Here is a 286,091-nt window from a genome sequence, read left to right on the forward strand (position 1 = left end):
CAGTCTTGTCTCTGCCATCCATATTTCTTTTTGCATAGATTTTCCTCGCATTTTCTCACCGGCTTAGCTATCATGTTTTTCTGTTTTTGTATCTGTCTCTTCTGCCTGATACAACCTTAAGCAAGCCGAAGTGTGCTGAGGTTGGTATGTTGTCCCGGCAACGTGAATAGAAAAAAAAAAGTCTTATTTTGTCCTCAGAATTACTGGTCCCTACAGTTTGGCTTCCTTTTGAGGCGGTGCTAGGGCTGGTTCCTCATGCAGGCCGCTGCTACCGAGGCTCCTGCTCACTTCAGAGCAGTGCAAGTGCGTGCTCGGGTGTGGATACGTGTGTCTAGGGTTGTAAGTGAGTCAGGCTCTCCAAACCGAAAGCTGAGCAGAGTTGGGTTTCTGGGACCCTAGAGTGAGGGTAAAGCAGATGGGGAATTTTTAGGGATCCATTCGCCAATCTGGGCGTAGACCCCACACTTGCTGGCCCCTTGCTCTGTGTTTCCAGGGCCGCAGCATCACTTCCGTGTCTTCGGAAGAGGTTGGTTCGGCACCTAGCCCACGGCGGGGAGCCGCCCTTCCGCCGGGCGCTGCGGGAGTCGGGAAAGCGGGGAAGCTCAGTAACCAGGCACCGACCTACTGCTGACCGGGCAAAGGGACCGCAGCTGGGCCTGGGTACTGCACGAAAGGGCTTTGTGAATTGTGAGCGGAACACTGGCACCGCAGGAACGGCAGCCTGGCGGCTAGCAGCGCGCGCCCCCTCGGGAAAGCACATTTGTTTTGCGCTGTTTTAGCGCGCAGAGCGCAACACGGCGGCACCCGAGTAATTCGGGGCCTGATAAACCCACCATTCTTGATGCTTGGCCTAACCTACCTCCCCGCCTGGGTGTTGCCAGCAACGAAGTAGTGGTGGGTGTACGCTACCTTAACCCCACAAAGCCAAAATAAACATGAAAATCTCATCAAAGCACCCTACAAACAAAAACGAACGCCAAAACACAAAAATAAAGCAAGAACCTCTATCCAAAAGCGCAGCTCACACAAACAAAACCAAAATCGAAGAAAACAAGACAAACACAAATACTGCAATGCAACACGCACAAACAACATCCGTTATAACACAAAATCAGAACATAGCAAAACACCGCCCAGAAGGAAAAACATTCCAAAGAACACAAAAAAGATCGTCCACAAGGACAAGCTACAAAAACTACATAAAATCAAAACACGCAAGACTGGGAACAAAACCCGCCCCAAAGACCCGAGACTCAAGAGCTAAACCCGCTAAAATCAAATCCACGAAAAAACCCACAGGGCAAATACCGAAAACAAAAGACTTTCTCATAGATCGTGGAAAGAAAACTCACAGAAAACAAACAAAAACAAAACAAAGCCCCTAAGTAGGGAACAGCAACTCCCGCCCCCAGCCAGGGCGAAGTGTCAGTTCCGGAGGGCTTTTGATCTCCGGGCTCGCGCAGGCCGCGGCTCCGCGGCGCTGCCTCCCGGCGCGGGCGAGGCGAGAGGGCGGGAAGCGGGAGCTGGGGCCGGGCCGCGGAGGGAGAGTCCAGCGCTCGGAGATCGCCCAAAGTCAAACCGCGCAGTAGAGACCGGGACCCGCAGACTGCAGGGAGGAGGTGACGCAGGGGGACTGCGCAGACCACTTGGTGGGGGGTCGCACGGGAATCCACAGCCAGTTTCCGATTGTGGCGAAATCTGCTTGTGGATACGCGGTGTCCGGCTCCCGCTGCCCCACCCCACCCCACCTTGAACTCTAGGCTCTTCCCCCAAGGTTGCGGCCCAACCTCCTGACCACCCCCTCCAAAAAACAAACACTCTCTGAGGATAATTCACTCTCCCAAACTGTCATTGTCCGGCAGGCCAGGAGTCCTTCTGCGCAGCGCTCCCCCCGCCCTGGAGAACCTTTCCCCTGTGACCACCCCGCAGCGGGGCCCCACAGTCCTGCAGTGGCCAGGCGAAGCAGCTGGGCTCAGGACTCGGGAGGCAGAAGGGGAGGAGATCCTTGAGCTCCGGCCGAAGAGAGCGGGCCGGACACCTCTGCCCAGTCTCTCTGGATCTGATTCCCCTCTGGAATCAAGTCCCTTGGCTTGGAGATGCAGCAGTGTCTCCAATCCTGAGAGCTGGGGATTCTGCTTATGGGGGTGGGAGGTGCGTGGGGTGTCCAGTACTTCCACCACTTTCCCGGACCTACTGCCCGGGAGGTGGTTCTGCCCTGCCTGTGCTCTCCAAAACAGAAGCCAGGACTTCATCTTACAATTTAACCATCTGTTATGGGCCAGAAGGAGACTACAAGTGGTTTAGGAAGGAGTCCTGGGACCTGGAAGCTGAGTGGGACCTAGGGCTTTAGGCGTGTAGCGCTGTCCTAGAGTCAGAGGGTCAGCAATAATATTGGCACTGCAAGTTTGAGGTGAGGTGGGGTGGCTGAGCACCCTGGGGGCGGGCGCCGCCCTAGGGGTGAATCTGAGGCTGCTGGAGCACCGACTCTGCCTGGCATCACTGCTAGTCTCTGTGCCCCTTTCGAAAACACCTGCTTGGCAGAGTGGCTATTTCTTTAAAAACAAAAACCTGGCCTGCGCCCACAGACCCAGCGGGGTTTGCACATGGAGGGGTCACCACCAACCCTGCGCCCAGCGCAGGGGTCAGAAACCCCAGGATTCGGCAGCGGGTGCGGCCGGCCGAGAGGCCGGGTCTCAAGGCTGGGTTTAAGGCAGTCCCTTCCCCAGGCGCGCGGACCGGCGCCCGGCGCCTTCTTCCCTCCCCCCACCCCCTATAAAAGTCCGGGGCTGCGCGGCGGCAGCACTGCTGCTTCCCCGCTTCGCACACCGCTGCGGCCCGGCCCGGTCCGCCCCGTCTGGCATGCAGAGCAGGCCGGGCCGCGGCCGGACACACGTTCCCGGCCCTGGGCCCGAAGTGCAGGCGGCGCGCTGGGGGCGCGGCGTGTCTGGGGACATCTTGTGATGTTGGCGAGAACAGGACATGATCTCACATGGCGAGAAGCTCTTTAGTTCCTTAATCATTTCACGGTGCCTTCGGACGCTTTTTTTCCACCTAAAACGTTTAGTTTCAGCTCAGTGATCAGCTACCCCAGCTCGGCGGGGGAGCGGAAGGGTTGAATTATTCCAACCTGTGAGCGGTCCCTGGCCAAAAAAATAAAAAAGGCACCAAAAAAAAAAAAAAAAAAAAAAGTGGGAACTTTGCCCCCTATCCATTCCATCAAGTTCTGAAATTTCAAAATGGATTTAGAGAAAAATTACCCGACTCCTCGGACCGGCAGGACAGGTAGGACTGCGATACGGGCTCCAGACATGCTTACACCGGGGCACAACCAGGTGCTGGTCCCCTCCCGGGGTGACCCTTGGAGGAGGAGGGAGTGTACCACATTTTCTCAGGGATTGACTTTGTCTGTCTGTACCTTCTCTTGCGGATCTCTTCATATGCTTCTGTAGGAGTACAAGTATCATCAACTTTACCTGTTTTTTCCCCTCAGTTTTTGAATATTTTTGTTGGTGTCTATCTGGTGGTGTCCAAGTTTGTGTCTGTGTTTACATAAGCTCACCGTGTACGAGAGTGACAATAAGTTTGTCCCCATAGATGCATGTCTGAGTTTGTCTATGAGTTTTTGTGCCTGTTGTTTCTCAATACCCTCGAAGGTATTTGTGTATAAGTTGGAGTTTTATGTTCTTTTAAGTATCCAAAATGTGTGTCTATGGATGTTATGTGTATGACTTGGGTAAGTATCTGAGTACACATGCGCTGCTTTAGTTAAGGGTTTGTGTTACCCAGTCATATCCGAGTGATTTGGGAAGTAAGAAAGGATGATGTCTCTGACCCCACCATATTTGGTGTCAACTGTTAGATGCCAAAGCACAAAAGTGTCTGGCTATAGGCACAGATGTGGATCTGGGGCCTACTGGGGTGTCTACTGTTCTCAGCATGTGCAGTCAGGCCCAAGTCCTGTTTGTGGAAACCACTAGTGGAAAATGACCCTGCTTCACCCTTTGGGCACTGTTGATGTTGGCAATTGTACAGAAGGGTCTCTTGTGGCAGGCGTGTTTTTGGCAGGTGAGATTGGCCTGTAGGTGACTGGGACATTTCTAAGGCTCTCTGGTCAGTCTGCTTTTACCTAGACTAGCCTTGGACACTGGGGTATGTGTGTGTAAGTGTTTTTACCCTGTGGGTGCTGCTACAATGGAGAGTATGAGTGGGTGAATGTTCTGTACCTGGTCTGGGCATTAGCCCAGGAAATGGGGAGCAATGTGTGTTTATGTCTGAGAGGAAGTGACCAGGGCAGTAGCCTCTGACCACCTGAGGCATAAGCTGGTCTTTGGGCCTCTTTCACTCCTTAGGCCATTGTGCCAACCTCTTCACAAAACACACTCAGCCCTGGCAACCCTTCCTCCTCTTCGTCTCCTCGCATCTCCTGGTCACTGTGAGTGCCCACCTTTACTTTAGCCCCCAATAAAGATCAAAGAACAGAGAGGGATAAACTTAAGAGTTCCAACTCAGGATAACTTCCTATGTACAGGTGCGTTTTCAAAATGTTGAGAACAGAAATCTAAGACAGGGTGTTCCAACAAGAGTGTTCCTGGAATGAGGGCACAGAAAAATGAACCTGAGAATCTCTTTGTCTTCAATTCCCAAATAGCTTTCCTTTCCCCAGGTGATGGGCCCTTCAGTAGATGGGATACCACCAATCCCTGTGCCTGGGGCTAAGATTTATGTACCTGTTGCAAGCAAGCTGGAGGTGTCAGAGTCAAGGAGCCCATTGGCTGTGGCATCTGTGGCCCGCCGGCTGCCTCTCCCAACAAGCTGTCTACCAAGAATGTAATTCGTAGCGGTCGATGGGCTTTGATTAGTTCAATCGCCTGAATAATCGTTTAATCAATAAAGCATTTCATTCCCCCAGGACCTGAACTGGTTGGGGATTGGGGGGCACTTAGCAGGACTAGAGTTTAAAGTCCTGAGAGCCACGCCCCTTCCTCCCAGAAGGGCTGGGGTAAGGGCCACTTTCTCTGGGAAAGGGTGACAGCTCCTGTGATTCTGCACTTCTCCCTGTCAGCACAGATCTGGAGCCCCGCTGGGGAAGAGGGAGAAAGCTGCTGAGCTATCCCGGCTGGTGCTAACGGGGTGTGTGTGTCCATTTGCCCTGAGGCCTTTCCCCCTCCCCCAACATCTAGACCTTCCATAGGCCACCAGATCTTTTTCTTCCCTAAAAAGCATTTTTCATTCCTTCCCCGAATCTCAGTATCCTCTGATGTATGATGGTAAGAGAGTAAGTATGCGTGGCTCTAAACCCCAAATTAGGCAAGGTCAGCAGTCAGCACTTAAATATTCCCCTCCCCACTCTTCTTTGTAATATGAGAAAAAAAAAAAAAAAAAAGGAAGCATTTGAGAGAAGGCAGAGACTAGGGAGATCATAAAGCAGGGGTTATTGTGGAAATGGTATGGAAGGAAATTTCTCTGCCCTTCGACTTCTAATTCCTGCTGGGGAAGAAAATAGCTCCCTGCCACTCACGCCTGTTGGAGAAAAACTACTACTGGGCAAACTGAGATGTGGATAGGTTGGACACTTTCTTGCTGGGCTGTAGTATTCAGTCTCAGAGCTCCATAATGAGCCCAGAATGGAATACCACTATTCCCACAAATAGAACTTCATCTCACAGAGCCTTGGGAAGTGGAATCTCAGAGGTTCTCTGCATTAGTAGCACAAGAAGCTAAAGCCTTAGGGAAAAGGACTGCCTGGTGTCCCTGGTGTGCAGGAGTGGGAGGCAGGTGGGGGCAGATTGGTAACAATAACAAACTCCAACACAGGCAGGGTACACTTTTAAAAAAAAATGGGTTAAATTCTTCTTCTCTGTCCTCCTTCAATGACTCCTGTAAACAGAGCTGAGCTGAGTAAGGCAAACTCCTCAGCAAGGTGAAGGAACCACAGAGGAGTGTCTGTGCCCTGACTTGGTGTGGAATTGCAGGTCAGTTACTTACCCTCTTTGAGGCTTTTTAGAGGGAAAGTTAAAGATAACCCATCAGCTTAGGACAGTAATGCACAGGTAATCTCTGATTTTTCCCAAACTTAATAACCTGTCTGAGCCCTGTAGGGTCTCCTGCCCCAACCACAAGCAGAGAAACTGGCTGATCTTGTGTTGCAGTTGATCTCAGGCTTGGAGCAGAGCATGACAGCAATCCCAGTATTTTAATGCTCCTGTAACTCTGAGCTGGAGGGTGAGATGGGAAAGCCGGGAGGGGTGTGTGTGTGGGGTGTGTGTGTGTGGGAGGGGGGTGTACCAAGTAAAGTGAGATCTCTGGCTACTGAAAGAAATGGACACTCTCAGAAAGGTGCTCTCAAACATTGTTGTCAATAGGAGTTCTTCCAATAGCAAACTTTCCAAGACAGTTTGATTCTTGAGTTTCTTTTTAGATAGTTTTCTTTCAAAGTTTCAGCCCCCAGGGCCTAGCATAGAGCTGGGCCCAAAGCCCTGTTACTGGGAGAAAGAAGCGGGTGACTTACACAAGTTGAGTGCACCAGCGATGGCGATACCCGTTCCTTGCTAGGATTTTTATCCAATTTCAGAATGCGGCTTCTTGGTGTACTACGCAGGAAAATCCAATTTTGCAAAAAAATAGCTGTGTTATCTCTGGCTAGTCGTGTACCTTCTCTGGGCTGCTGTTTGGTGACCTGTAAGGCTTTGTAGGTGACCTCCATGTGTGCTCTGGTCGCACCTTTGGAGGTTAAAAGTTCCTGGAGGGCATCCAGCTTAGGGGGCCAGAGGTTCCAGCTGGGAACTTCATCTGCCCCAACAGCAGTCAGGTCGGGAGGGAGTGAGCAGCTTATTCCACACTGGTGAGGCTGTGAATTACAGTTCTTTCCAGAGACAAACACCCACTGGGAAAAGGGGGACAAATGCTGCTCCTGTTGGTATAAGGGATAACATCTACAGTTCTATCTGTCCCCAAAATGCCTCAGGGATTGTCTATGTGGCACTGGGAAAAAAAAGGGGGGGGGGTTTCTTAGGCATTTCCCAGCTAGGTTCTGGCAGCCAATATCAAGCAGCCATCCGGAGTGGTCTAGAAAGGCACTTAGAAAGATTTCCAGCCCACAGCCTTTCTTCTGCCTTGGACTTGCTTTGTGTGTGACCTTAGACAAGTCATATAATTCCCTCCTGGCCTCAGATTCCACATCGGTAAAGAAAGCACAAGCTCAGAATCCTTGCAGCTCTAAAATGCCAGATCTGAGTGTGTAGTAGGCTGAAGCTCAAAAAGTCAGACCAGAGGTGGAGATGTCACTTGCTTCCTTTTGCAGGACATTTCCATACTCCTTCCTCTCCAGTGAGAATGCAGGGCTATGACCTCAAGTCTGGCCTGCGGCTCTGAATTCTAGTGATTTCTGATCCATGGGGCACCACCAGATGAACCAACCCAGGAACCCATGTCTATCCCAGTCCTTCTCCTGTTTGATTTTCTTGCTCCAAGGCAGGGTTGGGAGTGGAGGCAAAGATCCAGACTGGAGGGGCTTCCCACACAGGAGAGAGAATACTTTCATCCCACCCCCCAATACATTGAAGACTCCTGGGTCCCTAGGGACCCCCATTGGGCCGTTTTCTGCAGCTGTGCCCTGGCAGAGATTATGTCAGTGACTAGTGTGTCAGCACCGGAAACTTGTCTACCGGTTAGGGGCAGCTGGTCCAGGACAGCTACAGAATGTGGGCCCCAAGGCAGACCTACTATAGAGGTACGGGGTGGGGGAGGAGGGGCAGAGGAGGGAAAAATTAGAGAATGAAGCCAGAAGGTGATCTGGGAGTCTTCCCAGGATTACCCTGTGCCCTGTTCTCCCTGTAAATACGTATCTCTAGCAGGCATCTCAGAAGCCTTGTTTTGGTGGATTTATGTTTAATATTAGAGAAGTTTCACATAAATCCAAAATGGCAAATTTTGATGAGTTTGTTTTGTTTTTGTACCAGGAATTGAACTCATGATCTCATGCTTGCCAGGCAGGTGCTGTGCAGCTGAGCTATATCCATGGCCCCAAAGACTGAGTTGATGAGTTTTTTTGTTTTGCTCTGTTTTGTTTTTTGAAAATGATGTATCTTAGGGCAATTGACATGAGCTGCTGGGAAAAAAAGTGTTGCTAAGGCTGAGCCCTTGCATACCATAGGGCTCATAGAACTATGGCCTTTTAGATGAAGAATGGGTGACACGTGGTTCCTTTTCAAGGTTCATTTACTTTGTAGTTCAGAGACCCATGAGAAATAGACTTCATGGTTAAAGACTTCTTGGTTAGGAGAGTATTGCTAGACTACCTTCTCTGGGAAGAAGAAGGTCAGATTTTCCTAACTGCTGGAAGCTGCAGCATTCTAGCACTCATGACACCACTTTATGGACCCTTTGCCTTAGATTTAGACTACCTGTTTCTAAGATCCTCATTAGCATTGGAGACCGGACTTCTTTGATTTCCAAGAGGCCTTGTGGTGGAAGCAGAACTGCTCCTGCCAGCAGACAGACATGTTCAGCTGCAGCCCCCAAAACTCCTGCTAGCTCAGTGGATGGAAAGAGGGCTTACTGCTGTTTGTGCAACCTGGTCCAAAGCCATAGAGTAGCTTCTTTCCCCAGGAAGCTTCGGTTACTAATTTTAAAGGAACAGGAGTATAGCCTATTCCTTAGTCTTTGCCTTTGGTTAATGCAGAACTGATAGTCTTGAAGATAAAGTGAGGGAGGTGAGAGGACCAAGAGGAAGTGGCTGTGGCTTAGTAGATACTTCATAAAATTAAGAAATGTTTCTGCCAGAAGGAGCCTTCATCACAAACTAGTTAACACAGCCCATTTTACAGATGGATGGGGAAAATTAGGTCAGAACTGTTGGGTATCTGCATATGCCAATTCCGTCACTTACACAGAAAGCGGGATTTCTGTTGCTTTCCAGGTCTTCCTCTAACGTCCACGGATGGTTTTGTTTTGTTTTTCCTTTCAGAGTCTATTTCCTTACTCTAACCTTCACGCTCACCCTCACCTTGGCTGTCCCCAACCTTTCAGGGTGTCCCAGTGCTGCTATTGCCCAGGCGCCTGAGGGAGAGGTAGGGCCGGCGTGAGACCAGCAAGGAGACTCTCCCGGCGCTGCGTGCGCCCTCTGCCCCCTCCCCCTAACCCCATCCAGATCCTCAGGGCCTTGGCCCCGCGCGTTTGTCAATGAACGTGGCGCCGCCGCCTGGGCCCCGCCCTCCATTCTCTCTCATTGCCCAGGTATCCTCTAATCAGGCGGAGCCCGCCGGTTGTTTAGCCAATGGGGCGGTGTTTCGGGCCAGGACCTGAAGCCGCCATTCTGATTGGCTCGCTTGAGGATGATTGGCATGTGAGCCCCCGCCCCGCCCCCGCCCGGAGGGAGGCTGAGCCCCGGGCGGCGCTGTCCACACGCAGCGGGTCCTGAAAGCGGCTCCGGGGCGGCGCGGTGGCGCACTGTGCGCGCCGAGCAGGCGGAGGGGCCAGCGCCGGCAGCAGACGAGCTACCGCGGACAGGCAGAGCCGGCAAGGGCTTCCTCCCGGCACCGACAGTCCCGGCGGCCTGGGTGGCGGGGACCCTCCGGCTGTCCCCTCGGTCCCCGGGGGCAGGCGCGGCGCTGTCCGGAAGAGGCGGCTGGAAGCGGCCGGAGCGGCCCCGAGGGCGGGCAGCGTGCTCGGAGAGTTGGCCGGGAAACAGCCGGCCAGGCGAGGAGGACGTCGCTGGTGTCCCCACTCCTGGCCCCGGCCATGGGGGCGCAGCGGGGGCCGCCGGAACTTTGAGGGCGTCGGGTCCAGGCTTGCAGGCTCGCAGGCGCCCGGGGAGTCCGGGGTCTCGGCGCCACCAGCGGCGGAGCCTCTCGGAAACCGCCGGGGCCCCTGTGCGGCTGCAGAAGTTCTGTGCAACTTCGTCCCAGACGTCTGAGGACCGGCTGCGGAGAGGCTGCGCGGCAAGCCGGAGCCCCAGGGACTCGGAGAAGCGGGGAGAGAAAGGGCCCGGAGGACAAGGAGAGCCCGGGAGGGATCCAGGGCAGCGAGGCCGCGGAACTGGTCTGGCACCTCGCGGCCCTCGCCGCTCCTCGGTGCAGCTAAGGACCGCGCTTTGCGGTGGCCTCCTCCAGACTGTTCCTGCGAGGGATCGGGGGCTCCTGGCCGTCCCGGAGGTGCCCCTCCGCTATGTCCCCGAAGCCGCGGGCTCCTTGGCCGCAGCTATCCGCGGCTGGGCCGGGAGCCGCCGCTTGAGCCAGCCGGGGAGCGAAGCCGGCAGAGTTGCGCCGGCTCCTAGACTGTGCCAGCGTCGTTTCCCGCCTCTGCGCAGTTCTCCACCGTCTTTGGCAAGGAGACTTTGAGAGTGACCTCAGATTCCAGCGGTGCTTTTTGAGCTCAGCTCGCCGGGTGCCCGGCCTGGTGGCGTGGCTCCCTAGCCGCCCTGGGCAGCCCCTTGGCGCCGGGAGGCGGCGGCGTGGGCCGGCCTGCAGTCTGGAGCGCCCCGATGGAAATACACTGTAAGCACGACCCGTTTGCATCCATGCATAGTAAGTAGGCGGCGAGATCGCTTCTCTCACTCTGCGGCTGGGACCGGGTTGGGGGTGCCGGACCGCGGGGCAGGTACTAAGCCGGAAGAACCCCGGACCTCTGTGGCTGCACAGCCAACTTTGCTAAGTGCCAGGGCTCCTACGCAGGGGCCGTGGAACAATGAGCTTGGCGGTGGTTGCTAGAACACCTGGTCCGGGAATCCCGCCTCCAGCAATGCTAGCATAGGCAGTCAGCTGCAGCTTTCCCGGGCTCCAGCAGCGACAACTCGGAGCATCTGCAGCGCCCTGCCTCAGAACTTCTAGAGGGTTTAGGGCTGGCCTGGTGGAAAGCAAGAAGTTATAGTGAGAGGTCAGTGTGGCTCTCAGACAGCGCCCCACACTCGGATCCTGATGGCGACTTTTTTTAGCGTGGGGCTGATCAAGACTAGTGCTTGCAGGGAAAGTGGGTCCCTAACCAGTTCCTGAGTGTGTGAAGGAAGACGAGGAGAGCTGAAACAGGACAAGCAGTCTGAGGCTCCAAAGGCAATCTGGAGTTGAGGAAGGGGTTTGGAAAAATCAACGAAGTCTAGGTCCCTGAGCTAATCTTCGGTTTAGGAGACCACCCGTTCATACGGAGACCCTTAAGGAACCCACTGGGTCCTTCTCACAGGACACCTGCTTCTTGATGGCTCCTGCCCGAGAAAGGAGAGGGAAAAGGAGAGGCAGAGTGGGGAGGGAGGAAAGGTGGAGGGAGGGAGGGAGAGGGAGAGAGGGAGAGAGAGAAAGTAAGAAAGAAGCCAATTATAGTCACCACACAGGCGTCCCTGCCTTCTGAAAACCGCTGAGTGTGTAGGAGGAGAGGAAGGGTCATTTCAAGCGAGGGCAAGGGCCCTCTGGTTGCCTAACTGGAGGGATCCTGCCATTTCACCCATTAGCACAGCCTCCTGAGCCTCCTCTCACAGTGAGTTAACGCTGGATTAGATTCGGAGATTTCAAGGAAATTCCAAGCAGAACGAATCACGTTTCCCTTCTGTTGGCTAGAGAGCCGGCTGGAGAAAGCGCCAGGCTTTGGCAGCCTTCAGTCGGATGCCAGGCATGGATCTCTGCGGGCTAGAGGTCGGGGAGTCACTCCCTGGTTAGGAGCCCTTCCCAAGCTCTGCTCTCCTCACACAGTCAGGAGTCTGGCTTCCCTAGCCAAAGGTCCCCTATTTAACAAAGGCAGCAGAGACCCGGTTGGAAAGAATGCGAGCTTCCGGAGCAGACTGTCTGTGTCTTACACGGAGGGCCGAAGGGCCTGGCAAGCAGGGGAAGGCTTGTTTAGGCAGCAGGTTAGCTACAGGCAAGTCAGTTTCTCTTTGTGTCAGAGGGAGTCGGAGGGAGGAGGTAACCCTCCAAAGTGATGGGGTGGTTTGGGTCGGAAAGCCGCTTGCTCTGGTCCCAGCCCAAACGAATCTTCATGGTGTGGGGCCAGTGTGCAAATGGTTTCTAGTTCACAGTGACCCCAGCGACCTCCGAAGTCTTTTCCTGCTCAGACTTCAGCCTGGCTCTGGAGAAGCTCTAGTCTTACAGAGTAAACCAGAGAACAAATGAATTTGGGGTAATACTCTGAGAGATGCAAGCCCCTGGCTCAGTCAGGAAGTGACTAGGGGACAAGATGGGAAGGACTGGCCTTGACGGCAGAAATTCACAGGCCCTTGTTGCTTCCTTCTGCCCAGCACTGAGTTGCGCAGAGATGGTGCCTCAACCCTTGGGAAGATAGCACTTGATGGCCTCCTGCCTGTGCATCTGCAGGGACCTGGCAGCTTCTACCAGGTGTTGGTTAACAAACTGGTTAATGACTGTGCCTCCTTGCCCTGGCCTTCAATCTGTCCCAGCTTTCCATTTTCAGTTTCTCTGGCAGCACAGTGGAGGTTGGTCCCCAGCCAGCCTAGTTTTCAAAGTTGGTGCGAGTTCTTGGTTTCTTTAGAAGAAGCTTTGGTTCTGGCACCCAAAACTGTTTGCTTGCACTATGTAGGCCTGCTTTGGTGCCCAGCTTGTGGGCAATAAAAGTGGGGTGGGGCAAATAGCTCCTAGGACATGACTGGGATAAAAGTCATCTCCTCATCTTCGTGCCCCTGTCAGTCCCCCATCACCAGCAGGATCAGTTCTATGAGGATGGGCAGGCACTGCCAGTAAATAAGCTGGTAAGTTTAGAGTTACCCCTCCCCCATACATGTTCATCATTCACATCACACAACAGCGTCCTCCAAGATGTTTCCTTCTCCCAAGCATCTGTACCAGTTCTGAAGGACTTCTGTAACCAGTATCCTACCTGAGTGTCACCCAGACCTTCAGTTACACTCATTTTATAGAATATGTGTGATACTGAGATCAGAGCAACTAAAGATTGACAGAAGTTCCCATGGGTAAAGCTGGAGCTGCTTCTTGGTCTCCCTGGCATAAACATTGGGCTATTGGAGGATTTGTGGAAGTGGAGAGAAAAGGACTCAGACTCCAGAGAGGGCAGTGGACTGTGAGGGTGAGTACCCTTGTGCAAGGCTCTCACTCTGTGAAATCCAACCATGTCTGTGTCCACAACCCCACTTTTCATATGTTCAGCACCTATGTACCCATTGGAGAGTCTACTGGGGACATTTCATTCCTGCCCTTTCCCTGTGCTTCTATTTGCATGTCTGTGTGTGTCTCATTCTCCTGCTCTGGTGAGTCTAAGAGGAATTTTACTGACCCTGTGGGTCCTGTAGTTCAATCCACAGCTGAGTCAGCAGAGACCCTCCCCTCGAGAGGTTATGGACAGCTGCTGTCTTTGGCTTATGGCAGGGACTTGATGTGTAGCATGTCTTATCAGGGCCTGAGTAGCATCTGTGGAGGGCAGCCCTTTCCGGACCACAGCCACGAAAGCCCCAGGAGCATCTTCAGCTCAATCTTCTTCCTCCAGCTCCCTCCAGACCCTGTTCTGACTGCCCTGTGGAAGCTGGTTTGTGTTTCCCTTATATCTGTTTCCTGGTTTTTTGTTGTTTGTTTGTTGTTGTTGTTTTACCTGATTTATGTGTTCATCTCTGTGCCATTTTCTCACGAAACTGTATTTTTTTTTTCCTGGAAAAATAGCAGTTTTTCAGTAAATGGCTCCTCACATAGCTAGAGTCCACAGGAAGTAAAAGCTGGGATTTGAGTCCTCCAATAACATACAGAGCTAGAGTTGGAGGTCCCAGGATCACAAAGGTCCTGCTCTACAGAAGTCTCAGTCTTACAGATACCTGCTTCCTAGCCTTTCTCTTCTTTTATTGGTTTATTCTAGCATTTTCATTCCTCTTTCTCTCCTCTGCCTGTCTAATTTGCTTCTTTCTAAGATTTCTCTCTTTGCTTCTGTCGTGTGTAGGTCTCACTGTCTGAAACCTTCCCACAGATTTCTCTTTTTCTCTTTTCTTGCCTTGTCCCACCTCCTGTCTCCCAGAGTTTCAGCTTCCTTTCTTTCTAATCCCAGGATCAATGACTTTTCTCACACTACAGCTGTGGATTCCCTCATTGACACTCTTGAAGAACTCTGTTGGATGGGACCTTCTCTTTCCTTCCTTCCTTTTTTTCCTCATCTTTCCTTCCTTTTTTTCTTTTTTACTTTTTAAATATCTGAAATGTTTCAGAACAATCATAACTGATTAAACCTGATTTTAAAAATCAAGGAAAAATTCAGCATAGAACTGGAACTAAGGACTGCAGTTATCTATACAATTTGTGTGTGTGTGTGTGTGTGTGTACACGTGTGTGCTTTAAATAAGCTTCAGCTTGGAGATTTTGGAAAATATTCATGAAAACTTCAGTGGATTGTTTGGTCAGTTTTAAGGATATAGTTACATTATACATGTTTTTGCCTCCTTTATTTTAGATGTTGTTCATGAACATGAGTAGTAGATGAGTACCGGGGGAAATGACTGAGGTGAGGTGACTCTTATAGGTTTTATAGTTCAAGTGCCGTGCCTTCCTTTATGCAGTCCAGTCTCAGCCCAGTCAGGCCCAGTTAAGGCAGAGGTTTCCTCCTCCTTGGCTTCTGAGCTGCCAGTAGCATCACTTTCTGCCTGGACTTGGTTTTGGCTCCAATCCTCGTTAGTGGCTGATTAACAGCTACAAGGTCAATGATGTTGCTACATTGGCTCACTTTGTGTTTACTGGTGTGGCTTTTCAATTTACGTAGGTTCTTGTTGCCCTCTAGATGGACTATGATATAAGAGATAGGAATGCACACATGGACTCTTTACTTAAAATCCATTCCAGAGCCGTTATAAAATCTGGAACTCAAAAGCTTTCTTCAGTTTCTTTATCCACACCCATCTACCTCCAACCAGCTTAAAGCTGCTTGTCAGTTTCAAAGCACTCCAAAAATTCTAGGGAAACGCTTTTATAACAAGTCTCGACGCAGTAGGGTGGAATGCCCTGGGTGTAGAAGATCCTATGACCCATTTCTTTTGTGTGCTCTGAGAGGGTGTAGTGGTGAAGTCTGCATGTCAGCCTCACCTTCTTAAAGGGCTTAATTTTTTTTTTTTTAATTAAGACAGTGGCTAGGTTTTGTCTCGGTAGATACTCTGCAGATACTATTAAATTTTTAAAAAGTCCTTAAATTAGATTGAATTGATTTTACAGTATTTTTTTCCTGAGATGAAGGTTTATTAATATAGTCTTTTTTTTTTACTTTGAAAAACATTTGCTAAAAAGACGACTTAGGTTTTTTTTTTTCTTTAAACTTGACGTGTTTTATGCTATAATTTTTCCCCTGCATATCTTCCTTAGACTTAAGCATCACATAGTAAGTTGTACCTCTGTATAATCTATAGTTAGTGCAGATTGGGGTCTTCCCATATTTCATTGTTTAAAAAATTATGAGGAAATGCTAGTAATTAAAGGAAACATAGTATGGTGAGACTTGTTATCAGCTGCTCAAGTAACTGGCTGCAGTGGACAAAGGTTAGATTAATTTTAAAAAGCAATCTAGTGCCCTCATGTAGGCTGCACAATTGGATTTCAGGTGCACGAGACACCCAGCCTGCTGGCCGTTTGTGAACAGAGGGACTTTGGGTTTCTGCTATGTGACTGGTTCTAACTACCCTTCCCCTTGCCTTTTGTTTCTGATCTGTTTCAGGACATGGAGGAGTGAATCAGCTTGGGGGGGTTTTTGTGAATGGACGGCCACTCCCGGATGTAGTCCGCCAAAGGATAGTGGAACTTGCTCATCAAGGTGTCAGGCCCTGCGACATCTCCAGGCAGCTTCGGGTCAGCCATGGTTGTGTCAGCAAAATTCTTGGCAGGTAAAGGCAGGACTCCAGGCTTCCCTTGATCTTTCAATTAAAGACTTAAAAGATGAATCAGCAACTGTCCAATGTGCCCTGTCATAGTGAGGATCACTGTGGCAGTTTGCCCTATGTGCACAGCATCTGGAGGTTAGAAAGTCTTTCGGAGGCCATCCAGTTCAAAGTAGCCCCGGGAAACCCCTGTCTCAAGTAACGTGTGGAATACAGGGACTGAGGAGGGACTGGTTTCCGCAAGCTTAGTGAATTACTCTAAAGAGCACCCGAGTAAGAGGCACTAGGGTATTTCCCTTACACGTTTTAGGTGAGCTCAGGACCCTGGGCAGGGCTGGATGGTATCACACAACCAGAGTTCAGAGCTCAATGTTTCTTTTTCTTTTTTCTTTTCTATTTTTTCCTTTCCTTTTCTTTCTTTTTTCTTTTTTTTTTTGGTGGGGGTATTGAAACCAGGGCCTTGCATATGGTAAGCACATACTCAACCACTAAGCCAATTCCCCAGCTCTCAATGTTTCATTTTAATATTTTCAAAAAGCATATTCTACTTTCAAAAGTCAGTCATCATTTTCATGTTTTGGGTCATCATCAGCCTTATGAGGTTGAGCTGCAGCATTTTCTTCTGTATGCTTTGTTTTCTTTGTAGTGACAGGCATCCTAAGTGTATATTAAATTAGAAAGGAAAAAAGAAACTGGCAAATGCTAACTCTCAAATCTGACATTTGAAAGTTGCTATTTGACCCAGCGATTTGCTGCAAGCAAAATACTAACAGTGACGATTCTCCCAGAGGGCTGCATAGCCTTTAGTGTTACTGCTTATTTTCTCAATAGCCTCAGCATGACCCAGTGAAGCATGTTTTAAGATGAGGAAACCTAGCGTGCTGGAGTGACTGAGCCAGGCTTATCTGGCCAGTCTCAGTCTGTTTGTGGGTTGGAATGAAGCCTGAAGAATTCCTGGGCCATGTGTATCTCCCCATAGCCCCAGAACACAGCAATAGATTTGGTTTCAGGTGTGTGGTTGTTCTAGGTCTGCCCTGGCAGGCAGGAGCACATTCAGGCTTAGCTGCCTATTTCATTTCCTGGGCCACAAAGCAACCTTTGTTCTGTAGCTTGTGTTACAGTTTGAGAGCAGGTGCCTGAATAAAAAATAGTCTAAGGTATGTCAGTGACGTTGTGACTTTCTGTGCGCTCTTTTCCTTCCATTTGCTGGAATTCAAGAAATGTTCACAGATAGAACAGCACTGTCGAATAACTTTACAGAGTCTTGCTCAAGGCCAAAGGAAGGAGTCTGGGGGCCAAGGGTCTGGCAGCTTCTTTAGGGTCCTTGATCCCTCTGTTTCTTTCATCCTCTTTCTGGCCCATGCAGATCACCTCAACTATGGAGGCTGAGGGTCTGCTCCTGGTTAACACTCAGCTAGCAAATGAACCCTCGCCAGAGTTCAGAGAGTATTGCAGGAAATCAGCTCTTGTTAGTGCTCTTGTTAATGGTGGCTTTAAACAGGAGGGTGAGAGCAAGAGTGGCCGAAGAAAGTAGCGAACAGTGAGGTAAAGAAACAAGAAACAAAGAGGAAAGAAAATGGTTTTAAAACAGAAATAGAGAAGCAAGGGCATGAGAGAAGAAGAGAGAAAAGAAATATTTTAGGCTATCTCAGCATCAGCCTTCAAAAGCAGAGTGAGTCTCAGATACATCTTGCGCAGCTTCTTTGTACGAGGGAGAGAGAGGAAGAAAGAAGGCCTTTCTTTGTTTTTGCTGAGACATCTTTGCTGAGCCGACATTTTGCTCGCTGTTTGAAATCTTCAAGATACAGAGCCTTTCTCCGAGGGGACATCCAAACGCTGAGTCCTCATGTTCTGCTGTCCCATGGAGACTAGGGGGACCCGGACCTTTCCAAGCCCTGGTGGCAGCCTCCCGCGGTCCAGAATAGATTTGTCACTAGGTAGAGTGGCACTCGGAAGTTATGCGCCGCTCTGGTGCCTGGCCGTTTAAGTTGTCAACAATAAATTGGAATTTCATAGCTCATTATTTTCATAACTAAGAACTACACTGGACAAAATGTCACTCTAATTAGAACTGCCTTTTAAGAAACAAGTTCAGTCCTAAAACAGTGTGACTGGGAATTTCTGAATTGGGGCTCTTCCAGCGAGAGATTTTTTTTTTGTTGTTTCTTTTTTTTTTTGTCACGGAAGAATTTGATGGGTCCGATTGTAGATAGCGTACAGTGTGTGGTGGCTGTGGTTTTCAGAGACTGTGTGGCAAGGCAAGCAAAGTCCCTGGGGCAGGCAAGGAGGACCCCTGTGCCCTCCGGAAGATAGGCAGTCTGCCAGGAGCGTGAGCATTCGGTTCAGAGCTCCAGGCTGCAGAGGGGCTGGAGAGGCAGAGCTTGGTATCATGTGAGGCTGCGTTAAATCCACCCTGAGCCTGGCTGTTGTCTTCTCTCATTGGAGTCTGGGTTTTGGAACTGGGTGGTATGCTACACAGTAAAAATAAACATTTTAATGAGGATTTTAATCCTCAACTTGTGTTCTTTATTTTACGCTTTGCGAAAGCTTTTTCATAACCATTTGGGGTTTTGGTCTTCAAAACAGCCCTACAATTCAAGCAGGGCAAACATCTTCCCTTAGGCTATAGGTGGCATAACTGAAGTCTAGAATGGGTGAGTGAATTGCCCAAGATCACACAGCCAGTGAGGTCAGAGCCACTGACCAGCACCCACTCGCCCCCAGCCCAGTGCTCTCTGCACCATTGGTGGCTGCTGTTTGTCTTTTGTCAGTGAGCCACAGGGCTGCACGGCTGTTTTGCTGAGATGAAAGGAGACTTATTAAGTCCGAATCCTCTCTTGACACAGTTGTGAGTTGGGGTTTCAGGAGTGTCGGTGCTGCCTTCCAGAGGTCTGGCCTATGTGTCAGTCAAAAGGGTGCCTGAGATCTTTCATTTCGAGACCACAGCCTGCCATGGCTGGCACTGCTCAGGTGGGATGGGTGTGGAACCCTGCACACTGTTACCCACCGGCCATCTTCGTGCTGCTGTACAAAGGGTACAGTCCCATTTGATGGTCATGTTTTGAATATCTGCCTCTGTCTGTAAGTCCTGCCCTGAGATTGTCCCTGTCCTAGCCGTCATTCCTTGACTATTCATTCAGTGTGTGAATTAAATATGACATGTAAAATATCTGTAAAACAGTAAAGCTCTCTATAGTTGCAAGGAATCAACATTACTGTAATTTAAAATCTTGTTACCAAAGTAGTAGATTGCTCTGGTGGGAAGAACACTGGATTCAAAGACAAGTTTAAAAGCTGGGGGGTTGCCTTTAGCCTCCAGAAGTAAGGTGGAACAGTCTTCTATCTTTATTTCCTCTTCTGTGAAGCTCTGCTGGCCTCAAAGGATTGGTGTAAGGACCAAGATACTCTGAAGGAGAGCGCTGTAAACTGTAAAGGGTTGTACCTAAATAAAAGGTGTCATGTTATAGTAAGCACCGACTTTCTGTTGTAAAATTGGCAGGACAACTGAAGTCTGCAGAGATTACTGTGTGCCTGCATTTAGATCTTTGCTAGATTTCTGCCCCCCCCCCAATCTGAGATATTTTGAAAAACCTAATTTACCAGAAAATTACAGGAAAATGTTTTCAACAGTTTTTCAGAAAGAGGGAGGATAGGTTGAATTTTGTTATGACCACATTTTGTAATGATTTACTCTTCTCAGTGAAGAATAGAATTTTCACTTCCAGTTCACTGCTCCTCAATTTACTTCTTTTCTTCTAGAATATTCACTAACTTGGCTCTAAACAGACTAATTCAAGCTGAGAATTTCAGCATCTATAGAGGTTACCAGTTATTGTTCCTGAGTAACATTTCTACCCATCCCAGAATCCTCTCATACCCTTATTCTTGTTAGGTTAAAACATTTCTATTTATTTCTAAACTGTGTTTCACTTTAAAAAATTTCAACATTAAGATAATCTCTTTTGGAAGAAGAGGTCCAAAAATCCTCTGTAAATATTAAGTCACATTCAGTGACAGCTTACATTTAGAAAAAACATCAAGTCATTTTTCCCCCCTGAAATGATCTTTCATGGCGTTCTTCTCCCTGGTCTCGGTTTTACTGTAAAACCCTGACATCCTATTTGTGTTAACGAGGAGAAGCTGATAGCATGGAAATGTCCTTAGAAACAGCCATTTACCTCAAGGGAGGGCCCTGGAAGAGCTGCCGAGACTCCTGGTTGGTTTTTCTGATTGCTTAGGTTTGGACTTTCAAAATACATTTTTTATTAATTCTGGAATCTAACACTCCTTTTAATTTTACACCGGGGTTATTGTTTTTCTTTATGGAAAAATAAGTTGCATTTTAGAGAACAGTTGCACAGGATCTTGGGGATTCTGCTAAGAGAAAGGATAGCTGACAAATCAAAGGTCTAAATCACTTCCTTGGGGAAATTTTAGTTTGAGAGTTATACCTCAGTGCTAGCTTGCCCACTTGCTCTTGGGTGACCTTGAGGAAGCCCGTTAGCTGCTGTGAATTTCTTTTATGTCACAGAGAAGTAGCTATTTATTTGTTTATTTACTCTTTCATTCATTCAAAACAGTTTATGTGCATTAGAGCTGTTGAGGAACAAAGAGAAAACTGATTTGAAATTCTTCATAAGCTGTAGAATGGTAGATGAATGTGGCAGTTTTTGTCACTGCGTAGCATTCGACTAGTAATGTGCAAAAGAAATATGTGTCATGTATTAAATTTCAAAATTTTTGAGTAGTACATGAAGAAAAGTGAAAAAAATATAATTAATTTTGATTGCATATTTAAACATGAAATATAAAAATTATAATTTCAACATACAAAAATTATTAGTGAGGCATTTACATTTTTGTACCAAGTTTTAGGATTATTATTATTATTATTATTATTTTTTTTTTTTTGGTACAAGGGATTGAACTCATGACCTAGTGCTTGCCAGGCAGATACTTATGCTGCTGAGTTAAATCCCTGGCCCTTTGTACCAAGTTTTTTTTTTGGTACTGGGGATCAAACTCATGGCTTCATACTTGCCAGGCAAGCGCTTTTTGCCACTGATCTAAATCCCCAGCCCCTGTACCAAGTTTTGAAAATTTGACTTGTGATTTACATTTGCAGCTCAACTCAATTCATATTAGTCCTATTTCAAATGTTCATGTATTTTGCTGGTTCCTCCCTGCTAACCTCTTTTCTCCTTGGGTCCTAGGTATTATGAGACAGGAAGCATCAAACCTGGGGTAATCGGAGGATCCAAACCAAAGGTTGCCACGCCCAAAGTGGTGGAAAAGATTGCTGAGTATAAACGCCAAAACCCCACCATGTTTGCCTGGGAGATCAGGGACCGGCTGCTGGCAGAGCGAGTTTGTGACAATGACACAGTGCCCAGCGTCAGTTCCATCAACAGGTGAGGGGCTGGTGCTTATAGAGGCCTGGGGATCAGAGTGGGGTCCTGAATGTTCTGTGTATATCTTCCCTGAAGATCTGGCTTCTCTTTGATCAAAACTCCTCATGAGTTTGTGGAGAAGAGAGATGCTAATGGGGCTGCTGGGCCTCTGTTTTCCTCCCTTTTGCCTCTTCTCCCCAGTGGGCAGAAGTTGTAGGCCCAGAGAGAGAAGACCACACCACTAGCCTGGTTGCCTGAGAACCGTGTAAGTCCAGAGTGAGTTCCATCACTCCCTTCACTGTGCGGCTGTGTGGCGTCCTGGGTAGTCAACTGTCCAGAGTAAGCCCTCACAAATGTTGTTCCTTCAGCTCAAGGCTTGTTGTCCTACCACTGGCTTATGTCAGGGGTTCTGAGGAAGAAAATCCAGCCTTCAATTTGGGCAGAGGTTGAGCCAGTGAATGTGGCAAGCAGGGCTTCACTACACATTGGGCGATTTGACTCTTGTTCTGCCACTAACCGGAAGTAGGACCTTAATGACTTGCTCTGACAGCCCAGGACCCTGGTCGTCCTCTTGTGGGTGTTCTGTCTCCAAGGAGGAGGTTCAGGAGGCTAAGATGCTATGGGATGAGGGCACTCCTTCTCCAAAACTCCCCCAAATCTCATCCATGGAGAGAGAGACAGCAGGATACCAGGCACACAGCCTCTCTGTGGGAGCCACAATGGCTTTCTCTCCTCTCTAGGTAGACTCAAGCTACAGTGAATGGCTCTTTGAGAGCTTTAAAAGTAAAATTTATTTTTAAAATTTAAACATTTATTTAGCATTGCTGGTGATTGAACCCCAGGGCTTTAGGCGTACTAGGCAAGTACTCTACCATGGAACTATACCTTTAGCACAAAAAATAAACTTCTGGAAGAAAATTTTTTATTGTGGACGGTATCGTCTCAATGCCATTTAAACCCATGGAGTCAGGGACGAAGTTGTGAGATGAACGGAAATGACTGTTCACAGACTCCACGAAGAAAAGAGAATCTAGCAGACTGGGAATTAAGCAGCTCCCATTCTTTCATTGCCCTCCCATGATTAGTGCAGAACCTGTCTGGACACAGAGCATCCCTCATTTCTGGCAGAAAGAGGCGATCAGGCTGGAATGCCTCTGAGGTCCTTCTTATCCTGATGTCACCTCTTCTGTGATGACCGAAGTGCACAGAATCAGTGTGTGGTCAGATGTGTTGATGGTTCATAAATGCTGCCCTGCTTTCCTTCTCTTGGCCAGCCTTTACCAGAGCCCTGGGGTCATGCACAGTGCCGAGGAGATAGAGAGGAACTGAGCACACAGCTTCTCAGTCTGTATCCCAGCGAGGCTCCTCATCGCGACTGGGATTCTCACGTGCACTTAGAAATCTGCACAGTCTGGACAAACTTGCCAAGGATGCAAGAGTGATTATATGGTTTTGGATTTGGACTGGGGGGAGTAACATTTGTTCTTTTTCTGGATAATGAAGTGCTACAGTGTGTTTTGTGAATCCACTACTTCTGGCTCATCTAAAGATTTCTATGACAGAAAAAGCAACGTGACTTTTTGGAGCCTCCCAAAGCACGGATGTGGTGACATATAATTAAAGCAATGTTGGAGTAGTTCTGCTCTGCAGAGAACTCACAATCAAAATGCTAGTCAGGTTTTGGGGCCCATGGTTTACCAATGTACAGTATACGTATAATTAGGTGGTTCACAAGATAACTTTAGGTACACGGTGAGAATCACAAACTCTAAAACGTTATGTGGGGCTAGACAGGTACTGTAATAAAGGAAGCTTGCCAGGCATAAGATTAGAGAATGGCAGGGACTGTGGCAAGTGAGTCAACCCAAACTCTGTTAAAGAGCACCTGCTTCTCAGCTTCAATTAAATGCTGCCGTGAATGTGAACCCTGTGTTTGCCAAGAGTTTTTGATGCTGTTGCCTTTCAAGAGAAGCCAGAAACTAGAACCCGTGTATATGTATTTGTGTGTGTGTGTTTGCATATGTGCAATCCCTGTGTTAATTGGTTGGTTTGTTTCTGGGAACTGAACCCAGTCAGTATCTTTGCATTCCACTATGCTTTCAATCCTTTTTAAACAATTTTCATTTTTCAATAATTTAAACCCGACCTATAAAAATTATAATTTGAACATACAACCAATTTCTCATCAGGTCCCTCATTTGTGCAAGCTGGGATAGAACCTGTGTTTCTCCTGCCTTAGCCTCCCAGAGTCCTGGGAGTATAGATGGGTGTCACCACTCTCAGCTAAGTCTCTATTTTTTTTTTTTTATTTTTTTTTGTCTTTTTCTTTTTTATTGGTACCGGGGATTGAACTCACGACCACACACTTGCAAGGAAGGCGCTTGTGCTGCTGAGCTAAATCTCCAGCCCCAAGTCTCTATATTTTTAAGTGGTGGAGAATAATTTCAAGTATAATCCAATTGCAGGGCCTTAATTTATATCCTCTGTAATGCAAAGATTGCATTGACTTGTGATGAATTTCTTTTCATGTATTTTAGAAAAATGTAAGTGGTACACCAAACCAGTAAGTTTATGAACTTTGCCAACTTTTTCTCACTTAGGGTAGGGGGAACCACAATTGCCATATAAAATACATTTACTTAAATGGCAAAGTGAGCTGTTTGAAAGAAGCACGTGGAGCAAAGCGAGCAGTGGTTAGAGGCTGTGAGGAGTGGGACGGGGACATCACCGATCCACTGATGCTTTGTGCCTGGAGCTGGGTCTTTATAGTTGCGCTGTTCTGGCTGACCAGATATCCCAAATCAATTCAAAATGTTTTCCTCTCATGGAGAAGAGCTGGAATTTACACAGTGCAGATCCAGGGAATAAGGTCAACAGCATACGTGATAATGTTTCCCCAAACTTCCTTCCTGTTGCATGGCTCTTAGCAGCAGGGTTCACTGCACTTTTGATCACACCTTGAGAAGACACATTGGAAAGAGGACTCCAGTGCTGCTTAAGAAAGTGGCAAGAATGACAGGAAAGTGTGTTCAAAGAGAGGGAAGTGTTTTTAGGGGGATTAGTGGCAACATGGCTTTTACTGTGGTAATTGTTTTAATTTAAATATTCTCATACAGAAACAGGGGCCCAGATGGGAGAGTAGAAGGGGAGTTATCTCAAGATAGAGGAGCAGAGTCTATGATAAGAGGAGGGGTAGGCTGCTTCCGCCACTGCCCTGTAGGATGGCACCCGTGATTGAGCTGAGCTTCCGGGAGAAGAGAGGCAAGCAAGAGTAAAGCAGTCCTTCCTCCTCCGTTTCAGAGCCTGTCTCCCTTTCTCCCCAATCTGTAGCCCATTCCTGTGCCCTCTCTGGAAGCACTCTGGCTTCTCACTGCCCCCTTCAGCAAGAGCTCACTGAGTGTGGACAAATCGTATTCTGCACACCCGCTCACAGAAAGCCCGAACCATAGTGACATCCATGTTTTCTTCCATAGGAAGGCAAAACTCCTGCCGTGTTCAAATGAATGCAGCTTCAAAGCCTGCCTCACACATGTCATCCTGCAGGAGGGTCCTAACCTCTGCCTCTCACCTAACCCCTGCCTCCCTCAGAGGCAGTTTCCCACTATTTCCTGTGTCAAGCATGTTAGGAGGTTGTGCTGGCTGCCTCCCTAGTTCTCCTGGTCCCCTCCACTGTCCACCCACAGAAGTGTGTGCCTTTCTGCTGTCTTCTGGAACTGACCCAGGGAACCACGACTGACAGAGATTTAAGTACCACTGAGCCACTTCTCCTAGCTTGTGGAAAATTTCTTGGCACACAAACCATCTTGTTTATTTGGCTTCTTAAGAACCAGTATGTGCCGGGATGCTGTACAACCTAAGAGAGGTTCTTAGAGTCCAGCCTGAGTGTCAGTTGGAGGTGGCTGTCCCAGAACTGACCCAAAGGATGGGTGGAATGGTGTCTTTTCTCTACTGTTTCAATTCCATGGTTCTAAAATGGGGCCAAATAGTGGACCAGACAACAAATGCCATCCCTACTTCAGAGGAGCAGTGGAAATGTGGGGCCAGCACTGTTGGGTGTTCTGATTTTTCAAGAGAAGCTGGAAATCAGGTATTTGAGGAAAAGCTCACAACTCATACACGTTAGCAATTAATTCAAGTAACATAGACCATAGAGGGCTGAAGGTGGCCTGGGGGCAACAGTTTGTTAATTCTTTTAATCCTAACTTTGGCAGCAAGTCTTCTGAGACTGCTTGCCTGCTTCTTCCCTCTTCTCCACATCAGTCACAGCCTGGACGCCAGCTGGGCTCCCTTCCAGCACGGCCCAGCTGGGCTCCAGGGTTTTGGGTTCTCAGTGCAGGTGATGGTCCACGCTTCTTTCCCCACTGGAGGCAGTTTCACCAGGGCCACAGGAGTGTGTGTTTCTTCAGCACTTTTCAAGCGTAATTTCTCTTCCAGTACAATTTGTGTGTGTGTGGAGGAGGTGTGGGAGTGGGCAATGGTGATGAGAAGACCTCTAGCTTTTCAGAGGACGGGAGCGTGTAGAAGTGGGATCCATAAATGTCCATTATATGTGAGCCCATTGGAGTTTTGGCCCTCAGATACTAAATGAATTTTGAATCGAAATCTGCTTTATGCTTCAGATAGGAAGTGTTTAGCAGAGGGACCCTCTCTTTTAAGTGTTGTTCAGAGTGCTTAGGCCTGGGAGCTGGGAGTCTGAGGTGGCTCGCTGTATGACCCCAGGGCTTTCTAGAAAGGTTGATGGCTGGGCTTTCTTCTGTGTTGTGCCAGAGAATGCTCATAGAGCATCCAAAATCATGTTTTTGATTTGTGATGTAAGAATGAGCCTGTTTTTTTTCTTTCTTTCTCTCATTTTTTTTAATATTGATCTAATGATCATACCAAGGCTTTGTGCACGTTAGGCAGGCAGTGTACTACTAAGCTACATTCCCAGCCCCAGGAAATACCTTTTCATGCTGACTGCCCATCAGTTCCAAATATCTCTGGGTTAGAAAAGCCCATAGTACAGTTTTACTGGAGCAGATTGGGACAGATCTTGCTGATAGCTTGTTACTTTAATTTTTTCCTAAAAATTACTATCATTCATTAGCCTTGTTTTTCCCGCTACTGTTTCTTCTCAGTGTAAGATGATGCTTTTTGTTTTTCCTTGGTGGCTGCTGCCACTAAGATGGGTAAAGTCTCTCACCCTTCTGGGCAGCTTTGGGGTCCCTTACAATTCTAGGACCCCTCATAAAGCATCATTGCAACCTTAAAATAAGGGATGAGGATGGTCACTTTCTCCTCCCCGTCTCCCAAAGAAGAGACCCTTATGCTTTTTAAAAGAAAATGTGAAAAATAGCAAAATTTTAAGGTTGAAGTTGGCCATAAGTCTTTATGCAGATACCAATGAGAATAATGATATTTAAAAATTATTAAGCATTTATACATAGTAGCTACTTCAAGGTACTTAATTACTTCTTTTTCTTTTTTGTGGGGTAAGGGTTGAGACAGGGTCTTGCTATAAAGCTTAAGCAGGCCTTGAATTCACTATGCAGCCCAGGCTTGCCTTGAACCCATTGTAACTCTTTTTCAGCTCCCTGTGCTGGTATTACAGGCACATGCCATCAACATGGCCTACGTAGTTACTTATTTCAATCCTGATAAAAACCCTATGAGGGGGCCAGAGATTTAGCTCAGTAGCATAAGCACCTGCCTGACAAGCGTGAAGTCATGAGTTTGATCCCTGGTATCACCAATAAAATAAAATAAATAAAATAATAAATAATAAATAAATAAAACCCCTATGGGGGTAGAATGATTTTTTTTTTTTTTGGTAGAATGATTCTTAATCCCATTTTTCAGATGAAGAAACTAAGGTATAGAGAAGTAATTTACCCAAGGTTATGTAGGTGGTAAATTGCAAGGCTGGGATTCAAATTCTAGTAGTTTAGTTTTGGAGTCTGTGCGCCTAATCACATGATGTAACTGTTTATCAGTGACTTTGTTACAACTGATAATGTTTCCTGGTGGTTTATAAGTGTTTTAAAAGAAAAATGAAAAAATGTAATTTTCTTTCTTTTGCTTATGTACAAATTTAGCAGAAGTTTCAGATTTTACGTTGGACTTCAGTGGAAAATAATCACAATATATTTCCCTACATGTTTGAAATGTAGATAAACTGTGTTTGTGTTTGACACATCCGTATGTTCAGGTGTCTGGCTGTATGTCTACATGTGCAAAGAAGGTGACACACATAGTAAGCTTGGTCGTACACCAACTCAGTCGAGGTGGTAAAAAGACTTCCTGGCGGCCACGTCCTTGTTTGGTCCATGCTGTGTTTGCTTAGTTAAAATAAATGGTTTAATATTGGAGAAAACAAACACACACTCCGAATGCGTTTAAGGCTACACTTGAGCTGACTCATCGGAAAAGGGCAAAACATTCTTGCTGCTCTCCAGGGGCCAGGGGTACAGAGGGCCTGGGTTTGGGCTATAGAGAGGGCAGAAAAATCCATCCTAGACCATTAACTACAGACACTCATTGGTCTGGGTGGCCAGTCCAGGAGGGCGGAGCCTGCTGCCTAGTGAGCCTAAGGGGAGGCATCAGCAACTTATTTACTTACTTATTTTTGGTACTGGAGATTGAACTCAGGGTCTCCCCACTGAGCTATCTCCACAGCCACTGTTTTTTAAATTTTTTTTGGTACCAGTGATGGAATTCATGACCTTGTACTTGCCAGGCAGGCACTTAAATTGCTGAGCTAAACCCCAAGGCCCTTTTTCAAATTTTGAGACAAGATCTTACTAAATTGCTAAACTTCTGAGGCTGCAGGAGGCTGAGGCAGGATGATCACTATGAGTTTGAGGCCAGTCTGGGCTGCATAGTGTGTTAATAGGCCAACACTGGTTACAAAATGAGTTCAAGCCCAGCCTGAACTACAAAGTGAGACCCTGTTTTGAAAAACCAAAAGAAGAAAAAATGTGACTTTCCCATGCTGACTCAGACTTGCCATCACCTTGCCTCAGCCTCACAGAGTGCTGGCATTACGGGCGGGCAATACCATACCCAGCTGGCATCTGTTGCTTCTATCTTTCTTCTTCGTTCACACAAACTTGAGACGCAGTGCAACTTTGAAGAGAACTTCCGGATGCTGTGTAATGGTCACTCATCAAAGGTGTGTGAAGCTGGATGTGGTAGCACATACCTGTAATCCAGCACTCTGGAAAGCTGAGGCAGAGGAAGCACAGGTTCGGCCCCTGATTGGACAGTTTAGCAATTCACGGAGACTGTCTCCAAATGAGAAAGGCTGGGGCTTTGCTCAGTAAGAGGAGCAGAGGTTCAGTCCCCAGTACCAGTGGGAGGGATGGTTCGCACGAAAAGAGCAGGATGCAGAACTGAATGTGATTTAACTGTGATTTTGTTAAGAGAAAATGGATGTTTTTAAATATGCACAAGGGTGAAGCAAAACTCTACTAAATGTCCTTTTAAAAGATAATAGTTTGAGACTGGAATAGACCTTTTCCAATGAAGCTGAATATTGTATTACGTTGTACCTTCCTTCCCAATTCCAGGGAAGGAACTTCCTTGTAAACCCCGAAGAGACTTGTGGTACGTGGTTCTGTTCTGTGCACAAAGAGGCACTGGTCCTGTGGTCTTCTGGGGGTCCCAGGCACTGTCCCAGATGGGAGCTTATAACTGACTCCCCAGAGCCCAAGTTTCTGTAGAATGTCCTAGCTACCGGGTGGCAAAGGGAAGGGATTCTGTTATCATATATTGTCTGTGTATATGGGCTTTTCTGTAAGATTTTATTTTTTTTTGTTCTTTTTGAGACAGGATCTCACCATGCAGTTCAGGCTGGCCTTAGCCTCACTTAGCCAAGCCTGTAGTCCAGGATTGGTCTTGAACTTGCAAGCTATTCTCCTGCCTCAGCCTCTCAAATGCTGGGATTACAGGAGTGTGCCACCACACCCAGCTTTTAAGATCTTTTTTCTTTTCAATAGGATTTTAATTTTTTTCCTCTGAAAAGAATTTAATTACTTAAAATAAGCAAAGAAGGGTCTGTTCTAACTCTTCTCTTATTGTGTTGAAATTCATGGTGGAACGAACCATGAGGTCACCATCCAATTCGTGGAAGAACTGGAGCAAACAGGCCAGGCTTCCTAATGTCCCCCAGCTCAGTCCCTGTGCCCCAGTGTGGTGTGGCGTTTCTGGTTGTCTGAGTGTAATTGGCTATAGTCTCTTCTCCTTCCTGATGATAAAGAGCTGTTTTGTTTTTTTGTTTTTCCCAATCATCCACAGGATCATCAGGACAAAAGTGCAGCAGCCCCCCAACCAGCCGGTCCCAGCTTCCAGCCACAACATAGGTAAGACGAACTTTTAAAAAAAATTTCGAAACTCTAATGGGCTCCAAATATTCTAAAGAACTTTTAATCACTCATATGGACAGATAATTCTGCATAAAACACTTCGGCACACGTCCTCATGCGTCTTCTTTGTCATTCTCCAAGGGCTGAACCCGGTAAATGAATTTTATAAATACTGCTAAAAGGTTTTGAATTTTACTGATTATTATGATAAATAGCTTTCACCATGAGACAGAAAATTGAAATCTAAGCCAAAAAAAATCCACTAATGGGGGTCTATAGAATGTCAGATAATTAAAGTAATAAATCAAGAAAGGGATACTTATTCATAACATTTTCTGCATCATTAGTCAGTAAGTAGTTTTGAATGTATTTTTTTCTTCTATCAACCAGACCTTCTGCAATTCTTTGTGCACTTGCAGTCTTGAGTGAAGATGAGGCAAAACTTCCCAAACTTTCTTTTTCTTTTTCTCTCGCTTCGATCTCATGTACTCTGTGAACTGTCAAGGGCTGCCAGTGGGGTTTCTGATGCTCATGGGTGAAGTCTGAGTGACCATGATTTGCTATTAAATGTAAGTCTGCCCAAGAATGAACACTGCACCCCTCTCCCACTACTCAAGAGTATGGACGTTTCCATTGCTTTCTCTTCAAGGATGAGTTGGAAATTTCAGGTTTCTATTTAAGGGATATTGTTTTTCTACTTGGGACAAAGGGAACCCCTCTGGCTAGCTGGGAGGAAAGTTACTCTATTGCAAGCAAATAGGTAGCCTGTTTAGCAAGCCTCTTATAGTTCTGGTGAATCTACATAATCACACTTCAGATTGTGTATACCTTCATCAGCACCACCCTTTCTTTAACTAAAAGCATGAATTTCCTGTGGTGGTGGGGAAGCTGGCAGAGGGCTGTTTATAGCTCCAATGCCATCCTTAACTCACTAGTGGGTTATGAAACCCCTTTACATCAGTCAGAGAGCCTCAGTTTTCTCATTGATGGACAGAGAGCACAAAGCAAGTACTCTGAGATCTCTGATCCTCCAAGCATGTTTCTTTTAGTAAAGGTAAAAGGGAATTCTTTGCTGCCATGAGATGATTTTTCACTAAGCAATGCTTTTGGAAAGTGTTTGCTAACCTGCATTGTGCAGACAAGTGGCAGCACTGGAGACCAGTGCTACAGATGAGGCTGGACGAAATCCCTGTGGTCACCAGCTTCTGAGCCATTGGGGGATGTACTGAGGAGAAGCTTGGAAAAGTCCAAGAAAAAAGTGTCAGTGCTGAGGAGCAGAGAGGGAGCCACCAGCTAAGTAGAGCTGGGGCTAAAGGGCTGAGGAAGACTTCCGGGAGGCTTGGTGTTTGTGGCCGAGATTTCATTTGTGGCTTTAAGGCTCCACAGCAATAAAAATCAGACCAGCATCACACGAAAACCTGTTCTTGGAATAGATTTAAGGGACTCACTGTATTGTAGGTCAGCAAAACAATTTGTTTTGCCACAGATTTTTTTTCCCAATACTGGGGATTTAACCCAGGGTCTTTGCACTGAGCTATCTTCTCAGTACTTTTTATTTTTTTATTTTTTTGTTTATTTAGACAGGATTTCAATAAGTCGCTAAGTTACCGGGGCTGAATTCGAACTTCCTCAGCCCTCCAGAGTGCTGGGGCTGTGTGTGTGTACCATCATGCCTAATTCTCAGATTTTTACTAAAACTATAGAGCCGTGTGGGCAGCCCCTTATAGCTGATGAACTTGCTGAGCAGCGAGGGAAGTGAGGCTTAGGGAGAGGAAATAAGGAGTTTAAGACCCTGTTTCCAGGTAGGGGTGGAGCCAGAAGTGGGAGCCACCTTTTGAGTCCAGGGCAGTCACAAAATAGTTAACCAGATGTCCTTAGCTCCACCGGTGGTGTGGTGGGCCACACTTGCAAGTGGCTGTTGCTGTCTGAGGTACCAAGTGATCCTCTTCCTCTGTTCTTTTCATGTGAACCCAGAAAAGGTGGTGAGATTTGCATAAATCTATTTTTGAGAAGCCTTTTCTGTGAAGGAAAAGAGAAGTTAAAGATTTCTGTCTGTATCTCTTAAGGAAGACCTAACTAAGATCAGACTCAGTTTCAGGAAGAAAGGGCACTGTACTGTCCAGGTCTGTAGAAGGGAGACACTGGACCCAGTCCAAGGAAAGTAGCAAATAGCTTCCCATGTGGTCACCACCATTACTAGTAATTCCCTAGACTCAGAATCCAGGGCAGCCCATCTCCTTCAACCAGTTACAGTCCAGGGAGATATTTCTGAGATTGGTGGGTAGGTTTTGATGAACCAAGAAGAATTCCTATAGCCCTGAAATTGAATCCAGCTTTCCAGCTGGAAAGGACCCTTTGGAGACTGGTTTCCCTCAGACTTTGGATGTGAGTCAATGTGGAACTTGTCTAAAATTCCCCTCCCCTTTCTGGTCCTTAGAGACTTAAGAGGCCTTGAGTAAGCAATGACCTGAGGCTACTAAATTCAGGCACTGTGGTTTATCAACTGAATGACTTTGAATCACTTCACTTTGTAGAGCCTCAGTTTCCTCATTTGATAAATGGGGAAAAATAATAGCCCTCTGAACTGTTCAATCATCACATGAAAAATATTATGGTAACAATAAGAATTATTATTTTTCCTTATGAATTCTTGGAGGGGGCAGAGTAGTTTTAGGAGTTAAGACTTTATCACAAGGTTTCTATCGCCTCTCTCTCTTTTAATTTTTGAGGCAAATTCTCACCAAAGTTGCCCAGACTTACTTCCAATTTGGGATTCTCCTGCCTCACTCTCCCAAGCAGCTGGGATTACAGGTCTCTTACTAGCTGTGTGACCTTGGGCAAGTCATTTGTCTTCTCTGATCCTTGTTCCCTTACCTTTCCAATGGGATAATAACATCATGTAGTTTGTAAGGTTCTTCTCAGAATTAAACGAGATAATGCCTCAATGCCTAGCACAGAATGTTCTTAGAAAATATTAGGCATCTTATTATAATTAATATAAAAAATGAAATCCAAGTAAGCTGGAAAGAGAAGAGACAATAAGGGACGATAAAAAAATAGGCAGCCTGCATTTGGCTGCCTGGGAAGAGTGTAAAGGTTTTTTTGTGCATGAATGAGCTCGTAACCAGGGCTGAACGAATCTCAGGAGCTTTGTAGCACCTCTTTCTCTCTCTGGTCCCCAATTCCCGCTTCCTGGGCTGGCTGGATTTGACCACATGCCCTTTCTGTCCTGTCCCTGAGCTCCTTGCTGTGTGGTCAGTCTTCCTTGCTGCCCATATCCCTGTCCTTTCTCCTCCACACAGAATCTGGGCAAATGGCCGAGGCTTGTGTGGTGATTGTCACGAGTCAAGGGTCTTCAGGCTGGCCACAACGCCACAATGCCACACACCTTTGTGACAGATTGCCCCATGCCCTCCACCTTTCTGCCTCTTGCTGGCCCTGACCGCCCCTCTGTCTTCGTGCAGTGTCCACGGGCTCCGTGACACAGGTGTCGTCAGTGAGCACGGACTCAGCTGGCTCTTCATATTCCATCAGTGGCATCCTGGGTATCACGTCCCCCAGTGCCGATACCAACAAGCGCAAGAGAGATGAAGGTAAGAGACGGCCGTGCGGCCAATCAAGGGTGCATCCGATGGGACAGAATCCATTTGGGGTGCACAGTGAAAGCAGAAGCAAAGCACCCTTAGCACCCTCGTATCTGCAGAGAACCAGGGTTGTCACCCCTCCTCCCCCAGCCTTGTCCTTTCCAAGAGGACCAGGTGGGGCAGTCAGAGGTCTCACCGGGAGTGTGGGCTGCTTGCCAGTCTCCCTTCTTCATCCCTTGGTGGAGGAAGGCGTAGCAGAGCCTGTGGCCTGAGCGTTGTGGCCTTTAAGAAGACCTTGTGTGTACAGAGAGGACCCTGACATCCCAGTGTGTGGATGGTCTGAGCACAGTCCCCTGTGTGGGGTCTGGGGAGGAGAGAAGGGGGCTGGGCAAAGCCCCCACCACCCTGTCCTGCAGTGAGGGGGCACCTTTGGAGGTAGAGGGCTTCTCCTCTGAGGGCGGGGCCTTCTCAGAAGGCCTTCAGTCCTGGTAATGGAAGAGGGTGGAGGAAACCAATAACCATCTCAATTTTGCCTTTGGGCCTCGAAGGAAGAAGTAGAGGGACCTCTCAGGGATTAAAGACGACCATCTTCCAAGCTGGTTTCCTCGAACTTTGGCAGGCTGGATGCTGCCTGGGCCTCTGGAGCCGGCTAGCTCTCGCCACACACAGCCCACCTTAACGCAGGTCTCCTTCCTCTGAACTGGCTGCCAGTGTTGCTGACATTAATCGGTTTGAGAGGAGAAGCGACCTCCTGGGAGTCTGTAAAACCTTAGTCAGAAAAGGAAAAAGAAAAAAAGGGCTGTGGTCTGGGGCCTGAGAGCAGCGTGACAGAAATCTTGATTCAATTATTCTGTTCCTCGGCACAATTCCCTTTCTCAGCCCTGTGTAGGGGATGTGTGTTCTCGGGAGCACATGCCTAAGTACTTAAGATCTGTAACTAGAAAATTGAGTTGGCCCCGCAGTGGATTGGTCTGTGGTCTGCGTGTTCCAGGCAGCACGGGAGCTGGGCTGTGGCCTCTGCTTCAGCTGCGGGGGGTGCAGCGATGATTCACGGCTGGTGAAGCCTCCCTTGCCTCTCTCTCCCGCTCCTGACAATCCTGAGCAGTGTCAGAAGTCTTTAACTCAGTGGTCTGCCGGGCGGGCTGCTGTGGAGCAGTGGCCTGCCACCTCTGCTGGTTTATGGGTCTGATGATAGCATCCTCTTTCCTTTTATCACCTGGCCTCGCAGCAGATGTGCCTGGCTGTGTTTGATCACAGCAGAGGCATGGTTGGTATGAGGTTCACTCAGAATTGAGGGAGAAAGAAAACAAATCTAGTTTTGCTCAGTGTGATGATGCATTCCTTTAATTCCAACCATTTGGGAGGCTGAGGCAGGAGGATTAACAAGTTCCAACCCAGCCAGGGTAGCTTAGCAAAACCCTGTGTCAAAATAAAAATGAAAATGGCTGTGACATAGCTCAGTGATAGAGCCCCTGGCTTCAATCCCCAATTCGAGGGGAAGGGGGAGCAATGTATTTTGGCCGCAGACCGGCCCTGATTTGGGGTAATGCTTATGGAGTTTGTGGAGTGCAGTACTGGCTTAATCTCTGACCAGCACTCACTATTTGGCCTCTCAAGCTGTGTTTATTATTTAGAGACAGAGCCTTCCTGTGTACTCCCAGGTGAGCCTCAAATGCAAGGCCTTAGCTCCTGAGTGCTGGGATTGTGGGATGCACCACTGTGGTCGGCTTTCAAACTGCTTTTATTATGTAGGCACAGCATGGTTGATGTTAGTCTCCACTACTTTCCGCTGGTCCTCTTTCCTGGGAGACTGTGACCATTTAGGGTACTGACCTTTAAAGGGACAGTGACACATTGGGTTGTGTTCAGGTTAGCATAACCTGAATGGAAAGGGATCTAGGTACAGCACCTAGTGAATATCTCGAGGCTCCAGGCATATTTTTGCATAAACAGGAACATAACAAATAGACTAGATTGCTGCCTTGTACAGGTAGCCATGGAGGAGGGAGGACCAAGACCTCATGGACCGGTGTGTGGCAGATGCAGCTCAGTGTAAGAAAGAATGTGTACACGGGAAAGTGGTCTAGGGATAACGGGACACACTGGGAGTGCCGCATCTCTAGGAGTATGTAAGCACACTAAATGGTACTTGGCTGAGCTGCTGTACAAGAGCTAGAATCATCTAGAAGCATCTAGAATCAGATGTGGAACTGGATACATTTTGCAGTCCTTCTGGTTCTGAAACTTTTGGTAGAGTTCTAATCCCCAGGAAGACATGGAGGTAGTCCAGCCTGAGGCCCTTTGGCTAATGGAGAATGAATGCATCGATGGTCTTGGAGCTCACAGGATGGAGAAGCAAGGGGAACCAAGCAGCAACCAGAGCCTCCCCTCACTCCTGCCCACCTCACCGAGAGTGTAGATGGTTGAGCAGAGAGGCAAGCAAAAATGCCCTGGCTCCCATCAGGGAAGGGTGTGGGGAGAACTGTGTCATGTTCCTCCTGTCCTCTCCATCCATCCTTGTATCTTCTTTGGTCCCTACACTGGCTCTGCAGGGACATGAGATATCCAGGATTGCCACTCACATTTTGTTTTAGGGGAGGAAATTGAGACTTTGTGGAGTTCTGTGACACTGGCAAAGCTACGCAAAGAACCAGTAGCTCCCCCTGAACCAGGAATCAGGGAGAGAGAAGGCCCTAGAAGCCTCTGTCCCTTGCATGTCTGGCTATCTATTTCCCCTCACACCCTCCAGGCTCTTTGGAGGTGGAGCCCTGTGGGATGGGGAAGAGTTTCAGCACAAGTGATCAGTGACTGGGCAGGAGGATGCAGGGGGCAGTGAGCTGAGGTCTGGAGGTCGGGTTTGAGGTGAGCATAGGAAATAAGAATCAGCCACCAGGGAGAACTCTGAAACACCTGGCGACACCAGCAACTGGTCCAGCGAACCTGCAGACCGTAGATCTGTGAGGGCGCTGGCTTGCAGGATGGTACGGTTTTTCTCAGGAGCCCTCAGCAGCCTGAGGGATGAGTCATGGGTAACAGAGGAAAAGGGGAAGGCAGCTGAGGGTCTCCCCCATTTCTCACATGAAGTGACGGATGAAATGGCTGAGGCTTTACAAGGCAGACTCGCCTGCTCAGCTCCCTGGTGAGCAGTTATCTCTGGCTTGGTCTTGGATTTTGCCCTGTAGGAATTCTGTGGGACCGTTCTCCCATGCAGACCTTAGCACAGGGGCGGCTGGGACAGGGTCCAACCGCAGATGATGGGTTGGCAGTCAAGACTGCAAATCCATAGGCCCTTTGATGGACAGTGAGGTGACACCAGTGGAAGAAGACAGGTGATGGTGGGCCACTTCGATCCAAAGAACTGAGACAGCACCTCATAGGAGGTGGCTTTGGACACAGAGTAGAGGAAGTGGTAAGATTCCAATCAAAGGCAAGAGAGAGGGCATGTGGGAAGGGCCAGCTTGAAGGGCTCAGGGAGGAATAGAGGTAGTTCCGCATTGACCCCAGCCCTGACTTTTAGTCTGAAAGTAGTGGGGAGATGGCTTTGATGACGTTAGAGACTCGAGAGACATGTGCTGTGGCCAGGCATGGTGTCATAGGCCTGTAATCTCAGGTACTTGGGAAATTGAGGCAGGAGGATAGAAAGTTTGAGGCCAGCCTGGGCAACTTAGTGAGGCCATGTCTGAAGCTACAGAAGGCCAAGGCTCAGTGATACAGTCCTAGGTTAGATTCTGAGTACTGAGAAAAAGAAAAAGAAACGAAACACATGACATGCTGAGTAATTTGGATGTCAGGGTGGGTGTGAAGTGATTAGCTCAGAACTATCCAATGGAACCAAGATGCAAGCCTCATGCAATGTACAATTTTTTAGGAACCATATTAAAAGAAGCAAGAAAAAACAAAGTGGAATTAATTTTAAGAATACATTTTATTTAGTCTAATATACTCCCAAAATATTATGATTCAGCATGTAATCAATATAAAAAATGTAATATGATTTTCCCTTTTCTGATATTAAGTCTTTGAAATATGCATATATTCCACTTATAATGTATATGAACGTATCTGAATGCTAAACATTTGACAGTTGAAGTTAGGTGTAGTCAGTCCTATCAAAACAATGAAGTTGTGGTTAGTGGAAAAATATTTTTCCATGGCTTCTGTTTTTAAATTTAAATTAGTGACAATGGAATGAAATGAAAGTTTTAGTTCCTCAGTTGCACTAAGCTACATTTCAAATGCTCAGAGTCACAACTGCCTACTGGCTACTGAATTAGACAATACCGAATTCATAGTAGGTGATCAATAAATGCTCTTGGTGGACTGGATCCCTCACACACTGTGAGAGGTTTACAGTTCAGTAGGGAGGGTGCATGAGGGGCTTCCAGTTCCAGAAAGTTCCACTGGAGATTCTTGTAGCACAAACAAGCTAGAACACTGTTAGCTCAGCAGATTGACGAGGACCCATTCAGACTAGAAATATCCTAGGTTTCTTTCCAGGTTGCCTCTAAAACTGGACTTGGGGATGTGGCCTCTTTGCCTAAATCTCAGATGCACTGTTTTGTGGCTGAAGCAAGTTGGTCCTTGTGTGAGGGCAGAGCTGGGGCTGTCTGAGGAAATCGGGGAGTAAGGGACAGTTTCTGAGCAACAACAAACCGGGAGGTATTACCTTGAGGTGCAGTGAGCTCCCCTTCACCAGAGGTGGGCACAGAGGCTGAACAAACGCGGGCCAAGAGAGTTCAAGAAGGGATTCCGGTTTGGGCGCTATGACCTGTGAGGTCTCTGGCAGTCTGAGGAGCAGGTGCTTCTGTGAGCTGTGCTGTGTCTGGGGTCCTTCTTACTTGTTTCTCCTCCTGGCACCTGGCCTCAAGTCTGCCACTCATTTGGGCACACCTGGGCAGGGGGGCACCTCATGTGTTTCGTCCCCAGTCCAGCCTGTCATGGGCCCAGCTCCCAGAGATGCTCTGCAGGCTTGTGGGGCTTCTCGGAGAGTGAGGCTGGCTTCAGCCTGGGGGAGAGAGGCTGGTGTGAGGGAGCTTGCATGGAGGAGGCCGTGGCACCGGCCTTGGGAATCCTACCGGGCTGGGGGCTGTGGGCCTGCGCCTGCACCTCCCTCTCCGGAAGGCCCAGAAGAGCTGTTGTGGGCTGGACTTGGCAGAGCAGCCAGGGTTGTGAATAGCAGCCAGAGTGAAAGGGCAACCTCGGACCCTCTGTTGCTTCCTGGGCCTTTGATCTCTGTAAGGCCTCCTTCCGCTTGTCTCTGTCTTAAGGGCCCCCATTCAGGTCCCTTCCCCTCCCTTCTCCTCCCTTCCCTTCTCCTCCCCTCCTCCACCCAGAGCTTGAAAGGCCATGAACACACCGAGGTCAGTGGAGTGAGAATCCCTTTCAATAGCTTAGAAAGCTGGCCAGTCCAGCACCGGTGTGGACTGTGGGCGCCAGAAGCTTCTTTGGAAGCACTAGGAGTACGCTGTCAGTGGAATTTCCGGCATTCTGGGCCCTGGACTGCCCTGTGCCTCAGGAGGGCACAGGAGGAGCAGTTTGGACCCAGAGGACTCTTTTCAGAAGCTGCCAAGTCCAATGTGACCCCATGGAGAGTTCTGGGGCATTTAGCTGGGGCTGCTGCCATGACTCTGTCCACCTCTCTACAGCGCCTGTGTTCTTCGTTGTGTCTCTGCCCATGTCTTTTGTTAGGGTGCAGCTCATTCTGTGTTATCTGGCTCTGCTGGCGTCTTGTTTACTGAACCTTCCTTCCTGTGTCTGCTGCTGTCTCCTGGTCTAGGTGTGATGCTGTCTCTTTCTCTTTCTGTCTCTCGTGCCTACAACCACTCTCCTCTTTTTGCATCTGCTTTTGCTGTCTCTTTTACCGACTCTCTTTTCCTCCTCTGTCTTCTGGCCCCATCTAGTAGGCTTCTGTGAAGGCCCTCAGGAGGCAGAGGAACTGGGGTTCAGGCTCTCGCTGTGATCGTGGGCGGGACCAGGACTTTCTCTCCTGGACATACAGACCCTGTGCTGCTCCTGGGCTCAGGTTTCCCAGACAGATGAGTATGGGGCAAGGCTGGAGACTCCTGCAGGTCTCTGGAAAGGCTTTACCAGGACAGGCTCAGGGGCCGGAGATGAAATGTTTCAAGGATTTCTAGTAGCAAAATCTTTGGCATGTTTCCTGATCTTTCTGAATTTCCATTTTGTCATCTGAAACACAGGTGACATTATAGATTATCATGAGGATATTCAAGTGGCTCCCACAGAGGGTTTAACCCTAAGGCCTACTTATAGTAAGTGCTTAGTAAATGGCCCCTGGGAGCGTGAGGTTTGAGACCAATATGGGCTGGGAACAGCAGGCTCTGGGCCACAGTTGTTTGGCAGCTGAAACTGGCTAGCTGACCCTGTATTGAATTCCTGTTTGTAACAGTCTGTACCAGTCATGACGAACCTTTCAGAGCTTTCAGTGGTAACAAACAGCCCACTGTGGCACGTGTGCCATAAGCTTGCCACCACTGGTCTACACCATGGGCACAACAGGACCAAACGCTGAGAGGTCCTGGAGCCCATGGGCATCTAGGCTGAACAACAGTGCCCCCAGGTGTCAGCTGCTACATTGAGGGCCACTTGCTTTCCTTCAGGCTTGGAATCTTCCAGCCTAGGAATAAAAGCTCAGGCTTCTGTTTCCCAAGGCAAAAGCGCTGGGTGCACATGATAGGGAGGCTCCATGGCGGAGGCCAGGAGGCAGAGTGCTGGGGCCTGGAGGGTCAGGCATCTGAGGCTTTTGTGGGTTACCAATACAGAGTGACGGGGCTTCCAGGATATCCCCTTCCAGGCATTAGTCTGATGGGAAAACTTGGGGAAAAGAAAAAAAAATCCCAGAAAACCTGCAGGATAAAACTGGCTCCTCAGAAAACCGTGGTATCCCCTGCCTTTGGGTTGACTAATCTCACATTTACTCTCTCCCCGTTTCGCTCATTTTCACAGTCCAGCGGCCATCCCCACTGTGGGAAGCCACCTCAAACTACCCATCAGCCTTCCATCCTGGGGGACTGAGTGAGGCACTGGTTTCCCAGGGCTCTTGCCCATGAGTCCTGACTTTCCCAGTGTGGCCGCCTGTGCCTCCTCCTCATTCCGTCTGTCCCTCCTTCTGTCTCTATGTGTTCTCTGAGCTTTGCTGTCTCTACCATTGTGACCCAGGCAAGGGCCTCTGCCCTAAATGCTGTCCTTAAGCCTGGTCTCCTGGCCTGGCATAGTTGTTCAGCACCAGCCCATTCCCTGTCGGGGTGCTCGGAGTTGAGCCATTGCTGCTTTGCCCCTGGCCAAGCCTGTGGCTACGTCAGGGGCCAGTGAGAGCACTGGAGAACAGAAGCCTTGGGCTTTTGGGGTGGGAAGGAGGTTACCACCATTTTGTCTTGGTCTCTGCTGGGGCTTCCCGCTTTATTCCTGTGGAAGGCAGTCCCTAGGCGACCCATTATGAAGGAGGCCCCTTCTCTGAGTTTTCTCATTGTCTAGGCAGGAGTCAAGATGAGGCCCGTGCTAGAAAGGCACCACTGGGAATCAGGTGGCAATGGGCAGGCTGGCTGTCACGATTTACATGCTTTACTTTGGCTTTTTCTGGATCTACGGTGATTGGAGTTTGTCAGCAGTGTTTCAGAATTGGGAGGGTCATGGAGTCTCTGTGGTCTTGGTGGGGAGCAGCCACCTTGTGGGTTCTGGGCCCGCAGCTGTCAGGCTGCGCCCACTGCACCTGCTCACCTTTGTCCTGTTTTGTCTGCTTGAATGCCACTAAGCTTCCGGAACCCTGGCACTGACCTGAAGAAGTGAGGTCGCTTTGTGGTAACTGGAGATTATGGGAAACAGGTCCTTAAAGTGGCCGTGTGTGTGTGTGTGTGTGTGTGTGTGTGTGTGTGTGTGTGTGTGTAGGGGAGTTCAGTGGACTGAGCTGGCAGATGAGGCAGCTACATAGGGCAGAGTTAGGGAGCCATACCCCTCAGCAGCCCAGTACAGCAGGATTGAGGTCATTTGCTTTGTACCCTCCAGGGAGGGCAGCCCAAGAGCAGAGGACACAGGCTTCAGCCAGGAGCTTCCAGGGCTGGTTAATGGCAGAGACACCAGACTGCTGAGCTCTTGGCTTCCAGCTTGGCTGCCTTTGCAGCCATGGGCCCCTCAGCTAAGACTGGGGCAGACAGTTGCCAGGGGCCTCCTGGAGGAAGAGGCCAGGTGGTCAACTGAGGGTCTCCATGGGCCTTTCCCTGATGCTTTGGGGCCTGTCCCATGGGTGGGGGCCAGGTTTCAGTTCCTCCCAGCTCTTGGGTCCCCGAGTTTCACTTTGATTCAGTAAGTGAGAGCCTGTGTGAGAGCCAAGGCCACCGAGCCCCCCGCCCGCTGCCTGTTTACACACCTGCTTTCCCCGGCCCTCCCCTGCCCCAGATTCTTCCCCCACAGGGCTGTGTGCTGTTATTCTGGACTGCTATGGGGGTGTGGAGCCAGAGGTTCTCAAGCTTTCTGTCTTGGGACCCCTTCAAACTCTTAAAAATTACTAAAGAACCCAAGAAATGGTAGTTTGCTTAGGTAAATTAAAGTGGAAAAACTTTGAAATATTTAATGACGCGCTAAAATAGTGGTAATACAGGTAATATAAATAACATTTTTGACATAAGAACTGTATTTCCAAACCAGAAATTTAGCTGGAATGGCACAGATGTACAGTTGTGCAGATCTGCTTAATGTCTGGCTTGCAGACGGCAGCTGGGTTCCCATAGCTACTCCCGCGTTCACTGTGCGGTGCGGCAAAACCACCGTCCTCCAGACGCGACAACTCCATGTGTGCTCGTGAAGTGCTGACAGCGAAGACAGATGACACCATGGTGTTGCTATGAAAATAGTTTGACCTCACAGAGCCCCTAAAGGATCTGGAGATTCCCTAAAGGTCCCCGATCCATACTTTAAGAATTTCTATCACTTCTTGGCCTTTTGGCTAAGATCAAACGAAGCACTTCTGCTCTGGGTTGCTGCACACTCTGAGCTCGCTTTGCATCCCTCATAGCCAGAGAAAGCCGTGAGTGGTTTTGATTAAAAGAACGGCACTATCAGTTCTTCCTGTTTTTAGCAGATAAAGGCAGTGGGAGCCATAGCAGATCTTTGAGCTGAGCAGGGAGCGGCAAGATGCGCTGGCTTTGGAAACGCTTCCCGGGAAGGATTTCTATCTATCCTATCCCAGGCTTGAGCTCCCACAGAAAGGTGAAGCCTCTGAGCTTTTTACATTTACAGCAGAATGTTTAGAGAGCTTGAGGGCTAGTCTTCCTCCAGCTCGCTTTCTCCCATAGCAACACCAGCTACCCAGGCTCCCCCAGAGAGGGGGTTTGCAATCCGAGCTCCTTCTCCAAGTTCAGCTGTGCACCAGCCTACAAATCCCATGCAGGGAATATTTGGTAGGAAAAAACACAGCAATGATATTGGTTGTGAATGAAGTAAGATGAAATAAGGAAGCAGATTTGGCAGTTATGATATCTGGCATTTAAGGAAAGAAGTCTGAAAGGCAGTCAGGAAAAAAAGTGATTTTGTTCTGATTCCACAGGGACTTCCGGGTATGAGCGGAATGTGGGTGGTGGTTGACTTTTGCATGTGTGTGCAGGGCGTGTGTGCATGCGTGAGGTGTATATGTGTGTGTACGTGTGTCTCATTGCATCTTCGAATTTCCAGTTTTCATTGGTATAGATTCTCATGTGCAGTAGTCCTTCCTCAGGTCAGCTTATTCCATGGAAGGAATAAAACAGGGGAGAGGGAGGCAAAAAAAGAATGTCCTGAAGTCAGCTGAGAAGACTTGAGAACAATAATAAAAAGAAGAATGCTAAAGGGGATGGAGTGAGTGAGAAAGGTCGCTGTGGTGAAGCTGAGCTATGAGCAAAGAAAGGGTCAGAGAAAGAGGTGGCTCTTGAGGGCGGAGCAAGGATGATTAAAATCAACCAGGGGTCAGACACTTCCCAGCACCAGCCACCAGGTGGCACCATTGACCCAGGACAGCTTAGTTGCTGGCCAGGGTTAGGTACAAGAGGGGTAACAGGGTAGTGTGTACTGGCCTTTAATGAGTTCAGTATGCTTGGACCTGGGCTGGAGGCAGCATGTCCAGGTGAGTTGACCATTTGCCTGTGTCTCACTTCTCTGCCAGCACTTGTGGAGGGGAAGACTGTGCTATCCTTTTTGGGGTGAATCTGCTCCTTTCTTAACTCCATGCAAATCCGTCTGGAAGTTAACTCACTTGTTGTGTGACCTTGGGAAAGTCACTTCTTTCTGAGCCTTATTTTCCTCAGGTTTTAAAATATGGAAATTTGAGCAGAAGAATTTTAGAGGTCTTTCAGACTCCAATATTTTGTAGTATACCAGTAAGACAGCACTAAAATTACAATTAGATTCTGAAGCTTTCTGTGCTTGCTGTGTGACCTTGGCCAGGTCACTTCCTATCTGTGGGGATTTTAGTAGCATCTCTTTTTCAGAATTTTATATAAAATAACAGATTAAAGAATGCTTTAGAAATCTTTCCTTTGTGTGTGTCACTGGACAGGGAGGGTTATCTATTTATAATTTCTCATAGAAATTTAAATTAGCCAGAGACATCGCTTCTCATCAGTTACGTTTGTGTCTCTGAGCCACAAAGGGTGCTTGCACGGCTGCTATCCCAGCTACTAGGGAGGCTGAGCTAGGAGAATCGCAAGTTCAGGGGTAGCCAGGGGAAGACCTTACCCCACCCCCACAAAAAGAAAAAGAGAAAAGGGTTGGGGATGAAGTTTAGTGGAAGGGAGCCTTTGGTTTGACCCTCAGCACTGAAAACACATACACAAAATTTTGTGGCTCTGCCTGTAGCGCAGAAAAGACCTTTCAGCAGGTGTCCGCTTGAGGTCACAGCACCTCTGTCCCAAACATCTCCTGAGTGTGCTCTTTTCTCTGCAACTTCATTGCTACTGCCAGGCCAAGCACTCTTCTCTTTTTTGGGGTCCTGCTGCCCCCCTCTAGCTGGTTCCCATTTCCAATGTCCGTGAGTTCTCCAAAGAGCCTCCTCTACTCCTGGAGGCCTAGTAGCTCTTTTGAAATACAGTTGTGATTAGTGACTCGCCCAAAGGATTTTGACCTTCACATCTGCTCAGCGTTCCTGGGATGTATCAGGACTTCTAAACAAAGATGCGAGGCCTTCCATGATCAGGCGCCTGCCTCTCTGTGAGCCTCAGCCCCTCCACTCTCCCCGTCTGTGCTCATTCCAGGCAGACCACACTTCTTTCCAGTCCTGCAGCACCGTGAGCTCTGGCCCGCTGCACCCTGTGAGTTTTCTGTGGGTTGTAGGGTTAGACAGCCAGGGAGGCAGTGCTATTTCACCAGGCACTAGTCTTGCAACTTGGGCAAGTTATTCTTTCTCTGAGCCCCAGTTTCCCTATATGTAAAGCTAGACACCAATTGTGCCTAGGACTGAATGCTCACGTGGACTGGGTGTAGTCGTGTGTATGAAGTGCTCAGGAAGTCTGGTGAGCATGCTACCTCCCCAGCATTTTGTTATAGTACTGCCTTGTATTATAGTACTGTTTCCATGGCCTGGAAAGCTGTTGTCTGCCCCTCCCTCCCCACGCACCCCGGTGACATTCCAGAACCTCAGGCTCCAGCTTGAATGTCACTTCCCAAATGGAGGCTTTCTGATATTCACACCTGACATTCAGCCCTACCCCCAGTACGCAGAACTTATTAATAAAAAACGTCACATTTGACACTTTTGTTTTCCCCAGGAAACTGTGAGCATCATGAGGGCAGGAGCCATGTTTGTGACTGTTGTCATTGTCACCTTAGAGCTTGGTGACAGTTGCCCCGTGGTGTGTGTATAAATGAATGTCCTGGGTTTCACAGAAAACACAGGCCCATCGGGGCAGTAGGTGGGGGCTGTGGAATAGAACCTGGAGCCTCACACATCAAACACCCCTCTCCTGCCTGACCCCAAAGCCTCCACGCTCCACCCAAAGCCATCACTACCGGGCCTCAGGGAAAGGACGGCAGTTCTTGATGGGGAGGGAGCTGTCCTGGGACCATACTGCACACTTGAACATGCACATGTCTGCATGCTGGTGCCTGCGGTCCTCTTCCTGCCTGCCTTTCCTGAGCATAAGCTCAGGATGTGCACACATCATGATCCTAAACAGGACAGCAATGTGATGACTTATGAGTAGCACTTACCAAGTGCTGACCCTACATATTTAAATTCTAATCCGTTTGACACTCACAACCTCTGTACCAAGTAGATGCTTTTTTTTTGGAGACAGGATCTATGTTACCCATTCTGGCTTCAAAGTTCTGGGCTCAAGTGATCTTCTGGCCTCAGGCCCCAGATGGGACTCCATGTGCATGCCACCTTGCCTGGTGACCAAGCGAATACTCTTATTATCCTTTTATGGAGATTCAGAGAGGTCAAGGAGATTGCCCGAGTTTACACAGCTCAGCAGTGTCAGTGTTGGGACTGCACTAGGTAGGTGGCTGCCGAGTTGACTTCCCCACCACTCCGGTTTGCGTCTCGCAGGGTTGTCATGCACAGTGGCATCAGGGTGAGGGGGAGCAGCCTCTTGGGAATGCCGTCAGCTCTCCATCACCGGCCTTCCGTCCGGTTTTATTCAGTTATTCCCTGAAAGACTGGACTCAAGAGGACTCGGCTGAGGGCTCATTTTGTTACTCAGGTACCACATTTCTGAGGTTTCCTCAGCACTGCCTGCGTCACCTCCTGGTGAGGTGGTCAGCTCCAGAGGCAGCCGCCGACCACAGTGGGGCTGACGGGTGGTGGGGTGCAAGCCTAGCCCTTCCTTCTGCCGCTTAAATCCTTTCTTTGACAGCAAATGGCTCAACTTCTTTGATATTTGGTTTCCTCATCTGTCAAAAAGAGGTAATAACTCCTGTGTTTTCTGATAATGAAAACATGTTACCTATAATATTTTAATTAACACTAGTCCACAGAAAGTTAAAAAAAATCAGCATTTTTTTCTTGTATCAGAGTCAAGTGTTTTTATCCCAAATCCAGTTCCTTAACTGTTGCCTACCGGATGTGAGGCCCTGGGTTTGATTCCCAGCACTAAATAATACAGTATCTATTTAAAAAACATTATTGAAAGAAGCTTCTAAATCTCCAGCTCTTTTGTCCTTTCTTTCTATCTCTTTTTTTAAACAATCATTTTGTTTATTTTGCTAAGCCCAAAGATTAAACTGTTCAAGCTAGGGTCAGAAGAAAAAAACCAAGTGCCACCCTGAACTCGTACTGGTTGAATCTCAGCTCAAGAGTTCAGCTGTTCATGAGGGCAGCTCTAGGAGTAAGTGAGTCTGGCCAGAAAAGTCTGGCTCCCCATCTGGGTTTGCACTGGCTTGCTATGTAATCTCCGTTGAGTTCCTGTCTTTTCTGAGCCTCAGTTTGGATGCACTGAGCCTGGACAATCATCCCAGCGCCCAGTCCTCTCTCCCTCCTCTTCCCTGTTTCTCCCCCTCTTCCCCCCTCCTCCAATCTCTCTCCATTTCCTCTCTGCCTGAGACACGAGTGCCATCCAGCACTTCTGAATGGTACTTTTGTTCTTGAACATCTCTTTTCTGAAAAGGACTATTGGTTAGGTTTGTATCTTTTAAACGCTGGCACGTCTTATCAGTTAAGAACCCCCATACCTCTCACTCCAAAGACAACCTAAGGAGGCTCACAAAGGTGGCAGAGGGGAAGGTTTATAGAGAACAATGGACTAAACAAACAAAGCATACAGCAAACCCTCCCTGGGGGCATAATGTAGCGTTCCCCTAGCACACGCATGTCCCCGTGGCTCTGAGCATCTCCTAGCTAGGCTTTAGTTAGGACCTGTGCCCCCACGAAGCTCCCTGCAGAAGGGGCGGGGGAAGACAGAGGCTGTGCCTGAGCAGTCCAGTTCAAGGCCTCTTTGAATTGGGTCTTGGAGCACTGGACTTGGAACTTGGAGCTCTTTTGTCCTGGGCATCCACCCTCTTGTTGGGGATGTTGGGAAACCTATTTTGGGCCTGTTTTTTCTACTGGCAAAAAAGAACAGACTGCCTTGCCTGGAAGCCTTGTCAAACTGAGCGAGATGCAATGCATAAGCAAATGCTTTGCAGACTGAAGTTCTGTGCACCAATGAGAGTATTATTGTAGTTTATTTCACATACCTGTTCTCATCTCACAAATTCTTAACTCTCCAGGGGCCAGTTTTCCCATCTGTAAAATGGGGATTATAATTCTCAGCTCATACAGTTTCTGTGAGAACTCTGTGTTAGATTCAGACAGCTGGCAGAGTTCTTGGCTGTGGCAGGTGGCTAGGTCTTGTATGTGTCTTAGCACCTCCTCTGTGAATAGAGGGTGTGATAGTTAAGCCCCAGGCCTCTAAGGGTTGGCTGTCCAGTCCGAGACCCAATTGGCTCCTTGTTCCTCTGGGAGCTCCTGTGCAGTTTCTTTAAACCTGTGCTCGAATCTGCTCTGTAAAAGAGGGGTGGTAACCTGTGTATTTCACAAGGTCGTGAATATTAGATTGTGCCATACATGACCTGGCACTCAGTCAGCACCAGCCAAATACCTGTCATTCTTGTTGGTGTCCAGCAGCGCATTCAAACACAGGGCATGGGCTGGACAGGACATCAGCCGCCTCTTTCCAGCCCCTGTTTGTCAGGAGAGGAAATTCAGGCCTCGAAAAGAGCTTCAGTCAGGGTCACAGAGAGAGTCACATCCCAACACCTTTAAGGACCGTCCAGGAACCCGCTGTGCTACCCTGGAGCCAGCTCCTCTCTGGCTGGCCAGGCGCCCCCATAGGCCTTGCCCCTCACCCTGGGCCGGGCCTCAGTGCTCTGGCTCCAACTCAGGGGACCCTCTTGACCCGAGGTGGAGGGTAAAAGCCTCCCAGGAGGGACCCGGATTTCCCTGCACGAAGTGGAAGGAGAAATCAATTCAATCGCGGCGGAACCCAGGGCAAAAGGGAGGCAGCGCGAGGCGCCCTCGGGAAGGAGCCGGCCTCCGCCAAGCATTTGCAATTTAATTGACATTTGGCGGCAGGAAGCCAATCAGTATAAGTCAATTGACGTTTCGAGATAAAACTAATCGCTGGCCGGCGCTCCCCGCGTCGGCAGGGCCACGGCTGGGCCTCGGGGCGCAGCGTGGCGGCCGTGGCGCCGCGGGCCGGCCCTGCAGGTAACTGCAACGGCGCGTGTCTCGGCCCGCGAGGGGGCGGCCCGCGGCCTGCTGATTGCCGCGCAGCCCACGGCGGCTGGGAGAGGCCGGTAATGAATGACTTTATTTGCTGGGGCCCTGCTGAGAACAATTGAGTTTGTTATGGTAACAACGGATGCCAGGTTTCCGGGGGCCCCAGGAGCTGGGCAGCCGAGCAGATGATGCACATGGAAGCCAGGGGCGCGGGGCGGGGGTGGGCTGGGGGTTGGGCAGGGGACAGAGCAAGAGTCAGACCCTAACCTGCCCGTGGAGAGGAGGGCGGTCAGGCCGCCTGGACCTAGGCACCGGGCGGGTGATGGATATGGTGAAGAATTTGCGCATTGCTTTCCCTCTGTTGGACTGGCCATTTCTTGTGACTGTGATTGACATCCTCTACTGTCTGACCTCGGCCTGTGGCAGTTCTGGACTTGCTGGGTGCCGCCTGGACATCAACTTTTGGTTTGTTGCACCATTTGCAATTAGGCATCCCTTCATTTAGCCGTGGCTTGAGCCAAGGGTGGGATTTCAGCCCCACTGTTATCTGCCCTGAACCTATGGTCTTCCTGCCACCTCTGTCCCATCTGCATCCCCACGCTCTACGGCATGGCACTACCCTCCCTATCTTGAGGAGAAGGCTGTCAGGGATCGATGGCTGCCCTTTGGGATGGCTGCCTCTAAGCCCGGACAGCCTCCTCCATGGGCCTGAGTTCCCCAGGGCAGGCCCTACTTCCCGTTCATCCTGAGTGTGTGAAGCCCAGTGTGGGGACACTGGCAGCGGTGGAAGGAGTGAGTGTGGGAGTGGACTTCCTGCTCTTTTGCGATCCTGTTTTCCCTCTGGTTTCACATGCCAGAGTTTCCCCCTTCTCCCGCTTTCTCCCTCTCCTGCTTCCTCTTTCTCTTCTCCTTCTTTCCCCCTTCTTTCCCCTCTTTTTGCCTTTTCCAGTTGTATTTTCAGGCATGCTATCAGTTGTTCATTCAAAAAACATCAACTGTGTATTAGGTACTCTTGTACAACAGGCCCCTGCTCTGGCCCAACTTCCTAGCCACTGAGAGATGCTGTGTGATAAATACATCAGACCTCATCATGTGCTGAGTATTGGCAGACACTACTGGAGCTGGTGAAGCATAATGAGGACTTGCTGAGAGCTTTTCCCTTTTTCACTGCACTTAGCAATCCCTGGGGTCACACCATGACAGTTACCCCATTTACAGATGTGCAAACTGATGTACTATGTGCTGGAGAAGAAGCATGGTGCTGCGGAAGGAATCTCATGTTCCCATCCGGCAAGGTGGGGCTGATGGTCTCCCAAGGCCGGTTAGGTGTGAAGAGCTATCAGGGAAGATGAAGTCAGGACCCAGGTGTCTGCATCCAGCACGGTGCTCCCTGGTCATGCAGCATGACCAAAAACCACTCTGCTTTTTGAGGCTGAGAAGGAGACTGAAGCAGTCACTACAGCTATAAAAGGGTAGCAGTTTCCCTTTTGCAGATGAGTAAGATAAGCCATGAACTAACCCGGCCACAGGTCACCGAGCCAGGAAGTTGAGGAAGGGGATTCAAATCCAATGGCCTGGTTTTAGCACCTATGTACTGAACCACTCTGTTAGTTGGCAGAGGTAGCATAGAAACCCCTTTGGGCCCCCCATTCACTAACACTGCAACCCCACTCCCACCTGTCTAGCTCACCTGCCTCGCCCTTGGAGCTCCGGAATCCACAGGGCACAGAGCCGCTGATTTCTCGTGGTGTCCTATCTTCCCCTTGCCTTTTCCTCTGCATCCAAGTACAGCCAGAGACCTCTAGCAGGAAGGAGGAGCTGCTGTAGAAATCCAGATCCCTTTTTGGCTTCATCCCAGATGGATTCAAGTGTTTGGGAAATGATTTTCTAAAAGAGGCAAGGGGAATCAGGTTTTATCCGTATATCTTTTTTGGGGGTGCACTGGGAATCAAACTCAGGACCTTGTGCTTGCTAGGCAGGGACTGTGCTGCTGAGCTGTGTTCTCAGCTCAGGTCTTACCTCTTAGGAACAAAGTTTTAGCATTCATGGTTAAGGAAGCACATTTTCTATTGTTTTTGGCACCTGTCTTTCTGTTCCTCTAAAAGAAGTCTGGGAAACTTGCTTACCCTGAGGATAGTACTTTTTCAGCCAAATTAGGAAGATGGTCCCTGATAGGGTATTGTTCTAAATAGCAGAACTAGAGAGGACTTGGAAATCACATATAGCAATTTTAATGTGCCTTTCTTTCTTTTCGTCTTCCTCCCCTCCCTCTCTCCTTCCTTCCTTTTTTCCTTCCTAGTGGATATTGAGTCCCAAGCCTCACCCCTTCTAGGCAAGTACTCTACCACGGAGCTATACCCCATCCTGTGTACTGATTTTAAATGCCATCATCCTGAGGACAGGGGTGCGTGTGTGACTAGTATGCATAAGGCACTGGGTTCAATTCTCAGCACTGCCCCACTCAGAGAAACCCCGAATAAAAAGATTCTATAAAAAAAATCCTGTTAGGGCCAGGGGTTCAGCTCAGTAGCACAAGTACCTGCTTGGCAAGAATGAGGTCATGAATTTGATCCCTGGTACCAAAAGAAAAAAAAGTATAAAAAATCCTGTTAGCCCAACATCCTGTCTTTGAAATATATATATATATATATATATATATATATATATATATATATTATCAGTACCAGGGATCGAACTCACATCTGTGCGCTTGCAAGGCAGGCACTTATGCCACTGAGCTAAATCCCCAGCCCCTGAAACAGATATTTTTAGTACTTACTTTGTTATCCTAAAATGAAACTTGGAGAAAATGCAACCTACCTACCTACACACTAACTTTTAAAACTTTAAAAAAAAATTATATGTGTAAATTATATTATACTATGTTGTATACATAATATACATATATATATATATATATATATATATATATATATATATATAAATTCCAACTGTAGCAAAAAAGGAAGATAAAAACCTAATCAAATGATGTATTCACTATGTAAATGTTCAGGCATAACTACATCAGAAGACATAATAAAATCGTTGCTTGCGCTTATGTATTAAATCACCATGAATTCAGAAGCTAAATATGTGGACAGCTGTGGTTTTTGGCAATAGAAATATTTCTGGTGATGTTGGCATCAACAAACTGATTTTCTGAAATTTTGAACATGTACAGTTAACTTCTAGTCAAAATAAAGGATCATTTTCCTTTGATTTGGATGGTAGTTATCTTCCTGAGAACGTCAGCGTGTATGAAAACACCACATTTTTGTGTGTATAAGTGAAACAGGGTTGTGTTCACGGTTCAAGCATTTATAAAGAGAATTTTCATCCATGGAGTTATGTCATGAGTCGTTCCAAAGATGTGTGGGGTGCAGGGCAATTCTTCACCACTCCGAGCTGTGTGGGCTGGCGGAGTCCCTATTTCCTCCCCGTTAATGCCCTGATACCTTCCCAATAGCGGTAACAACTTATAGATTCCCAAATCTCCTCGAATCTGACCATTCTTGTTGAAAAACACTGGAATAAGTAGGTCTTCTAGGGTGCCTTCCTCTGGGAAGTTCTGTGAGTCTGTTAGACACCAAAATCTGCATTTATTATGCATTAGTATGTGTAAGACTTGCACTGAGGAGACTGGAAGCCTGGTCAGATTTATTGGTCATGAAAGCTGCACGACCTTCTTCCTGGGTGCTGTGCTCACAAGGGGCCTCAGTCAGACGGTAACGTCCTCCCCCCAATCCTGGGTCTCTTCTATCTTTTTCTTCATGCCCCCAGATCCAGATCCTGGTTGTGTGTCACCTGCTTCCTCCAGGAAGGCTCCTTTCCTATGAGACAGCTTCTCTCAGTCGCTGGGCTCCGGTTACCTGCACGGAGCTCTCGGGCACTCTTCCGTGTCAGGGCTGTACTTCCGTCTCCAGCCTAGTCTCCTGGGTTCCTCCATGTCTGAGTCTAGGTTCCCTCCCAGCAATGCTTGGGGTCAATCACCTACAAAAGGTCGACGCACACCTGAGCCAGGGGTTCAGCTTAGCCAGCCTCCTCTCTGGATGTGTCTTGTCCTTTATTATTAAGCACACGGCTCCCTTTTTCCTATCCTCACCCACTGACATGATGCAGGTGGCCTCGCCTCCTTTAGAGCTCGCCAGCTCAGTAACTGAACAGACCTGCAGGCTGGGTGTGATCTATTGGGCTTATTGCACAGATGAGATGGGGAAGTGTAAGGCCGCACACCTGGCAAGTGCAGAGCCAGAGCTCATACCCTGCACTTCAGTGCTTTCCACCTAAACACACCCAAAGCTGAGCCCCTTCTCTGGACAGCCATTCACCTGACCTGGTGCTGGACATTGTGGTCTGGTGGCAGGCAGGCCTGGCAGCAACTTTGTTTTCCCTTAGCAAGTTTTGTCTCTGGTGCCAAGCCTGGCATGGAAGGAGGCACTGCATGCTCCCTGGAAGAGCGAGGTTGCTGTTTCCCAGGAAAGCTCACCAGGAAGCAGCCAGCCACTCCTTTGTACTTATCATTTCTTCTATTTCAGGGAAACTTCTACTTTTATCCATTCCAAGACTTGTTTTAGTGTTAGGGTTACAGCAGTGGGCCAGCCAGACAAAACTGTTTGGCCATGTGCCTGGTATTCTAGAAGGAAGAGAGGAGAAAGAGAGCAAGAGGGGATAGATGGAAGGAGAGAATGATGGGAAAAAGGAAGGAAGAAAGGGAGGAAAGAAGGAAACGAGTGGTATGTAACAGGGCAACGAAACCAGAAGGAGACGGGGAATAGGGCAGGGTCAGGGCAGGTATTTGCTGTTTTCCGGAGTTTGGTCATACAGTTGAGCAGGGGCCCTAGGGAAGGAAGAATGAGCCAAACATGTCTAGGGGAGGAAGTTCTAGAAAGAGGGAACAGCAAATGCAAATACCTGGAGGCAGGGAATGCTTGGCATGATTGAGAAACATGGAGGAGGCCAGTTGGCTGCAGCAAGATGAACCAAGGGGGAGTGGGGAGAAGTGGGATTAGAAAAGTGGGGTTGCAGGGGAAGCCCCCAGATCCAGTGAGGCCTTGTAAGCTATAAGAGACTGGATTTTGTGAGCGTGCTGAGGCAGTAGTAAACAGCAATCCAGAACCTCTAACTGGGAACTTCAGAGGCGCCTTCTGTCCCCATGTCGCCAGAGCCACCAATTCTTACAGATGTCTCTTCTAACTCTCTTGCACCTGCCCCGGGTCTTGGTGGCCTTTTGCACCATGAGTTTTTCCTGGGTGCGGGGTCCCCACTTGCCCCCAGGCTTCTGTCTCATCTCCCTCTGGGGGAGTCTCCGCAGTGTCCGTGTCAGACTCTGACTCCCACTCCATGCCTAGATTGAATTAGGAATATATCAATATGATAGATAAGGGGCCAGCTGCTTGGAACAGAGACTAGGGACTCTAGATGTGAAGGTTGGGGCTGCTGGAAGGTGGGCTGTCATTTTTGGGAGAAAGGAGACCGTACATTGGGTGACCCAAATCCTTCCCCCCACCCTCAGCAAGCTCCTAATCCCCAGCCCAGGGCATGGCGTCAGCAGTGGCTTCCCCCAGAGGTGCCTGCTTTATTAATGGCTTCTTCCCAGCTCCCTGCAGCCAGAGGGAAGTCCCTCAGTGTGTGTGCAGACTCCACCAGCTCTGAGCAGATGCAAAGCTTATTTGCAAACTGTCACTGCCTTGGCCTCCTCCAGAGACCTTTATGCTGGGCTCAGCCTTGTGTCTCCAAGAGCTGCTTCCCCCAGGCAGCCAGCGGGGTGAGTGAGCCACCTTCTCCTGAGTTCCCAAAGCAAAGTCTTGGCTCAGAATTGGGAAAATTAAATTAAATGCCACAAAGGAGCCATAGCAGTGCTTTGGGCCTTGTTGACAGTGGAGAATGAAGTTCTCCCTGTTGATAGGTGCTCTCTGGTTAGCATAGATTAGAGAGGCTTTGAAACAAAGATGGAAAAGTACTGAGCTGGGACCCTGGCTGGAGGATGGGTCCCTGCGAGGCTGCTGAGCACCTAGTGACACTGTTTACTCCCCCGTGGGTGTCAGTTTCCAAGCCGTACAAGAAGCTGCAGACATTTTGGATTCCAGTCTAAGGTTTACAGTTATCTGCATTGAATTTTTTTTCCTGCATTGAATTTTGAATTACATTTTATCTGATTATACCAGGTCAAAATGGTTTGCCTAAAACAGCTTGGCAATCCTGCATTTGCTTAGTAACTCAATAGGGTAAGAGGTACTAAGTTGAGATTCTAGGGCTCTCTGTCTTGCTTGGCCCAATAACTGTACCCTGTGAGCTTCGGCAGGCTCTTTCACCTCTCTGAGCCTATTTTTCTTTTTTCGGTATCTGGAATCGAACTCACGACCTCGTGCCTGCCAGGCAGGTGCTGTGCCACTGAGCTACACCCTCAGCTCTGAGCCTATTTTCTCACTTGTGAAATGGGAAGCGTAATCTCTTTCCCATTTCCTGAGGTTGACATGAGAATCAGATGACCTCTGGGGATGTGGGGACAGAAGACACCTCTGAAATAGAGACTCTGGATTGCTGTCCACTGCTGCCCCAGGGCACTCAATATCCGAAGTCTCTGGTAGCTTCCAGGGCCCCCCTACATCTGGGGGCTTTCCTGCAACCCCAACTTTCTGATTCCAGGGCTTCCCGCTCTCCCTTTGTTCATCCTGCTGCCGCCACGCTGGCCTCCTTATGTTCCTCAGTGTGTCCACATTTAGCAGGAATGTGTCCCTTTGAGAGGCAGAGATTGCTGCTGTGTTGTCGGTTTTGGATGTGCCTTTCCCTGTCCAGGCACACATGCTTACTAATGCAATATAAAAATATGTCCCACCCTGAGTACAGAGCCCAGAGGAGTCAGCATAACTGCATCCTCAGGAAATGACTGTGCTTCGGCGCAGAATGAAGGCCCCCTGTCATTGTGCATCCTGATTCCTTGCCATCATAAAACTCACCCCTTGTGTGCATGGATTCGGTGGAAAAACATACCACAGATAGACACAAAAGCCTCTTGAGTTCTTTTCAGCTGGGACAGGCGATGACACACGTTGGCAGGCAGAGGCTGATCTCTGTGTATCCAAGAGGAGTCGAGCCGGTCCGAGTATATCTAACAGGTCAAGCTCTGAAATGAAGAAGCAATAAGCCAGTGAAATGGTACTATCACCGAAACATGATTGATCAATTGAATTCTATCAGAGACAGTGGACAGTGAGATTAACTCAGGCCTGATAGGTTCAATGAGTTAAAGCATGATGTTCATTTCAGCTTCATTTCACCAGTCTTTGCTTGTGAAATTGGTCAATCAATAGAGGTTGAAGATCATATATATATATATATATATATATATATATATATATATATATATCCCATCTTATGGGGAATATAATCTCAGTGGTTGACTCCTGGCTGGGGCTGCCTGCTGCAGGTAATGGAGACAGAACAGCGACTTCATCAGCCCTGTCGAAATGGCCTGATTTCTTCTCCAAATGAAAAGTATTTTTGGATCTCTGATGATTTATCTTTTTTTTTCCCTCTCTCTCACTTTGATCTATGACAAAACCCATACCCATCTTGGAGAAATATAGTGATTTCTCCTGGAAATATTTGTGCAATGATCAGATAGATACACTTCAAAATATGAACCTTGTTTTAGTTATATCATCCTTGGGGAAAAAATAAAGCTAGTAATTTAAAAACTCCAATGGGGGTAATGCAAAGATATCAGAGTAAATATGATTTTTAAACTCTTCTTTATTATTTATTTATTTTTGTGCAGTGGGGGATGGGAGAGAGACTGCTGTGTGCATGAAAGCTGAAAAAAAGGGATCCATGCATGTGTCCTTCCAGGTATAATTAAAACAAAGCCTTTAGCATCCTTTGATCTCATTTAAAAGCACAATGCCCAGAAACAAATCATCCTTTTGCTCCTAGTAATATTTCATTTGCTCTGGGATGTTTGCATTATGGTGGTTAACATCTCTCCTAATTAGTGTGCACATCTCTCTGTAAGGTGGAGTAATTAGGTACTATAGGACGAGGTAATGGACTAGGACAATATGGATTAGAGAAAACAGACTTGTCCTGTGGCAAAGCACAAGGTCTTTCTTTCTGCCTATCCTTTGAAGTCTCTTAATTTCTTATGCACCAAGAAATCCCCTCCCTTCACACCAACATTATGGGTTTCAATAACGTATTTGTGCTTTTTGGACATCAGAGTGTATATTAGGCTCCAGTGCTGAGCAGCTGGGTAGAAAGGGAAGCCTTGCATATCCTTCTCCTTGCTCCTCCTCTGGCTTCTGAATCATGCTGAATTATAGCCGTTCCCTGAGCACCACGCTTTGTGTACCTCCCGCCTTTGTATGCTGTTCCCTTGTTTGAAATACACTTTCCCTTCCCTGTCCTCCACTTTTATTTTTTACTAACTCCTTTGTACTTACCCTTAAGATTCAGGTTCCAAGGGTCTTTTCTGAACCACTTGTACCCCAATCTGGGTTAAGTGGCTTGGTTTAGTGTAGAGTTAAAAGCAGACTCTGGAATCCCACTGCTTGGGTTCTGTTCACAAGTAGCTCAAAATTCATTTCTTCAGTGTATGACCTGGCGCAAGTCATTTAACCTGAGAACATACCAACAGACTTCACATCATAGGGCTTTTGTAAGAGTCCATTAGGTAGGTACTTATTACAGTGCTTTCCGGAGTAAGCTCTGAGTACAGTTTGGCTACTACCATTTGGTTCTACGGCTGTCTCTGCTTCTCAGGCTCCCAGAGTGTAGCCCAGAACTATAAGACCATGACTACTGATTCCATGCTCCATCCCAGGGCAAAAGCTAAGACTTAAACCTCTAATGCCTAGTGACAAGGGTAGGCTGGGCCCCCAGAATCTGGCGGAGCATGGATGGATCCATGAGGCTTGGAGCTTCATGGGGCCTCACAGCCTATGCTTAGCCCCCCTGGGATCTGCTGTCTGGTCCCTGACAAATCCCTTCTGGCCTCACCTTTGCCATCATGGAGTGTGCAATCGCCAGTCCTCGGGGACTTTCCCCTCACTAGCAGCCTGTGACTCGTTGGGTAACATATGGCACAATCAGATTCACGTGAGTCAAACCTGAACATATTTGGCAATTTTACAATTTCACGTTTCCCTTCTCTGGGAAGAAAGATTGAGTGAAACTAATGGCTGAATAATGGCAGTTCCGGTGGAATTTCCCTTCATACCGCTTTGATTTTTCTCAGTCTGCGGCCCTAGTTTAGGGCGGGATTTATAAAATCACCCAGAACATTGATTTTGGTTCTGGTTCACCATGGATATTTCCAACCCTCCACCCTTCTCCCAGCAGGGGCCTGGCTCATGATGGATGCCCTGGCCACGCTGGCCAACTGGACCTGGTTGTCTTGTCTGGAATCTGATGCCTTTATCTCGCTTCGCACCTTGTTGCTGCTCATCCAGGCCAGGCCCACCTTGCCCCTAAACTCCCTGCCTGTTGCCAGTCCTCTCTGGGTCTGAGTGCCTCAACAAGACCACGAATGCCCCGGAAATCAGTTAGACTGGAAGGATGCGTGCTGCTTCTGTGGTCATGAGTCTGAGCTCGATCTCCAGGGAGTCTAGAGCTCCACCAACTCTGTGTGGTTTATTGTCCTCTCCAGTGCAAAATTTTATGAAGTGCTTCAAATCTTAGAAATAGGTAGAACATAAAGCCTTAGCTGTTCCACTCCTTCCTTCTCCAGGATTGTTGGGATAATAGAGGTCACTCTCAGGCGGTTTTCTCCCGAGGTCTCACACCAGAGTCTACAACCCAGGAGAGTTCCCCTGACGCACACAGCCCCCAAAACCCTCAGGTCTTCCTAGGTTACTTACCCAGTCAACAAACACTGATTAGCATCTCTTCCTTTGAATCATATATGGACCCTCAAAGAAGTCTAGGTACTTTAGACTTCCACTCAATTTTTGCATCAACCCCAGGTACCATTATTGTCCTATTTTACAGATGAGAACGTTAAGGATTAGAAAGGTTAAAGGAGTTGCTGAAATATCATAGACTCGTAAGAGATAGCATGGGGACTTGAACCAGGGCCTTCCTGAGTGTGGAGCACCCAGGCTTTTCCGGCAGGCTGAACTGTTCCATCACTGTGCTAGCTTCTTTCTAACATGTGCTAAAGAGGCATGCAGCTGCTTTGCTCTGTATTTGCTGAGCTGCTTTGAGTGAGTTACTCAGTCTCTCTGTGCCTGTTTCCTCAGCTGTAAAATGGGAAGACAACTCACAGAGTAAATTCCAGGCCGTCATGGTGGCCTGTGAACCTCTGAAGGAAACCCGGAAAAGAGGGAGATTTGTTCAGCCCTTGTATTTGGAGGTGGCTTTTATGGGGTTAGGCATGCAGGGTGTGTCCACATAGGGAGAGAAAGCAGTGGTAGTGTTGGGGAGCAGTGGCATTGAGGGGGGAATGAGGAGGGGGAATCAGGGAGGCCTGAGCTTTGCCCTAGGGGAGCTGGGGAGCATTTTCCTGATGGAAATGACTGCTGCTAACGCTGTGGCAGGTGCTGTGATGAGCACATCACCGAGATTCTTGCTCTATCCTTACAAAAGCCTGTTGTTCTCAGTCCAAGATGAGGAAGCCAAAGGCTTTAGTTTTAGTAACTGGTATGAGGTGTAAAAGGGAGCCAGATGCAGGGATTCACACCTGTGATCCCACCTGCTTGAAAGGAATGGTCTGAAGATCTCAAGTTGCAGGCCAGCCTGGGCCACATAGTGAGAGCCCAGCCTGGGCTGCATAGTGATTAAAAAAAAAAAAAAAAAGGGTAAGGGGTGTAGAATGAGCTGGATCTGCAAACAAGGAAGTGAAGTGCAAATCCCAGCTATGATCTGACTCCATGGTGAGCCAAGCTTACTGATTCTCAGCCTTGTCAGCTGTAGCTGGGGTGAGAACTCAGACTCACACGGATGCTCTAAGGATCAATGAAATCAAAGGATGTGAAAACACCTTGGGTCAGTGCCGAGCAGCCCTCCATCTAGGGTGAGATGGGGGCTTGGAGAACCTGTCCCCGTTACCTGTGTCAGTCTCCTTCATTCTTTACTAGGGGAAAGTGGTTCTCTCTGGTGCATGCTAAGCAAGTGCTCTGCCACTGAGTCACGTCCACAGCCTACTTTCAATATTACATAAGGAATTCTGCTGTCAGAGTGCCAGAACCGTTTCCCTGGCTTCCTGCCTTCTTTATATCCGATGGTCATGATTAGCCCTTTAAATGGAGAAATTCCAGAGCTGTTCCCACCCTCAGTGAACTTCTTAAAAATTGTATCCAAAGCTGGACTCAGTGACTCACATCCTAGTCCTAGCTACTTCAGTCAAGAAGGTTGCAAGTTCAAGGCCAGCATAGACAATTTGGTGAATCTCTGTCTTAAGCTAAAATAAAAAGGGTATAGTATACAACTCCTTGAGTTGAATACCTAGTACTGCATAGAAAACAAAACAAAACAGAAACACTACAAATTGCCTCTGAAGCAGCTTTTTAAAGCTGCTAATTAGCATGGTCCTATTTTGGTTGGTTTCTGATTTACACAGATTGCTTTTAGAATTGACCATTGCAGCCATCTGAGAAGACCAGTGCCAAGTGCCCTGGTCTCACCAAAGCTGAAAGTGACCCAGGTCACATCAGTGCATTATTCCTGTCACCATTGCTCCTGGGGTTCATCACCCCAGCAGGACCTGAATCTCCATCCTTCCAGGGCTGGCAGGTCGGGGAGCACTGTGGGGGCCACAGCAGGGGCAGAGAGCTGCAGACTAGCCTGACCTGGAGAGGGCCTTGGACACATAAACATGGGGTGCCATCTGTGATTATTTATTATGATTTCAAAGAGTTTGAGGGTGAGTATGAGCCAACAAGAGAAAAGCGATTTCTTCTTGTCTCTGACATTTTTGGAGTGCCTCCCCAACAACCCTGTCTTTCCATGAATGTTTATTCCTATACCGAGCACTGACAAAGAGAATGGGATCTTTCTGTCGGCTCACGCAGTTATTTCAGGGTGAAGGATAGGGGTTGGGGTGAGGTCACCTGCACAAAGTCTGCACAGACAACCAAAGTGGGAAAAATAACTGAAGGAGACAAGAATTGAAGATGACCAACTCAACTTCCTTACTTTACTGATGGGGCCTCTGAAGGCCAGAGAGGGAAAAGAACCTCCCCAGCTCACACAGCAAGTAAGGGCAGAGCTGGGGCTAACACCCAGGTCTGCTGGCTCCCCATGCTTTCCTCACTGGGCCCGGCCACTGACCTGCATGCGGAGGAGAAGCTGCGGGGCTGCAGAAGGCTCTGTAGGAGCTCTGCTTTGGCCCAGGCTCTGTAGAGAGAGGGGACTTTAAGTAAAGCTGAAGGCTCACCCAGCAGCTCTGGCTTCTGGTCCCAGGGCTCCTCAGCTTCCAGCTGCAGTTGCACTCAAAGGCCATGATGCCAGAAGGGATTTTGGAGATTCTGATTTGTTTTTATCTTTTTTTTCTCCCAGTGAGCATCTGTAGACATACAGTGCATGATGATTGTTAAAGAAACAAACCAGAACCCTCCAAGAAAAATGCAAAACCCTGAATCTGCTCTGCTCCAAAGAAAATGCGATGGGTTTATGATCTTTTAAGACACACAAGAGACAGCTTTCTCCTGACAGATGGGAATCTGAGGCTATTTTGCTTCCTCCCTCTTTGCGTGACCAGACCTGATTGTGTAAAGCTTTTAGCTTCAAAGCCGGGTTGTGAATAACATTGGTTTAACCTGAAATTTAAAGCCAGCCTTTCTTTGCTCCCCGAGATGGGGCTTCCTGCCCCTTGCTCCCCTGAAGCTAGCTTCAAGAATGTTAATTCTATGAGCCATGGTTGACTAAGCCCAGCACTGGGTCTATTACATATTATTTGATTTGGCATAGAAAAAAAAGATTTAAAGATACCGGGCCTCCTGTATACCTTAGTACTTTTGCCCGTGTCTGTCCATATATTTAAGCATACCATTCACGTGGTGAGTTTAGATTTTTCTCCCTGGAATAAAATGGGCCTGAGTGTTTCTGTAGCCTGACTCCAAGACCACATTGTCCAATTAAGTGAGACAGAATCTTTGCAGCAGAGAAATGCTACAGAAGCTTTCACTGGAGGTCTGGAGGTTCAGACCCGCCCTGGTGCACAGGATGATTTTTAGTATTCAGTCTTGTAGCTGCCTCTGAATAGAACCTATGTGCATAGAATCTATGTGCATGGCTCCTATTCACTGTGCACCTACTGTGTGTTGTTTCATCGCCAGGTCAGCACTGCCCCTGCCCTCTTAGACCCAGATGTCATTTTGTAAGATGCTTGTGACTGATAACCATACCCATATGAGTTTGGGTATTTTTTAGGTAGCTTTTGTTTCCTCTGCCAAACAATCCCATGAGGACAAAGGATGCACAGCTTTTACCTGTTTCTGTGTCCTCAGCATGAGTGGTCACTATGCCCAGTTGACAGAGGAATGAGTGAGTGAGGTCAAATAAAGATTCTGACATGTGCAGACCAGATGCACAGTGGTGAAGTGGTTATCACAGGTATTACTAATGTGTTCACTTATTCCATAAGCTTTGCCAGATGACTGGACAGAGGTGAGGTACCTGCAATCTTTCCCTTGAAGGTGGCGAAAAGCCCAGAGTGTGAAGGTGCAGGGTACTTGCTCCTAAGGTAGGGAGAGAGTGGTCAGAGCCCTGAGAATGGGAGGAGAACCAAGCAGGGCAGGAGAAAGACGTCCGGAGGACGAGGCAGGACACATGCAGGCTGTGTCTGTCCACGCCAGCGAGGACTGGTTTACGTTCCCTAAGGGCACGCTGGACCCTGTGTGGCTGACAGACTGATGCCGGTGCCAAACAACCAAAAATGGAAAACCCGCTCTTTGCCAGTCTCTCATCTCCACCAGCAGACGCAGCTTGGAAAGCATCTCCTGAACTAAGGGAATCAGAAATTCAGACCCTGGATGGAGGCGTGTGGGGCATGATTGTTTCCTCCCCCTTGTCCCAGAGCTCCCCAAAATTCCCTCCTCTCTCCCCCGCCAGCCTCCACAGACTCCCCAGGAGTTGCCTCACTCCTTCCATCCTTTCATGTCTTCTTTTGTTTTATTTTGAGACAAGGTTCTGCAAGGTTGCCTAGAATGGTCTCAGATTGTAATCTTCCTACTTTAGCCTTCCAAGTCACTGGGATTCCAAATGTGTGCCACCATGTCCATCCTATCTTATTTTTAAGATTTTAAAATACATTACCTGCAAGAGAGTAAACATTTAATGAGCATGTGAGTTGATGATTATATGATTAGGAGGGCCTCAAGCCTTCTCAAGGAAATAGTAGACTTAAGCCATCTTTCTGTTCAAAGAGGTGGGGTAAATGTCACCTTCCTCCCCAGTAAGCAAGCAGTTTGGAAGCTGATGCTTCACACTTCTCTGCTGGGCACAGAATCCACGTGCGTGTTTTTGAGGGCTCAGCCCACGGAGGCTGTGTTAATTAGCATTTTGCTGCCACCCGCCACCTATAGGAGAGTTTTGTTGGGATCCAGTCTGTGGTTGTCCGGCAGAGAAGGGCTGTTCACGGTGTGGCGGCCAGAAAGCAGAGTGAGAAGGGAGGAACTGGAAACATGAATCCGCCCTTCCAAGTTAGACCACCGGTGGCCGCTTCCTGACCAGGCCACACCTCCAAATATGCTCAGCTACCCGACTGATAGTAGACTTATCCATAACCCAAACACATGAGACTTTTGGGAGATATTTAGGATCTGAGTCATAACAGAGGTTGTGGCTGACTTCCAGAAAGCCAAGGCAGAACATCGCCAGTCCTCTTCCCAAAGACTAGAAGAAAGCACAGGTCCTAGTAAGGCTGCCTGCGCGCAGTGTGTGTTGTTTTCTTTGGGGGAGAAGGTCTCCAAGACCCTCTGTGCATACACTTGGGTTGACCCTGTGCCTGGTGCCTTTACTTTGTTCTGTGCTCCACTCGGTTACCAGACAGTGATCTTCCCTACAGGGATCCTGAGTTGAGTTTCTCTCTGGCTTCCCCAGTGGAGGGAAGCTCTATCCTTTCAGAGTCCAGTCTGTGAATTGCTGGGGAGAGGGATTCAGCCCATCTCTGAGGGACAAGACTGGTTGGTAGAGGCCTCCCTCAAAGAGTACAGTGAGGGATGTCTTGGGGGACAGCTGAGTGGGAGGAAAAAGAGGGGCACGGTGACAGTAAGAACTAAGGAGCCAGGGAACTAGTTGACAGGAAGGAGTCTTCATGGAGAGTTAGGTTGGCAGGGTGCAGGCTGGGAAGTTTAATTAAGTAGGTAAGAAAAAGTCTCTTAGAAATGGAAGTGCTGGGCAGGGAGAAACTTGTTGGGAGCTCTGGAAACTGAATCCAAAGTTAAGCTTTGTTGGTGTGACTGAGACCAGGACGACTGGGTGTAACAATCATTGAGAAAAAGCAAGCTGAGTTGTCTTCCTGCGTGTGTGTGTGTGCACATGTGACAGATGTGTGTACAAAAATGCATAGGACCTTTTGAGAATACGCTCAGACTGGGCCAGGGGAAGAGCACTGCTGGCTGCACAGACTGGGCTAGAGCTCCACATTCTGGTCCCAGTGGTCCCAATGAGGATGGGCATGTGGAACAAGAGGCCCTGGGGACGATGTCTTGTGGACAGAAGCAGGTTCCTATCTAGAGAAAGGCCAATGTCACAGGCTACCAGGAGAGAGACATGGGTTTTACCCTGAGGACATTGATCAGAGTCCAGCTTCCACCTTGCCCTACCCGTGTCCGAGGGGGAATCTGATTACTCCCTAAGCTGTGGTTTAGCCTAGGGTAATCTTGTGTCCAGCTCACATGGGAATCTGTTTTCTGAGAGATTGAGAGGAACCTCTGATGGTTTTTCCCATAGATGTTGGAAGCTTCTTTAGCTTCCATGGGGGCTCTGGAAGTCCAGTGCTCATATGAACCCCCAACATCCAAATCTGCACTGAAGCTGCCCCTAGACCGGACACTGGCTTATAAGTGAGTCTCAGTGGCTCTCAATACTCCAAGCTCTTTGGTCTGGCCTCACTCCTCACAGAGGTGGGACTGAACGTGATAGCTGACATTCAGGGCAGCAGTGTCTGGCGGGGACAGGGGCTGAATGAGGCCTGTGTGAGGGGACTGGTCAGTAGAGGAGCTGACCCTTGCTGGGCCCTGCCCTGGGCCGGGCTCAGCCCTGTGGAGCTGTGTGGTCCTCGAGAGCCCTGTGGGGTGATGGACCCTGAGGCCATTTTTCTGGCAGGGGAACATTTGTCCTCTGCTTGTTTTCATTTTGAAAGGTCAAGTCCACGAATCACAAAAGATATTGCTCCCATTTGCTTTTAATTGATAATTCATGGCATTGTCTTTGAAACGTTAAGTATCACCACCAGTAGATACAGTGTGAATGTCTAACCATACGAAAGACAGACTGTTTAATGTGTTCTTAGGCTCTGAGCTGGCAACACATTTAAAGAGTTGAAACAAAACAAAGTCAAATAGAAGAGCATGGAATGAAAACTGTCTCTTTCCCTCAGCTCCATCCACTCACTTCCCAGATGGGTGACCATGGTGATGGTTCCTCATTCATATCTGTGTATAATATGTAATAATGTTATATAATAGAAAAATCAGACTTTATATTTATATGTATTCATATAAGTATATTAAATCTTATTTTCCCTTTTTAAACAAAGCATCATATAGTATGCACACGGTGCTGTAGCCTTGCTTATTTTTCATATAACAATGTATCGTGAAGACCTTTCTACACTAATTCACAGAGGGAATCTTCCTCTCGTCGCTGTGCTCTCGAGGCTCCATTGTGCACATAAGCCAGAGCTCACTTAAGGAATCCTCTGTACATAAACCTGGGTTGTTTCCGGTCTTTTGCTCCACGAATCTCAAACATGTATCACTTCCCATGTGTAAGAGTAGCTGCACAGTACGTTTCCAGAAGGGTCCTTGTCCATCAACGGGCAGGCACACTTGAGATTTCGATAGACTGCCTGGCACAGGTGTGTGGCCACTCCCCCTGGGATCCTATGACTGTCTGCTTCTGCACAGCCTTCCCAGCACAGTGTTTTATTGACTTGCAATACGGAGAAGGAGGGTCTTCGGTACAGGAAGGGCAGTAGCACCTGAGGACTGCCTCTGAGTTAGCCTGAGCACTAATCTTCAGTGCTAACACTCACATGATGTCACCGGTGCTCTATTTCATCACCTATAAATGGAAAAACAGTAACATTCTGTATTAGTCAGCTTATTGTTATAGAAATGAAATAAGTGGGTGGTAACTTTATAAAGAAAAGAGGTTTAGTTAGCTCATCATTCTGGGTGTTCAAAGATACGGTACTGGCTTTGACTCAGCTCTGGTGAAGAAGCCATGGTGATGGCACCACAGTGGCAGAAGCATTTGTTCAAGAGGGAGGGATCACAGCACCAGGTGGGGAGCCAGAGAGAAGGGAGGGGCCGATCTTGTGATTCCACCAGGACCTGTCTCTTAAAGGTCCCACCATCTCTCTACTGCCACTCTGGGACCAAACTTCCCACATGTGAGCTCCTGGAGGACAAATTTAAAGCATGTTCAAACCGTTGCCCATACATGGCGGGGCACTGTGGGAATTAGATGAGATGGCCCTGGAAAGCACTGCACCGGGCCTGGCAGGTGGCTGTGGGAGGCTGGCTGAGCAGTCACTAGCGGTGATGCTGGGCAGGCAGCCCCTTCCTGGGACTTCTGCCATTCCTCAGGAAAGAGCTAGATTCGAGGGTCTCCCAGGGCTTCTTCCTGGTGGCAGGCTCTGACCTATTTGTCTCTAGCAGCTTTTCCAAACTTCACCACCTTTCTTCTCTCATGCTCATCGAAGGTATTCAGGAGTCTCCGGTGCCCAACGGCCACTCACTTCCAGGCAGAGATTTCCTCCGGAAGCAGATGCGCGGAGACCTGTTCACGCAGCAGCAGCTGGAGGTGCTGGATCGAGTGTTTGAGAGACAGCACTACTCAGACATCTTCACCACCACGGAACCCATCAAGCCTGAGCAGGTATGGCCCACGACTCACACCTGCCACTGCAGGGCAGGCTCGGTCCCTCTCCTGAAGGTAGAGGGTGTGGTAGGACGCGGTTAGAGCCCACCAGGTTCAGCTCTGAATTGGGCTTTCATTGTTCTTGGCCATCACAGTATCCTCTAAGGTTGAGAGAACTTGCCTGGGGCTCTGGCTTTTTGTCCTGGTACCTGTATCTTTGCCAGCAAGGGAGTGGTGATGTGTTGACTGTTTCCAGGGCTCTTTGGACAGGGTGGGTATAATAATCTTCTGGGCCATGCAAGGGTGTCTCGGGTCGTTATCCCATCAGAGTTAAGGTAAAAAATAAGACCACAATGTGCCCTGAGGTGTCAGCTGCCATAAACAGTGCTGTGAACCCCACTGTTAGCCTTTTTGTCAGGTCAAGCTTTCTGCTTTTAAAAAATGGATGCAGGAGACAGGAGATGAAGAATTGTCTGATTGGACAAGCTAGACCTGGAGGCTGGAGGAGAGGAAAGGAAGCAGGAGGACTGTGCTGGCTGGGGAGCTGACCCACTGTCCCCAAGATGTCACTGCCTGTATCCAAAGATGTAACACCAACAAGACCTCCAGAAGAGGCTCTCAGGGCCTGAATGAGGTCTCCAGAGTACCACCCTCAACTCAGAACAGTGTTTCCCATTGATGTCAGGTCCTCAGCTGGTTACCTGGCAACCGTGGGCAGCTCAGTTGTGGTCTTTGCCAACCGAGAGCTCCCATCTTGGTAGGCAAGTCAGAGCGACCCTGTGAGCAATAACTTTTCCAAAACCTTCCTAGCTGGTACCCTTGGTGAGCACTGAATTTTCTCTAAATGATAATTAGATGGCACTTTGGCCTGGTTCTGGAGGAGGTCTGGAGGGTAATGAGTGGGTCAGGCTTCCGAAGCTAGCATTTGATGGTGGAATGTTGCTCCCTGAGCAGTTCCTATGAAGGCTTTTGCAGACCATTTAGCCTCCTTGTTTTTGGATAGGGAGGCAAAGTGATTTGCATAGGGCCAACTAACAAGTTGTGTATTTACTTAACAAATTTAAATGAATGTCTGTTTTGTATAAGGCACTAAGGATCCATTACCAAACAAGATGGGTTTGGACTTGCCCTCAAGGTGCCTAGAAACTTGTAAAAGAAATACAACAAATAAGAATATCCACAGAGTTATAGGATATCAATGGGCTCGGTCCTGAGATGTCTAAATTTCTCTGAGAGTCAAAAGCAGAGGCTGAACCATCTTGGAAGCTGTAATAGAGCCTAGAAACACTTGTGCTGTACCTGATTGATTGAGCAGAACAAAGAAAAGCAATGCAATGGTGAAGGGAATGTGCCTGGCAAAGCAAGCAGCAAGTGCAAAGGTCCTGTGGTGAGAGGGAAAAGTAGGAACCCGAGAGTGCCAGCTTGGGTGGGATTCAGGGAATGGGGTGAGAGGTGATGTTGGGGGCATGGCCCTGGTCTTGTGAACTGTGGTGAGGATATTGGGCTGTCTCCTGAAAGTTGAGTAAGGCCTCGCATTGGAATGGTGTAGTTGTGTGTGCTGGACAGAGCTACTGCCATACTCTAGAGCCTAGCTTTGGGAGTAGAGTCTATTTCCCTCACCAGCCGCCTGTTTCTGCTGCTCCAGTTCCTTCTGAGTGAAGATGACATCCATATCCCTCTGACACAGGAGCGGGAGAGACGGGGACTCTCTCAGAATGAAGCCAATCTTTCCCCACAGCATGCAGCAGAAAACCTTCCTTCTAGCTGTTGACAAGATCGTATGATATTAGGGCTAGTCAGACAACGAAGGCAAGCTTCCAACTGACTCATGTTTTAGAGGCTGCAGAGGGGAGAGCACTGTCCGAGGTTGCCCAAGTGTTTGGTAGAGGGCAAGAGCCTGGCTCTGCATGCAGCCTGACCGTCCAGCGTGAGGGACCAGCCCTCCCGTTAGGCCACATTTACAGGCAGCACAGACATTTGGTGCTAGGGGCTCCCTCGCTTTTCACATGGTCCGCCCAGAAACCACAATCTGAGCTCCTCTTCAGTTAGCTTTGGGTGCTCCGAGAGATGGGGCAGTAACCACAGGGCTTCATAATCAGATCCAGCCCTGCACCCAGAGTCCAGGTCCGCCAGTCTGCTCATTCTCTCACTCAGTCGGTACTCATGGACCCCATGTGTTTCTTGCACATGGCCATGGGCCTGGAAGAGTGCCCGGTGCTTGGGGGACAGACATGTGAGAGCCACGTATGTGCTCTGCCTGCTGTCTCAGGGCAGTGGGACATGGACTGAGAGGACCCAGGATGAGAGGGATGGTTCTGTGGGTCCGGATGATGCGTGAGTGAGCGGGAGAAGCTGCCTTACTGGGAGCATCACAGGCAGTAGATGGAGAGGCGACAGCCGGTGGGGGACCTGAAGGGCGGGCCTGATGGGCTCCGTAGAGACAGGGATCCTAGGGCTAGGGAACCTACGCTACCGACTGTGAGGACCGCGCGCGTTGCCGGCAGTGTCCTTCAGGATCTGCAGGAGCGTTTCTGGGCCTGTGTCTATGTGGGCCCTGTGGCAGGGCCAGCGAGCAGACTGCACCGGGCATGGTGACTGCCTCAGTGTTTTCTGGTTAAGCCGCTTCACCTCCATAATGTGCTGTCATGAGGAGAGATGGGAGGTGAGGCTGCAGGGCCACCTGCACACACACAGCCACTGGACTATGAATGACACCCTCGTGCGGTCCCTGTCGCTCTGGACACACGAGGTTGCAGACGGGAGGGATGCGAGTGAAGGGTACAGGTCCCTTGTGTCTCCTCTTGCTTGCTTCCTGCCAGGTGAGCCTGAGTGGCATGGTGGTGGCACCAGGAGAGTTCTCTGAGCTGCTGGCCACCTCCTCTGTCTATGAGCAGATCAGCTGTCTAGGTCTGTCTCTGTGACCTGGTAGCCTGGGGAGGGGCTTGCTGTTACCGTCATGGAGTGGCCAGGTGGGGAGGAAAGGCCTGCTGCCCTTGGAGTTGGGGAGCTTGATCTGAGTCCTGCCCCTGCCCTGCTGAATGTTTGCTGGGCCTCAGTTTCCCTGTCTGTGGTAGGGAGGTAATCCCAACCAACAATGGCGGCAGCAGCTTAACAGTGGCAGCAGCGAAGCTCCGGGGCTCTGCGTGAGAGCGGTCTGCTTTCAAAGGCCTTTCATGTACGCTCTCTCACTGCCCTCTATTCAGGTGCCTACCAAGCAGGCTGGGCACGCTTGGTGAGGCCACTTTCTGAACTTTTCCTCCAGACCCTTCCCTTTATTTTAAGGCCCAGGAAGTTTCCTGGATGGTCCAGGCCATGGCGCTGGAATCAGAACTCAGGATCTTTCTATCCCGTGTTACACAAGATGGCTCCATGGGCCTTCATGGCCCCAGCAGCCTGAAGAGAAGCTCTCTGACCATCCTTCTCAGCTAGAGGCTGCTGTCCTTCTGGAACCCTCAGTCTCTCATTGGTTTGGAGAGGTCACAGCCTGCCAAGTCCCTCACCCTTCCTGGGACTGCTGGGAGGAGCGTCCCGGAGAGAGTCAGGCTGGAGTCCTGCCAGTGGTCATGAGTGCAGAGGTCCCCACCACCTCGTGCTGCTTTTTCTGCCAAGTTCTGTCTTGGGCTTGAGCAGGGAAACTTAGTAAACCCTGTGCCCTGGTGGAAGGGGTTAATGGAGCCCCGCTCCTAGGACAATGAAACACTTCCTTTTCGAAATGGCTATTGAAAAAGCAATTCTGTTTTTCCTACATGTGGAGTGAGTAAAAATCACCTTGAAGGAGCAGAAGAGGAAAAAAAAAGCAATGAAGAAGAAATAAGCACCCGTGGTGAGGTGCGTGTGCGTGCGTGCGCTCGGCCCGCAGTGGCATCTGCTTCAGTAAAACTCGTGTTGACACCGTCGTGGGTGCTGCCGTGGAGAGGTCCCTCCTCCGGCCACTGTGGGAAGCCTCTGAGCACAGCCCGCCGTGTTTACTCCCAGCAGACTATTAACCAACACAAGGCTATTAATCTGGCTTTTGAGCCTTCACTAAAGCCCATAAAAGCTCACAGTTGTCAAATGGAGTTCATTTTAATTTCCTTTCAATCACAGTAAATTATTCAGGTGATAAATCAGCTGGAGCAGCCTCCTGGCTGTAATAGAAACCCTAATTCCTGGCTAATTATCCAGCCCATTGCTGCCAAGAGATCAATACGGGCGCAAAATGGAACGGGCCCAGGGCCCTCCCTCCCATCGGGCCAGAGACAGAGAGACAGCTGGGGAAGGGGACGTGCTGCTGACCTCCCGGCAAGTTCAAAGGTCACAGGGGTTAAACTGGGAGAAGCCTGTCCCTTGTCTAGCAGAGAAAGTCACCAGAACTGCCTCCTGCTCTCTGGAGCCACTTTGCCCTCCAAGTAGTGCATTTTTCCAGGTCGCCAGAGGGATTCCACTATGGCCTACTCCTGTGGGCACCCTCTTCCTGGAAAGGGACTGGATTGCACTGCCCAGCATGATTGAAGCTGGCCACTGGGGGTGGCCTCAATACCCACCGTGATTAGAAAAAGGGCTGGGTGCTGTGAGGAGAGAGACGAGACGCTGGACATGTGTCCCTTTTTCCTCGTTTCCCCAGCGGGTCTGTGTCTCACCACATGGAGGTGCAGGAGGAAGAAGGGGTGGGGAGACGGGTGTGCCGGCTGAGAGAGGAGGACCTCCTGGAGGAGGTGCCGTTAGTGCTGTGGCTGGCGGGGTGGCCAGACTCAGGCCTGTGGGAGAGGCAGGCAGTGGACTGGCGAGCATGCTCTGAACAGAAGGAATGGCGTGGCTGGAGGGTGGCATGGCTGGAGGAATGGCGTGGCTGGAGGAAAGACTGGAGGGTGTGAGGATGGCAGGAAAGTGCCAGTGGGTCTAGGTGGTTGGCATGTGGGCTGAGGGACAGGAGGTCAGGGACAACGGGCAGAGAAGCAGGAGACACAAGCCCCAGAGGGCAGAATGGGGAAGTTTGACTGCTGGGGGGCGGGACGCAGAGTGCCCAGAAGGCCCTGGATCCGCGGCCTAGACTGTTTCGCCACCCTCGGAGCAGCCTTTGCTGGCACCTCTTGCTTCGTGTCCCATCCCTGATGCTCCTGTTGGATCTCTTTCTCCCTGCACCCCATTCCACACAGGGCCCCTCATGGTCTTTCCCTCTTGAAACCCAGCTTAGACATTCCTCCCCTTCATGACCCTCACTGGCCCTTGTCCCTTTGGTTGTCCACAGGAGCACTGGCTCTGGCCAGGCCTCATCCCTTACTGCCCCACATGGGCTGGGCCACTTCTATGACCGAGGGCAGCGCTGACCTCAGCCTTCCTCTACCAGGACTGCTGTGTGTGTGTGCCCGTGTACCAGGGCAGGCTGAGTGCCAGGCGTGGCTGTTTGCGTCTTGGTGGCAGGTCCTGCAGTCCCTATTACTTTCTTCAAGTTGTTGACACTCTGAGCTCCCATTCACCGTTCTTCTGCGTGGAACTCTCCTTCAGCCTATTTCTAAATCCCACTCTGGGCAGACCCAGCATGAGTCCTGCCTGGCCCACAAGGCATTGACTCACTGGTCTGCACCTACTTGCCTCTTGTCTGAGCTTAGAAATGTCTTAGATTTGTTGTTGTTGTTGTGTTTGAGACAGGGTTTTGCTCTGAAGTTCAGGCTGGCCTTGAACTTACTTAGTAGCCCAGGCTGGCCTCAGACTTGCAGTGATCTTCCTGCCTCAGCATCCTGAGTGCTCAGATTACCGGTATACACCCCTAGGCCTGGCAGACATGTCTTGACTTGGTAATCACTGCTGTAGTAATTGTCAGAGCTATTGTGTATTTGTTACCTACCACATTCCTGGCTCTAGTCTGCAGAGAACTTTGCTTTCCTGCCTTCTTATCAAAACACAGCAACTCCCATCATTCTATAGTGCAGACAGGACGGGGGAGACCTTGTAAGATAGTGCAGTGGCTTAGCCTAGGACACACAGTAAGTGCAGTGCCGAGGTCAGAGGCCACCTCACTGGCCCCCGGGCCCAGCCTTTGAGTCTGGGCTCATAGTCACTGATAGTCTGTGGATCTCAGGGACTCCCGAGCAGCTTCCCGGGGCTGCACATAAATTAGTAGGTCCCTCACGCCGGTGTGGTCTTCAGAGTAAGGAGCGGAGTCTAATGTGGTGAGAGCCCTGGTCCGCTCTGAGCTGGTGCTGTTCCTCTCACTTGTCCTCCTCTCACAGCTCTGTGCTCAGCGTCAGGTTCTCCTCTGCAGATGAAGCACAGTTTGTTCAGAAGAGGCAACTGGAAGAGAAATGACTGAGCTGAGGCACTGAGGCTGTTTGGGCTGAAGAAGGGAAGCCTTGGGATTGAAGCTGGGCAGGAGACGGGCAAGAGAACTCTGATAGCCCAATCTTTCAATAGTAGAATAGGCCTCCTTGTGAGGTAGTGAGCTTCTGGTAACTGGAGGTGTGCAAGAAGAACCTATCCTTTTTCATATGTACTCTAGTAGAAGTTTAAGGATCCACTGAAGACTTGATCAGCTAAATGCCAAGACCTTTCTGACCAAAAGAATGACTCTAAGACAGGAGCAGTAGGAAGGGTCTGGTAAGAAGAGGGGTGGGGTGGGGAAGAGGAGGCAACAAGAGAAGACCTTGTGCTCTGCTGCGTTGGGGGCACCGAAGGGCAGCTGCCTCTCAGGAGCCTCACTAGGAAGGCGGAGTGCACTGGCCCTGAGCTCTGAGGCTGGAGCTCCAAGCTCTTGGGAAGCCGACCAAGTGACTCCGGCTTCCCCCATGGAGGAGCACGGTCGGGTTTTCTGGTAAACCAAGGCCTGAGCTCTAGAGATGGGGGCTGAGGTCAGCTTGCTCCCTGCACGCAGGGCCCTGCAGCCTCTGACTGGGAGGTCAGCACAAGGTCCGTCTGAGGAGGATGAGGAAGGGGGATTAATCATGACCATGTCCTGCCAACAGGTGCCACAGCTTGGGGGTGGCAGAGCAGGACGGATGGCTGTGGATAAAGAAATCACCAGTTAACCCCCGTGTAATCCTCTGAGGAAGGGAGTCCCTGAGTTGCGATCTTCCTGTGCCTGATGAGGAAACTGAAAAAAGGCGAGAGGGAATAATGTGCTCCCCCCGCCCCACCATGTGGTCAGCAGGACCGTGGAATCTTCTGCTCCCTGCTCTCTGTGACCCCTTGAAGTCAGCTGCCTGCCCTCGTCAGCTGTCGGACACATCCTGGTTGATTGATTGATTTCGGCAAATACTGAGTAACTCTTTAGTGCTGGTACTGTGCTCAGTTCAGGGCAGACCGGCAGCGACAGAGACAGACGAGGTTCCGAGTTTAGCTTACCGCAATGGAGACAGATGTTGACACATCAGTCGTACCAGTAGAAATGGGAGACATTAGTGCTAGAGTGTGGTGGTGCTGCTATGAGAGAGCCGGGGTGTGACACGGGTAGAGTGGACCCCCCTTGTTTAGGGGGGGGCAGGGAGTTTCTCCTGAGAACAGCATTTTCAAGCTCAAGGAGGCGGTGGTGGCGGAGACAGAGTCCCGGGAAGCCCGTGCAGAGGCCTGAAGCTTGAAACACCTTGGGGCAGCGGCCATGGATGGGGCTGTAAGCACAGGAGGCAGAAGCAGTGAGGTGGTGCAGGCTGATATAAAAGCACTTGTGGACTAGGTTGGCCTGGGTTTATGTTATGGAAGAAGCCACAAGATTTTAAGCCAGGGGATCTCAGGGTCCAGTCCGACAGAAACCAGGTTATTCTTGTTGTTGTAAGGAGCCTTGAATGGTTAGGGGACCAGGAGGCCATTGCCAAGGGTCAGGCAGTGTCACTGAACTCTAGGTTACCTGGCTTGTCTGGGCACACCTCCCCTCCAGTCCGTGGCATTGTGGCGCCATGATGTACTCCTCCTCCTCCGCTCTGCTTCCCCATCCTCACCTCTACACCCCTAACTCCATAGCCAGCGACAGGGTTACTGGAGTTGAGCTCAAATTTCATGCTGAGCCTCCTAATGGTCAAAGCAAGATGGGCAACACACTCATTTGTGTGCTACTTTATGTTCACGAGGGGAAATAGGCCAGTTCCTCAAAGGAAGCTACTTTTCCTTTGGAAATAGGACATTTTCACCTGGGGTTTCCTGTGTGGAGCCTGCACGGGTTTCATCCCGCGCCGTACACTTAGAAGTCCTTAGGGGGCTTTGCAGGGCTCTGCCTTATGGGAGGAAAAAAAGGCACATGCCAACTGTGCCAGTCATAGACTCAAGCATGCAAACTTTCCACCAACAGCCTGACTGAAACTAAGAAAACCCCAGACACACACAGCAGCTCTTCCTGATTCTCCCATTGGATTCTTCTTCCTCCTCTTCTTCTTCCTCTTTCTCTTTCTCTTCCTCTCTTCCTCCTCCTCCTCCTCTTCCACCTCCTCCTTGATCTTCTTTTTTGATACAGGGGCTTGCCATGTAACTCAAACTGGCCTTGAATTCAGTTTGAAGCTCAGGCTGGCCTCCAATTCATAGCGATCCTCCTGCCTCAGCCTCCCGAATGCTGGCATTACAGGTGTGTGCTGCCAGCTCCCATTTGATTCTTCGGATAATGTGCTGCTGCCCTGGGGCTTGGAGACCTCCGCCATCCAAAGGAGGTGCCTTGGGAAAATGTTCTCCTTATCCCTGAAGGCTGGGAAGTTTCCATCCAAGGAAACCACCTCAGGCGCTTCTCATCACCCAACCCCTGTCTCATCACCCCATTCCCTGATGAGGATGAGAACTTGTGGTTACCTTGCTTGATGTGGGCTCGGTGTGCGGGGGCTGTGGGGTGTACATGGAGAGGAGCCTTATGTTTTGTAAGTTGAAGAAGCAGGTAGTATGCTGGACACATTTTGTTCAGTGTTCTAGTCTTTGCCATGTCACAGCACACATGGAGGGCGCTGATATTTATATGGTGCACCATTAACAAAGGACACTCCTGCTGAGGCACCTGGCCTGCAGACTCGGAATTTCCCCAAGTCCACCTGATCACCCTGAGGCCGAGGGGCTCTGTATCTCAGCTGTTATCAACAGTTGATAACTGTTCGGGAGGTTCTGGTTTTTGGGTGGTGTTGGAGAGTTGGTGTTGGATGGAGGGTTGTGTCCTCTCCTGCACTCTGTTGGCCTGGAATTGCCAGATGTGGACAAACAGACAAGCAACCGATTTGGGTGTGTGAACATTATGCACATACTCACTTTACACCTTCTCAGCTGGGATCCTCTGAAAATCCAAGTTGGGCAGCATATGTAAGCCTGAAGGGATCCAAGTTTCTGGAACATTGTTTCTGAACCTGATTGCCTGTGGAGCAGTCCTTCCTGGGGTTAGTTATCTGGGCAAAAGAGATGGAACTAAGTGATAGGACACAGCTGGGCCTTCCTGTAGGCTGGCCTGGCCTGGCTTTGTTGATAACAGGAAGCTAAAGTCCTGGAGGAAGGCTTCTGGCTGTTGAGAAACAGAAATCTGCTCCTAGAGAACACGGAATGGTGAATGTCCTGTTTGACCCAGGGGACAAATGATTTCCATGGCAGGGAACCATAAGGGGGTGAAGGTGTGGCTGTACCAGGGAGGAAAGGGCAGGAGTTCTGGTCCAGCTCTCACAGAATGAGAGGAGGAAGAAGCAGCATCCTGACCCTGGGACTTAACTTGAATGTCACCTTTCTCTGGAATGAGATAGTGACATGTATTGTTCTAGGGTTCTTACTGTCTTGATCTCCAGAGGTACCAGGTACCCCTGCACCAGCCATATGCTCCCTTAATCTTTCTGTTATTGCCACCATCTCACAGTGATCCAAGGGTGAAGATTATGTGGGTTCTGGATGCCCAGCTCTCTTGGCTGTGATATTGAGAGAGTTGCCTGAGGATGGGTGCCCATTTGGTCCTAAAGAGCTCCTAAGTAATTCCTAAGCAATTCTGTATGCCTTGTCTTCCTGTGGGTCAGCACAGAGGAGGCTTCCCAAGAAAAATAGTGATGTGCACCTTTTGTGGGCTGGAGAATATTTGTGGGTACATTTAGAAAGGTCATAGTATAAAAACATGGGGCCCCCAGGCTCTAACCATGGTTTTGGGCTCGTCTGTCTGGGCTGCGGTTATGGGGGCAGTTTGGACTGGTCACACGTGAGGTCTCTTCCAGCTCTAACATTGCGTGAGGGATAAAGCCAATTGAAAATACATCTCTCGTTTTTATTTTGACTTGTTTACAGTTTTTCTTCCTGTCTGTTCTACTCTTTTTGATGACAGGCAAATTCTGTGTGTGTGGGGTTTAAAGATTACAAGCGAATTGTCAAAGAGCTGCCTGCACCTTGCTGGGGTGTCCTTTCATTCATTTATTCACTCATTCATCCAAGAAATTTTTACAGATATGCCATGTCAGTGACACTGACCACCTGTGCTGTGCTGTGTGGCATAAAGTATTAGCAACTGATGCAGGCAGAGATGCTCCGTGAGAACTGCCTTTCAGCAGAGGTATTTTCCCCCTGACGAGGCTTGCCAATACTTTCATTTAAAAAAAGACAAAAACCCCAGCTAATTCCAGTCCCATACCTTGTTTGGTTTGAAGATGCACTAGAAGCTTGGCTTATGGAACTTGGCTATTCATGAAAGTTTTTTTTTTTTTTTTTTTTTTGAGACAAGCTCTCCCTCTGTGTAGTTCAGCCTGCCCTTGAACTCACTATGTAGCCCAGACTGGCCTCAAATTCGTGGTGACCCCCCCTGCCTCGGCCTACTAGGTGATGGGATTACAGGCATGTAGTATCACACCCAGCTCACATAAGCCTTAAAAACAAATTGTTAAAGCTTTTATTGGTTTGTAAATTTAAAAAAAACATAGATTTTTGATTCTGTGATAAGGTTTTAGCTATTTCTGCCTCCCATTACAAGCAATATACTTGTTATACAATAATAATAATAAGATATTTTTATATATACCTGCGGTTGAACGAAAGAGAGGAAAATCCTCAGGAGCTGGAAATGAAGAAGGAGGGCAGAACCTGAACTCTGAACACATGAGCTGATGTTCTGATGGCCCAGGATGTAGCCTTAATGTATTCAAAGCAGACCTAACTATGATAGAGATTTTGGAATTATTGGAGAGGGAATTCAAAATAAGTATGATCAATGTTAACGACTATCATGGAAGAATAGATGGTATTGGAGATTCTGCTAAAGAATCAGAAGGAATGCTAAAAATAATAAAAGCCTGGTAACTGAAATAAAGAATGCCTTCAACAGGCTCATCAGAAGACTTGGTAAGGCTGAGAAAGAATGAATGAGCTTGAAGATACGTCAACAGAAATTTCTTAAACTGAAATGGAAAAGAAAAAGAGAATGAAAAAACAAAATCAAGAAAAACTCCCAAGTAAAAACAGCGTATCCAGACCTGTGGAATAATTTTAAGTGGAGGAACACAGATATAATTAGCATACAAAAAAGAGAAAAGCAGATAAACAATAAGAATATTTGATGCAGTAATGGCTAAGTAGTTTCCAATTTAATGACAGAGACTAATCACAGATATGGGAAATTCAGAGAACACCAAGCAGTAAAAGCATGAAAATATCTCTGTGGAAGATAACCAGAGTCAACTGTCAGAAGATCAGACAGAAAATCTTTTTTTTTTAATTTTAAAGACAAAAAAATAAAATAACAATAAAACAGTTTAAAAACAGATTAGTAGGAGGAGAATTACAATAATTAATATGTTGTGTATTGTTGTCTTTGCAGTAGTTATTCAGAGTACAAGATACAGGCAACATAGCCTATCCCGGTAACATCTGAAATAAGCCAGAGGTAAAAATATACCTACTTATTGAGAAGCAAAGTTAAGAATTACAGTGATTCCTTAACACAAACCACACAAATAAGAGAGGGTGTTGAGAGAAAAAAATCATTAACCTGAAATTCTATATCCTGGGAAATTGTTCTTCGTTAGTGTAGGAAAGGGGCCAGAGCATAGCTCAGGGGTAGAGCGCTTGTCTAGCGGTGTGAGGCCCCAGCATCAGAAGACAGAGAGAGGGAGAGAGAGAAAGAAAAACTAAAATCCTTCTCAGTCAAACAAAAACTGAGAGAATTATCGCCAGCAGACCTGGCAGTGAGAGGTACTGAAAGAAGTGCATCAGCAGAAGGCAAATTACACAGGGCAGAAACTCAGAGTTACAGAAGGACGGGGGTCTACACAGAAACAAGGATAAGATAGAACCTTTGAAGTTTCTTGTGCTTAATTGGTCTATTTGAAAGGTGAGTGTATGAGGTCATGATAGTGTAACATTGCACAAGGTGATTATTACACATGGATAAGTGAAATGGATGGCAGCAGTGTTATAAAGGGCAGGAAGTAGGAACTGAGAGCACAATTCAAAGACACCTACACAACTATCGAAGAGGAAAAACGTTCTTCGAAGGTGGACTTCTATTAGTTATGAATGGCACACACCTGTAATCCAAGCACTCTCTAGGCTAAGGCAGGAGGGTCACAAATGTGAGCTCAGTCTGGGCAACTTAGCAACCTAACAAGAGCCTGGCACAAAATCAAAAACGTGGGGGAGAAGGGTTGGGGCTGAGGATGTATCTTGGTGCAAAGGCCTGGGTTCAATTCCTAGTACTAGAAAAAAAAAGATCTAGGGTTTTAGTTGTCTGTGATCTCAGCCACATACTACCAGTGAAAGCAAATTCTGGGCTATTCTTTCTGGCTTGGCCAGCCACACTTTTGGGCTGAGACTCCAGGTGGCTACCTCAAGATAAGGAGGATGTTGGTTAATTGGAGCATGACCAGAGGGGGTGGCCGGCTGGGGGAAGGATCTATGTGAATAGCTAATATTTATGAACTACTTTATGTACCAGTGTGGTTCTGAGCGCTTTCTGTAGCTCCTCCTCCCTGCTCTGTGGGGTAGGTGGTGAAAATTCTTCCATGTTACAGGCGAGAAAACTGAGAGGGTACTTGTCCAAGCCACACAGGTGGAAGCCAGACCTGAAGCCAGAGGTCTGTTCCTTGGTCTGCATTTATCCTGCCCGCCACTTACGTAACTCCACTTCACCACCCATGAGCCTATTTTATGAGGAACTGGAACTCCAGCCTGGAGGAAAGAAAACTCAGTGGACACCCAGAATGCGATCGGATCTCAGAAGCCTCCTGTGACCTCAGAAGCAGGCTTCTTTGTGGCCCAACAGACAGACGTAGGACCTAGGTGGGCATTAGAGAGAGGCAGTTTTCCCTTCTTCTGTTTTGGAGAAAGATAGATTTCTTGATCCTTTCCTGAAGTCTCGGCTGTGAAATAAGATGTAGTGGATTCAGTGAAGGTTGTCATTGCGTCGGGCTTGAGTACCTTTAGAAGATACAAATGGTGCCAGGGCTGGGGCAGGATTGGCAATGCTGCTTTTAGGGTCACCAAGAAGGTGGAGGACGTTAGCTATCTGCTGGTTAAACAGCTGTGAGCTCCGGGCAAGAGTGTCAGTACGGTGAGGAGGCAGGACTTTCTGGAAAGGGCTCAGGCAGCGAGGTCTGAGTTTAGGTGGCTCAGGGCTAAATGACAGGATAGGGTCCTACTGCGGCCAGCCATCTACCTGGGCTCGTGGAACTCATAGGCGGCAAAGAGGTGCAGCTCAGTGAGTTCAGGGGCAGGCGAAGGTGACACTAGGAGGTCAGGTGGGGAGACCTGTCAGGAAGGAAGTAGAAATTTCACTCGCATTATGGGAGGTCTGGCCTGGGCCTGTGGCATGGAGATCTGAGGAGATGCTGCCGCAGAGCGGCATGGTGGAGCTGGCCCTGGGGACGGTGACCCTGCAGCCCCATCTTGGCCAGACAGTCCTGGGAAGAAGAGGGACCTGTGCTTCCCTGTGGAAAGAGCTTCAGAGACCCGCCCCTGGGACAACGCTGGAGGAGTACAGGGTCCTTGTCAAGAGCGTGGGCTTTGGAGGCAGCTGCTTGCAGCTTTGCAACCTGCTCCGTTGGTTTTGAGTATCTCGGGAGATTATGGGATAGCAGTGAGCACAGGCTTTCTGCAGGGCCTGTGATCCTTTTCCTGTCCCTGGGTTTGAGCAGGCCTGTTGCCATCACCTCCCTAACAAGCCTTAGCTTTGCTTTGTGTGTGTGTATGATCTTTATTTAAAGCCTGCCCAGTACTCCTATTGCCTTAGCCTCCATTTTTTTCTATGTGAAATAGAGATAAGAACAGCGCCTGTGTCGGAGGTGGCCAGACTGACAAAATGAGATGAGCATTAAGTGTGCTAAGCAAAGCTGGGTGTGGTGGTGCATGCCTGTAATCCCAGCATGTGGGGAGGCTGAGGCAGGAGGACCGCTGCAAGTTTGAGGCCAGCCTGGGCTGCATTGCAAGACCTTGTCTCACAAAGACAAAATGAATCAATCAGTCAGCCAATCAATAATGCTAAGTAGAGGATCCAGCCCACAAAAGGCACTCAGTAATGCTGCCTTCATTATTATTGTTATTGTTAACATGGTTATTATTGTCATTGTTACCTTGCCATGTCAGAATTTTCCAGGGCAGAAAGACAAGTTTGTGACTAGCATGGGAGGGAGGAGGATGTTTGCCAGGGCGGGAAGGAGGCGAAGAGCTGTCAGGTAGCAGGGAACAGAGGGCCCAGAGACCCTGTTTGCCTGCACTGGCGGAAGCTTTGTGCTATTGAGTGGCTGGGAGCTTTTCCTCCCTGGGCTTTCTCTGATTTTACTGTTTTCCTGACTACAGATTATACAGGCAAACGAGTTCAGGCTTCAAGGGGAAAATCCCATTAAAGCAATCAAAATAACAATTTGTATCCCTTTCAGAACTTCTGCCGGAGGAGCTAAAAAACCCCTTGTAATAAATTATTAATTCTGGTTGTACTATATGATTTTTTCCCCAACACACACACTTTCCTGTTTTCTTTTTTGTGCAGCAAAGGACAGGGATTCTCTAGCCTCAGAGAGAGAGAGAGGAGGTGTCCAAAGCTAACTCTATGTCTGAGGGATGCCCAGAGGAGTTCGGAAATCCCTCCCTGAGGAACAGACGGGTCTGTGCTCTCAGGGACACTTGTGGCTGTCACTCATGTTTAGACTGCACTCTGCCACTCACAGAACAAGGGTCTTGGAGTCATCAAGGGGAACCCTTGGCGGAGGCTGTTTATCATGACTTTTTACATCTTCAGAGGACGTCTGCAGTCTCCTGACCCCAGAGATTGTAGTCTGGGGTCTGCACATGAAGTAGGTGAGCAGGAGGGTGCACCAGAGGTTGCCAGGTAGAGAGTGGGAAAGAGGGTATGGAAGAGCAAAGGCGTGGAGACATGGGTGTGTGGGTGCCACCTAGGGAAGGGGCTATTTAGGGGAGCTAGAGCATGAGGCATGGTAGGATGGGGAAGATGACTCTGGAAGCCTGTCTCTCTCCATGAGTACTAAATACATTGTTCATTATAAATATTTAAATATATATTTTATATATATACCCATGCACATATATCACAATGCAATGAAATATAATTTGCCTAAAATCTGGATAGTGCATAGTGTTAAATACTTTGTACTATTTCATTTATCCCTATAACAGACCCCTTCAGGTAAGTATTTTTCTTACTTTAAGAAAAGTGAAGAAACCGAGGGGATGATGCTTGATTTACAGCAAAGTTAAATTTTTTTTTTGTTTTTGTTTTTTGAGACAAGGTCTTGCAGTGTAGTTCAAGCTGGCCTAGAACTCACTGTGTAGTCCAGGCTGGTCCCAAACTCACAGCAATCCTCCTGCCTCAGCCTTCTGAGTGCTGGTATTATAGGTATGTACTACCACACCTGGTCAAAGTTAAAAAATTTTGTATTGTGTTCTCCTGGCAGGACGTGTATGGTAGGTGTGGATATGCAGTATAGTTTTTATCGTCTTCTAAACTTTAGCGTTAATCACTTTTGAATATTTGAATGTGAAAATTGGTGGCTTCATAAGGTCACATCTGAAGCTGCTGGGCAGGGAAGCAGAGGGCAGTACTTCCCTCTTGGGCACCCTGTTGGGAAAAAGAGAATTAATTCAGCTATGAACAGAATCTGGTTTCAAATTATAGCATTACCATGTCCCTCCTGTTTGGGCTCAGGAGATGGCTGACGTGTCATTAATATACTGAGGTTCCAGAAATTAGTCACTAAGCAGAAAGTAGCACAGAGCTTTGAAATTCTGTAGTGGGCCAATCTGTTGGTAGAAAAGATTTCTAACCAACACTTTTTCCCTTTCATTACCTAGTCAGAAAGCTGCATCTATGCTCTGGGAATATACATGCCCTTAAAAGATAACTCCTTCATTACCCCAGTGAAGTTTAGCTGCAGAAAAAGTCTTCCGAGAAGACCTGATATTGAGCATTAGATCAGATTGGGCAGATTAGGGGGTCGTCATCTCTGGAAGTTGAGCCTTCAGGGTGTGGAGCAGGTCCAGCTTATGTTCCCAGCATGCCAAGCAGGTTCCAGCTTACGTTCCCAGCACGCCAAGCTGAGGTTGGCTGCTTGGATTTCTGGATGGCTCCAGATCCTTGTGTTAGAAGTCTATCAAGCCTTCTGTCAGAGCTTGCTAAGCACACAGGAATGCTCAGAGGTCACTGCTTGTCATCATAGAGTTTCTGAGACTTGGGGAGTTGCGTGTGGTGCCTGTGAGCCTTGAACTGGAGGGAGCCCTTTCCTGGTGGAGCAGCGTGGCTTCCTGATGGCTGTCCTTTCAGGATGTGCTGTATGTGTGCACCCTGGCTTGGAGAATTCAAAGTGGGGCTCGATAGTTTCTGACCCTTTTGCTTTGTACCACTTCCTATGAGCTAAGCACTTTGTGTGTATTAACTCACTCAGTGCCTTCAAAAGCTCTGTGAAGTGGGAACTTTTATTTTCTTAGTTTTACAGAAAAACAAGCCAAGGTAAAAAACCAGTTGAATAGCTGTCCCTAGGCTCTGTAGTGTTGCTGGGATTTGAAGACTGGCTCTGCTGTCTCATTCTAGAAATGGTCCAGACACTGGGACCTGCTGATTCACACTGCTGGGAAGAATAGCTGTAAATTAAGTATTTTGAAATAAAAAATATTATTTGCAACTTGCTTCTTCTGTTTGAATGGATGTATAAGTAGTAATCCCTTTTCACGGTCTGCTTCTTTGGTTTTTAGTGTAGAGGTCATATTAGGAGGATTGGGGTTTAATTTCCTTTGGCTTGTGTGGCAGAGACAGGAATGTCTCACTTGGGACTGTCCCATCTATCTACACTCAAGGCTGTGCCAAGTGGAGAAGAAATGAGGGTCTCATCACTCTGTGTACTGGACAGGACCCAAAACAACCTTGTAAGCAGATTCTCATCCTTGTGTTTGCATAGCTGCCCGCCTCGCCGTGTCACTCCAGCCTGGATCTGTGTCAGGCCGCTCACTCCTGGCTGGGTCTGCTCTGACTTCCCATTGTTATGTTAGCTTGGCTCAGGGGGACATATTTGGAGAAAATTGCTTGGAGAATATATAACCTCTGTGTCTTCACTTATTCTAAAATAATTCTCAGATCTAACCATTCAATCAGATAGCTGGACCACTGGATCGTCTCCTTAGTGCTGCTTTCATTAGTTGCAGTTTGGGGTGATGTCTATGCCTGCCTGAAGGATGCCCTAAGAGATCTTGTATGGAAATCACCCCTGAAGGACAACCAGTAGTGCCTTGGCTTGCTTTCCCAGGGCCCTGGAGAGAGATCTTGCTTGGACTGAGTCAGCTGGAGAATCTGAGTAGTGGACAATTTCCCCCATGCATCCTGTGAAGTCACTCAGTGGGTTTCTTTGCTTCACTTGGTAGCCAGGAGGACCGAATGCATTCCCTCCTGAGGCGTGTCCATAATCCTCTAGCCCTGGTCTTGGCTTTGAGGGTACTGAGAGAATGGTGGGTGAGAGTTTGGGTCTTATGGCTAATGGACACAAATGAGTCTGGGACTTGTTTGTTCTTCTCAAAGTCTTCCCTGTAAGTTTTCTGATTTCATTATGAAAGTTCTCTTGCAACACTGATTACACTGCATCCTTACAAAGTGATCCTTAGTCTTCTTTTGTAAATGTTAAGTAGTTTGCAAAGATACGGCTTTTATCTGTACACATACATGAATGTTGAACCAATCCACGAGTCCCCAGCACTGTCTTCGGTAGTGCTGAAGTGAGGAGGACCAGTTTCATCACACCGTGAAGCTCTGATTCTCCAAAGTAGTATTGGGTGTATAAAACTTCGGGCTCATGTCCTGGGTTCTGGGCATAGTCATTTGAGGTGACAGATGAAAAAGGGTGGGAAATGAATTGAAACCACTATGTGTGGGAGGCCAGGAGCCAGCCAAGCAGGCACGGGAAAGCATCTAGGGACCTCAGACCTCCCTTGGCTGCTGGGTTTCTTCTGGGCTGAATCCACCTTAAGGTTTTGGTTTAGGGCCACTTGGTTTTCCTGGTAGCAGAACAGAGACTCCAGGCAAAATGATCCCTGGCCCATGACAGGGAATGGGCGAAAGAATGTGAAGTGGTCGACTGGGAGCAGATAGGACTGGGATGGAGAGAAATAAATGGAATTGGCAGGGGTAGCACAGAGCCTCACCTAGAGGAGGGTCAGCAGAAGGCGTGGAAGGCCCTGGGCGGGGAAGCTGGCTGGGTACAGAGGAGGAGGGCCAGGAGATGAGTGCTGGTAAGCATTGTAAATTTTGGTACTAGGGTCAGTTGTCCTAAAGGCAGATCACTGGCCATCATGTCCTGCACAGTTAGCCGTGACCTTGCATGGCAACTGGTCCTCCTGTGCTCATCCACTTTGGAAGAAAATCCAGACCTCACTGTGTCCAGCAGCTTCTTGTTAACAGTTCCACCTCTAACATTGGCATTTGTAGCCATGTGATGTAGGTCATAGTTGTACTAGCTTTGTAAGTTCAGCTCTCCGGGCTCAGCTTCTGCATCTAGAAAACCCAAAAGAAGAAAACACTATTTGGATAGAGTTGGAGCAAAGCCTGGAACAAAAGCCGTGGCACAAGCTAAGGACAGATTTTGCAGTGGAGCAGAACCTTGCACATATGTCCACCCTTGACTCTTCCTAATTTCTGTCCCATGCAGTTCCCTGGCTGCAATCATATCTGTGGCCTTAATGGATTCCTATCAAGCTGTTTGTGATTTGAAGGCAGAAAGATGCTATTATCCCTGCTTTGCTCCAAGAGTCACTGAAGGCCTGCAAGATGCAGAATCTTTGGAGATAGCAAGTATTGCTTTTCTTGAGACTCGACTTTTGTTTTGGGGGTGACTGTCTTCCTAACGTGTCCCCTTGAGCAAGTCTTTCTTTCCTCTTGGCACTGTCTGAAAACTGGGTGGAGCAAGATATCCCAGATCTCTTCCAGCTCAGAGGCTGACTGGAGCTAAGGGTCTGATGGAGAGGAATCGGGCCTATCTCTCTATAACTCCACCACCTTTTGAACATAAAGAGTAGCATACTATATACATTGTTCTAGTTTTGCTTTTTCCCATCAACTATTTCTTGGAGATTGTTCCATGTCAAAAAAGTGCTGCTTCATTGTTTTTAAACAAATATAGTAGTATTCCATTATGTGGGATGTCGTAGTTGTGTCGTAGTGTGTGGAAGTCTCCCATTGGTTGCTTCTAATATTCTTTTTCACAAAAGCCTGTTTTGGCACCCTTTTTACATGTGTTTGTATGCACATGGGATGACACCTGCAAGGTAAATTCCCCAAAGTGGAATGGCTGCTAAGCATATGTGCATTATGAATTTTTAAAGTTAAGCCAAGTTGTTCTCTAAAGAGATTTATGCCCCCTCAGAAGAACTGCTTCCAACAACCTGCCACACAGCTAGCAGCCTTTTGAATCCAGTAGACAGGAAGTGATATATTGTGGTTTTCATTTGCTTTTCTTACCATGAGTGAGGTCCAACTTCCTTCCTTTTGTTTTACATATAATTTTATTATTTTGGAATTATTTAAATTTTATAGTACAGTTGTTAAATATAGACCAAAGAGTTTCCATACACCTGTCACATAATTTCCTCTAATGTTTATGTCTTAGTAAATCATAGTACACTTGTCAAAACTTAGAAACCAATGTTTCTACAATACTAAAAACTAAATTCCAGGTTTTAGAGCAAAATTTCTGCATTTTAGTGAAGATAATGTGCATACAGAAAGCTCCTATGTGCCAGAAGCTCTGTGCTCCACAAGATCACAGGTGCTGCACCCTGCATGGTATTGAGCATACCCAGCTGGGTAGTCCAAGCCTGCCCCAGTCATGAAGGCTGGACTTAGCGGAAGAATGATCGCTGTTTCTCTTAGTTCTTTAGCCAGTGAACGTAGCTTTTATGATTAAATCAGTGGGTTAGTTGTTATTCATCAGCACTTTCATTAGGGAACAGCATGTGCCAAGGCATAAATGTATGACACTTTATCAGCTTTAAAGATCTCAGTGACACAGTCTAGGCAAGGGTACCTCTCCTTCTGTGAAATCAGAGTGTGACAGAGCTGAAACTGACATCTCTAGCTTCAGTCCCTTCTTCCTCCCAGAGGCAACATTGTGGTGATGGGTTTAGCGCATATCTTGTCAGAACATTTTCTGGAAAGCATGAATTTCTCAGGGTGTTGCCAGGACCTAGAAGTGGCTGGAAAGGACACCAGCAGATGCGGGATGGCTCCCCTTCGTTCTTTCCATACACTTGGGGGAGTCGTCATCCCTTACATGCAGACAGACCCTGATACTAAAGAGAGTCAGTGTGCAACCCCACTTGTTCCACAGCAGCCCTGGCAGGTAGTGTACCCCAACTGACTATGCTTATCTCGGGTGGAGGAGACTGCTGTCTGAAGGGCTGGAGTGGCTTTCCCCAAAACCCCACAGCTCGTAAGAGCCAGGGCTTTAACTTGCTTCTGCCACTTCCTGGAGAGTAATAATACAGCACAACTTGGTCAGGGTCTGGGCATTTTGCACACAGTCTCTTGACTGCCGCTCAGAACAACTCTGAGTTTTCTCCATTAGTAAGCTTGTTCCACAGAGGAGGAAGTTGAAGCAGGAAGGGGTGAAGGGGGGGGGGGGTTACAGGCAGCTGAGATTCCCACCCAGGTGCCCCTAACCCCGAGCTTGCAGCCTTAGGTGCTGCTGGCCACCAGCCTGCTTCCTTACTCCACAGCTGAGCCAGGATCGCTGCACCTTACCTCAGCAGTTTTGCTCTGTAGCTCACATCAATGGTACCAGCACTTCGGTGCTGGTTCCTCCCTCTGTTCCAGCCCGGTTTCAGGGCTCTTCTTGTCCTCCCCTAGCTTTGGCCCAGGACTGTCTCCTCTTCTCACATTTCTTTAGGTCGAGCCGGTGCCAGGTGTCCAGCTCTGCTCTAGGACTGGGGAGTCAGCAGGGGACAAAGCAGACAGGAGTCACTGCCCTCATGGAGCTTCCGCTCTCCTGTAGCAAAGTGGTTTCCAGGTCCAAATCTGATTCTCCCTCTCGCTGAGGTCTGAGTGTCCTGCCTTCTCCTGCCCTGTTTCTTGGGACCGTGGCACATTACAGAGGCCCTGACATTTCCCCTGGAGGCCTATCTTCCTTTTTCAGCCGCCCCCAGGGGTATCACCATAAGGCAGGTCTCCAGGTTGCTCCTGGGGCTCATGTGTGCATGCGCGTGATTTACAGAGCCTCACCTCACCACATGTCTTTAAAATTACAGTGCCCATTTCTTGCTGAAATAATTTCCACAAAGAGTGTCTCCTATTACTGCAAGAGGCGTGCAGACGTCATGATTTATTATTATTTATGGTCCCAAGGCCTTGTTTATGCAAGACGGGTTAGGTGCGTGCGATAGAAATACCATTATGCAAATGACATTGAATGTCCTTACTGCGCCTAAATAATTTTTGTGTTGGACGATTAAACCTCATCTGTTATTGATATGGGCTGCAGTCGGGCTATTACAGAGTCCCAACAGTACTTACTCCCAGTAATGGGAAAATTGAGAGAGAGACCAGCACAAATTGCCTCAAGTGGGCGGCGGTGGCCTGGCAGGAGTAGAACATCTCCGGGCTGAGCGGAGGGAGCCACGGGCTCCTCAGGATAAATAAGGGAGCCAGCGCAGGACAATAAATTAGGTCCGGGTTTGAGTGGGTGCCTTGGAGGATTTGCGGCCTTCCAGTCCTGTGATTTAGCTATTTGATTTAGGCAGGAGACTAGGCCTCGAGAGGCGGGAGCTGCCAGAGTGGAGGGGCGGGGGAGAGGACGAGGGTGGCCGTGGTGATGCTGGACGCCAATCTGCTGGACCCACACACGGCGGCTCCCGCGCACACTCACCAGCGCGCTCTCTTGCTCTCTCTCTCTCTCTCTTTTTTCTGACACAGCTGTGAAGTCCTATTTTGATCAGTGTTGATAGCTTATGAATTCCAAAATTGACAAAATTTACGGAAAAATGAGGATAATCCATCTTCCTTAGCAGCCTGTCAGGAGCTGGCCATACTTCATAATCTCCAATTACAGATGCTATTTTCCGACATTTACATGCAGATATTAGAACCAAATGAAAATGAGAAACAAAGAGAGAATGGAAATGCAGCTATTTATATGTATAAAAGACAAACAGGTAAATTGGAGACATTTAGATTGGGTTTGGGGTCCCTCTAGGAGGCTGGAAGGAGACAGGCTTGAGCACGTGGGGCTTGAGAACGAAATGGTGAGACATGTGCTTTACCAGGCCTCCGGTGGTCTGGCAGTTTGGGTTAAAAATGAGCCAGTCTTGTCCAGATAACTGAGGATGTTTGCTGGGATACAAAAGGGGTGGCCCCTAGGCCCTAAGGGGTCTCTGGGGATCACCCACAGCTCACGATGAGCCATTAAGTCCACATACATTTCACAAAAAGATGAGTTCAGAATCTTCCATTTTATTTAGATTTTTTTAAAGGTGACGGCAGAAACCGATTGGAGTCGGTTATTTTCCTCCTCAAAGACAGATTTCAAAAGTTGGCACATTCGGGTGACAGATGCATCCCCTCCCCAAGACGAGGGGGACTCAGGAAGGTGTCACTACTGTAGTCAGAAGGGCTCTGGCCAGCTGCACAGAGAGCTGTACCAATAAACTTTTAAAATGGGATATGAATAATAAAATTAATGGGGAGCGAAGGAGTTCTGGTAGGTGGATCATCCCCACTTCCTGCCTTGGCTAATCTGACCGAGAGAGGAGGGCCTGGGAGGAGGCTTTGTAATGAAAATGTTCTTCCTGTAGAACTGAAGGGAGAACAGCCGCGTTGCCCCTGCAGCTGTATGTGGCACCGGCTTCTGGAAAGCCGGGGATATTAATTAGCACTGCTTTGGATTAAACTCTCCCAACCATGTCGGATGGTACGATTTTTCTCTTTGTGAGCTTGACACGGGGTGGCAAGGAGAGCCTGCCTGGATTTTCCCAGCCTCCTGTTACACTGAACTTGTCATTTATTTGGGGATCAAACCTCTTCCCTTTCTGGAAGAGAAAATGAGATATTTTGGGGTTTTTCCAGGGCAGTTGGGCAGGGAGAGGCCGTTTTGTTGGAGCAGCGCAGGCGATGGAGATGGTTGGATGGGGAGATGTGAACGGTCCCAGTGCCTTTGGCTTGATAGCTTTTGTTTATTTGCGGGAAGCCTGTTTCTAACAGCAGCTTTACATTATTTGAGGTTTGATTTGCGGGAAAGAGGTGAAGGAAAAAACTCAAGTGCCCACATTAATGTTGTGTGTGCAGGAGGGAGGAAAAAGGACTTGTAAAAAATCAAACTCACACTGAGCCTGAGAAGTGGGTTGTTTACATGCAGTCTCAGGGCAGCGGCTTGCTGGTTTAAGTAGATTTTAGGTGTTACCACATAAAATAATGATTATGTTTTGTTTCCTGGTCTGAAATTCGAGCTTCATGGGATCAACACGTAACTACAAAACTGCAAACATCTTTGCTTGTGAAAGGCAGAGGCTTTTGGGTAAAGTTAACCTTAACAGAAAGGCATAAAAGCAGAAGCACCATGGGCCTTGTGCTGTTTTTCTCTTGATTATTGTGTTGCCATTAGTTAAAACTTGGACACACGCAGAAGAGCTAAAACCCAGGCCTGGCATCCTTTTTCTTTAGTTCCCATCTTCCTACAAGCCAGAGTGTCTCCTTCACTAACAAAAAGAGGGCTGGAGCCAAGCAGAGTCAGAGTCCTGGTTTTTCCTTATTGGCACTAAGGATGTCAAATGTCACTTTCTGTCTTTTAGTTGTTTGCTGCGTCGTGTTAAGATTAACTCCTAATTTGGGAAACATTCAGTCCAAGCACTGATGCAGGGGCTTTCTGCACGGGCAGAAGGAAGGCTAAAGTTGATGGCGTCCTTGGCTGAGCCAGGCTGGGAAGTTTTTCTAGACAAGGTCCTTCTCCAGCCGGGAGCTGAAGAGTGGACAGGACCGGGGAAGAGGGCGGAAGAAGACACCCAGCGCTGAGGGAGTGGCTGAGGCGGAGGCTCAGAGAACAGGCAGGTTGTCTGAAGATGTCTTAAGACCTGGGAAGATGTGACTGGCCTGAAAGCTCTTGTCCCTACTCTGGGCTCTGGCACTTCATCATGCAGTTTAGGACCAGGATGAAGAACACACACCTGGAGTCAGATAGGACCTGCGTTTAAGTGCCAGCTGTGTGACTTACCTGACATCTCTAAACCTCAGTGTTCTCATCTGTGACACAGTGGGGCTAAATCATAGTGACGTCAGAGAGGTTCGTGTGCCGTTTGTGCTCCTGAATGTTAGGGTTGCACTGCTGGGGGGGAGTGTGTGTGTGGCAGAGTTGGACATGCTGGCCTTCTTTTGGCACCTTGTGCTGCGTTTGCATTATCCGTATGAGGGTGACACCACAAGGCTGTTGTATGGATTAAATGGATTCATGGTTTTCATACTGAGAACGGTCTGCTCAGTGTTACAAGCCGTCTCAGTTGTTACTAAGGTGTGAGGGGGCCTATCTGAGAGCTGGCCGAGTCTTCTGAGTTACAGCTGAGGAGTCTGAGTTCACCATGAAGGCCTGGCCTCCCCAACCTGCTTTTTCTGGAGGTTCCCTCGCACAGTCTCTGTTTGGGCCTGGAGACTTTGGAGATGAATGGGCATTCCCTCCCTGAGCTGCTGGTGCTGACTTTGCAGAGCATGGCCTGTTAGAAAGTTTTTTTTGAACCGGAGCAGGAGGGGCAGAGGTGGCCTTTGGCCTGAGGCAGTGCAGTAGTGGGGTGGGGAATAAGAGCTCTCAGGGCTCCACCCAGCAGCGGCAGGCCAGCCGCAGTGACTACAGGTCATAGAAGTAGCATCCAGGACCATCTGCCCTCGCCCTGCCCCTGCCCTATTGACCTGGCAACACAGGGAAGATCCTTCCCTTCCCTTCCCTTCTCTTCTCCCCTTCTCCCCTCCCCTCCCTTTTCTCGCCCTTCCCTTATATTTCCTTGTCCTATCTCCTCTTCCCTTTTGTTCTTTCTCTCTTCCTTCTCCCTCCCTGCTTCCCCCTCTCCTTCCTTTCCTTCCATTGCTGGACTCAAACCCAGGCACTCTGCCACTACTGAGCCATTCACTCTAACTTTCTCTCTCTGTGTCTCTGTCTCTCTCTGTCTCTTTCTTTTTGTGGCCCCTGGATAACCTTGGTCTGCCCCGCAGTGACAGAAAGTCATCTGAATGAAAATGTGGGCATCCTGGGGTGCACTCCCTCTCCCATACCAGGTAGTTGAGAATGGGATCCTCGTTCTGCACCCTTCATTCAGATTCCTTGGTGACTGAGAGTCCTACATTCCTGTGGGGGCAGTGGGCCTCACTGTCCATTTCCAGCCCTGTAGTAGGAGGAGATAGCCAGAGCCCTCCCTGTGAAGTTTGGCTGTCTGGAGATGGGACTTTGTGTTTAGAACTCTGCTTCTCCTTCATGTAAGAACCTGGAGTGTATTAATAACAAAGAGCCAGCTAGAGCTGGAGCAGGCCAGGGACTATGCGGCTAGGAATCCTCTTCCCTTTTCCACAGACTCAGCCCCACTGAGGTCTTATCATTCAGGATGGCCCAGTTCTCAATTCTGCTCCAAGCCTTATCAAGGTAGCAGGAATGTCCTCATTAGGATAACCTTCCTGCCTTTGCGTGACCTTGCAAGAGCCCACTGTCTAGGGGAAGGAGGAAAGGATTGCGTATGTACACATTTATCATGTACACAGTCACTTTGTATTTCTTAAGAACTTGGAGAGAGCTCAGCATTGACTGTGAGACTAGAGTGAAGCAGCCAGGTGACAGAGCCACCAGAAAAGCATAAACAAGTGTCCTATGCCCCACTCAGGGGTCTAGCAGGTGGAGGAGGCGCCCAGTGGCCCTGCACTTATTCAGTGAGGGAGGCACCAAGGACACTTGGAACTAGAGCCCAGGAGCACACCCGGCCACCATGGAGGCCTCCAGGGGGCAGAGCAAGCACTTTCTCAAGGGGCGCTGAGTGGCCCAACAGCTCCTCAGGAAGCAGTGAGATAAAGATCAGCCTCCCTCACCTCTGAGCCCCTTTGGACCGTGAGATTTGGGGCGCACCAAAACTCTGTAAGAGGTCAAGGGAAGAAAGGGGCCTCTCAATTAGTCATTCCTGAAAAAGCTCTCACCCAGAAACTTCGACCTTCACGTCCCCCCCCAGGGCCTGGCCTACCGCTCTGTACCACCTGGGAACCCTCAGGGTGTCCTGGAGGGGGCAGAGCAGGCCCTACAGAGAACAAAGGAGATGAGTCATTTATTCCTTGCAAATTTCTTCTTGGAAGCCCCCTCGATTCCACTGCAAGCCATTTTGAGCAGATGTGGTCATAGTTCTGGAGAAGCGTATGAATGAAGAGCGGGTCTCATCTGTGCCTCTGGTATTTTCTGATGAAAAAGAGCACCCTGACACCGCTCATTCTTTCAGAGATCACGGGAAGCACCTCTGCTATCACTGGCAGAGCCAGATGATGACCCCTGCTGCAGTTCGCTCATCCCACAAGCGTCTGTGTCACCTCTGGGCAGAGCTGGACACTGGGCCAGGGGCCGCTGCCACTGAGCTGAGGAACACACAAAGGACCTAAACAGTCAAGTGTGCAATGCACGGTGATAAGAGCTTGGTAGAGAGCTGCACACTTGGGGTGCTTTTCAGAACGTAGATGAGACGCCAGCAGAGGAGGCTTCCTGGAAGGAGGAATACTTCAAACATTTTGGGCAGTTTTTCTCCTACTTAGCACTATCAGTGTACCTTGTAGATAACCGAGCCCTTGTGCAAGCACTGTTCATAGTGCTTCCATTCTGCAAACTGTTTTTCAAGTTTGATTCATTTTTACTTGGTTAGTAGAGGCAGGGTGTTAAAACCTGTTTGCATTTTTGCTTTAAGCAATCTAAATTTTTTTATTTTGAAAGAATTTTAGATTCACATATAATTTTAAGATGAACCCTCTGTACCCTTTGCCCAGCTTCTCCCAATAATGTCATCTTGCAAAAGTATACAGTAGTACAAATGAGGCCTTAACCTTGACAGATTCAAGAGACAGAAGAGTTGCATTACCGTGACACCCTGATGACCCCTACTGTTGGTCCTTTTCAGTCAGGATTGTTAAAGTTTTTCTTTTTTTAAACATCTCTAACCTTGGTAGCAACAACAACAACAACAAAAGCCTTCCTTCCAGAGTTTACATTCTGATACCCCTGTGTGCTTCCCATGACCTTTCATGGTGGTTTGTGCAGCCCCAGGTTACCCAGGAGAGTAGGAGCCAGAATGGGAGTTGCCGGGCTTTGTTCCGTGCAGCGTGGACTTGTCTGGCAGACTTGAACTCCTGTCCTTCTCAGCCTGCCTGGGATGGGTGGGCTTCTTGGCCACACTGCTTCCCCTGAGACTGCCAGGACCCTGGGGTCAGGAGCCTGGGGTAGAATAATCCACACCTTCACCAAAGGTGAAGCCTAATCCTGGCAGGCGCCATGCAAGGAGAGTCCGCTTGGCATAGGATGAGGATCCCATCCCACTGCGTTGGGCAAGGCTGCAGAGTCCAGATGACCCTGAAGATTCTGATCCTTCCCCTGCAGAGCAGATGTAGCCACTGAAGCCTGGGAGGAGGGGCAGGCCCAGTATTCACTGAATTCATAGCAAGGCCAGGTCTTCAGGTTCCCTGCCAACTAATCTAACCCAGAGTAATCACGACAGGTGCTGCTTTGCTGGGTGGAGTGTTTGTATACTTACTTTTTTTTTTTTTTTTTTTTTTGGTCTTTTTTGAGACAGGGTCTCGCTATGCAGTTCAGGCTGGCCTTGAGCTCACTTTGTAGCCCAGGCTGGTCTCGAACTCGAAATGATCCTCCCACCTCAGCCTTCCAAATGCTGGGATTACAGGCGTGAGCCACCACGCCCGGCTTGTGTACTTACTTTTAAAATGTGGCCCATGCCTCCTTTTGCTGTGTGGACTCCAGGCTGGCTCCCCAGCTGGAGGAGAAGAGCTGGGTCTGTGCTGAGATGTTTGGTGGAGGACGGTCCTGCCCTAAGGGTCCGAGCTTTACCCTCGGGGATAGCAGCAAAGTCTTCTCCACTTTTAACTCTGCCTCTGTGGCTAGTGACTGGCCCTGAGCAGGCACTGGCACACCTGGGCACGTCTGAGTGCCATTTCTGCGTTTGCTCACACCACAGGGTTCCCAAGGCCATTGCAGAAATGAAAGGACACTGCAAGGCAGTGCAACTGGAAAGTGCAAGGCAGATGAGAGCCTTACCCATCCGGTGTTTGAAGTTTTGGAATCTGCAATCTTGCAGCCAGTGGGGTGAGGTGCGGCCCTGGGGAGCAGAACAGGGGCATAAGGAAGAGGAACCCGAGAATAAACTCCTGGCAATCCCTGGCATCTTGTATTGTTTCATTATTCTACAGATGTTTGTGGGCTCCTGGGGGGTGTAGTCATAAACCCAGTGAGTGCTGGCTGCTCTTCTCACCCTAATTATGAAGACTCTCACAGGAGATGGAATCATCTCTCGAGTCCCTCACTCAGACTCCCAAACTTAACCAACTCCTCTAGTCTTCTTTCGTTGGTACTACTGTTCCCTAACTCTATCTTTTACAACTGTACTGAAGTTTACTTTTTATACTGCAGAATTCACTCATGTCAAGTGTGGAAGTTAATGATTGTTAGTTAGCAAAGTAACGAAGTCGTGTGACCATCACCGCAGCCTGCTGGCTTCCAGTGAGCTCTGCTTCCACGCCCAGCCCCAGCCAGCCCTCACCCTGCTTCCTAGGGATGTAGATTTGCCATTACTGGGCACTCTATAGAAATGGGATGTCTGACTCCTCTCTGGCTCCTTTGATTCAGCAGAACGCTTTTGAAGCCCATTTGTGCTGTGACGTGCATACGAGTATCGCTCCTGTTTTGGTGAACAGGACTCCACTGTATAGATGCACCACATTTTGTTCACTGCACTTTATTCGGAAGCAAACTCCAGATATTGTATTGCTTTGTAAGTAAATATTTTGGAATGAATCATTAAAAGAATAAGACCTCTTCAAAAGCAATGATTTCAATACTCTTATCATACCTAAGAAAGTTGGCAAATTCCTTAACGTCATCAGATGCCCCGTCACTGTTCTTATTTTCACTTGTTTCATACATGTCATGATTTTTTTACCGTCTATCAGAATCAGGGTCCACTTTGCAACTGACTGTCACCCTGCAATTCATTCACTGAAAAGGGAATCCGTACTCCAACATGTGACCACAGACAGTGGCAAAGAGGGTCAGCTGTGGATGGACTTAGAGATTACTGGGAAAGAGCTCCACATGGACAGGGAAGCAGAGGCCAGTGAGGGGAGGGGGCTGCAGTACAGACCCCCCTTCTTCCTCGGTCTCAGCTCCTCAGCCCATTCCTGGGGACTGCTCCCTCCTGCTGAGGCCGCTGAGCTCCTCTGGGAAGGTGTGAGGCTGGACAAGTCTCTGGTCCTCCTGTAGGAGTGGTTGGCCTCGCTGTGGCCTGGCTCCTGAGGGCCACCGGAGGTCTGGCAGTGAGCCTGGAGGAGCCCAGCAGGCGACAGGGAAGCCCCTCAGCCTTGGTGGTCACCCGGGTAGCCAGCTCCGCTGACCTGTCCCCCGCCATGGCCTCCTCCATGCCGCGCCCTTCTCACGTGTCTGTTTCTTCTCTCCTCCATGCTATGGCAGTGGTGCCCCGTGCTGATGACACAGTACTTGGTGCAGCCCCAGGCAGTCCTTTTCCAGGTAATTTCCTAGGGACCCTGCACGTTTCCCTGCAGCACCTGCCTTCCAGTCCTCCGCTAGGATCCTTTTCCCAAAGAGCTCCCCCTCCTGTCTGTGTCCTCCACCACCTCCGGGCAGGCAGGTAGCTAGGGATGCAACTTACTGTCCTCTGTGCTCTTTCTTGCCTAGGGGGCGCTTCTCACCAGACCTGCCTGGTGACACACGGGGAGAGAGAGACAGTAGGGCGCAGGGACTCGTTGCTCACTGTTACCTCCCTCAAGGTAAAGGATATATGTGATACAGATTGAAGAGGAGCTCAGGAAACCATCCCTTCTGTGGACCACAGCCCTTCCACATTGGGAGAAGGATGGACCCGAGTACCCGTTTAGCTGACGCTGAGGCATGCAGCTTTCCATTTCCTGGAGCACGGTGTCTGCAGGGAGGGCTCACAGCCGGGCCGGGGCTCTGGACCTTAAGCACTCACAGTGCAAGCAGATGGTGGAAACTTCGTCTCAGTAGTTACACTGAGGTGAACAGGCCGTTGTGAATCCATCTCTCTCCCTGGGTCAGAGGGAAGGACGGTGCCAGGAGCCCCAGAAGGACGGGAGCAGAGGCTTGAAATGACATCCTGGAAAGAATCCCAAGGGCTTGGAGAAGTAGGAAATGCAGGAGACAGCTGTTGTCCTGACTGGGAGGGCGGGTGGGTGGGGGAAGTGTCCCCGAGGCTGTAGGTCCACGGACCCACTAACACGGCAGCTGTGAGTGTTCTCCACCAGAACTCACTAGTCAGCCCGGGTTTCTCAAGTGACTGACAGATGGAAGTAGATTGCCATTGTTACTGGGAAAAGAACGCCAGCAATGCCTTCTCTTCTCTTTCTCTCTTTTCTTCCCTCTCCTTTCTTTACTTTTTCCTATTTTCTCTTGTCTGTCATTCTGTCTCTCCCAACTATACTTTGATAGAAAACTTAAGATGGTCTGAAAAGTAAACAAGTTAAGTTAAATCTGACAAAAGTTCAGAAATTATGCAGAGAAAAGGGGAAGATCATTGCACCAGAAGCCAGCAATCAGGTGGTTGTGGTGGTTGAGCACTGAATTTGACTGAGTTTCCTGGCAGCCACAGCAAAAGTGAATATGCGGCGGTTTCTGATGCCCATGCTTTTCCATCAGAAGCAAATAATGATTCATCAGGGGAAAACATTTTTCCTGGTACTGAATTAAAATAATTTGAATATTCTAATGTACAGTGTCTCTGGAGGTTTTAAAAAAATACAATTTGTATGATCCTTTTATTTTATTGACTCTGACAAATATTAAATTCTCAATATTCCCTCATAGACAAGTGAGGGCATTTCCCCAAGGGCTTTAACCAATGTTGAGAAGGGATATTGTGTTCTGATTTGATAAAGGGACAGGAGGAGAAGGGGTGGGGGCATTGTTTAAGTATTTACCAGTGAGTTCTTGAGAGCTGTGGCTTCTACCATGCTGCTGGATCATACATTTGCTCTTTCATTCAGTGAACACTTAGGGGGCCACAAGGCTGTATCATGTTCTGTGTGCTCAATGCAATGTGGAAGAAGACAGGCTAGCAATCATGATATGTGGCAAAAAGTATGGTACTGGTGACCTGTGCAAAATGCCGCCAGGTGTTGAATTTAGAGAAGAGAATTGTTATTTCTTTGCTGGTAGGGGGGGCCACTCATGGCTTACTGATGAGGTGACATTTGAGCTGGGTCTTGTGGACAGTGTAGGAGTTCTCTAAGAGACTGAGATGGGCCCTCCCCATAGAAGCAGAGGCAGGACAGTGTCTGGAGTGTCTGAGGAGCAGTCCAGGGAGTCCCTGACACTGAGGAGATTGCCGTTGCCCTTAAAAACCACGAGCAGCTCAACCATAGGGGACACAAGGGGACAAGGCATTAGGGGAACAATTAGATACAATTAAATCATTAAAGTGTCAGCAGTGCCTGGCTCACGCAGGAGCAGAGTAAGCGCTGTGAAATGGCATGGGGAGGAGGCTGGGCCCTGGGCAAGCTCCGCGAGGCGGCGTCGCTGGCAGCACAGGTGATGAGGTGTCCAGGGCTTCTGAGTTCCTCCAAGCCACAGTTCTTAGGGAGGTGCCCTTTACCGTCCAGAAGCCTCTGGCGGTTGAAGAACGGGACTTTGGGGCCTGCACAGCACGCGTCACGCAGGAGAAAGGCTTCGTGTCTTGGAAAGGTGATGGAAACCCGGTGGTTGAAGAGCCTGGGCAAACTCTGTTGCACACTGACTCAAATGCAGTCAAATAGAAATCCATGTGGAAATTACACACGTAAAGAAGCAGGACAGCCCGTGGCCGCCCTTCCTGCCTTTCTCTTCACACCCAGGCTGGCTCTGCCTTCCTGGAGGAACAGGGACTTTCAGTGCAGACCTGGCTGCCCAGCCATGCCAGAGAAGGGGCTGGAGATGGAGAGGGGGCAGGCTAGGAGGAGCAGGTGAGGGCACCAGTGCGGAGTCTTGGCCAGGACCCTGCGGAGCCCTCTGAAGGATCAGTGTTCCGTTGTTCAGCCACTGTACAAGTCCCTCGTAGTCCAACTCCAGCTCGTCTACTTTCCCTTTATATTGCCACCAGCTCCAGGTGGTGCATACATGCCGGTGCTCAGCCCCTCCTGACCCTTTCTTTCGATCTTCTTAGCCTGGGAGCAAGGAGTGCTGGGCTCCAGTTTAGACGCAGCCTGCCCCAGGAAACCTGTCTGACCACCCGCCCATGGAAACTGATGGGTACGAGCTCTCAGCCCTCTTGGGCTGCTGGGGCCATTCGCCTTTTCACCTGGGATTTGGGGGTGAGGGTCCAGGAGGTGTCTGGTCTCATGTACCATCTTGATTAGATAGGGCTCTGGGACACAGAAAGGAGGGGCAGACTCGGGGCTCACTCTCAGGGCTCAGCGACGTGAGAAGATGCCGTGCAGAAAGAAACCCGTGCAGAGGCATTTTGCCTTTTGATCTCTGCACACAGCAGAGGAGCTGCTTCAGGCAAGTTTAACTTCCAAATTCATCTGTAGCAAATTGGGAGACCATTGCCACGGCCAAGTCCCATTCTACAAGGATGAAGTCTAGACAGTGACCTCTTCCCAACAGCTCCTTGCTGCCCGGGATGAAGGCTCTATGTTTCAGTCATTGTTGGTTGTAACTTACAGTGGGAAATACAGTTTCACCTCTGCCTAGTACACATATACCCATTGTTATGGGAGACAAGGTCTTGCCTGGAACGACAAGGTCTTGCCTGGAACTCCCTATGTAGCACAGGTTGGCTTTAAACTCACAGTTCTCCTGCCTCAGCCTCCTGAGTGCTGGGCACCATGCCACCATGCCCAGCTTATTCTATTTATTATAATTTTATTTTTTAAATTGTTAGACTAGAAAATTTATCTCACTAGTTAGTGGGTCAAGACCTATGGCCTGAAAATCATTTGGGTAATCATCAAGATGTTAGAGTCAGATGGATCCAGGTTTGAATCCTGACTCTGGCACCTAAAAACTGTGTGGCTTTGGGCAGTTCACTTTCCTTCTATAATAGATACCTTAGTTTCTTCGTGTGTGAAATGAAGACCACGGACCCTGCTTCAGGGGTGACTGTGAGGGTGAAGTGGGAGAGGTTGGGCGAAGTTCCTAGCACGATGCCTGGCACCTGCCCCTGTTCTTAGTGACGGGAACCCTGTATGACTATCCCAGAACAAAACTGCACATTTTCTCATCTACAGACAGACTTGTGCCCAAGGACTTTTTAGCTAGACGCAGAGCTGAAAATGTTAGACACCCTTGCTTTTTGCATTTAGGTCTCTAATCCACCTGGGATTGATTTTTGTGTCTGGTGTAAAGATCCAATTTCTTTTTTCCCCTGTTTCTGAATGGATAACCAGTTACCCCCGCACTGTTTATTAAAGAGTCCATCCTTTCCTGCTGATTTGTACATCGCATCTCTCATATATCAAGGTTCCATATGTGCACAGATCAGTTTTTGGCCTGAATTCTGTTTCAGCGGTCTATTTATCTGTCCCTGTGCCAATAACACACTGTCTTAATTACCGTGGCTGTGCAGCCAGCACTGATGGAGGTAGGCTTGTCTCACGAGGCTTGTTCTGCTCCCTTAGAAGTCTCTGGGCCGCTGTGGGCCTGGGCTCTTCTCTACTTGTTCCGGAAATCTGCTACTGCTGGAAGATGGTTGATGACCTGGGGACCCTGGACGAGCTGTCCTCAGAGAGCAGCATCTCAGCACCTGGTCCTGCAGCCGTTCCTGTGCTCACTGGGGCCATCAACCCCAGGTGGTGCTGAAGCTGCTCAGGAAGTACTTTCTAGCTGATTTTCAGAGAAAAGCACTGAGAATGTATCTGAGCCCAGGTCCCACTTGTCCAGTGGTTCCTTTGTTTCCTCCAGTGGCTCGGTCCTCCTCATCCTACCCAGGTGCCTAGAGTCCCTTCCAGAAGACTGCTTGCTCTCCTGTCCGTGCCTGGAAGGACATAACCCTGGGCAGACAGGGATGTTCCCCACTGGCAACACCAAGGTCCAGAAAGTCTGCCCATTCCAGAGCTCGGGATGCACAACCAGACTCTTTGGCCTAAGTGTCTGCAAGTGTTTTCTTAGCGGGAAATAGGTCTGGGAGGAAGAGACGGGCACTCATGCTTATGCTTCTGTCTGGGCTTGATGGGCAGAGCCAGGCCGGCCTCTTTGCTGCTTTCTTTGCAGACCATTTTGACAGAGGCTTGAATGTCAAGGAACTGACTCACTGCGAGTTCTGATTTCACGAAATGACCTGAAGAAAGCACGTGACTCTTGTACCCCTCCATGTGGTTGGCATGGGTTTGGTGTGCACCCCAGAATTTTCAGCACACAGATGCTTACATGGTTCCAAATTTCAACACCACTTGCCAAACTGTGACTCAGGTTGGCTCGATACACTGGATTTGGGGAAGGCGTTCTCTGGACTGGGATTCTGCCTGGTTTTCCATGGACAAAATCCTACTCTCTTTGGCTTTAGTTTGCCCATCTGTGACATGAGAGTTTGGACTGGGTGATCTCCCAGACTTCATTTGATGCTTGTTCCTGTGATTCCATCCTGGGGCATGAGAGGATAGAAACCAGAAACTGTTCTGTCCATCTTCCTGCCAAGAAGATTCTTCCTTCTGCCTTGCTTTGGTTACTGATGTCTCCCTCCCTGCCTGGAGGAAGATGGTAGCTCTGGCTGACTAGAGCTGGACCAGGTGCCCCGCAGACCGTAAGCAAGGCAGACTGGACTTCTTGTGAAGCTGGTGTAGACTCCTGCCCCTCTTCACCTGGGGAGCACTGTCAGTTTTACAAACCATCTAGATCTGAATCTACACTTCCAGCAGGAGGGGATTAACGACCCCATGTGGGCTTCAATCCAGGCTTGGAGTAGACCAGTACACGGTGCTTTTGATTGTGGTATTTCGGACTGTTGGTACTGAGATGTTTCTGTCTCCTCTTTCAGACCACTGAGTACTCAGCCATGGCCTCATTGGCTGGAGGGCTGGATGACATGAAGGCCAACCTGACCAGCCCCACCCCTGCCGACATTGGGAGCAGTGTACCAGGTCCACAGTCCTACCCCATTGTGACAGGTGAGGGGACCTGGGGCATCAGGGGTTGAGGGGAGAGAGGGAGACAGAGAATGCATGTGTGGTGGGAGGAAAGGCCTTCTGGTATTTTTGGATGAGACTGGCCATTTTTTGCTTTAATGAGGTTATGAGGTCTTGGAGCAGACGGGCAGGAAACTGCTGGGGTCCCAGTTTGTAGCTGTGATAAGACATGGCTGTACATGATTCCAAGAAAGCCAGAGGAAGGCAAATGTCAAAGGGACTGTGGCTGAAAGGAGTGACAGGGAATCCCCCTGCCAGATGGCTCCTGTAGATGGGGATTTATGCATCTCATGAGTAAAGCAGCCGTGGCCGGTGGCAGCTTCAAGGAGTGGGATCCTTTGCAGCTTATCATTGGCATTTCAAAATTTCAGCAGAGGCTAGGTCAGGAAGGCAGGAGGCGCAGGCTGGGTACGTCCCAAGTAGCTGCCCTCCTGGAGGCCAGGGCCAGCCTCCTGGTCACTGTCAGGGTAAAGCACTTGGCCAGCATGCACCAAGTCCTGGCTGTCACCCCTAGCATTGTACCAAATGATACAACAGCAGCAGATAGCGTAGGCTCTCCACTCACTGCTGGGGTTGGACCTGTCATTTACCAGCTGTGCAACTGTCTTGGGCCACACAATCTCACACAAATGCCTGCTGTTGTTTTCTGAGCTGTATGATGGGCGTAGTATAGCACCGACTGCCCAAGGCGGTTATGAGGATGAACAGGCTCGCTCTAAGGTACTTAGATTCGTGCATAGCACACAGTTAGCATACAATGTATGTGGCTGTTGTCCCTCCTCTGAGAGACCCGTCACGTGGCTTGTCACAGTTGTGCATGTTGCTGCAGCTGCCCTCCACCCGCCACACCCCTGCTCCAGCAGCCCTGGTTACTGTGGAGCACTTGGAACTGTTTGGACCGCCAGCCCCTGGAGAAGGCCACATGGCAGGTGGAGGACTCTTAGGCGGTAGGATGCTGAGGCCCGAAATTGGGCCAAAGCCTGCGGGTGCAGCCTGAGCCAGAAGGATGCTCTCATGGGCAGAACACTGTAGGCAGTGACAGAGACAAGGGGTTCTTAGACACACAGTTAGGTAGCTGGTACATCGGGGAGGCTGAGGATTATCCTGGGCTTAGAGAACTTTAGGGGAAGAAACAGGAAACAGGATAACAGTTCCAAGCCCTTTAAATCGGAACAGCAAGGCAATGAGGCCAGCTCTGTGACCTGAGCTGACTGGTCAGCGCCGAGGCTCAGACTGAAGCAGCTGGCGCCCCACTTGCAGGTCTGGGTACCACACGGAGTAAGAAAGGGCCACAGTGACCTGATCCGTATGCATGTGCGATGAGGTGGAGCCTGCAGAGGGGGAGAATGAAGGGAAGCTGGAGCCAGAGAGCTTCATTCAGTTCTACCGAACTTTTACTGCCGTCACAGAGGTTCCATGAAGTCTTCTCCTCTGATGTCACCTGCAACCATGATACAGAAGCTAGGCTCAGCGAGGCAGTGCCTTATCCAATATAAGGGGAACCGTAGAGTCTTCTAGATCCCGAGACTTCAGTTTTCAAAGAACTATGAACAATTGCGAAGGGGAGAGCAGAAAGAAGTGTGGACCAGGTCATAATAATAGTCACTGTCACTTCATCGAGTGCTTGGGCACCAAATACCAGGCACTCTGTTGAGTGAGCCCATTTTTTACCCTCAGAAGAATCCAGGAGGTGGCACAATCAATATCATGCCCATTTCATACATAAGGAAACTGGGACTTGGGGCAGGCAAGTATTTTTCCTGAGGTCACACCAGTGTTCAGGGGTGCTGTGATTGAACACCAGTGGTTGTGCTGCTGGCCAGTCTGCTGCATAGAGAAGCCAGGGGCCACCCCCAGTGCTGTCACTTCCTTCTGTCTGCCTCTGGGCACAGCTCTGAGTATCAATTTTTTCATCTGTGAAATGATCCTGGTCTCTCGGCATCCTTGTGTTGATCTAGTAAAATCCTCAAGGAGAATGTATGACAGAGAGGGCCATTTGTGACTGGAATTGGGGTGCATGGAAACTCAAGTTTAGACAGCTCACAAGGAGACTTTGCATCCCTTTGTGTATATTGCGATAGTGACTTGGGGAGCATGGAGACTGAAGTCAGCTTCCTGAGCTCCCCCTACGGGAGTGGAATGTGGGTGGCCAGCTCTCAAGGCTCACCCAGGTCACAGATAAGTGTAGTGGGGCCCACACAGGATTTTTGGACATTTTAATCCAACACATTACAGGTGAAAAGCTGGATTTTTGACTCCCCTTGAAAAATCAGAACCACCAGCCTCTGTGAGGCTTATTCTCACATGACCATGCTAGACCGAGGCTCAGTAGTAGCTCCCCCTAAAGGTAGGTCCCCACACTTCCCAGCCAGAGGCTCTGTCATATATCCTGAAGGTCCAGCCTGACAAGGACTGTGAGTTAACATCCTGGGAGCAGGAGCTTGTGCTAAGGACCAGCTGGGTGGGCTCACTCTCCTGCGATCTTCAGGGGGGTTCAGTAGGCCTGGGTACCCAATCTAGGGGTGATTGGGGTTCAGTTAAACCCTCAACCAAAGATCTGTTTGTGTTTTAATTCCCTCTCTTTAAATCACAGGGAGCCACAAGAGATATAAATATCCCAGACTAAAGCAGAATTATGCTTAATTTTGAAATATTAGAGATATAATTATTAGCTTTCTTATAAGTAAACAATAGTTAGCACAATAGAAGGAAGGAGCCCATGAACAACAAAAATCTGTTACTACCAAGGAATAGACTTAACTTTAAAAAGTAAAAGAATAAATGGAGAGAAGTTGTTTATTCTTAGGCTTGATATCATAAAAATGCCAGTTCCCCTAAGTAATCTATTAATTCAAAGCAATTCCAAGCCAACTATCAAGGGATTTTCAAAAATATGTCAAGATGATGCGAATTGTAGGTAAATAAACATTCTAGGACAGCTAGGAAAATTCTGAAATAAATGAGGAGTTCTAGCACATTTTAAAAATGTACTGTGAAACTACAGTTGCTAAAATTGTTATCGAAACTGACACTTCAGCATAGAGAGTACAGAAACAAATCTAAACACTGTATGTGTGGGTGTTTATAAGTGCAGGCTGTTGGGTCCTTACCTATGTCTTTATATCAAAATAAATAGGTTTTGAGGCAACTGATGTACTAATTGTCCTGATTTGATAATTATACATTATATCCACGCATCAAAATATCACAACAAACCCTAAACATGTATAATTATGTGTCAATTAAAAATAAATGCCAGGCAGCTGGGCACGGTGGAGCACTCGGGAGGCTGATGCAGGAGGGTCACTGTGAATTCAAGGCCAGCCTGGACTATATAGCGAGACCTTGTCTCAAAAAACCAAGAATAAAAAATAAATAAATTCCATTGATCAAAACTTCGAATGAAAAAAACCCTGGGGGGGGAATTTTTTTATAGAGAAGGTCTTTTCAAAATATGTCTTGAAAACAACATATGTGTGTGTGTTAGTCTTTTGTATGTGTGTAAAAATACCCCAAAAAAGTATAAAATGTAAAAAAGCAAAACACAGATGACAAGTTAATTTATTTAGTATATAAAGAGCTTTTTAAAATTTTATTTATTTATTTATTTGAGACAGGATCTTGTCATATAGCTCAGGCTGGCCTTGAATTCATTAGGTAGCCCAGGCTGACCTCAAACTTACAGCAGTCCTACCTCAGCCTCCCAAGTGCTGAGATTACAGGTGTGCACCACCACATCTGGCAAGAAAGCTTTTAGAATGAATAAGAAATAAAGCAGTAGAAAAACTCAAGCAAAAAATATAAATAGGCATTTCATTGGGAAAAAATATAGATGCCCCAAACATATATGATAAATCAACAAGTTAAAATAGTCAAGTGATATGTAAGATATAATACCATTAATTTATCAAATATTAAGTTAAATTTCAAAGTTGGAAAGGGTGTGAGAAACAGACATTTTCATATACTGTTAAGGGAGTACAAACTGGTGCAATTTTTTGGAGGAAATTTGGCAATATTTATCAAATAGTTAAATATACATGCCAACACTGTGACTCGGAGCTTTTATATGTATTTTAAAGAATTTATCTCACAAGTATATTCACACAGTACAATATAATGGTAAAAAAAACCCAGAAACCATGCGGCCTCAATAAGTAAGAGCTGAAATATATTGACTCTTTCTTACAATAAAATACTACCGGTATACAAACCCACAAAGATAAGTAAATCTTATGTCTCCTGACATGGATACATGTCTAAGTTATACATCTGAGTAAAAAGAAACAAGCTGTATAGTGATTTAAGTATGATCCCATTTGTATAAAAATATAATACAATGTAGTATAGAAGAAATACAAAATATAACACAAAAATTACATGGTGATTCATGGAACCTTTGAACTAACACTCACACACATCTGTTCTGTATATGGGGTGCAGTGTGTGAAGTGTTAGTGGACCTTTCCTCTACTCCTTCCTCTCCACTGGCTGGAGAGCCCGACCCCAGTGGGATCCTGCTCTAGGGTCAAGGTGGAGCTCTCGCCCAGCCCCGCCCACCTTCCCCTCGGGATCGCAGATATTTACAGTGCCCCTTCACCACCCTGAAATTAAGTTTAGAAAGCATGTAGCCTATCTTCACATCTAATTGCAGATAAAAGCAAATCTATGCCTCATGAGGTAAAGGAGAAGTAAAGACAGAGTTGTTACTAATTAAATAACCATTATTTGATAATACCTGTTCTGAATATCTAAACTGCAACTCCGCGAACTGGCGGAGAACTTGCCCGGTGCAAGGAAGCCCCGTGGCTGCAGGAGCTCTGAACGCAGACTTCTGCAGAGGTGCAGACCAGGGCTTAGCTGGCTCAGATTGCCAGTGTGATTTTCCAAATAGCAGCTTTTGGCCAAGTTCCAAGTAAAACAAAGTATGAGCTTCGTTCGATTTACAGGGTAGCTGCATTCCTAGAAAATTCGGAGTGTATGAGGACCATGGAAACGGCAAGTGCACATTTACATGCAAATGAAGTTCAATTCTAGATACAAGTAATTGTAAACAGATTTTTCACCTACCTGAATGTTTGGCAGGACATGAGAACAGTGTGGGAAGAAGGAGAATTCTTCATTGTGTGGGAGGCAGTAAAGCCCCTCCATCAGGACAGCCCCCACAGAATTTCAGAGCAGGCAATGAAGTACTCACTGGCTCCACTGAGAACTGGTAGAGGAAACCCCCCAAGAGCTTCTGGGGGCTCCATGTGACTCTGAGGGATTCATTTAAGTGCCTTCATGCTAGTGGCTGTGCTGTCATGGTCCTGAACTCTTCGGGGACAGCCAGAGTCTCCCAACCCACTCTGCATTTCTCTTCTCCCCACAAAACTCAGAGCATACAGTCTAGGGGACAGGTGGTTCCTAAGCTCCTCCATCCCAGCCTTCTCCAGGCTGCTCAGACATTTCATTAGAGAATGAGTTGATTTCTCTCCATCGTTTGTATGCCACCTTAAACATTAAGCTAAACCCCTGCTCTGCCAGCCAGGGCCACAGTTCAGAAGCTGCTCACTATTTGCAAACTGGTGACATGGCCAGCCAGTTCCGGCACTGTCAGCAGTTTGGCCGTGTCTTGATCGAGACTAATTATCTGCAGGTGTATCCCTGGGCCACTGGCCGGCTGATGGGGCAGCATTGTGCCTACCTGCCAGAGAGGACAGCAGATGGGGGCGAGGCTCCCAGTTTCTGCCACCTTCCTGAACTGACCAAGGAGCAAGCAGTCCTGTCCTCAGCTGGGCCCACCTGACCTTTGCCTGGGAGAACAAAGGAATGAGGCAGATTGTATCCTTGTTGGCCTCTTCCCCTGGGAACCATATCTTTGTATCAGCAGGTTGGAATGGCAGAAGGTTCCATGTGTCCGCTAAGTTTGGGCGGCACCAGTGTGGTAGGTGACTGTGGTCCTAGGGTCTGAAGCTTCCCCCTGGGCGCTGCCCCCAGGCATACAGACACTCAGCAACATGGAGTGGCTGCCAAGTACCTGAGCCCAACGCTGATTTGCTGCCTTCCTTGGTTCATTGTTTAGCACCTCAGTGCTCCAAACTTGGCAACACAAGAAAGCATACCTTCTTCTGCCTTTTTCATCTATCAGAAGCTGACGGCTGGAGGGAAGGATACTAGAATAGGGGCCAGAGGAGCGAGTTTAAGTGTAGACTTTTCCACCTCACTGATCTAGCTTTGGGCAAGTCGGTCATCTTCTCCAAGCCTCAGTTTTCTCTCTATGAAATGAGGATAATGATTCCTGCCCCTCCTGCCTCCCTGGCCATTCTGAGGATAAAAAACAAATTAGTGGGAAGAGAGGGTTTAAGAGCGGCCAAAGGGACGTCTGTGGGTGTGTGGGCAGCTGTGGGGAAGATTGGAGAGGCTCAGTGCTGGTGCCTCCCAGCCTTCCTTAGAGCAAATGTGCTGACCATACAGGACCAGGAGAGCGGATCCCACAGTCCAGCTCCACTTCACAGCGGCAGACACTGAGGCTCAGAGAAGGGAGGTCCCCTGCTCCAGGTCATGTCAGTGAGTTAAAGCTGCAACCGAGGCTCTCCCAGGGCCCAGACCCCTATGGCCTGATACTGCTACAGGTGGACTTTAAAAAAATTCATGTGAACTCCTGAAAGCATTTCTTTCAGCATATACTTGAGAATGTTACCAAGAAAGCCAGACCACCTGAGCTAGCTGTAGTCTTGCCTGGTGGCTTTGGCCAGCACTGTGTCAGAGGCTTCTGGGGAGAATGACATGAAAGGACCCTGCTGAATCTTTGCACGGTGCTCACCACTGAGAGCTTGTGGAGGTGATAAATACAATTCCAGGCCCTTATACCGTAGTCCTTTGTGCCTGTCCTGGGAGCAAGGAGAAATTTGCCCAGCCACAAATCTCTGTGTGGGGTTTCACTGTTTCAGGGACTCTCAAAGGGCTTCCACCCTGCATAAGTGCACAGAAAGGGGTTCAGTCTTGGAGACCCTGTCAGGACATCTGGCTGGGGAGCAGGGGAAGCAGAGGCCCTAGGTGTGGCTGAGGACCCCTTTCCCCATATTTTAGGCCCCATACCCTTCATCACAAGCTGTGAAATCTGCTGTGTGTTTCGAGATTTTTGAGAAACACTCCAGACCTGTGTATGGTGTTGCTTTCGGCCTGTGCACCCTGAGACTCCAGGCCTTGGGGAGCCTCCCATTTCTCTAAGGGTGGGGAGGCAGCTTCACAGAGCTGCTGGGAGATCCTCTCTCTGGCTGATGACTTTGGAAATTTCCTGAGGAGGTTCTCTAGGCACCCACAACCTGTCTCCTTTATCATGCTCCCCTCTGGCCGGGCTCTGGGCACCAGGCAGCTCTGAAAGGCCATTTGTTCATCTTTCTGTGGGGAGCCCAGTTTTGACCCATTTTTATGAGCCTTTTTGAGGCTCATCAGACACAACTAAACACCTCCTCTCTCTGACTAAAATCACAATGTACCATGAAAGCAAGAATACGAGAAATACTGTATCCAGGCTGCCAAAAGGAGCTACAAAAAATCATAGTAAAAGGTATAATGTATGAGACGGCTGGGCCCAAGCATTCAGCCACGTAGCTTCCTATGAAAGAGGTGAGGTCATCACGGGTGCTGGATAACATCAGTAGTTACTGTGCCCGGGGCTCCCACTCTGTGCCATGCTGAGAATACTGGGCTGACCCTGGTGGACTGACCCTGTCCTAAGTGGGCTTACCTGCTGGGGATACACAGTTTACAGCAAATACAGAATAAACGTGCAATGCCATTTCACAATGGCAGGTGTTCTAAAGAAAATAAAGCTGAGGGAGAGAGTAAGGAGAGGCAGGGGTGAGGCATGGTGGTGAGCTGGTGGTGAGCAGGGAGGGATGAGGAAGAGCCTCTCTAGAGAAGTGGGCTAAGGTATGAACGGTAGGAGGCTTTCAAGGGCTGCAGATACAGCTCCGGTGGCACAAGCACCTGCCTGACAAGTATGAGGTGGTTAAGTTTGGTACAAAAGAAAAAAAGAGAGAGAAACTGTAGAGAAAGGGATTTCTGGCAGAAGATACAGCCACAGAAAATGACCTTTACGTGCGTAGATGCATGCCTGCCCAGAGTGGGGCCATTTCTGTGTTCTCTCTGCTACGAGTGGGATGCAGTTCATAAGTCAGAGCTGGGAACTCACAGAAGTGGGGAAGTCTCATTCCAGTCTGGGTTCAACTCCATATCAGAACTTGGTCACCTCGGGGATGGGAACTTCACAACCTCGAAGGCAAAGCATCTTCACATGGTATTGACAGGAAACCATTCTCACTGAGTGATTTTAAGCGTCACCCAGGAACCTGGGTTCCTGCAGCCCAGGGCAACGTCTATGTTACATACCCTCAAACCCAGGCATTACTCAACTTGTTTCTCAGCCTGGCATGCGCCCCAACCCCAACACCCAGCTCAAAGGTCCTTTCTTAAACATTAAGGAAGTAGACCTATAAGAGCAGAGAAAAATCCAGTTGTTCATCAGGTGGAAATCGCTAAGTAACAGATAGCTTATTCACACAATGGAGCAATCTGCAGCTGTGAACAAGACCATAGAAGCTCCTTGTCCTCATGGAGAAGGATCTTAGGAATACAAGATTCATGACAACAAGGTAGAGATGAACGTGTATAGCGGACGTAACGTGTAAAGTATGCATTCGAACAAGTGACTGGCTATTTGTATTTGTGCAAGTCAGAGAAACTGTAAGATTCTCAGGAATGTAATAACCTTGTTTAGGCAGACAGTGTGGGAAGAACTTTTTATTGAATGTCATTTACATTTTTGGAACCATGTCAATATGTAAACCACTGAGAAGCAAAACGTTCCCTTCCTTAAAAATGAGGAAACTTAACATAAAGATTTAAATGTCTAGCCTCTTTAGAAAACTTGCCCAGCACTCAGGAGGCTGAGACAGGAGGATTGCTGAGAGTTTCAAGCCAGTGTGGGCTACAAAGTGAGTTCAAGGCCAGCCTGAACTTCACAGCGAGACCCTGTCTCGAAATCAATCACTCAATCAATGAAAGAAAGAAAGAAAAAGAATACTTGAAGAATGTGTCCACTTTGGGTCTCCATGTCTGTATGGCCACTCTTGGTGAGTGTGAGAAGTGGCTGCCCCCTTCACATACCCCAGGAAATACCTGGCCAGCTGCTCTCTCTTACCTGATGTGCCAACACCTGTCCATGTGAGTTTGTGACCCTGCACCACTCACTGTCCCCACTCTCCTGTCCTTTCTTACTTGACCCTGCCCATCCAAGAGCCTACATCAAGCCAGGTGAGGCTGCTCATATGCTTGGCAGGTGGCCTTTGTGTCTGTGACTTCAGCCCTGGGCACAGGTTCTCTGGCCTGCCTCGATGGACCCTGCCCAGGATAAAGTCCAAGGCCACAAGCAGAATTCCCAGAAGCTTGGGACAGTGTGGCATTTCACCCCACTGAGAGGCATCACACTCTCTCCAGGGTAAGTGTCACAGGCCTTTTGCAGTGACAGAGGCACTACCACCCAGACAGAGCCACTTATCCGCCCTTTGTGAGGAGATAGGATAGCTAGAATTGGAACTTTCTCTGAGATTCAGGATTGTTTTTATTCCAGAATGATGCAGGGTGAATTAAGATGGTGTCTAAAATGTTTGTTTTTTGGTTTTTCAGTAGACCCACAGTGATAGGTTCTTAGATCCTCAGAAAGTTGGATTCTGGGATCTTAGTTTGGAAGGATACCCAGAGGCTCAGAAATGCCAGAGCTTTGATCAGTTTAAAACCAAGATGAAATTCAAACATCTTCATAATTAAAATGCACATCAAAGAAAACTGTGATTTTCTTTCAGGTTAGCACAGTGTTCCCAAGAACTGATTGTTGAATAGCGAATTAATATTTGTGTAATGTGCAATGTCAATTAAAAAAAATAATTTTAGCACAAAGTACTCTTCTTGTTTCTGACCTTGTATTTTGTAGAATAAAAATAAACAAAGTTGGATGGCCCTTCTGGTAATGTACTCATAGATTTTTACCTTTGTGGGCAGCTTGGAAGCCACCTTTCCAAATAGCCTTCGAGCAGATCTCTGGGCACCCAGCTTCCCAACCCATCCTGCTGTGATCCATCTTCCTAAAATAGCAATTTCATTAGCTTGTTCTCTTGGTCAGAGATTTTTAGTGCCTTGTCACTGTCTGGAGGAGAAAGACGCCGAAGGACAGTACCTGGGCAATTTGCAGAGCCGTTGCCTTTAATTATTGACTTATTCATTCACTCAGTTTCCATGAAAACTGAACCTTCTGTCATGTTACCTCAGCTAGGTCCTGACGGGGGCAGAGTTCCTGCCTTCAGAAAATTCAGTCTGACTGGGGAGGCAAACAGGAATACATGTACAAGGCAAAACAAAGCCAAAAGGAAAACCATTAATACCGTGGAAAAGCCAATCATTTTTGAGGGGATGGAGGGGGGCACCATGACTTCTTTGACTTGGGGTGCAAAGGCTTTGTGCAGGACATTGTGTTGAAGGGAAACCATGTACTCTTGACTTGTCTGCTCTGAAGTTAGGTTTAGTCTCTCGCCAGTTCTTAAAAAGTTACTTTTTAATAACCAAAAAAATAGTGCATGTTCACTATATAATGAACTCCAGTGACACTGAAGTATGTACAGTGACCTGTGACCATGCCCCTTAGTAGCCCTCAGAAGGCATATGGCCACCACGGCCTTTCTGTGACATGCACCAGGCTAAACACAGAGTTTGATTCCTATGCATAGCTTCGTACCCTGCAAACTGTTGTTCAATTTAAAAAGATTTTTGCTTCATGTTTCATGGATACCTTTAGCTGCCAGGTAAGCAGACAATTTCTGTCGTTTCTCACAATGTGGATAAAAAATCATGCACTCTTCTCTAACAATGTGCTGGGCTCAGCCTGTGACCTCAGGACTACAGGGTGAATTCTCAGGGTTTGATCCACAGGATGCTCACAGAGGAGACAGGCCAAGGGAGGGGACAGAAAGCCCTGTCATCCCTGGGAGGCCGCCCAGGGCCCAGGCTGTGTGGAGAGCGGGTGAGGCTGCTGGGAGAACGCAGAGGAAGCCTCAGAGAGGACAGCTTTCATGGGACACAAAGGGTAACTTAGCCGTCACCGTCCGAGCTGTCTGGAAGCTTAATAGGCTGCGCCTGGAGGAAATAAGGATAGGCAATGTTTATTGAGCATTGCTCCTGCTTTGGGCCCTTTTAGTCCTTCGCTCCTTAAAACATATGTATTGTTTTTGTCCAACTAACCGTTTAACGGCTTGAGTTCCCTCAGCTGGTAGTTACGGGATGGTTTTCTCCTAACCTCAGCCCTGTCCTGCTTCTGTTAGGAGTGGGCTCTGCCTCACTGCGGAATCCAAGCACGGCTGTCTCAGTACAGTGAGGCTGCTGTCCAGGTCCGCAGATGCTGACCAAACTGCTTAGTCTGGTACAGCTCTGGACCAGACTCCCTGGCTCTGGATCCCAGCTCTACCATCTGGGAGTGGATGACCTTGCTTCTCAACTCTGCGTGAGCCTCAGTTTCCTCATGTATAAAATGGGGCTCGAAACCTGTTATGGGGGTGAAATGAGTGGGCACTCGAAAAGTGCAGAGTGTCCTCTTGGGCTGTTTAAACGTTGCTTGAAAATCTAGACCTCAGGAAAGGACCCCGAGGTAGTCAGGCTTTGGGGTGCTGGCAGCGAAGGGATGAAGAAAGAGTTGCAGGGTGAGGTGGGTCGGCACCTCCGAGTTCTAGCTGCTCCATTGACCTCCTAGCACAGTTTTTCAGTGACTGCTGTAACAATTTACCACAGTCTCAGTGGCTAAGAAAACACAAATTTATCGTCTTATAGTCCTGTACACTGGAAATCCCCAAATCAAGGAGCCTGAAGGGCTGGTTGCTCTGCAGGCTCTGGTGTAGAGCCCATCTCTTGCTGTTCCTTGCTTCTTGAAGCCTCCCACATCCCTTGGCTTGTGGCCCCCTTTGTCTGTCTTCAAGGCCTGCAGAGCAGAACTTCTCTCCACCTTTGACCCTGCTTCTGTTGTCACAGCTCTCTGTGACCCAGCCCCACAGTTCCCCCTGCTAAAGACCCCTTCATTGGGCCTACCTTAGATAACTGAAGTGACCTGCATATCTCTAAAGCCTTAGTTCAATCACATCTACAAAATGTCATTGGCTGAGTCGGGTAAATGTATTTACAAGTTCTGTGAATTAGCTATCTGTGACGTAGCTATCTTTGGGGGACCATTATTTTGTCTACTGCTCTCCCTAGGGCCCAATATAAAAGTCTCCTGTATCACCTGTTTCCTGAGAGAAGTCACATCTGTGACAGGATGGGGAGCCCCTTGTATTCTGGTCCCCACTATCTCTGCAAGCATTGGCTGGCCCTTACCCTGTCTTTTCCATCTATGTGATAAGTTGAGGTCTCCCTAGTGTGCAGGGAGGGCTATTGCTGCCATGTGGGCCCTTAACCTTCACCTTATGTGACTCTGTTGTTGAACATATGGGGACACTAAGAACCGAGAAGTCAAATTCTCCCCAAGTGGGACAGCCCTGAAGTCCCCATCTCCTGAGCCCTAGTCCTGTGTTCTTTCCCCGGGGCTACAGCTAGCCTTCATCTCTCCTCCTGGCCCCCATTCCCCAGCCTAGCTGCCCCACCACCATCCATCTACCTCCTGTGAACCTGCTGGATGGAATCCTCCATTCAGGCCTGTCTTTTTACCAATTCCCAACTCAGCCTCACCCAGTCCTGCCTCCCAGCCTTTGCTGCTGCTGGGTTCTCACTCTCTCTGTTCTGTCATTGGCACAGAGATAGTGGAATCTGCAGTGAGAGTGTTGGGCTGAACTGGAGTTGAGATCCCAGACCTTCCTTCCAGCTGTAAATTCCTGGGAACTTGGGGAACACCCTTGCCCCCTTTGAGCCTCAGTTTGCATATCAGCCCATTGGAAACGAAGCATCCTAGCTTCTTGCAGGACTGCAGGGTGCACATGTGAGAGGAGGGATATTAAAATGCTGCGTAAGTTATGAGGAGCTGAGCTCTTCCCTGTGACCTCATCTTGACTGTGCCTAAGTGCTCAGGTCCTGTCTACCCAGACAGAATGCAAGTGTGAGCTGGTGCAAGGCTTTGCCAGGAAAAGGCTCTCTTTCTCGATGTATGCTGAGGGACTTAAGGACCGGCAGACCTGCAAATCCCATGACTCCTGAGAGTATCCCCAGATCCTGCCTCCTCCAGGAAGCTCTCCCCAGTTACCCCAGCCAGACTTGACATCACCTCAGCTGGGCCCTGGGTCAGCTCACCAATATGCCTGTTATCCCATTGTGCCTGGATTTATGATTCTTTATGTCCTAACTCTGTGCTTACACTTAAGAGACTCTGAATTGTTTCCATGTCCTCCAGTCTAGCTGGTGTAGAGCTTGGACTACAGTAGGAACTTAGGAAATCCTGGCTGACTGGCCGGATAGATGAGCTATTATGATCCGTTATTATTAATCATTCCATACTCCACCCTTCTAGGTCACTGTCAAGGTTATTGACGTGATTCACACGCATGCATATCTTCAGTGAGCAAAAGGCACATTCGATTTCAAGATATCATCATAATTATTATTTCTCCCCAAATGTATTAGCTTCTTCTGTCTACTGCCTTTTCTTTTTTCCCCCATGTCCACAGCCCAGGATGAAAGCCTCTCTCTAATCTGTCTTGATTAGCTTTTATTTTTATTACCTAAGGGACCACTGCAGTTCTACTCCCACCCTGAGACAGTCTATAAATGTTTGGTGAGGCCACTTCCAGTCTGAATCCTTGGGCGCTTGCTGCCTGTCTGGATGAGCAGGTCCAGATAATCATTTGCCTTTCCAGACTCCTTGGTCCCTTTTGTATGCTTCTCTTGTTCCAGGTCCAGGATGGTGTCACCTGCCCCCCTCAAAGGTTAGTGGGTGAAGAGTTGGACCTGGTCTTAATCCTGAACAGCCCGAGGCAGGCCTCAACTAGTTTCCAATCGGCCAAAAGTTGCTTGCAGAAGTGATAACTAGCACTAGCATCCCACTCCCTCGGTGCCAGGCCTTGTTCCAAGCACTTTATGTTAACTCGAGTGTCTGTGTAACAACCATAGGCAGGAGTAAGTCTTAAGGTCTGCATTTTATTGGTCCAATTACTGAGTACAGAGGAACATAGAAACTTGCTGCAGGTCACACAGCTTGTAAGCGATGCAGCCAGTGTCAGTTGCAGGCAGATTTCAGAGGCCACACATTTGGCTATGAAACCACACTGCTATCATAACCACACCTGGTGTGATGGAGACGGACAGGAAGTCTGGAAGGGTTCTAAACTGGGGAAGACTCTGATCTGGGGAACAGAGCCCAAACAAAGCCAATGGGCGGGTCAAAGCCATATGGGGCAGCTACTTCTCACCTGCCTTGTCTTTGTCTTGGGTGATATCTGGCTGCAGGGCTCTGGCCCACTCACCTTTCAAAATCCAGTGCCCAGAAGTCAGCCTACCATTTTGACAGGCAGAGAGCGGCCTGGCCCAGCTCCTCCAACTGAAACCCTCAGGGAAGGCTCGTGCTTTGGTGGGCAGACAGCAGCAAGCAGAAGACCTTGATTTCTCAGGAAACTTAGGCCATGTCCTGCCTGGGCCAGGCCATCTGGAGATGTCCCCACCACCCCAGTGTTCTTGGCCCTATAGTTCTCCCAGGCTGCTTGCTGTCTGGTGGGGAAACCCAATATAGCAAGCAACTTCCCACCTGGACCAGGCAAGCTTTCTTCTGTTTTATTTCCAGGGGGGAAAGCTAGAGGAAAAGAATTGTTGTTGCTTGTCTAGAGTAGGTTTTCTTCCTCCTTCCCTGGTTTGGGCAGGGAGGGCCAGGTCTGGCACATGAGTCTTGCCTCTGTCCAGTGCCCTTTAGAAATGAGCCCATGAAAGTGAAGCCCCCAGCTCCTCACACCTATGCCCACTAGGCTTGCTGCTCCCTGCCCCTTACTGCCCTTATCTACTTGGAGAAAAAGAGATGCCAAACACGAGTCCAGGTGGTAAGGGGTGAGGAACCTGAGCCGGGCACCCAGGAAGCCTGTGGGAAAGGAAGGATCACGAAGTGGGGTGCTCGAGCTCTGCAAGCTGTCTGCCTTCATTCTGAGACCGCTTGGCCGACAGCCAGCCTCATGAACTGGGGCTTGTCTTTGAGTTTGTCCCCTCCTCTCCAGATCCCCATCTTCCACGTATGATCAAGACAGCTGGATATGGGGGCAGGGCCACAGAGGGCCTAAGGGAGGTGTAGGGGCAGCTGAGGATGCACTTAGGGTTCTGTGCAGTGACTCTACCAGTTGGATGGACCATCTGGTATTGGGCTATCCTAACCAGTAATGTCAGCCCTGGAGAGCTGCTAAACAGTGTTGCCCCGGTAGGACCGTGACCAGTGTGGATATCCCTCTGTTCATACCAGAGGGGCTGTGAAAAGACACATAGGGTGGCATTACCTTGAAATCTCTTTCGTATTAGTGTAGCTGATGGCGTAAGAGGCTCCCCTAGTACTGAACCTAAGGCCCCAGTGTGCCTGATACGCATTTCCTCTTCTCATCCCCAGCCTATTTTGACTGCTCCTACCCTAGGCTCCTATCCAAGGACCAGGCCTCTGGGCTGCCCAGTGTAGCTCCACCCAGGGCTCAGCTTCTCTGCTGTCTCCACGCCTGCGGTGGGGACCGGCTCTCCCCATGGCACCCTCCCACATGAATCCCTTCTTTGACCTTTGTAATTATTCCTGTTCAATCTCCCTTCGTGTTTTTCCCTCCCCCCTCTGGAGGTGCTCAACTCCCGCACTCTCTCCAGTGTATTAAGGATGTGAGTGAAATTGATGACTGGGATGTCTCAGGTCTTTATGATGATGAATGACTTTCACTGCCAAAGCTTTTATTGTCTGTGATTTGGGAAGAAGGGGGAACTGATATATCAAGGCTGCCTGTCACACCATTTAATACAGTTATAAATCCTGACGTCACTAACTGGTGGTCAGGAGCTGGAGAATTCCAGCGGCCTCTGCTGTGCCGAGCCTTTATGGATTTTTCCCCCCTCTCTTTGCCTGCCTGTCACAATTGTATTTTGGGAGGGGGAATGGCTATGTGGTGGCTTTAACTATCCTAGGGACACCGTGGAGAAAAATGAAGCCTTTCCTCAGCCTCCCTGTAAAAGACGGAACAGATAGAACCCCCTGGTTCTAAGGTGAGCAAGGAGATTGCATGGTGGAACAAATCCTAAGTCCGCCTGTGCAACGCGCTCTATAGTTTACCATGTGATTTAACATCTGTTACTTCTCAGATCCTTCTTCTAGCCTTGAGAGGGTGCCAGAGAGAGACTTGATACTCACTTTACCGAAGGGGCTCTGAGGGCTCAGGACAGTGAGCGGCTTGGCCAGGCTTGTGCACGTTGGGAGGATGCAGAGGAAACTCTGTAGGGTGAAGCAACTGAGCCCTGCCATCAAGAGTTGAGGGCGTCTCCCAGTCCTTAACCCCTCAGTTGGTTTAGTGACTGACTCTGGGAAGGCCACTTGAACTTTCTGGCCATCAGTGTCCTCACCTGAAATGAGAAAAACTCTCCTCAAAGAGCTGCTGTGCAGACTAAATGAACTTCTGCACATAGTTTCTTAGCAAGTATCCTGGGCCAGCAAAAATATTCAGCAAACGTTTTGAAAGGGTAGAAGTATAATGAGAAAGGCATAGGAGTCACGTGTCACAGGAGGATGAGGAGCCCCTACACCTTCCTGAGGTTGTGTGACCAGGAAAACTTCCTGTTAGAGGTGACAAGGAAGTGCCGAAGTGGGTAGGAACGAAAAAGGTGAGTGAGGAAATGCAAGCAGTGGTGAGACTGGCAGCTGGGGATGAGGAAGGGCCAGGCCACAGAGGCTACCTATTGAGCCTCCAAGAAGGGAGCAGCATCATTGAAGGAATCTCTCTGAAGTCTTGATGTAAAGAGGATGAGACTAAACAAGAAGACCTGACTCCTTGAAGGGAGCTGTAGAAACCCAGAGAGAAAGGGTGGGAGAGCCTGGCTCCAGGCTGTGAGATGCAGGTGGAGGAAAAGGATTCAGGAGTCCAGTGTGGGGGTAGCTGTGAGATCAGGGTGGCAGCTGGGAGACTGGGGGGATCACGGAGCTACTGGCTGAGACCAAGACCACAAGAGGAGTTGGCTGGATACTGTGTTCTGGGGGCAGCCAGGTGGAAGTGTCCAGGAAGCAGAGTGCATGTGTTGGGGGAATGTTCAGGGCTGGAGATACGGATTCGGAAGTCATGGGCTTAGAAGTGGTGGATGGAGCTGGGTCACTGAGTGAACGTGTAGAGATAAGGAAAGTTTCGAGAAATCAGGAAAGGGATTCTGGAGAACAAGTGTGGGTGGAGAGAAAGAAGTGAGGAGAATTTGGGAAGAGATGATTGGTGGAGGACAAAGCAGACCATTAATGCTCAGCCTCTTGGAGGCTGGTACTATTCAGGTATCAGTTATAAACACTGTAAAAATTCCCTCTGGCTAATTAAGCAGAAAAGGAATTTTCTGAGGATATTAGGACACTCAGGGTCTTCAGGAGAGCCACTGAATCTGGCTTAGAGGCCTTCCAGCTACATATTGCAGGACTGTTGTGGAGATACCACACCATGGCCTGTAGACAGGCTCTACAGCTTATGCATGACTGCCCCTGGACCCTGGCTGCCACCACTAGGACCTTTGCCTCAGTCTGTGGACTCCATGTGATGCTTGCTTTTTTTGTGTCACTAACTTCTGAATTAGAGCCTCACGCTTGTGTATGCTTGGTAGACCCAGAAATGTGCTGTGCCGTAGCTGCAAAGGAGGCTGGGAAATTACATTTCTGACTTCTCCCCTGAGAAACCCAAACCGTTAAAGTAGAAAATTCCCCAAACAAAAGAAAGACATGCTGTGGGGTCACATGGTCAAAACGCTTTAAAACTTAGAGTGGGCAAAGAGATCCAAGATAGTGAGAGCTGGGAGCTGCCCTTTGGCTTTGGCAGTTAGGAGGCCTTGCTCTCCGGTTGTTTATCTCCTGTAGCCTACCCCTTGCCACACTGTTTGAGGCAGCATGGATTTAAAACCCAAGGGAAGCTGCACATAAGCTAGGAAGCACCACAGGAAAGGGCTTGATTGCACTGGACTCTGACACGGGGTTTGTTACAGCTGAGCCTGAAGCCCAAGGAAAGTAAGTCCTCGTTATGAGAGGGGCCTGGGGGAGAAGCTGGTGGGGAAGGATCAGAGGAGGATCTGAGAAGGTTGTAGCAAACGCCTAGTCTAGGATAAGAGTAAGGGAAAAGTAAAAATAAAGAACCCAGTGTCCTCGTCCCATCCCTGGGGGATCATAAGGGTGGACAGAAGGCTTTTCTCTTTGATTAGAGCGTGGGTAGCTCCTGAGCTCTGGCTGGTGACTTTTCTTGAATGAAGTGAGAGTGGGGGTGAAAATAACACTCCCAGGACTGAAACAAAAAAATTTCCCATCCCATGGGCACAAAAGCCCCAGTGTCTACCAGAGACTGAGCCCAGAGGAGGGGCTTGGAAAATGTTTTTAGAGCTAATGAGCGTGTTCCATGCTTGAGCATTTGAGGGCCACCACGGAGAAGCAGGTAAACAGGACACCGTATCTGAGCTGGAAGGGCCAGGCTGTGTCTCCTGCTGGTCAGATGTCACAGGCAGTCTGAGGAGCACTAGATTGGAGAGCTGTGTGCAGGGACACTGAGGCACCAAGAGGGACTGTGGAACTGGGGGGTGGGGGCTGGGCCTGGGAGGTCTGGCACAGAAGGTGTCAGTGGGGGAGTGAGCACCATGCCTGTCAGGGCACAGCGGCACCGTTTGCTAAGGCATAGGGTGAGTCAGGGGAGGACACGCTGTTTAGAGCCAGGGCGGGCGTGGGAGCTGGTGCCTATGCAAAGCCAGGCAGCATGATCAGAAAACAGGCAATGCAGGGTCTGGATGGATTCAGAGGTGCTGGGGAGCAAGGACTTCAGTCAGGGGCCCAGCTTAGGTGGTTGGAGTTGGCAGTGGACACAATTCCGTAAGCTCTGACCCCCATGTACCAGTGGGAGCAGTGGGGCCATGGGTGTCGGGTGCCGAGGCCCAGTCCTTCTGGCCCAGGATGCCCCCGGAGCCTGCTGGGTGTCCTCATTACGCCCCTCACATGGTGAGGAGAGACATGAGTAGCAATCGAGACTCCGGCTGCCTCCTGCTGGTGTGCTGAGCGCCGGGCAAACCACATGAGATCCCATCTCGTGCATAATGTGCATCCGAGGACAAAATTAGATTGAGAAGTAAATGGAGCCGAAAATTTCCAAAGCATTTCCCGTCAAGAAGCCATTTGATTGCATGTTTTAATTCTCGGCGTCCTCCTGCCCAGCGAGGTTCATTTTGGTGGGGAAGGCTGGAGCAGAAGAGGCTGGGGTGGGAGGGGACTGGGGCGTGGTGGTGGAGGGGAGGAGAGAGCCCTTTTGTATGTGGCTTGACTCCATGTGGCTCGCTCTTCCTTGTGATGTGGTTTTGACCTCAAACAACCCTTGGGGAAAGGCCCTATTCTTTCCATTTTGGAGAAAAGGAAACTGAGGGGTAAAAATTAAGTAATCCACCTGAAGTCTTGCAAGCAGTTAGTCTACAGGCTCTGGGATGGAGTACTGGCCTGGTGAGCTTCAACGCTCAAGCGGATGCTACATTGGGTTGTATGTTTCAGTGTTTCCATTTTGCTGTTTCACAAGAAGGATCTGCCTTCTTCCTCCTTCTTCCTCCTCTACTTCCAAAGCTCAGGAACACTGTTAAGCAGATGAAGGAACACTGGTAAGCAGGGCGATATTCCCATTTTGTTGATATGTAAAGTGAGGTTCAATGAAGTGTAGTTATTTGTTGGTAGCACAGAGGGAGAAATTCAGTGGTGAATGCCGTTACTTCTGGTTCCGGTGTGTTTCATCCCGCCTGCTCCTGTCCAGTGGGTTGAAGAAGGCACCAGACATCCTGTTGGCTCCACCCAAGACACTGGCATGCTTAGATCTGCTCAGAAAGTGAGCTTTCTGTTCTGCTTCATCAAGGAGTTGTTGCTCTGGACCACTGGAAGGAAAAGACCGAGAGCCCACTTCTGGGGCATGTTCTGAGGATGTTCTGTGAAGAGAGAGGGAAAGGGCAGGAAAGGAATAGTGAAGGATATTCGGGTGAGGCTGAAGGGCAGCTTAGGACCTAGGCCTGGCTGTGCACAGATCCCTGGACAGGGCACTGCCTCCGGGGGCGGGGCACGACTACAGAGTTAGAAACTGCTCACTTTCCAACAACAATGGAGATTTAGAAAAGCAAATTGCCAGGGAAACTTTTGTTTGGATAGGACCTTCCTGGAAGCTTTATGTACATTAATTGGAAGTAATGTTCCCTGGCTGAGAGAGTGGGGTTCTGGAGGAAGCTCTGGACCCTCTGGACTGAGCTTTGGCAGCCACGGGGCTCTGGTGACTCCTGATTCTGCAGAAATTTTCACTCCTCTGCAGAGGTAGCTCATAAGACATGTAATTTCCCAGCCTCTCTCTCAGTTCTCCCGCTGGGACCCAGTACTCCTACCTTACACCCCAGCCACTGCTACACCTCGCCTCTGCCTCTGCCTCTGCCTCTGCCTCTGCCTCTGCCTCTGCCTCTGCCTCTGCCTCTGCCTCTGCCTCTGCCTCTGCCTCTGCCTCTGCCTCTGCCTCTGCCTCTGCCTCTGCCTGAGGAAGCTCATACTCAGCCCCAAGTGCATCTTCCCTTCAAAGCTTAACCCCTGGAGTGATGGAAGGCAGCCGGTTGGATACTGTGTACATCTACCTGCTCTCACGCCACCCCAGCCCTTCTCTAGCACCTCTTGAAGGAACTGTGCTACTGGGGCCTGAGCCTGGTACTTCCCCCTCCAAGAAGGCTGCGGTCCAACTGCAGGAATTGAATCTCAGGTCTTCTTTTTGCTGCATATTAGGATGGAGACCTTGGGGAGGACCTTTTGATTCTTTGAGCCAAAAACTTTCCCCACTGTGGGTATGGAGAGGATGAGGAACCAGAAAATTGATCCCAGGCCTACCTGACTCCTACACTTGAGCCCTTACAATGTTTCCTATTAAAAAGACCACCAATCCTGTACTGTATGAAGAGCTTTCACTTCTTCAATCCCGTGTGGGGGTCCTGATATCTCGAGAAGGAGGCACGGCTGATTGGATGGCTTTTACAAGAGAAGGTGAGAACCAGAACCAGCAGTGGCTTGAAAGCAAGAGCCTCCTGAGCTGTGCTTGGGCTCTCAGAAGCAGCCAGCAATTCTGTACAATAGTTGTGCCCTGGTACCTGACCCTGCTTCTATGCGAGGGGAGGGGCAGGGAGCACTTTGGCAGCCTGCAGCGCCAGCCCAGTAGTGCAATTTAATGCATGTTTTCTGCAGCACATTAATTTGCTGTGCACCCTGGGAGGTACCTCTGCGGGGTGGGCTTGGTTTTCCCTGGCAAGCAGCACACCTGCCCAACCCTGCTGTCTCATGGGGGCCTCCCCACCGGTTGGTTACTAATATTGGCTTCATTATTTGATTTGGAAAGACAATCGGGGGTGGGAGCCGGTGTTGCACAAAATCAGCTTTGTCTGGCTGGGCTTCCTTGGTTCCTGGCCTGACTCTGTGACATCTGCATTTGGCCAGAGGAGCAGAAGTTAGAATGGGGACACCCTGAGTCCCTTTGCAAAGGATGAGAAGCCTATTAGAGGCTCAGACATTGACCTATTGACATTTTCCTTAGAATGGATGAGCTGTCAGTTCTCACACCTTTGTAGCATTTTCTAATCTCTCCTCAGGTGGGTGGCCTTGGGGGAAAATGTTCAGAGAGAGGGGAGAGGGCTTGCCTCAGGCACGGTAAGGAAGCAGAAGGCCTCCTGATGTCCAGTTCCGGGCTGGCTGTGCATCACAGGGCTTTGGCCTTGGTGCTGCAGCCCTGACCTTACTTCTTAGTCGTACTTGGCGCACCCTGAATTTAAGCCCACAAAGAGTCTTGGTCAGGCAAACCTGGTGGTTAGGAGCACGAGCTAGTGGAATTTCTAATCCTGCCCCGGTTGGGCCATTTTCTGCCTATGCAACCTTGGGTACAGTTTTAAAGCTCTCTCAGCATAGCTGCCTCCTTTGTGGCTTGGGAGTAAAAGCAGGACTAGCCACCATTTGGGAGCATTTTCACGCGCCACACACCTTTGTAAGTGCATCACTGCAGCAAAGTCTTAAGGCCTTTTCGACAGTCCACGGAGGGCCACTGTTGGCACCATTCTATAGATGAGGGAGCTGAGGCTTACCTGGGTTTATAAGCTGGTTGATTATTTTAATCTGTGCAGCCAGCTGCTGGAATTTTTCCTCTTAATCCCTGGGCTCTGCCTCCCAATAACAGTACTAATAATTCCTGGTGACTAAGTGGGACAGGACATCCGGCAACTGGAAGGAACCCAGCAGCGCCACTGCTGCTGTCCATCCTCGTGTGTACTCCAGCGGGGCCACGAGGGCACCGCACTGCTTCCTCCTGCTCTCCTCAGCTTTCGCTGTAGGTCCTGGAGCTGGGAGAAGTGGAACACAAACCAAGGCAGGCAGGAGGAAACGCTGAGAGCACGAGGGAGGGTCCAGGTGAGTGCTGTCCAGGTGTGCTGGCAGCCTCCTCATTCCCCACCAACGAGGAACTGTCCCTCTGCCCTGTTAGACAGGTGAGGAGAAGAAGGCAGACACTTGCCCAAGGTCATGCAACTGGTAAGTGGCGGAGTTTGGGCTGGGGCGGCAGACTCTAGAGCCCTTGTGTTTTAGCTGAGTGTGGGCTTTGCCATGTGAGTAGTGAGAGCCTTGGAAGGCTCCTGACAGCAGCGTGGTATGAACAGCGCTTTCAGAGCTGTGTCTGGCTGTGCTTTTGGACTGGACTAAGGCTGTGGATCCAGGGAATCACAGTTGACAAGCAGCTTACTGAGCATGCCCTCTGAGCCAGGCCCAGTGCTAGGGGCTTCTTGAAATTAATGCAACCCAGCAGACTATGAGGAAGATGAGGCTACATTCATTGTATAAATGTGAACACTGAGGCACAGAGAGGCCAAGCAACTTGTTCAAAAATCACACAGCTAGCAAATGTGGAGCCAGGGTCTAATCGGAGATGGACAGCTCTGTGGCCCGTGTTCCTGTTATGCCACATTGTCTCCTTTTACAAAGATGTAAGTCCCCAGATCTAGGCCACTTCACAAGAACTCTATGCTTCTCTGTACTCATTTAGGGACTCAATTGGTTTTCATTTAGCATGCACTGATTTGTGTGGAATACTTCCCCCAGGAGGTGGACTTGCCCAGCCGTTGGATTTGAGAAGAGTGCTTTGCCTCTATCCAGGATGGGAAGCCTCTATCCAGGATGGGCAAGAATGCCGGGGGAACATGTGGAAATGCTGTCAGCCCCGGGAGGAAGCACTGACTGGGTGACACACAATTTCCAGTCCACACCTGGACTCTGACTCTGAACCATCACATGGCAAAGATGTCTGATGCCCTCCGGCCAGCTGGCAAGTCTGGGCACAGTGACCAGGAGTAGGGACGAGATGGGTCTTGGCCAGCAGTCTCAGCGTCTCCCAGGGACCATTGGACTGAGAAGGATGATTGGGCATTTCTAATTATAATTACATGGCTTTAGCAGACACTGGTTGTCATACCAGCTTCTTGGATAAGAGATGTACATAATCATGCGGGAGGGCCATGTGTCACTTTCTCTGATACACAACACAGCTTCTTCTTTGTGAACAGCTGTTATTGACCCTCCTGATACAGGGGTGAAGTCCCTGGAGATCTGCACTGCCACCACCTGTCCAGACTACTGGACTTCCCTGTGTCTGTTTGTGTTGTTTTTCTATCTCTGTCCTTGTGTCTCATACTTTTTTCTAATGTCAGTTTGTCTGGCTTTTAGAAGTTTTTCCTCCCACTTTGGATGTTGCTTTTTGTTTCTTTAAATAAAGTGGAGGGCTGGGAATCTGAGCTACTGAGCGTATTGAAACCATGTGCAGATGAAGATCAGGCTTGCTGTGCTGGTGCCAGGAGGGACTCTGGGACGCACTTCATGTCTACCTTTGGCTCCTCGTAGCCAGACTGAGATTGTTGCATGTTGCATTTCTGACAGACAGAGCAGGCCTCTGCTCAGGGTTAGGTGCTAGCCTGGCAGACGCCTGGTGGGACCTTGAGCTTTGAATATGCAGCTTGGCCACAGTGCTCCTGGTGTCATGATGCTGTCCTGGAAAACAAAAGGACAGGCCTGGCCAAAGATCAGGGGACAGGGAAGAACCTCACTCCTCCAGCATCATGGATTCATTATCATCTCCCCTTGTAGACTATGAGTGAACCCCTTAGGGCACAGATTCTTCCTGGCTCTTAAGAAGTTAATTTAAAGTCATAATGTTAATTTTGAATAGAAGGTAATGCATGCATGTGGTTAAATATTCAAACTATACAGACAAAATGAAATGAAAAATAAATATCCTTTCCCTAGCCTCAGGACTCTGAGATCCAAGGTCCTCCTCAGAGTGAATAGTGTCTGCATGCACTCTCAGGGACATTTTAGTCATCTATTAGATTTGATCCATATTTTTACTAGTGCACGAGGATCACACTGCACACAATATTCTTCAGCACTTTGCTTTATTTGCTTAGTAAATTATGCTGGAGATCTTTCCACAATCTCCATATTCAAATCTACCTCACTGCTTTTCAAAACAGTGTAATATTCCGCTGTAGGGAAGTATCATAATTTACTTATTCTGTCCATTACAACAGGCAACTGGATTGCATAAGCCATCCCATTGGATATAAATCTTGGTGTCCTTTTCTGGGTATTAGCAAAGATAGAAGCAGAATTACTGGTCACCAGGGAGGTTCGTTTTGTATTTTTGATTCACCTGTTGGAGATATGTTGGAGATATGTGGGGCATGTGGGAGAGGCTGCCGTGCAGGCTCTGAGGTCAGAATTTCTGTAGACACCAGCTCTACTTGCTATGAGCTGGGTACCGTATCTGCACATGGGGCATTGTGAAGGGCTGTATCTCCCACAGTGGCCATGATGCTTAAAAAGATGCTCTTCGAACAGCGAACTGTGTAAATGGCAGTGATTGTTGAGTTATCATTATTACTGTTATCTATTTCTGGGTCCTCTGGAGCACTCAGTATGGTGCCTGGAACTTAGATGTCAGATGATACAAGAATGAGTGAGTGAATGAAAGAATGAGTGAAGACATGAGCTAGCCCCGGCTGCCCTGCTGACCCTCCTGCTGTAACACTGCCTTTCTCCTGCTCCTGGACAGGTGCGGTCAGTCCTGGGAGGAAGGCCTGAAGCCATCCGTGTAGTGGAGCTGCCTTGCAGCCTTGCTGATTGGAACCTGGTTTTTGTTGTGTGTGTGTGTGTGTGTGTGTGTGTGTGTACGTGCGAGTGTATGCACTGAATCAACAGTTCCTAGTTCGAGGAAGATCATGCAACAAATATACATGAAAATATTGACTGAGCCTCAGTATCTGCTCTAAAATGCCAGGCAGATAAAATACAAGCACGTTCTCAATACTGAGCTGGGGCTGAGTGTGATAGCTCCCTGACTCCGAGGAAATAAGATGAGATCCCTTCAAAGGAAGAAAGGAGAAGGTTGATGATGGTATAATAAACAGTACTAAGTTCTCAGATTTGTCTTCCTGACTACAAATCCAGATTAGATCTTTAGCCAGGCCAACTAGAGACAGAATGGGTTCAAAGTAGGAATTCAGCAATTTGGGGAAAATAAATGTTGAGTTCTTGTTTCTAAGTAAGTGACCCCACCCAGGCTAACGGCTGGCCAGCCTAGTGTGAGGGGCCTGCCAGACCTGCAGTGAGGATTGGAGGCAGCTTGTCTGCAAGTAGCCTGTCCACTGTCTGCAGCAGAGGTAGGCAGGCTGTTACAGCTGGCCCTGCTGGGAGTCCAGGGTGGGGCAAACTGGTTACTTCATGAGCCAGGAAAAAAAAAAATAGAAGGCAGAGACCAGGATCCCACAGTCCCCTGTAAGGGCACCACCCCAGGTATAAGGTGTCCCACTGTGGTCCACTTTATCACAGGGACACTTATCCAGACCCTAGCATAATCCTGCATAAATATAAAGTGGACAATCTATAGAATGAGACTTAACTTCATTTGTTAGCGAAGAAACCTATAAAAAGACAAAACTGGTTTCAAGAGCATTTGAGGAACAATTATTTTTTTCAAATCGGGTTGTATTGGGAAAAGTTGATTAAAAATGTTAGAATAAGATTATGAGACTAGAAACAGTATTGCTTAATGTCCTGAAGAAATTGCAGCCCAAGCTTTGGAGGTTATTTTTCAAACCTGGTAGGAATCTACACATGAGCCCATAGCTTCCCAGGGCCTGAGCTCTAGTTAAACAGTAAGGAGCATGCCCAGCACAGGTCTGCACTGAGACCTGCCCCACAGTTTTGTAGGCCACTACTGGTTGTTTCTTGTTTAAATTGTATTTCTTAACTTGCAAAAAGTTTAGTGGGGTTCTATGATGGTGAGAAGGGGTCCCCTGAGAAGGTGACGGACGCATCTCAGAAGCAGAAGTGTTTGAAGTTCTGGGCAAATGTTTGAACCAAGACAGAAGCTGCCTTTGCAGCCTTGCTGAGTCCAGAGCGGACCTTGGGGCAGGACACGGCAGAGAGGCCTGGGAAGAATGACTTAGAGCAGTGCCCTGGAGGAGGGGATAGAGAGTGAGGAGGAGCGTGGGGACTGCAGAGTACAGCGGAGGCTGGAACTGTCACCCAGAGATGAAAAAGATGGCAGAAGGTCTGGGTTGGTCCCTGGGAGCTGGCTCCGTCGTCCATGCCTCTGCTTCCCGGAGCCACCTCCCAAAGTGTAGTACTTTGACTCCCTGCAATGAGCGCTTCCACCCTGCAGGCTGCAGGCTGGTTACCTGCTGGGAGGCACAGGACAGCTCAGGTCCTCAGCCAGGCCTGGCAGCAGTGGAAGCTGATGCTGGCAGTGGGGTGGTCAGAACGGGACTGGAGAGCTCTGAGAATAAATAACAGTGGAAAATGGGTAGTCTGGAGGCTAATTTGGAGAATTAAAATAATTGTCCTTCAATGTATATGTTTTAAAAAACTGGATGAGTTATTAGTTTCACATAGTTGAGATTCTCAGATAACAAAAAGTTAAACAAAACCAGGTCTCACACATGTTTTAAAAACCAGCCAGAGCTGAGAAGGGGCTGTGTCCTAGGCCAGGCACCGGCACCTGCTCACATGGGTCCTGTTCGGTGAGAGGCCTCTGGCAGTGGCGTGCAGGCTACAGCCCCGGCTACTTTAAGATGCTCCTTTCCCAAAGCCATGGAAAGCTGATGCCTCCTTGGCCTCCTTTCCCAAGGGTTCAGTGCAGGTGCTCCCAGGAGTCAAGCACTGCGCACAGGAGTCCCAAGCCCAGGGCAGGTTCTTCCAGATCCCCTGAGTGGCCAGCACCAGCCCCCTCTCCATCAGCACGGAGAGGAAGATGCTGCTGCGCTAGGGACTGGAAACGATCCCTAGAGACAATGTGTGGCCCCTTCTCGAGTGTTCAGGTGGGAAAATCTGGGCCCGAAAGGAGGCAGGGTTTGTTCAAGGTTGAACAGCAAGTCCCTGCTGCCTGGGGTGTGCAGGCTTCCTGTGTGTTGAGTCCCCAGCAGAGCTGATCTCTGGTTTGTGAAGGACTGTCTTTCCCAGCCAGCTCCTCCATGTTCCCACATGATGTGGGCCTTGTGCACAGAGACCTCAGTCCTCTGGACAAAGCCTCCCATCCAAGGCTGTCAAGGCCGGAGCCCTCTCCAGCCATCGAACCATCGCCAACTTCCTGCCCCCACCCCCGCAGCTCATTCACAGTAATTAATGGCTTCTCTAGTGGGTCGATTCCTCCTTCTCTCACTCACACTCACAGTCAGGTAGGCAAGGGGAAATTTGGTTGGTGCCTCTGGTAATCAAAGTGAAGGGCTTTCATACTGTCAGGGTAATGAATTCTGCAAGGGTTTGAAGCGAGGGGCTAAAGGACCTCCGTGTCATGTGTCTGGGAGTGACAACCCCCAGTGGTTAATTACTGCCACACGATGAGAACCGAGCTGGTAGCAAAATGAGATAAGTTCATTATGAGCTAAATTTGGAGTTAATTGGATTCACATCCCCCCCATTAGTACACATACAGCGAGCTTACCTAGAAATGGGCTGCGTGGAAGAGAAGAGGCTGTGTCTAGGCAGGAATTGATAAATCAGGCCCAGTTGTTATTGGCGTTCGTGACAGGGTATTTCTGAGATGTTGGTGAGACGAGGCCCATGATTCCTTCAGGTGATGGGACCACACCACCTGATTACTGTCATCTTGGCAGATGTTTTCTGGGCACCTATTACGTCTTGGGCCAAGACAAGAGAGGGAGGATGGGAGCTCATGTTGGTGTCTAGGGACCTCCAGAGACAGGAGTGGACAAATGCCCCATGTGCTGGGGGAATGTGGCAGACCTGGTGCCAGAGTGCCTGGGTTTGGATGTGGCTCCATTTCTCACTAAATGTGGGAACCTGGGCAGATGTTTAATCTCTCCGCATTTTAGTTTCCACATCTGTAAAATGAGGATAACAATAGAACTTGTTTTAGAGAGATTTTGAGGTTGAGACAGTATCTACAAAGCACAGTAAATAGTATTTAGAACACAGCTCTGTGTTGAGCCATGGTGCACCCAGTAGGTGCTACACAGAATCTTACTATCAGCTGTGTGACATGGGGCACATCGATAGGTTTGCACCTTCATTTCCTCTTCTGTCAAATGGGCATAATACCAATACCCGCCTAATGGTACCACTCATCTGTTGAGCACCCCAAACGCACATATCTCCAGGGATCAATGGGCTGCTTTTGCTCCTTTCTTATGGTTGTTCCTCCAAGGCTTTCCATGAGTCATTAGTAGAACCTGACCTTGGGCATCTCTGAGGGCTCTGACCTGTGATCCTGTGGGCAATGGAAACCTACTGTAGAGGGCTGGGGAGGTCAGTGTTTAGCTCCTGGGCTTCATTTTCCCAGACTTTGGCCTACTGATGTCTCCTCCTTTTGTACAGCTGCCTAGTCCTCCATGGTGCACAGGGTTGGCCAATTTCCTATGTTTTGACATTTAGATAATTCCTGATATTTTGTGGTTATAGATCGTGCAGCTGCAGTGAAAAACCTTGTATATTTATATTTGATATTGTTTGAGGTGTATGCATCTTCAGGTATAAGTCTCTATAAACAGGATTGCTGATTCACGGGGTAAATGCATGTAGTTTTATTAGATATTGCCAAATTTCCCATGTTAATTTGCACTTCTAGTATATAATGAAATTAAATATCTTTCCAAATAATTTAAGGATATCATACATATGAAGAGGGAGGGAGATGGAAGGAGAGAGAGAGAGAGAGAGAGAGAACCAAAAATATATATACACTTTAGGGGAGGAAAAACTTGTATACATATTTTAACATTAAGTTATTGAGATACCATGAGATTAATAAGTTAGCTTTGGCCTCTACAATTGCACTTTAATGCTCAAAGTGGTGGCCATTAGCTCCCAGGCATTGATTAGTGTGGCGAATTGCTGCTTGGTACCTTGGTCACTGAGATTGCTGCACATGCTTCTTCCCTAGGGATCGGCAGAGTAGTGGCTTCTGTGATGTTCGACATCCTCCAGGGTTCCCCAGATGAGGGTCATACCATCTGTTGAAAACACACTATTTTCCTTTTCCTGGAGAGTGTATGCACTTTTGGTGGAGTCTATATGTGGAAAGAGTAAGGGTTTATGTTCAGAATGTACTTTGCCCATTTTTCTGTGACATTATTTTTGGTCTTTTCCCTTCAATTTTTATAAGTTCAAGATACATGGGGATAATAATCCTTTATCTATGATACATGCTGCAAATAATTTCTCCCAGTTTGTTGTTCATCATTTGTCATTTGACTTGCTTCTGTGCTGTTTTTATCAGCCAAACAGTTTTGTTTGTTATGTGTCAACTGCTTTTTTATCAAATTCTTTTTCCCATAAAAATAAATTTATGTAGCTTAAAAACGTATTTAACAGTATACCATGCCAGTATTCTTGATGTCAGATTACCATTCTTTTTCAAGATGATGGTGATAATAGATGACAATTTTTCAAAGAGCAGAATTACTGGAATGTAATTCATGTACCATAAAATCTATCCTTCTCAAGTGTACGTACAATTCAGGGGTTTTCAGTATAATCACAAATTTGTACAACTGCGGCCACACACACTTTGGAATACTTCATAACACAGCTCAAAGGGTCCTACACCCACTAGCAGCCCCCTTTCCTACTGTCCTGTACCCCAACCTCCTGGCAACCACGAAGATTTTTGTCTCTGAAGATTTGCCGTTCTGGGTGCTTTACAGGAACAGATTCCTACATATGTTGCTGTGTGTGATTGGCTCTTTTCACTCAGCATAATCATTTCAAGTGCATCCATGTCATAGTGTGTGCTGATATTTTATGCCTTGATATTGGCAAATATTCTGTTTTCTTTATCTACTAATAAGATGATGGATATTTCAGCTGTCTCCACTTTTAGACTGTTATAAAGAAAGCCGCTGTAACGTTGGAGTATCAGGTGTTGTGTGGACATTTGGTCTCATTTCTCTTGGGATACACATGGGAGTAAAAATGCTGGATCCTGTGATAATCCTACAGTTCCTCTTTTTGGGAAGCTATTGGACTTTTCCAGAGTGGCCGCACCATATTATATTCCTACTGGCAATGTGTTAGAGTCCCAGTATTTCTCATCTTTGCCAAAGACTTTTCCAATCTCTCTTCCTTATCATGACCGTTGTAGTGAGTGTGAAGTGATGTTTCACTGTGGTTTTGACTTGTGTTTCCCTATTGGCTGATGACAGTGAACATCTTTTCACATGCTTGCTGACCATTTCATTTATTCTTCTTTAGACAAATACCTATTCCAATTCTTTGCTCATTTTAAATTGGTTCATTAGCCTTTTTATTATTAAGCTGTAAGACTTCTTTATATATTCTAGGTACAAGTGCTTTATCAGATGCATGATTTGCAAATATTTTCTCCTATTTTGTGGGTCATCGTTGTACTTTTTAAATGGTGTCCTTTGAAGCACAAAAGTTTTTTAATGAAGTTCAGTTCCTTTTTCTTTGTCGTTTGTCATATCTAAGAAACCATTGCCTAATCCAAAATCATGAATATTTATGCCTTATTTTCCTTCTAAGAATTTTATAGTTTTAGTGGTTACATTTGAGTCTTTGATCCATTTTGTTTAATTTTTACAAGAGTGTGCATTGGGGTTTGCAGCATCATAGAAAGTTCTTATATCAGGATTATGCTAAGTTGGTGAAATGGATTAGGAAGATGTTTTTGAACTTCTATATCCTAGGAAAGTTTTTGGACTTCTATATCCTAGGAAAGTTTAATAACAGCAGTATATGTCCCTTAAAAGATTGAAAAGATTTGCCCCAAACAAAAACAAAAAAAAACCTTACCCAAGAAGTTAAATGGTTGACATACTTATTTTTAAAAAGGCATTTTTTCACTTTCTTCCAAGGTTATTAGGCTGTTATTTTTGTTTTTTGAGACAAGGTCTCATCATGTAGTCTAGGCCGACCAAGAACTTGCTTTGTAGTCCAGGCTGGCCTCAAAAGTGTGGAATCCTCCTGTCTCAGCCTCTCGAATGCTGGAATTACAGGCATGCACCACCAGGCCTAGCTCTGTGCTGTTATTTTATTTATTTATTACTTGCTCTTGAGTTAATTTTGATAACATAGTTTTCCAGATAATTGCACCTTTTGTTGAGATTTCCACATTTATTAGTATGGAGTATATTTTCTTCTTTTTTTTAATATTGTCTCATCTATATTTCTGGTTATATCTTCTCATTCTTCATCTTGATATTTGGGCCCCTTCTAAAAATCTTGATCTGTGTTTATCTATTTTATTGGTATTGTCAAATAACAATTCTTGGTTGTGTTTACTCTCTGTCTGCTCTTCTGTTTCCTAATTCCTTATTTTTTGCTTTTTCTTTATCAAGTCCTTCCTCCTCTTCCCTCGATTCATTTTATTGCTTTTTTTATCTGGCTTTCTACGTTGTGCTTTGGTAAGGCTCTAATTTTCTGAACCTTTGCTTGAGGGATCAAGGTTTTAAGGTCTGTGTCACAATAGAGGAAACTGTTGACCAAATACAATCCAAAGGGCAGCCCTTGCTAAAAGAAGAACCGTTGCCAAGGAGCAGGAGAACTGGATGCCAGGCCCGACCTGGCCCCAGCTCTGCTCAGCTCCCGTGGGCAAGTCCCCTGCCCTCCCCGGCCGTCTTCTCCTGGGAGGCCGGGAGGCGTGTGGCCCTTGTGTGGGCAGCTCCCTCAGGGTAATCCTTCCATATTTTACCAGGCAGGACTGTGTCTCCCTCTTTGATGTCTCTACCCCAACTCATTCACCCCTAAAATTCTGCAAGAGGGAGCCAACAAATAATAGTGACAGTGTCCCTGCTGCGAGGCAGTGAAGCTTCTGGACCTGTGGCCAGAGCAGGGACGGTTCTATGTGCAAGGCAGGAGAGTGGAGCGGCAAGGCACATGGCTTTGACGCTGGGTAACTCCTCTTTGAATCTCTGGCAGGCAGTGTGCAGCCGTGGACAAGTCTTATTTTGTTGTAAAGAGAAGATGGTATCAGCACCTCACCTGACAGGGCTGTGGAGCTTTGAGGGAGTTAACACTGAAAATACCCAGGAGAGGGTCTGGTGTCTTATGGTTCCTGAGTCAATGTTCCTAATTCGCGTTGTCATCATCAGCAATGTGAGCCTGGGCTGGGACCGGGGTGGGAGATTCCCTCACATGGGTGAAGGGGCAGCCCTGCCATTGGCTGTCCTACCTGTCTCACAGTCTGGCCGCTGTGACCTCAGATCTTAGTGTTTAGACTATGCTCAGTCTGCTTCCTCAGATGCCATTAGGACCCCCGACTCTCTCTAGCTGCAACTGCTCTGAAGGAGGCTGTGAACATGAGTACTCTACCACCACCATAGTGTCCCCAAAGCCAGAGGAGGGTCTGGCTGATGCTAGGGAACTTGAACAGAGAGGCACCTTCTCTGTCCTCTGTCCCTGTGGGACCTGAGTCAATTGCTCCTGTCTTCTATGCCGGGTCTCAGTTTTTCCATCTGCAAAATGGAAGCAGGGCTTGGGGCCAGCAAGCTCTTCTCTGGCACTTTTTGCCCTGATTCCTGAGCACAGATGAAGGGAACAGTTATGGGCTCCTAAAAGTTCCTACTTCTCTAGCAGGGCTGCTTCTTCCACTCACTGAGCAAAACTTTTAGGTCTATGGCATTCTGGCCTTGGAATACAAAGACTTGATCCTTAGAGAGAAAGAGTTGCCACCAATGACTGTGGGTGTTGGGTTAGCGGAAGATGAGAAGGGAGGCCCAGGAGGGGCCTGCAAGCTTCTTTAATGTGCCTTGTGAGTAGGGTCAGTTCTGCCAGCTTGAGTTTCCTGTCTAATCCTGGCTCTCATGAAGTCAGAACAGCTCCAGTGCATGCTGTTCACGTGGGAGAATGGGGCTCCCAGAGGTAAATCCTGGGGCGTTTGCTCCCCTGTAAAATGCCTCGGGTGGGGACACGAGCCAGAGTGCCTGGTCCAAAGCTGGGGAGGTGGGAGCAGAGGGAGGAAGGTGCCTCCTGCTCCTTCACTATACAAAGAGCAGCTCTGGGACCAGGAAGGAAGGTTTCAGAGAGCGGCCAGGACTGAGGCAGAGGACCTGAGGCAGGGATGCCCCACCCTCTGCTGGTTGTCCAGAGGGCAAGGGAACAGCTTGGTCTTTGAAGGCAGTGCTATCAGAGATGTCTTGGTGGCAGTGGAGCTGGGTGGGTAGAGAGCCCTGGCATTTGCCAGGACCTTTGCCGCTCTACCTTCCTGTTTTCAGAGCAGAGCCCTGGCTTGCTGCTGAGTGAGTGGAGCTGGCAGGGCTGGTGGTGAGTGTGAGCATGGGCTTGTAGAAGCAGTCGGGCAGGGCCATGTCAGCGGTCAGCGTCTGTGTGACAAATGTGCAGCCGTGTCAGGGGAGCTGTGGACAAGCAGCTGGCTGCAGATACTCACCCTGTGATTTGTTGCTTTTATTCCTTAGGACGCGACTTGGCAAGCACGACCCTCCCTGGGTACCCTCCGCACGTCCCCCCTGCCGGACAGGGCAGCTACTCAGCCCCTACGCTGACAGGGATGGTGCCCGGTGAGTCTGCGCTATCAGCGGCATCTCCAAGCGGGCAGTGGGTGGGGTTCTGGGGGGCACATCCTGCCAACAGCCCACGGGCCCCGCGGCTTCTGAGGAGCAGGCTGAATGAATCAGGCGGAGGTCTGCTCAGCCTCTGTCCTGCAGCGGAGTGTGCAGTGAGACCGGACAGCAGTGATGACAGCACTGAGGAGGACATCAGAGCGGGGTCCCGGGCTGTCACTCAAGCAGCCCCTTGCTGGTCACATGGAATCAGAACACAGAGGGATGCAGGGCCAGCTTGTAGGAGAGGTGTCACCAGCCCCCCTTTCCCTTTTTTCCTCCTCCTCCCCTCCCTCCTAACTGCAGCTCGAGCCTGCAGAAGCCCTGAGGGCCTCCCAGCCATCTCATGCCTGTGTTCAAGACAGACAGGGTGGAAGGTGTCACTTGATATGAACTGAGCACCACTGGAAGCCAATTCCCTCCAGGTGGTGAAGTATCAGTTCCAAGACATTTAGAAAGAGGGCTGCTGTGCCGGGTCCGTGGTGGGGACAAGGCAATGCGTCTGGTACTGGCTTTCTGTGAGTTAAGGGCACTAACACAGCAGCACTCAAAGGATTCTGTTTTGAAAGACTGTTTTTTTAAATCAAGGGAGAGCAAGCCTCTGTTAGATGTTGTTCTGCCTCCTTCTCGAGGCAGGGCTGCCTCTTGTTTGGTGTCCCTTGCAGAGACCACACCATGTTTCCCAGTTCCTGGCACTCTCAGGCCTGCTCCTCTCTGACACGCAGTGGGCTCTCTGGGCACACTTTCCCTTGGCCCACCACTTTCTCTTTGGAGCCTCATGGCATCTCTGAGAAGTAGGGGCTACACTATTCCTGAGCCACTCAGGAAGCAGGAAGAAGGGCCACCACTAGGAACCAGGTAGAATTAGGTTGTTCTAGGAGCAACTCCTGACTCTGCTGAGTGTCCCCCTCACAGGATCAGCCTGCAGGCCCAAGGGGACATGCTTATATCCTCCTTCCAGCCCACCCTGGATACCAACCCTAGTCAGGATGAGCCTCTTCCAGCCTTTTCTCCAGGGGCATCCCCCTCAGATAGCCCACGTCCCCTGTGTATGTACCCCACAGGCCAGGGCCTGGCTCTTGTGAGGACGTGGACAGAGCTGAGATGTGAGCAGTAGATATGCATGGCGGACAGTGAAGTTGAGGTGGGCATAGTCCGGGTGGGCTGTCCCTAGGCAGCAAGCACAGCCTGGCACAGAGCACCACGGAGCTCCAGAATTCTAAATTCTGACCCAATCCTCCAAGTTGTATCAAAGATGGATTTAACAAGGTAGGCGGATGGAGCATATTTCATTTAACGGTTTGTTAGCTTGATTTATGACTCTTAGATACGAGGCATATGGGAAATGGCCTGCGCTTGTACTCTCGCCCTGGGCCTTGCCAATGCTGGGGAGGTGGGCCAGCCTCACCTGCAAACCTCTGCCTTTCCTGCAGCTGCGAGGATGCACCCATGGCAGATCCAGGGAAATACTATGCACCAGGCAACCCGAGGTGAGGGCTCACACAGCGTCCTTCCTCAGTCACAGACCACCACCGCCACCACTGCTGCCAGCCCACCTCTCACGCCCAACCTTACTGAGTTAGTGTGCATGTCACTGTATAGCTCGAATGATCCCTCATATTTATGTAGCTTTTCCTGGAATACAAAGTGCTTTCCCTAGAACCTCCGCTTTAACAACTCTATGGACAAGTTCAGGATTGAGCTCAATCCCCACGTCTCAAAAGGTCTAAGACTCAGAGAGGTCGGGGAACTGCTCAAGGCTTCACAGCTCGCAGGCAGGGACCTGACCCCCGGCAGGCATCCATGCTTTGCACGGCGCTGCCTGCGTGCTCTCTGGATCTGTCAGCTCTTGCTTCTCGGTGATGTTGGAAGGGGAGACAGCAGTAGCACCAGGCTCTTTCCCGAGGGCACATTAGTAGGTGAGGCTGAGGCCCCCTCGGCTTCCTGCTGCGGACCTCCAGGAGGCCAGGTTCAGAGAAGCGGCTGAACTTTCTTGAGTTTATTCAAACAGAGCCTGCCCTCCTGCCCTGTGATTTCTCCAACCTTAATTACCAGGCTCCACATACAAATGGCTGTGGGCTGCCCAAACCCCCAGCGGGAACGGATGGCTGCTCCTTGTCCATTAATAGTGGCAGCAGGAATCACGAGACTGAACAAGGGCACAGCCTAACCCAGCCTGCTAGCAACAGCTGGACAGGAGTAACCACAAGGCCCTTGGGACTCTGTCCCCTGGCACAGAGGGAGGCTGCACAGCGTGGAAGGAAGAAAACAAGAATTTTGGCAGGGGATCCTGCTGCCCGAGAGCCCCCAACTTCTTCCTTCTCTCTCCGCCTCCTTTCTTTCTTCCTCTGCACCCCCTCTCTCCTCCCCCCTCGTTCCCTCTTGCTGGTCCCTTGCTTTGTCTCTCCTCCCCCACCCAGGGCCCAGCCAGAGTCGGGGTAGGAATCTGAGCTCAGCAGCACCTTCAGCACCCAAGCCAGTGTTCTCATGTCTTTGAGACTCTCTTCCCGCATGTTTCCAAATTCCTGTTTCTTGGGTGGCCTGTGCACACTGTCTTTGCAGATTACTCCAGCACGGAGAAGGCTCCCTTTCAACAGACAGGGACCCTGGGCCTGGCCCTCAGGCATCACTGTGGCCTGGCTCCACCTCGTCTTTCTGGCTCTCTGTCCCAGCCTTTGCCATCCCTGACCATCCACCGAGGCCTCAGCACACCATGGACTGTTGCTAGTGACCTCCCTCATCCCATCCTTTGGTTGGATCACTTCCCTCCATGACCATTCAAGGCTGAAGCAAATATCATCTGTCCTGCAAAGCTGCCTTCTTCTTCTCCTTCTCCTTTCCTTCTCAAGGAAGGAAAGCTCCTCCTTCTTCTTCTGTTTTGTTTGGTTGGTTTTTGTTGTTGTTCTCTTTTTGAGACAGGATTTCGCTATACAGTTCAGACTGGGCTTGAACTCACTTTGCAACCCAGGCTGACCTCGAACTCACAGTGATTTTCCTGCCTCAGCCTCCCCAGTGCTGGGATAATAGGCACGTGCACTCCCTAAAACCTTGTGAGGTGGCCTCCGCTGGGCTTTCTGCCTCCTCAGCCACTGTCTTTTGCACCCTTCCCTCCCCTCCTCACACATTTGGGATCCTTTTCGTGAATGAGCCTTCACTGGGACCTTTCCTGCCTATTGTACCCTTCACCTGCCTGGCACATTCTAGGTCTCTTTTCTGGGTGTTAGCGAAGTGAAAATGGCAGGGAAAATTATAGTGATCTCTGTGTTAGTTTCCTTGGCAACTATAACAAACTATCACAAACAGTGCTAAAAAAAAACCAGTAGAAACTTGCTTCCCTACAACTATACAGCCCCAAGCCTGAAGTCTGTATCAATAGGACAAAATTGAGGTTTGGCAGGTTTGTGCCCCCCTGGAATCCCTAGGGAGAAGCCCAGGCCTCTCCTCTTGCAGCTCTTTGTGGCTGCTTGGCTGGGACGGCATCATCTGGGCCAGGCCTTTGTGACGTTGCCCTGTCTGAACTTCACACCACTTCTGGGCAGTGTCTTCTGGGTCTCTCTCTCCTCTCCTACAACGATACACAGGAATTTAGGGATCGCTTGGACAATCCACAACAATCTCCTCATTCGAGATCCTAACTGTATCACATCCCAGACAAGCCTCCCGCCATAGACACTTTTCTTTATAGGGCAACACTGGTGGAACCTTTACATATACGGAAAAGAGACCTAGCACGTGCCAGGCACTATGAGGGTGCAATAGGCTGGAAAGGCCCCAGCGAAGGTCTGCGTCACGAAAAGGATCTCAAATGCATTAGGAGGGGAGAAGGGTGCAAAAGAGTGGCTGAGGAGCCAGAAAACCCAGGGGTGAGGACAGGAATACACCACTGCCTGTTTAGGATTTCAACTTTGTACTTGTTCAGGTTTCTGTTCCTTAAACTCTTGGACTTCTGAGTCCAGGATGCATTCACTTGTTTGTGACCGCACCAAAGGTGACATGATGACCCTGTGTCTTACCCCAGAGGGCCCATTGGCACCCTTAGAGGCAGGAGGCTCACAGCCTTGGGGGAATCGAACTTTCTGAGCTGCTTTTCCCACCATTGGCTTTGGGGAATGTTTGACTGTCACTGCTTCCATTTAGAAGTAAAGGCTTCCATTTTTAATGTCTGCTTTGGGGACATGCAAGAAGGGACTATCTCCAGGGCACATTTGGGCAGTGGAGCGCCAGGCCTGAAAAGTAAACATAACATTGTTCTACATTTAAAGTCAGCTCATGGGCTTGAACCCCTGGTTCTGGCTCTAGGGCATTCCTATGTCTGTAAGGTGGCTTTCTGTTCTTCTGTGATATTTGGATTCCATCTCTGCAACTCTGCAAACTCTGCCTTGCTCTTCGTGATCAGCTGTATTAAAGAAAGCAAACCCGGCTATTGTATCAGCTTAGGAATGGAGACAGTTTTCAGATTTTGTTTTCATCAGCTCTCAGCAAATGCCAAAAGTTTTGCACCAAAGATTCCATAGTGTCTTGATCGGTGTAACTACCTGCCTGATTCCTGCCTAAAGGTATTTGTGCAACCTAATGGATATTGACATGGCATTTGAAACTCTTAAAAATTCTGGGCTGGAGGGGAAGGATGGGGGATTACTGCCCTTTGGCTTTAGTGAGTCTACAAAGCTAAGTGGGCATCTTTGAGAGGAACCAGTCAGGATCATGTATCCACTCTGTGAGCTCCTTACTGATCCCTACTTCAGGGTACTAGGCCAGAGTGCCAGGAAGCCCTGACATTGTCATCATCCTCTATCCCCGGGCTGCAGCAGGTGCAGAAGCAGCGTGGTTCGCGGCCTGCCCGGCCCTGTGCACTGAGGGGCCTCTCCAGGCCTCTGGTTCCAGGTGCTCTACCTACCTCCACTAGCAGACATCACTTCCGGCTGCCTTGCAATAGTTATGCATCGGCGTGGCTTTTAACCTCTTAAAGGAATAGGAGATGAGGGTGAGGGAGGAAGTGGCAGCTGGGGCCAGAGAGGAGGGCCCCCCTGCAGGAAGGATGAGTCACCTGTCCTGCCCACCTCAACTCCTCTGGCTTCTGCTTAAAGCCCTCCGCCCTTCTCTGCCCAGCCTGCCTGGCCCTCCTTCTACATTTCCCCTACTCATATTGTCCCCATGACCTAAATGTAGTAGTTTCCTGTTGCTACCATAACAAATTACCACAAAGTGCAGCTTTCTGTAGCTTGTAGATGCTTCCCTGCCTTCCCTGACTTGTGAGCCCATTACTTCATCTTCAAAGCTGGCAACATTGGGCCAAGTCATTCCCATGCTGCCCTCTCTCTCCCCTGCCTTTCTCTCCACTTAGAAAGAGTCATGTGATTGCCTGGGCTCACCTTGATACTCCAGGATAATCATCTAGTTATCAACCTTATTTCTGGTGGCAACCTTAATTTCACTGTGCCTGTAACCCAATGGTTTTGCGGGTTCCAGGGACAAGGGGTTAGACACACGCCGTCTAAACAAGGACCTGTCGAAATGAAGATCCACGTTAGTTGATCTATTGCACTTGGAGGCACTTTTGTTCCTGAGTGAGGTGGATATGTTTACTTTTTTACCCTCTACAATGTAAAGTGAAAAAAAAATCTTACCCAATATCAAAGCTTTAAAAAATCGAGAAGAATAAATAAAAAGGACTTCCACCAATAGAACTTGCTGTTAATATTTAAACATAAATGGTAATGAGACATGAACTGTAACATAATTTGAGAATTTTTGTGCTTATAAAATTGGTTTTACAGATGAATAATAAATGATGTATAAGATGGCTTAAAAAAACCCAAGGACACACATCCCCATTCCTTTTTTGGAGCACCTTGTTCTTGTCATTCATGGTCCTAAGCATTTTGGAGCAAATTTCAGAGTGGCTTCCTTGTCCTTCCCTGGCTTCCCTTGAGGTCTTCGAGGTTCATAAGGATAGTACAGGGATCAGGACTGTGTGGGTTTTGCTCCCTACTGTGTTCTTGCTTCCTAGCAGAGTTCCTAGAACTTGGTGGCACTCAGGAAGCAGCAGCTGGAATAAAATGAGCTGCGGGCTGGGCTGCCAAGGAAGCTCAGCCCAGTCTGCTGAGGCCCAGTGAGCTTGGCGCTGCAACAGTGCAGCCAAGGACGCTGGGTCTGACCGGGGACTGGGAGCAGGACTCTGCGTCATGCTGCGAAGTCGTGGGAGGCTGGGTGGTCATGAGCATGGCTTCTGGAGCCAGGCTGCCTGGCTGTGAATTATCATCCTGCTTCCCAGGAGCATGCTAGTTGCCTGGCTTCTCTGGACCTTGTTTCTTTCTCATCTGCAATGGGGGCGATATAAATGCAAACATTAAGTGGTGTAATAAAAACTCCTGTAATTTTTTTTAATTTTAATTTTCACATCCAGAGCTCTCCTGGAGAACTCATACGCCACGGAGCCCCTGGCTCAATGGAAGAGCCAGTTAGAGGAGGATGTGGTCACAAAGAGAGCGTTACTAAGTGGGAGTGGGAGTGCAGACTTTGACTGTCATAAGTTTGGAGAAAATGGAGAGGTACAGGGGTTGGTGCAGTTTAAAAGGGCATTCTGACAAGGGGCCCTTGAGCTCGGTCTTCAGGCTGCAACTGGAAACAACGGGCGAGGGCACTGGGGCAGGGTGGGCTGAGTCTAGTGCCTGGCACGGGTTCATGCAGGTGGAAGTGCAGCCTGGCAGATCAGGCTGACTAAATGGGGTCAGGAGAGGCAACAGGAGCCCGTGGAGAGGAGGCAGGTGGGTAGGCTTGGAACTTGGTTTTGGACTTGGACAAGTTTAGGATTAGAGTTGGCAACTTTTGGAGGCCTAGAAGACATCTGGGTGAGGGCCTGTGCAGACAGGTGGGGAAGCAGGCCAGGAAGATGGGGTGAGGTGTGGCCCACCAAGACATGTGGGCATGCCCAAGAGGAGCGAGGGGCACTGTGGGAAGGGTGTGGCATGCATAGCCCTTGGGCTTCCTCAAGCCTGCCTCAGCTTGTGAGGTCCGTTGGAAATGATGGTTGTGCAGTTATGCAGATGCTGGGTGAGATGAGATGGGTGTGGAGATTCTGAAGAACAGAAGAGGAGGAGCTCTTTCCTCTATTCGCAGCAAGACCATCCCTGCCTGAACTGTGAGTCTCACCTGCTGTGGGAGCCATGCAAGCTGGGGACCCTACCCCCAGGCAGGGTCCTGGCCTAACTCAGCCGAGGACTCCTGTGTAATCTTTCAGGTCTTTCTCAGCTCTCCTCCAGTGTATGAGCCAGGAGTAAAATATATTCTGCGCAGTGGTTGGCACTAGCCTACGAATCAGAGAAACAGCTTCTCCAGCCCTGTATATAAAATCTCCCCTGCAGCTGGAACAAAGCCCACTGCAGTAAACAGGCTTGGGAGGGGCCAGCAGAAACCTGTGAGAGTTTGGTGGAGGGGACTCGAGTATCAGACAGGAGATGGGACCCTGTGTGTCTCCCTGACCTGAGCGGGGCTCAGGAGGGTCTCTGTTCTTAGCTCTGTTCCCACGCATGCCTGAATTTTTCCCTAAGCCACTGGTGGCTCTCTGGCCTGGGCTCCTTCCAAGCTCTTTCCACACCTTCGCCAGCCTCATTCTGAGTGCCCAGGTGCACACCTGTTGCTTGTTCCTGACTCTTTGCTTCCCTCTAGTGGCTATTAGTCACGCTGCCAGGCCAGAAATGACCCCAGACAAGCCAAGACAGACCGGCAAGTAGTCATTCATCTGTCTGTTCCTTCTTCAGACACTTCCTCAGAGTTACCTGATGCCAGGTGTGGGGTATGTGTGGCATCCTAGACTCGGCTGCTGCCCTCAAGGAGCTCACAGTCTAGCTCAGGAGATTTCAAATGCTATCCTTCTTTACTATATTAAGAGGTGAAACCCAGGCATGTACAAAGTGTCCAGAAAATCAGGGAAGGGGCTGTGGAGTTGGCCAGGGAAATGGGGGCGTGGAGAGACTCAGAAAGGTGTCCCAGAGGAGCCACTTGAGCTGGAACTGGAAGGGTAGGTTTGCTAGTCCAAGAAAGGACCCAGGTGTGAGAAACACCAGGGGAACCAGAGAGCACCGGAGTTCATAGGAGGGCGTTGGGGGAGCTACAGGAGCCTTGAGCACTGGAGAAGGGGAGCAGGCGGGTGAGCTGGGCCTGCTGGGGAAGGACTCTGAGCCCAGCCTTGTCCTGGTGGCCCCTGCCCGACAGCAGCCGTCTGCCCACCCAAGGCCAGGCCCAGCTCGCTCCTGCTCCTCTCCCCTTCTACTCTTTCTCCATTTTTTGTGACTGCCTTCACCTGACCACACTTGAGCTCCAGAGGCCGAGTTTGGTGTCCCAGCTAGGACTCCCCAGAGGACTGTGAACAGGGGTGCAGGGCCCCAGGAAGGGCCCCGGCTAACAGTTTAAGAGCTTTTCAGGACTTTCCAGTTTGACATCTTTTGCCTCTAAAATGCAAAAGGAAAACTTGAAAGCCAGCATTAATAAATGTTATATGAAATGTCTAACACATTGTAACATTAACTTCATTAACTATTAAACTTAAGGCTCATAAAAATTTCATTACATTTGAAAATAATTTCTAGGTTTGATTCTCCCCTTTGTGAAACTTCCCAAGTCTGCCTTGACTGTGGAGAAAACATAGCTGATCATTAGTCCAGTTACTTGTGGCCCAATAATGTCAACATAAGAATTATTTTAAAAATTTTAAAAATAAGCTTTTTGCATTTTAGAGTAGAAATTATTATCGTGGCGCCTTTAATGTGCTGTAAGGTGGGGGACTTCATAGGATAGTCCCTGGGTGGCTAGGAAGGAAGGACTTGGGATCTTGATTTGCTATTGGACCCTACTGACCTAATAAATGAATGGCTGGGCCTCCAGTTGATCAGGTTGCAGTAGCCACCACTCCCTCCCTCCCTCCATTCATCCCTTTCTCCCTGCCCTCCCCTCCCCTTCCATGTCATACTTGCTTTCTCCCTCCCTCCCTCCTTCCCTCCTCCCACCCCTTCCTCTCTTCCAACTTTACTGAGCATCTACATATGCCAGGCATAACCCTAAACTCCTTGGCAGGCCAGTCAGTACGGATCTAGCAGCAGGCAGGTACAGTGACAGGTAAGCCCAGGGACTCTGGGAGCGCACAGGAGGAAGCTCTAGCCTGGAGATGTCAGGCTCAGAGGGCTCCAGGCTCTCTGTACAGAAGGAGTGGGGCAGGTCTGAAGGGGCTTTGACGGACTACTGTGAAGTCTGAAAAAGCACCAGTGTCCAGGAATGGTGTGTGGGCGTGGTGGTTAGGGGCACAGCCAAAGCCTTCGAAACTTCCATGGTACTGGGCTTGGACAGGAGAAAGATCAAGCAAGGAACCATTCTCACTCAGGTTTGCTGTTGAGGGGGAAACGTGCCACCAGCCAAGACAGAGAAGTGAGCGTTTCAGGTGGGTGGGACAGTGCGTGTAAAGGGCCTGAGACAGGCTTTGCCCCTGTAGGCAGGGGACTCTTCCCAGACCCCAGCATCATTATATTGGGCAATCTGTATTTTACTCCCTTTGACCTGCTGGAATCGGCAGCCCACTGTCTTCAAGACCCTGTCAACTTCCAGCCCATAGCTAAACTAAGCTCCACCTCTAACCCTGAATTCCACTTAACAGGTGTCACATCTATTCAGTGCCTGAGGCCCTCAGGGCTTGGGTTATGGCCTCAGAAAAGAAAACACTCTCCAAAGAGGCCAAATCATGAACTCATAAGCTAATTCTACTAACCACTCCAAATGCCCCAAGCTGCATGGTGCTTCACAATCTGCAGAGGGCACACTGTTCTGTCATCCCCAGGTGTCCCTGGGAGTACCTACAAATGTGTCCCTGTTTGAGAGGCAAGCTGCCAAACGCAGAGCAGAGACATGCCTTGCCAGGGCACACACACAGCAGACCCGGGGCCTGGAGCTTGCGTCTCCAGTTCACTGAGCCCTGGTGCCCATGGAGGCTGAGCAAATGGAGACTATTTGACAGACTTGGGCCCAGTGGCTTCCCCAGTGGCCTTCCCGATGGGGGGGTTCCTTCATGGCTGGGAGAACCTTTCCCGCCAGGACACTAGGAGCATACTTGGGATTCTGTTGCCTCCTATCTCCCTCTCCTCTTCACTTGCCTGTGAGGGATCTGTCCTCTGAGGCCCACTCTAAATAACCCCTCTTGCAAGGAACCTCACTCCCCATCCCAGAGCCCCCACCCCACGTGTACCCCGCAGCACCAGCCAGGCCTGCTTGATAAGCACTGAGGTGCCTTCATGCTCTTATCTCTGGCTGCCTCTGAGGCGGAGTCTGCCTGGCTTCCCAGAGGATTCCTGCCCGGTCTCTCACACTCCCGAAGCGGGTGCTCCGTGGGTGTGGGTGGGATCTTTTGAGGAAAGCACCCTGCCCTCCCTCTCTGTCTGACCCAGAGTCCAGGCCTTGGAGTTGGGTGTGTAATTAAACAGGGCCCCAGCGCCACTCTGTGCCGCCCTTCTGCTATCTGCTCTGGCTTCTCTGGCCGGTGCCGAGACAATGGCCCTGGTTACCCTCTGTTTGAGTTATTTATTTTTTCACTTTTCCCTCCTTCCTCTCTCACGGGACTTGCTCTTGCCCTCATCCCTCATGTTTCCCCTTTCACTTGACTGTCATTCTCATTGTCCTCCCGGGGCCAGGAAGGCAGGGTGACAGGCAAGGGGAGCCCAACCGGGCCGGGGAGGCTGGAAATATAGTCATTAATGGGACCCGCGAAGTCCAGATGTCCTCCCTGAATGCGGGTAATTTGTTTTTAATGAAAAACCACGCGGTGACCCTGAACAAATGAATTTTCTTTATAAGGAGTCTATGTGCAGAGGCACAAATAAAGGACTGAAGCAGGGAGACTTAAATCCAGGCTGGGAAGAACAAGAGGAAGAGAGAGGCAAGGAGCAAGAGAGAGCAAGAGAGATAAAAGGAGAGAGAGGAAAGAAGAATTTAAATGAAAACTGGGTCATCATGTTCGTCTCAAGAGCAGTCCCAGGTGGAAAAAGCCTGGGGACTGTCCTGCAGAGCTGGGTGGTGGCCATTTTCAACTCTCGAGCCCCCTAGCCTCCTTCTGGGTTCTCTCAGTGGTGCCCTCATGGTGGCCTGAGATGGCACCAGTGTGAGTCCCATTGTACCAGGTGGAACCTGAAGCTTCCGAAAAGGGGTCCACACAGGTCTCCTGTGGTTGTGGGTAGATGACAAGGGAAAGACTTGGCCAGTTTGAAATTGAACTCATGCTGCGTGAAAGCCTAGAAATTGCTGTCTGTGTGGGACCAGAGAAGAGGTGGCCAGAGCAGACCTGAGAGAATGCAAGCTGTGGTGTCTGCTCTGAGGAATGCTGGCTTGAACCAAACTTCTGTGGCCCCTAGGATTCAGCGCTGGGACTTTGCCACTCGGTAGCCATTCTAGGACCATTTAGGGTGGCAGATTCCTGCAGAGAATGCTTAGGAACAAACCACTGGAAAAACAGATGCCAAGAAATTGGCATCGGCTTCTTGCAAAAGGAGCCATGCACCTTCTATGAGCTTTGTGGAGGTGTGGCACAGCTCATGGGGCCGGGCAGTGCAGGCCCTGCCCTGGCTTCTGGTAGCACACCGTGTAGAAGAAGCATGGCAGACATTTAGCCCGGGCCTGGGCTGGGGATGTCTGGGGTGTGGGGCAGGCTCTGTGCTGACACACCTCTGGGAAGAGGACGGCCCTGGTACATTCTGCGCCACTTTGCCCTCCATCTTGCTGGACAGACTGGAGGTGTGCAGGGGGACAAGGAGAGACCTTGTGTGGGGACACAGGCTGTCAGAGGAGGTGCCAGCTGGCTCTCTCTGCAGGCAGTGGCCTGCTCCACTGGGTCCCTTCCTAGCGAAGCAGGAGACGAGGAAGCGTTTTTTATCCCTGGCCCTCCTTGTGCAGACTCAGCGTTGACAGGAGGGTCCAACAGAAAGAAATGATTGCTTTCTTTCCTTGGATTCAGTTTCCCGCTGGAAAATGTAACCCAATTAGAAAATCAGACAGATAGAAAAATCTGACCACGACCCCAGCTGAGGTCATGAAATCGAGGCTTCCGTGTGGGGCTTTGCCTCCCAAGGTCTCGGTGAGTCCTGGCCGCCTCGGGCTCCGGGAGCAGAGCTTCCTCACTGCTGGTTTCCTCCCTAATTGATGATTTATTCCCCACTGACTTCCAAAATGGATTTGAGGCAGCTTCTTGACCTTTCCATAACATCGGCCTGACCTGAAATCCCCATCATGAAAGAGGAGGGCTGCCGGCGTTCCGGGAGGAGGCCCAGGGCGGCCGCATGCCCACCCCCACCCCCAGTGTCTGCCGGAGGGCGGACTGGCTTTTGCCATGGTGCCACCTCTGTGCCAAGCCCTGCACCTGGACTGGGCTGCGCTTCCCTACGGGGAGTGGGGGTGCCCTTGGAAACAGCGCCTCTCTGGATGCAGTCCAGAGCACAATTCCAAATCACACTCCCAATCAGCAAGAAGATCACCAGGAAAACTGGGACAAATCGCGATTTCCACAATGGACAACTATAAACACCAGAAACGGTGCCAAACTGGCAAATAAATCCCTCCAGTAAAGTCCTGGATTACTTTCACTGCCAGCGAGCTGAGGGGCTGGGGTCCCACTTGATTGTCCTTGTGTGTGAACTGGATTCTGGGCTTCTTTTTCCTCCCTCCTTTCCGCTGTCCTTCTTTCCTTCCTTCCCTCTGTCCTTTCTCCTTTCAGTCCTGTTTTATTCCTTCCTCCTTTTTTGCCCCCTCCCTTCCTCCTCATCCCTCCCTCCTCGTCCCTTTTTCGTGTTCTGCCTTTCTTCTCTCTTTTCACTCCCTCCCTCTTTCATTCATCCACCCGGCGGACAGTCTTCACTTGGCCCTCACTGAGCCCAGTTCACAGTGGTGGCACGGAAATGACTGGGTGGATCTCTCAGCACCCAGGACTGTCTGTGAGAACTGCCCATGTCACCTGCTCAGGATGGAGAGAAACCAGTTAATGTGAGAGTTTGGCTGCAGGATCAAGGCAGAATCCTGGGGGACAAAAAGAGCTGAGGTTTGGGGGTGCAGCACCTGACGGGGATGGATGGCCTGATGGTGGCCAGGTCTGGACCAGCTCGTGCTGGGTCTCCCTGGGATGGCCCCCTGGGAAGCCTGCCCCCTGGAAACCTAGGTCCTCCAAGCCATGCTGGGCTCCTGTGTACAAACAGAGGACTCCGTATTTAGGAGCGGGGAGGAGCAGGGAGCTGCCCTGAATGGCTGCCTGCTTTGGAAATTTCTATGCATTTGTAATAACAAAATTACCATAATTTGCTCGTTAACGCAGCTAGATCAGTCAAGCATTGTTCCATCACAGGCGGGCGGGGAGGCCGCGTGCCTCTCTCCGCACACTCGCCCCAGCCAGCCTGCCAGCCCGTTAGAGCGCTGGAAATTAGCATGCAAATGGTCCTAATTCGGTGGGCGAGCTGTCAGGCAGCGCCTCTCCGGCCTCGTCTCTGTGAAGGCCCTGACAGCCCAGCTCCGGAGCTGGCCCACCCTCCTCGCTCCAGCTAGGAGGGGCTCTGAGGGGCACCTCCAGACTGACAGCTTGGCGGCCTCCCTCCCTCCGTCAGCGCCATCAGGCCTGGCGGCAGGCTCCCCAGGGAGCAGGCAGGGCCTGCCACCTCGCAGACCTGAGGAGGTGGGCAGCGGGTGGGCTGGGGGTGGGGTGGGGCTATCCACACTCAGGTCCCCCAGCCGGGGCTGGCTGGGCAATGGGCAGTGGGTGAGGGTGCTGTGGTGGCCCTGGCTCTGAGCCCAAACTGAGGCACAGGGGCCTCCCTCCTGGTGAGTGGCTTCTTAGTGGCCACGTGGGACTCTAGGACACCTTTTTCCACCTGCACATCTATCAGGGGCAAGTTCAAGTCCTGCCTTTCTCCCCTTTTTTTGTCTCCTCTGGCCTGATGTAGCCTGCCCGTCCTCTGCCTTTTCTTCCTTGGAGCCTCTGATCAGGACTATGCAAGAACTCTGCAGACTTTGTGGAAATGTGGGAGGCCGAGAAGCCAAGAGGTGTGGCAGGACACCCCAGATTGGGACTCTGTCCAGTGGGGCCTTTGTGCTCCTCCAGATTTCCTAGGCTCCAACCAGGAGAGTCTGTTTTATATCACTGGCCTTCAGTCGGCACCCTGTGGTGGAGGCATGTTGGTTTTCCCAAGGCTGCCTGGGGGACAGCGAGAGGGAGAAGGCCCTGCTCTGTAGCGTGTCAGACATTGACTGGGGCCTCCATGGGCCTGTCCCCACACTGACTCCTCCCATCCCTCAGCCTGGTTGCTGTCCCCCGTGGGCTCAGTGCACTGTATTTCATGGCAGGGGAAGGTGAGCTGGGCCTGCCTGCACCAGGACAGAACCTTGTGGTCATGTTGCTGAGCCTGGTTTTATTTGGTTTTAAAATGGGATCCGTGTTGCCCAGGCTGGATTTGAGCTCCTGAAAAAAAATTTCTTTTTTCTTTCTTTCTTTCTTTCTTTCCTTCCTTCCTTCCTTCTTTCTATTTTCCTTCCTTCTTTCCTCTACCACAAGCTACAACTCGAGTCCTCAGAGTTCTTTTGGCAAGAAAAAGTGTGGGTCCCCGAGAGCGCGAGCGCCCCTCTGCCTGACATGTAACCAGCACACTTCCTTACTGCCCAACCTCAGCCCCTCCCCTGTGAAGGCCATGATGGTCCATGCTGGGGGATCTGTGCCTGTCCCAGGGCTTTGCTCACTCTTGGTCCAGATAAATACAGGCTAAAGGAGAACCAGGAGGGTTGGGGACCTGCTCGTCCAGTTCGCAGTCCTCTCGTTTGTGACAGCACAGAAGAGGGGTCGGTAGCACAGGGCTTGTCCTAAAGCTCTCCCCGGCCGGTTCTCAGGGTCCCGCTCCTTTCTTCTCATGAGCAGATGCAGCGCCAGCCAGGGCTCAGGCTGGATCTCTCGCCCTTGGCCCACTCCGCTGGCTTCTGTTGTACAGTAAACAACCTCGTCATCTCTACGTGGCTGCCCTGCCCACTCAGTCTATTTTAAGTGCATCCTATTGGGCCTTTTTAACCGTCAGATAAATGGAGTGTTCAGAGAGAAATTCAGAACCCTAGCGATGCTGGCCGTCTTGGAGGGCGAGGTGGGTTCATGAGCCTAAGTGTGCCTAGGCCCACGTGCTTCTCAACAGAGCCAGGCGCGGGACAGGTGTCCAGTGCGTGCTTCAGGAGCCACCTGAAATAGCTCAAACAGGAAGCACAGGTGTGAGCCAGAAGCCTCCCAGCCCGCCTCCTTCACCGCAAACACTTGCCCTAGGACTTGCTTTCTGCCCCACGTGGCCTCTTTGTTACCTGCTCTTTGGTTTGTCTGTCACGGGGCAGAGACTGATGCCCCAGCCTCTCAAATAGCTGCTGTTGGCTGTTTGGAATGGAGAGACAGAACCCTGCCAACTGCAGCATCCCTGGCACCGTGGAAACGTCTCAGGGCCACCCCTGGGCCACCAGAGGGCTTGGAACTGAAATCCCTGAGAGCCAGGACTGAGGCTATGTCCTTTGCCTAAGTCCTTTGCATCCAGGAAGAATCGCCAAAGCTCCCCCTAGTGGACATGGTGGATGCCTTGCCCCACGTCCCTGTGTGGCAGGGTAGACATGGCCTTGGCCTGTATCGGCCTCGGTTTACCAGCTTCCACAGCCACACTGAGAGTCGTCTCAGCGCCATGGGGACCCCGCATGCTACTTTTGTTGTAGGTCCTGTGCGAGGAAGAGGCACAAGGTCACACAGAGCAAAGACTAGAATCCAAAGTGATCTCTCTGCCACCTAGAGAAGGTTCTTGGCTCTGATCAGCTGACCACCTGCTTGTGTGACCACATGGCCTGGCCTTCCCAGCCTTGCAGCATTAGGTCCCCAATGGCCATATGATCCACTTTGTGGACAGGGGTCTGTATTTCAGCAAACATTTGCAGTGACCCCCCTGAAGGCCTCCCCTGCCATCCTTGCCCGGTTAGTCCATTCTCAGCAGGAGCCAGCCTGAGTCAGGTCACACCCAATTCTCCTCTCCAGTCATGCAGGCCTCTTGGCTATTCCTCTAACACACCACCCATATTCCTGCCCCAGGACCTTTGTACTTGCTTTTCTCTCTACTTGGGGTGCTGTTGCCACAGATACTCACATGACTGACTCTCTGGTCCTTTGACTTCTTATTCAAAAGTTACCTTCTCAGCAAAACCATCTCTACTCCTTTAAAATTTTATAACCTTCTAAAATTTATAACCTCCTCTAAAATTTTATAACCTTCCTAAGTTGTCTAAATCTATTTCCTATTTTTGTTTCTCCTAACGACATCTCATGAGCACACTGTCTTTACTTATTTTACTTTATTGTCTGATGAGACCACTAGAACATAAGCTCAAAGAGGGGGCGCTCGTGTTCGGGATCTGTTTTGTCCAGGGCTGTGGCCTCAGGACCTAGTAGCAGCACTCGGTCAGTACCTGGGGAAGGAATGGGTGGTAAAATATTGTGCCTGGTCAGTGTACCTGGCCTTCAAGGGGACATACAGCAGGTCACTCCAGCACACCTGTGAGGTCCCACCTGGCCTGCATCTGCTCCCTTGGGAAGCTTCTGCTCTCTTCCTTCCGGTCCCCAAAGATAGCTCTGCTCTGCTCTCTTCCCTCACCTCCCTTTCCACCAAAGCAATGTCTCTGCTGGCCTGTGAGCTGGACACAGATGACACACAGGAAAGTGTCAGTGGAATTTTAAAAGGACTGGGTACACTGGGCGTGGTGGTGCACACCTGTATTCCCAGCACTTGGGAGGCTGAGGCAGAAAGATCACCACAAGTTCAAGGCCAGCCTGGACTACAGAGTGAGACCTCTTTTGGAAAGAAAGAAAGAAGGAAAGAAAGAAAGAGAGAAAGAGATTGGATCTGCAGGACTAAGGAGGGAAAAGTGGGAACAGAAAACTGGCATGATGCGTGTCCCACAGGCAGATCAGTTTTAAGAAACAATTCATTTGGCAGCTGAGAACCAGGAAATGGACTTCTTTAACATTATCTGTGCCAAGCATTCCCTGGAACCTTTTTGGCACCAAGGACTGCTTGCATAGAAGACAGTTTTTCCAAAGATGAGGTGGAATGGGATAGTGATTTGGAGATGACCTGGGTGCCTTACATTCATCATGCACTTTATTTCTGTTATTATTACATTGTAATATATAATGGAAAAAGGTAGATCTATGCCTTTTCAGGGTCCTGGGGAAACTGAGGCCTGGACTGGGGGAGGGCCTTGTTCCAGTGAGTTTGTGGTACAGAGGGGACTGCACTGGGGTTCCTGCCTGTGGCCCAGCCTTGGGAGTTGTGAGGACTGTCGCAAGGTTCTAATTCAGCTCCCTCCAAGCACCCGTGCCTTGTCAGCTGTCTGGGTAATGATATCACCTGCCTCCATGGCCATACAGAGTCTTCCTGCCCCAGCCAGCCCCTCCTGGTAGCCAGGCCTGTGGTGGCCAGGCTGCTTCCAGGGTAGCCTTCCAGTGCCCCCACTGAGAGGCTTCTGAGAATACCAGGGCAATCTTTACTGCACTTCAGTGCCCCTCCAACCCCACTGCTTACAAGCCTCAGATCCTCGCAGAAAGTGGATTGGGGTTCAGTGAGTCTAGGTCCGGAGTGCTCACTTCTAACAAGCTTTCAGGCAAGGTCGGTGCTTACCCACTCTGAGGGTCAGTTTCTGGCCCCTGCTTCTCAAACCCACGGCTCACTGGAATCACTTTGGGAATCTGGACAAAAGTGCTACCTGCCCTCGCCCCAGGAGGTCCGGACGAACTAGTATGGAGTACAGATGTATCAGCCAGAGGGATTTGTTGTTTTGTTTACAGCACTGCACCTTGAACCCAGAGCCTCACACATGCTAGGCAACCACTGAGCCACATCCTTAGCCCCAGCACCTGGTGTTTTAAAGCTTCTTAGGTGGTTGAAGCCCTTGGCCCACATCCCTCCACTTTGCCCCTGGCCCAGGGCAGCTCTGCAGGGGGAGCCTAGTAAAGCTTCCAGGGAAGGGAGTTTACTGACTCCGTGAAGAACGGAGAGGTTCTGGGGGCTGCATCCTGCTTCCAGTCAGCTTTGAGAACGGAGCCCTAAGAGTCTAAATGAAGGTACAGGCACCTAAAAGGAGAGAGGCGCAGAGTCACTGAGGCCATCGGGGGAGGGATGGAAGCCCTGGGAGCCCTGCCAGGGCAGAGATGTCACCAGAAGAGCTGAAGCAGCTGGGTGGCTGGACAGCCCAGAGGGGCTTTGATGGCGGAGATAACTCTCCTCTCCCCCACTCCATCCCAGCCTGCTTCAACCTGTTCTCAGCGCTGGTCTCCAGTCCCCCTGGATGTGGGTAATTTATGTGTGTGCGGCCCCCACCTGCAGACTTCGGGCTCTCCGTGGGCAGGAAGCGTATCTGATTCATCTCCATCTTCCCAGTCCCGGGCCCTGCTTGCTGGGGGCAAGAAAGGTGTGCGGAATGGAGCCTGTTCCTCAGGGCGCAGTGGGGCTCAGGCCTAGCACAGCCAAGTTCTCAGCGCACAGCGAAGCCTGCACGATGTGGAAGTAATTGTGGAGGTAAATCTTGTCTGGTCTCCCGGCAAACACTTGGTGAGGCATTCCATAAATATGTCAGCAGCAGCATTAAAATCTGATGGCAGGCGGTGCAGGTCGGGACTAGCACTGTGACTTCCCAGCAAGGTATGACACCTTCACCTCCGTCTCATTAGTCAGCCATGCGATGTTCTGGCCTCAGCACCAGCTGAGCGGATCCAGGGGAGGGGATTTCTTCTGAGGAGGACCCGGCTGCTCCGAGGCATGGGCCAAGGTCGAACCTGCAGGAAAGTAAGTCAGCTTGGACTGGCACCAGGCTGACAGGAGGAGTCCCTGAAGGCTTTGGGAATGCACTGGACTTTAGGGGGCCCCTGAGCTGGTGAACCAAGGGCCATTTTGATTTTGAGAGCTGGTAATAGGAGCTGGGGAGGTGCATCTGCTTTACAGTCAGCTGATGCTCAAGTCTCAGTGCCCCCCCCCCCAAAAAAGCCTGGTGGAAATAGTCTGTTGCTCAAAAAAATACTTTGCAAAGGTGGGGGTTTGGACTTGTCATTTAAGCAAGCACAGGGTCGCTGGGTGAGAGGTGGGGGCAGAGGAGGGTTTCTGAGTGGAAAGACCAGACTCCAGTCTCTTCTCCCTCCCACCTTACTCTCAGCAGTTTGGGGAGAGTAAGGCTCCAGGCCTAGGGGCCATGCCCAAAGCTACACTGTGGCAGAGACATGAAATCTGTGGACCTGACTCCTAATTTGAGGCTTTCCTTGTAATCAAAAAAATCCTAGACATTTGTTGAAATCTGAGAAAAACATCTGGAAATACAGTTCGATTTTTTTAAACAAACCCTAGTGCATCTGTTTTTGCACGGGTCACACAAAGCATGTGCTGTGTGCCAAGAATTGTGTTAAACACCAAATACCCCCTTGCATTTGTGTAACACTTTTTAATTCACAAAGAATTTAAAGTGCAATATTTCTTAGCCCTATGAGTGCCGTAATAGCCACACTGCAGGTGGAAGCATAGGTTTAGAGGGCTAAAGTGGCTTCTCCAAGGCCATTCAGCTCACACCTCTGACCAGGACTGACTGGCTGCAAGCCCAGAGACTTTGCCACCCCCCACTGTGCTTTTTGCACCTGTGCAAAAAACTGGGCCTCACCTCTCTACAGTTAGTTGCCAATCTTGATGTGATTCGAGCAGTTGGGATTGCTGGGTTTACTGGTCACTGTCCTGTATTAGCAGCTGCCTTCTTGCCAGTTAAAAAAGAAAGAGCAGAGTCTCCATGGCCCATTGTAAACCAGGTGTTTTGGTCAGCTCAAAGTTAATTCAACAGAGTACCCAAGCCAGGGTTATCTTGGCTCACGGTTTCTGGAAGTTCCAGTCTAAGATCAGGCACCTCATTCATTTGGGCCTCTGGTGAGGGCTGGAAGAGAGTACAAGACCTGGGCCTCATAATCCCCCCTCAAGGACACACCCCAGTAACCTAAGGATCCCCACTAGGCTGTGCCTCTTCAAGATCCCACCCTCCTGCCTCCTGGCATCCTCCTGTGGTCCAAGCCTTTGGGCCTTTTTAGAAGAGGGGATTTGTCATCCACACTGTAACACCAGGACACACTCCATTCGGCTGAGACTCCCTTCTGCGGGGACAGGAGCAGTGTACTTTTACTCCTCAGGGGAATACATCCCATGCTGGCAGGTGGACAGGAGCAGAGTTTGGTAACTCACCCAAAGGTGAAGTTTGAGTGTTGTTTGAGGCCCTGATTACATCTTCTTCCTACAGGAAGCCTTCCTGGATGCCTTCACTAGAATAAATTTCACCTCCTACTCTGCTTCTAACTTCTCCATGTCCATGACCGTGGGATGAATAAATCCAGCTTGGGATGGCACAAGAGAGCCTCAGAAGTTTATTAGACAGCCATCATGGACATGAGATTGGGTTTTCTTGGGAATGGCTATAGTTTGGATCCGTGATGTCCCCATGTGTTAAAGGGTTGGCCTCAGCCCATGATGCTATTGGAAGGTGAGAGAACCTTTAAAAGGCAGGGCTTCATGGGAGGTCTTTAAGCCATTGGGGGTGTGCCCTTGGTGGCATGCAGGGCACTAGTCCCTTTTGCTTCCTCTCTCACCTCCCAGCCTAATGTGAGCAGCTCGGCACCCTCACGATAGCCCCCCAACAAGGCCAATCAGCTACATACCGCAACCTCCAAAACAGTGAACAAAAGTAACACTGTTCTCTGTAAGTTCATTATCTCTGGTGTTTGTACGGTGACAGAAAAGACTAGCACAGGATTACAATTCAGTGTCAGCCCTGCCAAACAGTGAAGTTAGGGGCTGGTCGATTAGGCCATGGACAAGGGGCTTCTGACCACATTCCGGTTTGCAAAGAAAATCTTCGGGTTTTCAGACTGAGCACTTCTAGTGGCCAAGTGAGCACACAGAAGAGGTACTAAGAAAAATTAGTGACTTTCCCATTTTCCAACCCAACTTCAGTCTGGCCTGAGCTATGACTATCAGTATTTTTAGTGTTTAGTTATATATTTGCTCCTTGCTTTCTACATTGTTAAACTCCTGTGCTCTTGGAGTGAACCAAACTTAGTGCTTTCCCTATGTAGCAGGGAGATCTGTCAAGCTCTGGGAGAGGGATGCGAAGGCCCTCAGGAGGCACCCATCCGGGGTTCTTTGTCCACTGGACATGCCCTGCGGTTCCTGCAGCAAACCTAGCTCTCTTCCCCCTTACAGGTATTCCCCTCCCTTCCTCAGCTCTCCTGCTTGCCAAGGCAAGAGACTGGAGTGCCACTAATTCTCCTGGCGCCCCTTTCATGACCTGGCTCCAGACGGCCATGACTCAGGGAGCATCTGTTGGTCATACTTAGCACTCACTCCATCCACATGTTTTGGGCAGTGCCCTGCAGACCCAGGCTGGGGACTCAGGAAAGTAGGGAATGGACTCAGCAACAATGGTCAATCTAAAACGCTTCCTGGAGGAGGTGGCATGGGAGTTGACTCTTGGTAAGTTGGGAGGTTGGATATGAAGAAGGGGAAGAAAGGTGGCGTTTCAAGTGAAGGAAACAGATGGCGATGGCCCCAAGAAGCGGGCGTGGAGGTGGTAGGTAGCAAGGGGGCCCAGACCATGGCATGTAGCAGGGGGCAGTAGGGGCTGTGGTGGGGAAGATCAGTGGGCAGCAGATCGACCGTAAGGGGCCTCGATGGTTCTTGTGAGGCTCGTCTGTTGCTGGTCCTCACCCGTGTGCCACCTGTGGGTATCCCAGCCCGGGTCATGGCAGTGCTCCAGAGCAGACTTAAGGCAGCTGGGGCTCTCCAGGCTCCACAGATGCACTCATAAATTAGGAGTTATCTTGCACCCTGGCAAGGAGCTAGTTGCATTGCCCATTGTTTGTTAGGTTGAGAGCAGGATGGGATAGAATTTCAGAATAATTCCACAAGAAGAGAGCAGTTAAAATTGGGCCAGAACTTCTCCAAATGTGCTCTACCAGAGATCTCAAATGGAAATATCTACAAGGCTAGTCATAGAAGGGAAGGCAGGCTTAGAGGACAAGAAAACAGATCTAAATTACCTGATCTATGACTGTGACAAACTTGGCAACCCACCAATCTGTGTCAAGGGTCCCCTGTGGCCCTAGGACCCCCATTCCTTTTTCTAATAGGTTGTGAGCTGTGAAGTTGGGTTAGTGTTTTGTGGCCTATGGTGGCACTGCTGTGACCCAACAGTGAGTTTCCTGAAGGATCCTTGCACATTTGGGTTTTTGTAGGTGTAGACAACAGGAAGTGGTGCAATAACAGTTCTCTTTCTGTTAACACAGGACAAAACTGAGGCTCAGAAAGTCACTCAACTGGGCTGGGGATTTAACTCAGCAGCATAAGTGCCTGCCTTGCAAGTACACAGTCATGAGTTCGATCCCCAGTACTAACAAAAAAAAAAAAAAAAAAAAAAGAAAGAAAGAAAAGAAAGTCACTCAACTGCCTTACCTCTGGTCAGAGGTAGTGTCGGGGTACAGGCTTGGTTTCTTCCCAGTGTCCCTGTGGCCCACGCAGCACCGCTGTCTGGCCTGAAAGTCTGTGATTTCCTAGAGAAGCAGAAATGAAACCCGTTCTGTATTCTCTCCCTCACACTCGCCCTCTCTCTTGGTTTTTCTCCTCGCTCTGTTTTTCTGAAGGCCTGCGAGGCTGGCCTGCACTGGTGGGAGAAGAGGTTTTTCCCAGCAGTAGATCGATGTGCAGTGTGCTAGCCTGTCCGGGTTGACAGGGCTGACCTTTATGAGCTCAGGTTTTCGTCTCCCTGTTGGGAATCTGGGAAGGTCTTGCTGTGGAGGGAGGGAGGGAGGGTGAAGAGTCTGGGCCTGCAAAGGGGGTGCACTAGGGACTGGTTGCAGGAAAGGGAAACCTCTTGAAGGTCATTTCCATGCACACCACTTTCACAGATGAGAAAACTGAGGCTTGGGGTCAGGGATTTAGCTCAGTGGGCTCAAGTACTTACCTGGTAAGTGCAAGGTCATGAGTTCAATTCCCGATACCAAAACAAAATAAAACACAAAAAAACTGAGGCTTGGTTAGAAGTGACTTGTTTAAGGTCATTCAGAGAAGACTAGACAGAACCCCAAAATGCAGAGTCTGTGTATGCATAGATATACACCTGTCCGTGTGTGTGTATATTACACATGTTATTATATATCCTGACTATATGGATATTACATGTAATGCTATATGGTGTAATAATGCTCAGGTAGACACTTTTATTTAAATATAAGTGTGCATAAAAGGTTGGCGGTGCCTTTGTGTGGAATCGTAGGTGTGGCCCCTCTAGCCAGGGACAGTTTTGTGCAACAGTGCCCTTGGTAGTCATGCAGTCATGCAGTTCCGCAAAGCCACAGGGAGGAGCTGAGAATCTCACAGCCCTCTTCAGATCTTCGTTCTCTCCCTCCTTCACAAAGACTCCTTCAGACACGGAACTTGGCTGGGAAGTCACTTTGAAAGACTTTCCGTATGTTAATTACAGCCGGCCAAGGTCTGGAGCAGAGGTGGAAGCCCACCATCTGCAGACAGGGGCGGCCCCGTGTGCTCGGCAAATCCCCATCATCTGGCAGGTGTCGTTTTGGGTTAATTAAGAGCTATACTGAGCCGTTTACCTGTCACATCTGAGAATTTTAGGAGACTGACTTTCTTGCCATCTCTGAGCTTTGAGCGAAGGAAAAACTGAAGCACCTCTGATTTGGGGGTTGTTCCTGTGCCTGTAATCTCCTGCTTTAAGGGTGTTTTATCAGACCCCCCTCTAAACTGTTCACTTTCATCAGTATTTTCTACTCACCTGGTTGATTTGTGCAGTCAGCTCTTCCATATTTGAAAACAGTGCATTTGTCGTAGGTTTTTAGCCTCTGCAGTCCTTTCTTAATCTTTGAGAAAAGATTATTCATTCCCCTTCCTCCTGTTTGGTGGCTTGAGAGGGACTTCAGTCTGGCAATCAGGAGCCTCCTTCCGCAGTCGGGGTCTGGGCATCAGTGCTAACTGCAGAGCGCTGTGTCCATGGGAGGATGGGTCAGTTAGCTCTCTACACAGCGGGGTTATCAGCTGGTCCTGAGCTCCCTCTTCATCACCAGAGAGCTCCCCAAGAGTGACACAAGTGTTTATAACTTGGTGAGAATCTGGTTCACACGAGTGTGTGCGTCTGTCAAAGTAATAGTGTGTTGAAGACTTGCACATTTCATTATGTGTAAATTTTACGTCCAAACAAAGATTTGGTTTGTTCACTAAATAAATAATGAGCTTTATTTTAGTTAGTGATATGCATGCTAAAGTGCTTAGGGGAAAGTACACTGATACTTGCAATTTACTGGGGACTGCAAAAATAATAAGATAAACGAAAGGCTAGAGGGATAGAGAGATATCTAACAAGCACAAGTAAGAAAAACTGTGGCAAGCCCGGAAGTCTTCCCTGTAAAATCCTGTTGAATTTGCTGTGTGGGGAAGGGTGTGGCGGGGCGGGAGCTCCCCAGCTGAGTTTGTTTTCCCCACCATTGAAGAGCAGATGGTTCAAATCCTCCGGTACATGGGTTTGTGAAGATTCTCTGACACCACGAAGTCCCTTGACTTTCTCCGCAAGCTCCAGAGGCAGGAGCTCCCTCCTCCATTACAGCTGAGGAGGCTGAGGCTCATGAGGTCCATCTGCTCGCAAAAGGCCACAGAGTCTGTATGAGGCAGGGCTTGGCCTGGGGCCTAGAGCCTCCTCCTGGATGTCACCAAAGGCCATTAAAGTCTTTTCCTCCAGGATGAGCAGTTCTAAGAATGGGCACTGGAGCACTCCCTAAAAGTGACCCTGAGCCCATGTCTAAAAGGCTGCCAGCCCTCTGTTCTCAGTCCTGGTGACAGTAACTGAGGGATGGGGACCAGTGCCCAATGTGCCCTGGAACCCCACATGGGCCACCTGCTGGACCTGCTCCCTGCCTGTGCCCAGGTAGTTGCCTCTTCTGACCGGACCACTCCTTTTCCTTATTTAAATAATGCTGACAAATGTCACCCCCTGCTCCTCGAACTCAAGGTAAGAGTGATCTAAACCTTCATTGGCCACCTGGTGGCAAAGCCTGATGTCCTTTCCAAGCCTGTTTGCCGGTGTAGGCTTACTGTCCCATGCTTACTTCTGGCTCAGGCTTCTTGGACTGTATAATCTACATGGTTCTTTGATCAGATTCTTACATTCCAACCCCAGTGGCCACCAAAACATGGTAGCTCATCGCTGCCTCTGACTTCCATGTGGGAAGAAAACACCAACTCCAGCCTTAGAGTATTGCCTTAGTCTGTTTTCTGCTGACATAACAAAGTGCCACAAGCAAGATGCTGTATACCAAAGAGAAGTTCACTTTGGCTCGCATTTCTGGAGGCTGGCATGTCCAAGGGCATAGCAGGGTGTCGGGCCAGGACATCGCAACATGGCAACAAGTAAAAGGGCACGTGGACATGTGTGGAAGAGAAACAAGCCAGAGGGCCCCTCTAACGACCCAATCGCCTGTTAAAGGCCCCGCCTCCCAATACAACCACAGTGACAGCCACATTTCAGCACGGGTTTCAAAGTGGACAAACCATACTCCTCTGCATAGCTGTCTTTGTGAATGTGTGGGAGACGGGCAGGGACCAGATTAGACTTTCAGACAAATAGTTTCAAGTGGGAACCTGAATGTCCCACAGCTGGTTTTTTGTTTTTTTTTTTTTTTTCCATAGTGGAAATTGAACTCATGACCTGTGTTTGCCAGGAAGGTGCTGTGCCACTGAGCTACGTCCCCAACCCCAGTCCCCCTTCTTTAATGTTCTTCCACAGCTCATCCCTCTAGGGGGCACATGCATCTTCCATTCCCACAATCCAGTTCCTTTCTTTCTTTTTCTTTTTTGTGGAGGAAGGGGTTGGATTGAACTGGGGACCTTTGAACTGAGTTACCCTTTTGTAGTATTTCTTATTTTGATTCAACGTCTTGCTAAGTTGTTGAGTTGACAAGTGCGGACTGTAGTTTGTGTTCTCCTGCCTCAGCCTTCCAGAGTGCTGAGTGACTTGCTTGATCTACCACGCCCCACCTCTTCCATTTTCTTGTGCCTGCCACTTAGCTGCTCTCTATTTTTTTCCCTAAACCCTGATGCTGGCTTCCTTTTGCATAGCCCAGAACTCAAGGAAAGCTGTAAAGTTCTTTTTGGGAACAAGATTCTATTTTAAAGGAGCCTCTTTCTCCTCCCCTTTCTCCTTGGCTCTGTGGTCTCTTTAGCATCGGAAGAAGATAGCTTTGTTCTTTTGGTAACAGCATGTCAATTACCTCCCACCAGTACTTATTAGTCCATTTTCTCTTGCTATCACTGAAGGCCTCAGGCTGTGTAATCTGTAAAGAATAAAGGTTGGTTTAGCTCACAGTTCTGAAGGCTAGGAAGTTCAGGATTTGGCAGCCACATTTGGCGAGGTCCTTCTTATTGGTAGAGACCTTCTCCCATGTTCCAAGGCCACTGTGAAAGGAATCATGTGACCAAGCAGAACATGCTAGCCCAGGCCTCTCGTCCTCTCTTTATAAAGCCTAGTCCCATTGTGTTAGGGTCCCACTTAACTTTCATTCCCTTCCCAAGGTACCGCCTCTAACTCCACCGTGGGATTTAATACCTACTCTCTTAATACTTCATAATGGAGATTAAATTTCAACTTGAGTTTCTCAGAGACAGTCAGACTCTAGCTGTGCTTTATGAGACACTCCTTCCCGCTGAGGAGCTTCTGCCAGGGCAAGTTCAATCAGGTGCCCAAGGCCGTGCGACCAGCGAGTTGAGGGCTGATTACCAAGAAAGCTAGTAGCTCGCCACAGAAATGCTCATGCCTGCCCCGTGTGCAGCCACAAAGCCACCTGCCTGCTTTCTGCTCCCAGAGTAACACGTGGGCCGCCCTGGCCATTCCCACTGCAGACCTGGCCTCGGAAGACTCTGGGTCCAGTCCTATTTTGCCTTGAGACTGATCACTCCTCAGGGCATGACGAAGGAAAAGATTACAGTCTAGGTTTTGCTGTTAAAAGAGTTCTCAGGGGCTTCCATGTGATCGATTCCAGGCAGTGCCCAGGGCTGTCTGAGGAGGTTTCGTGTGCTGTGCACCCCCCAGGTGGGTCTCACTGCCCAGTGAAGGAGAGTTTCCTAGGCAGGAGCTATTAGTGCATAAAGAACTTGAATCTAGTTTAAAGGGTCAGCATTTCGATGCCTCAAGCCTGGGTCAGTTGGGAGAAAAAGGCAAGGAGTCCCTGCTGTCTTTCGTGCTGAGCAAAGTTGTTATAGAAGTGTTTACTGTGTGATCTCCACTTCTGGAAGCCCTGACAAGACCAGAGCCAAGGACTTTCATTCCTGCTCCTGAGGAATATTTTGCACTATAGAGAGTGCAGCCGTGTCATCTTCAGGCCCATTCCCTGTCAATTACCCTGTGGCAGCAGCCACCTGGAAGGGCCCCCACCCAAGGCTCCCCTCCTCCACCCTCTCCCCCAGATGGTGGTGCTCCCTGGCCTACCGCCATGCTCCGGTCCCAACTCCAATGGGAGACATATCCTAAAATCCTACCCCATGAAAGCTCTGTGACCATCTTTTCTGGGACCTCACACAAGGCCTGCTCACACCCTCCCTGTCTGCCCCTTCTCTGTCCTTCAAAGGCTGGCACCTGCTCCTCTCCATCCCAGATGCTGCCCTGGGCCTTCTTTGGGTTTCTCAGACCTTACTTCCAGCATGCTTTCCTGAGGTTCCAGCAAAAAAGACAAGAGCCCCTCAAATGCGAGGTTAGGGGTGACTTCAGGCAGATAAACACAGTAAAGGGCTACAACCCCCAACCCAAGTGTCCCGGAGTTAGATGAGGGGGCCAGAGCACCTGCAAGGGGCCCAGGAAGGGCAGCCCAATGGCTGCTGAGTGGAGTCAGCATCAAAAGACAAGCCTTTACAAATGGGGAAACTGAGTCCCTGCCCACACAGGCAGGAAAGCCTGATCTGGAAGACAGTGACCTGTCAGCCCCTGGCCAGGGCAAGTCCCCTGCCCTCTGCACCCTCTGTTTTCTCACATGTGAAAACCCACCTTGCAGCTTCACAGGGTCATCGAGAGAGTTAACTTGAGATCCTGAATGCAAAGCAGGGTGTGGTGACTGGCCCAGGATCGTTGCTCTCCTGATGTCCCTGAGTGAGCACTCTATCCATCTTTTCAACAATCTAGTAATTGCTCCTACTTTATAGAGAAGGAAGCTGGGCACAGAGAGGCTTAATGACCCACTGAGGGGCACAGAGTTAGGAGAGGCAGGCTCAGGATTTGAATTCATGCATCCTGGCTCCAGACCTCTTGCTCCCAACCTCTGTGTCAAACTGACTGAGGCCCATGGGGTCCAGTAGTAACCTGTGGAGTTGAGCCAGGGCAGGCTGCTGCTTCCCAGTCAGCTTTGTGGCCTGACAAGGCCAGCTGTATAGATGATGTTTGGAGACTGAAGACCTGGCCTCCCCATATCTCACGAGGTAAGGACTCCCTACAATCAAAACAGGTGGCATTTCAGATCACAGCACCATCGTAGAGGCCCCAACAGGTAGCTGGGCTGGCCCCTAGGTTTAACCTCATGCCCTGGAGAAGGTCGAGCTCACCTTGCCCAGAATACATCAGTCCAATAGGGCATCTCAGAGGACAGGGCCTGGACTGAAGGTGCTCACTGCACCACACTTGTTAGGACACCAGGCAGGGCTGAGCTCCTCATGTGTCCATTTCTTCTACTGAGGGGTTGGCTGATATATGAGCAATGGAGACAGAGAAGCTGGCTTAAATACTAACACATAGCAGCTGTCATTTGGTTCCTGGCTATGGGAACTAATAGCAGAAGTAGTGGGACCCATGATCTGAGTTAGAGAGATCTGTTTTGATAGAGTGTCCCTGGTTGACTTAGAAGTTCCCATCATTCAATCAGTCAGTCAGTCAGCAAATAGTTATCCATCCCAAGCCTTGTGTTGGAAGTTAGAATAGAGACATGAACAGAGAAAAATTTCTGCCTCCAAGGAATTTATGGCCTAGTGGAAGAGGCAAATAATTAACAAGGTGAGCATGATTAATAGGACAGGCTGGAGTATGATATGGTCTACGGAGAAAAATAAAGCAGGAAAGAGGGATGGGTGGTCAGGGAGGGCCTCACCTGAATGAAGCCTAGGAGGAGATGAGAACCACAGGAACAGCTGCATCGCAGGGGACCCAGAGGACTGCCAGCTGTCTGCTGGGGACGTGGCATTAAGCTGGGGACAAGGATGAGACACAGGTGCAGAGGACAGACCAGAAACGTCCGGGCCTCGGGACTCCCCTATAGAGCAGGGCAAATCCCTTGCTGGGGTGATCCTGGAGCCTGGGTCTGCTTGAGGAGGGGCATAAAAAGGGGCCCCAAACAAGAAGGTATCTGAGGGCTTTGTGCTCAGTGCTGTAACCCAGTGAGTGAGGGTGGGCAGAAGAGGGTGAGGACGCTGACTTAGGCATCTTCTCTAGAGGAGCTGGAACTGCTTATGGCCCTGCGTAAGGTAAGGACCTCCAGTGGCCAGTGCCAATCTGGGGACGGATAACGTACACATCTAATTCAAGTCAAGTATATCGAGACTGTACTTAGGGGCTGGAGCTCAGGGAGGCTTCCTGCAAGAGGTGGCCTGGGATCTGGGCATAGAAGCCATGCTGCTAAACAGAGATGGCCTTTGCTGTGGTCACTGAATGCCATGGCCCAGCACAGCACTGTCAGGAAGTACCTCTGATGGGGAGCTCCATGGGCCCTAGAGCCCAGAGGAGGAGCAATTGTCTCCCTTCTCCAGGGTACTTGGTCTCCGTGTGTCTCCTATCTTGCCCTGGAGGAGGAGGAGGAGGAGGAGGAGGAGGAGCAGGAAGAGGAGGAGGAGGAGGAGGTGGCGGCGGCACCTTGGCACTGATGGATGTGCCGAAGCTGGGCTGCTGCGGCCCAGCACTGTCACCATGCTCTCCCTCCCTCTGCCAGAACCTGACACCCTGACCACTGAGGCATAAAAAACAGAGAATTGGAAGGCTCAGCCTGTCAGGCTGGGAGTGGCCCCCAGAGAGGACCGGGGAGGCGTGTGCACATGTGTGTGTGTGCATGTGTGTGCGTGTGTGTGTGTGTGTGTGTGTGTGTGGACATTCTCTTTCTGTGGTTGCCTGTGGAGGTGGGGAAAGGCCCGCTGGAATCATCGGCTAGGGGCAGCTGTCCCTTCAGCCCTGCCTCACTCTTCAGGGCCCACCTGGCCCTGTGAGACCCACAGGGGACAGGGCATTGCTCTTGGTCCTGAGTTCTGACTGACCCTTGGCCTCTGTCGGCGCCTTTGGTGGAACATGGAGTCACGCTTCGGCTGCAGGTGGTCTCCTGGGGCTGTGTAACTCCTGCCATCTCCAGCAGGCGCGAGCCCACAGGCTCTGTGTCTAGAAGCTGAGGCAAACAGCTGAGCAGCTGACTCTCTAGGCGTGGCTCCACACACCCTTCTGCCAGGCACCAGGCCACCCACTGAGAAGTTAGAGTCCATGCCTGTGCCCTGCCCCCCCCCCCCCCAGCCATCAGAGAGACAGGCAGACGCTGGCCGCTACAAGAGCAAACCAGCAAGAGTGTGGGAGATAGGATTTGAGGTTCCCCTTTGACCTGGCTGGCAGGAAGGAGGCTTTCCTGGTGCTGCCGTCTGGCCCAGGGAAGAGCCAGAGCCTACTGCTCCTTGAGCCACTGACTAAGGCACTGTCCTCAGGGTCAGCCATGGCCCCACTCCGTGCTGTCCCCATTGTGAAACACCTCACAGTTCATGCCTGAGGATGCCCAGAACCACTAACAATAGCCTCTTCCCTAGTGCCTGCAAGAACCCAGGCCACCCTCTCTTCCTTTCCCCTGTCCTTTGGACTGTCCCTTCGTCTCAGCAGGGCACCAGTGGCAGCTGCATCCTTGAATCAAAGGGCCTGAGTTTTGTCTCATCTCTCTGACTAGACTGAAGCCCCTGGGTTCACGTCGGACTACAGCTGAGGTCATGTTTTGGTAATAGGACTGAACCCACACTAAGATGCTAGCCGTCTGCAGCTTTGGACTTGGGCAGGTGTATCAGGGCCATTGTATGAGACCCTGGACATCAGTCTCCTTGCCTGTGAAGGGAGCTAGTGTCCCCAGGAACACCTGGAACATGGTGGTTTCATTGTGCCCATATGAGAGGCTAGGTTTCACTGCTCTTCTTACAAAAGGTTCTGCAGAAAGACCTGGATCATACCAGTGAGAGCTACTCCCTGGGTAAGGATGTGGCTCTGACCTGGCCTCTATTGGTTATAAAAAGTACTTTCAGCTCGTTAAGGAGGCCAACATCAGCCCCCAGGCAGGCCAGGACACAGGGTTTTTTCTGAACTTGATCTAACATTTGGTTTCTGTTTCTCTCCATCACCTCAGGGAGCGAGTTTTCTGGGAGTCCCTACAGCCACCCTCAGTATTCCTCATACAACGACTCCTGGAGGTTCCCCAACCCAGGGCTGCTCGGTGAGTACTGGCAGAGGCCCAGGTTCCATCTAGGCCTTCTCACAGTCCCTCAACAACTTGAGGTCCAGTCCCTGAGGTGGGGTGTATACAGGGTGGCCTTGGGGCTCTCTGGGCCATAACTACTGCAGCCCCGCTGTACCCTCATTTCTTTCCCAAATATCCTGCTGGATCAGGGGAAATATCCTAGAAGAGTAAAAAGGGAAAACAGGGCATTGAGAGAGAAAAGGAAGATAGAAATTGTCTGCCTGAGTAACATATTCCTTAAGAACCATGAAATATTGTAAGAGTGCTCTAAACAGAAGCAGTAAAGGCACCAACTTGGGTTAATCAACGAGGCTGCCTGGAGAAGTGTCTTGCCAATGACTCTGAGGCTCAGTGTTTGATTAGTGATGTCTGCCATGGATGCCACCAGTGCCAGCTCCACACTGCCCTGTGGCTGAAGGCCTGCCAAGGTATGCCATGCAGGGCTCAGCTGGTGCCCAGCCTCTTCCCAGGCCTTGAATCGACAGATTGTCTATAGCTGGTGCCAGCCTGATCTGTGCTCATCATGAATGTGTCTTTGCTCCCTAAAGACCAAGTAGACTAATTTAGCCCTCAAAAGTCCAAGAAGAGCCTTTTGTTTTGTTGACATAAAATTACATGAAATAAGCTGGTGAGAGCTGGCTGGAACTAAAGGACCTTAAGGCAGCAGCTCTGAGTTACAGATGTCACTTACGATCCGGGGCATGGAGCCACCCAGTGAGCCTGCAGGCAGCAACACTGCTAGCTCCCCAACATCAGCTAAGAATTTTCCACTTGCAGCAGTAAAAGGCCAGATGCGGAAAGGCTTGAGACATGAAGCCTCTTTAAGGGAGAACCTGTTAATTTCCTGGATCTTTTATCACTTTAGGCCTGAGAAACCTGGTCTGCATCAGAAACACAGTAATCTGATGCCTTCCAACTCAAGTTGCCAAGTCACAGGTCTGTGAAGGAGGTCCTCAAGCCTCAGCCTGGACCGTTTCCCAATCCTCGTTTGGTGATTAGGACAGACACGTGGTGTGGACACCACCTCTCTCTTGATACCACCGCTGCACGCACTGGGGGCCATGGTAGCTATGGATGAAGTAAGGAACACTGCTAATTAGTGCTGCTGTCCCTGTGCAGAGGGCTTTTCCTGCCTTCTAGAAGACTGCTATGCTCTTACCACCTGTGGTTTCTCAGAGGACTTCAATCTGTGGGTTGATCTCTCCTCTGACATTTTTTTTGGTTTTGTCAAAATCATTGCAATCTAAGTGCTAATCCAGGATCTTCACCTACCTGAAATTCTCCCTTAAATGGACTCTGAGTTGACTCAGTGGTCAGTCTCAGGCACTGGGGCTGTAATCTCCCTGAACCACCTGTGCCTCCCAGTAAGGGTAAGTGTAAGGAGATGGGTCTTCAGGCCCAAGCCTAGGAGTCCCTCACTGGAAATACCCCTGAGGCAGAGGTATGGCCTCAGTGCTTCAGGGAGACCCGCAGATGATGAGGAAGCTGGGGCATCGTGCTGTGGGCGTGGTTCTTTCTGATGGGGAGGTGACCCCAGGAAGCTACATTGGCCCAGAGCTTCCACACATAACTACCTAGGGGGGCTGAAATCCACCCCATCTGTGGCACGAAGCCCTGCCAGGAGGGGCACCTTTTCCGCCTTTCATAAGGCACCCTATACGTTGGTAGTGAGCTTCACTTCTCTGTTTGGCAGTTTAAGGGGCAGAGAAGTGCAGACAATGCTGCTCGGGCAATGGTAGCACATGGATGGGTTAGGAGCTGGGCAGTCAGGGTAGCGTGCACAGACAGGAGACCTTGAGCAGTAGTCTGGGTATCCAAGGGGAAGGGCTGCATGGCTGCCCCACATCTGAGGCTTTTTCTGCTCGAGCTAGAGTGACATCCAGGTTGTGGTTCCAGCTGTCAGAGGCTTGGTCTGTGTGCCCAGTGTGGAAAGGACGTGGGCTCTGTCCCAGGGAGCTCCCAGGTAGCGGTGAAGGAGAGCTGAGCACGTGTGTCTTTACTAGGAGCTGCGCAGGGTTGTGCAGAAGGCCAGAGCCAGTGTGGGAAGGAAGAAGAACCAAAACTCTGTGCATCTACACGAGCATTAGCTAACTGTCTCCGGCACAGAGATACAAAACCCTCCACGTGGGCTATCAACAACTTCATGGATCACACTGTATTACCTCTTACACAGATGAGGGGAAGAAGCTCCAAAGGGTAATAGTCAGCGAGGTTATACAGCAGGCAAGTGGCTAAGGGCCCAGCCTGACTCCAGAGCCTATGTTCATAGTCACTGTATGACGTGTCCTTTTACTCACCCTGACTGATTTTAGTCTGAACAGTGCTCACTGCTGAGAAATGGGCCTCGGGCCCCTGTAGAAACAGGCCAGAGATACTTCCACACTCGAGCTTGTGTGTGATGGGGACAGCTGTTCTAGTTTTGAAAACCAGGTTAATGATGTATGTCAGGCTCTGATTTGCAAACAACAGAATCCACTCTGGGTGGTTTAAGCAGAAAACAGATTTATTAAGGGCTAAGAGGGACTCCGGGAATCCTGGGACCCAAAGCCGGAGGCATACCCGGCCATGTGGCAGGGCCAGTTTATTATATTATTGCTGTTGCTGTGGTTGGTACCCCGCACTTCTTTGCTCTATGCTGTGGCTTTTCCTAGACTCTCAAGACTGGACATAAAGAACTCTGCCCTGTCACCACCCAAAGATGGTGCCATCCCCTCCCAACAAATGGAGTCCTCCAGCCCACTTCCTCACGTGGCTCCTATCCCAATCAAGCTCATACATGAGAGAGTTTAATGGGCAGAACCCACAGAACGCACCTGGGCCCTGGCAGTGAGAGAAGCTGGGAGGATGGGCTCAGACAGCTCCTCAGGAAACCACAAACACGGGAGGAGGATAAATGGTGTAGGGTAGCCACAGATGTAAACAATGGCCCACGAGCTGCCCACCTCTGTAACCCAGGGAATCCTAGTCAGGCCATCAACGATCTGGGCCTTGGTTGGCTCAGGTGTAAAATGGGGGTAATCACTGTGGCAGCCTTTCCAGCAGGTGTGAATGTAATGATCTTGGGGTACATGCCCTGAATCTGCAGTGATCCCATGTGCTTGGTTCATCATACCAGAGCCTTGCAAATAGGTCCAGGCCCCTTGCCATGGTTTCCTTGCCATGGTGTCTCTGAGGCTTTGGCTGAGTGAGTATCAAGGGGATGCCATCCAGGGAGACCCAGCTGATGGTGTCTGCAGTGTGGGAAGTGGTGCGTATCTGGCACCTGCCCTGGGCTCCATGATGCCCCTGTTGACCCAGTGGGGCTGTGAGCACAGGAAGCGTGGGCACATGAGCACACACACGCTCATGCATGCTCTCACGCTGGCACTTAGCCTGGCACACGCTGCTCACACCCCACTGACTGACCAGCAGTCCTGTTAAATGAAAGTGAAGGACGTTTCCTGCGGGTTTCACAAGAGAGGCTCTCTCCTCACATGTGTCCAGCTGCGGCAGCTGTGACTCAGCGTCCTCTGCTGTTTTGCCCCCTGGCCAGGGTTGGAGGCAGAAGAGACAGGCAAGGCAGGCAGGGTTGGCAGGGAGAAAAGGCAGCAACGGTCAATTAGGATTAGAAAGGCAGCGCCTGTGGCCACCGCCTCCACCACCATGTAAAGGGATTAGAGCAGGAGCCGGCCCAGAATGACTGCGTCAAGAAGTAAATTGATGATAATGTGAATTAGAGAGGAAAAATGACAGAACAAAGGACACGTTTATTTGAGATGGAAGTCTAGTGGCACCAGAAAGACAGAGTGCTTTGTGAGGTGATGTTTTCATTTTTCACGGTAAATTCAAGCTCTCAACTGAGGCCCGCTCCGGGAGGAGTGCGCCAGAGCTGAGGCTGGAGGGCAGGGTGCTGGAGGGCAGCCAGGGTGCTTGGAGAGCCTGCCCATCACCGCCTGCCCCTTGTGGCCCCTTTGCAGGGCAGCCTCTGTGCTTTTCCTGTCCTGGTGCAGTGCCCTGGCCTCTAGCGGGCCGTCTCTATGCCTCTCTCCCCTGGGCCGTCCTGAGGCGGGATACAGGGCTGGGCTATGGCTAGTCTGTGGGCACCTGCCTCAGCACTGTTCCACCCCACAAAGAAAGCAGAGGGACAGACACTAGCTGTCCCTGAGGTAGGGCTCCAGCCAGGGGGCAAAGAGGAAGACAGCGGCAAACTGGGTTTCTCGGAATCCTTGCACAAGGGATTGGTGTCCGTGCCTTTCAGAAGGACTTCGCCATTGTCCCTGCTGCCTGAGGCTGCACTCTCAGGCTGGTGGAGAGGGGAGTCTGCTAATAGGGGCTGGGTTTAGAGGGGAGGCTAAAATATGCCCCAAACGCACCCCACATGATTACACACTAGCTGTATAACTCTGGGAAAGTTATTTAACTCTCTTCTTCACTTTTCCCATCTATAAAATGGGACCATAATAGTCGCTGCTTGATAAGATAGTGCTGAACATGTAAAAGAGTCGATGGATATAAGATATTTAGAAAAGTGGCCATTCCCACAGCATTTTCACATCCTTATTTTGGGGTGTCCCCACTATGACCCCCTGCTGCTCAAGGAAGTGAAGTCAGATGTATGAAGTCACAGCCACAGAGTGGTGGAGCCTAACTGGTGAATTCCAGGTCTCAGTCCCCTCTCACAGGATGTGTGAGAACAGCTAAGGTTGTGGGATTTAGGGGAGGTTTCAGAAAAACAAGGAGTTAAGAGGCTTGCTAGTTCTACACAGCAGACACGGGGCCCACCGTGAGCTGACAGGGCCCCAGCTGCCACCAGCCTGGCTATGCCTTGAGCTGCATTGTGGTAAAAAGAGCCTGGAGCCTCGGCAGATGACCAGGAGTGGGGCCAACCCACCGCGACTCAGAGGCTCGGTGGCTTCGAACCGCAGTTTCCTTACCTCGTGGCTCCAACCTCTGTGGTCCTAAGAATCTGGTTCCCTGGGTCTCCTCGTTTCCCTCATCTCTGGGGAAGAATTTTAGCATGGAGCAGGGTTTTGGGGTACCACATGCAAAGCGTGTCACAGAAAGCAGTCCAGAGGCAGTGGGAAGCACCCAGAATGCTGTGGGGGCCTCTCCCACAGCTCTGTCCCCAGGTCACCCCGAAGAGGCTGGCACCTCCCTCCTACCTCACACACACATACCCCAGACTCCCCGTGTCCGAGTTCAGCCCAGCCCCATTCCCTAAGAAGAAGCTGCCATGCTCGAACAGGCTGTGTCCCCAAGAGCTATTTCTCAGGGTTCATTCAGGTCCCCTCCCTGACCCTAAAGGCAGCCTTCGCCAGGCCAGGCCAATGGTCGCCCATGATCGCCCAACCCTGCACCCAGCAGGATTTGGAAATGAGCAGTGAGTGAATCATGGATGAATTAACTAATGGACAAGGTGGCTAAGAAGGCTCTTCACTGCTTTCTGCTCACTCAGTAAGATTGTTCATTCATGTCAAAACCCCAGCTGAGCAGGGCCAAGTTCCAGGCTGTGCACTGAGGATGGGCACCAAGGAAAGCAGATCCTAGGCTCCCCTTTTCCATCGCTGTCTAGGGAGGAGACGTGCAGAAAGAACTGGGGCATGGCCCCGCCTGTCAGGGGGTGCAAGCTCAGGGCAGGGGGCTTTTCGAGGAAAGAGAACAGGACCCCGAGGCTTGAAGGAAGCGTAGATTAACACAGGAAAAGGGTACTGGGGACCTGGGCGGCTATTCCAGGAAGGTATCTGGGCCGGAAAAGGCACAGAGGCCTCAGAGTCTGATCAGATAGCTCTCCCTGCTCCTTGGTTTAAATTAGGTGATGCCCATAGTGGACATAGTGTCTGGTGCAGAGGTCCTGAGCCAGCAGCGGCTGTTAGCATTAGGGTATATTTGAGATCACTGCAGACTTCAGTTTCACTTGGGTATGGAAGCATGGCTGGCAGGGATGGTTGCTGGGCGAGGTGAGTCAAAAGAGGCTGACCAGGGCTAAAGCACAAAGCACCTGCAAGCCATGCAAACATCTGAAACATCTCATGGCCTTCTAGGTTTTGTTTTTAAGGAGATAAATAGTTGAGGCTTTGTGAGCCGCGTGGTCTCTACTGCAAACACTCAGCTCTGCCACAGTAGCAGGACAGCAGTCACAGTCCAGGCCAAGGATGACAAGGCTGTGTCCCGAAGAGCACCACAGGCAGCTGAGAGGATTGGTCCCCAGGGCGCCAGGCTGCTGGGCCCAGCTGCAGCTAGCAAGGAGCCCTAAAGTCTTGAGAGCAGCTAGCAGCCTTGATTGGGTTTGCAGTTTGGGTAACAGATCAAGATAGTGATTTGATGAAAGGGGACAGGGTGGAACTGGGGGAGAGGACATAAAGGACAAAGCTAGGGGGGGCTGCTAGGCAGGGTGTCCCAGGGCCAACCTCAGAGCCTTCTCTTTTCTCTTCCAGGCTCTCCCTACTATTACAGTGCCGCTGCCCGAGGAGCTGCCCCACCTGCAGCTGCCACTGCCTATGACCGTCACTGACCCTCGGAGCCAGGCAGGCGCCAAGCACTTATGACACATATCATTAGGGGAGATAACCTCCCAGCACCCCCAAGACAGCCACGGGGGTGTCCAACAAGACCATCCCCCAGCAACTCCTCCATTCACCTGAAACTCCCTCCTTCCCCTTTCCCTGCCAGGGACTCAGGTTCTCTGGTAGGGCTGCTGACTACAGAACCTTGTCCATTTCAAGTCAGTCGATGAGCTTCTCCAGTGGTGACAGGGTCTCTGCAAATGACAGAATATGCTGCAGACCACTGCAGCCCAGCTCAGCCTGCCAGTCCCCCACTGCCTGACCACCCGTGTGTCTTGGCCACTGCAGCTGAGGAGGAGAACCAGCGTTTGATACTTCAGCAGCATCTGTGTAAATACCTTTTTGCTTGTCTGTGGGCCTGAAACTGACTTAGCAGACTGCCCACCCCATGTTGCATCTTCTACTCACAGTGCATCACAGGACATCTTTGGCCTGTGCACAGAATGTCCCCTCTGCCCTGGTGCCCCCTGTCGTATGAGCTTGAAGCCATCCTTGAGACCAAGGGTGGGCCCTGGCCTCCTGCTCATCCCTACTGCTCTAACGTCTTGACTGCGAGTCTCCCTGGCTGGACTTTGCCATGAGCTGCCCCTGAGACTCCTGCAGGAAGAAAACACTTTGGGGAGATGCCCTGGCTTCTTGTCTCCATTTCCTTGGGGCTACTTCAGTGTGAGCAGATCTTTCCCAGATCAAAGAACTCAAAACAGAAATGTCTCAGAGATTCTTCAGCTGCTGTTCTAAAGCAAGACATCATCCAAGTGTTGACTGCATTGTGGACTCTGAATGTCACAGCGGTGTAGGCTCAGAAGATCATCTGATCTAGGCCAGGGAGGGGAATGAGGCTTTCCTGACCCCCTCAGCCCCTGGAACCTCTGGACTGAACTGGAATGTTTTCTGAGGCCTTTCCAGATTCATATTATTTTGGAAACCCACCATGGACACTTCACCCATCCTCCAGGACCCCAGCAAGTGAACTCCAAGCAAATCTGTCCCATAGACAATGATTAGCAAGCTGGATCTTCCTCTGTACCAAGGACCACAGCATCCTCCGTGGTCAACTAGCACTCCTGGGCTTCCTCTTGGGTAACTCTCTGCATCCCTGTAGAGCTGGGCCTGTGGCTGGGCACAGAGGTGCTGGGGTTGGGAGTACTTGCTTAACTTCATACAGTGCAGACCTAACTGTTGATTTAGGGGCCAAATGGTCGTGACTATGGCCAAGGACCACAGAAGCTCAGAGAGGGAGCATGGGGGAACTCAGTGTGGGCTAGGCTGCTCTGAGGAAGCCAGCTGGGAAGATTGGGGAGACAGAGGAAGACCTGTAGGGGAGAGACAGGAGAGCAGTGAGGGATGAGTGTGTGACCTTCTAGTGGTTTTAAGATGGGGTACCAGGTGCCACCATCTTTTTCCCTAGGACCTCAGTCCCTTGCATGGTTTCTTACCAGCTCACAACCTGATGGAGCCCCCATCCAAACCTGAGCTGAGCCACAGCAATGACAACAGGATTGGTCATCTCATGTGACAGTGTCCCTTCTGTTTGGCAGAAAGCTAGGGCAGAGGTAGCCTGACCTTGGGATCATCTGGCCTGGTCGTTCTTGTCCTGGCTATAACTCTGCTTTATTGTAGGATATCTGGAAAAACCTTTAAGTTTGAGTCTCAGCTGCTTTGGTACAGCAGAGTCACCAGACCACATTCTCTCTTCTTCCCAGAGAGCTGGGCTAGGACAGATCAATCTGGAGAAGACTTTCCACTTCTGAACAAGCCTTTAGGAGTAGGCCCCGGAATCCCGCTAGTGTTTGGTTTAAGTGGGAAACAAGAACACCTTGAGAGGTGGGAATCAGAAGCAAACGCCTAGTCCAGTGCCACTAGAGAAAACTGAGGCCCAGCTTGGGGAAGGCCAGGACTGTGCAGGGAGAGAAATCAGGTCTCTCTGGTTATCTTCAAGTATGTTGATTCTCACATTCTCACAGGATAGGAAGGTGGGAAAGAATACCAAGGCTCAGCAAAGTGGGGTGTCTAAGCAGTGATTTGACACAGACGGAGCTGGGACTGGGCCCCTGCCTTCTGACACGTGATGATCACCCTCTGCCCTTTTAGCTCCTGTTCCTGGGAGAGAAGTTGACAGTGAGGGTAGTGGAGGAGGTTCCGGGCCCAGGGTTCCAGCCTGGAGACCTGGGTCTGTGAGAACAGTCACCCAGAGAGGAGTGATTACCACCCCTGTGGAATCTGCTAGGCAAAGAGGGAAGACAGCTGGCACCAGAGCCAGCCATGGGTGCTGAGATGACCTGGCTCTGGTCTCCATGTGGCAGACCAAGTGTGAGAAGGATGTTCCTTGGCTCCTACCTTCCTCTCTTAGGAAGTGGTGGGACTGGGGATCCCCAGAACAAGTTCTTAGACCTCTGTCCCCTGGGCATGAGGTGCACCCACATCTTTGAACCCTGGCTTCTCCTTGTGTGTTCAAGCTGTTGTGAGTAAGTCAACCTCCCTTGACCCTGCTGCATAAGGCACACACCATCCATGCTCAACAAACCCCACCCCACACTGGCCTCTCCCCATCCTACCCCTGATTTCATCCCATACCAAGCTCCCTCCACGCCATTTCTCTCTCGCCTGAGGCTTCGCCTGTCCTCAGACGGGAGTTGTATTTATTAGCCAACCATGGGAAGCACAAGGTTACACAGATGCACATGGGTGTTCTCACCCATGCACACCTGCTCTCAGAGCTGCCTGGGGGCTTAGTGAAGAGAGTTCCAAAGGGCACAAGCTGTTGAGTAGATGCCAGAGAATTCTGAATGAAAAGCCTGAGTCTGGGGCTTCACCAGCATCGTGGGCGGCCAGGGGGCATTCCTCCGCCGGCCTTCAGCCTGTGTTCCAGCTCTGACTTTTTGAAAAAGGTATTTTCATAACAGTTGTGTAGCTCCAACATTAAAAAATTTGAAGACATATCAAAGCCGCCATCCCTTTTCCAGGGCACCCTGATTGGGGTTAGCACTTTCATTGGCTAATGCTTTGTAATTCCTTCCACCAACTCATGGGGCAGAGGTCATGATACCCATTTTACAGATGAGGAGATTTGAAGTCCACCAGATGAGACAGAGGTTAAGTGAATTTGCAGATCTCCAGGCTCAATTCTGCCACCACTCCACACCCCAAGATCTGTGTTCCTGTCATGAGAGTATATGGCTCAGAGACGCCCACCCTCAGTCCTCCAGAAATCCCCAGATCCCCAGTGAAAAAAGAACAAACAAGGGACCCAGAGGCTGGCTGAATGATAGGACCTGGGCGTGGTGGCTCTGTAGTCCAGCTGGATTCTCCTTTACACTGAGGCCTGCAGTCTTTGCTCAAATTCCCACCAACACCCGAAACTGTTGTTCGTACACTCTTTCTCCTGCATCCTGGAGCTCAGGGGGGTCAGAGCCTGTCCAGATCTCCACCATGACTGCTGAAGGACCCAGATATGGCCTGGCTCTGCCTCCCAGAGTGCAGAGTGCCAGGGTCATAAGCTGTCCCCTCACCCCTCTTTTCTCTGCCCTTTCCCCTTTGGAACAGACTGTGACAACATAGGAGAGTGGCTGAGCTAAGTCTTCAGAACATCCACAGGTGTCCACAGGAAACAGAAACTGCAGCCTCAAGGGCTCTGACCTGCTTCCCAACCAGGCAGGTAGTGCCACCCTGCCCCTTGGGTAGGGCATGAGGCAGCATTGCATGGTGGGGCCTGAGACACCCAGAAGTGGGTTTAAGTGAAAATGACATCAACTAAAAAGAAAATAAGTCTATTGGCTGCATGTGACCTGATAGCCACCAGTTTATGACACCACCAGCCATCACTGTGGGATGTTTCCTTTCTTCTCACCTCGTTGTCCTTTGTTGCAGATTTGGAGGAGATGCGGCCCTAGAAAAGGGAGATGTGCATCTGGCTGTCTAGGGAGTCAGTCCAGAAACAGGCAAAACTGGCCCCACTGCCCTCCTGGCCCTCCTGGAGGGATTCTGCCAAGTGTCTGGGCTTTAAGGCTTACTGGGTGGTGAACAGCAGAGGTGGTGGGTTGGGGTAACCATTGACTCTTAAAGGAAGTCAGTGCTGCCAGAGTCCTTTCCCTAGACCCTCAGATGTGGCCTCAGGGCACTGAGGGGTGAAATCTCTTTGTGAAGAGTCACACTTCAGGGTGACTGGCTTGCTTTGGCAGGCTTGGCTTCCAGCCACCCCCTCATGGATGACATTTCAGCTAGAATTGAGCTCCAAGCCATGGAGAGCAAATCTTAAAAACAAACCAAGCGCCCCAGATATACACCTGGAAACAGGCTCTGTGGGGATACAGCATCACAGCAGGCCCCTGGATCAGCCAGGTCTGGGCTAGAGCGAGTCAAGCCCACAGGACTCTGGGCTTGCTCAGCTCCTCCCCACCCCTGCTGACATGAGGCCTGGCCTTGTCACCAGTCTGGAGCTTGCCTCTGACGGTCTCCGGCACACACACTGGTGTCCTGGCGAATTTATCCCTTTAGTGCTTTGACCTCAGAGAAGTCCAAGACAAGTGCATTTCTTAAAAGATAACAAAATACAGGACTGGAACGTTGGACAGTCGGGCCACGACTACTGGCCCGCAAGCTGCCCCACCTCCCGGCAGCGGCAGGCCTTTAGCTCCTTGTCCCCTGTTGCACCCAGACCTCAGGATTCCCTTTTGCATATTCATGGGGGAGATACAGTGTTGATCCACACTTCTGTGCTGTCAGGTCCAGCTGCACCTCAAGTGGCAACCGGGTCCCCAGGGGCTGGCTTCCAAGGACACAGTGAGTCCCTTGCGCATGTGCATCTGATGAGGCTGCAGCTTCTCTGCAGCGAGCGGGCTGCTGTCTGGGAAGAGGCAGACACCAGTCTTCCTTTTTATTCTCTGGTATTTCCTGGGCACTTGGGTCTTATTCCTGGATGCCCCAAGGATTGAAGGGGACCTCAGAATCACGTTACTGCTGTTGGAGAGTCTCAGTCCAGGGAGTCCCGTTTAGCTCATCTCCAGGTGAAGTAAACACAGCCACCCTGCAGGAAATGTAGGCATTCTTATCCCTCATGAGCGCTCGCAGAGCAAACGCACCTGCCTTTCTCTGTACAGTTCCTGAGTGGAGCCAGCTCAGGCGAGGCCTTGGCCTGCAGCAGGAGAGACAGAGGGCGGCTGCACTCATGGGACAGGGAGAAAGCAGGGGTATCAAGGGGAGGGGACTTTACGGTTCTGTGTTCCTCTCCCTGGCCCTGAGCTTCCCCTAGCCCTGAGAGTGGCTAGGGGAAGCCACACTGTGGCCTTACCAGTCCCGGTCTGGTTCTGCTGACCCTGAGGCTGTGGCTGCTGCGCCTCCCATGTCCCCCAAATCACTATGCCTGTGGCCACATCTTCTCCAAAAAGCACCATTAAGAACAAGTGATTTTTGATGATGGATTTTTGATTTTCAAACGGTGCATTTCCCTTGGAGTGGAACAGAAAGGAAACCATTTAATGGCTCCCTTATTTTCAAGCATGAATACATTTTAATGAAACTATTTTATTGTATTTGAGGAAATGGAGAGTTGAACATTCCAACCAATCAATAGCCAATTAATTGCTAGCAAGCTAAAAAGAAAATAAATAAATCTCAAGTCACATCCCGCAAAGCTCAGAGCCTCAGAATTTGGTCTTCCCCCTCACAGCGTGTGCACGTGAGTGTGTGTACAAGGCACACACACCTACGCCTCAGATTTACTTGAAACTCAGAAAAAGCGCTGAGTCTCCTCATGCCAATTCTTGCCTGCTGTCCTTACCTTTGGTCACGGAAAGTGAGCAGACCTGGCAGCAGCCTGTCCTGGGGCTCAGGAAGAGGCAGACCTGGGACCCGGCCCTAAGCCACCAGCACAGTGTAGGTAGCGGGCAGTGAGGGCCTGGCCCCACGTCTCAGCCCAACTGCAGGGCCTCCGAGGTCAGGCTGAGGTTAGAATTCTGAGTCTGGCTTGGCCCTGACGCCTGCTGGAAGATGCTGCCCTGGTTTTTCACCCTTTAGTGGCCTTTGGACATTGAGTATTTGTAGAAATGCAGATTCTTTGGAAATGGAACTCTCTGCTAGGAAAACATGAATTTTGCTTTTTATGCTTTGAGACAGTTGATTTTGTCTTAGGAACCGAATTTCCAGCATCAAAGAAATACATATCTACTGTATCCGCCAAAGTTTGTGATGCCTGCATAAACGCTTACTTGTAAAAAAAAAAAAAAAGTACAAAAACTAACAAAAAAAAACCACAATTGAATTGCCTTTGAAAGTGGGAGATGATCTGTCTCCAACAGATTGAAAACAAATGCTTCTTAAAAATGTGTATGTTTTGTATTCTTTTTTTCTAGTAGAAAATAACTGACTTGAAATATTGGTGGTTTTTTTTCTTAGTGATGTGTGTTGCTTTTGTGTGTAATAATATTTGAATGTAATTACAGCTGTGCCAATTTGCCAAAGATGTTGGACATATTTTTCTTTTGTTGGGAGGAGGGCAAGGGTGGGGTGGGGCTGGGGGGATACTGGGGTGGGGTATGGGTTTAATTTTTTTAAGCTTTTTTTTTCTTGTCAAACCTGAAATTTGTGGTCTTATTTTAAGTTAAATGGTTGGCTGCAACACCTTTATTTTAGATTAGTTGGATAAAAATGCAATAAGATTGGAGTAGTTTCAATATCCGTGTGTCTTTTCATGAGTGACTGTTAACTTGTGAAGAACTGATTTTATGTAACCTTTATGTGAGATAATTATTTGTAAATATTGGCCATAATTTTATTGGTTCCTAAAATAAAAGTAATTTTTTTAAGTTCAGAAAAAGAGTTTGATCTGGTTTGCTTTTATTAGTTCATGGGCGGTCTTTCAGTAGTTGAGTAAACCCTGTAGAGTTGGGGGGGGGGTCTGATGGCTCCTAATTAAATCAAGGTCAGAAAACCTGTGCATCCAGTGATGTACTACAGTGCTGGACTCTGGGCAGAGCAGGAGAAGAAGAGCTCACCCTTGAGGGGTCTCCCCACCTCAACATCTTTAGTTCTGGAATGGTGATACCTACCTCATATAGCTATTCACCAAATAGCATGCACTGTGTCCCTGCCAATGCTAGTTAGAGCAGTCAGTGATGGGGTGAGCTAGAGCCCTAATGTCAGCCTACAATCTGGTGGGTGTTGTAAGGCTCAGACTAGCACATGCAGGCGGGCATGGTTGTACCACACGTATAATCCCAGCACTCTGGAGGCTGAGGCAGGAGGATTGCTCTGAGTTCAAGGCCAGCCTGGGCTACAAAGGGAGTTCAAGGCCAGCCTGAACTTCCTAGAGAGAACTTGTCTCAAAAAGACACCCCCCCACAAAGAAAAAGCCCATGTAACATGACTCAGGCTGAACTTCCTAGAACCTGAAATGTTTGGGTGCAGACAAGTTTAAGAAGCCACTCACTCCAGGATGCATGCCTTCAGGCTCCATAGCAGAGCTCAGAGCCCAAGAGCTGCAGCCCTTCTGTGGAAGATGCCCTACATCAGAGCATCTTGCTTTCAGAATTGAGTGATGTGGCTGCAGAGGAGCCCAGCGATGTCTTTTCATTAGAGGGCAGGCTTGCTGCAGACCTGAGTCCTGCCCCTGCCGGGCAGTGTCAGTCTGCAAGGGCAGGCAGGGACCACTGCGCCTCTTGGCACAGTGTGTGCAACTCAGTAATTGCCAGAGATGGAGTGGGCAAGTGACCGCGTGGGGGCCATGGACTGCGACTCATTCATATTTAATAAAGCAGCTGCATGGCCTCCATTCATTTCTGCGATGGATGGTGATGACGGTGACTCCTGGGGGACAGAGCAAGGCAAGAGAACTGTGGCAGAGCCCGGGGCCTTCTTCTCAAGCTCTTAGTGCACAAGCTTCAAAGAGAAGCAGCTTACTTTAGAACTGCAATTGGACCCCAGACCACTGAGCACTGGTGATACAAGGCAGAACTTCTGTCCCTGACAACATAGCTCTTGCTCCTGGTGTTCTGTCCCCTCCTGAGAAAGAGGGCACCACATGTGGGGTAACTGAGGCAGGTGCAGCCCTATCTGATGGCTGAGTGGAGTAAGGGCATGCTCCTTGGCTGAGGGCATGCAAGTGCCAACCCTGAGTACACTCAGGCGGCCTCTGGCAGTCCCTCTGCACTAAGCAACAGTCACAGAGGGGCTGAAGGGGACACTGAGGTCTGAAGTGTGAGGTGTTAGCCTCAGACTCCACTGGAGCCAGGCCCTGCAACAGGTGCGGGGTGTAGGGATACCTCATGGCTGCTACGGGCCAAGCGTAAAGCTTCCAAACACACCTACTGTAAGCCTCACCTCCAGCTCTTGAAGGTCAGTTTGCTGTTTTAGGCAGTCTCATTACTTCTAGAATCCTTGATTTCTGCACCTGTATAATGTTTACAAACCTTAGAGCTGGGCGTGGTGGCTCATGCCTCTAATCCCAGCACTCGGGGGGCTGAGGCAGGAGGATCGTTGGGAGTTTGAGACCAGTCTGGGCTACAAAGTAAGCTCAAGGCCAGCCTGAACTGCATAGTGAAACCTTGTCTCAAAAAGACAAAAAGAAAAAGAGACAAACCTCATAATGTTTCTCTCAGTGCTGTGAGGAATAAGTTTTATGCACTGTGTACAAGTTTTTCTAAATGACAAATCTGACTTTTACCATGATGGCTTTTCTGTTGTAAAGAAGTCATGATTTTATACCTAAAGATCAAATTCTACTCGGAACTTCTCTGCGCTAGGTGCAGGTAAGGGAGAATGCAGAAATGAACCAACCAGGAGCCTGCTTCTGGGAGCAGGTGATGTGTGCATTGTAACTCTAGACATCGTGTGACCAGTGTCACCTACACATGGGGCAGCTAGGAAAGTGTAGACTCAGAAAATACCCCTTTTGTTTGGCTAAGAGGTAGTCAAGGAAGGCTTCCCAGAAGTGGCTTTGAGCTGAGCTGGGAAAGAGAAGCGGGATTTCAGTAAGAAATCGTAAGGTGTAAAGGAAAGGCCTTCGGGGAGAGGAACTGGTTTGCATAAGGCCAAAGGATATGTAAATGTGTGTGTTGGGAAGAGACCCTAGACTGTCTACCTCTGAGCTATCCAGGCACCATTGGTCCTTTCCTCCTGCCCACCTTCTGAGGTTCTGTGGTGCCCTCCAGTCAAACTGAGGGCTGTACCAGGGTACCTGTTCCCCATGGGGTGTAGGCAGATGGGGTTCCAGCCCCACAGAACTGCCAGCCTTGGAACTCCTGGCCAGCTGCGTGAGAATGTGAGGAAGGGGAGTCTTCTGGCTGACTGGGCATTGCTGTGGCCTCCCTAGCCCGCTGCCTCAGAGCCCTGTCCGGAAGAGATAGGTGTTCCTCTGACCCCAGGAGACCTCACTGGGAGGCGTCCTCTGCAAGGGACACAGCCACTATGATTTTGGACCTGTGGGAGAACTAATGGCCCAGGAGATCTTAATTTTTATCAGTGTGTTCTGATTTTTCTCTAATGCATGTGTCTTAAACACAATTTTAAGATAATTTTTAAAAATTACTATCATTATCTTAGTTTGGTCATACAAGCAGACCATGATGGGAGCCTGGAGGCATTCAGCAAAGAGCCTTCCCATGTTGGTTTTTGAACTGTTTAGCATAGGACCACACGCTGAGCAGCTTAAACAACAAAGATTTGTTTTCTCCCAGGCCTGGGGGCTAGAAGTCCAAGATCAAGGTCTCAGGAGAGCTGGGTTCTTCTGAGGTCTCTCTCCTTGTCTGCTGATGGCTGTATTCTCCCTGGTCTGGTCTTCCTCAATAGGTTACCCACTCTCTTCCCACAGAGGCAATACTTGTGCTAGATTAGGGTCCCACTCTAACAGCTCATTGTACCTTTAAGAATTAATCTCCAAATACAGTTACATTCTCAGGTATTGAAGATTGGGATTCCTATATATGAAGTTTGGAGTGATACTATTTGGTCTATTACACCACCCCAGAGCAGAGATCCCCGGATTCAAGTCCAGCTCAAGTCTGCTTTTAATGGGCCAAGCCTGCCTAGGGCTGTCTAATGCCACCTCTACCCAGGAAGAGTATTAGTTCCTCTCTGGCCACACCAGAGGCTTCTCATTTCCCCAGGATGGGGAGCTCTTTACCTCAGAACTTACATAAATTCCTAATAGAGCAAGAAATTACTTTTGAAGTTTTTTACAAAACTAACAGGGTTGCCTTGGTTATTTTTTGCTAGCTGCTGAGACAAAATACTTGATGCCCAAAAGGAAGGAAGGGAAGGTGTATTGAGCCTACAGTTTTTGGAAGTTTCAGTCCACACTCAGCTGGCCACTCATTGTGGCTAAGAGGTGCCGTTCGTGGTGGCCACTACCAACAAGAGCAAAAAGGGCAAAAGGGAAAAGCAGACCTCCTGCCCTCCTTTATATTATATGCCAGTTAATTATATTTTATCCCCTGGACAGGTACAGAATGCACACCACCAATCCCGGCACCAGACAAGGAGCCAGTCACAAATGCTGGATTTGGGCACCTTTGAAAGGCCCACCCCCTATGACTGCTTGAGGCTTTGAGGGGTCATTTATTTATTTTTTATTTTTGTCTTTTTTGAGACGGACGGGGTCTCGCTATGCAGTGCAGGCTGGCCTTGAGCTCACTTTGTAGCCCAGGCTGGTCTCGAACTTGCAACAATCCTCCCACCTCAGCCTCCCGAGTGCTGGGATTACAGGCATGAGCCACCACACCTGGCTTCCATTGGGGGGACATTTAAACACAAGCCATAACAAGGGTTACAAATAATTAGGTATTTCATACTTCCATGTGGAATGTAATTTTGAAGGTTTAAAAAGATGTAAAGTTCCAGGAAAAAAAGATAGGCATATTTTGGATATTTTTTACTTTTATTTATCTAAGAAAAAAATTAACAAAATACAAAGACAAACAACTTGGAAAAATAAACCCGAGAAATATGAAAAGCTGTAATGCCCTAAACATACAAACATTTTAGATGCAATTACATGAAAGGCGATTCCCAGATCTACGTCTATATTAATCTGTACATATGATATGCAGAGATCACAAATATATAAAAATAAGTTATCAAGAGTGTGACCATATGAGTTCAAACACATACCACAATTTAGTACACCCTGCTACTAAACTGTCTTGTAATGTGGAGCCAAAGCTGCCTGTTAAACTCTAGGCCTGGCCCTGGTCCCAAGGTCACCTAGAGGAGTGGAATTTGCAAAGTTCTGGGTAGAAATCCCACACCCAGGCCTGACCAGTCCGAGGACCATGGTGTTCATGTAAGGCCAGCTGCCTGCAGTCACAGGATGACGTTACAGCCCAGCTCAGGTGGGAAGAGTGGTGCGTCAAACCCAGTGGTGTGGTGTGGAAGGGCACGCAAGCAGCAGAGGTTCCCACGTTACCCACAAACATGTGTAAATATCGCAACGGCAGTAATGTAACCAAGAAAATCGCTTCCTGTTGTTTCCCCTTCAGTGATATTTTCTGCTTGGCTGAGTTTGCTTAGCACACTGGAAAGGGCAACTCATCAGTTCTTGTTGTTAATCAAGAGCAGTAATTGTCTGAGTTCAAAGCCTCCCGACTTAGACTCTGCTGACTAGGATAACAAGTTCCAAAAATGCTAAGTAGTAGTTTCTATAAATGGCCTCTTATCTAGGGAAAACCCCTTAAGAGGGCTTGGCAGGAAAACCTGTGAAGTAGAATTAAAACATTGTGCATGCTTTCTAGAGTTTGGCGGATAAACCCTGGGAAATCCCAGAGATTCTTAAAACCCAGAGTATGTGGACGTACCCCCACTTCCTCAGTTACTGCATGAACTTATGTATTGGTAAAGGCAATGCTAGCGGATGTAACAAACCTCTCCCATAACTTCAGTGTCAGTAGAAATCTGTCTTCATCCACACAGCTGATGTTCTGCAAGTTAGGCAGCCTTGATGTCTTAGAGATCCAGGCTCCTTTCTTCTTTTGGGTTTACCATCTTAACATGCAGTCTGGAAACTTGCCTGTCTATCTGCATCAAATCTGCATAAAAGGAAAGAGCATGGCGCATGGTGCTCTGAGAGGGCTCCGTGGACAGGGCTCACATTCTACTTACCAGAGCTTTAAGCAATTTGGGTTGAGCTTTGAGCAAACATACCTATTAATGTCTATTAAGCATTAACTGTTTACCAGGCACTGGTATTTGGTGGAAATTTTTGTGTTAGCTCAGAATTGCACACCCAAGTTGATGCCAAAATTTTACAGAGCCTCTAAAATCTGGGTGTGTCACCTCTTGCAGTGCTGACAGTGACAATTCAGAGAATAGAGCTGGTCACCCAGTTGTACCTCCTCACTCACCCACCACCACCACAGTCATCACCACAAGTACAAGGAGACTGAGAAACAAGGAAGCAGTCAGCTGGGAGGAAACACAGACCCAGGAGAGGTTAGATGCTCCCCTCATGCTGTAGGAGTACTACTGTTTCCTCTTCCAAGCCACAAGACAATGACTTTATAGAGATTTTGGAGGTTTCTTCAATGAAGGGAGACTGGAATTTCACCCCGTATGCGATCATCTGCTTCACCACCAGAATTGGTGACATATCTTTGTACTTAGTGAAGCAAGGGAAAGGCATGTATGTGCCAGTCGGGCAGTGGGGACACCATTGTTACTAAGCACCTTTCACTGCCCTGCTGGAAATGCACTTGAAACACCTCTCCCTGGCAAAGGGATGTATGGAAGATGGAGGCTGCAGAGAGGACAGTTTTTGGTGGAGGTTGGAAAGAGGAGAAGTAGGATCCACATTTCTCCCATCCAGTAGTCCAGGAGTGAGGAAGGGAGGCAGATGGGATTGCCATATGACATAAGGTGAAGACATCCTGCAGATGTTATTAAAGTCCCTAATCAGTTGATTTTAATCAAAGTAAAGATCATCATGGGTGGGCCTGAGCTAATCAGGTGATAGCTTTAGAAGAGGATATGGAGGTCAGAAAGACAAATTCCTTCCTCTTGGCTCTGAAGGATCAGAGCACTGTTTTGTAGAGAGGGATATGTGACAGGAAATGGCAGGCAGCTTTCAGGAGCTAAACATATCATTTCTAGAGCCCCAAGGTATCAGTTCTGTCAGTGGATCAAGTTCTATCAGCAACTAGTGAGCATGGAAGAGCACCTCAGACTTTATAGGAGATAGCAACTCAGGCCAGCACCTTGACTTCAATCTCGGGAGACCCTAAAGGGAAGACCCAACTAAGTCATGGTAAAACTTTTGACCCAGAGAAACCATGAGATAATACAAACTCATGCTATTTTTTGTTTGTTTGTTTTTTGAGACAGGGTCTCCCTATGTAGTTCAGGTTGGCCTTGAGCTCACTTTGTAGCCTGGGCTGGTCTCATATTTGCATTGATCCTCCTGCCTCAGCCTCCTGAGTGCTGGGATTATAGGCATGTGCCATCATGTGCAGCTAATTCATGCTGTTTTAAGCCACTGAGTTTGGAATGATTTGTTATGTAACAACAGGAAATGAACACAGTTTCTCCATAGGTTTCTGGAGTCACAGAGGTCCAACTTCCTCTGGGGGGTGGGGGGATGAGGGAGATGGGAAGGCAGGGAGGGAGAGAGAGAGATGACCAGCTTTAAATTATGTTTGGGATTAACATTTCAAAAATAACAGAACTGAGTATTAAATAGCAAAAGGAAACTTCTGATAACAGAAAGTTACTGGAAAGTTCTAGAATCAGACCAATAAGTCAACAAAGGTCCTGCTGCCTTTTCCAAAAATGGGATAAGGCTAGATCTAGGTAGACCAGCTAAGGCAGGTAGGGTAGGAAAAACATTCATTCATGTCATGTCTACACCTCCATAGCTTGTGATTCTTTAACCAAGGAGTCCAAATTCTTCATCTCATCTAATTCTTACAATAAAATATACACAGTTGCTAGCTGCTCACTTTTACAGGTGAGAGCACTAGGCTTGGAAGGGGCCCTAACTCCATTACATAGCTGGCAGATGGTGTGGCCAAGACCTGGTCAGACAGTGTGACCCCAGAACAGAGGTCTCCGAGAGTCATCACATCTGGGCGCGCACTCACTGAAAAGTGCTCACACTGCTGGGTGGAAATTGGCCCCGTAGGAGGACAATAGTTTATATGCAGTGGTGCTAGGGGAACGCAGAACAGCACAGGGACAGCACAGCTGCAGGAGTCAGGGCCACCCTGAGCACGTCTGTCAGGTGCACTTGAGCAGCCTTTGAGGAAGGCCTGTATTTTCTCTAGATGAAGAAACAGGTTCCAAGAAATTGATGTGATGGTCATTTTCTCATTCCAGATAATGCCCTGGGAAGAAGGTGAATGCCCCTTCCCTGAGCTGCCCAAATAGGAGCTGGATGTCCACTTGGCAACACTGAAAAGAATCATCCAATAATGTGTGGACTGGCAGCCTCTGAGGTGTCAAATAAGCTTTCATTTGGTTTTAATTTTTGTACTTTAATGAAAGTTAGCACTCTATGTGGTTTAAAATTTTTAAACAGGACAATAAAGTAGGCAGGTGGGGATCACTTCCTGTCCAGCTCCAAGTCAAAACGCCTGTATCTCTTTCCTGTAACTACAGTCTATGTGCTTCCCCTAGAGGTAATCTGTGCATCAATTAGATAATCATGTATATAGCAAGTCTGTGTACACATGACACAGGTCACTTTTTAAAATGTATTTATAGTCACAGAGCCTAGCTTCTTAAATTTCCTAACATGTCCAATTTTTCTTGGCAAAACTAGAAGACTTTTTTAAAACCTTTATTAAATATTTATTTGACTGCTTATAAGAGAATTAGACCAGCTCTGAATGACTGACAAACCCAGAATAACAGTGGCTTAAACAAGGCAGAGCCTCTTCTGTGGTATATGGAGTCTGGAGGTCAGTGATCCGTAGCTAATATGAAACTTGGTTGAGAAGACCCATCAGGAGCAGACTTGGTCATCCTCTTTACCCTCCTGAGCCTATGTCCCTCGGCCCCATAGCCAAGGTGGAGCATCAGGATTCCAGAGATCAGAACAGAAGAAACAAAGGAAAGAGGACCAGCTAGTTCTTGAGTAGGCTTTCAGGAAACTGGTACCTAACACTTCCATGTGTAGTCTGAGTCGGATGGCAACACCTAACTGCAAGAAGGCTGGGAATGTGATCTCTATCCTGAATGACCCTGTTTTCCCAGATGTTGTAAATTCTAATACTCCTAGAAAAGGAGAGAAGAGATAGTGGACCATCACTACCAGGTTCTTCCATATCTCCATTGTCTAGTGGGTTCAGACTAGAGAATAATTTCTTCATATATTCAACCAATCATTACTGAATGTTTGTGGAGCTGCACTGAAGGGTGTTGGGAGACAGGATGGGTATATGTGGGGATGTCAGGGGACCAAGGTCTGTTGCAGAAACTCATGAGGGCCAGCTAAAATCCACCTCCCGGAACTGCCATCCTCTTGTCTGATTCCTCTCATACCTGTGTCAGAAGATCCTCATCTGGTACTCAGTCTCTCCATCCCTGCAATGAGGTAAGGAACATAAGATTGAAGCACATGATTTCTAATCTTTTCATCTCAAAATCCCAATGAGTCTGCAATTCTAAATGAATCACACTAAAGGGGATTGGGACCAAACATTTACCATGAAAACTCAGAGTCAAAAGTGATAGATCAAAGAGACTTGAGGGTATCTTGGGTCTGGACTCCTCTATTGGTCCTTATCCTTTGAAGGCCCTCTAACATTCCTGAGTCTTATCTTGAGCCAATAAGCTGGAGGTGCCACAGTAGCACCTAAACAAAGTCTGGGGGAATAAGGGAGAATGAACTTTAAGAATCTGGCCACAGTGAAACACCTCTTACTGGAAACAACCCCTAAGCCATGCCAGACCACCAAGAGATCCTGTTAAAAATGGAGACTTAGGTCCTTGAAGGGTAAACATTAAGAACAGGAGATTGTGTCTTTGGCAAAGAGATGCCAACATGATCTATGAGGATCTTTGGATGAAGAATGATATCTGGTTGAGAATAAACCAAAAAATGCTACTGTTCATCTTCAGATGGCTTTAGTTACAGTTCATTGGCAATCCACTAAAAATATCAAACTTTTGAAAAAGTACTAGGACACTTCCTGATGGCTAACAAACTGGCTCAGGGAAAGAAAAACCAAATGGAGAGTCAAATAAATGCTTCTCTGGGTGGAATATACTAATAATATTTAATTCTCTAGGAATACAATTAACCGATTTTAGTTAATATTTGACCATTATTGAAGAAGAACTCCTTGTACATAAAAATCTCAGGCAATGTAATTAAAGCATTGAAAGAGCTCCCAGGCTACATGAAGGTTTGAAATATACCCAGTTGAGCCTCGGTGGGGAAAAGAACTTGTCATGGATTTGAAGGAGTAGAAGACACAGTTCGAGAGGCACATGGGCTACTCGAGGACTGTTCAAAAATTGAACTTATGTTTAATCAAGTGACTTTTTAAATGAGGGAAACGTTTGTGCAATGTTGGGTCAATCACAGCCCTGAGTGTGTGGACATTGTCATAGCAGGTGCTGATATACCCCGCTGTCCATGGTGCTGAAGCTCACTTCTTTCCCAAACCAGCTAACTGATGCCAGAATAGTAGGGTTTCTGTTCAACTTCACTAGCAATTCTGAGGCAGTGAGGGTTTTAATTTTCTATCTTGATGAAAAATGTGTGGTTTATACACTGTCATGGAACAAATAGAATTGGGATTTATGTTTCACAACTTGCATGGTTTGTTTGGATTTTTTCTGTATGTCTTTGACAGCCCTATCACATCTCTGACAGTTACATATTTTTTTATTTCTTGGAAGTTAAGGAGAATCAGGGAATATGTTTTTCCACTTGCTCCACTAAGTCTTTCTTGGGAGTATTTGTGCAATATATGGGCCTTTGCACACGTGCCTCTTCTTGAAAGCGTACGTATATGTCTAGGTGAGGAGTTATGTGCCTGTGTGTTACCACACAGGTGTATTGGGCTGCGTTATGAGCACATACATGTGTGTAGTGTGATCCTGTATATTTATATTTGTGTGTGATGTCATGATGGTGGTGGTGGTGATGTATGTCCACCTACACGCAATACAAATTTAGTCAATTAGGTGCTATTCCAATTCAGATGCAATTATAATGAAACCTTTCTCCTCACAATGCCATGCACTGATGTTGTACTGAGCTTGCCAGCAATTGGGAAGGGTCAAACTGTTCTCCATGCAAATTCCATGTGTTTTCAATTAACTTCACATCTGTGTTTGCAAGTATGGGGCTTTAATTTTATGTAGGTGAGAAAAATGTCTCAGTCCCAATTATTAATAAAGGTACATCCCTTCAGTGTGTTCTGCAGAGTCTTCATCAGGAAGTGCTATTAAACATGACATCAATCCCAATAGGTTGACTAATTCCTTTTTCATTGTTAGAGCAGATTTACAACTTGGAGTCAGGGTGTTGGATTTTTTTTCCCACTAGAAAATTCATCTGTATCCTGGAATCAGCTTGTAGCTCAATGTAAATTCAGTGTAGAATTTAGTCAGTTATTAAGTGGATTTAAGTGGCTGAACCCTGGTGTAATCTGACCAGCAATGCATGAAGGAAAGAGTTGGAGGTGTAAAAAATGTCAAATAGCTTTCTCAGATGCATTAAACTATTAATAAAGATAAAACGATCTTTATGTTTGGGGTTTAGAACATCTCTTTTATGATAGCAAGAAGCCACTTTGATTCACGACTCGTTGGTTTCAAGGTCTGGTGTCATTATTCAGAAGGTGTCAGGAAGAAACGGAGACAAGCGCCTCAGCAGGGGAGGGGCGAATAAGAAGCCAGGAGTTTGGGGCTGCTCTGGAGCAGCTGGGTTGGGCAGGGAAATGTGACAGCAAAGGAATGAATACAAAAGGCAGCTGATGATCATGTCCACACCATGCAGAGTCCTCTTCCATTGGTCCTGAGATATGTTTTTCTGTGGCTGTTTTGTGTGAGACATGTTTTTCTCTCCTGGGATGACCACGGGCTCCCTGCAGAGGGGCTGGCTGCCATGTGCATTTTTCAACCCTGGGAGCTCCGTCACTTTGGTCTACCTTGCCCTGTACCCAGCCAGGGTGACCTCTGTGGCCCAAATCATGCAGATTCTGGTTGGAAGGATCTAGCGCTGTTGGGAAGCTGGAGAGAAAAAAGAGCGAGAAGTCAAATGGCTTGTTCCCCACTTCTTTCCCTCTCCCTCAATTCCAGCAGTAGCTACCTTCTAGAGTTCCATCTTCTTTCCGCCCCTCTTGTAAAGCTTCTGGTCCTTCTCAAGGTAATAGCTACCTTTCCTGCCTCTTGTCCTTAGGCTCAGGGTGTTAGCAGTCCTCCCCTGAGCCCTTCCATTCTATATTGTTTTTGAGCCTGCTCACACCTCTACATATAGACTCCTCATTAAATGCTCATCATTAAATGCTCCTCAGCTAAACTTCTTGAGGAGACTGATCATTTTCCCTGGGGACCTTCACTGATTCAGAGGAAGCTTTCCCATGGAAACCAGAACCTGATCTTTCAGAGGTACATGTATAACTCGGGGGTAGGAAGAGCCATCAGGATAAGTGAGGATCAGGGAGCCAGGAAATAGGAGTCAGGGCATAATGAACTTGTTCCCTGAGGACCACTGGTTTGTGGCTGCCTGTCCATGGAAGCTTGTCAGACACATTACTGCTTGCTCAGTTCTTCTAACAAATATTGGCTGGACAGCTTCCAGGAGCCAGATTCTGTGTTAAGCAGGACCTGAACTCAGAATTTATAGTTCTGTAGAGGACACAAACCAACAGCCGGTTTGCTTCCGTGATATAAGAGCTCTTGTAGGGAGCGGAGGAACTGAGGAGAATGTAGGAGAAGCAGCTTGGGGAGAAAAAGTTTCCTGGAGGAAGAAACAGCCAAACTGAGAACAAATGGATGAGGAAGAGATGTCTGGGGAAGAGAGCTGGGGAACGGACAGTGGGGGCTCCTGGTGGAAGAATCAAGTACAAAATCCCAGAGGTGGGAAGACGTGGGACTTTCACAGCTGCTAGACACTCAGATAAACAGAGGAGGGGTGGCCAGAGAGAGTGCTAGACAGTGGACAGTGCTAGATCTCTAGCTCCTCTCCCCCGACACAAGCCCTACAACAGGATTCTGTCTTTAACCAGGGCCATTAGGGTGCCTGGGCACAGCCAGGCTTGTGTTTGTGTAAGAGCCCTTGGTCTACACTGCGCAGAGAGAAACAAGCTGCAGGCGGGTGACTCTATCAGAGGACTCGTGGTTGGTTATCTTGGTCTTGTAGGAGAACAGAAGAGGTGGGCTCACATGAGGTCATCAGAACCTTCATTTTCCAGATGTGGACGTGAGACTGAGTCAGGTGTTGCTTGGGCCATGCAGAAAGATGAGTAGCTCTGGATTGAGGCTGCCAAAATCAAAGGGAAGGGAAAGCCAGGCTCTGGCTAGGAACTGCCTCCTCCTGGGAGGCAGCCCCATCCAGAAGTGGTGCCAGAGGACTCTAACCTGGCCACTGGCAGGTTTCCTGGGGGGGGGGGCATTTAGATCTGAAGGACTGTATCCTAGCAGACCCTGGACTCTCAACTGAGAGCACCCCAGGCACCTCCACCCAGAGCCTGGACTCGGCATAGGTGACTGGTGCTTCCCACCCAGATCATGTGAATATTAAGCTAATCAAAGCCTTGCTCGGGAAGGGATGGGGCTGGGAAGGTGGCCCTAACGAGCTGTGTGTCACTCCCTCCACCCCTTGTGTCTTGCGCTGTCCCATTTGTCTGGCTGTAATCTACATTTCAAATGATTACATGGGAAGCTGAAGTGGTAGTGACAAGGATAAACGAAGCTTGTTAAACTAATAGCTGCACTAATGCCCAAATATGTGAACTTCCCGACGCAGGCCGCATCCCAGCCTGGCGGAGCTGTCAGCCCGGCTCCCCCGGGCTCCGCCGCCAGCCGCGGCCACATGATGAATGGCCCTGTCGACCAAACTCATCCGGGGCCCAATTAAACAGGCAGAAATGAACTGGAGCCGTCAGGCAGCCGGGGAGGGGGGAAGTGGGAATGGGGGAAGGCTGAGCCAGACACAGAGAGAGGCTGGGGGGATCAACCAGATACAGCTGGGGAGAGGCAGGCGGTGTGGGCCAGGAGCTAGGGGGTGGGGAAAGGGGCAGCAGGGAGAGAGGAGATCTGAGAGAGAGGAGAGGTGTGGGGTGGAAGGGGAGGAGAGAGACACAGAGATAGACCGACAGAGAAACCAAGAGACTGCAAGGGAGGAGACAGCCAGCCACCAACCAAGACTCACCAACACTCAGAGGTGAAGAGACAATGCACTCAGAGACAGAGAGACAGAGCACTCACATAGACAGGAAAGACAGGCCCCTGGGGCGTGCAGTCCAGCTGGGAGGGCAGTCTCAGGCGGAGGGAGGGGGCGAGGCCGGGGAGAAGGATGGAAGGGAAGAGAGGGCAAGAAGAGAAAATGCGTCCCCTGGCAAGTCATGGCAGCTCAGCGGCGGGGAAGTCGTTCTGTCAGAAAATGGTCATTTAATGGTTTGCCGAGCCTGCGACAGATATGTCATGTGAGGCGGCTCAGCGGCAGTCCCAGGGCATTTCATTTATTAATTACCAGCTTCCAGCGGCTCCCTGCTTCCCGCCTCACGCTCATCAGCAGCTCGGCCCTGGCTGCAGTGCCCCCCACCAGGTCCCTTGGCCCGTTTTCCAGATGAGGCGCCCAAGGCCAAGGCCAGAGAGGGGCAGACCCGTGCCAGGAACCCAACCTTGCCCATGGGTCAGCCTCGCTCTCCGCCCCAGAGTGCTGGCCAAGACCTGTAGGACAAACAGTGGAAATCCAGCCCCTGCCTACCTGTGCTCTTTCCTTGTCTTCATGTTACCCTAGCTCACAAATGTAATCATGTACCGTGCGTGTGTCATAATTTTGTGCCTATTTAATCTTACGTAAGCCCAGTTTTACAGTGCTCTGACCCAGTCTTTTCCTTCTCAGCAGTTCCTAAGCCTTTTAAAGGATCTGGTTTCAAATTTCTTTTCATTCACACCCATAAAGCCAGCGTCTGTTTCTACGTGGGACTAAGGCTATGTGTCCTCATGTGGTCCTTGCTGGTGAGAAATGCTTCACTGGACATGTCCAGTAAACCAAGAATGCACATCACAAACGTGCCTGTGGCAAGCCCTGCCCACTGGAGCTGATAAGGGGACCTGACCTCCTTCCCTCTCAAGTGCCACCCACCTTCCAGCTAACCTGAGCTGTCGCAGAGGAAGACAAACTGCAGGGGCATCTCCTCATTCCAAGAATCAGTGGCTCTTTTAGGCTGTTAAGGCTTCCAGTCACCCCCGCAGGCTTTACTGACCCCCGAGGATCCCATGAGCAAGAGCCCTCCCAGAGGAAGTTTCAGAGGGAGGTGAGGCCCCTGTTTTAAACAGTTTGCAGTGTAGCACCAGGTGAATTGAGCTGCCTCTCTCAGAGGCCCATGGAAGTAAGATATGAATGCGGTCTTCGTGGGGTAGACACGAATCTGGGCACTTGCTCTGAATACCCCACAGCTACTACTGTCCCTGGAATCCTCAGATGGCGCCAATAAGCATCGCACATGCCCCAGGACACCAGGGCAACTTTGCTTCTTTTCCAAAGCATTTCTGGATTCCCATCCTGACCAGTGATACCTGGCTCCAACTTAGGTGATCTCCTACATCTGCGGGTCACCTCACACGGCTCAGGCAAGCTTGCTATCTTCCCACCTGCCTGGTTCCTTCAACAAACCCCCAAGTTAGATGTCCTGGGGACAGTGTCCATCAGTTCCCTTAGGGCTGCACATCATTCTCCTAGCAGGACTCCCAGACTCCGGCTCTTCATCCCAAGGACCATTCTTCGCCAAGGCCCATTCAAAGGGCAGTTTCTCCCTCACCTGGCTTCCTTCAGAGGAACAGAGCTTACACTCTTCATCCTTGGAGGTCTGCCTATTTTTCCTGTTCCTGCCATGTGGTCACCACCACAGCCATACTGAGCTTTCAGTGCCTGGCACCTCTCGCCTCCTCCTTACCCTCTGCTTCCTCCTTTATCTGTCTCCTCATCTCACTTTGAGACCTCTGTAAAAGGGGGTCCCAGGGCTAGGGCAGTCTGGTTTTTTTACTTGACGGGAGTTTTCACAGGCAAACTGGACACTTGAGAAGCCTGAGGCTGGAATGAGCACATGTCATGGCAGTTTGGGGCAGCAGTGGTGAAGAAGCGTGTTTCTGGGGCTAGGGAGAACTCTGCAGTATAGAATGGGAGTCTTCCACAGGAGCTTCTCAGGACTTCCAGCCCTGGGTTTCTGTGACTCCACATCTGTTTCTTAGAAATCACAGTTGGGCAAGGTCCTCATTGTGGGCTCCTGCCAGTGGGTTTGGGCCAGGGGCTTCAGGACACTGGATTGTAGTTTGTTACTCACCTCAATTCAAGCCATGGGTTCCAAACTCTGAAGTCCTCAGAGGGAAGCCGGTGGGTAGAAACCACTTGTGCCCTGTGGGGCAGCCAGGGAACTTGTGAGGAACTTGGGACAACGGATCTCTTCGGCAAGGTAATTTCACCAATAAAGAACTGGCCCTCCAGGGCCAGAGGCTGTGAGCTCCACCACCAGACAGCACGGTAAAGATGGGTAAACTCGGAGTTAGAGAGAGTAAAAGACTTGTCCAAGATCACAGAGTGAGCAGAGGCAAGCCCAGAGCCAGAGCCCAGATCACCTTCCTACTGGGACTCCTCCAACATAACAGAATCATTACTTTTGGCACCAAAAAATCCCAGAAAGGAACAACTAGACCCTACTGAAAGCAGATTTATTTTGTCACACTGAAACTTTTATCATTCCTATCTTCAAAAGCTGATTAAAGTATATTTTTAAAATGTATTTTTGAGAATAAAAAATATTTACAAAATATTGGCTGGGGGAAGCAGGCAGGTGGGAAGACTGAAAGCTTTCTGAGCCGTGTGAGGTAACCCACAGATGCAGTATATAACCTAAGTTGGAGCCAGGTGTCACTGGCTGGGATGGGGAGTCCAGGGACACTTTGGAAAAGAAGGGAAGTCAGCCAAGACTCCTGAAAAGTAAACTATTAATTTTCCTCTTCTTCTTCCTCTTCTTTCTCTTCGTCCTCTTTATTTTCTCCTCTTCCTCTTCCTTCTCCTCCTCCTTCTTCTTCCATGGTCTTGCCTCCTGGAATTCTGGGATGAACAATCTTACCTATAAACACTTGCAAGGATCATATCCTGTACAGTGAACAGAATGAAAAAAGGATCAAATTAATTTGTTAGCTCAGGTTTGCTCCTACTGAGGCTCTGCTCTGCCTCACTGGGTGTGATTTGTTAGGGATGCAAGTCAGGCTTGAGACAGGCCTGGCCATCCAGGCCCACTCTTTCCTCTGGCCACAGCAGCTGGCCCAATAGATGGGTAGGTGACTCATAACCACCAGTCAGAGCCTTCCATGGGATTTTCAGGCACAGAAACTCCCTCTTATCTGCTGCAATATAAAGATAGAGCAATGGCTCTTTTCTTTACCTGCATCAAGGAAGCTGCACCGCAGTAGAAAATAACAAGGCCTGCCCACAAATGGAGGCAAACCCAAACAATGGAAAGAGGAAGAGAGGACCCTGAGCATTTGGTTTAAGCTCTGGACTCAGCCATGCCAAAGCCTGTGCCAGCCCCTGGAGGTACCCAGTCCCACGAGTCCACTGATGCTCCTTATTCCTATCATCGATTGCACTGGGTTGTTTCCTTTGCACCCGAGAGTCCCAAAACTAATACCAAGGCTCTTTTTCAGAGCCAGTCTTTTTTTATACCACAGTTGGAAGTCACAGGTTCCCTGCTCTGGGCCACTTTGGGTACAGTGCTCATGCATTTATTCTCTGTCACTGAGGGTGAAGGCTCCGGCTTCAGGATGCTGCATCCTCTCCTGCCTGGCCTGTGTTGTCTCCTCAAGGTCTCGGGACAGAGGAAAGCTGACCACTGGAACCCCTCTGTGGGCGCAAGGGTGGCCAGAGGCTCTGACAATTTTGGGGTTGTACATAAGGCTGTCTCCAGAGGGGGACAGTGGGACTTTCTCACCCAAGCATTCTGATTCTATCGCATTCTTGGTCCAAAACATTCAGTGACATCTTACTGCCATAGGAGAGTACAGCTAATTCCCTCGTCTGGCCTTCAGGCTCTCCACAGACTGCCCTGCTTTCCTCCTCTTTTCTCTTGTCTCTGAGTTCTTGCCTGTGCGGTTCCTCCTCTTCTTTCTAGAATACCCGCCTGTGAAAGTCCTTCCTGTTTTTCTAAGTCCTGCCCAGGCACCGCCTTTGGGGAAAGCCTTCTCCAGTTCCCTTCACAGGGCCAGCCTCTTTTGTGGCTGGGGCTATAATGTAATCTGTATGAAGTGCATCGCTTGTCTTGTCTGACTTTGTTCTCCTCCCAGCCTGTCCCACCCTAGATGAGGTAGCTCTGAACCCACCCTCTAGGTCTCGGCCCAATAGTCACTGGCTCGAGAAGCCTTCCTTTCTGCCTTTCTCTGACAAAGTCTGTTGCCTTTGGGTTTGTTCACAACACCTAAAGCATTTCTTCTGAAGTTCTTACCATACTTTATAATAAAAAGGTTTTTTTTTTTTACCATAAGTGCCTAATTAATGCTTTATCTCTCTATTAGAACACATGCCCCCTGAGGGCTGAGACCTTCGTAGCTAGAATAGTACCTGGAATGCTTCCAGTCAATATTAGTGGAATTGGTATTGGCAAAATCAGTGGCTGAATGGATAGTTACGCACGAATAAATGAGCAAATGAACAAATAGCTTCTCCCCTCACCCTTTAGCAGCTAAGAACTTGCTGCAGCTGGGGACCGTGTGAACAATTTCTATATTCTTCGCCGTTCCCAGCACATGGTCACAGTAAGTGGTCAGTGAATACAAGTTTAACCACCAGCAGGTGCATAGTTTATGGGAGCTCCTGGACCCTATCCAGGGCTCTACCCAGAGCCAGGAAGCGAGGGCCTCAATCCAAGCTGGCCCTAGAACCAAAACATTTTAATAGCCACAGAAAACATTTCCTCGTCCAGGCACATCAGGGCTGCGGAAGTGGCTGAGGCAAGCTCCTTTCCCCTGGGGAGCACACATTCGCTTCTCCTGTGTGAGCTGTTCTGACCCATCACCTCTCCAATGGGCTATGACATTGTGCTCAAGTTTTATTGCTAGAAGATGAGCTTTCTCAACCCTCAGCAAACAGCATTACACAAGCGCCATGCACACACACGCAAATCCGGAGTGGACAATAACCCCAGGCATGCTGGAGTGTTTGATGGAATGACCGCGGGAGAGCCAGCCAGGAGCCGGCTTTAAACACAATATTTATTTATTACAACTGGCAGAGCGATGGAGGAAATTGCCACTTAGACAGGATTTTATATTTTGCAAAGCACTTTGTAATCAGCACAATTTCTCCCGACAATTCCTGAGGACGAGTTGTTTTTGTTATTTCCATTTGCAGGGAAAAAAAACGTAGCGGGAGAAAGGAAAGCGCCATATTTTTAATTATGCAGAGCACAAGCTGAAGGAAGAACGCGGGTTTAGTAAAAGCGGGCTTTTTAAATGTTTACTATGTGTTGGTCCCAGGGAGACCCACACGAGACTCTGGGCCCTGACTCACCGCTGGTTTCTCTAGCGGTATATTTTTCTTTGTCTCGCCCAGAGAAGAAAATGATCTTACATTGCTTCCACTTACCATTTTGCTTGGCCACCTCGCTTTTGAAGTATCATGCAAGTTTTATCAGGATAGGCTAGGCACTGCTGCTATAACAAATAATCCCAAAATTTCAGTGCCTTCAAACAATAAAATTTTATTTCTACCTCAAGCCATAGCTCCCCTGCAGGTTGGCAGTGAGGGCCCTGCTAAGTGTAGATACTCTGAGATCCACGCAGATGAATTTATCTCAACGTCACTGAGTAGTGTGCTAAATAAAAAGAGTTCAGGAAGCCCTTGCGCTATTAATAGCTTAATGCCCTGGTACAGTGGTGACACACATCATTTCAGTACCTATTTCTTGGCTAAAACCAGTCGCAAGGCAGCACCCACTTTAAGGCATTCAAGAAGTGCAATGCTTCTACCCAGCAGGCGCAGAGGACAAACAGCTGGCAAACCGCCCTGGCAACCAGCGTGCAATCAACTCTGCCCCGCACCGCAAGGTGAACGAAAGCCACCTTCTTTTCACTTTTGTACACTCTGGAAAAGTATCTCTGTGTGTGTAAAGGGGATTTTGCAACCTGTTAGTTACACAGAGAGAGGGAAGGAGGGAAAGAGAGAGGATAAAAGGAGAAAGAAAAATGACCTCAGACGTTTTGCAAAACTGACTTTTACCAAAATCAGCGCACAAAGAGGGACAGCCTAGCTAGTGCAGTATGACAAGAAAAATAGAAGGCACACAGATTGTAAAAACACAACTGAAATTGTCTCTATTTGTAGATGACGTGACTATATTCACAGAGCACCTGAAGAATCTACTAAAATATACCAACATGAACCTCCTGAAATTAAAAACTAATTTAGAATATCAAGGTATAAAATCAGGACGAGGTTCAACTACATTCCTATACTTTGAGTAAATGGCTAGAAAGTAGTGTTTAAAAAATGATATTTATAATAGCTTGGGAAACATCCAATACTGTAGCATAAACTTAATAAAGCATGTGTAAGCCTTCAACATTGAAATTATAAGGCAATACTGAAAGGAATTTAGAAGACCTAACTTGGGGCTGGGGATTTAGCTCAGTGGCATAAGTGCCTGCCTTGCAAGTGCATGGGTGTGAGTTCGATCCCTGGTACCAATATTAAAGAAAAAAAGAAGAAGACACACTACTTTAATTAAGTAAAGGTTGAGTTTCTCCCTGTTTGTTTTCTGATGGCCATGACATGAGCCAGCCCCTTCCACCTGCCTTGCTGTCCTGGAGCCGCTGACTGCAGTCTTTAAAGCACTAGCCGAGGGAAACCTCTCCTTCCTTCTTTAAATTGCAGGGTCAGGAATGGTGTCTCAGCAATAAGGAAAGTGACTAAGACAAGCACCTGTGCTACAGAGTATGGAAACTCAGTGTCAAGCGTGTATAGACTGAAGGAAGGAAATGGAGGTGTTTAGTTCAAAGACAATAAACTCCAAAAGACCAGTGATGACTTCCTGAAGCTCACAAGGCAAACTTCGGAGTTCCTCCGTATGGCAGAGTTAAGATCAGCAGAAAGGAGACACATAGTGTTAAGATCTAGTTCCCTGAGAGGGAAAATGTGCCCCTAAGTACGGAGCTCCCCAAGATTCCAGTGAAGGAGGTATGAGTGATAGTACAGTCTGAAGCTAGATCATGGGACTCCCCACACACTAGTGACAGATGCAGCGAAAAAGTTCTTCCTATTCGCTGAGCCCATCACTATTTGAATGGTATCTGGGAGGAAGTAAATGTGGATACGTGAACCGCACAGACCTGGTTTATCATTTCCTTCACTAATAACCTTGGTGATTTGGGGTTAGAGAAACTTTCTAAGCCTTAGTTTTCCCATCTGCAAAATGGGGTAATAATAATTAAAGTAGTTTCGCACTAAGACTGATCTGAACACTACCTGACATAATGCCCATGAAACAACAAAGCATCTGGCACAGAGTAAGTACTCAGAAAGCAGTGGCTCTACGTTCTCCCTGAGACCCAGCTGTGGCCTGGTGCCCAGTACCACCGACCTTAACACCACCCAAGGTCACAGCCCACAGTACGGAAAGCATCTAGGCCCCTGCAATATTTGCAGAACCAAGGGATGCAGGAGACCTAATTAAAACTGTTGCTCAGTTTGCACTATCAAACGTCAGGGCTTTTTTTCCTTCTTCTTCCTTCAGAGCAAAGATTTTTCTTATCAAAAGTCTATTCACTAAAATGCTAATGATCTTCAGTGATTAGAAACTGCTGCTCAAATTCTGAAAGTTCCCAGTGGGCCTCTCAGACATGGCTTGTAACTTGTCAGTTGAAGAAATGTTCTCAGCAAATCAAACTTTGCTGTATATGTTTAAAAAAAAAAAAAAGATTGCATTTCCTTAACGCTTCACTGTGCGGGTCCAGGAGGGACTTTCGAGTTAAGTGACAGAGACCGCGTTCTCAGTCGTGGAGTCTGTTCCAATAGCGTCTCTGAGACGCGAGTTATTCTCAGGCCCCAAAATCTGCTCACAAAAGTCTGTCAAGCTTCCCTTAATTTCAATGAGCAGTTACTTTGTCAAAAACAGTGAGCAAGTAGCTTTTATTATGTTCCTTTTTTCTTTCCTCCTCTTCTTCCTCTGTCACTCTTCTTCAGGAGGAAACATGTACAGGTGTGTCCCTCAGTCTGTACCCGCCATGGTCCTCAGGGGATCTGGGGTCTCCCGGGTCAGATCTGTACAGCCCTGAGGGACCAGCTGTGCCTTGGGTTGGGTCAGCTGCTCTGCCTCTGCGGGCATCTCATCGTCAGGGTACCTCACCTGCTGCTTGCTTGACCTCTCTAGACTCTGGGGAGCTCCGGGATAAGTGTGATTAGTCTGTGGCAAAGCACCCACTTTGGGAGCCAGTAGAGGTTTGGTATCCTAAGAGGGAAAATGTTCTCCTTAGCATGCCTCCCCTTCCTCAGACACCCCAACACAGACCAACCCAGCTGGAAGGTGGAAAGTCAGAGGACACGGTACAAAGCAGTGGTCAGAGCCCAGAGTGCACTGAGACAAACCTGACTTTAGCCTCAGCTCCATTACTTGGTTCATTTACTCAATAAATATTACCAGGTGTGGTAGTACACCCAGCATTCAGGAGGCTGAGGCAGGAGGATCACTGCAAGTTTAAGGCCAGCCTGAGCCTCATAGCAAAATTCTGTCTCAAAAAAGAAGGAGGAGGAGGGGAAGGAGGAGAAGGAAAGAAGAAGAAGAAGAAGAAGAAGAAGAAGAAGAAGAAGAAGAAGAAGAAGAAGAAGAAGAAGAAGAAGAAGAAGATATTGAGCATCTAGTATGGGTCAGGAATTATGCTTAAAGCTGGTGATCAAGATGTCAGCAAACCAAGTGCTGTTCTTGCCCTCCTGAAACTCACAATCTGGATGAAGTGCAGTAATTAACTAAGCAAACAGATAAACAAATGGCCTATCCACAGACTCAGATTAGTGTTTCAGAGGAAATAAACAGAGAGCTATGAACAGTGGATCTTAAAGTATGGTCCCTGGGCCAACAGCACAAATATTACCTGAGAACATGTTTAAAATGTCATATTATCCATATAAAAAGAAAGAAATGAAATCCTTAGGCCTGCCCCAGACCTCCTGACTCAGAAAGTCTGGAATGAGGCCCAGCAACCTGCACTGCCACAAGCCCTCAGACAGCCTGGCTTACTCCAGGTTTGAGGGCCCACTCTCACACTGAGCGGGGAGGAGCTGCTTGGCCGCACTGCCCAGGGAGGCTCCAGCAGTGTGGGGCATCTGTGTCAGGAGCTAGAGGAACAGCGGCCCTGGCCGTGTGGACCTGGACTCTGTTTCCTACCCCGGCTATGAACTGGGCGTTACAATAGTTCTTCTAACATAAAGTCAGGGTGGGGCCACAGTGAGCAAAGAGCTTGACATTGATTTGGACAAAATGTAAGCTCTCTGCTAATAATTACTCTGATCACTTAAACTATGATGGCTCTAGGTCTCCCCGTTAAGTCCCCAATACTAAAACGGCAAGGAAGCTTTAGAGAGGCCCCTGTGCCAGCCTAGGGCGTGGCCCTCCAGCATCTACACCGCAGTGTTCATGGTGATCAGGGCTGTAGATAAGAGCAAGGAGCAGCCAGTGGTCTCATTCCAGGGAATAGCTTGCTTCCGCCAACTCCCCATGATGTTTTTCTGTTTGCAAACAAAGTACCAGCACTTCTGTGCATTTTGAAAGCAGAACATATCCCAGTAGACTCTCCCAACGCCGTGACTTGGGATAGCTCTCCCTCAGCAAGAGACTGAGTTAAAAGTGAAAGAGGTGTCCTCCAGCCAACCGTGCCACAAGCGCTGCCTGGGAGCCTTCCAGGTGCAGGTCCCTGACCTCAAGGGCCTTGTGACCTGGTTGGGAAACGGAAACATAGTAGCAGCTGCTCAGAGCACAAGGTTGGAAATGCTATGAGGGAGACGTCAGGCGTTCAGGAGAGAGGAGATTGATTCCTGCTGGGGACCTGCTGGGGATACCTGCCTGGGTACACTTTCCCTTGGGGACATCCATCATTTCCTGCAGGAGCTTCCAAGTCTAAAGAGCTTATTATTCCCTCCTGCACCACGGTACTCTTGGGACTGTAAATCAAAAATTCCAGTTTGTAGAAAATCCTCAGCTCTTCACAGCAGAGAGAAAGACCCACGTTGGTTTATCCCTCCCTGCCAGAACTTTGGAAAGGGAGGATATTAAGAGCTGCCTCTGCTGTGTTTGAGAGCCAGGGGCGCCGTAGGAAATTTTGGGTCAGTTTTCATGCTATAGAGATAAGGCAAGGCAGCCAGGCAGGAAGAGATGACGCCAAGGTCTTATGTGGGGTCAGGAGCCGCCTGATTCTGAGATCCCAGCCCTGCAGCCGCCGGAGGGAAGGTCTGGGGAGAGGGGGGTTTGCCTTGACCACCAGCCTAGGCTTGCTACCGGGAGCTCCTGGGGCCTTTGCGCTGGTCTGGTGGCTATCATCTACTAATATCCATGTCTTATCCCAAAATTGTCACCTGCAAGAGGAGTCATACAAAAGCCCAAAAGCCGAGGCAGAGGCCAAGTGTCCTCCACACTGTTACTCCTGTGTTTACCCTGTTTTGTCATCATTTGCTTATTCCTTGCCCTGGGCTTTAGTACCTAAGGGCTGAGTGCTTTTGGCATCTTTTGCCAGGAATATTTTGACTTCTACCCACCATGTCTGCTCCCTCTGAAACATAGCGCTGACCCTGTTCTTGCCAGGTCTCCCTGTAGCTGCTGCTCTGACCACAGGTCCTTGGCTCTTGCCTGGCTTTTCTGGCCCTGTGAGTGAAATCCCAGCTTCCCATCTTGCTAAGGCTGCAGCAAGAAGGATAAAACTCCCCTCAGCATCAGGAAACATGACACTAGCAGCACTTCCAAAGTCAGGGAAATTTAAAAAGCTAGAAGAGAAAAACATAAAGTTGTAGGTTTGACAAGTGAGAATTACATGACTCAGAATCGATGGCTGAACTAAGGTTAATTAATTGTCCAGGTAATAGCAATCATTTGCATCATTATCAGTGTCAGAATAGTTTCGCTGTGAGTTGAATTTGATAACGCACTGAGCTGTGGTAAAGCACCCTGGGCCTTCAGGTTTGCCAGATAGCTTCGTCGTCTGTTTCCAGTTTGCAGAAGGAGAGAATACATTAGTGTAAAAACACTGGCCATAATCAGCAGTCATAGCAGTTGTTGAGTCAATAAAATCAGTGTGTTAAAAGACCATAGAAGCCACCCAAGCCAACTCAAGCTTGAGAAAAGAGTCTTGCTCCCGTGTTTCTGATAGGAGTCACCCAGTCCGCTCTTGATTTCTGATGGTAAGGCACTCACCAACCTACAGGTAAAGCTGCCTGATCTTTGAGTTGAGGGAAAGTTTTTTCTTAATTGGAGTTAAAATTGCCTGGCTCACATCATGGGTGCTGGCCTATTAATCTAGTGAATAGAAAAGTCTTCCTGTCATCATCTCTCCTCTTTCCACGAGAGTCCTCTAGTACTTTAAGACACTGGGATTGTTATGTCCCAAGAGGCAGTGGGGTACAGTGGTTAAGAGCCCAACTACTTGGGCTGAAATCCTAGTTCAACTGTTCTTATGCTGAGAAAGTTATGAAATCTGTTTATTCCTCAGTGACTTTAACTGTAAAATGGGGATGATTACATCTATCTTGTAGGGTTCTTGAGAGGATTAGGAGTCAGTATACTCAAGGCCCTCAAATATGCATCCTGTTATTATGATAACTACTAGTATTTTCTTGTCTGCAAATTAGAAATCCTCCATTTATTCACCTTTTGTCCTTAAAAATTACTGAAGACTCCTTCATATGGAAATAAGTTGGGAGTTCCATAAGTTTCTCAGAACAGGCACAAGAAAATAGGGTTGTCATGAAAAGACAATGAATTATTCCAAGTTAAATGTTGAATCCACTTGCTTAGTCTATCATGTCAGTAACGGCTTGCCATCTCGGTTATTGGTGCTTATTTAACTGTCATAAACTAGAGATGAGAACTGTTTGAGATAGCTATGTCTCAAGTCTAACTGACTTCTGAATAACTTGGATGTGTACCTGAGTGAAATGTCTTAAATAAAGATCAGGCACGTGTGCAGAAAACTGTTGTAATTACTCAGTTCACACAGAGACATTCCCAGCTTTGGAGACTCACAAAACCTCTGTTCCCGGCTCCCCCCGGGCACTGCGCTTCATGGTGATGAATGGGAACTGATACTCGGAATAGAAATGCTATTTCCAGGGGGCTGCAGCAGCAGCAGGAAAGGCATTTGCTGATGTCTGAAATGTGCAGTCTTGAAGAGCAGCCCCGAAGCTGCCTCTGAGAACACTCCCAGCTCAGCCGGGACTCTCAGAGGACAGGAAAGCCTTTCCCTGGCAAGAGTTTCAGGAACACGGGGGACTGATCCTAGGTCACATGCAGAGTAGCAGCTCCTGCTACAGCTGTTGCAGGCACAGCAGCTTGTTCTGAACCAATCAACCATGCTGTCTAAGAAACCCTGCAAGCAACAAATGCCTTTCTTTGCTCCCCCGGTTGGCCACACTTCTTCTTGCTTTGGGCTGTCATTATTTGATTGTGACTCTATTTCCTCTATAGTATCGCATGTATTATCTTACTAGACTTACAGTGCCCACCTGAGGCTCATAGGTTTATTCCCATTTTACGGATAGAGTCATTGAGACTCAAGCCTCACTTGGATTGTTTAACACTATTTCAGCTCTCACTTCCCCAAATCTTGTGGAGACAGGCACAGTCAGACTAGTTTGGGTCGATAAAGTTGCAAAAATAAGGTGGGTTGCTTTAAAAGCCAGGCAGTGAGTTGCCTGCCCTATTCATGTTACTTTGGTTATCACAGATGTAATAATGGGAAGAAACTTCCACAAACCTGGGTTCTGGGATTACTCCTATGAATAAGCAAACCCTTAAGGAGCATGTCAAAACCATCAAGCTCTTTCATTCTAGTCACTTACATTTCAGAGCAGTTTGCTACTGCAGTGTAACCAGACTATATCCTGACTGATACAGAAATGCTAAATAAGGTCCTGCAGTTGGAATTTGAGGCCAGATTTGACTAATTTCAAAATGTGTATTCTACTCACCACTTCTTACACTGCACCCCTTTTCCTCACCCCCTAGTTCTCTGCACCGTGACCTTCCCCACCCTGCCTGTTGAAAAACTCTGCTCCAAGGGCAAAATAGCTGCACCTTACTCTGCCCCCCAGAAATGCTCCGGGGGCTGCATTTCTACAGAAGCCCCCTAGACTTTCCAGTCACGAAGGCAGGCAAGAAAGCGACTCCCTATCCTGGGGACTCATCCTCTAAATTTCAAACTCACTGGGTCTTACTCTATTGAACCAGGGCTTGTCTCCCTCGTGCTGAAGAAAGGTCAGGGACAGGCAGTCCCAGCTCCCTTTTCCAGTGATCAGTCCTGTCCTGCAGGAGACCCTGCACAGCCCATCACACGTGAGAAAACTTGCATTACCCAGACCTCCAGGACAAACACACAGGAACCCCCATCCTCCCGTCTTCTTTGCCAGTCACACACACAGCGCATTAGTTGCTCTCTCCCTTCATTGCACCCCAAGAACCCCCCACTCTATCACTTCATGGTTCACTCTGCGTCTCCTTGTCTGCGCACGTTCTGTCTTCCCCAAGGCGGGGCGCTCAGGACAGGGACTGCAGCTGATTTCTTTCTTTGTCTGCAGAGACCCCACCGGGCCCAGTTCAGAGTGAGTGCTCCTGACCCTGCAGCAGAAGATGCAAGCGGTGGCTGCCCCAAGCCTGAGATTCCACAGCAGACAAAAAGGGGATGTTTTACAAGCAGCTCTCCGTCTCCTCTGAACTAGCTGCAACCAACAAAAACAAACAAAATGTGTTCTTTTCTCTGAGCCCCAGACTGGTTGTCCCCTGGTGCTGTGCTTTCAAACATCATCTGCTTTCCCACTCCAAGCTCTATCTATCATCTTCACCAGAATCTGTCCCTGAGGGCCGAGGGCACAAGAACAGGCAACAGTTAACACAATCAGAGCTTTTTTCATCGCAGGGGGAGCGGGCTGTGATCGGCTTGTCTTCCTGAAGGAGCACAAGCGCCTACAGATGAGATTTTCTCATGAGACCAGCTTCTCTTCCTCCTTTTTCCATTTTTCATTTATCAACTGGATAGGACAGAACAAATGAAACCCTGGCCCCACCTGAGTCCTCACGTCCCCCTCCGTGGCCATTCCTCCTGACCTGACAGGTTTTGGCTGCATGTAAGTGTTCTCCTCCACCCATCCCACTACCCTGCAGTCCACAGCGGGCGTAAGGAACACAGGTCATTCACGCTTCTTCGTGCCTTCAGTAGCCAGGGTTGAACTTGAAGATCTAGTTCATAAAAGCACGGTTGATATATTGGGCTGGGAAAGTCCCAGACTAAGAATCTCAGGTGACATTCTGGTGAGGCAGCATCTTTTGCTTCCAGTGGGAGGAAAAGGAAACAAATGATTTCAAGTGAACGAAGTGCTTTCCAGTGGTACCTGTGTTTAGGATCTAGTTTCTTCAAGTCTCTCTCTGCTTTCTGGTTTCAACACCTGTGTGTGGGGGTTCAAATGGAACGGCAAGGTGAGCATTTAAGACTCAGTTCTAGAGTTCCTCCATTGCAATGCCTACGCTGAAATAAATATTATTTCTTCATTGATCATGGCCAGGAGCATTCTCAGGAGTAACTCAGAAGTAAAAAGAAAAGGGAGACAGAGACATAGAGATGGACGGGGAGGGAGATGGAGAGAGCGAGCCTGCTAGCATTCCCTTCCACCTGCTCCAGGCTTTCGTGGTGGGATTGACCCCGTTCTGCATAGCTGTCAGCCCCACAGCACCGAGCCCTGGCCACAGAAGCAGCCACAGAAAGCTCTCATTTATGCTAATTTCCCTTAAACGTATGGCTGCACCTCACACAAGACTGATGTGGGAGTACAAAAAAGGATAAGGCAATTGACAAGGGCCTACTATCCCCAACTCACTGCAGAAAGAGCCAAGTTCAGGCAGTGTTCTGTGCAGTGCTGAGCCAGGGCTCTTGAGAGAGAGAGTGGCTTTCCCCAAATCACCTAGGAACGGGCTGATTGATTGAGCCAAATTCATTTTTCTTCCTGAATATGAGACAAGTGCTTACAAATTGAAAGAAATTGATGCAACGTCTGCAAGTGAAGTTATTCAATTTTCAGCGGCCTCATTCTGAGCCTTTAGCATGCTCCTCACAGTTTTAGGGCAAATAATACTTGTTTTCTCCCTGAACAAATATAAAAATGTTTCCGGCATTCTGAAATTCTCTCTATTGGGAACTTGCGCTGAATTCTGTTCCTGGGAGTACTGGCTGAGTTATTACTGGAGTGAACTGATGTTCCTTGAGTTCAATAGTTGACCGACCTTCCTTGAGTTCTGTGCACCAGATATTTTTACATGTGCTATGTCACTTGATTCTCATGAGAATGCTCGGAAGGGTAGATTGTCTTTGTTTCACCCAGAGGGAAACTGAGACTTGAGAGGTGTCGTGATAGTCTGTCTCCAATGCCATGGCCTCTTGTAGGTTCCCTAACCCATGAAGATTGGGCCAAGTCACACAGTGGAGTCAACCAGCTCCAACTTAACCTGATGGCCACATCAGAGCCTGGCTCAGGCCCTGCAGAAAACATTTATGAATGAGTGAATGGAGAGTGGAGTAGATCTCTGCCGCGTAGGGTAAGGCTCCTATCTTGCTCCCCCCATGCTCCAGCATTCGGCTTCTCAGACGCTACTCTGAGAACCCAGGACTCAAGGCTTCCTCTTGAGTCACATCCTTCACCCCACAGGCCACCATGTGTTTCCGCAGTGCCCAAGACCACAGCGGCAATAGCCCATGAGGAGGAAACCTGTGAGGAGCTACTCCTGCTCCTGGAGAGATCATCACTGCATGTGCTGAATGAGATGGTACAGGTACTATGGGTGAAATATAGTTTGTCCTCTCTGAAACTCACAGTAAAATTTTATTTCTACTGTGTCCACGTTGGGAAGTGGCTTCTTTAGAGAGAAAAAGATACTGTTACCATGAAAGCTTGTTGTTATAACCCCTCATGCTCTGCCTGCTCTGCATGGGTCTGCTTTCCCTCTCACCATCCACCAAGTTATGAAGCCCTCCCCAGATACTGCACCACACTCTTGGACTTCCCAGGCTCCAGGGCCGTGAGCCTAAATAAACTTCTTTCTGAGTTACTCAGCAGCAGATGTCATTTCATAGCAAAAAGGACCAAGACACCAGGACAACCATGACAACAAGCTACCCTACAGGCCTACCATATCTGGCCAAGTCCCCAAAAAATTCTTACAATGCTCTTTGGTGGCCAGGAAGGAAGGTTTCCCTTTTGGGCAAAGGGGCAACTAGACTCAGAAGAGAAAGGTTTGTTTCCGGAACTGGGGCCAGGTTTTCTGAGGCCTAGCCTGGTGCACCTGACTCTGCCCAATAAGGCATATTCTTTCCTGACCCTAGGCCCTGGTTTGTAAGTGGCCTTTGTTTTGAGTTAATAGGAAGGAGTATATGATTGATTAGTGATGTCTGCTGTGAGCGAAGGCCAGAGTGACTCCAGAGGTGAAGTATATTTATGGACCTTTCTCCAAACCCTAAGCAATATGCTTTTTTACTCTTCAAAACAAAACACCTTTGAAATTACCTCCTTCTTCCCGTCTTCAGCTCAATAAAATTTTCTGACCTACTGGCCAGAAGGAAGGAAATTTCACCTTAATGCTACCTGAGAAGAAAGGGTTTGATAAACAATTTAACATTGACTTCAGATTGCAAGGGGAGTGTTTAATTTGCTCAAGAGACCCACTGTCCTCAAGGACTGCAGTCTATTAGCTTTTGTCCAACTAATGACAAGTGAGTTTTCTATATTCATTAAAGCAGACTTGGGATTTAGTTTGAGGGGCAGTGAACTGGAGAGGAAATAGCGCCAGACTCGGGAGGGATGTTCTTGATTGCTCATTGTATATTTTGAAAAAGAACAGAACAGTGTTTTCTAAAATCCTCATAAGTCAGACTTTTCCTGATAAGTGTAGATGCACCTTCTGGTGGACGCCAGGGTCTCCCCAAAGGGAGATGTTCGGTCCTTTCAAATCAGTTCATCAGTTACTTCCTATGCCTTCCCACCAGGATGTGCTAGTAGAGATTTAAAAGGCTAAGACTTGCCCTGGTGAATTCCCAATCTAATGGGGAAACCGGGGCAGCACTCACACCCTGAAGGTCAGAGCAGTGAGGAGCAAGCATTTGCTGGTCGCTGATACCTGAGCCCCTGGCTTTCCCATCCTGGCTTGCGGAGTTCAACCAAGCTCAATGCAACACACATTCACAGAGACCCCAGGAAGTGTCAGAAGTCTGAAGAAAAGCACAGGACTTCCTCATCACACTTCTCCTGCCCCATTGTTGGCCTCTTTCTTTCAACCACAACCCAGCAGAGTCTGGGGTGCTTCCTGATCCCCTCTGCCCAGAATGGTTCCCCAAGTGCCTGTAGAATAATGTTGGTGCAAACAGCTTTTTTTTGTACGAAGAATCAAAAGCCCTGTATCACTACAGTTCTAGCAAGTGACATATCACTCTCTCAGGGTCACTGTCGGGGAGTTCAGTGGCGTTTTCATTCACAAAAGTGTGGCACGGCTAAGAAAAAAAACAGGGTAAGATGGCAAAATATCCTAGCAACAGAGATCCACAGCCATCCTTAGATCTGTAAGCACAGCAGGAGAAAACAGTTTTGATTTGCCTTCACAGACCATCTAGAGAGGGGCCATGTCTGAGGGACATACCCACTGTCAACCCAACAGGGACAGAGCCAAAGAATGAGCACTCAGCCTCTCTGAGCTTCTGCCTCTGACTGGCTAAGGAGAAGACTAGAGTACATCGCCAATGTCAACCATGAAGGTCCCCTTCCCAGGCGCAGAGCACCGAGCAGCGGGGCAAAGGTGGAGAGCAGATCCAGGGGTAGCGAGGGCAGCCTGCCACCCCTTCCTCTAGACATTTGCTGCCATCTGCCAGAATGTCATGATAAGTATCCCATTCAATGCCATTTCCGCTGTGAGTAGCAGGCCAGTAGTGATCTGCATGACCACCCATAACACAGCTGACCCTGAGCACTGTGCTCATGGTAATGCTTCACTATCAGGACCAACCCGAGCCTTGCTTCTGTCCTCTCAAAGCCTGTGATCCGGCTCCCCTGAGCATCACAAGCAGAATTCCTCATTTTCCTCCCACAGATCCACATACAGCCAGGTTTCAAAGCCCAGGACAAATTCCACCTCATCATTGACGCCCTACTTAATTCCACCGACTGGAAGCCACATCTACTTCCTCAGGAGTCACCCAAAGTCTCCTGTGTGCCCCTTCCCCAGCAAGTCTACACCAAGATGATTCATGAGGGGCTTCTCAGCCCTGGCTCTGGCCCTGGGTTCTGTCTCCGTCTGTCTCTCGGACATGCATCTGCTCCTCTCCAAGAGAGAAAGTGGGCTTACTCTTTCCTGGACTCACATTCTCCATCAAGCAGCAGTGAAGAAGACATCCACAAATCCATTTGCCATCCTCTTTCTGTCCGTGCCTCCTCCACAGACTCTGGGGTACAAGCTGGGGGCATTTCACTGTCTCCCAAGCCCAGCAGCAGGATGTCAACTCTGGCACCGTTCCAACGACCCTTCTGTTTTTAAGTAAGTCATTTACTTCTCTTTTCTGAGTCTCGGTTTCTCTAGCCTGCCCGTGGGAATGATGAGAATGCAGGCTAGGGCTGTACTCTTGTAGAATTGTAGAACCCAGTGAGATCCTGCATGTGGCAGTCACTTGATGACAGGCTAGAAGAGCCCTGAGAACAAGGTGCGCTCACTTGGCTCTCAGCTGGGAGCCGCTGAGCTGGTGATCTGTTACACATGCGGAGCCTCAAGCACAAGTGCCTGGACAGGAGTACCCCAGGAGCACCTGTAAAACGCCCTGAGCGTGTGGAGCACTGGAGGTGAAAGGTGTCCCAGCCCCAAGAACGTGTGGCATAAGTGAGCGTCATAGGACAAATGTATAAGTAAACACATTGCAATGGTTAAGCTGTTTCCTCCTCCCACCAGACCCCAGCTTTCTGTCTCTGGTTTCATTTTCTTCATCTTCTCATTGTTCTTTTCCCTTGGGAACTGAAAGAGCTCGCGTGGATGCAACAGCAAACCTCGCAAGGACTTAGGACAGTAAAATCCACAGCTGCAGTCAAGTCCTCCTACATATATGTGACCTTTCTCAAGTTACTTGGGCCCTGGCATTCTGCTTCTTTGAAGCAAGTGGTACAAGTGGTTGTGGTACCCGCAGCTGATCTCCGTGAGGGGTAGCTGGGCACCATTCTGCTGAAGTCCATATGGTGCATGAACTCCTCCAACTTCCCAGCACAGTCCCTGGCAATATGGTCACCTTTTCTGTCCACCTAACATTTCCAATTCTTCCTTCTGGTACCTACTAGAGCTACATTTGACTGTCCCTTTGTAATGAGATATGATCATATGATTTGCTTTGGCCAGTGAGATGTGAGTAGCAATGCCATCTGTCGCTTCAAAGAGGAAGCCATAAGAACCCATGCATGATCTACCATGCTCCCTCTCTTCCTGTTACAGTGACCAGTCATGTTTTGTTCCACATAATGCTCATCCTGTCACTCTGGGCTCCAGGATGACAATAATGATAGCATGGACCCCAGATGATCCAAGAGGGACATGCAATATGGTTGAGGCTCCTTTAAGCCACTGAGACCTGGAGGTGGTCATTACCACAGCACAACGTAGCTGACCCTGACTAACACCCATGTGGTCCATTACCTATTTCACAGAGTGGGAGCCACAGTATCTATAGCATGGATGTAAACTGAATGTTACATAGGATGCTCTATTTAAACCAATACATAATTAGCCCTTAATAAATGTCAGCTACATAGCTAACCTTATCCACATCCTACATAGCTACAGACAGACACACACTAGGCACAGACATGGCTCTATGGTTCAGGTCCTTACAACCTGGAAGGAAGGTTAAGGACTTCTCCACAAGCCCCACATGATTGAGCCTGGCACATTTCTACCACCTCACTGCAGGCCAGAGGGTGGGAAGCAGCAAATTCCAGCAATGCCTGCCCTTTCCTTGGTTCCTCCTGTCTGTCCAGCCATCAATCTTGACTCACTGGCAGTTGCCACTGGCCATATGCAAGGTGGAAGCCATGGATTTTCTTTCCTTCTGGGTTAGGTTTCTGGTCATCAGTGGATGTCTGTTACCTCCAGCTCACCTCCATCTAGCAGCCTTTGAGAGATCTGGGAGCCAGAAGGGCGCTGTGATAGCCACAGAGGCAGGTGCCCCTGGGCAACTTCCCGGCCCATATTCTCTTGGCAGGCTTTAATGGCCTGCATCAAGTCCTAGCCATGATTGGCAAAGGTGACATCACAGAACATCACATTTATATCTTCCACCTCCCTCCAGAACTATGAAACACTTTTCCTGTCCCTATATGTTTAGTACTTACTGGGTATGAGGCACTAGACTAGGCTGACATTTCTGTCCCCACCAACCCTGTTTTAGTAACAATAACAGCAGTAATAATAGCTAAACTTGTGAATGTTTAGTCTATGCAAATCCTATGCTAAGACCTCTGCCAGTATCACCCTGCTTTATCCTTCCAGCAGGTGTATGAAAACCAAGGAACAAAGAGGTTTAACAAAGCCAAAGACAGCTAAAAAAAAAATAGTGGAGCCAGGGGCCAGATGTAATGGCATATACTTATAATCCCAGCACTTGGGAGACTGAGGCAGGAGGATCGCCATGAGTTCGAGGCGATCCTGGGCTACATAGTGAGTTCAAGGCCAGCCTAGACCACATAGTGAGACCCTGATTCAAAGATTTAAAAATGGTGTAGCCAGGATTCACACCTGGGTTTGTCTGGCTCCAGAACCCCTGTGTTCTAACAGTAGAGAATCTAAAGAGTAGCAAGGTGGAGAGAAGGAAGCTGGTGTCTCATTTACATCTTAAAATAGCCTTGCAGATTTTATTTTTCTTATGATGCAGATGAGGTTATTGAAGTCAGAGAGATGAGGGGCTTTGCAAGCTCCACGGCAAACACGTAAAAGAGGAACCATTCTTGAGCATGCCTGTTGCCAAAGCCTCCTCTGTACAGGAAGTCATCAGCCATCAAAAGAGGAAGCAGGACCAGGTGTGGTGTTACACACCTGAATTCGAGCACTCAGGAGGCTGAGACAGGAGGATGGCAACTTCAAGTCTAGCCTAGTCAATCTAGCAAGACCTTGTCTCAAAATAGAAAAAACTAAAAAGATTTAGGGGTACAGTCCAGTGCTCCCTAGATTCAATCCCCAGTATTGCCAACAGAAAAAAGAAACAGCAGGAGGAATAAGAAGCAGGGGAGAAGAGGGGGAGGGGGAAGAGCATGGGAAGAAGAAGATATCATAGGCTAATAACACAGTTAATGGAGACGTAAACAAAGTTTTAGGGAAACATCAGAAATGAGTAGCTAATTCTACGGTAGTCAAGGAAGATTTTCCAGTGGAGACAGCATTTGAGAGGAAAGAACAAAAACTCACAGTAATACCAAGGGCTGTCATACTCGGGACCCAACTGCGGGGAGCCAGGTGGCCTCAGCAAGGTATGCTCAGGCTGTTCCTTCCTTCTAGATATTCAGGCCACTCCAGTATAAAAGGAACTTAAAGACACCATGATCCATAAGCATTTAGAGGAAGGCCCGGCAGAGTGTTGGGTGCCTGAAATCTCAGAAACCCACCTGTAAAGACTGGGACAAATTTCCCAGCCACACGTTTCCCCACTGCATCCAGACCTGCCTTCTTGCCATTGTGATTCATGTCATCTATGCCAATCTGTCCCCATCTGGAAAGAAATCGGGCAAGGGAAAAAGGAGACTAAAATCATAGGAACTTTGTAGTCTGGAGCAATCACTAAATGCTCTCTTCGCCCATTAGATTGGTATTTCAAAGGAGAGGGGCAGGGTAGGCAGAGGGCATTGTTAACAAGCCTCAGCGTGGATGAAGGAGGCAGGAGAAATAGACTTGGAGGATGTTTTCCAGATTGTACTGAAGTGACGGACAACAATGGCCCCCAACACAGAGAGAATGCGCACATGACCACTCCATGGGTCCTGCAGACAGCAGCAGAAACTCTGCCTTGCTCCTTTTCTGGCAGGACTGAATTAATTCAGGGACTGTGTGAGCCTGGTACTCCCATTTCGATTACAGCCAGACCTAGTTTTTGCTGAATTCATTAATTAGCAGGTCTGCAGGGACCTGGGTTTCCAAGCTTTGCTGGACAGACCACAGGAGCCAGCCTCCAAGGAATCCAGGTGCCCACAGTGTGAGCCAGGCCTGCACTGAAGGCTGGACCTTGTGGGGTCCTCTTGCTGCTCCAGCAGGTGTGAAGGAGGTCAGTAGTGAGGAAGCAGGAGGATCCCGTCCAGGCCGTGGCTCATACATCACGCTGTGACCTTGCAGGGTCTCAGTGACTGGAGATAGTTAAACATTGGAGGACTTTAGATCTAAATGTCCTATTTTAAAAAACCACCCTTCCAGCTTGTCAACCCACAGCAGCAGTAAACACCAACAGGAACACATGAGAACATTTCAAATACAAGATCCCTATAGAAATAGTAGAAATAGTAGTCAACCCAGACTCCGGAGCCTGGCTACCTCCTCCATTCCCCAACTCAGAATTTAAGAGCTCTACGTTTTGGCCAAGCTATCTATCAAATTACCCATGCCTCAGTTGCCCCACCAGTAAAATGGGGATGATAATAGAGTGTTTGCCTCATAGGTTTGTTATTTGTAAAGCAGTGCACAGCACAACACGATGAGCCATTGTTTACTCTGACCCAGGCATAGGAAGGCATAGTCTCTCTACGCCTGGTCCACCCTCTCCACACCACAAAAACAAGGCTTCTGCTCCTATCGGGCAGGTACCAAGTTGCTCTGCATCAGTGGGGACTCCTGGTGCCAGGATATGGAACTATCTGCCCATTGTTTCCTCCCGACTTCCTTCTCTATTTAATCCACAAAATATGATTATATTAAGCACCCCTTCTCCTTACCTTTTCTGTCTACATCTCAGTTTGTCACTCAGACAATCTCTTACACATCAATATGCATCCTTTCTAACTTTGGTCCAGTTACCTTTAATTAAACGTCTTCCTTTGTCTTATTATCATTTCTCTACCCTCCACCCCCACCTCACATTGCTCCATGTTAGACCCGAGTGTGTTTGGCTGCCAGCAAGCTTAACAGTAGTGCTAGGTTGCCCCACCCCATATGGTAGCCACCAGCCACATTTAAGCTGCAATTTACATTTAAATTCTTAACATATAGATACTTTCATTAAGTTTAAATAAAATTAAAAATTCAATTCCTTTGTTGCACTACCCATATTAAAGTGTTTGATAGCCAATGATCAGTGCAATATGGAGCATTGCTATCACTACAGAAAGTTCTACAGGTCTGCTCTGGGGTACAGTCCTCTAAACAGGAGAAACACAACTTTCAGCTTCTAAAAGGAAAAAACAAGAAAACAATCATTTCCTTATCTGTATATACATGTTCTGCACAGAGATATTTATTATATATACATTTTTTGCATCAGATATGTACACACACTTGTATTATATATGAAAGAGAGATTTTCACATACAATCTGACTCCCTTTGCTATGGCTTGTGTCTAGATGTCCCCCAAAGCATCATGCAGTCATAGACGGGGCTTTTTCAGAAGTGGCTGGACCTATGGTGTGTGCCACTGGGATTGTTCAGTGGTGCAATGCTAGGATCAGGGGTACTGGTGTTAAGGGTGTGAGTGCCACCTGCCCCAAATATCCTGGATAAAATGTAAGGGATGGAAAGAGCTGTGGCTGCCCCTTGCTGTTCTGTCTCCTTTTATCTGCCATAAACTGTTTCTCCTCCGCAGTGCCTGTCTGCCATGCCACTCTGCCTCAGAGCCAGGCAGTTATGGACTGAAACTTTACAAACTGGAACTAAACAAACCTTTCACCCTTTAACTTTGGTGTCAGGAATAATTCTGTCGTAGTTACTTTTCTCATTGCTGAGACACCCTCCAAAGGTGTTTGGAAACTTTTTGAAACTTCATAAAGATATCTACCATATCTCATAAAATTCACCTAATTCAACCTGCTTTGTCTCGATTGTCAACATTTAAAATAAACAGGAGTCTACTTCTCATGCAGCTCTGTGGACTTAGAATTGGTTTACTTGTACTGTAAACCTCCTGTTAGTTCTGTTTCAGCCCAGCCACTGAGCAGCACATGATTCTGAATACGTTCCTTGCTCTCTTGGGTCTCTGGTAAAAAGGTGGCTGGCGAGAATTGTTAAGGGCTCTCTTTTAGCTGTAAAAAAAAGTTTTGCTTCTAGGTTTGTTTTCTTCATCACATGAATATAGAGAGGTTTACATTAAATGGCCAATAGGAGCCATAAAGAATTTATTACGTAGCCTTTGTGGGCTGACCTGGGAACTGAATGACCACTTACTATCTGTTTCCACAGGAACATGCACTCCAGCTCCAAGCACCGACTGTGCGTGCCTTGGTCGGGGCAGTTGGTATTTAGAGACCGGTGCTTTAACCTCAGCACCTGGGAGCACTGATAAGGACCATTAAAGGCCTGGCCTGCCAGAGAGGAGAAAGGGAATAATGCCTCCCATCACTCCTACTTGCAACATTGTCGTAAAACGTTCTTTTAGAATTGCCTGGCTTGCTCTAGAGAGAAAAGGTGCCAAGTATTTGTATGAGACAAAGACAACCGCTCCTGCACTTGCGCAGCTATTTTTGACACGTGAATATTCATGGCACCCACAATAGCAGGAAGCAGCCAGGACTTAGGCAGTGTTCCCTTTTCCCGCGGAGTGCAAGTCTTTAAAAGGCAGCTGGGGTAGCTGGCGGTGGGGTGGGTGCTGCACATGAGCCCAGGAGGATACTGTTCCTGCTAGAGAAGCTCTTCATTTCCTCTCTGCCTCCCCCAGACCCCAGTGAACCCAGGCCTCACACATGCTAGGTAAATAATCTACCACTGAGCTATGTTCACAGCCTTTTAAAGTTTATTTTAAAACATGGTCTCACCAAGTTGAAGCTGTCCTCAAACTTGCAATCCTCCTGCCTCAGCCTCCCAAGTCACTGGGATTACAGATGCACTGTGGCACTGGGTTCTATTCCTCTCTACCTTTTCTTGAAAAACTGCTTGGAAGGTGACAGCCCTGCAGTCGTGTGTGAGGGCCCGAGTCCTCCCTTGCTCCCAGCTGATGCGGCTAGAGGCGAACAGCTAGCCCAGGCTGACCCCATCAGATTCTGTCCCCCGAGAATGTGGAATCCGGACATTGGGCAGTAGGTCACAGGGAATGAAGCAGGACGGCCTTGCAAGACTCAGGGCTGAAGCCACACTTCTGCCAAGGCCCTGAAGGTATATGTGCAAGGCAATGCGCAGGTGGAATGAACTAGAAGTCCAAAGAATGCAAAATAGCCAGGCAGAAGATCGAGGCAGGAGGTTCACAGTACGTCTGAGGCCAGCCTGGACTACATAGTGAGATCTTGTCTCCAACAAATAAATAATGAAGAAGCAAAATGAGAAACCAAGCATTCTGCGGTAGAGGGTAGCAACGTGGAAAAGGGAGACACTGAGGTCCTTGCTGTCCCTGGGGAGACCATCTAGGTGCTTTGGGGTAGCTCAAGAGTCCTCGGAATCTTCACAATCCCCTTTAGTGTATTTCTATACCTTGCTTCAAAACGATTCCTGACCAGTCTCTGAGCACCTCAGCCAGGGCATAGTGCTGGGTTGGACTTGTCTTTTCTAATCTGCTCCCAGGACTAATTTTGGTAAATGTTGCTTGAAGGCCTGAGGGGCCCAAGAAGAAGCCAGTGTGCAGGCAGAGGATCAACAGACAGTTTTCCAGCTTTCCCTGGCACCCCTGGTGTGTCAGCCCCTGAGGGAAGGACAGAGGGTGTCCTTCTCCTTCCATTTCTGGCACCCTCCAGCCCACAACTCTGCTCAATGACACTGCTGCTTCCGAGCCTTCCCAGATGAACACACCCAGACCCACTCCAGCCGGAGGAGAGCTTGCTCCCAGCCTGTGCCAGGGCACAGTCTCTGCTCCTCTCTTTGGACACGCACAGTTCACCCCTCACGATATGACCCCTGTCCCACCCCTATCTAGTAGATGTGACTGGGGACAGAAACTGGCTTCTAACTTGCTTGCACTAAGCAAGTGCTAACTAGTTTTGGTTGGCTCACCTGGCAAACATGTTAGGCATCTGTTTGGTCTTTAACATGCCTAGCTCCTCACAAATGCTCATCCAAAGCCATGGCATCAAAAGCCAAGTCACCAGAATGCTGGAGTGTGACAGGGCTCAGCCTCCTTATTTCACACACGAGGACCCGAAGGCCAGGAAAAGTAGCTGTGGATGCCACTGAGTCCAAGTCCCAGGGACAACTGTTCCCTTACCTCAAATGTCCTTGCTTGAAATAAACATCTCCCTCTTCCTAGCCCTTGTGTAGCTTTGAGGTGCCATTTTTACACAGTGATGACCAAGGGGACATCCCAGATAGAGAGGCAAGGAGCAGCCGCCATTAGCTCTGGATAACTGGGCTCTGTGGAGCCAAGGTCTGGGCCAGTTTTGCTGGTTTGACTGATTTGCACAGTGAAGTGACTGGCACAAGTTTGGGCTTGTAACATGGCAAATTCAGATATTCATCTATTTATGTTTTCTCATGACGTTAATCAGCCATGAAGGGAGTCAATGACGGGGTTGGGAGGGGAGATTCTGAGCCAAACCCTTAAGTTCATGCTTTTGCAAGTAATACACTGAACATTTTGAGTGTTAATCATCAAATATGATGAAAAACTGTCACAGCAGCAGAGACCAGATTAACTTCTGGTACCTATGGCTTAGTGTAAGCTAAACTCCACATCATTAAACGCTAACACTAGCTAAATGCAGGCTGCCCCTTCTGGGTCAGGGATGGCAAGTGCCTCTCAGCTCGCTTGGCATGAGACAGTGCTAGAGCCTGTGCTAAGAAGGATTCTGAGGACCAGAACTGGTGGGAAGTATAGTTTTCACAGGATGAAAGTTGGGACACCAAGGAAGGTCATTCCAAGCGAGGCGAAGGTTCATTCATCATCCAGCCATGGGACGTCCACCCCAAACCCTGGCAGCCCTTCGCTCCTTCCTGATGCACAAAAAGCCCACAAGTCCTGGTGGTAATGTGCTGCCCAAAGCACAAGAGCTGGGAAATTCGGAGTGAGAGTGCTTGGATGTGAGAACACACTTAGAGGGCAGTGGTGGCCCAGGGGCACCTGTCAGCTGTGACGGCAGGGAACTCTGAGGAGAGCCAGCTGCAGTGAAATCCTGCAAGGTCACTGTGACACCTCCTGCCGGTGGCTCCCTCTCCTTACCCGGGAGACAAGCTTGTGTCTGCTTCATCAGGAAACTCAATGTTCATTAAGGCTACAACTCCCAGCCTGGCAGGCAGCACCAACATGGTGGTCCCCAAAGCCCTTCACATGTCTGTCTATCCATCCTGGAGACCATCTAGGTCCCAGACCCAAGGAAGCCCAAATATGTGGCACTGCGGCACCGTCCCCAGAAGACTCCTGCAGCAGCAGGTTACCCCTTACCTTTAACTCACGGCCCCTTTCTCCTTCACATCACCACGCCCTCGCCTACAGGGGAACGCTTGCTTCCAGGATTTGAATAAAATAAAAACTGACACTGTGGAGCCAGGTTTAAGGCTGAGCTATAAAGGATTCATGCAATTATCTTTGTCAGAATTCATTGTGTCAACACCCTCTGCTTCTCAGGTGGCATGCTACTAACATCTCCAGGAAGTTTGAGGAAATTGAGAATAAAGAAAACGCCAGGAACACCTCCGGGGGAGGTGGTTCTGGAGTGGAACAAACTGAGCACAAATAGGGGTTGGGGGCAGGTAAGGTGTGAACATAGAGAAGTACAGCTAAAGAGCTTCTGGGGCCACAGAAAATCCAAGAATTGCAGCAGGAAGGGACATGAGAGGCAGCTCATCCAATGCTTGCCCCAGTACCAAGACCCCACTCTCCACCCCTAGTTCAGGAACAAGACCTCATCAGAACTTAGATCAGTGTAGTACCTGGAGATGAGGGGAGCCCCTTCAGTGTTCCCTCTAAGGCTGGCTGAATACACTCCCTGCAGATGCTGTTGCCAGCCTGGAACAGTTCAGGAAAGGACAGCACTGAACCCGCCAGCCAGTTTGGTTATCTCTCCCATTCCCTACATCCTCTGTGTACTCAAATACTCGCGTGCACACACCTTCCACCAGGGGAGAATCTAGATGTTCACAACCCTCAAACTGAGCCGTCCAGCCCGCAGTTCTGCTCTGCACTGAAGACAAAACTGCTCACCGCCTACACATCCTCAGGGGACTAATAGCATCTCAAACTCAGCACAGGTGACACTGAGCACTTGACCATCTCCCAGCATCCTCTGAACCTGGGCTTTCTTACCCCAGGAAGTCATCACAGCCTTCGGGTCGCTCATGCTAAAATCCTTAGAATCAGCCTCTCTTCCCAATTTCTCTTAAACCTCACAACAAATCTGGCAGCAAATCCTGTCAGCTCCGCTTTCAAGGTATGTCCCACATCTGACCACCTCTCACATCTCCGCTGCTGCCACCTTGATCAAAGCCACTATGCAGTGTCTCTCACCAGGACTTGTGCCTTGGTTATTTATTTGCCCAATACTTCCTTGCATCCTCTAGAAATCTAAGTCCCTCCTCCTCTCAAACATTCCACTGATTCCCTGTCACTCAGAGTAGCAGCAGGGTCCTTGCTTTTGTCTCCAAGGCTATCATGTATGCTATGACACAGCTCCTGACTCCCCTTTGGGAATAAAAATTTAATTTATCCCCCAGATGCCAAGAATTGCACCAAATACCAGCCCACGATCACTGTTCCCTCAGGGACTTCCAGCTAAAGAGAGTCCCAATGCCAAGGTCAGACCTCCTTCCTGGGTCCACCCCCAGCCAATGCCTGGTCAACATAGTGGTGTAAGGCTCAGCTGCCCACCTGACTCAGGACACCTGTGAGGGGCTGGACACTGCCCAGCTCCTCCCACGCCTTGATGATACCTGTCCTTCTTTCTCCTCCCTCTCTTCAAGGAGAATTGTGAGAAGAGGAAATGGGGGGAGGGAAGGGGAAAAGGTGTGGATTTGGGAGGGAAGTGGGCAGCGTGAAAGGGAGAGAGCTTTGGAGAACACTGTGAGCACTTCAGAGAAAGTGATTCTGGTCTGGTGGTGAAGACCTCAGATATTTTCCCTGGGTATAAAGTACAGGCTCTGAAGGTATCTGGGAAAATGATATGGTGGTCACAAATACTCCACTTTGCTGACTGACAGAGATGGAGAAGAGGACCCAGAGGAGCAGCAGAAGTGGGGCTGAGGGTTGCTTGTAGGGAGTCCAGAGAGCTGTGCTCCAGTCCAGTGTCGCCTCTAATTACACAAGTGACATCTGGTGATACCAAAGCACCTTTCTTCCTTCTTGGCCCAGTGGTACCTGTCATCAAATCCCAGAATCACTGAGCTGCAGGGACCTCAGAGGTCATCCAGCCCACATTTCCAAATTCCAGGCTGGGAAATCAATTTACTGAGCTGAGAGCGTTTTTAAAAATGAAATAGAAGAGAAAAGACAATGTCAGAGTGCATCACTTACAGAAAAGGAAAATTACTCTGCAAAACTTATTTCAGGGGTGTGTGTGCATCTCTCTCTCTCTGTGTGTATGTGTGTGTGTGTGTGTGTGTGTGTGTGTCCATATGCACTGGTTCACTGTATCAGTCCATTTCTGTGGGTCACAGTAATAAATATTTGAAAGTTACTGATTGGGACCCTCCCTCCACACTGTGTGAATCGCCCCTGCAGCGTCCTCAGTGAAATGCATAGCGGCTCTTGCTCAACTACAGGCCAGGAGGCAGGTGGCCTCCCAGGGACAGAGGTCCCTCCACTGTCCCCTGCTCTGTGCCTAGGAAGCCCTTCCACACTTGGAGTTCCATTGTGCCTCTTGTTCTCCTTCTCATAGGCCTTCTCTCAAACTTAGTTTCTCAGAAATGATGCATGGGATCCCTGGGACCCACATACTCAAAGGCAGATGACATCTGTCAGAAAGTATGAGAACAATCCAGAAAGCCCAAATGCCATTATGAGAAACTCAGTTTGTTAGAAGGCAAGAAATCACTAAGGAAATCCCCAAGCCAGGTGTCATGGTACATACCTGTGATCCCAGTACTCAAGAGGCTAAGGCAGGAAGATTACAGATTCAAGGCCAATATGGGCTACAGCCTGGACTAAGAGCCAGACGGGAGTGAGTGAGAGAGAGAGAGAGAGAGAGAGAGAGAGAGAGAGAGAGAGAGAGAGACTGAGAGACTGAGAGAGACAGGGGGGCGGAGAGCAGCTTCAATAGTAATAGGAGGCTGGAGGTAGTTTCTTAAAGAGTTCGACAGAAAATTATTCCAAGTGTAGAGCAGAGAGAATCAGAGAAAAGAAGAGTGGAGGTTAACACACAGGAAGTTCGTGTGGCACTTCAGAGACCTGGGCATCAACTAAAGTTTGGGGATGGACCCCAAGAAGGAAGGAGAGAACAGAGGCCTCTGCAGTATCTCCCTTTCCTAGATGACTCCTAACTAATTCTTCCCAAGCATTTCTGTAAGCAGGAGTTTCACCTCCTAACAGAAACTCTGACTGAAAAAGTCCTACCAAAAATGAAGAGTTAAGAAGCAAAAAAGAAAGGAGGTTTCTGGTGAGTAGTAGAACTTTTCACTGTAGACCCCAAGGGCGGAGAGAATGAGAGGTCACATCCTGTGAAATCCAGAGGGCCAGAGAGGAGACAGAGGAACTCCTCAACCATTCCTGACCCCAGTGCTCAGGAGACAGTTGAAGTTCCAGGCCGGATGGCAGAGTGACACGTACTGCTTTCACAGGGCAGAGATGCCCAGACTGAAGAAGGCACCCATCCAATGGCACCTTAGGCACATAGAGATGCTGACCCCTGAGGAATCACAGAGGGGACAAGGAGGTTGCCACATGCTACTAACAAATGACTGTCTCCGCTGATAACCCTCATTAGACAGAACTTCACAAATGGCTTCATCTGAATTTCCAATACTTGATAGATTTCAAACCAGAACAATTATTTCTGATGTAAAGAATCAATATGCAGTTTCCTGGGCTGAATCCTGAGGGAATGGGGACATTTTCAGCAGGGTTGCTAGGATTAAAACTCCTTAAATGTCAAACAAACACAGACTTAGCTCTTTTAAAGAAGACTTTCATAAGGCAAAGGTTAACACTGCAAGGAAAAAGCGGGGTGAGAATTAATCTAACTCCCTGTGACCTCCTCAGGCTGGGTTTGAATTACATTTCCATGTGGCCCGTGAAGATCTTTCATGTCTCTCACTCCATTAGTTGGTGTACTTAGCAAAGGTCGGGCAGTGAACAGACGCTGTAGTTTCCTACCCAGAGAGTGCACTGCACAGCCCTTTTCCGGCCTTCGCTGGTGTGGTTCTTCCTGCCAGAGGTCTCCAGTGTGGGCTGAGTCACCTCTGCAGATGCCCCATCCTGAGCAACCCTGTGAATGATGGGCGTGAACCACCATCGCCACCCAGATCTGGGTAAAGTAAGACTCACTTGGTTTCTGGTCGGAGAGAACATAGCAGAAATCCTGAAGAGTTTCTTTTGCTCCTCAGAAAAATCAGTACTTTTCCTGGAACTGATTTCTGTCCAGCCAGTCTGCCAGCCAAAGCCAAACAAAGGAGGAAGACAAGGGCGTCAGGGAGGAGGAGAGCAAGGACACGGAGGGGAAATGGCCACAGAAGGCCATGTGATAAGAAAGACTCACATCCCCCAGTACTAAGGGCTTTCGGTCTGCTGGTCCCATCCCCAGTGCGGCCACACTCACATGCGTCCCTGAGGTCCTGAGTCCTCTTTGTTTCATTCTGTTACTTTTTTCAAATTTTATTTTTTTTAATTAATTTATTTTAAAAAAAATTTTTTTAAATTTTATTTAAAAGGAAAAACAGAAAAAACAAAACAAAACAAAGCAGTGTAAGGGTACAATTAATACAGAACTACAAAAAAAAAAAAAAACAGTAAGAAATCACCAGTTAATAGATTACAATTATCATCCTAGAGACAGTTGCTCAAGTCACAGTATCAAAGCATACAAAGTGGACATTCAAACAGTGAGACTGAAAACAGTTGTGTTCAATGATCCAACCAAAAACATTAATATGGCCATCTATTTAACACCCCTAAACACACTTGCAGTTGTATACTTTAGAGCACTTTTTTTCCCCTCTCTTTTTTTACAACAAAATTTACACATTTTGGGTTTTATTACTCCTTAGTTCTTATTACTTTTTGTTTTTTGGAAGAGAATAAACAAAGCTGTCAGTCAAAACCAAGGATAGACATAGTACATGATGTAAAAACAGAGTACAAGGTTATCAACAATGGTTACCATAATGCCTCTTGCTTCCTTAAAAAGAATTGTCTATCTCATTAGGTATGATAAACTTGAACAAAACAGTAGAGAACAAGACCAATAAAACTTAAGCATTGTAAACACTACAGGACTTCCAAAGAAGATAATAGTCAAATTTTATTTTAAAGAGATTAAGACAAAAGAGGACAGAACAAAGCAGATCAGAACAAAACAATGTAAGCAACACAGTACTTCACCACAAGACAATTGGATATTAACAGCAGCTACCATAATGTCTCTTTCTTTGAAGTAGTTGAGCATACCTTCACATACAATAGTATCAAACATAACAAAATAGTATAAAACCATTCAAGAGAATGAAAGTATCACAGGGCATTCAGAACCAAATAACAGAAAATTAACAATGACTACCATATTATCTCATTTTCCATAAAAATTATTTATACTATCACACATATTAAAATTCAATAAGATGCAACGTGATAGAACCAATGGAAACAGAAGAACAAAAACATGGTAGGACTTCAAAGCAACATGATATTAAATCAGCAATGGCTGCCATAATGTCTTGTTTTCTTCAAAATAGCTGTTCATGCCATCACACATAATAAAATCAAACAAAACAGAATAAAACCATTCCAACTAATGAATGAAAATATTATAAGGCTTCAAAGTAATGTAATGGGGAGTCATGATTACCATAAAATCTTATGTACTCTTAAACCATTTCTTACACTAGGGAGACTATACGGTATTTATACATGTGAGTTTGATTTATTTCGCTTATGAGTATGGTCTCAAGCTGCGTCCATTTATTTATAAATGTCTCAATGTGATCATTCTTTATAGCTGAGTAATACACCATTGTATAAAATTACCACAACTTTTTTATCCATTCCTCAGTTGATGGACACTGAGGTTGTTTCCAAGATCTGGCTATTACAAATCGTGCTGCTATAAACATGGGCGCACATATATCCCTGTGGTGTGATGCTTTCAGTTCTTCTGGGAGATTCTGTTACTTTTAGAGAAGAATCAGAATTCACTTCTTTCAGAAAACACCAATAGCTAAAAGGAGGACAAAGTCGGCGGTGGACGGCAACACGCACTCCATTCTTCTTCAGTAACTGGGTCTCCCCCTGCCAGGAGGTGCAAAGGTGAACTAGGTCTGGCCTTGCCCCTGAGGAGAGTGGAAGTGAAGGCAGCCGATGGATAAATTGCTGACAGGCCCACACAGACACTGGCGTGGCTCGTTCTGGCCTTCTCGGCCACCCTGCTCCTGAGAGGGTTTGCCGCAGCTCTTCTGTGGCTGAACAGAAGGCTCAAACTGCTCATGGGCTGACGTTTGACTTCTCTGTCCTCCTCCCCTGCTCCTCCTCGCTCTTCACTTGCTGTGTTGGGGTCATCCAACCACATGTTATGCTTTTTTCTAGTTCTTTCTCTCACGAGTTTGGAAGTTATACATTCTTTTCCTGGTTGTTAATGTTCACCCTTGAAACATCTACTACGCACTTAACTTTAGACTTCCCTGAGTCTAAAGAGAGTGGGCATCTTTATTCCTCCCTTTCCTAGTCCCCACACCACAAACCTCTTTATCTAGGCTGTGACTTGTTTCAGATTCACAAAAAATGTATTGCTGTTTTAGTTTATACTTACGGGAAGTGGTAAGGAAAGGAATGGGCGAGAGCTGGAAGACTGTGGGGAGAAAAGCAAGCACACGAGAATGGGGCCCATCAAGGCTCACTGGTCAATAGCAGATTATGCAGGGCGACCATTGGTCAGCTTTCCTACAACAAATACCTCAGATATTCAGCTTAGAAAAGTTTTGGTTTGGAGCCGAGTGTGAGGGCACACGCCTGTAATTCCAGCACTCGGGAGGCTGAGGCAGGAAGATCATTGCAAGTTCGAGGCTAGCCTGGGCTTCAAAGTGAGCCCAAGGCCAGGCTGAACTGCGTAGTGAGACCCTGTCTCAAAAAGACAAAAAAAAAAAAAAAAAAATCCACCACCCTGGGACCAATCTAATACACGCATGGGCTTTTAGGGGACATTTAAGAACCAAACTACATGACAGACTAATCTCAAGACCCCAGGTACAGGCCGGGAATAGTGGCACATTCTCATAATCCCAGAACTCTGGGAGGCTGAAGCAAGGGAACTGCAAGTTCAAGCCCCACCTGGACAACTTAGAAAAGCCTGGTCTCAAAATAAAAAGAATTAAAGTAGAAACTGGAGACATACCGTACCTCAGTGTGAAGGACCTGGATAAATTCCCAGTACAGAACAAAACCCTCAGAGGTTCAGGCCATTCATCTCTCCTGAGTCTAGGCTGGCGCCAGTCGTATGAGTGAAGGGCACCCCCTGAGCAGAGCTCCACACCGCCGAGCCTCAGTGTGCAGCAGGAGCCAGCTATCAAATGAATGTAAAATATGTCTCCTTCTCTGCACAGGATCTAGAGCCTCCCCCGTGTAAGGTCCTCTGGTGGTTTCTTGTGGCCCTTTTCATCAGTGTCATTACTTACCATTTGCATTTTTGTTTATTGTCAGTTTTACTCCACCAGGTCGTAAATTCACTGAAAAAGACTACTGTTTCCCCAGCACCTAGGGCAATGCTAATACATAAAGGCTACTCCATAATTATTTGCTAAATGAAGGAGTTAATTCACTTAATAAGCAGTTATTGAGCATTCCAAGGTTGTGATGAAGATCAAGTGAACTAATATCACACAAAGATCATCAACAGCGTCGTTACGATTTCCACTCACAATAAACTTGCAGACAACAGCATACACCAAGCACCAGTCTGCTTGGGCTACTTCCAGCACAATCTGAACAACAGCAACCACGGAAAAGGTCAAGGTTTCAACACACTTTGCACAACAAGGATCATTTACAGTCCAATCATTTGGATTAATCTCCTGACTTAGGTCTGATCTATTTTTGTCAAGCAAGCAAATATATATTGATATTTGCAAAGAAGCTCGTGCATGTGGTGCCCACTAAAATATGGCTGCATTTGCCCTAGTAATTGTCTCTGGAAGCTCATTCCCAGCTGCGCTGGCTCATTTAGCTAATCTGCAGTAAGTATGGTATTGATCCAAGCAGCTAGGGAGGAGCACGTTAGCTTGGACCAAGGAAGGGTGATTACTTTGGCTGCCCGGTCACCTCACAGACTTGGCTAAAGTCTAAAAGCCACACTGACACAGCCTGGAAGTGAGCCCTCTGGCTTCAATGCCCCCAGAGCCCAAGACACACATACACTTACACAGCATGGGCAACCTGAACTGGCACAGGAGCCCGGGAGTTCGATGGCAGGATCTCTGGAAGATGTTAACGCTCTCCAAAGACTCTTTCCATTCATTCCTTCATTCATTCATAACTAACAACATTTTTAAAATATGATAATACTCAGTGTTTGCTAAGATGAATCAAAATTGATATTCGCATATGCTGCTTATGGGAATGCAAATGAGCATAATTATTTGAAAAGCCAATTTAGTAGAATGTAACAAAATGTTAATATTCTCTGACCCTATGCTTCTACATCTTTGAATACACTTTTAGTAAATAGTCACAGATATGGTGCATTGTTTATAATAATTATAAATGTGCCAAGAAGGGGATTGGTTAACTGAATAAGCTATTGTGTATCTTCTCAAAGACTATGTTTTAACCAAAGAAAATATTTGTGATTAATCATGGGAGGGAGGTTGGGAAGGGAAGCAGTATAAGCAATTTGCATATTTTCATACTAAAGTATTTAAAATAAATTTGCAATTATACATAGGAAACTACTGGATTGATTAAAGAGAGGGTTCACAGAGTAATGCTATATTACTCTCTATCTGTACTTAAGGAATATCACAATAAAAAATGAGAGAATATAATTTGAAAAGATATGCCAAAATATTAACAATGGATCTAGGATTTCAGGTTATTTCTTCAGAGTGATTGTCTTGTTTTCCAAATTTTCTAAAGTAAGTTTATGTTTTTGTGTGTAATACAAAAACATTAGAACTTCCTTTAAACACGATAACATGCACACAACATCTATCTGGTAAATCTGTGCCACCTACGGGGCCTGAGCAGACACAATGGAAAAGAATACTTGATGGAGAAAAAGACATAGAGATGTCAGTAAGCCGGGAAGATACGGCGGCACACACCAGTATTTCTAGCACTTGGGAGACTGAGGCAAAAAGAGATGACAAATTCAAGCTCAGCCTGGGCAACTTAATGAGACACTGTCTCAAAACAAAAAATAAAAAGGGGCCAGGGATATAGTTCGGTGTGAGAAGGTTCTGTGTTCAGTGCTCAGTAGCAGAGAGAGAGAGAGAGAGACAGAGAGAGAGAGAGAGAGACAGAGAGAGAGACAGAGAGAGAGACAGAGAGACAGAGGATTGAAAGAAAAGGCAATAAGTCCTTCCCTTTGGCTAGTAAGGATCCCTGAAAAGTGTGGTGGGAGGTAGTATAGAAGATCGGGAGTCCCCAAACATTTGGGAGCCATAAAAAGGGGTAGAAAGGAACCCAGGGACTGATACGTTGAGAATTCTCTGGGTCAGGATGGCCCTGTGGGGTGTAGTAGAGCTGAGCCACCCTACGAGCATGACACTGGTGGACAGGCTAGAATGTGGCCGGGGACAGAGCCCAGGGTAGTGGCAGAGGCCACCTGGGGACCATCAATAGACGTTCCATGCCCATCTCACAAAACCTGGCACAGTCCCCTGAGGCAAGAGTTAAGAGGCCAAGCTTAGACATCAGACCAGCTGGCTTGCCTCGGCCTCCTCACTCATCAGCTGTGTGCATCCCTCTGTGCCTCAGCAATTTCATCTCTACGACAGGGCCGATAATACTGTGGCCCAGGGCTGTTATGAGGAACCAGTGCTTTCAGATATTGTGTGTACCTGGTAAGGCCTCATACAGAGCAACCACATGGGTTAACCAGCATTATTCTCTCCCACTTGAATTCTACTTGGGGTACCCTGAAAGACCCACATTGCCTGCAGAAAACCTCTACCCAAGTCACAGTATGGGCTGCCTCTCCAACCCTCCCTCAAAAAGTTGCCAAAAATTTAAAGTCTCAGCAACTCAAGATCAAACAAAGACTAGAAGGAAGAAACAGTCAATAGCTCAGCTTCTGGTCCCAGCTTTTCCATTAACTCCCAGACTTAGAAATCAGGGTAATAATCACTGTCTTAGAAAAGAACTCGTTAGCCCTTGTCTGGAGAAGTGCACCTGAGAACGGCCTCCTCTCTAGGGGCCTGGAGCACATGTGCGGTGATGCCATCGTGCTGTGGCCAGGAAGCCAATGGGTGCCGCTTCCTTCAGCTAAATGGACCTTTAGCCACCCCCGTCATGGAGACAAGGCTTAGCCACTTGTAAGGAAATAAAACTCAAGACACTCACAGCATACACTTCGCAGTCACTACTCTCTAGTGCACAGTATAAGCAGTTTCTTTAAAAATTGAAGAGCTAGAAGCAAAGCTGCCTTTGGCCTGAGTGGACAGGAGAGCTGGGTGGGAGGAGCGGTGGCCCCAACAGCCCTGTGTTCACTCCTATTTCCAGAAGCACAGAAGTGATAAACAGGCTCATTATAGGGCAAAGGATATGCACAATCAATCCACGCCTTCAGAGCTGCACTACAATTTAAGGAGAGGAGAAGAGAAGATAAATAAAAAGGCCTATTTTCAAGAGAGCCATTTAAGCCCAGAGAGAGGCCGTAATAATGTGCATACCAGCTCTGCTTAATTTGTCCCTGGCTCTTTCAAAATTGCCCTGAGATAATCAAAAGGAAGTGAAGAGGAACAACCCAGACTCCAATTCGGAAAAGGATATAGTAATTAGCACCCGGTGCCTGGACACCATCATCAGGCAGGAGCCTCCAGCAGCCCTTCCGAGGCAGAAGACACTTCAGCTTTTCGTCTTTCACCCTTAACCTGGAAAACACAGAAATGACACAGCCACAACTGCATTTTTGGAATCATCTCTCAAAGAGATAAATGGCTTCCTCCAGCCAGCATGGTCCATGCAGGCCTAGGAACAGATAAATTCATTTACTCAGGAGCTGGAGCTCCATTTTTCTTCTGCTGCCATCCATAATCCCAACTCTTTCAATGCCTGACACACTGCGTGTGATGAATGTGCCCCGTCACTGGACAAGAAGGACCCAGGAGCCAGTCTCCGTCTCCTGTCCATGTGACACTCTGTTCTCAGGGCTCAAGAGCTCAAGAAGCTGCCACACTGATAACCACGGGAAGGAACCACACTTTTCTCCTATAAGGAATTCCCTCCTTTTCACTCCAGGCCTCTTTGCCAGCGCCTAGACAAGCTAAGGCCTACCTCAAAGAATGGCAAGGCCCTTTGCAAGTGGCTGTACCAGGAGATAAGAGCTGACTGGGATCCGAGGAGGAAAGACAGACTAGACAGCCCAAACCCTCAGTTCCTGCAAGAGCTAACTGGCCTGGAGGAAGATTTTCCATTGCTGGTAATACTTCTTAGAGGGTGACTTAGTCACTTTTCTGGTTTCTAAGACCCAACACCCACAAGTTAAAAGAGAAAGGATTTATTTTTAGCTCAGAGCATGTGGAGGTTCCATCCATAGTTGACTGGCTCCAAGGCAGGGTGGCATGGCAGAAGGGAAATAGTCCATGTCAGGGCAGGCAGGAAGCAGCAAGCAATGAGTTTCCCTTTCCCTTTTATCTCATTCAGACTACAAGCCTATTGGTTGGTGCCTTTCCATTACCCATAGTCAGAATTATGCTAAAATAATTAGTGAACTAAGCTATCACATACTGTAATCTATGCTAACACACCCTAGATTCAGCCACCTCAGAAAAGCCCCACCTACTGGTGCATGAGGCTTTGGGGGCCATCTAGATTCCAGCCATAACAAGGAGATTCATAAAGCAAGACTATGGAAGTTATCTTCTTCTGTTTCCTCACTGCCCATCCAGTTGGACAGGGCAGAATCATCCAACTAACTAAGCCCTAGTTTTCTCATCCACAAAGAGAGGATCTTAATACTTACCCTGAAAGGATTTGGTGACACCAACTACATACCCTGGGAAGATGTAATGGCCATTGCTATTCTGTTCTAACCAATCAGGTCACAGCAGGACACCTGGCCCACTGTGTCTCAGCCTGGGCAACACATTAGCATCACTGGGGAGTTATAAAAGAAATAAATGAATAAAATATGATGCCCAGGATTTAGCCTGGACAAATTACATCTACTCTCTGCCAGTAGAGCTGGCATCAGTACTTTTTACTGTGAACCAGAGTCAAGAATTTCTGACCCAATGTGCTCACTCACCCACCCCTTTGTTCATACCCAAACCAGCTCCTTGTCAGGCATTACATGGTATTGTAGTCAGGAGTTGTACACAGAGAACAATTCAGGTCAGGACATGGAGTTTATAATATTTTTATAATGGTCACTGAAAGTTAACACAGGAAAATGCAGGAAATCTATCCGCAACACCAACGACATAGATTATTTAAGTCAAGAGCCTAAACCCCACGGCAATGTCCCACATGAGTCCAGATAAAAACCCAGAGCTCAGGACAATGCCTCCATGAGTCCAACTGGAAGTCCAGGGCCCACAAGGACTCACACCAGTCTCTTTTATGGATTCGTCCCGGGAAGACCCAAGGGTCAGCGGTGGAAGCCAGAAAGTCTATGCCAGCAGGATGAAGGAGCTGTGCTAGTGGGATGAGGGCTCTACACTGGAGCCGAGAAGTCACACTCACAACAAAGAGCGAGGCTGTCCTGAAAGGAACCACAGCTGTCCTCAGCAACACGGAGGCCCCGAGCTCCTCCAACGACAAGCACAGTCAGGAATGTGCCAGGAAGCAGCGTGAGGAGTTCACCCTGGAGACCAGGCAGCACATGTCTTCCCCTCCGGAGCCAGGAAGCAATGCTCGATGTGAAGACCAAAGCTTCTCCAGGAGAACCAACAGCTCAGACAGTAACTTGTAGGAGAACTAACAATGCCTCCATAATACCTCAATCCCTCTCTACACCTCTCTTCTCCACCTATTTATCCTGGCAACCCTTCTCAGGTGGAGCATTTTCTCTCAATGCATGCTGATGTATTCCAGCTGGCGTTAAGTTGACCACTAGTTATCAAACCATAACACATGGTTACCACACAGTTGTGTTCAGTGAGCTTAGGAGCAGACCCCATGGTGACTCTCACACAAAGAGACAAAGAAATGATGACACATTAGTGATGACACATCAGTAAGGACATTGATTTGAAGCAAAGGCAGAGATGACAGCAAAGTGGCTGCCTATTGAATGTGTACTTGTGCGAGGCCCTGTGTGAGCACTTGGTGTGGGTGGCATCTCTTTCCATCCCCAACTTTACCCCAGATGTGGCACCGGGGGGACAGCAAGCTCACTGATGAGATCAGTAGGACTGAAAAGGGTCAGTAGCCAACCAAGGCCACATGAAGCCTCTGTAGCAGATTTCCCTGCTGACCCCTTGGTTGGGACATGGACCTCACCTCACCTCTGAATCAGTTCCTCATCTTGGGAAATCACAGCCCAGAGGATGCCGATCAGCCCCAGTTTGGAAGTAGCTCTGCTATAGTGGGAAGAGCACATGTTAGACTGACAGAAGGGATTCACCTCCCCTGGTTTTAACCACTTCTGCAAATAGTGGCAGAATAAAGCAAGATCACAGAATGATAACCCAGGTTGCAAGAGGCCTGACCCCATGGTTAAGAAACCATGCTCTTAACCACTGCGATATACAAACTCAGGCACAGATTAAGTTGCGGAAGCTCTTTCCCATCAGGCCTTGGAGTTTCTTGTGAATGTGTCTGAGTGCACGTGGGGAGCTGTCCAAGGTCGCTATCTGGCTCGTGATAGAGTAGCACCTCGGCATCTCAAGATGCTGGGTTCTGAGTGCAGCGCACCTTTTCTTTTATTGGGTCGCTATAGGAAAAAGCCGCCTGCCTAGTCTGGTTTAGTGCCTGGACTCTTGGCCTTTGCTCATCACAGCTATGGTTGCTCATCTTTTCTACCCTCTTTCCAGGTGGTCAATCAGATGCGCCTGAGTAAGTGCATCTGGCAGAGGAAGCGGAGGTAAGGTCTGCATTCTTGCTGCTTCTGATCCTTCAGCTGGTGCAGAAACAGTCACAGAAATCTCAGAATGTCAAGAAACAAAGTCTTGGCCTTTGCATTTTACTGCTGTGGACCTAGCTGGCCGTTGCTCCCGAGCTCTCCCACTTTCCTGGTTGTGGCAGAGGTGGGGACTTTCTCCTGACAGGCCATCTTGTCAGTGTGCATTTCTGTAGATCCAGCTGAGGTCCTGCTTCCCCAGCCTATCTGAGAATCTATCCTAGCCCTCTGTCTTAAATCCCTTTTTTCCTTAAACAGCTAACATATTTCTATTATATATAGTGATATGAACCCTGATTTATAGAGGTAAACTCCCACCAATCTACCTCACCTCAAAAGTGGGATTCTACTGAATAACAGGGAAACAGCATCACACTGAACCAGGAACCAGAGACAGGGGCCTCTACACGGGCCTGCAGAGGGAACATAAGTGAGCCACTGGCTGAATGTCAGCCTCAGCCTCCACCTTTGTGCAGTGAGGACAGATTGCAGCCCACAACCATCGAGCTTCAGATACTCAGTCTAACCGAGGAAGGACAATACATAGGGACACTGTTGTTGTTGGTTCTTCCATCTATAAATGCTTTATTGATCACCAGACACTGTGCCTCTTCTCTGTTCCACTTTACTGCAGGATCATCTGTCTAGAAAAAGACTCAAGTCTATCACAGTCTCAGAAGTCTGGGAAAGGTGATTTGTAGAGCAAATAGAAGGGTTGCTAGATGGAGAAGAGTTCTAGGGAGGGCAGGGCAGATCCTTCAGGACAGGCTGAGGAGCTCAGAGTGATCAAGAGTTTCAGAGACCATGGAAGAGCAGCCCACACCTCCCAGCATCCCGGCCCACCTTTACAGCCTCAGTACCAAACCTACCAAATAGTTCAACATCCACAATCAACTTCAATGTGGGAAACAAAGTGTGCTCATTAATCCTGATTTACCAGCTTTGCTGGATTAATAAACACTCATAGATGAGCAAAGGGGGCTCTTGGGTCAAAGTCTGGCCTCGGGTCCTGTATCTGGTCCCTTATCCCTTTCTCTATCACTGTTCTCATGCTCTGCTTCTCCGCCACCACGAACTGAGCATCTTTCTTGCACCACACACTTCCACCATGATGTTTCTGCCTTGGAGACGATCAACCATGGACTGAACCTCCTGAAATTATAAGTTAGACTAAACCTCTCCTTCTTTAAGTCGGAAGTCCCAGACATTGTGTCCCAGTAATGAGAAAGCTCACTAACACAGAATGGAAGCCATGCACATCTCCATTTTTATAGCAGAGGACGCTGAAGCTCGGAAGGTCCCACAGAGAGTTCGTGGTGGGAAAGGATCCAGGCCAGCTCTCTCCTACGCCCAACCAGTCCCTCTGCAGCAAGCACCCACTCAGCTGCGCAGGCCCAGGGTGGGGGCAGAGGGCATGCATATGCCCAATGGAGCAGCTGCTTCCCCAGGTTAGCTCAGGTATGCACAGACCTGACCTGAAGGCTGAGGAAGGGTCCCAGTCCTGTCTGAACTGAAGGCAGCATGGAGGTCCACCCACTTTTCACCCCAAAGGCCTTCCAGTTTTGGGGACCCAGAAGCAAAAGCTCTAGCTCTGTCATTGAAGAAGCCTTTCTCACCTCACAGAATCCTCGGCTGCTCATCTGTAAAGTGGGTGTAAGAAGCCTTGCTTTGCCTACTCCCAAAGCTTTTAGAGAAATAAAGGTGATGAGGGGCATGAGCCCCTGGTCTGACATCAGACCTAGCGTCTGGAATCTTGCCCTGAGGGGAGGTGACAGGAATAGCAGACTTCCACGCACACCCAGGTGGGGGATCTTCCCTCCCATCTCTTGCTCCCTGCTCCTAATCAGTGTCACTTTCCTTTCTCCTGGCTGTTCCGCGTCTCCCCAACACCTCCTCCTGTCCTTGTCTTTGTCCTTCCGTGGGACTTTTCTCTGAAGGGGAAACCTTGGGGTACAGAAGCAGAGGGAGCAGCCAGACAGCAGGAGGAAAGGCCTTCAGCAGCAGGCTCCCTCCTGCTCTCTGCAGCGGAGCTTGAACCCCATGCACTGGGTCTGGCGGTGACCTTGAGAGGCCGAGGTGCTCCCCCTTTTGTTTTCAGTGTCTGTGCAGCCTCTGCTGCCACCCCACCGCCAGCACTGTGAGGAGTTCCATCCCATTAACTCCTTCACGTCACCATGGCAACACCGCCTCCGACTTTCCCAAAGACAGGAGATAGGAGCGCCACTGACAACACGGTGGGCCTGCACTCCATCCCCAGAAAGCCATGGAGCTGCAGAAGCTCCACCATTTCCAGCCGCGCAGCCACACTGCCCGAGCTCCCACCAGGCGCCCGGCACGGCACCTGCCTCCAGAAACAGCCCCTCCACCCAAGACAGCACGGCCACTGAGTGAGTTCGTGGGTGGCTTGTCGTTTATTTTAGGTAAACTTTCTCCAGGACAACACATCTGCCTTTTCTCTCTGAAGCACTGAAACAGAAGCCCGGGGACACACACCTAGAGCTTACACAAAACAGTGCTGAGCAGCTGTACATTGTTTTTCTCACTGACTCCCTAGTGCAAACCTGTAGAGGGACATATTGAGGCTCCTCCCACTTCACAGAGAGAAAGGTTAAGTCACATGTCCAAGGCTGTACTGCCACTACGTGGGGGACATCACTTTTGAACTCAGTGCTATGTTTCACTTGGTGTGTCAACATTTGCTTCTGCGGTTCTTAGAACAGCAGGTTTTGTTCCATGCTTTATGCATAAGAGTTAACTTTTAATTCTCATAACAGTCCTAGCAGGTAGGTGCTACCAATACCTCCATCTTACAGATGAGGAAGCTGAAGCAAAAGTAAATTAGAGGGGCTGGGGATTTAGCTCAGCGGCATAAGCACCTGCCTTGCAAGCAGGCAGTCGTGAGTTCGGTCCCCGGTACCGATAAAAATGAAAAAGACAAAAAAAAAAAAAAAAAAGTAAATTAGATTAATCGCCCAGAGCACCAGAAAGAAATGCAGCCAGAATTCAAACCCAGGCAGCCCAGAATTACATTTCTAGATTTAATTATACCTCCAAGGCTCTTCGACCCCAGCTGGACCCTAACCCTGCAGTTAAGACCTGGGTGGCATGGCCATCTCCCCAGCTGTGCTGGGCTCTCACTGATTGCTGACTCTCAAACTGACCAACTGACTAGTATTTAGTGGTTCTCCCCCTCCCCCGCCCCCCAGCCAGCCAGCTGCTTTCTTTTCCAATTTTGCCCTCTCTCAGAATGTTCCTGTGTTTCTCTCATTTCTCTGGGCTTTAAAAGGCTCCCATTTGGAACAGCAACCAGGAATCGTCTTCCTTCACAGAGAAGAGCCTTCCGGTGCCCTCACGAGGGAGGTCCCCTGGTCCTCCCACACTCAGCCTGTCTCCAAAGACCATTACTGCAATCACTTAACGAGAGCCCAGCTCCAACAGAAAGGAAGCAAGAGGAGAAGCATTGTTAGTAGGTGAAGGGGAGAAGAAATCGTGAAATCCATCAAACCTGTATTTGTCTCATTAAAAGTGCTTCTAATTTATAATGTCCTGGAATGCAGATGCCGCCCAGCTGTGCGGGCCTGGTGGCGCTGCCTGGCGCACCCTCCCCTTCACACTCCTGGACCTCCTCTCCCGCCTCACTGGGACTGGCATCAATTTCTGCTCATCAGCGGCACTTACAGTAAATGGATTCATTTGTGGCAATGGGAGCTGAGAGACAAAGGTGACAATATAATTAAGGTTTTTAATTCTATGCCTGAACAGTTAAGTCCAGAACTCATGATAATTAGCCGGCTGTAATGAAAGATCTTTAATCGTTATTTTCCCTTTGTTTCCTATAATTGTTCATTTTGGCCAACTACATTTGTCCTTTCATTTAAATCTGGCTGCACACTCCTATGTCACTTGCATTATTCCTGTGAACTTCAAAGAAAATGTGCTACGGAGCTGGTCATTTACAAAGTCACTGGTGAGCTGGCACAGGGAGCTCAGGCATGCACCGCGGCTGAGGGGGGCTGTGGTTACTTCCTGGAGGACAGGAAAAGCGGGTTCCTGAAATCCACAGGCCTGAGGAACTAGCAGGAGACTGAGAAAGCAATGGATTCTTCCCAGCTGAATGGGCCACAGGGTTCCATTTACAAACTGGTTCTTGGAGGGAATGATTTTTATAATGCAAGTTTTTGATTCTTAAGTGCATACATTGTTTTTTCATATTTTACTTTTGTATCATCAGGACGCATCTTTTAACTGGCATACACACTTCATGTCATGTCTACTCTCCTGAAAAGCTGTAAATGGGTTGACTGTGTCTACAGTTGACAGCACCTCGGCGATGGGAAATCATGGTGAACTATCCACAGAACCAATATTTACAGAGGACCTACTGCATTCCAGCAAGGTGCCAGCAGTATGGTGGTGCGTAGGAACTCAGCAGGCCTGGCTCTCAGAGTCTCTGCAATCTGAGATCAGGAACTCAGGCTCCTCTCCAACTGTACTGTCTGGATGGCGGGACTTTGTCTGGGCTATTTAGACCCTATTTCTTTTCTTTTCTTTTCTTTTCTTTTTTTCTTTTTCCTTTTTATCGGTACCAGGGATCGAACTCACGACTGCCTGCTTGCAAGGCAGGTGCTTATGCCACTGAGCTAAATCCCCAGCCCCTTAGACCCTATTTCAATGATCAACCCTGGTAGCATAGATAAATGACTCTCAGTAAACAGAATATCAAGGCAGGAAGGCTGGGGACTTCATCAAAGAAATGGAGAAACCTGAGAACGGGCACTGCACCCCACAGCTTCCAGAATGGACAAGGGATCCAGCTGAGAAAACTGGAGGTTGGGGTTGTGATAAGAAAGGAAAATTGGCCTTGGAAAAAATACAAGGACTGTTTTGGGCTCAGGGGTGGCCGGAAGAGGCGTATGTGGCGTGCAAAGCATCCCATGTCCTTCTCATCTCCCCAGTCCTGATCTGAGTCCTGACGGCTGTTTACCTGCGGCCACTCCAGGAGCTCACACATTTCCAGAGAGGACAGAAGTGCACTTGTGCCTCCCTGACGCTCTGTCCTCCACTTCAGTGTCCTAGGTGTCGTCTCACCTCAAATTCCCCACGATTATGATGGAGATGAAAAGTAGGCCACCCCAACAAGAATGTTCATGTTCTTTTCCAATCTGTCCTACATAGAAAGTCAGAGACTGTTTGGCACATAGCACTTCCCTGTAAAAATCTTCAGTGGCTTCCCAAAGTCCCGAGAGAAACAAAAGTCAACTCCTAAAAACAGTCCGAGTTGGCTGCCCGCCCACCTCTCACCCAGCCCAGCATGCAGCAAACACATTGCAACTTCAGGACTGTGTCCCGTGCTGTTCCCTCCGCCTGGGCATCTTGAACTCCCAGCCTTCAGCTGTCCACTGAGGAATGGTGTCCTCCACTCAAGCCCAGCCGAAATATTGCTTTCCCAGTGGTGCTACCCAAATCAGGCCAGTATTATGATACTCCTTGGCCCGCCTACAACAGTGTGCAGTTACAGGGTTAGTAAACACTGAAGGTACAGTGTTTGCCTTCTGCTTCCACCAGGAACACACTGTGAGGCCCACGAGGTCCAGGTCTAAGCTCTATCCTCAGAACTACAATGGCCCTGGTACCAGAAGTGTTAAAACATTTGTTAAGCAAAGCAAAATGTGCTGTTTTTATACAATGGAATACTACTCAGCTATAAAAAAGGATGGTCTTGAGGCCTTTATAGGTAAATAGAGACAACTTGACAATATCCTCGTTAGTGAAATAAACAAGACTCACAGTAAATATCACATTATCTCCCTAGTGTAAAAAATAAGAAGAACTGACAGAATAATAGGATCCAAAAAGTATAATAGATATTATAAAAGTGAAAGGGAAAGAAAGTGCTCCAAAGTATATAACGGTATGTGTAGTGTGTAAGATAGATGACCATATTAGGAAATTTCTGTTAGATCATTGAACAGAAGGATTTACACTGTCAATGTTTGAGTGTCTAGCCACTTTTCGTGCTTTGATTCTGTAATTTTTTTTTTTTTTTGTCTTTTTCGTTTTTATCGGTACCAGGGATCAAACTCATGACTGCCTGCTTGCAAGGCAGGCGCTTATGCCACTGAGCTAAATCCCCAGCCCCCTGATTCTGTAATTTTAACAACTATTGTTAAGATGACAGTATGTAATATATCAACTAGTGATTTTATGATGTTAATTTTTTTTTAATTCTGTATTCTACTTTTTTCTCATTTTTTCTATTTTGGTTTTTATTTTCTCTTCTTTCTTTAAATAAAATTTAAAAATTAAAAAAAAAAATAAATGCTCTAAGCTAACCCTTGAAGACTTAGCCTTATTGAAAAGGGACCCTTGGCAATGGACAACCCCTGAAGAGTGAGGTGTGACCCTGTTGCAAAAAACAGGCACCTACTGAAAGCCTGAGTCGGGAAGGGCCGAGCCTGACGGCCTCCAGGGCTCACTGGCAGGTCCAGGGTGGGGCCTCTTCTGCCACGGACAGCAAAGGCCAGCCAGCAGCATCCCAGGCACAGAGGCACTGGGGCCCTTCTGCTGGTGCCCCCTCACTGCTGCCCATGAGCCCCAGGACGTCCCACCGCCCCTGCTCTTAGCCAAGTCTCTACACCTGTGGCCCCTTCCCTGCCCTCCCACTCCCTTCTGCCAAGAGTTTCCTGGAAATCACAATACAGCAAGCAGGATGCTAAGGCAGCCTGCTGGACCGGGTCCAGCTCAGATACTAACTCTCCTTCCTGTTCGTTCCCGCTCTGCCTCTCATGCACAGGAAGTTCCACTCCAAGGTAAAGAGTAGGTTCATTAAGTAGTTCAATAAACACACACCTTAGCTCTGCGCCAGGTTCTGTCCTGGGTCCTGGAGACACAGGTGAACTAGTGCTCTCTCTGTGCTTTCTCCCTCTGGACTACTGCAGACACTCTCGGATTCGTACTGCAGATTTTCAAATGTAGAAGATTCTTGTGTGCTCAGACGTCCCTCCTGATCTCTAGTCCAGCTGGATTTTTGTCCCACGATGCCCCCTGCAGCACAAGATTAACGATTTGCTTGTTTATTGCACAAGTATTTAGTGATCACCTATTATGTGCCAGACACTGCTGTAGGAGCTGGCGATAGAGCTGTGAATCCCTATCTGACAATGACATCGTCCTCTCTCAGTCTTCTTCTCCAGAAAGCCCAGTTCCCCTCTCAGCCCTGTTGACCCATCGCCGTGTCCTCCCACATCAGTCCCCTCCTTGCTCTCATCAGATGATTATTCCTCCTGTCTCATCCCTGGTCCTGTGTTCACCCACCGCTGCCAGATTTGCCTCCCAGAAGCACGTTTCAGAGCACACCACCCAGTCTTGTTCTGCCCAACCACCCGCAGGTTCATTTTGCATGGCAACACTTTGCCCCTTCTACAATAACCGAGGTGTGTGTCCACAGCACATTTCCAGCTCTGTCCCTCTGTTCATCTTATCCCACTTGTCTGGGACACTCTCCCCATCCCTTTGGCTAAGTGCCCTGCCACCTCCTCCATAACCCTTCCCACACACTCACACACTCACACACACACACACACACACACACACACACACACACACCATATACTACATGTATACCACATACTGTGGTCCCTGCTCTTTCCTTCTCAGAAGCCCACGGCAATTTGCCTACACTTTTCTGGCTCTCCTAACAGATGTCAAGGTGCTTTAGGACAGGGCATTTCCTAACACGTGTGACCCTCTGTAGCAGAGGGAGAGGAGGGAACAATCCAGTGTTAGGAGAAATTTGGGATCTTGACTCTGCTGCTTGTTGTGTGACTTTGGACCGTTTAAGTTCTCAGTGCTTTATTTTTCCCATCTATAAAATTAGAACTACCAGGGTTGATATATCTCAGTACTTAAAACAGTGCTTGGTAGCCTGGTAGCTGTATTGGTGTAACTAAACATGGGTAGGTGAGTCGGGAGATAGGCAGGAACAGCCCCAGCTTTGATCCCAGGGCTTCCAGCCACAGGTCAGTCTCTCCCAGGACCCCCTTCCTGGGTGACGGTTAACAGAATGTAGGAGAAGGCTACCCCCTAGCTGCTGGTCCCTGAGTAAAGTGGCCATCACACTCCCTGCGTGTCTGGAAAGCTCGTGTTCACCAAGGCGGGCCTGGACTCCGTCCTCCCCAGGACTGATGGGGCCCTTTCACCAGCACACTGAGAAGCCAGGAGCTTGCGGTCGCCTTGAGCAAGACCCTTCTCACCTGAGCCGCGCGTCCCTCACTGGAGATGGCAGAAGTGCTCACATGGCTGCCCACCACTCTTTGTGTGCCACTAGCCTACCACAGGCAACCTCAGGATCTTCTGTGATCCCCAGAGGGACCTGAGTCCCCTACCCACCAGCAGAGGGCACCTCAGCAAGTCCCACTGCCTCCACTTACCCCTTCTGTAAAATGGGAGTATTCGCCACCCCTGCCTCCTTCCTCCATAGAGTCGCTGGGAAAGAGTGGAGCGGAGATCAGGAGGGGGATTGGCACTCCACATGCCTCACCTCAGAGGAATGGGGTGCCCTGCCCTCCACACCAGCCCCACTCCTGGGGCTGGACAGGCGGAGCTTCTGGGACAGGCGTAGCCCTTCAGCCTTCCCCTTCTCAGGAGCCCTCGCCCTTGCCCTGTCTGCCTGCAGGTACTCAACAAGCAACAACTTCCTTTTGGAATTTGCCCACTGTCTACTAAGTACCTGTTGAATGCTGGTCCGAACGGGAAGACGAGGTGAGCAGGCACCACTTTTCAGAGAAAGCTCATCTGAGTCTCACCACAGCCTCCCTATCACCTCCCACACACTGTACAGATACAAAAACTGAGCCCTACAGAGGTGACACTATTGTGCCCAAGTCAGTCTCTGAGCAGTGGCACTGAGACTGAAACCAGGTCAGTTTGGTTTTCGAGAAGGTCCTCACTCCCGGGGACTGCTCCTGCCCTTAGGACACCCATGCTTGAATCACTTGGACAGACAGACAGACAGAGGCAAAAAGTAGCAAGAAGGAGCTGTCCCAGGCAGGGACTGGATGAGTAAATGAGGGCGTGTGTGTGAAAGGGCTGGAATAGTGTCTGGTGCACTGTTAGTGTGCAAATGTGCACGCTGTGCTGGAGGACCACGGGCCCCTGTCCTCAGAGATGCTCCCTCAGGTGACGCCCGTGCCCTTTTAGATGCTGGCCCCTCGCAGAGCAGAAAGCCAGAACTGAGAGCACAGGCTCAGGGTCACTGCAAGCCTGTACCACGCTTGGCTCTGTGACTTGGGACAGGTAGACGAACTGTTTCCCCGGAACCAGAATAGCTGCCCTGCTTGCTTCATAGAGCAAACATCAGGAAGAGAAGACACGGCCCGTGACAAGGTCCTCTGGGGCTGGAGAAGGATTATTCTAATCACAGCCACCACACCCAGGGAGTCGAGGGGTTGGCTGAACCGGTTCATGTCTGCCTGAGGACACACGTGCCCCGTAAGGACTCTGGGAAAGGATGGGGCTGGGGGTGAGCGGGGTCACAGGCACCTGGCGCTTCGATGAGTAGGGTCCTGGGGAGTTCAGAGGGGGACTCCTGGGGAGGCCCCAACCTCTGGCCCCCTGTCAATATTTAGGGCCTCCCAAGATCAGCATGATAGCAAGCGCCACCCCTAATGACTCACCTGGCTGAAAGCTGTTCCCGTGCCCTTGAATCTATTAAAGAGAGCAAAGTGATTAATTATTTTACTGTCTTTATGGCGTCAACTTTAACTTGCTTCACATTCAGATTTCCAATTACATAAGCCAGAGTCTTAAACTCAGGAGGACATGTATTATTGAACTATTTATAATCAGAGTTTTTCAGAGCAGAAAAAGCTCTGCAAGAGTGACACAACCAAAATTAACGATTCAGAGCTCAAAAGACGATCTTCCCATAATTGGAGGGGTGTGGGATGTGGGCGGGGGAGGCAGACAGAGGTTGAGTCTGAATCAGGAGTGGAAAACCACTTTCCCCTGAAGGATACAGACCCCCAAAGGAAGACAGATCAATTGGTGGAAAGGACACCTCCATGCAAAATGCAATCACATGGCTGTGTGTGGTGGCACAGGCCTGTAATCCTAGCACTTAGGTGGCGAGGTAGAAGGATCACCATGAATACAAGGCCAGCCTGGGCCACCATAGTGAGTTTGGAGAGCTCTTCTCTGAAGAAAATGATAAGTCTGGGTTACCCCAGCCACACCATTTCTAGATCTATGGTGGAGTCATGGCAGAACCAATACCTAACAACTCACTGATTTATTGTGCCTCCACCACCTGGCATTCTGGCTTTTTAGCTGCTTCTAGCACTTTCTCAATTACTTCTGGAAATTTCATTTCTTTTCACCAGGCAGCTGTATAGCTATAGATTCTCTTCACCCAAGTTCCCGCCATTTCTGCATCTAAAACCACCATATCTGTCATCTCCCATCAGCCAGCACCTTCTTCCCCATGAATATGTGAACCCTACACAGGCCACAGCCACTGTGTGCTCCTGTTGAGCCTGCCTGTCCCCCACTTTGGTGTTCCAGGGAGACGTGTGTCCCAGTGCCACGCAGAAGCCGTAGCAAGGTGGCCTATCCGTGCTTACCCATTGCATCTCCCTCCCTACTGGCCCCAGACACGTGTATGTGATGGGCCTGGACCAGGAGAAAGCTCTCAGAGTCCTCCTTGCTGATGAGACCATCCTGGCTGCCAGTCTGAATCTGATGACACAAGAAGATGCTTGGAGGTTTCTCTGTCAGTTCCCCAGGAAGGCTCAGCTCACAATCAAGCTGTATCCTTGTTACAGGCACACAAAGGGCACCGGAGCCATGAAGTCACTCCTATTTGCTGAGGCTGCATCCTCATGGCAATCTATCAGGTAAAGGCCATTAGTCCCATTTCACAGATAATCAAACAGGAGGCTAAAGAAATTGTCCAGGACCCACAACTAGTGGTTTGTACCAGGTTCTCCTAGAAACCATCCCAGATCTGTATAGTCTGTATAGCCTATTGCTATAACAGAATATCAGAGACTGTGTGGCTCATAAACAACAGAAACTCATTCCTCACTGTTCTAGGGAAGTCCAAGATCAAGAAGACAGCAGATTCAGTATCTGTAAAGGGTCTGCTTTCTGGTTCATTGACAGTCGTCCTCTGGTTGTGTATTCATGTGGTGGAAGGTACAAAAGGAGATCTCTAGGTCTCTTTTGTAAGATCACTTTTAGTATCTTTGCTGTTACTATCACAAAATACCCCAGTCTGGCTAATTTGTAAAGAAAAAAGCTTATTTAGCTTACAGTTTGGGGGTTTAAAGTCCAGAAAGTATGACTGGAAAGGCCCCTGCTGAATGTCATGTCATGACGGATGGCATCATGATGAAAGCACATGGTGAAACAAGAAGCCAGAGAGCCTACGGAGGGACCAGTACTGCTCTTGTGTACTAATCCTCTAGAGGAAACTAATTGGGGTCTCAGAAGAGCTACATTAATCCCACCCCAGGGCAGCACTGCCAGAGACCGTCCCTCCTCACTAGATCCCCCACTTTAAGGTTCCACCGTCCTTTACAGAGGACTAATACAAGAATTGTCAGGAGACATGCTCAGGCAATCCCCAAACCATGACAGGCACTAATCCCACTCCTGAGGGTCTACCCTCGTGACCAAAGACTCCATCTCTAACACTGTCATTTTGGATAGTAGGATTTCAGCTGGTGATGTGACTCTTCCTCCTGTTGGTTAAGAAGATAAAATTCAACAACCCATTCACAAGTCTTTGCCTAGAAAAAAATAGTTTCAACATAGGACAAAAAAAGCTCATACTTGTTTGCTTTCTCCAAAGGGAGCAGAAGGAAGCGTTATCACCAACATAGTCACTGGTTTGTTTCCTCTTAGAGTGTGGCTGTGTTGAACTAAAGATGTAGTCTTAAAAGTATGACCCTAGGGGCTGGGGATTTAGCTCAGTGGCCTGCATAAGCGCCCGCCTTGCAAGCAGGCAGTCATGAGTTCAATTCCTGGTACCAATTAAAAAAAAAAAAAGTATGACCCCTAGAAAATGTTATATCTTATTTTACCCCTCTCCCTTTCTGGTTAGCTGCTCCTGAAAATCTCTCTATTTCATCATGAGCACAGAGCTAGAGTATAGTTCCCATCCTTTCTTGCAGGTGTGCTTGGCCATGTGATTGGCTCTGGCAATGAAAGGAGAATAGAGTCCTACGCCGTTATCCCAGTTCTGATCCATAAGAACCTCCCAGTCATGATCCTTCAGGTTCACGCACTTTTTTTCCACTTCTTACAAATGAGTGTCATGACCACAGGCACAGGTTGAAGGTAATTGTCATCTGGAAATTATTTATAATTTTTAAGTTACACATTGCCTTCTGAAATTCAAATTTAACTAGGACACCTATCATAACACTTATCTGGTAATTTGTAAGTGAGACATAAACATCTGTCCTGTTTGAGGCATCACATATTTGTGAGCTTGTTACAACAACTAGCATTACCTTGACTCATGAACCACTACTCTTTGGAGGCATCAGATACTAAACTCTCCAGGCAGGCGACCTGAGGCTAGACTGCTCAGCATGCATGCGGGTGGCATCTTGTTATCAATTCTTCCTGCCTGGGCTGCTCCAGCTGGGTACACCTGTGGGATTTTCTCTCTTCCATTTGGACCAGTCTCCAAATCAACAGCCCTCCACTTGGGGCACTGATGTTTCTAACAAGTTCATGACCAGTTACAAACTAAAGCTCAGAAGGCCCAGATACTGAATTGTACCATCGCTGAGTCCCACCCGGCAACAGTCACCTGCGCTGGCACCCACGGAGCAAGTGCCTCAGTGGGTTGGTGACCAGACAGTTTGTGCTTGGGCTGTGGCCAGCTCAGGGGGTCAGAAATATCGATTCCTGTAGTCAGGAGCCCATGGTGGGAGCTCCCAAAAACTTATTTGAAATGCAGCAAAATAAAGAACTCCAAGATTGGGGGCTGGGGATTTAGCTCAGCAGCATAAGTGCCTGCCTTGCAAGCAGGCAGTCATGAGTTCGATCCCTGGTACCGATAAAAAGGAAAAAGACAAAAAAAAAAAAAAAAAAAAAAAGAACCCCAAGATTTCTGTAATTGTAGACATAGGTTCAAGGTCTGGGTTTACTGTTTTTGAACTCTATATTAGTCAAGTTTTGATAACAAAAAAGTGTTATAAAATTATCCGAGACAAAGCATCCAAAGCATTTAGCTCCTAGTTGGTGCCCCAGTAGTATTAGCTCCCCTAAGGAGCTGCAGCTGAAGAAACAAGGTAAGGAAAGCCCATCTTTTAATTACTCCCAGCTCCATTAATACACACATCCTCCACCTCTACTTTCTTGGACCATAGCTCAGAGACCACTACCATTTCTTTCCAATCAGAGACCACAGAGTTCCTACCACCATAAAAACAGGGGTCCAGGGCTGAGGATTTAGCTCAACAGCATAAGCGCCTGCCTTGCAAGCAGGCAGTCATGAGTTCGATCCCTGGTACCAATAAAAAGGAAAAAGACCCCCCCCCCAAAAAAACAGGGGTCCAAATAGAGGCTGGACTATAGGCAAACTCCAACAGCAGCTCCATGCACAGGACTGCTGATACCCTGCCCCCTCACAGCATCCCAGACTCTAAATGCCCTAGCCTGGGAACCAATCACCACATTTTCTCTCTGGGCCTGCACCCTGCTCCTTCAGAAGAGACCTCATATGCACCTCACACCATGGGGATGTCAGGTGGAGACTGAGCTCTGGCATCCAGATGCCCATTGCCTGGCCCATCACTCACCTGCTCCTGGAAACGCTCCCGCCAGCTCCTCTGGAGCCATTACCGTCCGTCATGTTTATCTGCATTTAGGTGCAGTGGGGTTTGCACACTTCGATCTGTCTTTGATCATGAAGCAATGGCCCAAAAAATGGTAATGACACCTCTGATGCTGCAGCGTTTCTGTGTTCTTCACACAGAAGGCTGCCAGATTTAGCAAATAAAAATACACAGGCTGCTCAGTTTAATTTGAATTGCACATAAACAGTTTTTTAGTGTAAGTATATCCCATGCTTTTGTGGGATGTATTTACACTAGGAAATTACTCATCATTTGTCTGAAATTAAAGTTAAACAGGGAACCTGAGGACCCCTTGTCTACCTTCAACTGTACCTGGTCATACCCAGTGAGAGAGTTTTCGGTCAAGACTTGGGGAGTGTTGGGGTGTTTTCCTCATCAGCCACACTCATCTGCCCTTCTCTGATTATCTGGCCCACCTGACCCGTCAGCAACAGGTCTGCCTGCTGTTCCCAAAACACACGCTTGCTCTCCCAAATCTAGGCCACTGTTCACCACTTCCCTGCCTGAACTGTCTGTTCCTCTCCTGGTGCCTCCCTCCTGCTTTCTTTCAAAACTGAGTTCATGGGCACCTTCTCTGAAACATGTCACAGCTCCCAGCTGACTGACTGCTCTTTTCTCTGCCCTGCCGCCGCCTGGTGTCTGCTGCTTTCTGAGAGCAATGAACACTTTCACTGGAGCAGCTGCCCTGTGCCACTCTGTACTTGGCTCTGCAACTGACAGAGATGAGTAAGTCACGGACCCTGCTTTCAAGCAGCCCTGAGTCTGCAGAGGAAGGCAGATGTGGATGTGAACATCACAAGAGCAACTGTTCTGACTTCAAGGTCAGCCACCAAGTGCATGCAAAGTGCTATGAGAGAGAGGAGGGGGGAGAGTGTTAGGAAAGGCTTCCTGGGGATGAAATGGGACTTGGTAATCACAGAAAACAGAGGGAAAAAGGAGCAGGAAGGAGGACAAATCAGCAAATATGTGACTGGAAAAGAAAGGGCCCACCGGGGAATAGCAAGAAGTATGGACAGCTGAAGTTCGGGAGTGGGAGGGGTGATGGGGATACACAGCTGGAGTTGTGAAGGCTAGATGAGAGGTGTGGGGGCTCAGGATGTTGTTCAGAGCCATTAAAGCAACAATGACTATTTTTGCACTTACTGTGTGTTATGGTTTTGTCTAGATATCCCCCCAAAGCCTCATGCAGTCATAGATGGGGCTTTTCAGAGGTGGCTTGATCTAAGTGTGTGATGCTGGGGCTAAGAGTGTATGATTACAAATTAGTCCACTGATCGGCACAGCTTTGAGTGTAATAACAGGAGGGTCCACACTTGGTCTGAGTGATACTCATGCTAGGGGCAGGCAGGCATAGAAACAGGGCTGCTGTTGTCATGTGTTGCTTGTCACTCACTGCTTGCTGACTTCAGCCTGCCTTGCTTTGCCATGAACTGTTTCTCCTCTGGGATGCCCCTCTGCCATGCCACTACCTTGGAGCCAGCCAACCACGAACTGAAACCTCCACAAGCTGTGAGCTACACTAAATCTTTCCTCCTTTGTCTCAGCAATGAGAAAAGTAACTAAGACCCTGCATAGCAGGTGTTCCAAAGGGCACCTTGTACATGTTAACTTAGGTATTTCTCCCTTCTGCCATATAAAGGATACTTTGGTCTCGTGTTATAAAAGAGGATGATGAGGCCCAGAAAAGTCAAGAGCCTTTTCCAAGGTCACATACACTTGAGAATTTTGGAGTTCAAACCCAAGCTGTTTGACTTCAAAGTCTGTGCTCACCCACATCATCCCACCATTCCAGGACAAGAGGGAGCCATCAAAGACTTCAAGTGGGATCATGTTTCCAGCTCAGAGAACTAGTCTAGAAGGGAGTGGACCAGCTGGAAACCAGTGACACACTTCAGAGTCCCAGGTGTGGCTGGGCGGTGAAGGTTGTCTCAGTTACTTTTCTCTCATTGCAGAGACAAAATATCCAGCACTCAAAATTAAGGAAGGAAAGGTTTATTTAGCTTACAGTTTGTGGAAGTCTCAGTCCTTAATCAGCTGGCTCCGAGGCAGGGTGGCACCAGGGCAGCACTTCAAGGCAGCATCCAGCAAAAGCAGCCAGTGCAGGGGGTGGAGGGGAGAACAAGGGTGGGCGTAGCACTCACAAAATCTCTGTGCCCTCCTCTTGCAAAGGACGAGGATATTTACAAAGTAAGGATCCTGGCTCCCTGCTGAGTCCCTTGGTTAAATTTCTAAACTTCTCGAATTGGCACAGTGTATCAGCCATAAGAAGGGTCTAGTCAGCCGGACCCACCTGAGCACACACAGCTCTCCCTGCAGGAGCACCAGCAGGCTTCAGGCTGTCTTCCCTCAACAGAGCCAGCCCCGCCTTCCTCCCTGGGCTTCCATGTGCTTCTTGGTAAACTCAGGGCACCTTCTTGATGGAAAGGGACCTGGCTTCAACCTCTGCTTTTCAGGGTGACCAGCCATCCTGGTTCTGCCAAGAGAGGTGGTGGGGAGTTTCCTAGGACTCAGCAATTTTGGTGCTAAAACTGTGAAAGTTCCAGATAAACCAGGGTGAGTTGGTTACTCCACCGCCCTGTTAAGGAAACTGTGCAGGATACCTGTTCTGGAGGGCGACATCTGCCAGGCGCTCAACATCCCAGGGGTCCCCGTCCTCAAGTGCCTTCCCTTTCTGGGTACCTGGAAGGATGGGGCTGTTTTTCTTATGTCTAGATTCAAAGCAGAGAAGCTAAATCCCCTGTAGTGCAATCAAGACTATATGCTGCTCTGGGTGATCCTGCATGTTGACTTGGGTTGGGATGTGGTACGAATATCCTCACATGTTTGTGTGAAAATAAGTATTTTTGGTTTTCTGAATGAGTAGAGATCTGTCCAAAGGTTATGTCCAATGAAATTCATCCTAGAATTTTTATAAGTATAAAAAATAAATGAAGACAGTTTGAATATCCAATAGGAAAATGTTTAGTTATGAAACTCACGTAGAATGAAATATGATGCAGCATTAAAAATCATGTTCTGCAAGAATATGTAGCGGCCATGGTAAATATTCATGTTGTATGGAAGAGGTCAACAGGACAGTATATATGATACTATTCTATTTTTAATAGACTATTTATAGAGCAGTTTTAGGTTCACAGAAAAATGGAGAGGCAGCAGGGCGCTTCGCCAAGTGTAGGACAGACAGACAAGGCGGAGTGGGTCTCATGCCCTGCTCTTCTCTGGCCTCCCTGACAGACGAGAGGCACGCAGGCCTGGTCCAGGGCAGAGGCAGCAGGCGAGGCTGTAGTGCTGGGGTAGGAGGACCCCGACCTCTGTCATCTCCCACTTGGGGCCAAATCTCGCAGGAAAGGAGAAGATGAGAAGATGCTAGAAGTTCCTAGATCAGTGTAGACACCCCAGGACAGAGAGCTCTGTGCCCTCCCTCAGAGCTGTGGAAGAGGTAGAGCAGAGAGGAGGCAGGTGCATCTAGGCATGAGACTGGCAGCGCTGTTCCACCCCACAAAGTTCCCGCAGCCCCAGACCTGCGTGGAAAGGCGTTCAGAAAATTCCATGGCTCCCGAATGGGCACAGAGGTTGACTGGAAGCGAGAGGTGAATGTCCAGGACAGTCAGGAGGAGGCAGGGTCGGCGGAAGCACCCTGGCTCGAAGGAGCCAGCTCACTACCACACACCAGAAAGGAAGAACAGAGTCACAGCACCTTGCCACCCCTGGAAGTGAGCCCAGAGGGTGAGACAGAGAGAAAACCCTGACAAGGAAGCAATCCTGAGTGTGCCAGTCAGCTCCGAGGGGTAAGAAGTCCCTGTGTGATCACTTCAGTGAGAAATCACCAGACTGATTTCCTACACCAGGCAGAGCAAAGACACAAGATGGAAGAAAAGCTGAGGTATTAGGAAGATGAAGTTGCATCTGGGTGCAATTTCCTTGAGCTATGAAAGTACAGAACTTCCCACAGAGCGCGTGCATGCACACACACACACACACACACACACACACACACACACACACTCTTTCTCTCTCTCTCTCTCTCTCTCTCTCTCTCTCTCTCTCTCTCTTCAAATGTTCACTGTTAGCCACACCCAGCAATGGCAAGAGCCCCAATATTTTTACGTTCTGTTTTTTGTTTGTTTGTTTCTTAATTTCCAGGAGCCCCTCAGAAGCTTGCTTTCCTAGAGTCTCCAGGATACGATGTCACAGCACGGGCCACATTGCTCAGTCTCAGCCCTCAGGAGCAGGTGAGGTCACACACACTCCTACTTATAGGCCTAACCTGAGTCGTTAATCTTTCCTATCTCTAATCCCTCACCCCCAGCAATCCACATCGCCTGGTAAGCAACAGGAAGAATTAGCAAGAGAGGCTGAAGGAGGAAACCTGTAAACGAGACCTTCACCCGTTCAGAGATATGTGTCCACCGAGGCCCTGGTGAGTGACCTCATAGGACCACACGACCTCATGCCCTTGTAGTGGGCTCTAGCCTGGTACACCTTGGAGCCATCAGGAGATCCAGTGCCTGGGAGAGGAGGCACTGCCAGGAACCACGCGGAGGAATCCCAGAACACACCGCTTTATTTCTTCCCCCATCCCAGAAGAACTTCACGCACTGTTCTGAGGTGAAAAAAGAACCTAAAACAGCAGTGCCGCTGTCACAGACTGGAGATGTAGACTCCCGGCTCGTGAGTTTGCTCTGCACATTTCCCGGCATCATCCCCAGCCCCTGAGTAGGCCGTCTGTCAGCACTAAGGGCTCACACACCCCAGCCCACGGGGCAGTCCTGGCTTGTGCCCCTTGTTTCCATGTGTACGCTCACGCTCAGTAGTGTCCCTGCAGGATGCCCTTAACATTAGGCTAGTTATTATTCCCCTTTAGAGGTGGAAAGATAGAGGCTCAGAGGCCTTCCCCCAGGTCACACGGCAAGGCTGTGAGGAGGCTGACCTCTTGTCTGTCTGCCTTCTGCTGACTTCAGAGTACAGGTAATTAGTGAGCAATGAAGCAGGGCACAGTCAGGAGAAACGGGCAGGGGAGGCTGGGCCAGGGGGGCCAGTCTGAGGTCATGCCCCTTTCAGTTTCATTTTCCCAATGTTTCCTTTTTGGTTTTTTTGTTTTGTTTTGTTTTTGAGAAAAAGTCTATCCAATGCAGGCTGGCCTTGAACTCATGGAGCCCAGACTGACCTTGAATCATAGCAATCCTCCTGCCTCAGCCTTCTGAGTGCTGGGATTACAGACATGCACCACTACACCCAGCTCTGTGTTCCCAATGTTTCAAAACACATGTGCATTCCTTTTTTTTTTCGCAAATCTTCCCATAAAAATAAAACCAATACAGTTTGTGATAGGGATACCCTCACAGACAAGGAGAGGTATATTAGAGACCCAGCAAGAACACGGCCCACATGCATGAAACTCAGGGGCTCTCAGCTCTGAGCCGGGGTGAGGGACACAGTCTCAGCCTTCTGAGGGAGCCCGGTGTACTCACACAGCCTCTGCTACACCCACCAATGAGGGGGTGGGGCAACAGAAACAGCCGTGCTGCTTGTCCCAGCCCTCTGCCCATCTGGGTCACATTCCCAACTGCGAAAAACATGTAACAACCCAGGTACAACTCTAGGTACAACCTAGAGTTCTGAAGAGGGGGTCCAAAGGGCAAAGATGGCTTAGGAGACTTCTCTAGATCCCCAGGCCACAGGCACCAGCCAGGCTGTCAGATCCTCCACCGTGATGGGCACCACCCAGCCCCTGTGATGTGACCACACAGCCCCCACCAGGCTCAGCTCCCAGGCAAGGGGTGAGCAGCGAGCTGGCTCAGGTAATATTGTTTTAACCTGCAAGTAAATCCAAACACGCAACACGGAGGAAAAGAAACCATAATGCTCTGTTCAGGGTGTACCGATTATGCTTTTGGTCAGAAACTCCGTCCCCAGTGTGGACAGGAAGCCCCCGGCAAGGGGCCATGGTGGAGGAACAGGAACAGGCCGGCTTTCAGACGCTCTGTGGGAACCTGGCCCCGCTGAAGTGAGGCAGTGCACACAGTGGGTGAACACCCTCTGCAGACAAATCCTGTCTCCAGGGACTCCTGAGGAGCCTCACTGTGAATGACAGAGGGACAGAGTGGAGGCCTTTGGGCCACTACCAAGAGTCCCTTAAGGCACCCAAGCTACTAGGAGAGGATCCCTTGATTTCTGTAAGCATCAGGTGAGAGAGGACAATGAATGTGGTGTTAGGCTGGGATACAGAAGCCTCACGGTCTGATCCCTAAGCCTCAGTTTCCCCTTCTACAAAATAGAAAGCATGCTATGACTATCTGAGAATGGTGAAGACACTCTAGTTCATCAATAAGTGGGGAAACTGAGGCCCATGGGAAGAGATGGAGTGACCCAGCTACTCACTAGCTGAATGCTTTCCCCTTTGTCCCTTCTCTTTTCATGCTCTCAGAAGAGATGCTCTGTTGTTTTGTCCCCAGAACACTATTAATCCTGGTCGTATCTGACTTTTCATTCAAATTATTTCAGAGAGAAAGTCTGGGGGGCCATTTCTTTTTGTCCTCAAATAAGGGTGCCACAGTGCTGGCTTCCCCACTCCCTCACTCAGCGCCTCTGCTCACGCACCCCTGCACCCCAGCACGGCTTCTCACCTGCGGGTGATCTGGGGTCAGACATTGCAGGGGTGCTAGGACCACAGCAGGGCCTGGCTCCAGAGGAGCCTCACGTATTTCCCGACCTCTCCTCCAAGGCATAGCCTTCTCCACTGCTCCTAAAGAAGGCAAAGGAACAGGAGGACACCTCCAAGGTGACACCATTTACAGACAACCCTTAACAGTGACAAGAGAGGCCAATGACCTTCCTAGGAATCCCTCATAGTAACATTTCAGCCCTGGCCCAGACAGGCTCCACTGACTCCTGGACATAAATTACTTGTTCATTATCAGGCCCTGACATGGGAAGGATGTCGGCAGCTTGATTGTGTCTGTGTCCTGTGGCAGGCATTTGCATTCTGGGCTGCAGTGACCATGGTTCTCTTTTACATGGGATGGGGCTGCTGGATCCATCACCAGACAGGCTCAGACCTCCTGACACCCACCAGCTTTGTGTTCTGCACAGGCAGCCCACGAGTCTTAGGTACCGGGTGACCGGGAGGATACACAAGTACTCACGTTAGAGAGGCCAGGGGTAAGTGGATGTGGAAATTCAACACCACTGTCAAGCTGCACAAAGCCTGACTTGAATTAATGCTGAGAACAGCCACTTACGAGCCCGCACCCTGGGCCAGGTACCTGCACTGAGTAGCTGAGATCCTTTAGTTGCGAATGACAGAAATTCAACTCCAGCCAGCTTAATCTGAATGGGAAATGTTACTCACTCAAATAGTGAAATCACAAGATGACACCGTTCTATGAAATTACTGGACTCAAATGCGATCAAAGCCCTTCCTTTCCTCCCTCCTCCTCCCCCGTCTCATTCTCTCCTTCCCTCCCTCTTTCTTTATTTCAAACAGTTGCTTTTTCCTGAAAGTGTAGCTATCTTCCCTCAGGTTGCCTACACCTTTTGTATCTTACAACAGAGAGGAGAGGGCCTTTCTTTCTCTGTGGAGTGTGAAGTTCCAAGGACAGACTCGGGGAAGTTCTGAACTGTGACCTGTGGTCCTGAGAGCCTTAGGGAGCGGGAGAAGGGGTACCTGACTTGCAGGACACCCTAAAGGTTCATTCGGTGGTCACACACGTATCTCACTATTATTCCTCACAGCCCTGTGGAACAGGCTCTGCGCTTTGTGAATGAGAAAACCAAAACTAGAAAGAGTAAATGATCTGTAAAATCACCCAACTAGAAGGTACAGAGCAGGACCCAGCCAGGTCAGTCGGACATCAAAGCCCAGGCTCTTTACCTTCGACAAGCAGAAAGAAACACGGTAATGCTTTCTTAGGAGATGTGGTGGGTGGAGTGTGGAAGAAGCTGGACCTGAGTCCTCTCCTGGGCAAGCCTGGCCTGTGGCTTCTGAATTGGCTCTTTCTGAAGGAACTGTTAGGATGGAGATCAGTCAGGAGAGAAGATGTCAGCCGTGTGGTGGTACATACCTGCAACCCCAGCACTGGGGAGGCTGAGGCAGGAGGATCGATGTGAGTCCAGGGCCAACCGATGCATAGCAAGCTCCTGTCTCTAAAGATAACAAGCGGAGGTGGTGATAGCCCAAAGTCCATGGCTTTGACTCTGTGGACCACTCCAGGCAAAATCAAGCTGGTTTTAGCAGTTTTCCTACTACGGATCATCCGAGGCAGGGAACATCAGTCTCAGCCCCTACTGATCATCTCTTGCCTTCTGGAGGTCTAACACGTGAAGAAAGATACTCCTTTTGGAAAGAGGAAAAACCCACCTTGTCAGTATCTGGCCACATGTGCCAGGGAGAAAAATGCCACATTCACAAGGTATCCCACACAGTCACATCTGCCTCCAATCAAAAGAGCCTGAAAAAGCAGGGCAGAGCCCCTCTGGCACTTTGCCCAGGAAAGGCCTGGAAACTACCTCCCAGCACACCACTCCTTCCCCCAGGCTCCTGCTCTATTAGCTCTTTCTGGGGTAGCACTTCACACACCCCAGGCAGGGCCAGGCAGCACTGATGCCTCTGTTTCATACAGGGCAGATTAAGGTCCAGAGAGGGTATGACCTTCCTCAGGACACAGACAGAGTGATTTTAATACTCTTGTTTAATATTCAAACTCTTGCCCCAACCCAGACACCAATAGTGTATTAGTCAGCTTGGCATGACTGTGACAAAATACCTGAAACAATTGATTTAAAAGAAGGAAAGTATTACACAGGCCCACGCTTTTGGAGATTTTAGTTCATGGTCCCTTGGCCCTGTTGCTCTGGCCCAACAGCATGTTGGAAGTGCGTGGTAAAGGAGGCCTATTCACCTCTGGCAGCTGGGAAGCAAAGAGAAAAACAGGAAAGCCTTGGAATCCTTCAAGGGCACGCCCCCAGTGACCTGCCCCCTTCCAACAGGCACCACCCTCAAAGGCTCAGGGGCCTCCCGACAGTGCTGTGTGCTGGGAACCCCACCACGGTCAGCACATGGGCCTGTGGAGGACATTCAAGATCCAAACCACAGTGAATAGCACATTAAAACTCGCAGCAAATGATCCCATGTCTGCAGATGCTCATGCTGAGCATCATACAAAGCAAGAGAGAAGGGCCAAGGCCTGAGCCCCAGGGGAGGGTGGAGGCCCCAGGAGGGGCTCCTTGGGCTGTTCCTAGCTATCTGGGACACATGACCAAGTTTCATGGGAGAACCTCAACTACTGAGAAGAACTATAGGGTAGCTGCCCCTAGACACTGATTCTGGGAAAACAGAGACCTGAACCTGCAGTGGCTGGGCCAGGAGAACACTGAGGCCCAGGAGGGCCTTGCCCGAGGGCGGTGCTCTCTCAGCTCTTCCTGTGGTGTCCCTCAGAGAAAACACCCCTCTCTGACAACTCCCAGGATCCCCTGCCAGAAGGAGTGACGCCCTCCTGAGAGAAGCCTCACCGGGGCCTTCTGCCCACGTGTGTGTGGTTAGTATGTAGCTTCTTACCATGTGTGTAGCTGTCTGTGCCTGAGGCCCCATTCTTCCCTGAGGGACAGGCCCAGACTGAGCCTCTTCCCCCCACTCTCCCTAAAGGTGTAGATAGTAGCTGCTCAGTAAAAACTGGAAGTGTATTAGTCAGCTGAGTACCTCTAGGCTGAGCTGCCCTCACTTCCAGATCTTAGGTTTCCTGCTCTAAGACAGTCACCCTCCAGAATGAAGAACTGCTAATTCTGGCTTCAGAGCTGAATGCAGACACACACACACACACACACCACACACACACACACACTGGGAACATCCAGGGGTCACCAGAGTCTCTCACAAAGAAGTTAGAGCTGAGGGATCGTCTAATCCAGCACCCTCATTCCCCAAGCAAAGAAGCCTGTCAGCCCCTTATCTGAGAGCACACTGAATTCCCAGGAGCCTTGCCCAGTGCCTGACGCACAGAAGGGTTCTGCCAAGTGTGCTGAGTGAATATAAAAAGTACCAAAGGACAATGGGGAAGAAAGACCAACACTGACTGGACAGCATCAGCAACAAGCTGAATTCCTTGCTGGTTACCTCGCTTTGTATCCAACCACCACCCCCACAAACAAACGGTTCCACTGAGGCTCTGAGAGGAGAGGTGACATTTCCAGTGTCACATCATGTCCCTCAGAGTCTACATGGAGAATGCCATGAGAGGGGGGGTGAGACTCTTGTTCACCACTGTCTCCCAGTATGCAGAACCAGGCCTGGCTCAGAGAACAAGACAGTCATCCTGTGAGGTTGTGGTGGTAGCCAAGATGGCGTCCCCCGTCTGGGGTGGTGTTCTCAGTGGTAGAGAAGGGGAAAGAAGCAAGGAAGACCCACGTCGATGCCTCTGACCAGGAGGCACAGGGAAACTCTTGCCTCCCCGTGTTGGGCATCCCAGTAGAGTGGCCAGCAGTGGCCAACCTGTCCTGTGTGGCCGGCTGAGACTTGAGCAGCCGGAGACCGTGGGCCAAGCAAACCCCAAGGTCCCCAAACTTCCCACTTCCAGAAAGAGCTCTGATCTTGTCAAATTGCTACCAGAGGAGTCATAGCTGAGTGAACACTTGCCAGGTTCCTGCAGCTCTCCCGAGAGCTGTCACCACCCTCATCCGTCATAATTGAAGCAGTCCACCTGCTCCGGGCCGTCTTTCAACAGCAATGATAACCGAGAAGCAATAGATGCGTCTTGTCACCGCCTTGACTCTTCTTGGAGAATGCAAAGGTCAGAAGGACCCTGGGACGAGTGAGAGTGCCACAGGCTCACTCAGTGTAAGCCCTGATGTCAGTGTGAATTGCTGGCCACCTCTCCTACTGACCACCTCTCATCGTGGCCTTCTGCCACCTGCCCCTCACTGCCTGATGGGGACAGGAGACTCCATCCTCAGGAGGACAGAAGACTCCACTTGTCTGCCACCAAAACCTTTGGTTTTGCAGAAAGGCTCCAATGGGGAATGGGACTGCAGGGCACTAGCTTCCATGACACTCAGAGTCTGGATAACTCTAAGACGCCTCCCCCCAGCCCACACTCACTGCCACTGGCCTTGGACCTGTGTGTCTCAGAAGAGAAAGGGTTAGTACTATTTTTGGACTTGGAGTCTGTGAAAAGAGCAGTGAGTAGAAATAGATGTAGACACAGAGAGAGAGAGAGACAGAGGTCAGGCGACCCTGTCCCTAGGACTCCAGCCCAAACAGCCAGTGGCAGTGTAAAGGCTGCACTGTCTGTCTGTGATCTTCTTGCTAAGAAGCCACCCCCAGCTCCCTCTGCATGTGCACTAAAGGCCAAACAGCTTGGCCTGGTACTCAAGGCCCTGGACAATATGAAGACAAAGGATGCAGTTTGAGGCACTGTAGGAGCCCCTAAAAGGGTCTGTGCCCACCTCTTGGCCAGCAGGGTTACCCCAAGACACAAAGAGATGAGAAAGGGAGAGTGAGCCTCCTGCGTCCAGAGACATCCAAGTTCCCACAGAATATCCCTGAGAAGGCCACTGCTGGGGGCTCTAGAGCGGATTCAAGGGGGAAAGGAGTTTGACCTGGGCGCTCTTCAGGTCCCACCAGCCCTGAACCCCTGGCCTTGTCAGCCTCATCTCACTCTGACCACTTCTAGACCTTGGCCCATGCAGCTTGTTCATCCCAGAGACCCTAACCCGTCTCCACCCCTGCAGGACCCCCACTCGTGCTACTGCACATTAGGGAGACAGAGATTGCTAAGAACTTGTCCCTTCTCCCAATATTCCGAACACCTGCCCCTGCTCCCAGCTGGGGGCTGCTGAGCACAGCCGGCCAACATCACACAGCCCAGCATGCCCCTCGTCTACCCAGTGCCTCCCGCAAGAACCACCAGCTCCCCTTCACCTCACTCAGCGTGCTAGAGGAAACAGAGGTGTGGGCTGGCGGTGGGAGGAGCACAGGGAGGCACAGGCGACAGCCCAGGTGGGCTCTGCCATGGGGAGCCAAAGAGGCTGTGACCTAGATTCCCACTGAGCCCCTTCCAAACCTCAGGATCTTAGGGGGCAGAGGGGAGGCCCCTGGTCTCAGTCCACTTCAGGCATCTCAGGCAAATCGTGGTTCCTTCTCTTCAGGTCTGAGTACACCCCTGAGCTTATCTCCAGTGCTGAGTCCCCAACAGGCAGAGGACTGGGCTCCGAACCGCACGACACCCCGTGGGCATTATGCATGCAACTCATCCCCTTACAGCCATAAACATCTTGGAATCTTGAAGGGCACAGAGTAGGAGGGGTGGGGTGAGCTGCCCCTTCCCCCTCCCAGCCTCCATGAGAATCCCCTACAGCGCAGCCCAGGAGAGACCTCTGCCTCCAAGAGACCCAGAGACCAAGTCAGAGCTATGCACTGCACCCTGGAGAGGAGCACAGAGTCCCAGCTGCTAGTCGCCGTGCCTGCAAGGAGAGCGCAGGCTCCCTGGCATCAAAGGCTCCTCAGCTGCTGCCCTGGGAAGAGCAGCCGTGCTCAAAGTAAGAACTGGAAACAAACGAAAATACGTAGATGAGAGGGTGGCTCCGGTGGGCATGTTTATAGTGTCAGCTCTGGTCCTTCCGTCTCCCTGGTGACATGAGGGACTATATTCACCAAATCTGTCAAGCAGCAAACTCAGTGGAATCTGCAAATCTTCTCAGTGCTGACTGCCGCCACCCAAAGCCCAGTTCCTCGCATCTCATCCTTGAAACACAGCAGGACGAGGGCAACTCGCCAGCTGTGTGACGATGAACAGGTCCCAGCCCTCTCTGATGACATGTCCTACACAAGAAAGAAGAGGGGCTCCAGGATGGGAGGAAGGCAAGGTTCAGCGTGACCAGTCCTGGCTGGAAGGCTTGAGAGAGTTCTGAACTGTTTTCTCTTCCTGCTGCCTTCACAGGATTGTGCTGATAATTAGGTGACATAGGAACTTCCCAAATGTAAACACACAAAGGGACTTCATGTATAACAAGAGACTACTGTGGGCCTCAGTTTTCCAATCTGTAAAATGGGACAGTAGCTCTGCCCCCCCCCACCCTGCACCGCATTCAACAGCTTTGTGAGAGCTGAATGAGTTGGTTCTTGCAGCACATTCAGTGCTTGATACATTTTCATTACTACCATCATCTGCTTTTTAAAAACAAAAGACAATGAAATTGTACCCATGTCTGAGACTCCCAGCTGGTGAGTGAAGAAGCCAGAACTTGAGTCAGGTCTGAATGCAAACCTACCCTCTCAGCTCTCTGGTGGCTGTTAAGGTGTCAGTTCATGTCTTTTATCCCTCGTCTTGCTGTCTCACTGATGAGAGGCCATAAGATGTGGTGTTAGGAAAAGTCTTCTGTCCGGGTGCATGGGCGCACGGTTCCACAGTTCCTGGGACGCACCTCTGACTGTGTCTCCTCTCTGTTGAGGACCCTGCTGTGGCCCCTGCAGCCAGACACCCAGGCTTCTCTCCTCGCCAGGCTTCTGAGTCTCTGGGTGCCTGGCAGGTGACCACCTTCCCACCGCATACCCCTGGTCTCCTCCACGGCCACCTACCCATCTCCAGGCCATTCCTTCTTCCCTTCGCTGTCCCTTCCACCTGGGATACTCTTCCCAACAGTTCTAACGCTGCGTCCCTTCAAGACACAACACAGAGCTCCCTCTGCCACGCAGCCTTGCCTGCCCCTGGGACCGGGGAGGATGTTCCACCTCGGCTCCTTCCACAGCACTTGCTTCCTCCTGCCTATGTCTTAGACAGTATCCCCTCCTCTCTCTCTGTCCTCTGTTAGCCTGTGAACTCACTGAGGACGGGGGAAAGCCTTCCCAGTACCTACTGTTAAGACGGATCAGTATTTTAGAACAACTTCGTAACAGTGACCCCACTCTAATTTGGTACTGTGCTTTTAAAAGTATACTCCTATTAATTATCTAATTTTACCCTTAAATTTGTCTTACTGTGACAATAGGCCATACATTATCACTGTTTGATAGAAGAAGAAACAAGCTCAGTGAAGCTAAGTGCCTGCCCTTTCCCCCGCCCAGGATCACACAGCTAATCAACAACAGTGCCTGACCAGCCCTGAGGCTCTGAATCCCTTCCCATGGGAAGCTCCGCCACACCAAGATTATCTGGGCATGGTTCAAAATCTTTGAGAAACACCAAGGCATGGGGAAGTTGCCTGCCAGCTGTGGCAAATGGTATGCCGGTTTTTCTGCTTTATTTCTTAAGGGAAGTAAGGAAGATGGTCTAAACTCGAGAGCAGCGACCTTGATAGTGACCCAGGCCAGACTGATGGCTGTGAGCAACAAAAAGCTGAGGTGGCAGGGCCTGAGTGAGACCTCAGCATCCACATTCACCAGAGCCAAATGCTTAAACATGATTGCAGTGAGCCACAAAAATCTGTGCCATAAAATAAAACAAACGTAATGTGCTTCCTGGTTGCTCACCCCCCGTGTTCCCGACTCCCCTAGGTTCCTCCCCTCACTGCCTGATGAGAGTTCAGTGCTTGACTTAGTGGATTTGTGTTAACTTAGAATGTGTGTGTGCATGTGTGTGTGTGTGCATGTGTGTGTATGTATGTGTGCAAAACCTTCTAAATTACCTAGTCCAGCCACCCATCTTGAGGGCTCAGGTTCTGTTTCTTAATGATGATTGATGGCTTTGGAGATGGAGCAGATCAATAGGCCCTGAATTCCTAAACTCTTGACAAGAGCAGAGAGAACACACATCTCAATGCCTGCCACAGGAAAGCAGACAGGGCCTGTCCCTCACCCTCCTGCTTCCTCTATGGAAATATCGGTAGGACAGAGCGGGGGTCACTCAGTGGGAGGATTAGTCATACTTGTCCACATTGTGGCCAGCAGCTACTTCGTTCATTCAATGACGTAATATAAAGGACTGTACTCTGTGTGGGGGCTGAAAGTAGGGGTGACCGTGTGGCTCCTGTCCTCACAGAATCAGCTCAGCAAAGCGGGTCATAGCATACAGGACACCACCCACACCCCCGAGGGCCATGCACCACACTGTCTCCGCTGTGTCCTTGCTTTTGGTCACACTGTTATCCTCAGAAGAAGGAAAGCCAGCGGAGGTTAGTCACAGAGCTGGCCCAACTGGGGCTAAGTCCCCACTTGGTGCAGACAGACAAAGCTTCCCAAGAGGGAGAAGTCACCTGGGTGTGGAAGAAGGGGAGATGTAATCAGGGAGCCCGCTGGAGAGCCGGATCTCCAAAGACAAAATGGATTTCAAAACAAAAAGAGACATCCAGGCTCCAGGCTGACTCCGCAGCTGGAGGAAGGGCTGGGAGAGGCAGGCAGGAGAATTTCAGGACCCGAAAGAGTAGCTGAGCTCCTGTGGAGCAGAGGCACCGGGAGAGGGATCAAGGGGGGATAAAGCTGGAAAGTTGGTCTGCGGCCAAGTGAGGCAGGGGCCAGGGGAAAGGGGCGCCACAGAGGGTAAAGCCTTGTGTCGGAGCAGCTCGGAGCAGAGCACAGGAGGAGGCTGCACCAACCGGGAATGGGGCGCCGGAGAGACGGGGACACCTGGGTCCCCTGCGGCGGGCAGCCTGGCCCGGCCTGGCCCTGCACAGGCCCTGGTCCCCGCCGCGCTGGGGCTGGGCGGGCAGCGAGCCCCGCGGCCTGGACAGGTAAGTGATTGCATTAAGAGGCCCGGCTGACAGGGTGTCCGCCCGCGCGCAGGCTAATCAACTTCCCCATCCTGCGCGCTAATAAATCCGCTCCGGGGACCGAGCCTGATGATCGCTCCTCGGGGACGGGACGCCGGCTTCTCCCGCAGAGCACGCGCGCAGTCTATTAAGCAGGCAGTGCGGGCTGTCAGGGCCTCGTCCCGCGTCTGGGGCGCCCGTCACCCCGTGCGCGCAGCCCGCCCCAGCCATTGTCCCGCGGCCCTGGCGCATCCTTAGCAGGCGGCCCTGGCTGGATCTATAGTATCTGTGGAGAAGATGTATAAATACATTAAAGCTTTAATTATTTTCTTGGATTCACTGAGCTCAGGAAGGCTAGCGAAAGGCTGTCGGGTAAGGCTGGCTCTCTCCAGAAAGACTCTGCTCTTCGCTTAGTTAGCCACAGTGATTCTCTTTTTCTTTTCTTCCCTCTCACGTCCCCCAAAAGGCAGAACAAGGAGGAGGAGCGCAAAAATAATTTCCTTTGTTGCTCAAGATAGGAAAGGAAAAAAAAGGTACAGGCATTTTGACTTTTAGGACTGGTTACTTCAAAAATAAGATGTTCCCCAACCACCACCCAACACACACACACACACACACACACACACACCCCTGGCAGTGTGTACAGGCAGAGTTTAATCCCACATTTTCATCAGATCTGGAAGAACCTCTAAGGGCGTTATTAAACATGTGAAATACGCCAGAAATACTCAAGCAATCCCCATCTGGCCCTGGGAGAGAGGAAGGAAGGACTGGAAGAGTAATAAAGTGTGTTTATTTTTTAATCTAGATGACATGTTTTACATCATTAAAAAGGACAATTATTTTTAAAACTCAGCCGGCATGCTCTGATGATTCCAGAGGTCTGCCACCACAGAATCCATCAGAACCTCACTCACAGCCAGGCTCGGGTCCACCCCAGGGCCACGCTGCATTTTTAAACATTCAAAACTATGGAGATGATTGTGAGCCCTTTAGAAAGCCCTCATCACTAAGGAGCACGAAGGCAAGGCCATCTTATTACCGAGTCACCTTTCCCTGGAAGCGGGTTTTTGATTGGGAGGCTCAGGGGATCCTGAGTCTAAGCAAAGTTTCAAGGCTTGGTGGGAGTTGGCCAGGGTTTGGAATGCCCACACCTTTGCAAACTGCCTCATCTTTGAAACAAAATACCACTGTCCCACTACGAAAACTCTTCCAGCAACTGCAGAGCAAGGGTGGCTCCTGTAATTTTCCAGGATTCCTCCCAGTGAGAGGAGCGGCTGGACCTCTGTCAAGCCCAGCACCTAACAGCCAGATCCTAAAACCCTTCCTCATGCTTCTCTCTCTCCGTCTGCCTTAGACATACCAGAGGAGCAGGGTGCTAAAGGGCGGATCTGTTTAAAAGCATGCATCCCTCTGACTTCTGTGTGGATTTCTCAGAATGTTATCCTGGAAGTTCTTGAGTTGTGTTAAAATTAGCCTCAAGGATGTTCATCACAGTATTATATATGTTAGGTCAAATTATATGAAACTATAATTTCTTGGGTCAGGAGTCAAAAAATGCGTATTACTCAGTTTAACAAAATTATATTAGAAACACCTAAATAGCAAATAATAGGGGGCAGTTGGTCACATTTCTGCCCCTATTAAATACGTGATTATCAGAAATAATGTTCCAAAAGTATATTTATTAGAACATAAATATTTTAGGATGGTAATAATGCATACATTCTGATCCTTTTTCTGCAAAAATAAAAAATACATATGCAGAGGCAACGATAGATCTCAAGATACTAGGAAGAGTTTCCCTTGATACTGGGATGGTACATGATTTTTATTTTCTTCTTTTTACTTATCTGTTATTATTAGTCATTTGCTGTTGCTGATAACATGATACCCAGACTGGGTAAACTGTAAGCAGAAGAAGTCTGTTGTGGCTGTCAGTTCTGGCCCACGGTTGAGGGGCTGAATCTGGTGGGCAGCAGAATCTGAATCTGCTTACCGGCAGGGTCTTGTGGTGGCACTGAGAGCCGAAAGCAGACACACACGCCTGAATGAATCTTTTTGTGGTTCTCACCAGAAAGCACTGCCACTCAGCCATCAGACTCCACCCTGTTTCCCTGTCTAATCCTAAACAATCCCCAAATCTCCACTTTTAAACAGCAGAGCTGGTTGCTATCCTCTCCTTACCTCACCATGGGGACTAAACTCCAACATAAATTTTGGAAAAGGCAAAACTTTACTCTGGGTTGAGAGATGAGCAAAACAGTAACGTGGTATTTTCTGGCTTTTATAACACATGTGCACTACTTGTATAAAAAAAAGTACGTGATAAACCAGGTGTATGATTCATACCTGTAATCCGTGCACTCTGGAAGGCTGAGGCAGGAGGCTCACCAGATTGAGCCCAACCTGAGAAACCTAGTGAGACTCTGTCTCAAAGTAAAACATCAAAAAAAGGACTGAGTGTGTAGCTCAGTGCAAAGGTCCTAGGTCCAATACCCAGTACCACACACACACAAAATATGCAATAAAAGACTCTTAAAATAATCAAATAGAGTGGGCCCACACTTGGATCTGAGAAGCTGACCACAGCTGATGAGCAGAGGCCCACACCTGACTGTCCCACTCCTTTGTGGCTGCTGCAGGGAGGCAGGTGTGAGCAGGAGTGGTGACTCCCCCTGAACTACTGCCTGGGCCCCACCATCAGAGAAACTGCCAACACTGAGGGAACTTCCTGGCTGCCCAGGGTCTGGCCTTAGAGGAGAAGCAGGAGGAACAGGGAAAGTGTAGGAGGATGGATTTCACCTGAGGAAAACCTGGGCCTCAGGTGTGTAGGTGTGGCTCCAGGGAAGGTGTTGTGGGTAATCTGGGGTGGTGGACTCCCCAGCATCTCAGCCCATGGCTTCCCTGTTCAAAGGTCACTCACTGGAGTGTTTCTTGTCATATTTCCTTATAACTTACGCTCCTCTCTCTCAAAATGCTTTAGGTTTAAGATTGCTTTAGGGGAAAGCGATTAAGAAGAATAAGAAAGGAAGAGAGGATCAGACAACAGGATTGGGAGCAATGCAACATTTGTCAGGATCAGACTTTTCCACCCCAAAAACACATTAAAAATTCTCTGGGTTGAGAGATGAACAAGTCAGAGGCTGGATGCTGGAGGGGTCCTTGGAAACTGCCCTGAATTTTTCCCTTCCCAGGGTTCCAGGGAGAGCAAAAGAATCAGATGGATTTAGAGAGCTCTGCAAGCAGGAGAGACCTGGGCCATGTGTGGGGAGCCCAGGGAGGCACAGCCTGGTAGAGCTCCTCTGTGCCAAGTGTCCTGTCAGGGGACCAAGTAGAAAGGCTTGTGTGGTAGGGAGAGAGGCTTGAGCCTGAAACGTGCTTCCTGTCCTGATGGATAGAAACTGAGTTTCCCATGCCCCTCAGCTGCCTGGAAGACAGCTGAGACTTTGTCCCTCCTGGACCGGAGGAGGTCATCCTTGGGAGGGCAGCAGGTAGAGCAGTGGCTTGTAAGCATCAGCCCCTGGGAGCCATCAGAGTGTGGCTTAAGGACTGCTGTCAGAGATGAGCGTAGCCCTGGCCATAGGCAGTGTCTGGCTCCCTTTTGCCAAGGCAGCAAGTGAACCCCTACCCCCAATTTAGACACAACATGGCGGATGCAGAGTGGAAGGGAGACCCCATCCATGTATCTGAGATCACTGCAGCTCTCTGAGATGACTTTCCTGCCACGCAGCTGATGGACTCAAAAGAGAAAATAGCCAGATCTGGTGGTACACTCCTGTAGTCTCAGCACTCAGGAGGCTGAGGCAGGAGGATTGTTGTGAGTTCGAGAGCAGCCTAGGCTACAAAGTGAGACCAAGGCCAGCCTGAACTACAGAGCAAGACCAAAGAAGAGAGAGAGAGAGAGAGAGAGAGAGAGAGAGAGAGAGAGAGAGAACTAATACTGAAGAATAAAGCCATCTGTATCACAAACCTGTGTTTGTGGCCTGAGATTGGGTGGCAGCTGGTAGGTCCCACAGGGCACCGCACTCTGTGGCTCTGGGTCTTCCCAGGTATTCAGGCAGCTAGGACAGCCGAGGGGTCAGAGGTGAAGAGATAGGGAGGCCAGGCAGACCAAGACCTGGAAGAGCCCCGAGAAACTATTATGTCCAGCCTTTTAGCTGGACAGATGGGGAAATTAAAGCAGAGAGAAGCAGGGAATTGATTCTGGCCGTACAGAGATACTCACAGAGCCAGATTTGGGTCCCAGCTTTTTCTACTCTAAAGCCTGGCAAGTGGCCAAGGCCAACAGGACAGAGGATGCTGGAGGGCTGGGCACGCAGAGCCACCCCTGGGGCAGGGCTGGGCTAGGTGGACGGGTGAAAACTCACCCCAGCCTGTGCTCCTGTCTAGCCCCAGGCTGGGGGTCCAGGCGCCCCGTGCACGCTGAGCCAGCTCATCTCCTGCCGTGGTTAATAGCTGCCCTGTTAATAGCTGCACTGACCGTCTCCACACCCGTCAGCACTAATCTCCCACACGGCCTTCCAGCGCTGATTTATCAGAGTGGAGGGCACGCTCTTAAAGGGTCACAGCCCACTGTGGCCATCCAGCTCCTTTAGCGATAAGTGACGGAACATATTTTCTCTGCTAACTCTACTGTATGTTACAGGATAGATTATTTTAAGAATCAAGACTAAATTGAAACAAGGCAGACTTGATTTTTTTGCCTCAGAATCACAGAAGAAGATCATCTATCAGTGTGACACAGTGGGCAGAGTGCAAGAGAATGGCTCCAAAGCCCAGCGCTGAGGTCTTTGTACTAGCATTTATTTGCCCAAGTGACCTTGGGCAAGTCACTTATCCTCACTGAACCTCTGCATCAGCACAGTGGGAGTCACCATCTCCTGTCCTGGTGGTCTTCCAGACAGGTCAGAGAAGCCCAAAACCACTGATGGGAAGAATGGGATATTTCCTCAGGAAATAAGTACATCCACATAGCCTGTAAACACACACACACACACACAGACACACACACACACACAGACACACACACACACACACACACACACACACAGTGCCAAATCCCTAATAATTTTAAAAATACAGTCTCCCCTATATATCTCTATTTACTCTTAAAAGAACACTAGCACTTGTAAGACCTCAGCTTAACACGATTACATTTGCAAAGACCCCACATCACATTCCCAAGTTCTGGATGGAAAGGAATTTGAGGGGACATTGTTCAACCCAGTACACATCTAGCTGGGATCTTTATCCAAACAAACGAGCAGCAGGTCTTTGAGAGCCCAGCAATAGCCTAACAATTAAACATCTGAATGATTTTCTCCAAGACTCTTTCAACAATATACAGCAATAACCCGAGGCCAGTTCCCCTGCTCCTTCCAGCCTGTACATTACTCAGTGAAAAACTCAAGATCTCAGTCCCTACGCAGCCTTGGCACAAAGGAAGAATTTGTGACTATTTGCTGAGTAAACAGAGCCCAAAGATGAGATTTCAGGAAACGCAGAGGCAGCTCCAGCATTGTGACAGTGATGGTGCTCAATCCCTCGACATTTTGCCACCCGCTAGCTTCACAGTAGATGGTTGACTTGCTGAGGGTCCAGCACGTTTCCGGTGACTCCCAAGGGAGTGTCAACAACCATGGCATCTGACAACTGGCCAGCAGGGGGCAGGATGGTCTCAAGGACCAAGGGCCAGGAGCCTAAGCTTGGCTCCACTCACCCAGCAAGAGTGGAAACCTTTCTCATTGCAGAGAGGCTGGAAGAAGAGCTAGTCCAGCTCCTTTTCCCATAGATGGAGGAACTGGTGCCCCACCTGGGGAAAAAGCTTGCCCAGCCCCACACAGGACATTAGGACCTCTGCATTCTCTAGGCAACTCTAGTGCTGCCTACAAGGGTTGGTCTTTGGGTCTTCAACCCAAAGAACTCCTTAGTTTAGCATGGTTCTTCTTAGGAGCCCCTCCTTGATTTAATTATAAGTATACAATGTGCACCTGCTTTTACCTAGAGACGTCACTTCCAGAAATGCGCCCAGATGTACATGAGGATGTTCATTATGGTATTGTCTATAGAAGAGAAAAAATGGAAAAAGTTAGTACAGGGTCAGATTAATAAATGATAAATATCTACTTTGTAGATTATTATACAATCATGAACAAAAAAACTTTAGAAGAATGTTAGGGGTTTTTGTTTTGTTTTTGGTACCAAGGATCGAACTCATGACCTCACACTTAGCAGGCAAGTGCTTAAACCACTGAGCTAAATCCCCGGCCCCTAAAAGAATATTTATAAATAAAATGTTCATGCTAGAAAACTAGCCCATTTTTTCAAATTCCATAAACATCTATTTTATGGTTCCAGACACTCAGTAATTAACACTAATTAAAAATTAGAACTTATTGGTTCAATACCCAACATTGAAAAAAATAGCACTTAGGATTTTTAAATAAACATACTATATATATATATATATATATATATATATATTCATTCTTAGATCTTTGAACTGGGCAACTGTAGGCCTTGCCTTGGTCTGACAAGGCTCTGCATTTCATAAACACACAGACAAATGCTGCAGTCACTACACAAGACACAGGCACTTTGATTACTGCAGCACAGCCTAACAGGACTCACTGAGCCCCCACAAAGGTGTCTCGAGTTCTTGCCCTCTGTTTTCAAGAAAAGGGGAAACTGAATCCCAGTTCCACCCCCCAGGGTGGTTGTGCAGCTGCAGGCATCACAGACAGACAGATGTGACTTCAGAAAACAGGGAAGATGCAAGCGCTGGATCTGCTTAGCACTTAAGAAAAAGAGACAGTTTATTTGTGAAATGTCTCCCCTCAGGTAGCATGAGATGCAAGATTTCCTAGGGTAACAAAATACCATCTCCTAGTAATGCCAAACATCCACTTTATTGCTTTTCCTCCTCTTCTAATTCATGGTGCCAAAGGTACTCACCAATTAGTAAGATATTTACAACAGCTAGCTACACATAATAATTGAGGAATACTTTGTAACAGCAAACAATTCATTTTACTTTTAATTTGTCTATTTCCTTTTAACTTGTCATTATACTTTTAATTTGTCTAGACCTGTCATAAAACAGATCTAGACATAACATACTTGATACACAATACTGATTTTTTTTTTTTTTAACCCAGGAACCAGACCTTGGCACTGAGCTATTCCCCTGGTCCATCAATTCTTTATATTGAAAACTGGATGGACCCTGGCAACCAAATAGCATAGTTTTTAATTTTTAGTATTTAATTGCATTTAATCAAATATTTAAAAATAAGTTAAAGCTCTCAGCCTTAATAAAATAATTTCGATCTAAATTTTCAATGTTACTAATTTTAATTTGAATTTTATTTTTATCTCAATAAACTTCAACTATTTTAGAAGAAAAATGATTCTTTAGAGAAATGATTTAGAGGGTGCTATGATTTGTATCTGGATGTCCCCCTAAAGTTTCATGTGCACAAAGCTGGGGCTTTTTTGGAGCTGGTTGAATCCAGGGTGTGTGATACTGGGATTAAGGATGTGTGGTGCTAAATTAATCCACTGGTTTGGATCAGCACAGTTCTGAGAGTGGCTGGATGGATTTACTGAAGACGGAAGCCCCACCCTGGGTGTGGGAGGCACCACCCCAAAGGTTTGTAGCCTGGATGGGATAAAACCAGAAGGGAGGCTGCCTCTGCTCCTGCTTGCCCTGCCGTGAACAGTTTCTCCTCTGTGATGTCCCTCTGCCAGGTCACTCACCATCGGGCCTGCCAACCATAGACTGATGCATCTGAAAACTATGAGCTAAACAAAGCTTTCCAACTGCTGGGGATACAGCTCAGTGGCCCAGCACCTGCCTGGCAAGTGTGAGGTCCTGAGTTTGAGTCAAAAATAAATGCATAAGCAAACATTTCCTCCTTTAACTTTGGGACCCCAATTGTCCTCTCACGCTGGGCCTACTTTTAGAGAAGATAGAAACTACACCTCCTTACACCATAATTTTCTCTTCCTACTATTTTTTTTTTTTTTTTTGTACCAGGGATCAAACTCATGACCTCATACTTACCAAGCAGGCGTTTATGCCACTGAGCTAAACTCCCAGCCCACACACTATAATTTTAAAGATTGACCCTAGACTGTAGGATTTTCATTATTTTTATCTTATTTTATTCTTTTTTTTTTCCTTTGTATTTTTCTTGATTTTCTGTAGCAAAAGAATAGTACTTTGGCCTGGAAAAATATTATTAATGTATATTTTCAAACATCACATTAGCTCTCCAGCCTCAACCTGAAATGGCTTTCTACTACTTCAACTAGCATGCAGGTTTCTAATTCTGTCCCCGATCCTCACAACCACCCCAGACTTCTAGCAGCAAGAACTCCCAGAGGAAGCTCCACGCTCAGCACACACTGAAGGAACGCTTCCCCCAAGCCGGCATCTCCAGGCCTCAGTGCCAGTTAAGGAGACTCAGAGAGCTCTGGGCCAGTCTGCGGACAAGCAGCTTTCTCAGGCTTGTTTTGTTTTCCTGAGCGCTCAGTTCAGCACCACCTCAGGGCACAAGGTGGAGAGCAGCTGCTGTCCCAGTGTTCCTGACTTTACACTTCCAGCAACCTGACCTGACATTCCAGGAGCTTCGTCTGGGTCAAGCACAGCACGGGTTGGGGAGATGCCCTTAGAGTTCTATGACCAGTTCTGGGGCCCCAGAAACAGGACTTCCCATAAAGGAAGCCCGTGAGGAAGGACAGAGCCACGGCCCATCACCCTGTGAGAAACCACACTGAGGCAGAGGCAGACAAGGCAAGATATTCTCACTGGTTGGCACTCAGTCCCAGTGGTGCTTTCTCAAGACTGGGTCATGTGCCACCCAGAGGTCTCCCACGCCCTCCTTGCCTGGCTGCACCCAGTGCCCCCCCTCCTAGGCTGCCTCTTCCTTGAAAGCTGTGACTAATAGGAAGCCAAGAATTATCTGCTTCCTGAAACTGAAGGAGGAGCTCTTGTCCCCTGGAGCCCCCAAAGTTCCTGGAGGTCGAAGCCAGGAGAGGCTCAGAACAAATTCAAACACTCTTGTAACAGGCTCAGAGAACTCACCTGGTCACCCAGCCGTCACATTGCAACAGAATCAAGTGTTCTGTCTTTGAGCGCAGCACACAGCCTGAGCTTTCTGTCACATCATGACATCTTGAACAGATCACAGGTGACCTGTCACACTCCTCAGGGAGGCACACTCTTACACTGGGATGCTTTAGAAAAGAGTCTCAACCCAGGAGCTCACACTGAGCTGCAAACGGAGCCAAAGTGGAGCCTGCACCGGCCTGAGCACCGCTGCAGCCCTGGAGGCTCCCGGCCTGAATCTGGGTCTCCAGTTGTGAGGTGGACATTTTCCCGCATATTAACATCTCCATGTTGGGATACAACTTGAAAACTAAGAAATAACTGGTCAAAGAGTAACTGATAGTATATTTTCCTTGATAGTCAATCATTACACAGCATAAAACTTACTGATGGCAACTCAGATTGCATGAAACTTCAGGAAACAAAGCCAAATCATCTTTGTCCAGTGGGTAAAGGTGCCAAGTGCTACGCTAAGCTGCCACATGCATCATCTCATCTGCCCTTCCCCAACCCCTCCTCTGAAGGGGGAATTCTTACATCCATGTTATAGCCAGACAACTAAAACCAAGAGCAGTACAGACATCTGCCCAAGATCACACAGCGGAAGTGGAGCCAGATTCAGCATCCGAGTGGACACAGTTTCTGCTGCACCATGGAGAATCTGGCCTTCCAGGAGAATGCAATTCCTTAATCACAGAAGGGTGAGCGATGACCCGTCCTGGTCTCAGGGACTTCCTGATACATGGGGTTAAACTAGGGAAGAGCTGTGATTGTAGAGCATGGTTGGCCACCTAATCACCAAGGCCAAGAATTATCTGCTCCTCCCCCTTCCTGTCTGCTCCCCCAACACTGCTAACACCTGTTCTAGAACCTGCACCTGAAGAGCTCTCAGCCCCAGCTCTTGCACCCCTGAGCCTGGCTGTGGCTTCCAGGGGTGAGGCTCCCCCACTCTTCCATGCAAGGTAGCTCCCAATATCCTTCTTTCCCTGAGTGTCTACTGCCAAGGTCAACCAGATTCACTTGTCCACTGGACCTACTGGGCTGTTCCCACAGCTGGGAAACACCTGGCCAGATTCTCACAGATTCACTGAACTTACATACCTCGCTTTGGCTTCTTGATACCTGTTTCTCGTGTGCTGCAAGAATTTATTTTTTTCAGGTTCTGGGACACTGCTAATAACAGCCCATTTACAACCCAGACAGGAAGTGCCCTTGCATTAGAATCCCCACCATGCACAGGCTGCAGGAGTCCAGGTGTAAGACCCTGGTTTGTTTGGAAAGTCAAGTTGCCAGGGGGCAGTGCTTTTCAGTGGGATCCTCCACCCAGGGGCTCCTGCACCAGTGCAAATCTTGGGCCCTGGCCTGGACTTGATAAGACAGTCTAGAATCGGAGCCCAAAATTCTACGTAAGTCTCGGTCTCCTCACTCCAGACCCTCCCACTGCTGGGTCCTTCAGGTGGAGCCAGAACCCTAATGCTCCCCTGACCTCAGCCCCTTTCTCCTGTGTCTGTCACAGAGTTCAGGAGCTGTGTCCCCACCTCGGGGCAGAGGTTGAAGCTCCACTCTGCGAGGGCCTATGGGAGCAGCCACTTTCTTTAACACCGCTCTTTCTTCCACATCATACGCCCCTCTTCTATCGTTTCCCCACAAACTGTGTGCCCTCCTGCTTCTGGCTACCATACTCTCCCCATTCCTCACCTGGGGGACTCCCGGCTCCCCGAATTCAAGGCATTGCAGATTCCCTTGTAGTCTTTGCATATTTCACATTAATAACACATTAATAAATAGACATTCTCACCCTAGCATGAGCACAATGCAATAAATACAGAGACAGGTTCTACATTTTGCTCTTTCTTAGATCCTTAGTGCTTAGCACACAACTTGGCACATTGCAGTAACCTAATGAATAATCTAATTAAAGTGAGCCCCCAGGCGACCCCATGAAACGGGAATACTAGCATCCCATTCTCACACCTGAAGGATCAAGGCTCTGAGAGGTTAAGAAATTTATTCACGGGCTCGGCTGCTACTTGGAACAGGACAAGAAAGCCGATCACTGTCCGTGCACACCCCAGCTCTCCTCCACCCCACTACCACTGCCCAGGGAGCTCAGAGGGGCCAGAACCCCCTCCTCTGCCAGCTGGTTTGCACTGAAACCGCACTCTGCAAAACCTCTCCCTGCTCTTGCTCCTCAACTTTTGTTTCTGCTTCTCCTTCTTTCTTCTGTCCTTTCTCTGACTTCCCCAGTGATAGGGTCACAAAGAACTGTCACACTTTTGGGGGGGAGTTTCTCAGAGTAAAGGCAGAGTCATGCCGGAACCAGAGAAGGCCAGCATTGCATGCAGTGCCTTGCTAGCGTAAGGGACCATATTTCCTTTTCTGTAACCCTGAACTTCCGTCTCTTCAGGGAAGCAGAGGCAAATAAACATCTAAAAGAAAAGATGCTTTTCTTCAAGTCTGTCTTCAACAGGAAGGAAAAATAAACTGAGAAAAAAAATAAAAACTGCCCCTGAGGATGAAGCAAATGAATACTTGGAAAACTTGGAGAAATAGATATAATAATGATAATTGGAAACTGGCTTCCACCCTTTATAGCAAATCCTGATGAGATGCATCCCGAAGTGTAAACAGATTTGAACAATAAACTTATTGAACCATATACAATTATTTCTGGAGAGAAATGGATGAGCGGTTGGTTAGACAAATGGAAGAGGTGTGAATGATTCTTAACACTCTGATCTGGCAAAATGGTCCTTGGAAATTAATGGAACAAAAAATTATACCGGGGAAGAGAAGTATCATCAGGAGAAAGCACTAAACATAGGAACCATGAAATGAAAATGCATTCTTATGAATAAGAGAATAATGAAATGAATTTAAGAAAAGGTCAAGTTGGGGAGAAATCCGAAGGGCTGAGACTCCACAGAGTCCCTAAGTTGCTGTAGCGTTTGAAGCCTAGGATTTGGGGTGTACAGACTCCCTGGGAAATCACCCATGCTCCGTGTGCCGTGTCTATAGATGAGGAAGCAACCTCAGGTCCAGAGAGGTGTGTGACTTGCCCAAGGTCATACAGGTAGGTAAGTACCTGACCTTAGGCTGTATTCATGTGGATCAAAGGAAACCACATTTCCAACTACTCTGGGCTGGTTTTAGTGCTAGGCGCTACACTTACAGGGTGCAGAGAGGCAGGGGACTTGCTTAAGGCCATCAGGCGGAGAAAGCTTTTTCTAGAGTCAGGGAGACCTGGATTCAAATCCTGATTCCACCAACTCCCAGCCTGGACCTTGCAAGGCATCCCACCTTTCGGAGCTTCCGTCCCTTCATCAGTAAAATGGGGCTAACACTGCTGCCTTGCAGACTGAGCTGAGATATTTTAAAATGTGCTGACGTGGAATTTGTTCCTTAAAATTCTAAATTTATCCCCAAAGGAAATAAAAACATCTTGGCAGATTTAAAGGCTGACCAAAAAATCAGACCAAAAAAATAAATAAATAAATAAAAAATCTCTCTCCTCAGAGAAGTCAGGCAGCCTAGGATTGAAGAAAAACTAGTGGGTGCATCTGGGGAGTGCTGCCAGCTACCTACCAGCATGGGCGTGGTGCTGCTCGTGGGGATTAAGGCTGTCCTTTCCCACCTCGTGCCTCGAGGGTCAGAGGCAAAATTCTCTCTGCAAAACATTCCCCACGTAGCCGTAATGAAGGGAGGAGCTGGGATTCCAGGTCTGGCCCGCTTTTCTGATTGTGCTTCACCGGACAGGGGTGAAAGGCCTGGTGAGAATGCTCCGCTTCCACCACAGGGAGGCAGCAGGGAGCTGCTGACCTCTCCGCTGCCCTGCTTGGTGGCGCCTAAGACTTTGCGCCCGCGCTTTGGTAATCCCGAACTGGTTGCTGAGATCTACTGTGCCTCCACTCAGCACTGTGTCTGATTGTTCCTACTAGCAAAGGTATTAGGACAGTGGCCTAGTAAGGAACTAATTCTTGTTCTAATCCTACAAGAAGCCACAATGGTCAGCGTGGTGGCCATGGTTGTAACCCAGCACTTGAGGGGCTGAGGCAAGAGGGGCACTGAGTTTGAGGTCAGCCTGGGGCTACACAGTGAATGCAAGGTAGCCTGCACTACACAGTGAAATCTTGTCTCAAAAACAAAAAGCCACACTGTATTTAGTTGGAATTATTTTCAGAAATAATACAAAGGGCATTTAATAGTTTATTGCCAAGTATTATGAAGCTTAGAGATCTATACAGACATAGCCCAGAGCTTCCCCCTATGAGCACTAAGACTGGCTCAGACCCTGAAACCTTATGGTCCCACTCCCCAAGATCCTCCAGATTAAGCCACTTGTTTTGACCAAACTAGCTAAATAGCACAGACACCCAAGTCCAGACTCTGCCATGGTATGATATCTTTCCCATCACCCCTTCAGAACCATCGCCTGCCTCTTTGAATTCTTGCAGTTCTTTTTGTCCACTCTCTTTCTGGAATTTAAGACATGGCTGCATGTCAAGAAGCAGCAATTAAGGTGACATCCACTTTCTCAATGCTCAGTGTCTTTGGAGTACTTAGCTAAGAACCTGAAGTATGGCCAGGGCTCAGAAGTATTCTTGGAATTAAACTAAGTAACTGTGGGAAATGTGGGGCCAGGCTAAATGAACCCGGAACTCAGATTTTCCAACAGTGGTCTTTTTGCTGTCCTTGTCTTAATATCCCCTATTCTTCCTAGAGAAATCCAACATGGTTTATACCAAGGGGCTTACAGTAAAGTATCCTGGACTCTGTATTCAGTCACAGGTTTGGCAATGGCCTCAGGCTGAGGAGGGGAAAGAGATGATTCTTTGGTGGAAGGTGATGAACCTAGGGTCAAACTCCAGCCCTACTCTTTATTACATTAGCATTAATTTTCCTCATCTGTAACAAGAAAATTACCATGTTTACTTTGCAGGGCAGTTCCATTCTCCCTTTGTGTTTTAAAGAAACACAGTGGACTTAAAAAATGGCTCAGGCTTCAGTGTCAGGCTGAGTTGGGCTACATTTGAAAAATCCCTTCCCCTCACACTTTGTGTGACTTTGGGAGTTATGTTTTCTCATCTATACAAAGGGAAAAATAACATGTATTTTAAGTTGTTTGAGAGAGGATTAAATGAGATTAGTAAAATGCTGAAAATATTTCTCAGCACGCAGTATTCATGGCTGTTATGTTCTTCCTTATTCTGAGGTGGGGCATCAATCAGGCTCATATTCAAGATCCAGCTTTGTGATGAGCTCTGGGAATGGGCAGTCTTGGCTCAGGGTCCTGCCAAGACCCAAGACTAGAGCGTTTGTGGTGGAAAGCCTTCCCGTCTGGTCAGCACCGCGGACAGCTCTGACACCACTGCACTGAGGTGGACACTGTCCTGGAGAATTACACCCCGCTGTGGTGTGTTTCCTTGTGGTGAGAAGCAAGCAAAGCTTCATCTGTGTTTACAGCTCCTCCCTAGAGCTCACATTACTGCCTGAGTCTACCTCCTGCCAGGTCAGCTTCTGCATTAGATTCTCATAGAAGTATAAATGCTTCTGGGTGTGGTGGCACTTGTTTGTAATCCCAGCACTCAAGAGACTGAGGCAGGAGATTTGCCATGAGTTCAAGGCCAGCCTGCACCATATAGTGAGATCCTGTTCTCTGCTAAAAAAAAAAAAAAAAAAAAAAAAAAGAAAGAAAGAAAAGAAAAAGGAGGAGAAGAACAAGCATGAACCCTACTGTGAACTATGCATGTGAGGAATCTAGGTTGCATGCTTCTTTTAAGAATCTAAAGCCTGATGATCTGAGGTGGAGCTGAGGTGGTGATGCTGGTGCTGGGGAGTAACTCCAAATTCAGGTTAACATTAGCAAAGAGATTTTCACAGAGACCATATGTCTTAGTTACTTTTTTTTTTTTTTAGTGAGGTAAAATACCAAATAGCCAAAGTTAAAGGAGAAAAGTTTTATTTGGCTCACAGTTTATAAAGGTTTCAGTTCATAGTCAGCTGGCTCCAGACAGGATGGCATGGCAGAGGGGCATCAGAGAGGAGAGACAGTTCACAATGGGCAGAAGGCAAGCAACAAGCAATTATCTTCTTTCTGCCCCTTCTATGATATCCAGGCTACACACCCTCAGGGCAGGTAGCACTCACACACAAGGGGGGCCTTCCCATTATCTACATTCAGAACTATGCCTAACCAATCAGTTGATGACTTTCCGGAAGATGGCGGGGCAGTAAGCTGCAGAGAAAACAGCCTGAGAGTCACCATGTAGATGCTGGAATAGAGCATCATAAGAAGACGAGAAGGAAGGAAGTGGGTCCCCTGGATGCAGGGAGAATCTGAAAAGTAAATTGGAGCCCACAGAGAATAAAAAGAAAAACTTCAACTAAGAAGGAGGCAGTGGCTGGAGGCACCTTCCCTGAGTGTCGATGTCGCTCCCGGCCGGCAGGAAGGACACACAACAAAGTCTGGCAGTGGACAACCTTTTCTTTTATTTTCCTTCTCCGTACAGCCTGCCCTGGGATCGCTCCCAGTCGAAGCCTCCTTTGGTCCGCTCCCCGCGGCTCCTTCTGGGCTTCTACTTCCGGGCTTCTTTTTCCCCCCCAGGGGTGGCACCAGTATATATACGGATACAGTGTCCAATCATGTTAAAGTGAGCAAGGCAAGCTGATTGGCTAACATCATCAGTTGCCAGGCAGACTATATTGTTGAGCGGGTTGCTTACGCGGTAAGCAGGAAACTAACGTGCTCGATGGGAGGGGTAATCTACCTCAGGCTTTACTCTTTACTACAGGCCTCACGTCCGCCAAGTGAGGCGACCGGGCTCGGGGCTGCGGCTCCCAACATCTCCCCCTTTTTTATTTTTTTTATAAATGTGCGCATCGTAGCCCTTCCTGGACTGGGTGCAGAGGCTTATGCCCTATGCGTAGGCCCACCGTAGGTCCTTGGCTTAGACCCTGGTCGGCCGTCCCATGGTCTGCCAAGGCCCTGAGGCCCTCGTCCTTTTTCTAGGGCCAGGCACAAACTGGACGGAACCTGGATGCACACAAGCTTGCACTCATTTCCTCTCCGTAAAGAAATCCCCTCGGAGAGAAATTTAGACCTGGGCAGCATCTAACAGTCCAGCGGCTTACGTGCAGGATGGGGTAGGGCCTGGCTTAGGTTGAGTCGCACCGGGGGAGTACGCTCTTACCCGTCATTGACTCTCCTACCCAGCTATGTCATAATTTTTTAGAGGAGGAGTGTGGGAAGCTCACCACCCCTAGACTCGGTCGTAGGCTAGGCGAGCGAGCCATGCATATGCCTGAGGATCTTCTTGTCCATTTCGGGCTACCGCTATTTTTATTCATCTTGTTGGTTGGTCTGTGATGGATCTCCGGTAGGGCAGGTCTGATCTTCAGTCGAGGGCTTTGTCGCCCGTGTCAGTCTCTCCGGTACCCACAGTGGTTCTCGTCCCGATTCCTGTGGGAAAACACAAACCGCGCCTCGGTTCCAGCTGACCACTGGATCCGGGCCCATCCATTGTCCTGTCAGGACATCTTTCCACTTCACCCACCCTTTATGGTTGGGGGAAGGGTTGCAGTGCTCCACGGCTGGGGAGCAATTATCATTATTTAAATTTAAAAAATTGTGTGTGAATAGTGCCATGGATAATCGTGCCTTTGGGGCCAGGCCTTGGCCTACTCCCCCTTTTTGTTTTTGTAAAATTTCTTTGAGGCTTCTATGAGCCCTCTCAATGATTCCTTGACCTTGGGGATTGTATGGGATACCATGTTTTAATTGAACCTCCATCATTTTGCAGAACTCATTGAAGGCTTTGCCTATATAGGCTGGTCCATTATCAGTCTTTAATATTTTTGGTTTGCCCCATGCGGCCCAAGCCGCCAGGCAATGATTGATCACATTAGACACTTTTTCACCTGTTTCTGCTGTTGCGAATATGACGTGAGAACAGGTGTCTGTGGAAACATGAACATATTTAAGAGTCCCAAACTCCTGTATATGTGTGATGTCCATCTGCCAAACATCACCAGGGATCAAACCTCGAGGGTTTACTCCCATCGGTATGGCAGGTTTGTATGTGGCACAGGAGTCACATAGTCGCACGATATCTCGTGCATCTGCTCTGGAAACATGGAAATGGTTTGCTAGTGTCCTGGCATTGACATGAAACTTATCATGGAAGGCACGGGCTCGCTCGATTGGTGTTAGTAAGGTAAAAATCCATAACGGGCGAGTGGCAGTATCAGCAGCCGCATTCCCCTGTGCCATAGGCCCCGGCAGGGATGTATGTGCTCTTATGTGGGTGGTGAAGACCTTATGGTGTCTGTTCTGAAGCAATGTCTGGATAGACAGGAACAGCCCAGCCACTGTGGAAGTGGATCTAATTAAACCGGCAGTCTCAAGCACTTGCATAGCATTGACCACATACCTAGAATCGGAGACAATATTAATGGCTTTTGAGAACCGTTCAAGAATCATTTTAACGACCTGCAGTTCCACCACCTGAGGCTGATCAGGATCAAATTGTATGGTAACCGGGGGCTTGCCTAGGATCACATAGGTGCCTATCCCCGTCTTGGAGCCATCTGTGTATATTGTAGTTGCTGGGACTAATGGCTCAGAGGCAGTAACCTTTGGAAAAATTATAGGGTGCTGAGTGACAAATGACAAGATAGGGTCTTTAGGGTATTGATTGTTTATATCCCCATGGAAAACACATCTCAGAATGGCCCATGTATCTATGCAGGCAGCCAGGGTCTTGATCTGGCTGGCGGTATAGGGTACTCGGATGGCTTGTGGTCCTGAGCCAAAATGTTGGACAGCTCTATCATGCGCTTCAAGGGCCAATGAAGCGACTGCCTCCGGGTAATGCTCTATGACTTTTGCAGGTGAGACCTTAGGGTGTATCCACAGTAATGGTCCTTTCTGCCAAATCACCGCTGTGGGCTGTAGACTAGTCTGTAGCAAACAGACATCAAAGGGTCGCCCTGGTTCAATTCTGTGTAAGGTAGCCCCACCTAAGGCTTTTTCCACTCTCTGTAAGGCAGCTCTTGCCTCAGGAGTGAGCCTCCTGTGGGAGGCTATATCTGGGTCTCCCTTCAGAAGGTCGAACAGGGGTTTGAGATCTGAATTTGGTATATGTAAATATGGCCTAATCCAATTAATGTCTCCCAATAGCTTTTGCATGTCATTTAGGGTCCTAACGCCATCCGTCCTAATGGTGACCTTCTGTGGAGAGACTAGCATAGGGGAGATTTTCGCGCCTAAGTAGGTCACCATTTCTCCTCCCTGAATCTTGTCGGGGGCAACATGCAGATTAGCTTGTCTCAGGGCCTCGACCAACTGGCCGAGCATATTATTTAGCATGTCTGGGTCCCTGCCGCTGAGCAAAAGGTCGTCCATGTAATGCACACATCTTATCTTGGGAAAGGATTTCCGTAGGGGGGCCAGTAGGGAATCAAGGTAAATCTGACACATAGTGGGACTGTTGGCCATACCTTGGGGCAGCGTTATCCACTCGTATCTGAGATCAGGGCTTTCTTGGTTAATGGTGGGTAAAGTAAAGGCGAACCTATGAGTGTCCTCTGGATGCAGGGGGATTGAGAAGAAACAGTCTCTAAGATTTATAACATAAACTGGCCAGGACTGAGGGATGGCTGAGAGAGCTGGCAGCCCCCTCTGGACCGCCCCCAGGGACTGCATCTGCGCGTTGACCGCCCTTAGATCATGGAGCAGCCTCCACTTGCCAGACTTTTTCTTAATTATAAAAATGGGGGTGTTCCATGGGGAGGTTGATGGCTTAATGTGTCCTAATCTAAGTTGTGTACTGACTATTTCTGACAAGGCTAATAGCTTCTCCTTAGGCAGGGGCCACTGAGGTACCCAAACCGGATCATTTGACCTCCAGGTGATTTTGATCGAAGTGGGTAGGAGAGCTTCTTCAGCGGCCCCTAAGAAAAACCCAGCCCTTGCCTACCTTTTTTGTTTTCTACTGGTATTGGGGATGTCCGACCCTGTAGGGCATTGCCCAAGCCTTTGCCGGGGGTATATCCCTGGTTCCTGAGTATATCCTTAGCCTGGGGGGAGCAGTTTGACGTAAGCGTGACATCCATCTGAGTGAGGATGTCCCTTCCCCATAGAGACACTGGCAACTGCAACACAAATGGTTGGAAATGGCCCTGATGACCCTCCTCATCGCACCAGAGCAGGGTTGAAGCACTAACCTGAGGAGCTGACACCATCCCCAGGCCCTGCAGCGTGTTATCTGCAGTGTTGGTGGGCCAGTTGGAGGGCCAATCCTTTCTAGAGATAATGGAACGGTCAGCTCCTGTGTCTAGGAGCCCTGTTATACTCTTGCCGTTGACCTTAAGTGAGAGCATGGGCCTTTTATCAAGTATCATATGGAGTCCCTCGAAGACTTCCCCTGAGGAACCGAAACCTTGACTTTCTCTAATTTTCTGCTTTGAGGGAAATCTCCTGTGGAGACTGGGGAGCAGCAAGAGCTGCGCTATCTTGTCTCCTTTATTGATTACCATAGTACCCACAAGAGATTGAACCATAATGTGTCCTGTGTAGTCTGAGTCTATGACCCCCGGGACTACTATGAGACCCCGAAGGGCCGTGGAGGATCTCCCGATCACCAGACCCACGGAATTTTCGGGTAACGGTCCCTTAAAGGTGGTTTCAACCACTTGAACACCCATATCAGGCACTAATATAAGTCTGGAGGCGACACTGAGGTCCACACCTGCTAACCCAAGGGTGGCCCTTGTTGAAGGCTGCCATCCTGAGCTGTCCTGTCTCTGGGGCGGGGGCCCGCCTGTGAAGGGGGCCCCCTCTGGCCGTTTTTTGGCCCTCTAACATCTCGTCCACAAATACGGTTGCCCTGAGCATCAAAGACCGACCTACACTCCTCAGCTTTGTGTGATCCCCTCTTGCATCGCCCACAAACATATGGTTCTTCATTCCTAGGGTGAGGCCTAGCATCTGCATTGTTTGGGCAATGACGTTTAATGTGTCCTGGCTCCCCGCAGGCAAAACACCCTTTAGCCTTACATTCCCCTTCTAA

General features: G+C 48.9%; 1 protein-coding gene and 2 long non-coding RNA genes across 7 annotated transcripts; 1 reads left to right on the forward strand and 2 right to left on the reverse strand.

The window, feature by feature from the left end:
• The first annotated feature begins 2,801 nt into the window (after positions 1-2,801).
• Positions 2,802-180,708, forward strand: Pax5 (paired box 5). 4 transcript variants are annotated; one of them, XM_063225330.1, is made up of 10 exons: positions 2,802-3,282; positions 15,631-15,796; positions 21,004-21,201; positions 29,455-29,519; positions 32,987-33,115; positions 66,151-66,326; positions 101,889-102,018; positions 136,192-136,293; positions 167,825-167,911; positions 174,349-180,708. In XM_063225330.1, the coding sequence occupies exons 1-10, from the start codon at positions 3,237-3,239 to the stop codon at positions 174,423-174,425; spliced, it is 1,176 nt and encodes a 391-aa protein (XP_063081400.1). In that variant the 5' UTR covers positions 2,802-3,236; the 3' UTR covers positions 174,426-180,708. The 4 variants fall into 4 exon arrangements, with proteins under 4 accessions (XP_063081400.1, XP_063081405.1, XP_063081407.1 ...); XM_003470877.3 differs by lacking the exon at positions 2,802-3,282 and adding an exon at positions 9,382-10,523; XM_063225337.1 differs by lacking the exon at positions 15,631-15,796 and having other exon boundaries at positions 2,803-3,282.
• Positions 153,463-160,529, reverse strand: LOC134470587 (uncharacterized). Of its 2 annotated transcripts, none has more exons than XR_010039528.1 (3): positions 160,219-160,529; positions 158,883-158,980; positions 153,463-155,185 (listed from the first exon to the last, which is right to left on the reverse strand). It is a non-coding gene; the product is annotated as an uncharacterized LOC134470587 (long non-coding RNA). The 2 variants fall into 2 exon arrangements; XR_010039529.1 differs by lacking the exon at positions 153,463-155,185 and adding an exon at positions 155,893-156,318.
• Positions 180,709-197,290: 16,582 nt separating the features above from the next.
• Positions 197,291-227,066, reverse strand: LOC134473989 (uncharacterized). Its single transcript, XR_010044517.1, has 2 exons — positions 226,422-227,066; positions 197,291-197,737 (listed from the first exon to the last, which is right to left on the reverse strand). It is a non-coding gene; the product is annotated as an uncharacterized LOC134473989 (long non-coding RNA).
• Positions 227,067-286,091: the final 59,025 nt, after the last annotated feature.

Source organism: Cavia porcellus, unplaced genomic scaffold (assembly GCF_034190915.1).
Source record: "Cavia porcellus strain 051 isolate PalLab524CR breed Dunkin Hartley unplaced genomic scaffold, mCavPor4.1 scaffold_1, whole genome shotgun sequence".
Taxonomy (NCBI): Eukaryota; Metazoa; Chordata; class Mammalia; order Rodentia; family Caviidae; genus Cavia; species Cavia porcellus.

Bases quoted from the DNA above. Each gene is read 5' to 3' on its own strand.
- Pax5 (XM_063225330.1), top strand. From the start codon at position 3,237: ATGGATTTAGAGAAAAATTACCCGACTCCTCGGACCGGCAGGACAG. The intron at 15,797-21,003 runs GTAAAGGCAGGA...CTTGGGTCCTAG, and splicing joins GTCAGCAAAATTCTTGGCAG to GTATTATGAGACAGGAAGCA. The intron at 66,327-101,888 runs GTATGGCCCACG...CTCCTCTTTCAG, and splicing joins AACCCATCAAGCCTGAGCAG to ACCACTGAGTACTCAGCCAT.